This window comes from Patagioenas fasciata, chromosome 1 (genome assembly GCF_037038585.1).
Source record: "Patagioenas fasciata isolate bPatFas1 chromosome 1, bPatFas1.hap1, whole genome shotgun sequence".
NCBI lineage: Eukaryota > Metazoa > Chordata > Aves > Columbiformes > Columbidae > Patagioenas > Patagioenas fasciata.
Genome location: NC_092520.1, coordinates 20,833,408 through 21,121,765, shown reverse-complemented (window position 1 = coordinate 21,121,765; position 288,358 = coordinate 20,833,408). Strand labels below are relative to the sequence as shown.

Here is a 288,358-nt window from a genome sequence, read left to right as displayed (position 1 = left end):
AATAGCTTCTGACATGCTTGGCCATGAAGACAACCCTGGGCTCTCCCTAAAGTCATCCTGAAACACATTTGTGGAGAAAAGCAAGATATAAAATGCTCAGGTCTTCATACCCTTTGTTATCCCAGTGAGCTCATTCTGCACTGCAGATAACCTTCTTCAGCCTGAACCAATGTCAAGTATAGAACACCCTGCAGATTGACAGGTTTCTCATTCTTTTTTCAATTCCCCAGTCTCATGCAGCCAGAGAGTAAGACAGTGAGAAGAAGAAAGCAGCAGCAAATTTTCTTACCCTTAGTTCTGTAACCTTTATTTCTCATCTGGCCAGCCCCACCAGAATGCTATTTCTACACTGCGCTTCTCTTTCCTTTTCAAATTATAATACAATCAATTCACTTGTGTATGAAGCTAGTTTTAGATTTAGTTAAAAAAAATAAAAATCTATCTGTAAAATTTCTATGCTGTTGATTAAAAAAAAAAAAAAAAAACAGCTTTCTGAGAGACCATAATACATATTACTGAAGCTCACATATAAAATTCAATTGATTACCTAAAACCTTATGTAATTACATGCACTTTTCTTTGAAATTAAAATAAAATAATTCTGATCTTGGGAAAGGTTGAAGATCTCTCATCACTTATGTCAATGCAAAGCAAAATTCTTTTCCTTTAGGGGGGAAGATGGATTGACTTTGGCCAGTAGTTCATGATCTGCTAGATTTTACCCTCATGCTGCTCCAGCATCATCATACCTCCTCCTCCAAGATTCAGCTCTCAATACATTTTCAAGGCTGCACTCTGAAACTGAAAACTAGAAGCATCGTGGTCAGTCATCAACTCCAGCAGCTGCTGTGGCAGATAAAGTTGGGTTAAACTGGGAATGAGAATGGAAATAACTGAGAGAGCTTGAAGTAGTTCTACTTTAAAATGTATGTTCTTATCAAAGGAAGATAATAAATTAAAATATATTTTACATGGTGCCGAATTTAAACATTACAAAAATTAACAGTTCACAAAACCTAAATAAGGAAGGTTCATATTTGTCCTATTTTGTGTTTCTATGCCAGCCAAGCACAAAAACACAGGTTACTGAGAACCTGAAGAAAGATGAACACAAAAGTTCTTGCTATACCTGCACTTCAGTGGCTGTTTACATACAGACAAGTTCTGCCTGCAACAGGGTCTCAGTGAAGCCACTTAGGCTTGGAGAGAGAGGAAACACAACAGCTTTCTGACTATTTATCTCTCTAAATTCCAGGAAATTGTTGATACTTGACGCGATTTAACATGGAAAATATGTCAATAAATTATTTTGATTAATTAGATACCTCCTGCATTTTGAGGCCCAGCATTGCATAACCTGTCTGGGCTAGAAATACTTTGGTACATCAGGACAGATAACTTTCAGGACCATTTTTGACAAAGCAGAAATTAAAAATCTGCAGCACTGACTTTCTAGAACTTCTAGTGAACAGACCTGGAAAAATATCTGAGTTTGGTTGCATGGGTCCTTTCAGCAGCTGGATCCCCAGCCAGTGAGAGTGCTTTGTACTAATTTCAAACGCCTGCATCATGATTCGAACCTGCTCCTGTGCCAAGTGGTTTGCACTAAGTTAACACACAGAAGTATTTAGGCCCGTGCTGGAAATCTATTCACATTCCAGAGCACTTGAGTAGATGGGCACCGGGTTGTCATTCACATACTCCGTCTAGCAAAACAACGTTCCCAGCTTACTTACACAGAGCAAAAGTGTTCTAGGAATTTGCAAATGTGATGTTCTTAGAAACAGCAACCTGTAGCCACTTCTCCTGGAAGCATAAGTGTTACTGCTGGTCTGGCGACAGAAAGATACTCTAGAAGGAATATTTGCATTGGAAAGGTCCAAGCAGTACGGGGGGAATAGCTTCAGGAAAGTTACAGGGCTCCTCTTCCCCTGGGGATATCTCACAGTGTTGTAAGGACTGGATGCAGGAAAGCTTTCTTCTTCTCAGATGTCCATCTTTCTGTCCGTCTAGCTGGAGGCTGTAAGTGAAAAGAGGTAAGACTTGGTAATCCCATGCAGGAAATGCCATACCTATGCTAACAACAATCCAAAGGTAGAAAGATGCTGTCAAATTAAAAAATTAAAGAAGAAAAATTAAACTCAGTATGGAACTGGAAGGTATTAACTGTTTGTAGTACTGAGTCCTCTGTGTAACTCAGAATCCAAATATGCAGGTGTCACCTCCTTGCATCTCCTTTTTCACAACTGAAAGCCATCAAAGCAGGACACACCAGATACACATTCAGATGGTTCCAACCTTAATGTAACTGTTCAGCCTGTGAGGGGGAAATGCCACCTCCTGTTTCCTCCAGTTTTAGAATAATGTTGCTCAGCATCGATGAAAGTTATCAGACAGTAACTCACAGATTTGCACAGTAACTTGCTCTGGTATGCTGTAATAAGAATGACAAAACAATTCAACATTTTGTGACTCAGTCCTCTAGACCTCCTATTGGGTTGCAGGAGTTCCCAAAATCACCCTTTGAATTTCTCAATCTTGTTTTGTCTTGTTTGGAAGAAAAAGCTAAATAAAATGACAGTAGCAGGCATGGCCTTCCACAAGTCAGAATCCAGTTTTACTGATAATGCCTCACTTACATATTGTCAAAATGTTACATATCCAAAATATATTTTCCACACAGGACTCTCCCCTTGAACTGTCTAGTTGAGCTGAAGTTTTCTCACTGAAGATTTTGGTTACTATTGTTCTTCCACTGCTAGCAAATGAGGATTCCTTTGCCTCTGAGATGGAGTCTTTTCATTTTAGAGGGTTTAAAATGTTAAAAACTCCAGTAAGAAATAATCCTAGTTGTTGTACAATGTCCTAAGAAGTTTTTTGTCACATCTGTGGTACATGTTTTTGGATATAGTATGCAAAGATCAAAAAATATGCACCAGTTTGAAATAACATTGTGATCTTTGTGTATATTTATAATGAAATTATTTAGTAGAGTAACTTGTATAGCTTCCCTTTTTTTAGATACAAAAAAGAGAAACTCAGACTCTGCTGAAGCCAACAGCAAAACTCTGATTGGCACAAACAGCAACAGGCGCTCACCCGTAATCTATATCATAAAACCATAATTGGCCGTCTCCATTAGGACTAAAGTAAGAGGAATGTTGTAGGTCAGGACGAAGGTGTATTTGCAGCCTGCATAGTTTCTGCACACATTAATAGTCCTTCATGAGTATTATGTTCACATTTTTCAGAATGTATTTGTGGTATTTTGTTTGCTAAAGCCTGGTCGGGTGGTCACTGCTGTCTGAGACAGAAAATTATGACAGTCCCAGGCCTAATCAACAAAACTAAACGGCAGCTGAGCTCACTCAGGTTGCTCGATAAGCTGTACTGGTCAGGAGCAGTGCTGCCCATTGAGTATCTTTCTCTATCTGTCTTAGGACATAAGGAATTAGAGAGGAGAAAAATCTCTTTGAGAAGGATGAGAAATGCTGAAAGTGCACAGTATGTACAGGAGCATAACTTTGCTCCTGTTTGCTTAATTTGCCTCTTTTTCTGCCCCAGCAGGAGAGGAAGCTGAGTTTACAGAACAGCAACTATGGAACAGCAGGGAGCTTGCTCAGCCGAATCCTGACTCATGCTGCTGGTCTTTCTTGGGGTCAGGAGCTTTGGTTTTGCTTATTCACTGCAGTAGTGGTCAAAGGAAATCAAACCTGATGCATTAGACAGGACCCAGTGTCATGCCTGGTAGCTGCCATAATGCCTGACTTTCATGGCCAAATCAGTAGGTATTTTTTGGTGGCAAAAAGAAGGGCAAGCAAAGGGTGCCCCAAGCAGGAGCTGAGCTGAAGCCCACCTCCAAGCCTGTGGGACCCTTCCCAGTGCCCCCAAGTTGTCCCAGCTGCATCCCCACCACAGGAGCTGCTGGCTCTGCCTCTGTGCTTCCCCAGCCCCTCCGGCACTGCTGGTCCAGAGGACTGGGTGTTGAGGACCACTTTGCTGCTGGCCCCAAGCCCTCAGGCTTCCCCACACACAGATGAGCCCGGGCAGGCTCCGAGAGCAGCAGCATTGCCCACCCCTATGCCACGCACCCAGACTCCCAGCTACTGCCTTCCCCCCTTGCCGCAGCAGGGAGTGAGTGAGCTTCTGTAGCACTAAAGCAATAAATGTCACAGGAAGGGAAATTATATTTTGATCTATTTCTCTGTACTTTGCTTTTCAGCTACCTTTTCACACAGTTCAGACAGGTCAGTCCAGAAACCAGCAGTTCAAAAACTCCAGTAAAAACAAAATATGTGAAAAAAAATGGGAAAAATTCTCCTAAAATTCCCCTGGTCCAGTTTCCAAGGTGAGTACGGACCCTTTTTCAGCTGCTTCTCCTCAAATATGTGTCGTCATGAGCACAAATTCAAACCAAGCCTCCTAACTGCAGATTAATTAACATTCCAAATGAATGGGGTTTTTTTATTTTCAGATAAAGGATTTTGCTGCAGAAGGTCACTTTGCTCTGAAGGAGCTGAGAAGAGCATACTCTGCTGCACCACGCTCTGCAGCAAGTGCAGAGATTTAGTCCTATCAACCAAGCACTTCTATCAGATCTGCACTTTTTTATATGCTTAAATAACTGGACATGATGCTCTGATCCAATGCTTTAAAGCAGGGACAAAGAAGAGGATGAGGGTTTAATAATTGCATCTTGTGATATGAAAGGGACTTGGCTTATTGGAGATCCTTTATTATTAATGAAGGAGACAGGGCACGTCTGCAGTGCGTCAAAAATGTGAAATGCTGTGCCCAGTTTTGCATCACACGCTTACAGTTCAAGAGGGATAGCAAGAAACCAGAGAAGGTCTAAACTGGAGTGTTACCAAGACAGTTACAACAAATGATCTGCAAGGGCAGATGAGCATCCTATAGTTACGTGAAGGACAGAGACGATGAGACCTGAGCCAAGATGGGGGCAGAAAATAAATCAAGGAGAAGCCAATGGGCTTCCAAGACTGTGTAAACAAAACAGCTACCTAGTGAGCTGAGCTTCTGTTTCAACTCGCTAGTAGCTCTTCATTTTGCTGTTAAAATCTATTTTCCAATGACTTGGAGTGTTCAGGAGCAAATGAGGTCTTTTTTTATGGATCCCACAGAGTTCCACTGTTGAACGCTCAGCCCCAAAAAATATTAGGAAAAACTTTAAAGCCAAAATTTTGAAAGGACAATAACTCTTTCCAGTGCCTCTTTATTTCAGTATCACAGTTTGGAGTAAGTTTCTTTTGTTTAGCTTCAGAAATTGAATATTCTGCTATGTTTTCCTTAAGCATAAAATGTTTTTTCATGTTTTCATTAAGCATATAGTCAAACATGGGTTATTGGGTTGCAATTTTAAACAGCTGCCTTTCAAAATTACAACACGCATCCAGGTATTGGCTCAACAACTACTGTCCCCTTGCAATGATTTGGTTTGTGCAGGTTATTTCCAAAACTCCTGTATAACTTATTAGTTGCAAAGTGGATACTACCTGTGTGTTTTCACATTTTTGGGAGGTGCCCCCATCCAGGACTCCCCAGAACCAGGGACTAGTGCCAATTTCCCAATCCTTCCTCCTCGAACTAAATAGAGGAAGCACTTGCATGTGGCTCCCTGTGATTTTTCAGAACAGTTCACGGCCATCTTCTCCTCAAAATCTCATAGTCTGATATATCTAAGACATCTATCAAAATAAATGTTCCCTATGAGAGATCAGGGGCCTTTCAGCTCTGTTACTACACAAAGAGCTATAGCCTATTTACGTGGGGTCACAATCTGCTATTTTTCAAGTGTGTTCATGTGGGACAGTTTGGTGGCTGTGCTGTGGCTTTGCTTCCCAAGAATGGCCTCAGGTAAGCTGCTAAAATGTTGGAAGTTCGGCTGAGCTGTGCAGAAGACACTAAGCCAATCTCAGTCTTTGAGTCTGTTTTATCCTGCCATTACCTCAGTGGAGTGAGTTTGTACAACATTTCCACGAGTTCAAATGTCAGACTCTTGGCCCAGACTTTCTTTGAATATTGGGGAAAGTGAAGAAGAAGGTTCTTGTACATCTCAACAAGAGCCGTTCTGTTTGGATGAGCAACATCTTTGTCTGCATCATGAAGAGCACACAAGTTTTAGCCAGGGCAGGAACAGCAGCATGGTCAGAGCACGAACAGCAACATAAGGTTCCACAGAAGACTAATTGCCTACTCTTACAGGAGGTGAATGGAAGGGTGGCGAGTACTACAAGATCATGTAAGCTGTAGCTCCTGATGAGGAAACAATACCAGAAAATGCATGTTTTCAGCTAAGGTCTAAGGGCAGTTTCTTTGTTTGATTTGTTTGCTTTGGGGAAGAGGACCAGTTTAAGAAAGGTCAATTCCTTGTCTGGATCTTTCGTAAAACATAATAGGTGCCAAGCTCTGTGCTTCTGATATTTTCCAGCATCACAACAAACACCTCTGAGAAGAAACAGGAGAAAGCAGAAGCATTTTGCTTCCAGATCAATAGCCAGTTACCACCTCATAGAACCACAGAATCATAGAATGTCCTGAAGGGATCCACAAGGACCATTGAGTCCAACTCCTGTCCCTGCACATGACAACCCCACAGTTCACACCATGTGTCTGAGGGTGTTGTCCAGCCTATTGTTGAACACTGTCAGGGTTGGGGCCATGACACCTCCCTGGGGAGCCTGTTCCAGTGCTCCACCACCCTCTGGGGAAAGAACCTTTTCCTAATGTCCAACCTAAAACCACCCCTGGCACATCTTCCTGACATTCCCTTGGGTTCTGTCATTAGTCACTAAAGAGAAGAATTCAGCACCCACACCTCCTCCTCTCCTTGTGAGGAAGCTGTAGACATGATGAGGTCTCCTCTCAGTCTCTGCAAGCTGAACAAACCAAGTGACTTCAGCTGCTCCTCACATGTCTTCCTCTCCAAACCCTTCACCAACTTTGTAGCCCCCTTCTGGACACTCTCCAGTAGCTTTATATCCTTTTTATCCTGTGGGTCCCAATACTGCACACAGTGCTCCAGGTGAGGCTGCACCAGTGCAGAGCAGAGCGGGACAATCACCTCCCTGCCCGGCTGGCAACGCTGTGCTGGATGCACCCAGGACACGGGTGACCTCTTGGCTGCCAGGGTGCACTGTTGGCTCATGTTCAACTTGCCATTGATCAGAACCCCCAGATCCTTCTTCACAGTGTTGCTTTCCAGCCTCTCATCCCCCAGTCTGTGTGTACAGCCAGGGTTGCCGTTTCCCAGGTGCAAAATCCAGCACTCGTTCTTGTTGAACTTCATGTGGTTGGTGATTGCCCAGTTCTCCAATTTGTCCAGATCTATCTATAGGGCCTCTCTGACCTCGAGAGTGTCAACAGCACCCCACAATTTTTTGTTATCAGCAAACTTAGTAAACAATCCCTTAAGTCCTGAGTCTAAGCCATTTATAAAGACATTGAAGAGCACTGCCGTAAGATGGGTTCCTGCAGGACCCGCTAGTGACTGGTCACCAGCCTGACATAGGCCCATTAACTAGAACCCTTTGAGTCCAGCCCGTCAGCCAATTGCTCACCCACTGCATTGTGTGTTTAACCAGCTGTGTGCTGGACATCTTGTCACCTCAGGTGATAAGACACTGGTGTACTTGATGGTCAGTGTTTAGAGAAATAATAAAGTGACTGTTTCTTCCCTTCTGAGAGGCAGAAGCAAGTCAAAGTACCATATTATTTTCTTAACCTCACATCTCCTTCCTTCTTCCTAGAAGAATCACACTGCCATGGATTTCTGTTTGTCTTTAAAGGCCCTAATTTAGGCATTAGCTTTATGGACATGATTAAAGCCCTGTCTATCCTAATTATCTGCAGACATAAATTTTCAGTTTGAGAGTGGAAAGGAAAAGATGCAAACACAGTTCATGGAAAGTTTCTGTTTGGCTGGTTTTCACTAGGAAGGATAAAACACAAAGAAAAGAGGAAAAAACTCATTGATCCAGGGACATGCTTTATAGCTTGCTGTGGGAAATAAATTTTCCTATTTATCTTAATCAAATCTTAACTCTAAGAGAAACCTGCTTTTATAAACTGGATGTTAATTCTGAAATCCAGGGAGCTTTTGCTCAAGGCGAGCTCAGGGACATTGATGCCACCACTGAAATGATTTTGGTCCTGCCCACCAGTGCTATGGCTTGAGTGCATGGAGATGGTGAGAGCTGGTCCTTGGTTCCTCTGAAGTAAAGGGCCACTGCATCCCTCCTGTACCAGCCCTTACCCCCAGCACACCAGGAGGGTGAGTCAAGGGGGCACTGTACACCCTACCCGCTGCCTGTTGCTGTTGCCCACAGAGACGAGAAGCGGGTCGCAGGGACAGCAGTGGTGGAAGAAGCCTGAAGTTACCAAGATGTCTTGTTTCAGATACTTGATTTTTGCTTCAGGCCAGTCTAGAACTAACCATATGCTCTTTTCACCCTATGTGATGCTCACAATGTTGTTTTCATCCTATGTATTTATTTCTACAGCAGGCTATAACACAAATAATACATCCTAACTGGCTGTTGGAGATCAAGTAGTAAATGAGCATGACCCCAGCAAGAACACCTCTACAAAAACCTTTGGTTCATGCCTGTGATGAGCAGCATTATGGAAGAAAGGAAAACTTCAAGGCTGTCCTACCTTCTCTCACTATTAAGCTCAATTCCTCAGTTGCATCAGTTATACTGATTGTACATGTTTTAATTTCCTCCAAGCCAGGACTTAGCTACAAACTCATTTACATTAAGAAAAAATAAGAACCAGTTGCCCACATCTTCATTAACTGCCTGTGGCCACCTGGGAATTTTGCAAAGAAGGAGCACAGGTGTCTTCTGACACAAGGCAGTGACCTGCTCAGCAGCCACCTCTGTTGTCACCACCACAGCCCAGCAAGCACCTTGCAGACCACACTCTACAGCTCATGTCAACTGCAAGGCGGTTACAGACCTCAGTATATGGAGGAAGGGTTCCCCAACACCAGCAAGGTGGGACTGGTTGCAAACCAAACTCTCTTCTATGGTTTGAATACTTCTAGTGCCCCCTGAATTATGAAACTAACCCTTGAGGGATGGATCACTCACTAAAGGTGTGCAATGCATGATCTTCTAAAGCTGCTATGTACCAGTTACTTCAACTACAATTCATGATAGCTGGAAAGTGAAGAGGAGCAGGTGTGCTTGGGGAAAAAGGAGCAGCACACACAGGCAAACTGGGGAGAAGAAACAGAAAAAAATGTATTTCTATGTTCCGTATGTCTCTGTCCCTGTTTCCAGCCTGTGCTAGTTTTCACCTGGCAAACCCAGGACGTTCCTTGCACCCTTGCTTAGAGGAACCCTGCTTTCTTCACTTTTCTCTTTGCTGCCTCTCTCTGCTCTCCACGGGGACATGGCTTCCGCTGTTTCAAAGAGACTTTCCCTGCAGCATGGACAAGCACCCCAGTCTGTCTGAGAAAGCACTTTGCCCCGGTGAAAGTTCAATCCTGCAGCTGGGTGACAGGCGGCTGAGGGGAAGGATTAAGGGGTATCTGTAACAGGGGGTAGTAAGCACTTCTACTGTGCATTAGAGGCTTCTCTTACCCATGTAACAGCTGAATATGGTCTCCAAGCCTATATTTCTGCAAACAAATCACATTTTCCATCAAGAAAGCAATAGGCATCCAGCTGCCCATTGCTTCATAATCATTATCACAACTGAAACCATGACTACAAGTAATACGGCTTTGAATTGAAAATTTCAGCTCAAGAGTATCTCAGCTCATTTTTAATTGGTTATTTAAGTAACACAAGAGAGAAACTAGGGAAAAAAAAAACACACACACAAAACAAACAAACAAACAAACAAACAAACAAACAAAAATAAAACCAGTTTGCATGTAGTCTCAAGTCTGTTGTTCATCTAGATCTTCTATTTTTTTTGACATGTCACAGCCACCAAGTTTATATAGTGAAGACAGTTACTGACAACTAAGACAAGAATTTTGCCTGTTTTCCATGACACTGCTGCAGGACAGTGAGGATATTCCTGGGATGGAGTATCTTGCCTTAATCTAACCAAGCAGGCCTGTTTGTCTTAAAGAGAAGGAAGGCTATGAGATGCTTCTAGACATCCTTGGGAGAAGACATAGAGTGTACCTTTGTATCCACCAATATAAAAACAATCTGATGGAAAATACTAGTCTGCTCAGAACAGCCTTCTGGCATACACCAGCAGTGCAGTTTTCAGAGAGATAATAAGGCCATAAAAATGGAAACATTAATTAAGTGTGTGGAATAAGGGTCGAGGTGGGAAAGATAAGAGGTGCAAATTCTACTGTAGCCAAGTACAAATTCCTTCATGTGTTTCTGGAATGAGGAAGGTGCCCTTTTTCTGGCGAAACACCCTGTGTAGTACAAGAAACCAACAGACAGCACCTTCCTTTCTATACCAAGCAGCAGCCTGTCAGGAACAAAATTATGAAGACTGAAATAAGCAGGAGACATTTGACTTGGAAAAGAGCAGGCTGATCTCAGGAAACAGAAGTTGTCTATGGCTATGGCAGCATGTGAGAACACCCCCTTAGCAGAATATTCAAAGAGTTCACTGTATACTAACTTTATAGATATTTATAGATATTGAAGAAAGCTTTTGGTAGGTTGACTCCTGAAAAATAATTATATCACCTGAAAAATAATGGGACTTTGTACAGACCCAGAAAGACAGTTAAGAGTATGGAAATCTCTTAAGAGGGAACTTACTATAAGCAAGTTCACATTAGCTCCTTCAAACTCGCTTGAGATAAGGGGTAACAACATTTCTTTTCCTTCACTGTTTCTTTCAGGTTTTTTACTGGATAAAGACTGGGCCCAACCACAGAAATTACAAAATACAGGTTTCCTTGACAGTGTCTGCCTCAGCACCCAAATACCACAAAATTATATTAGGAAGATTAAGGTGATCGGAAGAAGTAACTGAAAAAATAGTTGGAAGAGAATAAAAAAGAAAAGAGTTAATACAGTAGTGCAAGTGATACAACAAGCTATTTGGGAGCAATTTACCTGCATTTTGAGGAGGTCAAAATAACTGTTTTCCTCTGAAAGACAGTGGGGTGGACTGTGAGGAAATATCCTGGCTGGAACTGGGGACGTGTACGTGATTTTCATTCTTCAGAGAACAGTTCAGATCTTACAGAAAATGTGATTGACAACCAAAGTTTGCATCCTCAGCACACATATCAAATCATTATGATCCAATGAGTTGCAAACATGAAGTAATACAAAATGGCTAATGAAGAGATATCAAGTTAATAAGGTGTTCTCTATGATGGGCTTTAGATATTAACTAATCTTAATGGATAATAAGCAAGGGCTTGAACAGAACAGTCCGTGGAAGGTGAAACAGAAATGGATGTGCCACATCTTACCAAACTGACATTATATATGGAACAACCTTCCCATTATCCTGTTAGGAACATGGGGGAGATAAAGAGCCAAACTATCCTGAAGAGGAAGATACAAGCACTGATTCCGTCTGGAGTCAAACCAAACAATGTCTCAAGGATGAAAATCCACAGAAGGTCATTACCAGCAAGTCTTCTGCTTCCCTGGAATGAAGATGAGAGGCACAGTCTCACCATGCAGGGTTTTTGTGAAGGTTTATGAAACTAACTGCAGTCCATGGATAAGAAAGACTGATTGTGGCAGGAAGAAGAGAAAATTAAAAATAAGGGTCCTAGCTGAGAAGAAGTAGTATACAAACTAACTGCCTTTCCTGCCAAAACATAAAGGATCAGAAAGAGAAAATTGGCTTAACTGAAGAAAGTAGAGGTACATAACTTGGCTGTAATTAAGTCAGCCTATGTGGGACACTTATAACAAGCATAGAAGTTTCTAAAAAGTAATAGAAAATATATTACATAAGAAATATAAAAGACAGAAGTATGCATTCAAGAGAACAGCTGTGAGAGAATATTTCAAGATGCTGTTTCAATGTTTGCATCTACTCTCTCAACAAGGGTAGGAATAATAATAATTTTAATTAAAGTTACACTTTGAGGGCAGAGGGAGGAAGCTGACAATAAAATTAATGAGTTACAACATCGCAGAAATGCACTTTTCACCTAGGCTTAATGCCTCCAACAGTAAGATGCACATAAATCCAGGCCCTCTGGACACGGAAAAAAGTCTACAGGGCATATTTTGCACATCACCATAATTTGATGATCTATGATTTCTCAAGAAAACAGAAATGTGAGAAACATGTTGACAGCTCAGTCTAATTCCAGAATTCTTTTGACTATGCCATAGTTGCTACTTGTGAACACTACACATAAAAAATAACTTCCCTCAACCTAAAGAAAAAGTGTTTGGTTTTTTTTTTTTTTTGCTATGAGGTGAAACCCCTCTGCCTCACTAACCAATATGGAGCTAAAGTTTACTTTATGCACTGCTTTCCATGACAGGATATTTGAGAGTGAGTGTTAAAGAGAACAGATGCAGGTTTAATAAGGTTTGGATGACTTCAGGATCATTTGAAAAGGTCTCTCCTACTGTTACGTGATAACAACAATCACATACAATGTATTAAGGCACCAATAATATTGTTGCCCTCTGTATGACAGCTACAATAAGACAAGGTCATACTGTGGACTATACCAGCTACTCTGAGCACAACAGCAGCATCTTTATAATGCATATGATCCTCTGTCCCAACCCAGGATCACATGGAGACTCTCCTGCCCTGGGGTTCAGATCAGAATAACCCTCAAAAATTACCCAAAGACAGCTGGACTTCAGAAATAATGAATGAAAAATAAAAGAGCCTTTTCCAGTATCATCAGGTAGAAGAAAATGCACACAAGCTATTAAAGATACATAACCATTGGGGAAAAAGGCAACAAGAGTGGGTTTTATAAACTCCTTTGCAGGCAGTACTTGCTTATTATTCTCCTTTTAAATTCCCTGAATATCAAGAAACATTTTCTGCTTTCAAACTGCACACAACTGAGCTGACAGGACAGCTTGAACAACAGCATTTTTTTGGTTTATAATTACTAATTGTCTCTTCCTTAATGGATACAATTTACAAAACCTAAGTTTAAAGTGCTAATTAGCCATGCCTTGCTCACTTCACAATGTCAAACTGTTCAGCAACAAAACCTAGACAGGCTGATCCAGCTCCTTGACCAGATGAGATGAGGTTACACCACTGGTACATATTTAGGGGCCAGATGGCAAAACCACCTGGTAGTGTTATGGTAAGGCCAAAGATAACATCAAGGCAGGACAGAACTGACCTGTGAGCAACTCACGGAAAACTCTAACAACTTAAGAACAGAGATAAAATTCTGGAAAACAGAAGTCTTCTGGTTTCTATTCTCAAGTCAGTAAATGCTATTCTGCATGGAAAAACATATTGAGGATGATGTTGTTGGTTACTTCTTCATACAGATTCCCTACCTACAAATACAGCAGCCTACACATAGACAGCTACATAAGCAGGCATAAAGTTTCCAAGAGTTCATCAAAATTTCCAATAATCTGGAACCTTGCGTTTCTGCAAAACAAACTGCAGTTGTAAGGAGCCTGGCCCTGTATCCGTGTTTGCTAATGTACCACACAGGGACCTCGCGGGAATTTACTAGCTAGGACAGGCGTTCACACAAACAGGTATTCAGCATGGCTCACAGCCCACCTATTTCTGCTCCTATAATAATGGGTGACAGAACTGGCCCTTATACTCACTTCTTTACTTGATGCTAGAATATGAAGAGCAGAATGTAAGCTAAGAAGATGATGCAAGGGATTCTGAGAGACACGCTGCATCTTCTCTTACCTCCTGCCATATTCTGTTTCCAAAGAAACTTAGAGACTGCCTTAGAAGCAGTCTCTTCAACTCCTTCCTATTTGTATGCTTATTATCATTTTCTGGGAGGACAATAGCAATGCTTGACTTTTCAAACCAGAGAGTCCCATCTCCAGCCTCCACACGGTACACCCAGTCATTTATGAAAAGCGTTTTTTTCCTTCCAGTTGGAAGGCAGTTTATGTTCTGCACTGGTTGGTGACAATTGAAGACATTTTTCCTCTGATTTTTCTCTTTCCATTCTCTGCACTGCCCAGCTCTGCCAGGTTTCATTCATCTCATTTAAGTTTGGGAGCGCTGCCTGACACGTTATTTGATGCAGCTCAAAACCAGCCTGTACAGTAACCTTGCTCTGGATCTCCGTCACCTTTTTGCACATGTTGCTTGCCCAGATGGATCTGCTTCAGGTGAAAAGCTAATGCAATTCTTGACAAAGAAGTAGCCCCCTGCTTTTTTCCAATTTAGCAAGAAGACATAGAAAATACTGATGGTTTTGGTCTTGCTGGAATTTTCTTACACCCTTGCTAGGAATAAGAAAAGATATCTTTTTTTGCAATCCCATTATTACACATGTACATGGTTCTAAGAAAGTGTTCTGAAGGGACATCAAGCAAATAATACCAATTTTCAAAATTCTGTAGCAATGTATTTATACAAATTACATAATTCTGTATGTATTTACACACCATTACAGAATATCAAGTAAATAACACCAATTGTTCTTTTGTTTTTCCCTCAGATTTTTCTTCAAGTGAATTTTAGCACTCGTGAGAGGCGCCAGATGGACAGCACTAGAAAATGAGGACTTCTGTTTGTCCACAGCATGGGAGGAGCAGCACAGGAGCCTCCTCGCTTTGCCATGTCAGCTCTCTCCAGCCCTGCTTTAGCAGGACCACGTAAGGAGCGGGAGGGTATCCATACCCCTTCCCACCTTGGCAAAGGAGCTCAGCAGCACCCAGGTGATGATGGTTTTGCCCATCCCCCGCCAGAAAACAAACAAAAAGAACTCATTTTACACAAGTGACTGAACAGAACCTGTTGTTCGCTACCCGAAACAGGGCAAATTTGACCCGGTGAACCTGCAGGGAGTGGCAAACTGCCAGCTTCTGGACCATCCAGTCTCGCAATAATGCCTATGTTAAATTACATGTTTCTATATTTACATAAAGTCAGTATTTACACACCATTATGGGTTATTTGAGTAAATCGGTTACAGTTTATTTATATGGACTGCCATAAACTCATAACATTTTTCTTGTGTTTAATCCTTTCTTTAGAAAAATACAAAAAAAAATAAATTAAATAAAACATGTTAACTAGTAGTAATGAGTTGCCTATAACTAAAAATCCAAGTCGATTTAACATTAAGACTCAAACCATGGCCTCATACTGTGGCCTCAACTCATAGTATTTTTAACCTTTATGATTAATTTCCTGGCATATGTCAGATTTACTGAAAAAGCAGAGTTGTAACCTCCCTTCCTTGAAGTAGGATTGATCTGTTTAACACCGAGCAATGAACTCTAATCCTCTCCATAAGCTTATTTCTTCTCCTGTGTTCCAGCACAGCTTTGCACTGCCTGGACAAATGATTCAGCACCTGGTTGTCCCATAGGAGCCAAACTACCTGCAGGTCTTAGCAGCTCCAAAGGGTTAAAAACAAACTCATGGGCTGCAGTCAAAGGCTGTAAATTCCCAGGCAATAACAGTCCCTAGGAAAGTATGACTAACTGCATCCTACAAATCAACTAACATAATTTACGTATCTTTATCATTCATAAAAAATTATAATTAAATGCACATTTTAAGATTACTGATATTGCTGGCTGAGACATGGGCCCTCCTACCTGTTTGAGTACAGAAAGGTCACGTTTGTTCAAGACACCAAGCCAGGGGTCATCGCAGAACAAAATTACAATTCAAATAATACATAACATCTGGACAAGAGTGCCTTAGAGAAAAAATTACTGAATTACAAATAGGCTAAAAACTTATGTATAGCTCCTCCAAAGTATGTTTCTGCTCAGCCTCCTTGCCTCTGTGGATAGCCAGGGGGTCAGGACCAGCCACACTCCCGACACACCCAATGGCAAAGGTTCGTTCAATTTAATGGCACCAGATTAAAATCCTAATGGATACAACAAATACAAAATTCATTTGTCATATGCACCTTACATGGCTTTTCTCTTTTTTTTTTTTTTTTTTTTCCTTCAGGGTGCTAGGGGAAAAATGCCTCTTCCTAAGTGTTAATTCCCAAACAGTAACTGCTAATCAACATGTTTCTGTGTTTAACATAAAATACTACAATCCCTTAAATATTACTTAATGTCAGCTTAGAGTTCATTAATATTTGAACACACTTTAGGGAAAAAAAAAAAAAAAAGTCTAATACTGTCCCCCTCATTGTCATTATTGATAGAGATTTATTAGTTTCATTTTGCAAGTTTTACTTTAGGAAGTGTGCTAATATCATGTACTATGACAGTTCACACTGAAAGCAATTTTCCATAAAAGATGTTACAATGGCCCCTATGGAACTTGTATAATTTTGTAGTAGATAGTCAAGTGCACAAATAAACATGTTTACAAGAGTGATCCTGTTAACCTGGTTCTTGCCCTCTAAAGCCATTATGTGCTATTTGTAGAATCTTAAAACTAGTACAATTGTTGATATTACTTATGTCGTTTCTGGCATTCTGCTTTAGGAAAAAAAGAAAATAAAAGAAAGCATATTTATCCTTCAGCTTTGGTATAATCTGCAATAGATTTTAACAAGTGTATATTCCAGCCCCTATATTTTCCACAGCTGTGAAGTTTACAATGATGTCAGAAGTCGCTTTATCAGAGAGGAAATATTACAGACACATAAAGTTGAAGACCCAGTTTTCTCTTTAATCCTCTGGGGGTAAGCTATGAAACAAGCAGTCAGAAGAGTGAGGACTCAGTGTCATGAGTGGTGTGCATATTTGTACAATAATATGGGCACAAAAGAGATTGTCTCCTTCAGTACATGAGGGTCACTAGAATTTATTATTATTATTACCTTTTTATTGTTTGTTGGTTTTTTTTATCCATGCACCTTTATATTTACTTGCATGAATTTACCACAGGTTCACAGTGGCCTTTGCCATCTTAATGCTTACAGAGCCTAAAGCTTCCAAAATGCCTATCTGGCCTGTACATATTTCATTAAAAATAAACTCTATATAATAAATAAATATATAAAATAAATAAAATGTTGCCTTTGGAATTTCTATAAATAAATTTAACTTTTTATTTTTATTTTTTTTTACTAAGAGGTCTTTGCTTTAAACTCAGTGGGGTGAGACCCAGAGAGCGATTAACTGAAAAGTCTCTTGTTTAAGTAAGACTGCACCCTCCATGCCTTTGTAAATGCAGCGTACACTTGAGCAGGCCACCAGCCAAAAATCCTGATGAATCAAAGTATGGCAGCTATGCTGATACATGACGAAGTACAACTGATCAAAAATTTAAAAGCGTGTCTATTTCCCAGCATGCATCAGGCCTTCCTCCTCTTCCTCCTCCTCCCCGTGGCTCCTCTCTCTCGCGCTCTCACTCCCATTCATTCTCTCCCTTTCTCTCTCTCTCGCACTCACTCTCTCACGCTCCCTCTCGTACTAAATCAAGCGAGTGGGCATAGGCTCTCCTCCAGGAGGACAAACCTTTAAGTGCAGGACAAAATCAGCATGTTCCATCCAAGCCTCCATCATACATTATGCATGCGACAAAGTTTGGCAACAGTGGAGCTGATGTGATGACACAGCTAATCAATAAGAACCCACCGCATGAAACCTTTATAGTGGTTACTTTTTAAGGGCTCAAGTGAAGGAATTGTCTTTGTCAACTTTGGCTTAAAATATCCTTATATAGTTCCGGTACTTTCTCAGGGTCCACTGGTCTAGGTAAAAAATGTGTAAATTTTTGATGCCGTTTAGTCCTAGTCCCTTCTCTTGGAGTCCCATCTTTATTTAATGCAACGTAGTATCGTCTTCCAGTGTCCACGTGTTTATATAGGTTTGATGAATATGTGTTATACCAGTTTTCTTCAAACTGCTCTCTGAATACACACTCCTGGGTTAATTTTTCCTACGGAAAGAAAAGAAAAAGCAGTAAGAAGATAGATCGCCACAAAAATAAGCTTTTTGTTCAAGAATTACTATTTTCATGGCTTGAAATCAGTACCTCCCTGCTCAATTTGCAAAATGAACCATTTCAATATTCCCAGTTTTAGCTAAGAAAAGCTGTACTGCTGAGTATTTCATTAAGCAGTCACAAGGCTGGTCAACTCTATGTGAAACCAAACTGATTCTCCAAAAGCTTCATTGCCCATATCAAAACAGCAACAACAAAACTGAAAATAGATATTTTAATCTCTCATCATTCCCAAGCAGCTCACAAGACGTTACTGGAATCGTATAATTAATTACTTCAATCATGAGTGCAGGCATTTAAACAGATAGACATAAACAAATAAAACTGGCTTGCAGGGTTGTAATACAATTTAGGGCCTTAAAATCTTTATGTCCTTTCATTGCATGGTAAACTCAATGCATTTTGTTAACTTAAAGAGACAGACTTTACTACCTTTAGTTTGGTTTATTATTTGTATCACAGAACTACAACCCAAGAGAGCTTCAACCAGGAGCATGAACTCCTCGTGTCAGGTTGAAGTTAGGCAAGGAAAACTCCTTCAGGCTTGCTTTACTAGGATTGTCCTTGTGTGTTGCCCTACTGACAGGACCTCCTGAAGACATCAACCATTAATCAGAACCCCCTGCCACAGAGTCCCACGACTTTCAGTTCACTCACCTATTCTGTCTTTGTGTACCCTTCTGCATACTTTTGGTCTACATAGATGAGGGTTTCCTTAAAAAGTAGCCACCTGATAATCAGATTCATTTTAGGAAGGACTCACACAAGTGTTTGAGCAAGAAGACTGGAAAAAAGGTGGTGAGATCTAGCATGGGAGACCCAATGGAAAGCTGGGAAAAAATAAGCCTGGAAATAGTCTTTTCAACTGGCACAAAAAAATAATAATGGTAATTTAATACATTTTTTTGATAACAAGAGTTCTCAGTTGAATAGCACTCCCATCAACCGAACTCAGCTTGCAGCTGAGGATCAACTTCTAATTCTTAGAAAGCTCCATACAATGTGCTCTGTGCATGTGTTTCACAGACATTAAATCTTGAAACAGTCCTTTTAGACAGATACACAGAAAAGAGAGGCAGAGACCAAGGCCCAGATGCAGCAAAGCATTTATGGCACCTAAGTCTGAACAAAACTAAGGAGCCTCAGCTCAAACTCCAGTGCCACCAAGAAGCGACCATCTATGGCTTAATACAGGAGCTTCCCAAGAATCAGAGCCATTGAAGCTTGCAGCTTGCCCTGGAGCTGCAGGTGCCTTTGGAGCCACCTCTGCTGCTCAGGACCTCAGCTCACAACCCTTTCCCAAAGCAACTTGTGTCAGCCCAGACGTTTCACTGCTGCTTTGCATAGCAAGCACACTGCTCCCAGGGCAGAGCTCTGCAGCCCACCAGGGCTTACAGGAATGACCCAGGAACCATCTCACATGGGGAGAGCAACCTCTGCGCAGGTGGGGAGAGCAGGCCGGCAGCCCTCTGCACCCCTGCAAATGGGGTACTGGGCCGCAAAGCCAAGGTCCTCCTCAGTGTCTAAGGGTTTGGGATTTGGAGGTTTATTCTGAATTCAACCTGTTACAACTCCAGTAGGGCAGAAAGGTAGCAACCAAGCAGCTCCTGACTTTTCCTTGGATGGGCACTGGGAACCTCATCAACCCTCAGGAAGGGTAAACCCCCAAGAGGACCAGGTTTTGGATGTTAAACACTTGACTATACACTATGTCAGCAGCCATGTCCCTGTGTGGACCCGAGTGTCTGCGGTTTGCGCAGTCACAGGAAGAGCCTGTGGCTGAGAAGAAGACAACAATCCCATCCCTTGCACCTTCTCCTGTGATTTGACCAGTAGACTTCCCTCCCTTCAGGTCCAGCTGAGCATCACATACAGAAGCATCAGCACATGCTCAGGCTGGCTGTAAGTAGCAATTTATTTTAGAGGCGCTTCTGACCATAATATTTTTAATGCGTGAAGTAGCTCAAACACAACAACACTCCATACTGGTTACAGGGAAAAGAAGCACAAATGTGTTTACACTAAATCTTTATCTCTGGGCAAGATCCTGCAACCTCCTTTTGATAATTGCCTCTATGTCCCTTGACAGCTAGAAGCTGCAGCAGCAGTGAGTATTACTGGATGGCAGCAGCAGCTGAAGGTTAGACACATTGCAGTAGTCCCCTGTACAGCCTCAGCATACAAATATTAAAAAACTATTCAGCTGCTATAAAGATTGTCTTAAAGTACAGCTTTTATTAGTGTTTTATTTTGCATGAGGTTTAAAATCACTTTGTTTGCTTTAAGGCAGAAGCAGATGCTAAGAGGTATTAAATGCTGGGCCTATAGGTCCATGGGGAGAGAGAAACTAATTCATATTGTTTTCCTGCTCTCAGAAGGCAATAGGGTCACATGACAAGCACTGCAGAAGCACTCCCTGCTAAAAATAGCAACATTTTAGGAAGATATTTCAGTCCTGTCTTGAATTCATTAATTATTCACTTCATCTGCATTTTTTTAGTATCATCATAAATTTCTATCTTTGCAAGAACAGTACTTCCCCATGCCCTGAAGGAGAAATTTTAAAATAGCCTCTTTTTATCTGACAGGTTTGATGGATCATGACGGTGCTGAGGCACACTTAACTAGCAGACCTTGAATAAGGGGTTTTGCATTGTACTGCACTCTAGATGAGTTCAGTGGATTTCAAGCTTACAAATTAATTCTTAATTTTACAAGCTTATCCTGGTTTTGCTTTTCACCCTCTTACAGCACAACTACATCTCTTTTGTCCATCATCAAAATTCTCAGAAATTCATGTATAGACAGTGGGGCAAATACTTCAACATGAACTTGACACAGTGTCGTGGTTTAACCCGAGTGAGCAACACAACCACGACAGCCACTCACTCACTTCCCTCCCCAACCCACAAAGAGGGGAGAGAATCAAAAGGGAAGGGAGAAACTTGGATTGAGATAAACACAGTTTAATAAAATAACAAAATACTAATACGCCACTAGTAAATATATATATAATAGAAATAGAATATAAAATAAAAGATGCTCAACACAATTCCTCACAAACTCTGTCCACACCGAGAAACCAGTCCCAGGAAACAGCACCTGGTCCTGAACAGCTGATCCCAAAGAGAGAAAAAAAGGAAAAAAGGCAGAAAGGCCCAGAGGCCTCTACAAAACAGCAAAAGGCCAAACTAAACATCCCAAACAGAACTCCCCACACCTCCAACAAAATGAGCAAAGAAGGCGAAGAAGCGAGAGAGAGACTGGAAGATCCCGACTCTTCTTAAATATGAGGTATAATGGGATTGGAATACTCTTATTGATCAGTCTTGATGTCTGTCAAGCTCTGCCCCATCCATGCCCCTCTTGCTCGATGCCTCACACCTGTGGGCAGAGCACTCAGGAAGTCCTTGGCTCTCTTAACTCTGTCCTGGGTATTATCTCTTGTTCTCAAACTAAGTCCAAATAATGACCGTGCTAGCTATGAAAAAGAAAGGTTTTCTAACTGCATGAAGAAAATTAACTCATTTTCAGTCAAACCAGCACGCAGAGCAATCAGGATGCAGGTTCAGATATGCAAGGACACTAACAATCACACTTTCAGAGAAGTGAAATAATTTCTTTATAAATTCATCAAACCATTTCCTTCTAGGCAACCTAGAAATTCTGGTTGTAGTCACAGGCCACTGGAGTAAATCAGTGTCAGTTCAGGCCCTGTAAATAATGCAGAGACCAAAATCTCAGCATACCTTTTTTCCCATGCCCCGGAAGATCCTTATGATAATGGTTTATCTAGTACAACAACAGACAGAAACCAATAATGACCAATAGTCATCTATGTAAAATCATAGAATCATTTAGGTTGGAAAAGACCTTTAAGACCATTGAGTCCAACCATTAACCTAACACTGCCAATCCACCACTAAACCATGTGCTACCACAATACTACTTAACACTAGCTTACACTCATGTTTTGTGCACACATGCCTTTATTCAAGCCAGAAATGAGCATAATACATGGGTGAGGCTGGTCCATCCTGCCAACAAGCACCTTCTTGCCTCACCAGTTCTAGGATGGGAAAGTCTTACTGAAAGCCAATTTTCCCAGTATGGGAAGGAGATGGTGTTTCCTGATCACAGGCAGCTTGCATTTCCCCTTCTGACTATGACTTTCACAAAGTCCCTGTACACACAGTTGAAAAGCCAGATTTAGCCCTAGAATACAGCAAGTTTTGCATACTTTTATTCTAGCAACTGACTTCTCTGTCATTTTCCAGTGCCAGTATTTCCTTTCACCACACTTAATGTCACTAGACATCTTTGTCGAAGGCTGACACAAATACCAAGCATACCCAACTGGAACAGCTGTGGAAAGTAACCTGCATTCCTGTGAAAGGGAGGCTACCTGGCTTGATCAAATCACTTAATTTAGGAGCCAAATAAGGAGGTCACCTCAAAATTATATAAATCAAATGTTTCACAACATAGCACATGTTTTCTCTGAGGACTGTTCATAGAGTACTCCACTACATTAGTGACTGATTCTTATTTTATTACATTTCCACACTTTACCTGGGTATTTTTTAACCTGTTACTTAACTCAGAACATTCAAATAATTGACTTGTGCAAAGATGCACATATCACAAGGGCAGAAACCCAAGGCAGATTTAATTCAGAAACCTGCTAATGCCTGGTCATTGTTAGCAAGGCCAGAATCCCTTTACCTTCCCACATCGCCCATCATCTAACCAGAGAGAAAAATAATTATGTTATCTTATTTCCAGGTAGATTGATTAAAAGTGAGATTGCAAATTAATAGTTATCACCATCAAAACAAGAGATTTCCCAGCTTGTTTAAAAATAGATATGCTTGTGAAGCAGCTAATTGGATATTTAGCAAACATATGTATACTGGTTTAATGTCTCTAAAGAATGGTAAAAAAATTACGCTGCTTAGTAGTTGAAAGCATAGTACAGGGTCCTGTATAAAACAAATCAATATTCTTTTTTTCTTTTAAATAACTTTACAGAGCTAAAACTCCGTTTTATTTTGTAACCTGACAAAGGAAACCTCTTCAGACCATCATTCCTAAAATCATAACAAACACATTTCATGTATAGCGAACTATTCTTTTTTTCTGCCATATATAGTTTTCCCTTTTGCAACTGCTACACTAACTCAGTAGAGACACTTTACAAGAAAACACCTAATCCAGAAGTCCAAACAACTATTAACAAAAAATATATCTGATATAGTCAGCACTTCCTACATACCTGCTCCATGTTATTGCCATGTTAACCCACACTGTCTTACTAAAATCATGTTTCAATATTTAGTCTCTTAAATAAATTCATGCAAATCCCTCATTATGGCTATATGACATTAATAAAAACTGCATAGGTAGTGAAGAGAAATGAACAAAAAACCCTTCTATTCTCTTCCAAAGTGGTTTTCTTTGCTGTTCTGCCTACAAATACACACATTTTACACACAGTTGGCCCTTCCCATGCTGTAATGCAAACAGCCTCTAGAACATGTTATGTTCAGCTAATAATTAACACTCATCAAGAGTTGTCATAAATAAAGGTGTAGTTCAGCATTTGCTGTGGTGTTGCCTGATCTCCCATGCTAAGCCTGTAAGTCTCTGACTGGGAGCACAACTTCCAGCCACAAAGTGCAGCCAAACACCGGTGGCCAAGCAGCAGCATGTTCCTTTCCAAGTCAGACAGCAGCACCAGGTGAGCCCTGCACTCAGTGTCTGACTTGCTGAGTGTCACCAAGTTTTCCTTGGACAGTTTCTCCAAGTAGTGTTTTTTTTCACAATGTTTTACTTGATCGTTTGACAAAACATGAAGGGAAAAAAAAAAAAAAGAAGATGATGATGAAGAAGAAGAAGAAAAAAGACGAAAAAGAAGAAAAGAAGAAAAGGAAGAAAAATAAGGAAAAGAAGGAAAAGAAGAAAAAGAAGAAAAAGAGGAAGAAAAGGAAGAAGAAAAAGAAGAAGAAGAAGAAGAAAAAGGAGGAAAAAAGGTCTGACAAAAGGACTAGCTGACTGGTTTTCTGTGTTTGTGTCAGTGCTTCTCCACCAGCACTTCTGAAAAGACAGCAGGAAACCCTGCTGGGCCAGAAGAGAGACCGAATGAATAGCCAAGGCACCCACGCTGCCCCTCACATGCATTTCACATTCCATGGTACCTTTTATAATATGAGCGAATTAAGCAAGGTGTTTGGCAAAACTGTAGTTGGGCAATTGCATTCTCCCTACCTGAGGTCACCTTGTACTTCCACAGAGATGGACTGTTCATCTTAGTTTATCCTCTTAAACTTCTAGTTAATTAATATGAAGTTTATATTACAAATAAATCTCTACTTACCAAAAAAATAAAAAAAATAAAAAGTGTTACTGTTCTGTACCCACCGCCATGGAACAGTTATGAGTGCTTAAAGATTAATATCTTTCATACAAAAAGCTTGTAAAGTTCCCAAGACCCAGTTGAACCTGGTCACCTTGGTGGCATTATCATCAAAAGCCGCAATAGCCACCCAGATATAGACACCGTGATGCTTCTGTGTCCTGATGAAGGCAACAGAAACGCAGAGCTTCCTGAACAAAGCAGGACAACTCCAACATCAACAATAAAATCCCAGGAGACTGTCAGTGCAGCAGGGATTCCATTGCTTCTCCCCTTTGCCCCATTGCCCCTCTTTTCCCGCTCCCTTGCTCTCCACGCTCTCCTCTGGACAGACCAGACTGGGACCCAGCACTGTGCTGGCCCAGGGTTGTTTACAGAGCTCTTCTGACATGAGCTGCAGGAGGATGAGATGCCAATTAGGCTTACATCCATTTTTGCCAGTGCCAAATCTGCAGCTCTCGGTTTTACTGATATCCAATCCTTTGAGATTTCAAGTTTGCAGCATCTGTCAAGCTTTAAGCATGCCCTCTCTGAACGTGAAATCATTATAGGAAGAGCAACCCCTCTGTGCCCAAGCTTGCATCTGCCAGCACAGGCTGCCTACCAGCAGCCATGTTTATGTCCATATAGGTTTGATTTAGATCTGCCAAGTGCATTAGATGAAAACTCATTTTCACCTAAACACCCAGGGTCTGCTCGTGCTGCTGCTGGAAGCCGTGACAAAGCTCCAGGGACAGACCTCAAGCTTCGAAAGCTGTCACAGCACCATTTCTTCGGAATCTGAAGAGCTTCCTTCTCCACACCACAACAAAGCAGGACCAGGACGAAGTCAGCTCTTAAAAAACAAAAAGGTGGGTGTGTTCCCCTCCCTTCTGCACCAGCAGGGCCAGGCCCACACTGTGCCATTAACTAGTCACGTTTCTGACCTGTATTTTATTTTTGGTTTCCCTGGCACAATCAAGAACTGCAGTCATCAATGTTATCTAAGCATCTAATTCATAACGCTTGGCTGAACCCTTCCAAGAATCAGAAAGCAAGGTGGTATGCAATCTGATACAGGGGCCAGAGCCAATTTTTAAAGAAGACAGGAGAAAAGTTCCCATCAGCTTAAATGGGACTTGGATCAGGCTTGCAACAATAAAAAGGCAACAAATATTTTAAGACACTGAAAGAACCATTTCAAGCACGCTCAGATTTACTGAAAGCTGTAACTTGACCTACCCCAGCTCTCCACTCCACAAATTCTCTTCTATCAAAAGACAACATGTATATCAAACAAGGGCTGTTATTTTACAGCTACACACACTCTTTAGCCTGAAATACTAGTTAAGCTTTTAACCAAATAGAGATTTTTCAATAAAACATGCCTTCCTTAAATACAACTAAGATGAAGCATAGCATCAAAGTGTTTTGTCACTATTTTTCACTTTGTTTGGTGGTTCTCTGAGCACAGAATGTTGGGTTAAATGAAACAAAGCCCTCCTTCAGCAGAAAGTGCTGCCTTTTGCGGGAGCAGCTAAACTTACACGCTCAAAGGCATTGTAAAGTGGGTGATAAAAAGTACTCAATCTACACACTCAGTGAGTATCCCACAAACTGGATTTATCCATCATTAGAGAAACACCTTATCCCTCAGCTACAAAGTGTCATCCTAAAAACAACAGAATGCTCAGGGCCCTTCAGAAAACACTTTGCCACAGGGACCAAATAATTATAATACAAGGTAGTGATAAAAATGGTCACTATAAAAGTACCTTATGTTTTATTCATTCAGCAAGATGATTTGGTCAAGGAACGATGAACAAAAGCCTGTCTGTATATTTTGTTATAGATTTTACTTAAACCTACCTGCTGGGTACTAGCTCAGAGGACAGGAACATTACTGATCCCATTGTCATTCTGGATGAGGGTCATCAAACCAACAAAGCAGCACAGGCTATTGCATGTTGGAAAGATCCAGTCCTCTTCACTGAAATGCCAAATATCTGCAGCAGTTTTGAAAATCAATAAGTTTGCCAGAGGGATTTTAAAATGTACAGTGCCTTGGTGGGCAGTACAGCAAAGGATTGGTACCCTAAGATCCTTACGTAGCAGGACTGGATTGCATATGCAGTTTAAGTTGTTTAAAAATGAGGCCTTTTAAGCTCCCACCTCTTTTTTTTTGACACAAAGGAAGGCCAGCATTTCAAAGAGCTGCTGCTGAAGAAAAGATGTCATGTTTGCCCTTTTAGACAGCAGTGCTCCTCCATTGGCAAACATTGCTCATAAGTGGGCTCTCCAGAGACAACTCTTTGGACACTTCTCCCATTCTTTTTTCCCAAAGGTAATCCCACCACAAAATCATGGATCTAGATACAAAATTTATAGTATTTCACTTTATGAGCAGGACAAAAAAGATTCCTCTAACATTTATCAGAAAATCCACGTATCTTTGGTGTTGCTATGCCCTGACTTAGGTTCTCAGCAATACAGCTGATCCAGCCTTTGGGAAAAGCTGGAGAAAGTCAGATGGCTCTGTTCCTCTACAAGCCCCCTACTCCTCACACACATGTGCATTGGTGGACCTGTCTTTCAATGGGTCAAACTTTAGCCATGCAGTTAATTTCAGCTTTGATGAAAGAAGTTGTCAATCTGTCTGAAAAAAAAAAAAAAGAGATATATAATAACGACTTCAACACAACTGGTGATTGAAGAGCTCCCAGACCAGGCAGTTGGTCTACCAGATACCAGCAGCACACGGACCTTACAAAGAATTCAGATTTTTAAAGTATAGGGAAATAAAAACCTGATGATTTTGTTTAAACTTTACATTATTTGTGTATTCTAAAATGACTCAAAGGATTTTTCTGAAGTCTTCCCCAATAAGTTCCCTGTTCTGAGTCCAGATTATACACTAGGTGCTGTCCTAACAAAGGCATCAGCAGGCCAAAATCTCCCTTGCTATGCAAAAGCAATAAACATTTACATGTTAAAAGACTGTCTTTAGATTGCAGACTTTCACAGGCAAGAGTCCTGTCAAGATTTAGGTTTTTAAAATGATGAATACAGTAGAGCTCTTATCTTGATCAGGGTCTGCTGACACAACCATAAAATTAATTGGTGGTTTTACAGAGGCAGGTCTAATCCTGATTCCATTGAAGTCAATGGCATTTCAACCGTAATAGAATCAAGTCAAAATTTCTCCTGAGTCACAGTTGCCTCCATAATTGCGTTAAATTTGAAGAGTAAAGTTTAGCAGATTAAAGATGCACAGCCTGGGCCAGACCTCAAAAGCATGCAGTATCCACACCAGAAGCCAAGTTTTTCCTCAGCAGCAGCTGTGGAACACTGATCTAAAATCTGATCTTCAAACCAAAAGTAACATCAGAGGTCTGCCTTTATAAGAGGAAGGAAAAAGAAACCAAAGGGCTTTACAAAAGGGCGGGAAATGGATTTGCACTGTAACAAGTGTTATTTCTCAAGCTTTTTGAATGTGACACAAATGAACTGCATTACTGCACATCACCAAATCAGCCTGAGCACATTCAAACTGCAAAGCAAACCTCAACCTAGACAAGAAGGCTCCGCAGTGCAGACTTTTTCTACTCCATCTTTGAAAATGATGAATGGTAAAGTGAGAAAGACTGCCATGTTCACATCCCACTGGCTCCTGAGTCAGAAACAGAGCACATCAGATCTTTGTCTGATGCCGTGAATAATCCCCAAGCATCTCTCAATATGACACTGCTGATGATGCTCTTTTAGTTTGTCACTTCAACATGGTATTCTCAGATCAACTAAAGACACTGAACCTTTTCACACCTCTGTATTGTTAACATGGCTGGTTCCAGAAATGTTCCGGGCTGCAGCGACTGGGGAGCTACACAACTGCAAAGAAGTTAATCTGAAGACATTGGAACTGAACATGCCCCATGCTTGCTCGCTGGGTAGGATTTGAGTTTGCAATGCAGTTCGGCCACTTTAACAACTACCTGCTGTCAACGGTGCAATACACAGCTCCTCTCCACCCCACACTGCAGGTGATTCCCCCTCTGAGCACTAGTGCTTGCCCAAACAGGCAACAAGCCAGTTCAGAGAGCTAAACTGGCAGAGAAGCAACCAAAATAAGCTGTGGTTTTATATCCCTAAATTAGCCTCGTGTCAAGTCAGATGAGTGCTGATGTTGGAGCAAAGAACAAAGCAGTAGCACGCAGCGGAGGCACGGTACCAGGACTGCCCTTTCTGGAAAGAGTTTTCTGCAAGATGCAAGATCACCTTTGTTGCCCCCTGAAGCAGCATCTCTAATCTCCTATTTCTGTAAGAATACAAAATTCAAGACATCTTCAGTTAGGGGAAAGCAGATCGTTAAATTAAGGTTTGAGTACCATCTTGCTTTACCAAAGCTTAGCTTTATATACACACACATCCCCATACATATATATCATTTATGTAGAAGACATTCTAACACTTTCCCGTCTCAGACATGTAGTCAGAATCCAAGTTGAACACAGAACTGCAGACCAAGGCAAGGAGATCACTGAGAGTTTTCTCTCATATAAAATTATCCTCAGACCTAGTAAGCACCTGGAATTAATTCCTCTGAGAAAAATCAAAGACCTGAGGAAAAGTGTAGTGTCTATCCCACAGGACACTATTAGCAGGTGTCCCTCTTTGATTACAGGTGTTATAATCTGTGAAATTCTGTTTTAGAAAACAGACTGAAGCCTTAGTTTAAGAAGAACCACAATAGCTGCACTTTCTTGTAGAGCTTTCACCCATATTACCTGTGTTAAGCATATGGATTCACCTATCAGTTCTTCCTACACCAGCACCCACATCTCAAAAGACCTTTACTTTCTACAGAGTCGTTCATACCTTGCTGAGTGGGCTACAGATTCTGCTTTCATTGCCAGCACTGGTGCCTGTGAGGAACCCCATTTGACAGTATCCAGCTTTCAGCAAGGCTGCCCATCCAAATTCAGAGAGCAGCAATCTGCAAAGGTGAAGCAAATGAGGCCGTAGACAAACCTTCCCAAGTAACTAAAGTTTCAGGGCTTTTCTCAGATCCACACATTCCACAAAGAAAATGTCCACACTTATGAAGCTGTTTCCTGCTGTTCAGGGCAGAGAGAAAGCATTTATGCTTCATCTCCCATCTTCCTGCAAAAATTCCTCAGGCCAGCTTAAAAACTCACTTCCTCATGACCTCATTATACAGCCTAAGCTTTCTTGTGACCCATTCAAACCAAGTCATTTTTGTCCTCTATTTCAATGACTTTTTTCTCCCTTTGGTGTCAAACCTCAATGTACTTACAGAGACCAAGAGTGCACCCTCTCAGTTTTCGTTCTGCAAGACAAGCCAAGATCTTTAAACTCTATCATTTGATAGTCTTTTCATCCCTCTGATCATTCCAGCAAGCCCTTTCTGCGCCTGTTTCAGTCTCAATTCATCTTATTTAACACAAGTGACCAACTGCACTTTGCATTTAGACTGGATCCTACCAATGCTATATGCAGTGGTACTGATAGAGCTCTCCCTGAGCCAAACAAGCAAATATTTGGGGCACTTTAGGTCACCAAGTCACTTTCTGTGAGGCTGTCTTCTTTGCTGAAAATACTTCCAAACAATGCAACAATTTTTATAACAAAATACTACTTTTTTATTACATGATGTTTAATGTCCCTAATAAAAACAGGGAATAAAACCAGCCCAAGGATCAATCCATAAAAACTCCACTAGCAGCTTCACTCCAATCTAATATTTTTCAACACCCTCCTTGCTGTCTTCTCTTCAGTTTTTTCACCATCATGCAAGTCCACATTTTACCCACTGTAGCAGTTGTTGTCTTCCACGGGTCATACCTAGCCCAGCCTTCCAGATTAGCACAACTGTATTTCTCTTTTCTAGAAAAGGAAAATCCTATCAAAAATAAAACACTAGGCTTGCCTGAAGCTATTTATCCAGCTTCAGTGAACTCATCTTGTGCATACTTCCAGGTCCTCCTCTACTCTTTCATTTAAAAGTGTGTTCCTACATCCTGAGCACAACCCAAGTCAGACTGACAGCCCTCCAGCTTCCCAGGTCCTGCCCCTGGCCAAACACAAACCAGGTGGCCAGAGATCCACAAACACTCCAGGCAGGCAAACACTTGTATTGTCTTGGAGAAAAGCACACCCTCGCTCGACCGCGCTTGCTCCCAGCTTTGCACCACATCTTGCTGTGACCTGGGAGGGAACCACTGCGGCTGAAAACAGCCCTTCTGCTTGGCCAGATTGTCTTCCAGTTCCCTGCTTCAATTCACTGGGCAGTAACAGAAATGCTTGTGCCAGCACAAGGGAGAGGATGGATGGTTGGAGGCAAGATAGCCACTTCTATTAGCAGTGGCATCAGCTGCCCCTGCTCCCTTTGTTCATCACATGACAGGGAATCCCCCAGCCCCATGTTACCACCCCAAGGACTCCATCAGATTTACTGGCTAGCCCAGTTAGCAGCCACATTCAGACTATATTGCATTTCCACTCCTTCCTGAACACTCCACGTTTGTAAAGACTCTCATTCCCTTTTCATTTATATAGGTTAAAAAGTTTTTGCCTTATATTTTAGCATATGTTTCAGGACCCTTGTCAGCTTTATTGCAGCAATTTCCATTTTATCCCTGTGCTTCTACAACTCTTACGACATGAGCTTTTCTGCAAATTGCCCTTCTCCCATTCCTCACAGACCCTCTACCAAGCACCCACAGCCTATTAGTCTCTAAATCCTCCCTGGCAGCTTCACCCTTGCTGCAATTCCATTTCCACAGGATTTCTGCATCTCTGACAAAGTTTCAAGTTTCTTTCATATTCAGAGCCATAAGCACCTTTTTGAACTGGTCCTCTTCAGATCTCAAAGTTTGCCCTCTCATACTAACTACAGACCTGCTTCTTGTAGCTCTTCTGCTTAAGGTGGATTTACTCAGGAAGACAAAAGTGGCCGTTATTGCTAAAAGACACCATCAGGTTTTTGGTCACAGGAATGCCAGGTTTTCCTGAGCAATGCTGCCCATGCAGAAAACCTGACCACTCCTCACAACCCAGTTGCCCAGGAGCTGCCCTCTGCCTCTGCACTATTTGTACCATTTACCAAAAAGGCACTTTATTATTTTACACACAAGAAGAAGGGCATTAAACCTGCTGCGGTAGCCATTGTCTTTCCTGGGATTTGACCACTCCCAGCCCAGAAGTCTGCGCCCTCACTCAGGGAAATTGCATTTAATTCTCCCTCCAAAAATTGTTGTGCACTGCACCTGTCCTGTTTCCAGGCACAGGCACCTGCATGTATGCTGACAGACAGATAATCTAGATTATTTAAAAAAAACAAAACAAAACAATCATTCTGAAGCACACGAAATTGCTGTAGATCAGAGGCTAGTGTTTAACACTAACAGGAAAGTGTGAATGATACTGCAGGGTAATTTATTTATCTGTCTTATTCTTAGATATCTGTCGTGACCATATATTTGGCTCAAATGCTGTTCCAAACATGCACCTTCAACCTGTTTTTTTCTTCATGTTGTTTTTCATCACGTTGTTTCCGTGCACCTTGACCTACCATTTGAAGGGCTGAACAGTTCCCTTATTTGCATGGGAACATAAAAGATATTTTTAGAATGCAGCAAAACAAAACCTTACCTACACTAAGCAATCTTCAGTAAACTACAAAAAATTCCTTTTTTTGTCAAAAAAAAACCCTGTTCACCTGTCTTTGTAGCTGCATAGTCCTTCCAGGACTGCAGGGACCCAAACAAAAGCACAAAACACCACAGGTGCAGCCCTGCCAGGACAATAAAGAGGCGTATCGTCACCTCCCTGAACACTTACTGCGAAAACATGTTTCTTCAAGGACGCTACTCTCTCTCTCTTTCTCTCTCCTCCTCCACCCTCTCCCCAGCAGTTTTAGGAGCAAAAGGCACATTTACTGTCCCCAAAACACTGGGACAAACAAGTTTTCAGTTAATTTTTTGAAGAACAGCTCTTTATTACACTATTATAAGCAATCCTGAATCTCAATTTGCTGCACATATTGTGTGAGTCTGAAACCCAGAGGTGAGAATTCTCTCCCCCTGGCTCCAGATGTGGGCCCTTCAGCTCTGTCCCAGATGCTCCATGGGCACACAAAGCCTCTCTCTTTCTATCCTTCCCTCTCCTCCCAGGCACTCCTAGCCCTCTACACCTTCCCCAACAACTCCACCATCTCCCTTCCTGCCTTGCTCTTCCCCCCCTGCACAGCTCCCCTTGTAGCTGCTCCAGATCTTCCAGCTCTCAGTTTTTCTCCTTAACATTCAGCCTCAGCTACCTTTTGCCACCTGCCAAGGACACAAGAGACACCAGTATTTCACAGAATCATAGGACCATAACATCACAGAATGGTTTGGTTTGGAAGTGACAGTTAAAGGCCATCTAGTCCAGCGCCCCTGCAATAGGCAGGGACATCTTCCACTAGACTAGGTAGCTCAAAGCCCCACCCAACCTGATCTTGAATGTTTCCAGGAATGAGGCATCTACAACCTCTCTGAGCAACCAATTCCAGCACCTCACCACCCTCATAATAAAAAATATCTTCTTTATATGTAGTCTGAGAAGAGGAGTGAGGCAGATCCATGTCCATGAGAGATCAACGGGGCAGGTATGCCAGCAGTGGGATGTAGCACAGCTCTCTACTGCAGCGGAGTCCAGGACAGTGAGGGCAGTCAAGGCAAGGGTGTCTCATGGTCCTGCTGCGCTGGAGTTAGCACAGAACCACCTCAGAGGACAGTCTGCAGTGCAAACAACGGGCATCCCATGATGTAGGTGTTCACCATTGACTGCTATGGGCATATCAACTGTTGATATTCCCAAAAGCAGTGGTGTAGGGCGGTGTGAGGGTAGAGACAGTCTCATGAAGGTCATGGGGCCGATCAGAAAGACCTCCCTCATTCCACGGCGAGGAGCACAGCTAGAACACATTTGCTAACACTCTTGCCAGAGGTGTTGGCAAGAGCTCTTTGGCACTTGGGAAGGAAAAAGGTCTTCATGTCTTGTCTTAACACCCTTCAGGTCCTATCTGTAGTTTGGATTTTTCCTCCTCTCCAGTGACAAGCACAGTAGCTGTTGTGAAACATGATGAGTCATAGCTGCAGGCTGCAAGGGGAAGACAAGGTAAAGGGAGAGCAGGAACAGAGCGAGGCAGGAGGGAAAGCTGCTGTCACCAACCAGCCTCCAAGTCATCGCTGTGTAGCTACCACTGACTTCTTTGCAGTACTACACACATGTATCTTCAGCTTTCCCTGGATAAATCCATGAGACAAAGAGGAACTTGAGAACAGCCACCCTACATTAGAGGTTGCTGCCTGAGAGCAGGATGAGAGTCGCTGTGCCCTTGTAAGCAGAAGATGCAGCAGCAACTGCCTCCTGTAGCGGTGGCGAGTTGGAAAGAGTTTGTCAGGCAGCTAATCTAAGAGGAAAGCAGCACTTTGAGAAGGCCAGGAGGAACATGTCTGGATCAAAATATGCTGAAACTGCCTTTACTGTTGCCTTTCATGAAAACTGGCAGCGATCACCCATCCTGGCTGCTCTGCTTTGCCATATGTCCCATCTCCAGTGGCACCACAAATATGCTGGGAAAAATCTTCCTGTGCCAAATGTTTCAAATACAAATATAGAAGGATAGAAGTCTTCTAGGTCATTTATTTGATTCACATCTAATATATTTTTCACGCAGTAATTAGAATATAAATATGATAGTGTCATAGACACAGGGCATCTATCATGGCAGTGTCAAGTGCTGCAGTACTGAATGCCCACAGAAAAAAACCTGCTTAGATCCACAACACTGATATAGAGCAGGACCAGATATTTATTAAGCTGCTGTTCAGTTTTGCATGGAAAACAGTTTTCCCACGTTAGAAACACATCCACAGTCTTGTAAGAGTACCTGCTTCATGACAAACCTGGTGCTACTCACAGCCCTTAGTGGCGAAATCAAGCCAGAGAAACCCACATCCCAACACAGGCAGCTCAAGGACAACTTGCTGGTGCTACAGAACCATTCAATTCAAGTGACCATTCCACTTAATTCAGGTGAAATACTTGAACCTCAGTCTACGACTTATCAGTCTCAAAACTAATTTCAGCTAAACTGATATTCTCTCTTGCCAGAAAGATAATTCTGTGCTGGATTGTGCCTTGCTTCTGGTTCACATTGCAACATTTGTTCCTATCAGAGTATTTCATTTTCAGCTAATTGCATTTTTTTGACCAAAAGCAAAACACTGTCACTAAAAAATGTCCAGCCAATTCTACACAAAAATCAGCTCTGAGGCCTGCTTATCTCAGTGTTTCTATGAGAGCTGACAGTTGCTGAAATATAGGCTCTAGGATTGCCAGTGTTGACAAGGCTTTAAAGCATCATCACACTGAGTAGCCATTAGAGGTTATATTTCATTGGAAGTAATGTAATTCAATTAACATCACTCTTTAGTATGTCCCATCTCTGGAGGCTGACAATAAGCCATATCATCCATCAGATTTTAACCTGAACTTTGCATTCTGGCCCTACAGATTGCCAGTTCTCCATTATGAATGGTTTCATATTTTTAGCATCATTTCTTCGGGAAAAGAGGTTATCCAACTATATTGTACAACTAGCTGCCTGCCTGTCTGTCTGTCTTTAGCTTTTCAACCAGTTTAAATCAGGAGGCAAAGGTCTTCAAGAAAATAATGTTCCTATCAGTTTTGCAACTAATCAGAGGCAGGGTAAAAAAGAGAAAACATTTGCATGTCCCACTTGGGAGTGGTGAGCTATGTAATCTCTGCAAACTGGCAATCTGGTGAGCAAGGACAGCTAATACTGTCTCTTTCTCCATGCAAGAAACATAAAAGGCTGGGGAATTTGTGCTACCGCAGGGACAGAAGGTCAGGGAGATACATTATTTGGACCATGAGACACAAACCCCTAGGAAAGCAGGCTCTTTTAGAACTGCTGTTCACAGGACAACTATTTTATTAACACAGTGAGCTTAGTAATTTACAAAGAATTTCTTGTGCATATTTCTTCAGCAAAGAATGTTTTGAGTAATTCACTCTGACAAACATATTGCAAACTTGAAACATAAATTGCACAGAAAAGTGATGTAACATGTGCTTTCCCAATCCGTGCATTCAAGCTCTATCAAATAACAACATTTTCTTTTTCTGAGTATCTGAAGTGTAGCATAACTGATTCACCATGTTTATCTGTTTAAATGATTACACTTACTGATTATCATCGACATTACCGATTCATATTACTGTTGTTGTTCTGCCTTTTTGCTGCCTAACTGAACCATAAAAGCACTCATTACTTTGCCAGTTCTTTATCCCATTCATCAGCTGCACAGGGTTGTGACTTAGGACAACTTACTCACTCCTTACAGGCAACTCGTTTACATCTGTCATTGCATCCATTCCCTTTCTCTGTTCTTCTCCATCCTTCCAAACTTTTCCTCTTCCATACTGGCATTTACACTAAATCCCTTCCTCTGGCCCTTCCCACTCACTGGTTCTTATCATCTCTGCATCTCCCATTCTCCCATGTCCACACATTCTCCATCCCAGCCTTGCCCCTCATTCTACCACCTCTTTTTCTGCTTCTCACATACATTGTCATGATCTGTACCTTCCAGCTTCCTCTGCTAGCCTGAACTTTGCTCAGAAGACAACCCCTTCCCTCTCTACCTTCCTTCTCTCACACAAAATGTTACTAGAAAGGGATCGTGAATCTGGACACCCCTATAAAAACACTTCCACTGGACCTTCCTGGTCTCGCTTCCTCACACTCGTCTGTGGATCACATATATGGAAGCTGGACTTCCCTCTTACTCCTCTTTTCCCCTGTCCACTCCATCTTCTCGTGTTTCTTCCCACTCCCACTTCTGTCTCACTCAGTTCCCTCCCCACCCTTTTCCCAGTTACCAATAATCCTCTCTGACACAGGTATTTTCAGCTACATTCAACACTTTCCATCACTTTAACTCCCTTTTGAGTGTCTCTCTTTGCAGCATTTACACCGTCAGTTGACCACTGTCACCTTCTCCTCTGTGCTTTTCATGAACCCCAGTGAATACACAGCTTCCCTTCACTTTAAACATTTATTTACCCTTCGAACCGGCCTTTCTCTTCCTCAAATACAACTGCTTCTCTAGTCCTTGTCAGCTTTGGAGGTTGATATTTTACTGCTAGAAGAGGTCGCCTTCTACTACTGGGGAGCTGCCTGCTCTATTTTAGGTTCCCCCTGACCATGATCTACCCAGGATATGAACCTCAGTGTACATCAGATGTCTCAGATGCTCCCAGATAAGGGTCACACCGTGTGCGCGCACACACACACACAGAGATACTCCTCTGCTGCAGGACAGCCCATATTGCTGAGATCAGTCACCCATCAGCTGCAGGGAGGCTGGTTTGGCAGCCCAGCTCCCACGTCTGAAATACCAAGTTTTACTCCTCTCTCACACCCGTTATTCACTCCTGCTGCCATCCCTCAGGAAGCACCAGCTGAACTTTCAGGACAAGACCACCAAGCCTCTTGCCCTCGATTCCTATACTTTGTATAACTTTTATCCACTCCTATGTCTCATTTTCTCATCCACATATGTCACCCTTTTCCTCCTCCTCTACTTTCTTTTGTCAATTCCTAGAAAGTTCTCTGCCCACACATAAACGACAGTCACTTTTTCTCAGTTTAGGTCTCTACTGAAAGGACACATTCACAAATCTTACAGTATATCCTTTAGTCTTCAATTACCAGCTCTGGCCATCAGTCTCCATTGTTTTTACCTAAATTGTCATCTGTCTGCACTGTTACTCATTCCTGATTTTGTCACCTTTTCCCTCTCCTGTATTCTTTATACCAGCCAGAGGGTCTTGTTTGAAATTAGACTGCAAGATATTTAGAGCAGAAACTGTGCTCGTATAGCACCTAGTGCAACAGAGGCTTGTAAGAGCTAGCAAGTATTTTCCCCACAGAATGTAAGGATGACGACTGCCCAAGGCTGGTGGGAACTTACCGAGCCGTACAGTTCCCCTTTCTCATTCATCCCAAGGTAGAGTCCACTGTCGACTCCTCGGATGCTGACCAAGCCCACTGCTATACTGATAAATTCCAGTATACCTATAAAATGCAGGAAAAAACAATCAATGTACATATTGTTTCCATTGAAAGGTTTGGTTTTTTTTTTTTCAGATCCCTGAGCACCACACAGCAGTTTTCAAAAGTGTTTTCCCATTTTCAGAGTTGTTTGGAGGAAGATGAGGAACAAATGAATGTATCTCAGAGTATGACACTTGAACGGTGAAGTCCTTTGAGTCCCTGCTAGAATGATGCATTACAGACAGCATTAACATACCAAATTAAAAGATTACTCTCAATCTTTCTCATCATTTTTAAACACAGATCTAAAGCTCAGTCATATTCCGATTCGCACAACATAGAATACATTCCAAGGAAATAAAAAGCTTTTAGGTTGCCAAAATTAGCACTGTTGAAGAACCTATGAAATTTGTCTTGCAAAACAAATTCTAAAAAATACATTTGAATCAGAATTGTGACATAAAAACTTTACACATGGAGCCAAAATATCTACTTCTAGGCATCAATTAATTGGGAATAGGGAGAAAGATTTACTCACAGTATGATCTTCCAGAGGCTTGAAAAATGAAAATCCTTAGTGTAGTGCAGAGTCCCACATATCTCTGTCTAGATAGTTACCATTCTTTCTGGTATGCTATTTATTACTCATCTCAAATTCAACAATTAATATATTCTAAACCTAAGTAACAGTGTATAAGTGATGAAGTCTTCCCATGCACATAACAACAAGCTCACACAGACATTTGTGCACTAGAGATGGAACGTTTTGCAGGGAAGCGCAGCTTCTGCCAAGCTCCTTGGTTCAGCATCAGTGTGCAGGGTACAGCAAGTGTCTTTATCAAATATTAGTTCATCTGCTTCTTAGGGTTTGGGTTTTTTTGGCAGCCTTCCCTGCAAATTGCTTTCTTCTCCAATGAGGATGCTACCAGTTAAATCGTGCATAAAACTACAAGTCTTGTGGAAAAAAAAAAAAGGAAATTGCTTCCTATTTGGGAGCACTTGTGTAAGACCGTAACGACTTCATAGGAGTGATCCAGCAACGTTCAAAAGCACACTGCTGTGTTATGCTACTTTCTGAGCCACAAAATAAAGCACAGAGTAGCATTTTCAATATATTTTATGAGTTTTCATGTCTAAGCACAGCACATAACTATTTTTAAAGCTTACTGGAAACTATATTTACTTGAAATAATAAAATAGCAGTATAGCATGTGTTGAGCCTCACATGGCCAATAAAAAAGCACTTCCATGGATTTTTTTTAACAATTAATTTGGCATCTCCCACAAAATAGTTGTGCACTAATCAATAACAGGCATGAATCACATAAATCTAACATAGCACAAGTTGAACCCAATAGGGAAAATTTATAGCCAAGCTAATGTAAAGATGAAATGTATTCCCTGTAAGGGACTATTGATCATTACCTTATATATTATTCAGTACTACAAACACCATAGTCTTACTGTTTTGATAAGCCTGTGTTAAGGCCTGGGCATCTTACATTATTCTCTACATATGCACAAATCAAAAATACTGGGAGGAAATATTTAGTAATCATGGAAATTTTTTTTTAGGTAATAAAAAGTGGTAGTGTGCTGTTTATCTGATATATATAGTATCTCAGATACAATTGATCCATTGAAACAATTTAAACATTCCCATTCTATCTGGGCATGCAATACTTCCAGATTTCTTTTTAAGGCTTTTTCTGTAAAGCTTTTACCAAGCTATCATATTACCAAGCAATTTTAACTGAAGTTAAATCTTATGTTAAGTGTGTACTATACCATACTATAGCTAAGTTAGTAAGTCTGGCATCTTTCTTGTCAGTATAAATGCAGACTCTAATTGCTGTCCTCATTTCAGATATTTGGGTGCGTGCTGCTTAGACTGTCAAAAGAACAAAGAAGCACTGTCACATCCTATTGTAAGTGTAGAAGATGAATTTAAGATACTTGGCAAAGAGCATCCACATATTTGAAATCAGAATATAGACTTATAATTTGAAATATTCAGAAGACTATTCACAGCAAGTTTTACATGCCACGCTGCTAAGTCCTTCAAGAGATTATGCGAGGCCAAGTATTTAGCCTTACACAAGTCTTGCCAGTTTAAGGATTGCATGATTTGGCCCAATACTCCTGTGAATATTTTCATTGTATACTTTCTATAATATACAGGTAGTACTTAAGACCTGAACCAGATATTAGAATAGATATTCATCTTCAAAATTAGGCTGGACCAAAGGAAAATCAGGACAGTTTCAAACTTTTAAAGCTCAGGCCCTGTTTATAGGTAAAAATTGGGAAAAGAAGAAAAAGAGAAAGAAAATAACTGTCTCAGGACCTGGGATACTGAATATCTTCTTGTCAGACACTGAGCATTTTCTTTCATGAAACCACTTCAAGGCAAAGACCCAGTCCTCCACAAAGAAGTTAGGAAGAAAGTTTGGGGGAAAGTGATTTCTTACATGTCCACATCAGCCCTTCACACACCTTCTTCCACACGAAACAACTTTGACCATGCTGAATGGCAACAAGACACCACAACACTGACCATGAAGGCCAGCCCTGCTCTCCTCACAGGCTCACAGGAGAAAGGAGGTGGGCAGTTCACACAATGTGAAATATTAAATTTGATCTAGATTAGCTCTGGTGAAGAACAGACCTACAGACGTATTTGCCTTGGCTTTCAGCAATGAACATCTCTGCAACTACAGACCTTTTTGTTGCTGGTGTTCCGCCCTTTGCACATTTTTGTCTTTGGCTACATATAGGCTCTGTTTATATTGCTGGATTGTGGCAATTTAGCTTCCGTTTAGCATCCTAACACACCATCAACGAATGCGGTAAACAAGCACCTCTGCCAGCCACGTCTTTGTACGACTGCCCTGGGCAGCAGTGAGAAGGGAGCGGCGGGGGACCCGCAGGCAGAGCGCAGGTCCCTGGGTCTGCCCTGCCCTGCCTTCAGCCAGTAATCATGCGCCCAGGGAAGAGCAGAGGGGAGGGCAAAGCGGAGCTTTTCGCGGCTAAGAAGCTGCCGGGAGGTCAGCCCGATGATGAGGCGAGGGCAGGGGCTTCCCCGGCGACCCCCTGCACCTCCCTCCCGCCAGCCGGCCGGGGCTGCGGCGCTCGGCTGAGCAGAGCGCTCCGCCGGGATGCGTCCCGCCTGTCGCAGCTGTCACCGCTCCGCCCGCTCCCCCACATGATGCCAATTAAGAGACGGCAGCGCCGCCAGCCACAGCCCCCCAGGAGGCAGCGGGGCCCTGCTTCAGTTTCAGGCTCCTACAGCGCCCTTGTGTCGCCGGCCTCCCCGCCTTCCACCCGCCGCTCCGCGTCCCCTCCCCTCTGCAGCGCTCAGCTGCGGGGGACGGCTGGGGTCCTTCCCTCCGCCTAAAACCTGAACTCTAATTTGCACTCCCGGGGCCAGAGCCCTCCGCATGCATCACCACCCCACCGGCCCCCGACCCGGTCTGCGGGCTCTCTGCAAAGGCAGCATGGAGAGGAAGGGGGAAAGCCCCGACCCGTGCATACAGCAGCAGAAGGGACGGGCGGCCGCCGCCCCCCATCTCCGGTCGGAGCCGCCCCGTGCGCCCTCCCCGGTGTTGAACCCTCCTGGCCAGCCCGAGAGCCGGCAGGGCGAGGCGGAGAGGCGGGAGGGCGGGCGGCTGCGCGGCTCCCGCAGATGATGAACGCAGCGGTTCCCTGTAGCAGCAGGTCCCGGGGAGCGGAGGTCACCTGCTGACAAGCTTTTTTTTTTTTTTTTCCTTTTCCTGCATGCTCCTATTTTTTTAATGCTGTGCATGCAGTACTTGTGCTGACGCACACAGGCACGCCCCTCCGCTGTTACAGAGTTCCTGAATTTACAATTACTCCACTGTCTAGCAAATGCCCTAGACCAAAGGAGACTGCATCAAAAAGATTTCTTTTGTCACCCAGGAGAGATAAGGCTTTGATCACCTGAGATCGCGTTACAGGGGGGACCGAGCAGGGCTCTCCCGGGGAGCTTTTCTTTTAAAGAAGGACATCTTGCTGCAGGAATTGCGAAATGCCTGGGCTCCCAGAACCGGGCGAGTATAGACACACAATATGGCTCGGTTTATTGTATGCAATAGGCACACATCCAACATAGCATCACAAAAGAATTACTCTTATCTGATGTCTCTCCAGAGGTGTGTGCGTGTGTGTGTGCGGGGAGGGGGATTCCCACAGGGCTGAGCCCAGAAAGGAGTTTACGCGCAGCCCCCGGGGTTTTCTTTGTCCTCCTTATTCCTGGAGGAAAACTTCCTTCTGACTCGTCCCCCCACATCTACACACACGCAGGTTTACCGCACACGCTCAGAGAAGACCAAGTTATGCTGCTCTCCCCCGGGCATCTCCCGCGTTGGGATGCAGACCTTCCCAGGATCATCAGAAGACTTTATAGTCACCAAAACCCCAATAGCATCTGCTGTTCAGTGACCTCCCGCAAACACAACACCAATGTCACGGCACCGATACAAAAGCACCAAAATCCCTTCCCCGCCCCCAGATGAGACGGGAGCCCCGACACGTCCCATGGCTTTGCTGTGCCAGGTCTGCCCGACCCCGGACCGAGCAGGGGCATCACCGGCGCACTCCATGGGAGAAGAGTTATCACAAGGGTGCATCCTGGGGAGGAGAGGGAGATCAAACCGAGAAGGGAAAAAATAAGTCTATTTAAAGCCAAGGCGCTGCAAGTGCTGGAAGAGCTGCCCCTCGGAATTGTCGGCTTCCTACAACTGCGGCTGGAAAGCCATTTTTAAAAATAGACGCCGCGAATAATGTGGTCACCGCCGCCTTGCGAAGGGAACAGCTGGCGGCCCTCCTCTGGGGGTGGCGGGGCCCTGCGGGGAGCCGGCCCCCCGCAGCCCCGGCTGCCGGTGCGGACAGCGGCGCGGCCGCCCTACACCTGCTGACGGCCCGCACCGCACCGCGCCTCCCCCGCCAGCCCCGCACCGCGGCCGCCTCTGTGTGTCCGCACCTGCAGCGGGCAGGGGGAAACCGGCGGTAGTTCGGCAGCTATGCACGGCGCCTGCCTGTGTCAAGGAAAATGCCTAGATGCACAATTCCCGCATTACCCGCACTGCGCGACTGCCTAAAACATTTTCCCCACTTTTTCTCGCCAGCAAGCGTGAATGTTACGCCCCCGGGACAGCCGCGATGCTGTCTCCCCCCCACCCCGCCTCCTCCCCGGGGAACCCGGGCGGGCGGCGTGGGAGCGAGGCAAAGCATGGAAGCAGCGTGAGGGTGTCAGGGAGCAGCGGCTGACGAGGGACGGAGAATAAACCTGCGACCTCAGCCTTTCCCTCCCCCCCTTCCCTTCTGCACTCTTTGGAGATCATCTCCTACAACACCGGCATTATCTAAACAGCTTCACAAGGCAATAAAATACAGTTTAGATATCGTTCAACATCTGGCATTAAAACACGTAGAGAGGAAAAAAAATCACCACAGGACTTTGTTTTTACGACCGAATTTCAGTGCTGTCAGGTTGGTTCACTCACAAGTTAACTCCTTCCAACAGCTGGGAGCGTGGCGAGCTAACCTGGCATATTTTCCTCACCCCTCCTTAAAAAAACAAAGAATCAGCTCGTCCAGGTTGTTTTAGTTACTTTCTTACGTTCAATCTGCCAGGCCTTTAACAGTCTCCCTGGCAGCAAAGAAGCTCCAGGCCCACTTGACTCGCGTGTGCATGCACAAGCTCTTCAGTGTGGCCGAAGCCATGAGCCCCCCAGCCCCCAGCCCTCGCTGCTGAGTCACAAACAGCGTCCCCTGGAAATGAAATTCAGGGGATGCTCTTTCCAATTCGCTGCCAGCTTCACACGCCACACAGCTCAGGAAAGGCAGGTTTCGGTGCGGGCTTCCCGGCGGTTCCGGGTGAGCACGGCGGTACCTGCGTTCCCTCGTGCCCGCCGTGCCGGGCACCGGCAGCGCCGCACGGGGCCGGGCCGGGCTCGGCGTGCGGCGAGACCCGTTGCGGATCGGCGGGCGCTGCCGGCGAATCCTCGCCGAGAGGAGAAATAGGCTGGGTTTGCAGTTCAGGCAGTTACTAGGCAGGTAATCGGCAGAGAAAACGAAAGAAAAGCCCCGGTTAATTTGCGTACAGGGCGACTGCCACTCCCTTCAGGAAACTCGGTGAATTTTAAATTGTAGTGGTTAATGATTAAAAACCCTTTAAACTCGTGAAATCATATCATTCAGCAGAAACGTCCTGAGCAAAAATTCCACCACCGCCACCACCACCTCCCAGTACGTGTCTGCTCTTAAGCAGAACTTGGGGTTACACCAACATCGCTACCGAACACCCGGCTACTTCAGCGAGGGCTCCTGCTCCGCTGCGGTGCTGCCGCTTGTGTACATCTGCAATCCCGGAGACGTTCATTTTTGTCCTCGGCGGACCAGCCATCAGCACAAACCCCCCTCCCCACGCGCCTCGCAACCCCCGCCGTCCCCCCGCCCGCAGTTCTGCCCCATTATTTTATCACATGACCACTAAAGGGTTAAGGATAATACCTACCAAATCTGCTGTGGTCTTGCCTGGTTCCCTGGATAGTACCATTGGGGAAGATTTCTAAATGAAATCCAGTCCTGCAGTATAGCTGCCTCCGCCTGAGGATCCCCTTTAAATGATCCAAGTCCGTGACCGCAGGCCCCCTGGGTAGCCCACCTGCCTCAGACTGACCCAGGTGGTCACTTAACAAAACCGGACTATCCACCGGCAAAACGGGCACATTCCCAAAGGGTACTGCATCCTGCACACCGAAATAGTTCCCAACTTCACCTAAGGGAGCCATCAGAAGATTCTGCTTTTAGAGAATAAGGATAAACAATAATGATGGTGCCAAACCCAGGAGATATAAGATATATTCCACTCCTCTCCCCTCCCTAGCGCAGTTACAGAGAAAATGTTCTTTCTTCAATCCATTAAATGCATAAATAAAAGGAATATTCTGTTTTGACTGGTACAGGTTCAAGGTCAAACCAGTTAGTCTAAGAAACCACCACTTTATACTCACACACTGACATATTTATAAACATATAGATGTGTATATCTATATAAATGCATATATCCCCAGCTCTTAGCAAGCAATACGGTCTTCAGCCCATCCAACTGTAATAAAGAAAAAAATCCGTAGTTTCTCCATTTGGTTTAAGATAAGAATGACCATAGCAACTTAAATACCTAGGCGTTATAGGGATTTTTTTAAGATGCACAGGCTACGTCAGGATTTATGGATTCTGACTCCAGAAAGGCATGCGCTGTTTTTACTCTATAACAGACTGCATACATCAGCATGAATCCTGCAAAGGGGGAGGGGGAAATCGCACGTTGTTGGCTGAGATAAATCCAAAAAAAAAAAAAAAAAAAAAAGGAAAAAAGAAAAAGGTAAAAAAAAAAAACTTTTGACGTCCAAATCTATTATCCAGAATTCTCGGGAGGCTCAGCAGATGTCCACTGGTTTAGGATTTTTGACGATCCACAAGCAAAGCAGCAACATACAAGTGCTTGTGTCTTTCTTGGCTGGCTCGAAACAGGTGTTGCTTCTGCAGGGCTCCTTGTGAAATGTTGTACTCCAGCACTGAGCTGCAGCTCTTGACTGTGGATCTCCATCCAGCACGCAGAGTGGCGCAGGAAGAGGCATTGGGCTGGGTTTAAGGTAGTCCTGATTGCTGCTGGAAGGATTCTCCGAGGTCCTAGCGCTCAGCCCTACCTGCTGCAATACAGAGTCGCTTCCAGCTCCAGGCACGGCGTGGAGCGGCTCTTACTGCTCTGCGGCAGCGCGGCGCATGCAGGCAAATAAATAAATAAGTGGGCGAAACTTTGGGGGAGGAAAAAAGCGGCGCGGCGCTAAATATACCGGGCCCGCCCGCTGCGGGAAGCGGGCTCCTCGGGAGATGCCCGCATTGCCCGAGTCCCCCGTGACATTGGCGGGGGGAGCGGGGCGGGCAGCGCGGAGCCCGGCCCGGCCCCGCCGCTCTGCCCCGCCGCAGGGGAGGCGGAGGCGCGGCCGCCCCGCAGTGCAGCCCCGGCCCCAGCCCGCGGCCGGCCGGACCGCGCCTCAGGTAACCGGGCTGCCGCTGTCCCAAGCAAGGTTGAAACTCAGCTCCGGAAGGCAAACCGGCGGGGTCGCGGGAACTTCGGGATTCGCGGCGGAGTGGGGGGAAGGAGGGGGTCGTTATCGCCCACGCCGCATTTTTTTCCTTCTGCACTCCGGCCCCCCGCACCGGCAGCCCGCAGCCCTCCCGCTCTCGTCCTTGCGCTGCTGGAAGCGGTCGGGCCGCGCCGAGTGCTGGGGTGGCAGTTTCGGGGATGTCGCCTCGGGAGCGGGTAGTGCCAGGGCGCCGCCGCCGCCTCCGCTGCCGCCCGGGGCGCTCCGGGGGCGACCTGCGGCTTCTCCCCCACCCCGGGCTCGGTCCAAGTTTTTAAGAGCGCGGTGGAGGGGAGAGAGAGGCGGGCAGGAGGTGGCATGGGTGGAGGCGGGGGTGCTGATGCTAAGTACACGTTCTCCTCCCCTCACCCGTAAAAAAAAGAAGTTATCTAAAACCGCCAGGAGAGACCCGGCGAGGAAGGAGAGGATTTCTGTTTCTCCTTATGATACCGCAGATTGATATTATTGTGGTTTTGCCGCGCTCCAGTGTAGTTGCATTAATTAGCAAAGGGACGGGAGGGTCTCCTGCCTTTGCAGAAGGGTTGATTGGGCAGAGCTCAAGGACCGGGCACGGTGCAGGGGCTTTGCATGAGGGAGCAGACGGCTCCGGCAGCCCCTTGAATTAAGTGCAAAACCTGAACACAGGCTCTTTCGGGGCGGAAGGGGCGGGGGGGGGGGGGGAGGGGGGGGAGAGAGAAAGGGAGAAAAGGGGAGAAAACAGAATATCTTGGGGGCTGCGGGGGGAGAGATTGCACGGTGTGAATGATGATGTGCATTGCTGAGGTGGCAGGGCCCAGGAAGGTCACTGGTAGAGGCTGGAAGCAGAGCTCTGAAGAAGGAGAATTTTGCAAGGGGGTTAATTAAATATAATTGACTCTCTGTATGTCCTTCTGCATGGTGGGCATGCAGTGGAGGGGGTGACTCTCCTTGCCTTCCCCACCACAAAAGCCAGCAGTACAGCTCTGACTGGCGCAGACTTTCTGCATCCTGCCCCCCCCCCCCAACCCTTGCCACAGTGAATTCACACTTGAGGGAAAGAGACTTCTAGTTTCCAGGTCTAGCAGGGAAACTGCAGCAGGGAAAGGCAGTGTCTTGAATTCCCATGGACCTGCAGGGAACTGACACACTCCATACCAGTGGCGCATGAGCCACCTCCCTTTCATTTGTCTCCAACAGTTTTTATTGCTGCTCAAAGCACGGGATGCAGAAGCTTCACAGCAGGGTCCCAATCACAGTAGTTGTATAAACCCACAAAAAGAAACAGTTGCTGTGTGTCAGTCCATGCATCTCAATGTGCAAGAGCAGACGAGCCCCCCAACACCAAAGCAGGAAAGTCAGTGCTCTCCAGTAAATAGTTCCACAGCATTTACCCCAAATACCGGGTTTAAGGACACTGCTCACAGACACACATTGGTTATATCAGCGTGAACAACTGCAGAATGACTTGGGAAAAACTGCAGAACTCACCATGTCAAAAATCATTATTCTTTATCAACTGGATCATAGCAGTACCCAGAGGCCCCATTCGGGGACCACAGTCTCATTGTGTCGGATACTGTAATAAGAGAGATGGTCTATGCCCAAAGAGCTTATGATCTTAACCCATGATGAAAGACAACAGGTGTATACTACAGACCCATGGGGGAAGGATAAGGGAAAAGCAGCCTTGAGAATAAAAAGCAACAGGCCTGGCCAATGACAAGTGTTTGGTATCAGAAGGAAGTTTTAAGGTGATCTGAAGGAGAACAATAAAGGAGCTTTATGGTTATCAATAGGAAAGTTTGTCGGTGCGTAATGGCTAACTTGGTAGAGAATATGAAATTGCTTGTTAGGAAATTGGACCACTGAAAGATGCAGGTTTGTGCCACTGGCAAAGCAAGGGAGTATTGCAGAGTGACTGAAGGGCCTGGTATCTGGTGTGCTCTCAGTCTAGGAACAACTGGGAAAGAGTCTCCCAGCTCCTTTCCAGTGCTTTGAAATTCACATTTCTAGTCTTAGTGAAGAATATTATATAGAATTCTAATTTTTTCCCTACCCCAGGCTTCAGTATTTTTCATCTTGTACTTCAAATCAGCATACCTTATGGAGAATATCTGAAGGTAAAGAAGGTAAAGAAGAAAGTATTGGTATAGTTTCCTTCTTTTTTTTTTTTTTTTTTTTTAAGGACTTAAATGAAAGCCCACAGATTATTTGCTATAGGAATTTTAGTGTTATAAAAGTGTTATCTAAGTTGAGGCTTTGATGTCTGAATTACTCATAAGTATCAAAGCCACACATGAATTATGCAGGACATCCCCAAAATTATACCCATCTGTGAGTAGGTGGTGTTCTAACCCCGCTTCACATAAAATCTATCTGTGATGTGTAACATCAAACTTACCCCTTACAAAAGTTTGGCTTTACTGATAGCTGGGGCCGTATTAAAACTTACACTTTTATCCCCAAGACACTGAGGCAGGAACATCCCTAGTTCTCCTCTACTCAAGATTCACACCCACTTCCCTTATACCCTCCTGGAATTAAAGACTGCATCTGCCACAGTGAGTCATCAAGAGCTTACTCATCAGCTCTATGCAGGATTTTAACTCCTGAGAGCAGAGCTGGTCAGAAGGATCCTGCACTTCTTAAGTAGTTCCTGGCACATGTTCTCCTCGCATGTACCACACCAATGTGACACCTCCGGCAAGTTTTAGACATCATGACTTTTTTTTTTTTTCACCTGTACTCTGCCAGCTAGTTCAGTCTTACATGAACTTTTCACATATCAGTTTTGAGTGCCATTTAAAAAAAAATAAATCAGCCTGCCATAAGTATTTTTATTTTTTCATTCTCCCAGATTGTGTATTTCCACCAAAAGCACAGGATCCTAGTCTGGACCTACAATGTATCTAACTCATTTATTTTCCAGCCTTGCAGACAGAGAACTGGGTGACTTATATTATTAAAAAGAGAGATGCTACAGCTTTCCCATGAAACACATGGCATTTGCCATTTTTACTAAAATGCCTTGAGTCAGCAAACTTTTAAAAACTGCTTTTTAATAAATCAAGAATAATACAGGAAGTAATGCTATTTTCAGTTTTCTTTACAAGTAAGAATTTTTAGGGTACTTTGAACCATTATATAAACCTGGATATGATAAGAGTATTAACTCATCTCACCTCACTTGAGGCTGCTACAATGGAGACATCTAAACTACTTGCTCTTTAATGAAGCAATAGCAGCAATTTTAGGGCACAAATCATCTGACCTATTCTAGGCGTCTACTTTAGGATGACATGACTCATGCTCTAAAGATGCTTAATTCTTCCTCATGTATGAAGGGAGCCTATATTAGATGTAGATTTCTACATGACAGATGTCTAGATAGGACTGGATAGGTCGCACCTGCTGCGCTATACATGTGATTCAGCATTCCCCCAGAATGGCTGGTGAGGGCACTAAACTATTAATATAGCTGCACAAATTAATCCTCCAGAGAAAACTCACACCATCTCAGAAATGAAAATTTACCAAAATCATTATTATGAAACATTAGATTGCCTAGAAATAAAATATTTGTGAAAACTTATTAACCCTGTAACTCAGGTTGATTTGATTAGCATAAGAAGTGTCTACAGATTTAGAAAAACTTATCTAGAGGAATATATTTGCTTTCTCCCTTTAAAAATGGTAGAAAAAATAGAAGCATTAATGACAAAAAAATATTACCTGTAAGAATTCCAGAAGACAACATGGAAGGGCCTGTTTCTCAGTTCACCGAATTTTCAAACCAGAGGAGTGTAAAACATGTAGTTTAGATGGAAAAATCCAAGAAAACAATAACATCAGTGTCATCATGCGATCACAGCCACACCAGGATATCTGACATGGAATTCTTACAGCATTATGGTATTTTGCTGCATACAGGAATTAGTGAATTAAATAAGCATTGGCAGAATATGATCTTTGTGACTGTCCTATGGAGGGAGTTATCAGGTTACATGTTTTAAGATATCTTAATTTAAGTATCAAAGTAATAATGCCATTATTGGTCAGACACAGTCAAGAGCATTGACACAGGTGTTGATACAGTCTCTTGGAATGCGTGTCCTTGTTGTTGATACTTGAAGATAGACAGGGTGATGTAAGTGTGAAAGCTGCCAAATATGTTTAAAATTTCTCTGATGCATGTATTTGTACATGGCTTGTATCTGCTGTTCTTAGTAATGAATTAATTTTCCATGATGTTGCAGCTCCCTCCAGCTCAAGAGCCAAAATGCCATTGATCAGAAGGAGAAAAGAGGAAGAAATCAGAGTTACCACGTGTGCAGAGGTGTCTGCATGGCAAGTGATTTGTGTGGCATGGCAAGTGGTTTGTGTGGCACGGTTCATGGAACTGCTCACTGCCAGAATGGCTCTGCCACTTTGCCCCACACACCTGTCCTGCCCAAGCACACACAGTGTGTATTCAAAGGTTTCTACCTTCTTCATGCACCCATACTCATGGTGCTCATTTGTGACTGCAGGCTCGGCAGGGTTTGCCAGAAGGCTGCAGGGTGTCTCTGAGGTTCTTCCTTTGCCTGACAGACTTCTTTTGTAAATAGTTCACTACCTGAAACATGGAGTGGCATTCATATAGCAACCAAGACACATACCCAGACCATCAGCTGGACATGACTTACCAGTGCTAGACTGGAGCTGCAACCAGCTCATCATCACCTCCCTTGGGGCAGGGAGGAGGTGTCTCCGTGCTTGTCCAGCTCAGCAGGAGCTGGGTGCGTGTCTCCACTCACCGCTCTGCCTGCGCTGCGGCAGGCGCAGCAACCCGACGTGCCTTTGCCCCGATGGAGAATGTGGTCCATGCCGGCTCCATGCCAGGCCCATGCCCTCTTTCTGGAATTGCTGAAGGCCTCACTAGCTTTCCCGCTGGAAGTGATTACCTCGCCATGCACAGCACCGTGGCCATCCAGAGCGCAGGTTGAAGGCGGCGGGACCGCCGGCTGCCGCCGCCTTCAGGAGGCACCTGCCGGGGGGGTTCTCGCCGGAGGAGCGGGCGGCGGGGCCGCCCTGGCTGCCCGCAGCGGCTCTTCAGGGGCGGCTCCCGCGGGGCCGGGAACCCCCGCTGGCAGGAACGGGGCAGGGTGAGGCGGGTGCTGTGGGGCAGGGGCAGCCGCCCCGCCGCGCTTGTGCGGGGTTCTCTTGCCCTCTAGCGGGCGAAGCCAGCGGGGCGGCCCCGCCGGGCCCCCTGCCGCCGCCCCGGGCCAGCGCTCCCCGTGCGACGCCAGAGGCCGGGACTCGCTCGGGAGCTCCGTCTCCCGTACCGGGAACAGCCCAGCCACCCGCTCCGGCGAGCGGGTGGACGGGGGAAGGAGGCCGGGGCCGAGCCCAGCGTTCCGGTCCCCTGGCTGATGGGCAGCTGTGCTGCTGGGGAGCACAGCAAGAGGAGCACAGCATGTCCAAGATGCCACTACCGGCACTCAGGCAGCAGCAGGGAGAGGGACTCAGTGCCACAGTCCCAAGTAGCATGAAGAGTTGACGAGCGAGACCGTGATGGGGCGGTCAGAGGCACCATTCGTCTTTGACAGGTCGTGGTCGCTGACCATGTCCCCACTGCTAGGACCAGGGCCAGCCAAGCAATCGATGATCTCCAGGGAGCAGAGGGCTACATGCCCCCAGTTGCTGGGCAGACATCGGGTGCCCTCGTTGGCTGGTGCTGAGAAAGGGAGCAGTCGCTGAGGTCATGGGTGCCCCAGGCATGGATGGCCCTGCCACACCAGGACCTGGAGGCAGCTCTGCAGTGAGCCCACGGCTGAGTGGGGATGGAAGGGGAGCTGGAGGCTGAGCCTGGGGAAGGGAGGACGTCGGTGCTCGTGTGGGGTGTTCTGGCGTGCCACAGGAAGACAATTTTTTTCAGTCTAGCCTGTGTTTACTAAAATTTCTCATTTTTTGCTAATTAATTAGAAAACATTCCGGTATCGCCATCTTCATTTTCTTCCTTCCCAGATCCAAAGCAGTAAAAACTTCGTCCTTCCCTACATTATTTTAAATGTACTATCTCCATCTAAAAAAAGATCTTACACCATCAGTAGGAATTCATGCTTTACAAATGTTTTAGAAAATTTGGATTTATTTTTAAACCTGTCAGTGACTGACTTTCTTCCTCTACTCTTCAGCTTGGCTTTTTAACTTTTCCCCATTTTGTAAATCAATTTTATACTTTTGCTCCCTCCCTGTTTAAAAATTATTTTCAGTATTACATATTGCATTTTTGTTCTGACTGCTGTTGTAACCGCTGAACCACAACAGGCTTAAAAGTTATCCTTCTTATGAAATACTGCTTTTTAGCCACCTAACAGAATTCAGAATCCGAGTTTGTTTTCTTCCTCTGTAAAGCTTTCCTCCTGTCACTCTGATTTATAATCTCTCATTCTTTGGGAAACCCTGATACCTCTGGGGTGACTGTCCCCTCTCACTGTGTTTCCTTGAAGTTGGGCAGTGATGAGAAAGTCCTCTGTTTGCTTGTAGTGAATGTAGTTGGGTCACTTGGAATGCAGTCACTTGGAAACCTCTACTCTCTGCTACAGTTATTATAATGTTTTGAAATATTTTGCATGCCTGTGTCTGTTTCATTCGCTTAAACGCTATCCAATTACTTTGTTGATAACTAACATATTTTGCATGGCTTTGCCTGGTGATTTCCTTAATCATTCTGCTGCCATTTCACCAATAACTCAACAGTCTATAACTGCATGCTGATGCAGTGGCATGAAAGGACAGAAAATAATATAACCATTTTCTTGAAGTAATTACCCTGTGTATGTACTAACGTTTTCCTTTTGACTGGCCAACACAAAAACATTTCAGACTAGAATCTCAGCTTGTTTCTCCTAAACTTTTTGCTTTTCCAGCAAAACTGGAGACCTTTCCCCCTTGTACAGGGATGAAAGGGGCTGCTCTGGAGAAGACAGTAGTTGTGGGGAGCTCTGGGAGCACGAGATTACTAAGCCATTCCCCGTGGAGGACTGCCATCTTCTGTTTAAGCTATTTCTGTTTGCCCAATCTGCACAAGTTTATAAAGGAACTGGGCAGAAGTACGAGAATAAATGCTGTACATTTTGGAGAGGGTGGAAGGTCATGGAAAAATGCACAGTCTTTTGGGTTTGAAAGGCAGTGTCTGATCTATGTGATTGTCCATTTAACATAAGAACATGGCTATAACAGACCTGGGTAGAGCTACACCACTACCTTCTCTAGGACAGCGGCAGTGGGAAACACCACTTAGGGAAAAAGTATTCCTGGCCACTTTGTGCAGTCTGTTCCCCTTGTTCTCCCTCAGCCACTACAATCACTGGATTAGGGACGCTAGAAGGTCCTTCCCTGCAAACCACCTTTAATATCTGCTTATAGACCTGCTGTCCCTGAATTTGCCTAACCCTGCTGTCATGGTTTAACCCCAGCCAGGAACTAAGCACCACGCAGCCGCTCACTCGCTCCCTCTTCCAGTGGGAGGGGGGAAGAGAATTGGAAGGGTTAAAGGGAGAAAACTCGTGGGTTGAGGTGAGAACAGTTTAATAATTGAAATAAAATAATAATCATAGTAATAATAATAATAATAATAAATTTTAATGAAAAGTAAAATACAGAGAGAGAAATAAAACCCAACGAAGACAAGTGATGTAAATGAAAACAATTATCATCACCAAATGACAGATACCCAGCTAGTTCCTGAGCAGCAGCTCCCCCTGCCAACCTTCCCCCCCAGTTGTATTGCTGAGCACAATGTCATATGGCGTGGAATATCCCTTTGGTCAGTTGGTGTCAGCTGTCCCAGCCGTGTCCCCTCCCAACCACCAGCCCACTCGCTAGTGAGTGGTATGAAGAGCTGGAAAGGCCTTGACACTGTGTTGACACTGCTCAGCAGTGGTGAAAACATCCCTGTTATAGACATTGTTTCCAGCACAAATCCAAAATGTAGCTCCACACTGGTTACTATGAAGAAAATTAATGCTACCCCAGCTAAAACCAGCACACCTGCTTTATCCCCACTTCCATAGTCTCTGATGACAACAAATTCTCAAAGATCATTACAGTAAAAAAGAACTACTATCAGTTTCAAACCCCTCTCCTATTAGTTTCATTGCATATTTCCTAACCCTTGTGCTGTAGCTGTTGAATAACAGGTGAATAATAGCTGCACATTCACCTTGTCCATTCCCTTCATGATTTTGTAAACCTTACTCTTTGCTCTCTGCCACCTTCTCTCTAAATGGAAGAATTGTAGTTTCTACAGCCTCTCACCCAGGAGGTGCAAGGGTCTTACTTTCCCTTAAGGAGACAATAAACATTATTGTAAACTTAAAATCAAGCTAAGGGAAGATGGAAAATGGGCTCATGTGACGTGTTATGTGCAACTCATGAGGCAGATAATCAAAATAATTTCAGCCAGAAGAATCCTGGGGACATGCTTTTACTTACTCACTGTCAGGTCAGTTCTCTAGGAACTGGTCACGGAACCTAAGTTTTGTGTACAGTATGTCAGATGTTTTGTGGAACCAATCAATGCTAAATTCCTTAACAATATCTGCAATGTGACCATCATCTGATACAGCAAGTAGTGGACCTTTCATATCATGGATCTTGGTAGTGTAACAGAGAAATATCCAAGTGTTGACCATTATATAGCTCTGGTGAATATAGTTTTAGCCATGGAGACTATCACAGGCTTATCTCAAGCCTTCATTGCTTGGCTAACTGTGCTGTGTGCAACTAAAAATGTTTGAGTTTGACTCCAGTAGAAAATTCAGTGGTGGTGAAGACATTAACATGGTGGAGTGCTGATCTGCAGACAATGCCAACATTTCACACCATTAAATGACATAGGTTAGACATTTTACGTTTGATGGTATTCACCATCTTAAGGCAGTCGGTGCTCCAGACTATAGTCCTAACACTGCCAACTGTTAGTGAACAACTACACAGACGAAGTGAAGGGGAGAGAAGGGACTGCACTGTACATAATCTTTTCACATACTGTTGTGAGCCACCCAAAGTATTTTGCAAATAATCCCATGTGCTGTTGAAGAATTGGAAATGGCTGTGACCTATCAACTACTCAGGTGTTTCAGTTAAGAAGTTTTTATTCTCCAGATCTTTGCCATGCACAGCTGCAACCTCTGATGTTACAGAGGGGGTTAAGCAACAATAACAGTGGTCTCTTCTAAGTTTAAAGTATGTGAAAAATAGGCTTTCAAGGAAAGGAAAAAGAAAACAACAGTGGTTCTGAGCTACTACACAGCCCTCAATGTGACCCTCCCTCTCTCTGGCTCTCAAGGCACTGCTTTTATGAGGGTCACAACACACTTCCAAGTACCAGGAAGTATCTTCATCCCTACCCGGGATACCTCCGTATGGAGGAGCTGAACAGAAAAGTCTCTACTCCTCTGCCTCCATCCCTCAGAATTCATACTGGGTTTCCACATCCTACCCTTCATCTCTCAGAAAAATGGGACAAGGAGATGAAAAGCTCTTTAGTGGCAAGAGTTTGCTTCTCTGCCTTCATAGCTGCTCCTGATAAAAGACAGCTTTCCCATTCTGTTGTTTAGAGATTTCATCAAAGCCTGCAAACCTGAAATCCACCATGGTGATTCCAGTTCCCTCCCAGCAGATATTACTCCAAGGGAGCTCAGAAATTCATCAGAGGGTCTGAGAAACACGTCAGCATGGAGAAACCAAAACTAAGATTTCACACCAGAAATGGATGCTGCCTGAACTGCTTTGCTTTTCCTAGGCATTGCAGTAACATCACTGACAGGCAAGTAAGGAAGAAAACATTCAGGAGGTTCCTGTGCTTTCTCCGCTTTAAACATTGCTCTAGGTTTGAGGAGGAGAATTGCAGTTACTGTCAGGGATACTCAAGGACTGGCTTTGTAGCACAACCAAGCACTGAGAACACACTTCTGCAGATACAGACAAATTGGCTCTGACTACCTTGTCCTTACTGCAGTAGCACTGCAGCCAACAGAACTATGCAGGCAAATGTTGAGACATCAGGCAGACTTCTAATATTAGGTATTCTGCTTTTTTTAATGGTGGACAGGCTCGTGAAAAAACACATGGCAAAACTGAAGGAAAATGATCTTGCCAAGCCTCGTGTTATGCTATTTGTATAAATCTTGATACGAACAAGCAGAAGGAATTTGCTTGAACTTTCTGGAATTCATACCTTGTATTCTTGTAATCGTCTGATCATTCCAGCTCTGTATCTGGGAACCTGGTTCTGCTGCCCTGCTGAGGGCTACTAAGGAGAGTTCTGATAGGGAGCTCATAAACTTTGCTCCCTTCTTTAGAGTACGTGTTTTCTGGTTGTGTCTTCCAGTGGGGTGATGACACTGCAAACCCCAATCCTCCAAAAAACTGGAGCAGATCCTCAGCTTGGTAAACTGTCACAACACCATCCCATTTCTGGAGCTCTGACAATTGATATGAACAGGCAATAAGCCCATTTGGGTCTTTTACACCCTCAGGTAAAGAACTCTTACCTCATTGCAAACCCTCTGAATTTGTGGGCCATTCTTGGCCACAGATTCCATATCAGAGAAGGATAGAAGAAACCAAAGCCTGGGTACACAAAACACAGGGAAATGAGTAAAAGACCTAAGAACCGCTTAAACATTCACGGAGTCACTCTGTGAATTTCTGGACAGACTGTTTGCACTCCAGATGCTCAAAACACTTGACTCTCAACTGTAAAAGTGTGAGGACTGAGACCTTAGCAAATGTCCTTGAATAATCCTCTCTGTAGATTTGACTGTCACTAAGTTTTTCCCTTGGCACAGATTTTGGTCCAGTAGTTCCCATATTTTATTTATAATTCGAGTCAGATACTGCTTTCATAATTTTTTGTCTAGTCATTTTAAACATCTTTGTACAGTATTCAGACAAGAACAAATCTTGTAGCTATTTTTATATTTGCAATTTCCCTTGGGTGTAAGCAAAGTCTATATAATGCAGAGACCATAAAATATTTCAAATTTATTGCATTCCAAATCTCTTAAAAATTTGAGGCATTAGTGTTGTCTATTAACTTAACAGTAAGAATGAAACTTATTTATTAGCATTTCTGAAAGGTAAAAATAAATCTGTAAGACACACAAATGCCACACTTGAAAAATAACAACATACTGGTAATATGCTTGAAGAGAGTCAGTCAGTTATATGGATATGTTTTACAAGTGGAGTCTCTCTTTAGGAGCAGGGAATCAAATAACTTCCATTACTGAAATGATTTTAAATTATGCGTTTGATAAGGCCAAAGCCAAATATTCAAAATACAGAGTCTATATTGAGACTGAAAGGCTAAGAATCTCAGAACTGCTCTTTGGTGTCTCTTCTTGGGTAATTACATTCAAAAACTCTGAAGATATCTATATGAATGCTCAGTAAGTGAACTTCAGAAAGTACATACAGAAACTTAGGTCCACTAAGATCTCTTCAATATCTTTAACTATTTACTTGCTTGTATCCTAAGCAAGGATAAGGATTTCAGTGCCTGATTTTGAGCACTCACTGTTCTAAATTCCTGGCCTCATCCTTCTGTAGAGACATTACACTTTCATTAACCTGTGGCGTTTTTTTCACATACGAAAATTTAAAATACGTGCTTTACATCACTTCATACCTCCTCAGCACTTCTGAAAATTATATCAGTGAAGTCTAAACCACTAAAGGTTTCCTATTTCAGAGGATATACAGCTATGATCTTTGCTTTAGAGTATTTGGGTAGTTATTGGGGTAGTCCTGCCAGGTTATGGAGAGCAGACGTGAGCTGCCAAGAGGCTGATAAGCATGGTACCTTTTTATTTATGGTACCTTTTTATTCACATGATTCTGCTTAAGCAAACCAAGAAGAAAAGCTGGTGCAGGCAACAAGACAGCAGCATACACTGTGAGACAAAGAACATGAGTTTCATACTAAATTCTGCCCGTAGCTGGCCTTCCAGCCTGACCTTACCAGCAATTCCTTTCAAGAGTAGTACTTAGATAAGCTACTTCTGAGTGGAATATTGCAAAATGACTTTTCACTTTTTAAAAAAATCTTTTGAACAGCACTTAACAGAGAGATCGCAGTCTCTATCTCCCTATCAAACACAGAGCAGTCTGCCTCTTCCCCCCTCACTTTAGATGGGCAGCACAGAGCTCAGAGCTATCACCTGCTCAGGGACTCTTCCTGTCTGGGGCTGAGTGTGGGTGCTTTTGACCCTCAGGACTTCAGCCACCCTTGGCAGGCTGCAAATTCAAACCCTTCTTCTGTCTGGCAAATATTAGGTAGCAACCTCAAACCTCCTGGGGGGAAGCTCCACACAAGTGGCTCCAGTTGCAAGTGCTTGATGGTATAGAACTGCATAAGCTTAAACAATTTCCAGTCTTACTCCAAGACAGAATATAAACTGCTCAACTCAAGGTCAGTTACAGCTAGATCATGACAAAACATGAATTCACACTGACCTGGAGAGGAGCTGTTCCGGACATCGCACTCCTTCTTGAATATATTCACAAATGCAAGCACCTCTGCTCGTCCTAATGCTCATATTTAGAACATATGTAACTGCTGATAATTAATGTCCATTAGGCTGCATTTACAAAAAAAAAGCCTGTTTCACCTTCACTGAGGTCCAGACTGGGTATCTATTGACACAAAAGATACGAATTTTAGCTTTTGCCATCTAATAAGAGATACATGTCCCAGTCCACAAAACAAACCATCAGTTTAGACTGACAGGCAAAGATTTCTCTCACATGGCAGAATGCTGTCTCATGCTCTTCTGAGGACATCTGTTCCCCGTCACTACAGCTGAGTTGCTTCTCATCAGTTCCAGCATTTTGATAGTACTAATTGCTGCTGCATGGCACTTACTGTTGAGTCTGCAGGAATTCATCCCACCTCTTTTTGCTGACAGCGTAAGCTGTAGGATTGCAATGTCATGTGAGCTGCTTTGACATCTTGTCTTCTGGGTTTTGTTTCTTCTCTCTGATTTCTTATAATTATTGAAAGGTTCTTACCTCTGCTTCTTTACCTTTCCAGGAAGGTGCAGTCAACTCAATTCAGTTATCTTTGATTTCATCTCCAGTTCTGCTCTCATGATGGACCTATCTCATCAGCTCCACATTCCACCACAGCCTTGCCTTTCATCTTAGTCATGCTTTGGTGTGGCTGTTTGACGACTGAAGCAAGAAATATTCATGTATGGAGTCCTCGAGCTCTTAATCACTGAGGGTTTAGAGCAGAAAATCTAGTATTTTGCCCTTAATAATAATACCCAGTGACCTTGCCCTGGGTATTACAACATTTTGTCTTGTTCCTACCCTTCTATTAAAAGTTCATTTAGTTCTTCTTGTGTAACAATCTGATCCTCTTCCATTTTTCTTATCAAATTTGTCATCCTCAAACTATGAACTCCCTCAAAGATCTGTGTGTAAAACAGAGAGTAAAAGAATATGGCATTCTAGAGTGAGATTCTGTATCTCTGTATGAGCTCTGGCCCCCTGTGCCATAACCTCTTTTTGAAAGCTGCCTTCAGTGCCAAGGGCTCTGCAGGTAGCATACACATCTTCTGAAATGCCAGAAGGAGTTAATATATCAGCCTCCTCCTCCCCTTCCTGATGTGCACATTTGCAGCTGTGGAGGGTTAGAGCTGCAGCAGAGCCAGGTGAACAGCTGACTTTGTCCTGCCCATGATGTGCCACATCCATACAAAGACAATCCCCTTTGTGCAAAGAGCTCAGTGGGAATGCTCGAACCTCAAGCTATTTCTTCAGTCAAGCTTTTCAAAACCAGGCATGACTTCCTAAGCATTTTGGATTTTCTTTTTTCTATTTGCGTGACTGTTATTCTCAGTGTTTGCTAGGTGGCAACATACCTTCCCAAAATAAATATTTTATGGTATCCTGGTTCTCTGGAACACTGTTTTTTTCTTCTCGTTTAAACCCTTTGCCAATTTTAGTACAGTCAACATTCTTTAACAGGCGATGAATCAAAGAGAACCACAACTAAAGTTTTTAAATCTATGAAAGCCCATAGAAGTCCTTGGGAAGAAAAAAAACTCTGCTCAAGCTTAAATTGTGTACACAAAAGCTGGCAGCACCTTTTGGAATAAGAAATGTCCACTGTACAAACACAACTAATGTGATCAGAAAATAACAGGCCACGTTAACATGTACATGTAAATATCATCTGTGCCACAGACTCTGTTAACGGGCTTGAGTGACTGACACTCAGAGGAGACTAACATCAGCAAGAGGAGAATACGGCTTTTTGTTGGGGTTTTTTGTTTCTTTTTGAGCAGGCCTTTTACTGAGCTCTTTCTGACATGGAAACCTCAATCCCGAATCCTTCCAAGCACAAACCTCACCCAGAATTCAGCAGAAATTCTGCGGATGCAGGACTCACAGGATCACATCCAGGATGCAGCGCACAGTGGGCAAGAGCTCATATGTGCACATAAACAACAGGGTCTGTGTCTCTGGCAGTAATTTAGAGATTTGTAAGCAGAACTGCAATGCTAGATTATAAAGGCATACTGTAAATCACAGAAATATCTAAAAAGAGGGCACTCTTTCTCCTCACCTGAAGCTTTGGGCTGAGGCTCTTGCCTTCATTTCAGCTTGCACAACATGCAGAAGATACAAAGACAAACAGAATTTATCTTCCTCTTTCTCTTATCATCCTAATGCTCTTGATTACAACATTATGAGACATTTTTCAGGCTGCTAATTCAATGCCCACTGGCAGTTCTGCTCTTTCCTCTTCAAGTACATTTTAATGGTATCTCATTTGAAATTCAAGTCTGGTAAATATAATAAATTTGATTGTAACTTAGATTCCCTAGTTATTAAATTAGCTTATTTTCAAAAAGAGTGCTGAATCTAAAGGAGAAAAAGCTGCAAATTATACCTGACAGCTTTAATGCTCTTATAAATATTTTCATAAAAGACATTGTGATTCATCACAGATAATATGTCTTGGAAAAAAAAAATCGGGTGAGCCGAGAAAATAATGCTAACAGCTTTGCAAAACCACTTACAATTTAAAATAATTTGGGTGGCGGAGAAAATGTGGCCAATTCTGAAGACTGCAAAGTGTTCCAAATTACATTAAATTTTCTCCTGCAGAATCTCTGTTTTTGTGTAAAACAACAGCAGTAATTTCTACTTTCGTAATTGCCAAGTTAATATTAAGTGTGGAGAAACCAGGCAAGACACCTTTTGTGAGTAAAAATCTTAGCATTTTTCTGATTTGTTAGAATGAAAGATGTGATTGACAGTAAACCCTTGTTTCTTATTCATAAGCTTAACACATAATATTACTAACCATATTACAATAGGGTTGTGTATTGTACAGTATCAATATTATAACTCCAAGATTCATAGGAGAAGGCAGACGACTTTAATGACACTTTACAGGGCTCAGAGAAACCAGTGGAACTGTGAAGTACAAATAATGGCATTCTTGTCCTTTGGCCCAGAACACAACCACCTGAATCAAGCTGCATCACTTCTGTTTCTGGATGTCCTGGAATTACTTACAGGACATTTAGGGGAACAACTTTTTATTTATGTCATTTAGGTAGAAAGCTTGAGATTAAAAATAAAATCAACTCTATCTAGCAACAACAACAAAAAATAATATTATAATCTTCAGACTCCAAAATTTAATATAAGAAATTAAACTAAGGGCTAGAGTCTATGATCCAGAATTTCTCCATTCCATGATCCAGAATTTCTCCATTCCATTTTCATAGGGGAAGACATCTTTAAAGATCTATTTTGTATCATTTGCACATCTATGTACAGATTTCATAGAATCACAGAAATTTAGGGCAGGAGGGATCTCAATGGATCACTATCTCAAACTACAGCATTGAGGCAGAATGAAATATGTAAAGAACAGTCTCAAGAGACAGTTACTTAATTCGCCCAGAAAAAAAAAATCCTATGAAGCGTGTTCTGCAGCCCTTCTTCATAACTTGTTCCATTGCTTCCCTATATTCATAATGAAAAGGATTTTTCTAACTTGGAAATTAAGCTACTTCTCCTTGTTTTTTCCCTAAACAGCCACTGGAGAACAACTTATCACTATTCTTCTTCGAAAATTCTTTTCCGTAAGGGGGATGTCAACACTTCCCTCCTCTATTTTCCACTGTCTACACTAAACTAAATTGTGGTTTTTACTCTTGTCTTATGATGTTGTACTTTGTTGAACTCTCTCCTATTTATTTTTATTTTCTAAAGTTAATGCCCCAAACTGGATACAGTAAACCAGTTCAGGCCTCTGGAAAGCATCTCACCCAGGCTTCCTTTCCTACGAAAGGTTGGACCAGGTGACCTTTCAAGGTCCCTTCCAACCTGAGCTGTCCTATCATTTGTAGGGGAGTATCCAATCTTGCCATCTCCCTGACAGTACATATCATACATGAGAACTGGCTTTAGGTGACATGAGCGCATTTATAGAGCTCATTTAGTTTTTAAGTTCCTTCAGATCTATGCAGTCTTCCTGTTCCATCTAAGGTTGTGGGGTTTATTTTGGTGTGTTTTGCATTTGTGTAATAGATTCCTTTTTCTTCAGTGTAGGACCCTATACTTATTGCACTTGTTGATTTTAAGCCATGTCTGCAATTTGCAAGGATCATTTCACTATTCTGATCCCTTTTTCCAGGGTATTTCAAACTTTTTTCAGCTTGACATAAATTTTGAAATTTATAAGCATATAGTCTAGTCACTCATCCTATCAGATTGAAGAGAACTGTCCTCAAATTCCTGAAGCCTACATGAAATGCCACCTCAAACTGACTGCAAGCCATCAATAATCACTTTTCCAGCACAGTATTTTCTGATTAGTTTGCCTCATCCACCCTTACCTTCTAGAGATTTAATCTAGGTTGTACTTCTTCAGGGACCAGAGTCAGAAGTCTTACTAAAATCTATGTAAGTCATTTTTCCTGCTTCATCTGTATCTACTAGGCAATATATCGAAGAAGAAAATTAATTTAGTTTGACATGATACGCTCTTGACAGGGCATGTCTGGAAGTTTTTATCACCTTATCATGTTCCAGGCCCTTAGAAACTGCTTATGTAATAATTTGTTCCAGAATTCAGGGGTGGAAGTTTGTTAGGCTACCTGGCTACCTTGGGTTCTCTTCTATATATATTTTTTTATTTTTCTAAAAGCAACAATGTTTCCATTTTTCAGTCATTTTCTAGTAGTTTCTGTCCTCCATGAGTTTTCAAAGATATCTGAAATCCCTGGAAATTCAGTGCTTACTTGGGCTAGTTCCTGAATTACTTTGGCAGGTAGACTCAGGAAATGTGAATGTATCTGTCTTACCCAAGTTAGCTTGTCTTTCTCAAAAATTATTTAGTTAAATATCCAGACAGCAGTAACCTTTCTTCTGAGTTTTGAAGACTATCCGACGTTCGAGAAGCGTTAGAAACTTTGGCTTGTCTGCATGATATCCATAATAAATTTATTACATGTGGGCATCCAATTAGCCAGATATGTGGTATGCTGGCTAATGAAAAAGTTTACAGCTCTAAAAAAAGTAAGTTATCAAAGGAAATGCTAATTAAAATGTTTAACATAATCCTTAAGAGGCAATTGCAACCTAGCTTGGTTTTCTGTCTTTTTGGTTTTGTTTATTTTTTTATGCTAATTTTGGGTCACAACGTGATTCAGATCATGATAACACATGGCACAGTTTTTGCAGAAAGGAGAGAATAACTTTATGGAATCTAAAATTACTTCTGCAGGACATTCACTATTTGTTCTAGCTAAGCTATATCTAAGGCTAGAGGAAAAACAAATATGATTAATCAGGTGGATTAAGTTTTAGGCTATCAAGTGTATGTAGAAGTACAAAAGATAGGTTCTGAAATCCACAATAATTTTGACAGTGACTTAAAGCAGATTAATATATTAGTGATTGTCTCAGAGTCTTAGGGAATATAAAAGATTCTTAACTTGTGTCATTGAGATACAAAGGAACTAAAATAATGTGCACTAAATAAGGCATCAACTTAATGGTAGAGGTTCCCACCATCCTTTACCCACTGCTTTCTTACATCTTCTTGTTGCTTGCTTTTATTAGACCACAGTCTGCCCTGTCTCTTCAGAATTTAAGTTACAATAAATGAGAATCAGTGGAGTTGTAGCTAGGAAGATTTTAAAATTACATGCAAGGTGGATGTAGGGCAGTACATGAGTAGTAGTGTGGGACAGACACAGTCATCTTTGGATTTAAAAATCAAATGTGGACGCCAAAAGTTCAGTAATGCACACCTTTTTTTTTTTGAATTTGCAATAAATACCTGGAAACCCTCCAAACAATGCAATATTTGCAGAAAATACGTTACAAATAGCTTTTGCCTTCAGGGATTATTTCCAGCTCTGTCACTGCCTTGCTTTAAGATATTAGACAAGTAATTTCAGTCTAATGCGCTCCGTAGTACCAAAAAGAGGCAATTAGCCTCTAGTGACCCTCCACAGATGCTGTAATATCCAGTTCTTGATGGGGTACCCTAACCCTTCAGAGCAGTGAAGTATCCTGTTGCTCTCCCTGCAGGGACTCTGGTACCACCTCAACCACCAGTGGTAGTTGAATTTCTGGTGATCAGCAAGTAAACCTAGTTGCTGAATACACACAATATGACTTATTGTAAAATAGAGACTACACAAAAAGAGATTAAGGAGTAGAGTAGACTAAAAGAAGGAGAAGAGAACAGACACTGCGTGCATGTCAAGTCATTTAGATCCTACTTAGTCCGCAACAACAACTGCTAACCCACCATTTATTCATCATAATAATGCAATACTTATGTCTCAAACTCGTCTTCCACTTCCTCCATCCAGTCTGGTAAGAGTAGTGGACTCTTTTGGGTGCTGGGATGTTATCAGGTGTAATGGACAGCTGTCATGGGTAGATTTAGGGTAAAATTTCACTGCGGACGGTGCCTGGTTTCCAGCAGGTTACCTATAGGCTCTATTGGTCCTCAGTCCTCCATTGCTGCCACAACTTCCCAGAGCTTCTCAGGGCTTATGGAGTGGGAGGCTTCAGACAGACCTCAGGTCCTCTGAGTCAAAATGGCAATCTCTCCTGCTGCTGTGGAGAACAATCAACAGCTCACTTTCATCAGTCACCCTCTCCCAACTCACAGAGCCACACTCAACTAAGCTTAGGGGCAGCCTAGCATGGTAAACCTAGCACTAAGCTACCCCAGATAAGTACGCAGGTAGCCTCTGTAACACTGGGCCATCTAACATTGTGGGGTCTCTCTGTAGCAGACAATAGCGGTGATGTCTGAACTGACAGAAGATATGGATATTTTTAATACAAGGCAAGACACAAAAGAGATGTACATTCCAGTGTTCCCAAATACAGATGTTCCCAAGCCTAGTAACAAGTGAGTGCTTAGGTAGGGAGGGTATCGCAACTTCTCACACACAACAGCGATGAGACATTCTTCCCTCAGCTGCACCTCGAAGTAACACATCTGTGCTTCCACATGGGTGGCACCCCATAATCAAACCACGTCCAACTATTTCCTTTGTTGTCAACCCCAACAGCATATCTGACCAACAAGTTTGATATCCAGATCTGCAAGAGTTCCTTTTCAAGAATCTCTGCAGTGACAGTAAGCAGCAGATAACAGCAGCTTACAGTGTAGATATTTATCACTGAACTAAAATCATCTCAGTTCCCCTTACAGCTAGGAAGAGTGAAATGGGTATTCCTTTGCTTGAGATTCATCCAAACCACTTTAAACATCTGGTTTATGATGAGATGAATCATGATGCAGAGATGCATACTTCTCCCCATTGACTACAACAAGAGCATAAGGCAATTAACTCAGGTGTGGACACCTTTCTGTAGACATTTATTTCTAGCCAGATGAATCCTGGTAATGTCTTATATACCCTTGCCATTCTGCACAACCCCGTTACACTTGGTTTAGTCTTACCAGCCCACTTTCCTCAGAAATTAAGTTACAGCTGATTTGCTGCAGATCCTGACTGATGCTGTATGGGCACATTTTTTGTGCTGCATAAAAGAGAGAGAGGGACTGAGCTCGAGGACCGGACACAGCACCATGCAGGTGTCCTGGCTGTGCGTTGGGCTGCTCCAACTAAATCTCTCCACTACAGACCACATACAGAGAGGCTGTACCTAAAATGTGTGAGCAGAAGACCCATAAAAGCTGTGAATGCCATGTGAACAGGAAACGCCCTAAGCCATGTCCATGTGAGCCAGTCTCTGTAATCAATGTTTTGCTCTTGGTATAGGTTATGCCTTCTCGGACACAAACAATTCAGATATTGCAAAGTACCAACTCTCCCAAGTTCCCTCAAGACCTTTCTCTTTTCTGAAGGGACCTGTAATTGACTGGAAACCCTCTCTGGGTGTGCTCAGCGAACAGCTCCTGCCCAAATGGTGCCAAGTGGGACCGTTCCCCAAAGAGCAGCTTTGTCCCCAACTACAGTTGGGGATTTTTATTAGTGCCATTATTCCTATGCTTTTTTTAAGTGGCTCCAACAGTCCCTTTTGATGTAGCTACAGCCTAAGGAACTCCTCATTAGCAAATATACCAAGACTGCCCACAACATTTACACAAATAGTATAGCTACTTTTCAACCCTGTAAGAGCCAAATGCAGACATCAGTAAAAACAGAAAGACTCTGCTGACCACAATGAACTTTGTATTAGGACTTTCAATTTTTTTTATGAAAGGATCACAGAACCTTTTACAGTGAAGGTATGTGTCTACCACACACTCGTGCTATTAGCTTAGATCAGACCCTATACTAATTTTAGTTACTAAACAACTAAATACACATATTTGGAAAATAACCATGCCTTACCCTGCTTATACAGAAATAGGTGCAATCAAAGATCATAAATGGTATTCTGAGTAAAAGAAGTAAACACTACTTAAAATAATGAGACACATTACAGAAAACAGTAATTCAAAGTTTTATAATTCCTTTCTTTTTCAAAGAAATAATTATATACACTTCATCATCTTCACCAGTATTAAAGATGTTGTAATTTAAGATTACTTTCATTAATAAATCACAGTAGTACTACAAAGTGTTATTAATAGCAGCTTTAGACTGTGGTATGGGAAAAGACACAAGAAAGAAGGTATATGATGCTGCTTCTACTTCAACGTTCGCAGAAAACATATATTTAAAAAATATTTTACAAGTTAAAATACTGATAATTCTATATTTGTTTCTTTAGTAATACTGTGAAGTAATGTCTTTGCCATCTTTATTGTATTTTTGAACTACATAACAATAATTATTTAAAATTATATCAGTCACATTGCTTTTAAAAATATAGAGTCTGAATCCCTAATAAATCCTTCTGCTTTTTCAAGTAAAACAGATAAAATTAACTTTGCTAATCTTGACTTGTTTTATTGTACCCTTATGTACAATTTCTATCCTTTTCTCTTTTTAAGTACAGAATCTATACAGTGGAAAGTCTTAGGCAACCTTAACTACAGTTATTGCTGCCAACTCTTCCTATAAAACTTAGGGTGAAATACTGGTATAATTAAAATTGATGGCAATGCTCATACTGATTTCAGAGAATTAAAGAGAAGAAATGCTTCCTGAAATACAGTAAGGTCTCCACAATAAAATTTTATATTTACATGGAAACCACTAGTAATAAGATTTCAGGAAATCCTACAAATAGCATAATATAGGCAAAATGCATATATATAAATGTGTATATATATATATGTATGTACATAAAGATATAGGTAAAAAGTAAAAACGACAGAATTTCACTTAGCTGTGGGTCTATCTTTTTAATCAGTGATAATAATACCACAGAGGAATGTTTGGAAGAAAAATGAAGTATATCTTATTCAGCTGGAACCATAAGGAAAACACTAACCACTAAAGCACATAATGTAATTCCATTACTTAAAATGTTTTCAGGGGACCATGGGACCTCTATTATTTTTGCAAAAGTGCCATGGGATCTTATCATGAAAAGATAAAACAGCAGTTGAACCACAGTTCTCATCTAATAGCAAGCAAGTCCCCAGTCTTCAAAGATTTATGTACACAATTAATTTTAAGCAGTAGGAGTAATCTTGCTTCAGACCATGGAACTTTTCAAAATGCTTAAAACTGGGCATAATACACGTAACTCTTCACAGAATTGAGACCTAACGCCTAACTTGGAGAGCCATAACAAATATACTTCTCAAATCTAAAAAAAAATGCATGTTCTTCCACAAGAGAGTATCAGCTTTGACCTGCATTTTTTTATTCACATAAAAGCAGTATTTCAACAGTCTGGTTACCATTTCTTTTATAAATCAAGCCTTTATCAAGAAAAAGTCACGGCCAACTTAGAAACAGTATCTTAAAATCTCTCCAATTACATTACTAGTACCTTCAATTCTCTTTTTTTTTTTAATAAGATTTTTGCTTTCAACTTTTTTCCTGATTTTTCACCTTGACTTACAAATTACAAAAAGTAATGATTCCGAAATTTGAGGGAATGCGTTACATATGCCAGCAAGGTGTTTTTCAGCTAACTACATTGGAACAGTATGGGCAGACGGTATGGTGGAAAGGTCAATATAAATTAACGCTATGAGAGGTATTTGGGGACACATATCTTAGATAAATTTTAATTCTTTTAAATAGCCTCTATCATGATAAGCTTTCAAGTAACTTTAGCAAGTCGAAAATATTTGAAGATAAGCTATATTTATGGCCTATGTCCTAAATGCAAAGATTGCTGTCAACTCAATTATGAGCTAAATGGTGTTATCTAGCCACAAAATGTTCACATTTATTTTCGGTCTTGCTGGTGGATGAATGTTGACTGTCTGGTCATTAGTTCTACGTCCTTCATCTCCAAAGCCTATAAAATAACTGGACGTTCTGTAAACTAACAGTAAATTGTCATCTTAAGGCTTCTTCATCAGAGGAGGGTATTTCACCTTCCTTGAAACTGATCTCTCGTCTCTCTGTTCTTTTTCTTCATGTGAAGGAGGGATGGGTAGAAATTATGGAAACACTCAAGGCCAGGCTGGACGGGGCTCTGAGCAACCTGATCTAGTTGAAGATGTCCCTGCTCATTGCAGAAGGGTCAGACTAGATGAGCTTTGAAGGTCCCTTCCAACCCAAACTATTCTATGATTCTACAAATAAGAGTCCATCTAGTATACAAAGCAGCTTTGGAAATCCCTGAAGTCAAATCCCAACCTTCACCACAACCAACCTTGGTACAGGACCTTTGAGACCCTGTATAGAGATAAAGGTACCAGCCAGCCAGCTTTAATAACTGTCTAGTTTTATCTGATCACCCTGTAGTTTTCAAAGTGTGTGAAGCTTATTTCATTTTATCGCCTCTAACAAAACTTGTCTTCCTTGTGCTTATATCCTTATCTCCTTGTGATCATAGGCAGACATATGGCTCTCACATCCGTTAAAGGAAAATACAAGTGACATTCTTAAGAGGACCAATGTAATTTTGAGGGGGCTAAAGGAGGCCTGGCTTTGAGAGACTTTCCATTCCAGTCTTCTGTCTGACTTTGGGCAGAATTTCATCTACAGTCCAGTTCTTCACTTGCAAAACCAAGCAGTGATATTTCCTGTCTTTCGATTAGCTTGCCTGTTCTGCTCCTCCAGGAAAGTATCCAAAATATTGTTAGTGTGGTGCCTAGCCCACTAAAATCTTACTTTTGGTTGGAACTTACTGTCAAATAAGCCAGATCACCCCCATGCTATTTCTCACAAAATGGGGTCATGTATATAAAACGTGACTGCCAGCCCCTCCCTCAATTCACAACTGTCTGCTTGTCGCCTTCCCCAATCCAGTTTATGAAGCATTTGAAGTCCCAAAAAACAGATGAGCATGCTGGGTGGCCCTCAGACTGGATGACTGAATCCATCTCTCAACTCTTACTCTATCTAAAATAGTAAGAAAGGGTTTAGATTGCATGTAACAGGAGTTAATTTAAGCTGTTACAGAAGTAAATGAATGCTGGCACTAAGCCTAATGCTCTTGAGGGGATTGGAGTTCTAGCAGGGAGTGAATCCCCCTTGGAACTCAGCCTAATGTTCTTAAAAGACATTGAGACATAGAAGTGGACCTTCAGGCACGTGGAGCTGTAGGTCTACTTGGTATTTTTGCTTTTGACTTTGTAAAAAAAATGGATGAAATGAAGTTTCTGCCAATTATTTCCAAAGAATCACAGAAATCACAAGGGTTTTATTTCATTGTAGTGTGTTTTTGTCTTTTAGTATGACTTCATATTATGTTCATTATGCCTAACAAGAAATGGCTGCATTTAAGTATTGTTATGTAACAATTCAGTGGAACACTGAATCTTATAGGAAAATTACATTCCTAAACATTTAAGAAAATATTTTATTAGGCTTTTGCTTTGCTTTTGCAAATTTTCAGCAATGCAAACACCTCTAGAACAAAGTCTGAAGTCAACATGTAGAAAGTACTTGTTAAAAAAGCAGGTATGTCAGCTTGCTAAATGTAACCATTTCTGCTTACAAGAGCCAAGGAAGAGCAAACTGTGCAGGACTGGAAAGAGAACCTTTGAATTAACATTTTAGTGCCATAGGGCATAGTGGTTGATGATATTTGTCACCATGTAGCTCAATTTTTCTGATTAAACTCCTGTTGTATTTATCAGACCACCAGTGTCACTTCTGTAGACTACAGCGATCTTTGCTTTCTGGCATAGACTACCCTACAGTGATACTGCATGAAGTGAAAGAGGACTAAATGTTAATAGCCAAGGTTTTTCTAGCCACTCAGGCATATGCTCTGGCACCCACAAATATACCAGCCTGGTTAGGGCAACACAGGTGTGAGCCACGTTACTGCAGCAGTAGCTTTGTATTCTCTGGCACTGCACACACGGGTAAATTTACTGCGGGGAGAGAAGGGGTGGCTAAGGACACTTAGCATCCCCATCAGCATTGCGTGCCTACAGTCATATGAGAATAGTTCTCCATCACCTTGCAGTTGTATCTGTTCCAGTCATGAATGTCATCTGAGGAAACACAAATGACCTACTTACTCATTCCTACTCAAAGAAAAACTGAAAATGCCTGGCAGGGTGCTGAACTAAACCTGCTCACCTGTGTTGTGGTCATGTGTTCAACATCAAGGGCTCTGGCATTCAGAAGTCAAATCTCTCAGGCATCCTTAATAATGTTTCTGGGATGCTGCCAGCATTCATGACATGCTTGTTATTGGCTGACACAGAAAGGGAAGTACTCAATGTATTTGTGCAAATATTCTGTGTCAAACTATAAGATTAGGATGGAAAATATTTTGTCTGTCTAGAGGGAAGTAGAAATAGGGGATAGGAACCTGCTGCAAGTTTTACGCCTCTACAGCAGAAGTAGGACTTTGCATTGTGTTTGTATACGACGATAGAGGGAAATTGCTGCTATGTTTTACAGTATCTGGGGATTAGAAAGGATTTTCCTGTATGAGTTACTAAGTCTCTGGGGATAGGAAAAAGATCTTGCAATGTACACTAGTCTGTGGAGATGGAAACCATTCACCCTGCATGTTGCACTCTTGAGTGATTTTGTAATGAGCAGTCATTTGTGTTCCCCAGAGAAGGTGTTTTTGAAGGGTTTGTATCCTGCTAAGGACTTAGGTGGCACATTCCTGAAGATGTCCCAAAGACTTCACAGAATGACACTCAGTGAGCAACACATGCTAATGGAAGATTGGATAAATTCTGAGATGCCCTTAGTTCGATGACTAAAACTACCACCTATGAAAGTGAATTTATGACTCCGAATTCAGGCCAGGGAAGGAGAATGAACTAAAATTACTTTAGTGGCACTGATGGATGATCATGGTTTGCCAGTGGACAGAGGACAAAAAGGCACTTCCATGTATCGCCACTTGTACCACAGCATTTGTAATGTTAAAAACACAGTACTGGTTCTTGTATCAGAAATAGGTGAAAGACAGAATTTGCTAAAATGGACTTTCTGAAGGCCTTTAAGCAAAGATCAAAATAATGGGAAACTGCACACAGCAGGTCTCTCCCCAGTTTTTACCCACATTCACACGGAGCCGCTAGGTGAGCTACTCCGAAAACATGGATACTGGCACTGCCAATGTAGGAATGACATTTAGTTTCCTCCCCACTTCATGTGACCATTTAATTGATTCCCACATGGCCCAATGTTTGAACGTGATCAACTAGCTAATGTTTGAGTGTGATCAACTAATTCAATTTAATCGAGGCCTAGAGAGCTTTGTTAAAATTATGGTAGTGGACAAAAAAGCACTTTGAAGCATTGACAGTGAATAGCTGTCTTTGACACAAGTGATTGTTGGTCAAGTCCATCTGTAATACTTTTCAATTATCATCTCTGCCATAACAGTTTCTGTAAACAGAATATTCTGTCATCTGTATTTCATGAGAAACTCTATTCTGCCCTTGAAAAGGATGTTCTAAACTTATTCCCGCTTTTGTTGTTCATAGTCAGGAGCATACACAGAGCAACATAACCATACACATCTCCAACACTTCAAAAACCCGAGCTGCTCCGCAAACCCCAACTGCTCAGCACACAGTGCCGGGTCAGCCCCGCAGCACCAGGGCACGCTCACCCATCCTGCCCCATTCTGTACACTGGGCTTCCCGCAGGGCTTCCAGTCCAGTTCACGCCCCGTTCCTCTTCGTGTATTCGCCACTGGCCTAAAGCTCTGGAAGAAGTCACATCAGTGAACAACGTGCGGCTGAGCTCTGAGACACAGAGCGGTCTGGGGCACCCGCGGGACCCAAGCACCGTTACAAGAGTGGCCACTTCTCACGCCCTACGGCACAGACAAGGCCTTCGGCGGTTCCCTCCCTGTGGCAAACACAACGCCTGACCCCTGCCAGCGCCTGCCCTCTCCACAGGAACCCGCGGGCCAGCCCGGCCCGGACAGGCCCTCCCGGGGCAGGGCCGGGGCAGCTACAGCCCCAGGGGCCCGGACCGGCCCCTCTGTAAGAGTTATTTTCAGCGAAACACTAGAAACGGGGGTCCTGCCGCGTTCCCTCATCCTGAGCGGACTGCCCGGCCCGGGGGAAAGGGGCCGGGAGCCGGGCGCGTTTCCTGCGGCGCCGGTCGCTGCTGTGAGACTCTGCGCACCTCTGCCTGCATTACCTCTCTGCCAGGACCCGTCCCCTCCTGTTTTCCGGGCGGCTTCCCTCCCGGTCGCGGAGCGGGGCCTTCGCGTTGCGCTCCCGCAGGGAACGCGACACCGCCCCGCGGCCTCGGGCTCGGCGCTGCGCATGCGCCCCGCGGCGCCCGGTGACCGGCGGCGGAGGGGCCGGTTCGATGTCGGCGGCGCCACGGGAGCTTCCGGGAAGATGGCGGCGTGGAGAGCGGCGCTGGCGGCGGGCGGCCGCGCTCCGCTGAGGGGGCGGCTCGCCGGGCTGCGGCCTCCTCGGACCCTGCGGCGCCCGCCCGGCTGGAGGGTCGCCGCTGCCGCCGCCCTGGTTGGGGGAGGTTCCTTGGCGGCATGTTACAGCGGGTGGCCGGGCGTGTTCCCCACGGTGCTGGCTCAGGTAAGGCAGCAGCATCCCCGCTCCGGCAGCCTCGCCTCTCGCCGGCGGGCAGGGCCGGGCGGGCTGCGGGGAAGGGCCGGGACCTGGCGTCAGAGGCGGGTGAGGCGCTGCGCGTCCCGGGGCCGGCCGTCGGCGGGCGCGGAGGAGCGGCCTGCGGGCGGGCCGGGGGCAGCGCTCGGCTTGCTCCGCGCCCTGAGCTCCGCGCTCAGGTCGTCCCACAAGTAATGGGCGGCCTCGGCCCCGTTGGCAGCAGCCGGGATGAGCGCTGTGCCCCGTAAACGGACCGTTCTCACCTCACGGACGGGAACTTGGCTGTTTTCCTGAGGCAGGAGGCGGGGTTGGCCTCAGCGCTGAGCGTTCCCTGTTCACTTGACAGCCGTGGTCGTGCAACCTGATGAACCTGCGTGGTCTTCACGAGTGCAGGGGCTGTTCTGAGCTCCTTGTTTTGCTGGTAACTTTCAAAGCTTATCTTCCTTCCACGCTGCCCAGTGTTCATATTGGGTACTGTTAGACAGTTTTGCACCTTTTTTCTCTTTAAAAAATAATATTGCACAAAACCAGTGCTTTTATATTGCATACTTTGTCTGAAATGCATCACATTTAACAGTTTGGAACATTTCCTCTTACTACATTCAAAAAGTGTACTATGCATGTTAAAATATTGTCTTGGAACATCAGTGCACACTCAGAAGGTTACGTTCAAGGATAGATAGTCGTTACTGGCAAAATAATCTTTACAAGTTCCAAAATACGGTTATGCTTCCCAACTTTATTATTTCCATGGTGGTAGTGAACTTTTCCCCATTCTTCCTGCAGAAAATAAGTTAATTAGAGTTAGTTAGGTATTTGAAGACTGGAAGACCTAAATGTCTTGTAGGCCAGAGGGCTTAGGTGAGATGGGAGGAGATTGTCAGTGTGTGCTTGCAGTACTGTTTGTTTATTTATTTATATCTAGGAAATTTTGGAAGTATTCAACAGTTTGTATTCTTTTATATTTTTGTCTTTTAACAGATATTGAACAAACTGAACTGCAGGCAGGTGAATAGCAACCTTTATCTTAAGTCAAGAACAAATAATGATTTTTATTTTTTTTTTAATATTTTAGTCTTAAATTGTGTAGAATTCTAAGCTGCATCTCCTTAGGAAGCTCCGGTTTTTTAAAATAAGCATGTTTCTAACTAGATAAACTGTTAAGCCTGATTCCTTGGACAGCGCATGTTGAGACTGGTTTTCTGCATACAGCTCCTAGTGAGGAAGGCATCCATTATTCCACTAGAAATCCTAAAGGAAGTTTATCTCCTTGTTGTAAAGAGTCAACAGAATACGATTTTACATTTAGTTATGTGATATTTTTCAGCAGCATTGCATTATTTTTAAAAAGTCCTGCCATTGGGACCAATTTCATGTACCTCTGAGACTCTTGTGTGAGTAGGCATCTATGTAGTTGTATATAAAGAGTGTTAAATACAGGAAGTAATCACTTTTAAAGGGTGTTGAGTGAAGTGATTTAGTTCTTATGCTGGTGTGTTCATGGCATACCTTCCATGTAACGTATGGACAGTCCTGCAAGTACACTTTTTCGTTCTCCGGGAGAACTCCAAAAGTCTACAGCTTATTTAATTGATTCATTTTTAGAGACAGTGTATTGCTGGACTCTGCAAATGTTAAGTAGTCTATTCAATTTGAACTTTTCAGTTTTCCAGTAAAAAGACTGTTGAAGATGCTACGCAGTTGCAGGCAAATGTTCCCCATGTGTCTTGTACTCCATGTTGCTGTGATTGATGTATTGAACTTTCAAAAACTACCTAAGAACTGGCCGTGCAGAGCATGACTCTAAGGCAAATAAACTGAAAGTGGAACTGGATTGTAAAACAGAGTGATGGAGCCAAAGTAGCAGGCTGTGAGACTTTTGAGCAGTTTAGATGCTACTTGTGGCTTCTTATTGACAAAAATAGGAAATATTCAAAAGCAAAGCAGACTGTTGAAATAAGTATATCACTTTTATTTTATGTTTTGGTGTGACTTTTTTCAGTTCAGAGCTTATGCAGTCCTGTTAAATTGAGATGCTTTTCACATTCTAACAGTGGATAACTTTACTTTCTATTATTCTTTTTCATTATAATTGATCTTCAGCAGCCTTGCTCGAGATTGTGCTGGCAAAAATTCTGAACTGTATATTCACATTGCAGTATGTTAGTGGAAATGTTTGCAGAATAAGTATGTGAAATATTACAGTATTTGACATTAAAGAACCTAGTTTTCATTATCATTGTGGTAACAAAGTAATATGTAGTGGAAATGTTAATACTTCTATCTCATCAATGAGGTCTAGCATTTGCTCTTGAGAATGCAGTGAGATTATGCTACAGTGCATCCCAGTTTTTCTTGGTAATATAGTCTTTACTGTTGAATCATAAGTATGAAGTGCTGCAAAATGGGAGGTAGTTATTTAAAACAGTTGACAAAGTGAAGCTGGCAAAGTGGCAATGTATCTCCCTGCTGTAGAGAGCCCACAGAATATTATTTATGTTATTATGTTTAGTTATGGGACATTTTTCATCAGCGTTACATTATGTTTAAAAAGTCCTGTCGTTAAGAAAAATTTCATGTATGTATGGGACTCTGGTGTAAGCATAATTGGAGCCACTGAATAAATTCTCATTCTTGTCCTAAGCAAGATGCAACAACCATTAATAGCTTTGTTGCAGAATCAAAGTCTTCATTGTAAATACTTTCCGTTTGTTTAGTTAAGTAGTTGAAATTGCTAAGTCTATATAGATTGTTTCTTTAGTCTTAGTAAAACTAGTCTCTATCAAGCTAGTCAGAAATTTTTCAGCTATGCCTTATTCTAGACAACTTCAGAGATGCAAATTACTGTTCAAGTTGGCAAGCAACTCATCAAAGCTAAATTTCTGTAAATTCAACATTTATTATTTTTTCTAAAAATATTCATTATTTTAAAATAAATGGTTGGTACCTTTGGCATCTAGTTTCTTACAATATTTATTTAATTTCAGTCCTCATGTGCTGCTGCAGTGGGCTTAAACCTGCTCATTGGTTGTTATCAATTTTCTCTTCTGCTCACAGTGAAAGAAACCAAGACTGTCTACAAGTCTTTGCAGAATCAAAGGTCCTTTAGGGTCAGTTAATCTCTTTTCCTTTTGTGATTTTTATGCATGATGTCTGTTTTATTTTTTAGTGGTTTATATTTGGTTACTCTTTTCTAATGTAATTGTTGTTTATTCTGGCAATAAATTTTCAGTTTGGGGCTCTTAAAATTTTTTTTATTCCCCCCAGTTTTAATCAACATTTTCACTGCCAGTTATCTATTCTGACAGCTCACATTAAGTGGGTAGTATAATAATAATAAAGCTTTATATATTTAATGTAAAATTACTTCAGATGTAGTCTTTCCTACTATCTCTTAGCTTCACTAAGTGATTTATGAAATTATTTTTGTTCTCTATCTTGATTTGCTGACCTACTGTTTTGAAACATACAACTAATATATATTGGAATAAGTTCTCTTTGTTGATTGTAAATCTCTACTGTACAAAGGTTCTTATAGCAAAATCAACATGTCTTTTAAATTTTTTTATAGATACCAGATTTTAATTCTATCTGCAGTTGTTATTTACCAGTGGAGCTATATTGACAGTATCCTAGATCAGATATAGCCTGTGAGGGGAAAAACTAGATCAATTTTTTTCAAATGAAATGAACTAGTCAGCTTCTGTAAAGTGGGGGGAAAGGGGAGAGGGTAAGGGCTTTTGTTCTGCCAGTCTAACTTAAAATGGGGATTTATGTTGAAGTTCACCGAAAGTTTATTCTGTTATCCTAACCAACAGTCAGGTCAAAATATACAGGCTGCACTATAGACTGCAGTGATACTATAAAATCTGCTTTTATTCTGTAGTAGTGTAGTTCAATTGACAGAATTATGCATAGTTTGTAACCTTGATCAGACTCGCAATATTGTCTACTGTGTCTTTATTATATCAGAGTTTGAAGTTTGCAATACTCATGTGCATTATATGGCCTAAAGCTATTAGAATTCTTTGCTTAAAGTGTGCTGTTTATCACAAGTCAGCTTTGCAGTCAGTTAGGTTACCTTTATCAGGGTCAAGAATCAAGTATGTAAGTGCCAAGGAGTGTGCAAATGAATTTGGAATGGCAGGCACCGGGAGGCTGTAGCATTTTGTAACAGGCGATGAGTCCTGCCTCACCACTCCTACTGCATTTGGAACTTACCGAGGGACCGTATCTATTTTGTACACGCACAAACTGCAAATGATAAGAAAACTCTGATTAACAGTGTCTTCTGCCCTTGCTGAGTTTTTTTTGACACATTGAGCCACTAGCTTAATAAAGAAGAATATTTTACAATTTGAATCACCCCTGAAAAGTTGCCCTCCCTGCAAAGTGTTATATTTGGTGCTGAGTCTGACTGTTTTCCAAATTAGACTTAACTGGACTTGTTATTAGCACACACATGAAGTTATGTGTGTCCAGAGCTCTATTTGGTGCTGATAAGTGTGATTTTGTTTCAATATTCTTTTCCTACTGTTGTGAGAGCGTTGTTTGGTACTTAAATATTTTAGACTGCTTACCTGAGGTAAAGAGGAAAATACAATTTACAGCATTTTTGTCTGCTATTGTTAATGAATACTTTCTGTTATATGATTATAATCGAATTGGTTCTTTTTATGTTACCTTTTCTACTACTGCTTGTGTTGCATCAGCAATGTGCTACATTTCTTCCAGACAAGAAGGGACTAGATTCCTGTCCTGGAGGTCTTAAATACGTAAATTGTATTTGATCATACTGAAAATATTAAGATAATGCTTATAACAATAGTTAACAAATCATTTGTGGCATTTTTTTCGTGCGTGTCTGTGTGTGTGTGTGTGTTAAATCTCCAAAGTTCTCATTTTATCTAAAATATGTTTATTGAAAGAGTCTTTTGGACCGTGTTAAATGTTTTATTTCACCTTGAACTGAATTGAATGTTTCACCGTTTTCCAGTTTAGCGCTTGTTAAGGGAAGCAAAGAAAAACCACACATGGTAGTGGTGACTTTGTGTGTTGCAATGATATGAAAACTCTAATTCCAAGCAACTGTGTGTAAATACTTCTAATGACCAAAACTGGAGCTTACACTAGTTTTCTGGGATTACATGTGTAACTACCATAAAAATTTATTTAAAAAATGTATACTTTTGGAACTATTGCCCAACACTGTTTAAAGAGCCCAGAACACTGTAGAGGACTCCCCAAACCCCAGTTTTGTTCAGGGAAGACCCTTCTGGTTCTGGCATTACAGAAAAGACAAAATAATCCACTGGAGGACCTCTTCACAAATCTCAGCCATACGGAGAATTCAGGAAGTGCCACAGTTCATAGGATCATCTAGGGAGAGTGCTTAAATTAAATATAACTGTGTGTATGGAGTTTGGTAGAAGTCTCTGGGCTCCCAGGCTTGGAAGCTGATAAAAATGGCTTTAAAAGTTCTGAAGTCCTGTCCATATTTCTTGGTGACCCTTTGAGACGTGCCATGTATCACCACAGAGATCAATGTTGAGTTAGAGTTGTTTTAGACAAGTCCTGCTGTATTGTGCATGGCTTTCACTCCGGTAAAATTTCCAACCCAAATCAGTAGAGGATTTGCAAAATAATGTCAACTATAATCATGGTACCTGTTTAGCACGTTTTTTTCTTGCTTGTTAACCTCTGACATAAACGTGTAAAATATATTCATGGTGTTGTCAGTGGCCTTTGTTATGTGCTTAAAAATAAATGTAATTAGTTGCATATGTGTCAAAAGCAGAATTTTGTTTAAATCATTTGAAGTGATTTCTTCCAAGCAGTGGAATGAAGAAGTGCATAGCTCTGTGATTTTGATGGTTTTTCATACATGCTTTGTAACCAGGACCACTTTGTGACTTAAGTTTTGCTTATGCTACTTTTAGCCCATACTTTCTCACTCAGGTGTTTTTCTGAATATTTTTTGTAATAGATAGTGTTATTTAGGAAGACAAGCTGGGCATAATGACTGCATGGCAAGGATTTTTGGTACTGGCAGATAAAAACTATGTACGTGGCATTTGAATTTGGTCACCAAATAGAAAAAAAAATAGTGTATTTCTCTGTAGGAACCGTTGTTTAATCTGTAGGTTATGTGTAAGTCCTTTAAATTGTGAGACATTGGCAAATCTTATTAGAATGGGAAATATTGTGGGGTTTTCTTTGTGATCTGTTTTAAAAGCCCGGTTCATATTAATGGAAGAACATTGCTATTAAGATAAGGTGTCCTGATAAATATAGAACCTGGGATAAAATTGCATAAGGATTTGTAGTGATGTATGGAATCGCCTGGAGGGATGAATGTGGTTCTAAAATAAAACCAGAAAGAATATGTGCAGTCTTATCTGAGAAATTTACAGGAAGACTCTTGTGCTTACTCCATCAGAAAAAACAAATATATGGGTTTGTTGGATCAAAAATCCTAGAATAGTTTTTGTGTACTAAATAATATTTTAATGTTTATCTCTGAGTCTTTATCCTATTAGAAATTAATGGAAAATGCAGATGTAGCAGCAAGTATAATAGATTACTATTATACATTAAATACTTCTTATTTTTGAGCAGGAAATGGGTAGTAAGCTTTTTATTACATGACTGAGATACTGATAGTCTATAGCTACGTAAGATACAGTTTAACACTATTGATGCTTCTGACTCTGGTGTATTGTGTTAATATATTCCTGCTACATTTTTTCTTTACCATGCGTCTGGAAGCAAACCGAAGTACCACAATATAATTGATTTTGTTCTGTGTATTTAAATGCCTTAATCACATTGTTGCCTCCTAATTAATCTAGACTGGATGAGTTTCAGTTAATGAAAATCCCAAAATATTATTAAAACAGTATGTGTTCAAAAAGTGCATTTTAAAACAACATTCCTCCAGTTTTAAACAGCAATAAATAGGAATCTCCCCTACAAGAATAACTCTTTGGGATTAGATCGCTGGCTCAGCCTACCCTAATCTTTTTTATTTTCCTTGAGTATACTTCAGTCTTTCTGAAACTGTTCCTATTGCACAGCCAACAAGGGTAACCTTAGCTACCTCTTGTTTAATTCTGTATTTCACTGTGTTATGGAAATACTGTATGTATCAGGTATCCACCAAGTAGTCTAAATCAATAACTGACATATTAAATATATCACAAACATCATTCTCAGCATTAGTGACATACAAGCATTGTCATGTTATGTGCCTAAAATAGAATGTGGTATAGAGAGTATGGAATCTGTAGGACCATGATGTTATAGTTAATTATAGACTTAAATATTACTTATGGATGTGCATTTGTTTTTCAACTTTAAATACACAGTATCCTTTTCAGCTTTTTGTATGTGAGATATTTATGTCCTGAAGTTTTTTTTTCTTTGAAAATATTTACATTTATTCACTGTGTGCACAGATCCTTTGTGCAGGTGTCTTCATTGATACTAAACCAACACGAAAAAATTAACTCTTTCATCTGATCTGTTACCTTTTACTTGAATTCAGTCTTGCTGTATGACTGAAGTGATTAAATAAAATCTAACTAACATTCTTTCTAGGCACTTTGATGCATGTGGACAGATAGAGTTAAGCTACATGGTTTGTTGTGGTTTTTAGCTAGTTTTAATTGCAATGTAATAAAAGGTTAGTGTTTGAGAGTCTTTGGCTTTTTATGTGAGTGGACAAACAAAACCAAATAAGAAAATAGCTTACCTGGAAAATAAAAAAACCCCTCTTTTGAATAGAAAAAAAATGCAAAAAATAATATTCTGATTTTTAACAAAGATCCCAGAGAAGAAACTAATATTTATTTACTGGAAATGCATCCTCCAGTAAATACTCTAGATGGTTTCAAAATAGACATTATAGTATTTCTTTTTTAATCTACTTCAGTAGATGGAAGCAGTGTCTTTTTTTTTTTCCATAAAAACTTTGAATGTAGTGCTAGTTGGCTTTTTTTTTCATAAGAAATGATCTGTTGTGCACAAGCAGTAGCATCTGTTCTCCCATTGCTGCTGTTCTGTGCTGTGTTTCAAATGTGTTTGCCGGATTGGTGTGAGAGCTCTGTCTTACACTTCCTTGCAGACCTTCGTGTAGAGGCTGTGGCTGGGTAAATATGGCTGTTCCTTACAGGGGGGTCAGCATCTTGGAAATGTAAGGTAGTCAGAAAAAGAAGAAATGAATCAGAATCTAGTTTAATTTGTGCTGTGGAGATACTTATTAATATATAGACTTCATTGGTGGTAGTTGTAACAATAACATTAGAGTTAATTGTTCTGTCTTCTGCATTGAGTACTTTTAGCTGACTAAATTTTGGTACATTGTAATGCTGTCTAATTGTCTTCTTACTATGGTTTTCATTGTAAGATTACTTAACGTAACTAGGCTTAATTTTGTTTGAATAGTATTCCAGAAAGACACTAGCTAAAGTAATCATCAAAGATAAATGGCAGATAAAACAGTGTGAAATGCTCATTCAGAACACGTCATAGACTGTATCTCCTCACTGCTGATCCTGAAGATCTTTATTACACTATGAACTGAAGGACAAGATAAAGGAGTCCTGTCAGCTTCAAACACCAAGAAGCATTTAAAGTAGTTTCTCAAGGTTTGTGTCCCTTTCAGGGTAGGAGAAATTTCAAGAGTGACTGTCTTGCACCGATGGAGTCTATAAAAAGAAGTTATGGCAGATGTAGCTAATAAATATTATCTTATCGGCACTGACACCTTCCCTACTCCTTTGCCAAATCAGCCAAGAAACTCCTTTGTCTGCTTCCGAAAACTGTAGAGGCTAACTCTAGCATAGAAGAAAAATTTACATGAAATGAAGTCAGTGTTTCCAGAAATAACTTTTTTTCTTAATCTTTCTTTTTTTTCTTTGATAATGGCTGTTAATGGAGATACTGTCGTATTATGTTAATAATCTATTAACAAATTATTATGCAATATTAAAATAAAATACACTGACCTGCATATAAAGCTATATACATATGTATTTATAATGCAAATTTTTACTTTATATGTAGTAAGGATATAATAGTATGCATATGTATAAAATATACTTAAAATACAGACTATGTGAATGCAGTGACAAAAAGTCAAAGTTACGGCATTTAGTGTGAACGTTTCTAATCTGAATTGTCAGCTATGACCAGAATTGAAAGGATGGATTCTGCCTGAGGTTCTGTCAAGGGCTCGTTCTGGTGGCCTCGTGAGCAGCAGGTGGCTGCGCGCTGCCTGGTCAGGCCAGGCTTTGAACTCAACTGCGCGTGTGCACTGATGTGAAATCTTGCCAGGGAGAAAAGTGGAAAGTTTTGTGCTCACCACAGTGAAACAAACTTGGTAATAGTATTATGTTCCCTCACAAAATTGCCAAAAATAACTTTATTTTTCAGGATAAAAGTCTTAACGATTAGGTATTGACCACATGATTCAACAGTCTGCTTCTCTTTTTCTAAAATGTTGAGAATTAGAAGACACCAGAGCTTAACACTATAACTGGCAGAAGAGTTGGCTTGGGGCTACAGTACAGCTTTGGTACCAGTTCCCTCTGGGTTTGTTTTTGGAGCAACCGTGAACTCATCTGGTAATTTGGTGGTTTTTAAGGAAACACAAAATCAAAATGATACTTGATGTGGAGGCCAAGGTACTGATTTTTACCTTTATTTTATAACCTTAAATTATTTAAATGCAAAGTGACAGTGGTCTTAGTAGCCTGAAATTGTCACAAAATGATTTTTTTTTTCCTTGCTCATTTACCTGAGGGGAAGGCATTACAGTATGCTTCTTACTGGGGAATGCAGTAAAGATGATTGATAAAACATCTGGTACCCTTTTGTATTGGAAAATATGCTTGATGGTCATAGGCATAAAGGAATACAGTAATATCATTGCTGTATTTGGGATTAAGTACGAAATGACAGGCTTCTGCTGAATATGTGAAACAACAGGAATAAACATCATAGTCTTGAAAAGATGGGGGGGGCAAACAACAAAAAACAAACAAAAGCAAACCAAAACCAAACTACACACACAAAAAAAACCCCACCCAACCAACCAAACCTCAAAACATGCATAAATTTAAAACTGGTTTCCCAGAGCAATTTAAATGCTTTTGTCTAATGTAATGCATTAATATAAAATTTATATATTTCAACAGGGAACAAATGAGGAGAATTGATACTTTATTTTGTTGTTCACGTTAGAGAGACTTGTGGTACTTAATGCATAACGGTTCTTCATTATATCCATCTCCACTTGACAGTAGCTTTTCTACTTTTTGCGGTGAGTTGTGTCTCCAGTAGAACATCCTGGTGAGTTGTTTGTTGTTGTTTTTAAAAGTTTTGGTGCTGACATGCATACATCAGAGAAAACATTTTTTTCAGTGCTTCAGACAAGTGCAAGATCTGGTTTGTCTTCTAGAAATTTTTGTGTCGCTGATGTAATTCAGAGGAACAGTTGTTTTGTTTTTAATGGTGCAGTTGCAGCAGCTACTTAGAAAAAGTGGACACGTTTTAGTAAGTTTGCAGTCAGAGAAATTTGGTCTTTCATATTCTGATTCTACAGAAATCCAGTGGTTAGGCCAGGGATGTTTATAAGCATGCGAGAAACAACTGAGTGTTGGAAATAGAACTACTTAAACAATGTAAAGATTCCATTTGTGCTCAGCTGGGTGAGCTCTACAATGTGCAGATGCTTTTCTTGTGCTGTGACTTATTTTGTCTGAAATTATTTTCTTTTAACACTTCACCAGATTGTATGACAGTGCATGCACCTATTTTTTCTTAAGCGACAAGTTTTTTTAAGCTCTGCATACTCTCTTCCCACATGGAAGTTTCTCAACAAAATCTTAAAATATGTTGGGATTAATTTATAATACCTAAACATGTTCTATTTTGTGGTGTACAATTAAAATGTGTATTTTAATTTACTATTCAAAGTAAGTAAATTTCTGTATTATATCACAGCTGGAGTTTGTTTTTGTAGTTTGGTGGTTAATGCATGGGTGTGTGTTACTGCTGCAGTGTTTCTTCTTCTGGGAAAAAATAATTGTTCATGTTTTCACATACAATTGTAGTTAAGAACCTCCGTAAAGAAATTTGTGCTTGTCTTTCTTGAGTTCTCTCAAGCAACTTTCTTGAAAAGACTACTAAAGATCTAAAAGTCATAAGTAACAGCATTTAGGCTGTGACCTATGGGGAAGGACTCAACATCGAAAACACCAAAAACTAGAGCAACTCTTCTGTTGCTTGATTTAAAAAAAAATCCGTTAAAACTTTAGATTTTCAGTTTAGCTGCTGAACCATCATGGACAATAAAGAGTGTAAAGTGTATAAAATTACTTTTCCTAGAACACAGTGTTTTCTCTTATTCTGAAAACGCCTGTTGTATGGAATGTTCCTACTCAATCTCCCAGAAAAAACATTGTAGGAAATTGCTGACATGCTTTTTTACTCAGCTGCTGTTAAATTTGGAAAACTGACAATGTCATATTGCCAAATGGTGTTGCATTGTTATTCTTTCATTTTAAGATTTATGTTCTTCTCTTCAGATTCAAAAGTGAAAAATATAAAGAAAAATTTAAAGAGTTAGGTGCACCTGAAATGTTGCATATGTTAATTGAGCAGACTTTGTTTAGCAATAAATACTGGATTCTTTATGTGAACACCTCTAGAACTTGCATCTGTTAATACACCATCTGTTTACTGAGTGTTTATCATGGATACTTCATCTTATAATTTGTGATTAAGAGGTTCCTTGACAATACATCTTCTTGAAATAACATCAATGCATTCAAGATGCATTGTCAGAAATAATGCTTTGTGGTCAGATTCCTCCGTGTAAAAACTCTTAAAGCTGTATATAATGTTCCCCTGTCAATAACTTCCTTTGTGCACTGAGCAGTTGTTCCCTGTGGCAGTGATGGGAGGTACCACTTCCAATATCACAGAGTGCTTGTGGTGACAGCAAACAGGGAATGGTTATCCCAAGAGTCACCATATGTCTAAATCCTTTGTGAGGAGGATTTGTGAGACTAGTTGTGGGAGTAATGGGGCATCTTTCTTGCTTCTTCATCCCCTAATTGCTTGTTAATAAGATCTTTGTGGAGGTCTGGGAGTCTTCCCTGCAGGACTCCTTCCTCACAGCAGACGCTGTGGGATGAAGTTGCACAGGGGGTCCTGGGTCTGCTCTCCTGTGTGTATCCTGTGAGTTGGGTCACTCACCCTCCGTGGCTTCCAGGCCCAGCAGACCTGGTGTGACAGACGGGACAACTCTGCTGTGCCAGGTGCAGCTGGAGCAGCGTTTGCTTCTGCTCCCTCCCTTGCTGAACCAGAGGGGCTGGGCTGGGCTTTGCATATGGGTTTAGAGGGTGACGGGTAGTGGGAAGTAGACACAGTGGCTCTGGGCCAGGCTGTGTAGGGATTAAATTCTGCATGTGGTGTTAATAGGATGGAATCAGACCCTTCCGTATGGTTCAGTAGACTGTGTATGATTGCGTATCACATCTATAAATTCATGTTATGTACATCTGCTTCTGGCTGTCAGAAATATCCAGTTGATCTGACTAGGCCACCACAAGTGGATTTAAAAGTTTCTCGCAGTTCTTTGAAGTGTGTTATGCTTCATGCACACAGTGTTCCTTGTCATCCTTGAGGTCATATCTGGGCTGTTGTTTTACTACTTCAGACCTGGAGATTGTCAAGTTCCCCATCACTGCATGCTCGAGGGACACTTCTAGCTCATTTAGTGTCCCTGTGAATGCATTAGGGTAAACAATGTTAATAGACTCAATATCCTTTATTAGACTGGCTGCTGTAAGCAGGAAGATTACACAAGCTTTTGATCACCACACCAAGCTGTAGAATGTGTCTTCTCTGTCAGTAATCATTGAATAGGCAGATAATAAGTTACTGATGATGGTCAGGTTATGTTGAGGTAGCCATGAGACAATAGTGGTATACATTTGATTGTGAATAGGGTGTTGGTCCTAGAGGCCATACTTTGCGAAGAGGAGACAGGGTCCATGAATAGTTTCCTAAGAATTTGGAGTTAACATGCTAGCAACACCCATGCCTGTATATCAGCTGAAGAATTTTTCATATTGAGATATTTTGCCGAATGTCACAAATTTCCTCTATAGGTAGTTCATAAAAGGTGTTCTTCTGCTTTTGCAGTAAAAATGTCCTTTATTCAGTTTTGGTTCTGCAGTCAATTTAATGTAACACTCTTATAGTAGGAAAAGCAAGGAAGCACAAAGTGGATCTGCTTTCCTCCGGAGTTTGGTCTACTGTATTTTTGGAACTGATGTATGTATAAGGCAGTGAGTAAAGTACCCTGTGTTATTGTTATCTTATGCAATAAGTATATACAATAGCATAGTTCGTTTTCCATTATTCATAAGTATCCATGAAATGTCTGACATTTAAATAAACTCATTGCTGTTCTATGTATTTATAAGCAATTACCTACCACATTACCAAGCTGTTAATTGTAAAACAATACTTTCACAAGAGATTAAGTTGAACTTCATGGTAAAGTCATGCAGTAATCATAAGTGTTCAGAAATCATAAATAAGGCATTAAAATTGAACTGACTGAAAAAGTAAGGTTTTTATTTAAGGTCATGTGGATTCTTCTTATTGGTTTTGAACCTCCAGGCTGGAAACTTTTGAATTGTGAGATACTTTCCCAGTATTGTGAGTAATAATTGACTTTAATGATATCAAATGCTTTGCTAGTATTCATAATGAAACTAATTGTCAGGATCAATGTATAAATACACTTTGTATACCCTGGACTTGAGAATCAAGAGTAGCAAAAGTCTTCATTAGTTCTTTGGTGGCAATTGTTAAATCTTGAAATGAGAAACTCCATTGAACTGCCAAGTTGCACTACTTATCACGGTGAAAAACAAGCCTTAAATAATAGGAAAAGAGCTGTAGAAGCTGATGACTGCTTTGTCTTTTGGAATTTCTAGCTGATTATCCATTTCGTATCCTAGCTCCTTTCCTTATACTGTAAGCTTGCTCTGTGTAGCTTATATTCTTGATCTGTTGAGGGCACGTGACCTTCAGGTTCCTCCAAATGTAGAAGGAAAAAGGATCAGTTCCCACACAGAGGAAACTTGAGAAAATTGTAAGTTTTAAAAATAAAGGGGGAGCAGGGGCGTAATTTTTGTTACATGGAAATAATTTATTTAGCAAATGAAAGCTCAGATTATCTTTGTGTCTGTTGTTTTTGTATGTTGAGATCGTTGTTAATGCCAGAATTCTCATGCACTGCAGCAAAACAGATATAAGAGTATGTTACCTGAGTTTTGAGTTGAGTTGAGGGTTTGGTTTTTGTTTTTTGAGTTGGGTTGAGTTTTGCTGTGAAAGTAAAAGCCCTCCACTTTTTTTTTTTTTTTTGATGGATGTGTGGGAGTGTAGTGTTGCAATTCATTTTTCTCCAATTCTCCTCCTTATCAGCATGGGAATAGCTGTGTTCATAATGTCACACTTGGTGTGAAATTTTGGCAGCCATGTGTTAAAAGTAATGAAGCTGCACTTGAACATAATGATAACTATGCTCAGAAATCCAGGGTGTCTGCATTTGTGTACAGAAAGCCTCAGACTTTCATGTAGTAGTAAGTTTGCTGGAGAACTGGCAGATGTTTTTTTCATATTATTTTTCCGCGGAAAACAAAGCAGGTTGTTGTAGTCTGTGATGTAGGAATATGTCTATTTTGAGAATATTAGAAAGATTTCTATTGCCTAAGATAAGAATAGAGAGGAGAGATAATCTTTCAGAATAAGGAAAAGTCTGAAGGTTGGGGTATGAAATATTTAGGCTCAAATCCATGAAGTTCTGTCTGCATCTTTCATATCACAGATAAATGTCTTATCAACCAATTTATTAGGTGTTCTAGGATGATTGATTTTTGAACAACAACAAAATTCTCTGTAATACTGAAAGTGCGATCTTCTCTTCCTGTCAGTCCAGATATTTAAGGACTTAAAATAGTCTCATATTAAGTAGACATAAGTCCAACTTAAAAAAAAAAAAAAAAGAGACTCCAGAAAGCTTTTTCTTTTTATAAGTAAAATATTTAGATTTTCATGTTATTGTCTCTCTGTAATAAAAATGAGTCTTCTAGGGCTAGAGTGAAAGAGAGGCACAGAATTTCATAGATGCACTGTCTCTCAACCAGATTTGGGTATAACTGGATACAGCAAATATAAATGAAGGAAAAAAGAAAGTCAGTTTTGGAAGGAAACATATCATCAGCTTTTCTATATCTTCACAGTTTACCAATAACTTCTTGAAGAAGGACTGAGTTTTTTCTGAGGCCTAGAGTCAGAATAATTGTTTTTTATGGAGCATTTAAATACAGTTGGTTCAGTGTAACTCATGTAGGCATCTGTGTGAACTGTTTAATTTAATTTGCCTGTTTTAAAACCATTATTAGAATTTGAAAGATAATGCAATAATTTACCAGGTGCTAAACTGGGTTTAAATTCCTCCTTCATGGTATAGCCTTAAATATGTATCTCAGTTGTGTTAAAGATACAAAAGTTTAAAATAAAGAGGAGGAAAGGCGTATCTGTGGTGTCAGGGAGGCATTTGGTAAGCTGATGTATAAAGGGAAGGGAATGGATCTGCTTGGATTCCAGCCAGCGGTGCTGCCGGGAGCGTTCTGCCGAGGCACATTCCGGGGCATTAAGTGCAATCCCTTCTCCAAGCGTGCTGAGCCCTCCGAGTAATCCATCCTCCCTGCGATCCGCTCTGCCGGATCTGGGCACAGAGCTCAGCCTGTTTCATTACTGGTGCAACTTCTTGGTAGCCACTTTTTCAATTCAGGGCAGTGTTTGACTTCTGAACACTTAGACATGGGTAGGTCCATTTGAATTTACTATGCAGGCACTATCAACTTGATGTTACTTTGAGTAGGATGTTGGAATCTTGTTTCTCTTTTAAATTTCTGGGTGCAGAATCATAGAATCATATAACAGTTTGCATTGAAAGGGACCTTCAAAACTCATCCAGTCCAACCCCCCTGCGATGAGCAGGGTCATCTTCAACTAGATCAGGTTGCTCAGAGCCCTGTCCAGCCTGGTATTGAATGTCTCCAGAGATGGGGCATCTACCAGCTTTCTGGGCAACCTGCACCAGTGTTTCATGACTCTCATCATAAAAAACTTCTTCCTCATGTCCTGCCTGAATCTCCCATCCTTTAGTTTAAAACCCCTTGTCCTGTTGTAACAGGCCCTGCTAAAAAGTCTGTCCCCATCTTTCATACAAGCCCCCCTTTTAAGTACTGAAATGCTGTAATAAGGTCTCCATGAAGCCTTCTCTTCTCCAGGCTGAACAACCCCAACTCTCAGCCTGTCCTCACAACAGAGCTGTTCGAGCCCTCTGATCATTTTTGTGGCTTCTCTGGCCCCTCTCCAACAGGTCCATCTCTTTCCTGTACTGAGGCTCCAGAGCTGGACACAGGACTCCAGGTGGGGTCTCACCAGAGCAGAGTAAAGGGGCAGAATCAGCTCCCTCAACCTGCTGGCCATGCTGCTTTTCATGCAGCCCATGATACGATGGGTCTTGTGGGCGGCAAGGGCACATTGCTGGCTCATGTTCAATCTTTCATCCACCAGTACCCCTGAGTCCTTCTCAGCAGGGCTGCTCTCAATCCCTTCATGCCCCAGCCTGTATTGACATGAGGGTTGCCCCAGCCCAGGTGCAGGACGTTGCGCTTGGCCTTGTTGAACCTCATGAGGTTCACATGGGCCCACTTCTTGAGCTTGTCAAGGTCCCTCTGGATGGCATCCTGTCCCTCAGACATGTCAATTGCAGCTTACTGGTTGTAAGCAAACCATCTTAAGAACATGCTTTTTTTTCTGTACATTTTTAATTTTTTAAGCATTATTGTTGATATCATGCAAAATTAAGTGGTTGTGGTATTTCCTTTTAACCTCTCTGTCATATTAGCAACTTACTCTGATGCTACAGCTGTTGGCTACCTTATAGCAACACTGGAGGAAGAAACTGTATGATCCATTTTTGTGAACACAAAGAGGTAGATCAGAAGGAAAAATGAATTCTTCATCAGTGGAAGACAGCTGTGTATTTCAACAAAAGGTAATCAAGCGCTATGGTAAAACTCCCTCCCTGAAGGTGTCCAAGATGGAGGTTTACATCCTCCAGCCTTTGAGAAGCACTGTTTCCATTTTCCCCTCCAGCCTAATTTTCCACATTTGCCCATTCTCTTGGCAATTTAAAAGCAAGATGAATGAGGCATACAAGTCCTTGTTTTGTCTTCTAGAGTAAAAACTTCAGACATTCAGGAATGTTTGCAGGGTTGGCCACCTGCTCCTTCCTATGCTCAGAGGGACGGGTTACCTTTTATCTCCTGATGACAAGCATGCCACTATGATGTGAAATGATTCCTTCCAAGATTGTCTTTGACTAGCAGGATTATTTGGCCACTTGTTGTACGGAATGACTAGAGTGAGCCTGAGTGTATAGACTGTAACCTTGTGTGTTTGATTGCCTGCAACCCGTTTATAAAACTAAATGTTTTGAAAGCATTTAAAAAAATATAAAGGTTTATGGTATTACAGCTTTTAATACCAACGTCTCATGCTAACGGCTATGATTACTTGTCATCCATCTTGAAAAGCTGTGTTATAACACGAAGTTTCAGATAAATGTTTAATGTCAAGCTGGGCTGAAATAAATCTAAATGATACTCATCTACTCAAGGTAACTGTGACCTGTGCTTTTTTGAGACGCTGTGCCTTGAAAGTAAGGAATGACCTGCGTTTCTATCACAAGTGTTTATGTTCACTTTTTAAGGGCCTAATGGCCAAAATCTATTTTCAAAGTATCTTGGTTTTCTGATGCATCAATAGCAATTAATCCTTATTCAAAGATGTGCTAAGCTTGTTAAATCCAGCTGTTTAATTTACCTTTCACTTCTCCTGCCTCCTTAGAAAATCTTCCTGCTTCAAGTGCTGCATAATATTGTTTATAGTTGTAGATGTAAAGAACTGGAAGCACTGGAGAGTGGAAAGCATGTAGGAAGAGATGGCATTTTCATTCTCTAGCACCGGGAATACAATGTCTGTCCTCCGTCATTCCCACAGCCTTGCTCAAAAAGAAGCCAAGGCCCAAAAAACTTGTGTTTAATTTGATGCTGTCATTTAGCATTCTCTGTGCTTTTGGAACAAAGCTATTTACATGTGAGACCTAAATAGCCCTTAACAGCTGCTGTCAGTTTATACCCTAGTGATGGTTATAGCTGCTCACTCCAACACTGGAGAGACTTCTTTTAAATATAGTATTTTGATGAACACTGTGTTTCTTGGTTAGAACCCCTGTCTAACCCTGTTCATGTTTCACACATTTAGAACTGACATTAAGCTCATCTCTGTTAAATATGGGAAGCCATAAGCACTGGAAAAGACAAAGAGTTTTTAAGAAATAGATGTAATTCAGCAATTGTATTGTGAAAGGATATAAAATGTGCTTTACACTAGACAGTCTGTTGTGCAAACAGGAGAGTCATGCTTCATTGTTGGAAAGTTCCTCTGGTTCCAATAGTAGACATTTTCATTATTATAGTTGAACTACTCTGTGGCAGTTATTTAACTCTACTTTTCTAGTAAATTTTACTGAGCTTTCCCAAGCATTTAGAGTACTGGGTATCTTGAAGAGAAATTAATATGAAGCTAAACCAAAGGCAGCGGTGTTTACATTGAGAGAAGAAAAACAGGTAACACTGAGAAATAGCTTTTCGTCTCTTTTTCAACTCTGTTATCTATTCATTTCATAATCCTATCAAAATAAAGATAAGGTAAATACCAGAATCTTATTTTGGTGCTCTTGTGTAGCGTAGAGTGGGAAAATGGCCCACTGGAACTTCTGACCTACTGTTCTCTCCTCCTAGGGAAGGATTTTTTAATTCTTTCTTCCAATTCATTCTCATGTTGCCTGCCTCTTGTCTTTAAAGAACATTGTTAGCTGCAGTCTTCCCACTTTGAAGTTCCAGGATCTCTTTGCGAATTTAGATTTAAAACAAGCCTTTGTTTGAGAAGAATGAAGAACAGTATCCTGTTCTGAAGCTAGAAAATAACTATGAACTAGAGAAAAAGGAATTGTTTTCTTTCTATAGAAAGTAGTATAACTTAATATCATTTGAAAGAACCAAAATATGTGCTTCGAGTTGTCCATGTAGTAACCAAAGCAATTAACCTTTTTAAAATTCTTACGACTAATTTGTACAGTTATTGCTGTACCTACCAAAATGTAGTACTGCATGATTTACAGATTGGAAAGTATACAGAACCACAACCTTCAAACTTCTTTTGTGATAGAAGGAAGAATGAGCACTTGTGTATCTTAGTAAATAGGTGCAAAATGTTAAGTATAAATAATGAAACTATGAGCAAAATATTAGTTGGAAAGGATTGTTATTTTTTGAGATTTACTTTGTGTTGACACTGAAAAGAATGACATACATTCTGGTTAGTTGCCTTCTGTAATGCATTAGGTTTTTTTTAGCTGCTGTATTAAAGAGAGCTTGGTCTTCGCTCAGTAGAAGTTTTAATGACTAGCTTGAAGCCATTTTCTTTTAAGGAATTAATATTTAGACATAACATTAACTATGGGGGTAATTAACTGGTTTAGAATAATTAATGAATAAAATTTCAGGGGGTGTGATTTGCATTGCCTAATATCAACTTTTAAAGCTTTCTATAAAGGTTCTTGCTAATTAAAATGTTAAATTGGTTTTATTTTATTAACAGGATATGGAAGAATGTTGCTGTAATTTCTTTGTGTGCTCCATTTGACTTGACACTTCATTGAAATCAAGCCTGGATTAAGAATTCACTCTTTTCTCTAAACAGATAAATTAGAGGTTCAAGAAAACTCATTTGGTATTGCTTATTTTTAAACCTCTGAAATTTCATTGTGTTTTGTGATTGGATGTGCTTGGTTTTATAAGAAATAAATATTGCATCTTTCAGAGTGTATTGGTGGAGAGAAAGGGAAGGAGAGAGAAACAGGCTTTAGAGTTCGGTTTTGTGCCATAACCAGTTCCTCACAAGGATGGGGGAAAAACCCTTAAAGTGGGACATCAAATGCTTGTATCATGGTTGGCACACTCCATTGATGTTAGAATCAACTAAGCTGATAACATTCATACCTGAGAAAAACTAGAAGCACAACAGGTATTTTAAGCATGCGTCTTGTACCTGACTTTCTGTAGTTTGGTATTCCTCCAAATCCATAATGTATTTAAAAAGTTCCTTTCTGGTCTTCCAAGTCATTATGAAAAACGGACCTTGGTAACTGATGTGGGAGTGGCATCCCAAAGCTTCTGATCTCTGGTGTTAAATCTTTTGAAGTGGGAAAAAATAATAGCTTAGAAAAACTTGACTGAAGATTTCTTCAAGAAAAATACATTTATAAGTGGTTGCTTAATTAACAAGTGACCTGTAGGGTTAGAGATGGCAGAAAGCAAAACTACAGTGAAAGGGTTGGGCTCAACTTTATTTAAATAATGCTTTCAGATGCTATTATACATTCAGATTATAATCAAAATTACTATTTTATCTAAAGCCTGGGTAGAGACCATAACAGTCGGTACTTCATCAGTAAATTGCTCAGCTGCTCAGCCCAGCTAATTGCTTTCCTTTCTGTACTTCTAATCAAAGAGGAAACAAAACTATGACCCAGCTCAGCAATGGCCAACATTGTGTAGCAGGGGCTGTTGCACTCTCTGGTGTTTCACCAGCAGCACAAGTTTTGTGCCACCTGTCTGAATGATGTGTTTGGGGTTTAAAGGCAATTAAAACTCCTTGAATACTGCTGGCATGGCTGGGCCTTGAGTGTTTATTTGGGGATACCTCTTGCCCATCCCTGACAATATATTCACCATTTGAAATTGCTCAACTTGTAGAATGCTTTTAATTTCTATGTATAGATGAAGTAAATTACTAGGGATTGTTTTGATTTGGTTTCATTTCGTTGGGTTGGTTCTGGTTTTTTTGTTGTGGGTTTTTTTTTTGTTGTTTTTTCGTTGTGACATGTTTTCCCAGTCTTTCAAATATTATAATGGTTCTAAATATTGGTGAGTTTTTACTGCGTCATTCGTGTTTTACTTCAGGGATAAACTAAATGTTCTTGCTTTTCTGAAGTTACTCTGTCCACATGTGTCTGTACTTGATGCCTGCATCTTAAAAAGGATAAGGCTTGATGATTACTAACATTTTATTAGTATTATTATGTGATGTGATGGCATGTAGCAGTTGTGAGAGAAGATACTGTTCTCTGACACATTAATCCTGTGTTATACCAGGCCATTCACAGACCCTTCACATAGTCTTCATTTCTTATCATCATCAATCTTCCATGTCATACTTTCTTCAAATATTTTGCCTGTGATGATTCGTTACTTGGAGTCCATATTTAAATATACAGAACATGGAATTTGTGAGTAATGTGGTGCCCAGGGAGGATTAATGCAGCACTCTTGACTCCTCTTGATCTGGGTTTTCACCTTAATCATTTGATAATTTTTTTCAGGACGGACAGTGAAAATTCCATTTTCTGGTTTTTCATGTAAAGTCACAAATAATTGCAGGCTTTCCAGACATCATCTAAAATTTCTTTTTTGAAAGTACAGTGCTTCTTATCAGGTTTGTGTGTATTAAAAAAAAACCCAAATCTGCATTGTTTTCACAATCATTTGTTCTGCTTCACTCTCCTAGCAACTGTTAATGGATTTAATTGAAATCTGTTGAGTGTTTTGTAATTTTTCTGCGTCTGTTCTTCATCCATGCAAAACCATTAGGAGACAGAAAAAAACGTGGTGCTTATGATTAAATATGGAACAATTAATATGTTATAAATGTTTGTATTGATTCATTAATACCGTGATTCTCTGGTGTTCCTTGATGAAATGCCTCTTATTGTGTTAGAAGACCAAAATTGTTTTCTGTGCAATGCTGCTTTTATGAAAAGATTGGTTTTCATTCTAGCGCTTGCCTGTTTCAGTATGTTTAAATAACTGTGTAGATTGTTTTCTTGAACCGTTAGCAGATTAAGTAATTTAGTTATGAGTAAGATTACAGTGTATTAAACTGATATGGCAGAAAGATGTCCAAAATTGGTGCTGCATGTCATTCCAAATGACAAGAAGCAGCACTGATGCTGTCGTGTTCGGTTGTATGTGCTTGGGAGTAAGACCTTTCTTAGGCAGAGCGTAGAATATGAAGCTGGGCTTGTACTTGTGGAACTGGTAGGAAGGAGTTAGTGTTTGTTTGGTGTGTGGGCTGGGTTTGTTTTATTGGGTTTTTTTTAGTGCTAAGGCTTTTACTCTAAATTTTACTCTTAGGAAGCAGTTCCAGTCATTAATATCTTTTCTCATTGACAAAAAAGACCTGCACTTGATGAGCAACTGTAAAAATTAGAGATTTCAGAGGACTTAGCCAAGTTACTTCCTACTAAAAGGCATATTTAACTTTGCTAGTAATATTTCTAGGTATTTATAATTTTTGCAGATGTAATAAAGTACATAGATAATTAAAAAAAAAAAAAGTTTCCTGTTGTGTATAGGCTTGTTATTGGTAATGGACCAATGGTAACTACCATTGATTAGTAAGTTCAACCAAAGCTGTGGAGCAGACCAAGAAGTTAATGGTATGGATAATAAAATAATAGCAGTCTTGAGGTCTGTAGTTCTTTGATGGATTAGATATATGATACTTTTGCTGGCGTTAAGTTCCAAAATCTGTTCCTTTACTATTTGTAATTTGATTTCAGTCATGCATTGGCTTGTTGACAGTTGTTTTCTAGAAGTCTGCCTTTGCAAGAGACTGGTACCCTGCTGTGTAGCAATAAAGATATTAACGTATCAACTGCAAGAACTATTTTTCAACTGTATTAATATGAAAGCATTAGAAAATAGGAAGGACTTGCACTTTGAGGAGGAGTGTGCAAATACACTTAATTTCTCATATTAATTTCTTGGCTGCCTGATTATGCTGTTTTCGTTAGAACCGTGCTTTATCTTACATATCTTTATTAAACATCAATACTCAGATTATCAATATTAAAAAAATGGTCCTGCCTAACAAGTCCCAAGCTGTGTTTAGAACCTGGTGTGTGTTAAACTCTCTTGTTAGTAACCTGAAGAGACATGTTCTGCAGTTTTGTCTGTCCATGGAGGTATTAGTGTATTTGACACAGTGCAACTCAGCAACCTTAGTGCTTTTGTAGAATGCAATTTATTTTATTTTTTTCCTAGCCCATGCATTCTCGCTTTTATTTTGTAAAGCATCTTTTCTGCGTCCTGAAGCAGCCTTTTGCGTTGCTCGCTTGCCCTGTCGATGGCACCCCTTGGTCTGGCGTTTGCTGATAATCAGTCACATTCCAAGGCATAACTTGTGGAGGGAAGGAAATACACTCAAACTTACCTCTCTGGGACTGTGCATGATTCTGTGCACTTTCTTCCAATTAATCTGCTTGGATTTTTTTTTGTTCTTTTCTTTTGTCAGTGGCTGTTGCTTGCACCATTTTGTTGAATGTCAGTACTATGAGGCTGCTGCTGATGTGCTGTGGTTTGTTTGTTGGTGGATAAAACCTGAAGCTCTTCAAAACCAGACGTGTCTTGGGATGGTTTGTTTCAACTAGGTGGGCTTTTGATCAGCAGTGGGGAAAGGCGTCCCAGCTCACCAGGAAGCAGTCGGGTGACATGGCTGCGTTGGCTTTGCTGTTTGCGATAGGTCTGGGCCGTTTGAGAAAAGTGGACCTTTGCGGATCCTGACTAGTTGGAAGCATACAGCTTTCATAATGTATTGCATCTCTGTTTTGTCTAAATTGAGGAGTAAACAAAAGAATTTAACCTTTTACCTGTATTAAATTTTTTAGTTAAAATCAGTCCTTGGGTACATTATTTAGCAATTTGTATTATTGGTGACCACTAATTAACTTTCTCTTTGTTCTTTCAGATCACTTAGCATCTCCTTTTCTTTGCTCTTTTTATGTTCTGACTAATTTTGTGCGTTACTTCCTTCCATCCTCTTTGGTTAATTTACATTGAGCTTATTTACATTTTATTTCAGTTGTTAGAAAGGGATTTTTTTGCTTGATATACAGTTAGCCCTAGCTTGTGGGGGGCATTAGAATATTCATGTCCTTCATGTTCTCTTGTCCTTATTGCGGTCTGGTGTGGACCTAATTTTTTGCCCAAATTACCTGAGTTGAAGAACCTGGCTGAATTTACATTTCTGTAAATGGTTATGACCTGTGAAATTTCAGACATTTACATCTCCAATCACGTTCTTTAACCATGAATGCCACCCACTACCTACAGATTCTTTTTCTGGTATCATTCTTGTGCCATACAATGTTTTGTTGCAGTTGTGGATACTTTTGTTTTGTTTTGATTTGATTTTTTTTGTGGGGGATTTTTGTGTTTTGTTTGGTTGGTTTGGTTTTCTATTGGTTTGTTTTGTTGTTTTGGGTTTTGTTTGACACGAACTATTGTGCTTAGAATTTTTATGGCAAAACGTGTATCAGTGTTGATGTATTTCTCTACTAGTTTTCTACCTATGTAGAATCTTACTCTTCACTTATTCCTATCACTCATATTACTTTGGATGTCTGATTAACTAATTTCCCCCTTGCATTTCTCTCAGGATCTGTCATAACATTTCTGAAGATCTGGTCTCATGTTTTGGCATATTTTGTTCCTCAATGACTTTGAATTTTTCCACTTGTCTTCTCTTTCTAGTATTGTTTGGTCAGATTTACTGCTTTTATTTATAGCTTCTGGACTTGTTATTGGAATCATTAATTCTGTGCTTGAGCAGTTCCTGCTCAACAATGACAATGGTTTAATCAAATTAGAGCAGATGTTAGTAGGTGCACTCCCATTGTTCAAAGTAAAAAAAAAAAGAAAATACAGTTTAATGTCTTACTTTAGTATTTTATGGTCCTTAAGTACATCTAGTCTGTCATTGTTACTGTGGTTGTTTTCCATACCCTTATCTTTTACAGAGGAGTCAGCAAAAGTAATGCTTCAAACATATTTCCTCGCACATTTGTTATATTTACTGTATGTGTCTTTGGAGAAAGTGATGTGTAAGTCTATAGTTTGGGATATAAGATTATAGCAGTTTTGTTGCATTTAAAATATGTAAGTTGCCTGGTCCTACAGTGAATACAGATAAACCATACAGGGAGATCTCCAAGTTAGTGGTTTCGGTGGGATTGTGTGTTTGCTGGTGCTTGGAAGATATGTTGTTGTTCTAAGCTTGAAATAGTCCCAGACACAAATTAGGAGTAAAAAATTGCTGGTTCCCTTGAAAAGACTTATGCAGTTTGCTTATCTGTATATGCCAAAGCATTATACATAGAGTTCATTAAAAATGCAAGTGCTGTTTTGCCACATGTCAGTTATGAAGAAAGAGGAGCAATATAACCTCTCTCTTTTGGCACTTTATTCTACAATGTTTATTTCTTGTCTGTTTCAAGGGGTAGCTAGAAGGAAAGTAGATAGTTTTAAATATATTATTTTTAAATTTTGCATCATATGGAAAAAAAATTATCTTCCATTTTAAAAGCTACACACAAAAATACTTAACACTATATACTTCATAAGCTTCTTCTTTATACTAATGCCATTATTTTCCAGTTAACAGAATGCTGCTTACAGCTGTTTTTCTAAAATTGATCTAGAACTTAAAATCAGGAAGATATAGTGTTTGTGCAGAATGAGGATAGTATATATGGAGATAAGACAGAAAAAAGAATTACACTGTGTATGTGGAGTGGAAGTGTTGTAGTTACCTTTTGCTGTGACAGATTAACACCACCAAATTTTGGCTGAAGAGATGAAGCAAGACTAGTGCAGGTTGTGAATGATGGGCAGAGGTAAATGTTCTGGTGACTGTGTCCTTCTTCTACATCTTAGAGAAGGTAAAATGCAACAAAATCAAGAATTCATTGGTGGTAATGATGAAGGTTTGGGGCTCTTTAGTTATCGGAAAGGAGTTGGAAGAAGAAGACTCTTTAGTCCCACATAAATGCCTGAGGCAAATTGCTTCTGCATTCTGAGTCAGAAGTCTCAATGTAAACTAAGAGGAAGGAATAAGTTGAAAGTTTGAGAGAAAGACACAGAAGTTTCTTTGCCTGGTCTTTGTACCGTGGAGAAGGAAGTGAAACAAATGGCAATTTGCCTGTAAAAGAAGAGAGGAAGGTACGACACGAATGACAGAAAGCAAGGAAGATATAGAAGCAAGAGGTAGGTAAGATGTACTCCATGGGCAGACTTTCTCTTCTGTACTAAGCTTGTTGGAAATGTGGCCACCTCTAATCATTTTTTTTTGCCATTCATCAATTGCGTTTCCCACAGCCAAACTGTGAGCATTCCCCATCCTGCTACAGGCAAAATTGACTACATTAGCACATATCATGGGTGATAAAATGGTAACTAACAGTGGAAAAGAGGGAAGGAAAATAGCCTTTTTTAGATGAAACATCTGTTTGCAGAGTGAATGTCTGTGATCTTAATGAAAGGGCCCCGTATCGCTTTCAAAAGAGAGATGGGCAGTATCCATAGCCCAAAGGACGGAGTCAAGAAAATAGAACTATAGTTACTGGGTCAGGTAAAGAAAGAGATGCTAATGGTACACAGTGTAATTATCTTTTATGCATGAGGCACTAACTGGGGAGAAGGAAAGGGAATGGCAGAAAAGTAAAAGAATTTGGAAAGATCGCTAGATCTTTAAGAACCCATAAGCTGCATAGGGTCTTTTGGGACCTCAAATCTAAAACCCTTCTGTAGCAGGTAAGTGTATCCTATATAATGCAAGTCACCTCAATTTTAACTCATCATGGCTTGTAGCTTTTTTCCTAGTCTTTTAATTGTAAGACTGATCCAGAATTTCATGTTTGAGACCATTTTATTTTTAAGCCAACTTTATTTCTTGTCAGTGTTTTGCGCTCACATTAACATTTTTAACACTATAATAATCCTTCTTAATAATTGATACCTTTTCCTCACTACTTCATCTCTTTATATGGAACAATTTTATCTCTTTTAGCTTTAATTTTGCTAGGTCAAGGAAGCCACACTTGTTTAATGTATTTCTCTCTCAGTATTTTTTTTTTTCTCCTGATCATAGTAATAGCTCAGCTCATCACTTATAACATTGGAAAATGTGCTTTATATCTTCAGGATTTGATTTGGATTTGAATGGAAATATGTCTTTGTGAAAGAAATAATAATGGAAATCACAATAGAATCATTTTCCCCAATTGTGAACTGGCAAACAAATGCTGATAATAATGGTAAAGCCTAAGTGTTCCTGGCTGTAACAGCTGCCACATTTTTTCACAGCATAGCTGTGAGCCTGCAAAGGAATATGCTAATTGTAGACTAGATCTTGTTCAGTGAGGACATTTTAGAAGCTTGACTAACAGTATATGGATGTAAAAATAAATTTGAATGGAAAATAATGATTAAAAATACATACGAGTTTGGGGTTGATTTAGTTTCAAATTAAAATGTGAACTTTGAGAAATTAAATAAAGCTGTGATTTAAGAGCATAGGAGCTCGGTTATAGAGGCACATAAAATAATTAGAATTTTAATACCAAATGAGAAACAAAAACTTCCAGGGAAGGTCTCCAAACATAAGGGAAAATATAGGTACCTCAAAAACCAGAAGACTGGGGCAGGAGCTTGACTGCATAAAAGGTCAGAGAGGATAGTGAGACATGCTAGAAGTCAAGTAAATTAAGCTTTAAGAAAAGTATTTAAAGGTCCTGGTGTCTAAAGACAATGAAGAGGCTGGTGTTAGATGTTTATAATGTTGAAAGGAAACACTTGCCTAAAACCAAAGTGAAATTTTTTGTCTCAGTTTTAGATTAGAAAAATACAGTAAGATGTGATAGTAAATGCAGAAGGTCTCTCTATGTTTTAGCACCTTCAAAGTGGAAGTAAGGTCAGATCTCTATACGCTCCTTTCAGAGCTGTCTGTATCGCAGCACCCCTCATACCTGACTGTACGCTCCTCGTTTGGGAACTTGGTGGGAAAAGTGCTGCAGATGGTTGTAATCCTGTTGGATTTACTTCACTAGTTCATGATTTCTAGAAGATACTTGAGTGAAAAATGTCATTAAGAATATAGATGCAGGTGAGACACATGGCAAAACACAAAGAACTCTACCATATTTAGATGACTTCAGACTAATGCAATATTTTTACAATGGTTTCATTTGGTGTATAGAAGCAAACAGACTGTTCCTCAGAGAAGTTCTGGCTTCCAAATTCCCTTCCTTGAGATTTTCTCCAGTTGGTGCATAGGTCAGAAATATGAGAAGGAAGGATAAAGCCATATTAACTCATCTGGGGGCAGTGCTGCCAACATTTGCTACTTGAGTTAACCAGGTCACCTCCTAAGTCATCTAATAGCAGTCTTATCTTTGAGAAATGGTGCAGGATGGATTAAATACTGGAGGACTGGAAAGGATAAATGTACCAGTTGTCAGAGCGGGGGAGAGAAGTCAAGGAGAGAGAGTGCAGTCATCTTAATATTGATGCCCCTCCCCACCCCTCGGAAAAAAAAAAAGTTTATCAAACTGTTTTTATTTCTGTGCAAGGTAATGAAGAGATGAATAATTGCCACCATGGGCTTATCAGGAATAAATAGTTTAATTTCTCTCCATGATAAAACAGTTGAACCTGTGAATAGAAACAGAACAGTAGCCATCATGTGTTTTGATTTTATTTAAAGGCTTTCATAAGTCTGTCTTTTGTGATATTTTCATAAGTAATGCAGAGAAATGGGATCAAGAAGAAACTAGTGTACAGTAAGTGCAAAACTGATTGGATTAGTATTGTTATTAATTGTTAATGGATTGCTCTCCAAGTGAAAAGGTATATTGAGCAGGGTTTCATTAGAGACCTGCCTGGAGTCTGGTGGTTTTTACCTGCTGAACTGAATGATAAAATGAAGAGTAACTGGAGTCATTGTGCAGCTGACACAAAACTGGGGAAGGACTGTGCTAGAGAACAAGATCACATTTTAGAATGATTTTGCAAAACTGGAAAAATAATCTGCAAACCAGTAGGTGAAATTCAGTGGAATTTAGAAGACATGACACTTATTCATTAATAAATCATAGCTGTCCTTCAGAAAATGATTTTAGTTTGTTTTTTATTTGATAGCACTGTACTGTATTGAAAGGTAACCCTTCCACTGGAATGTACAGATGAAAGTCCAGCCAGTAAAATGAGCAAAGTCAAATTAATTCTTAATTCAGCATTATCTGAATCTCTGCTGGAACACTGTGTTCCAATTGGGGAGTCACATTTCAGGGAAGACTTGGACCCCTTTGAGGCTGAACAAAGTCATCACTGGCAACCAGAGGAGTAAGCCATTTTAATTTGTTTAGTCTGCAGAAGACATAGCAAAGTGTGGTTTTCTAATACGTAAAAGATTGTTGCAGAAGTAGTAAAGGAATAATCTCTTGTGTCGGCGGTGACCATTATAATTAACAAAGGGTTCAAACTCAACCAAGAAAGACTCATGGGAGATATTAGAGAAACCTTTCTAAATGTCAGATTAATGAAGTGATAAAGCAGATTGCATGAGAAGGCTTTGGGTTTTTATCATCGCTAGGCTTTGAATAGCTGGTTAAAGACGTGTAGCTACAGTTTTCCCCACTTTTGAGAGCAAGGTGAAAATGCCTCTTTTTTTTTTTTTTTTTAAACATTTCCTTAACCTGTACTGAATGACTGGAACAGAAGTATTCAAGTTGAGGCAAGATAGCATCAGCAGTTACATTTACATGGCCCCCTGCTTGAATTCACCTTCTTTGAGACGGAAAGTGAGGAAACCCTACCTTCAGTGTGAGGGGAGGAAGGGAATTTAAAAAAATCTGCTCCGAACTGTAAAAATCTTACTACTTTCAGGAAGATTCTTATTCATATCAGTCCAACTGATAAACTTTGCTGTTGTTTCAAACCGATATGTCTGATTCAAGAGACATTTTCATTTGAAATATCCTTTCAGTGCTACAGTAGGAATTTGAATTCTGGTAATTGATTGTGGGAATGGCGGGACATGCGGTTCCAGGTAAAGGGCCTTGGGCAGGTTATACAGAAGTATGTTTTTTATGAGTGTAAGCAGTGATAGCCCAGGCCACTGAGAATGATATCTCGGATCAAAAAACCGCCCCCATATGTATGATGTGTGACTATTGGGCCTGAGCATGTGAATAAGTGGGTCGGAACGCCGCCCACAAGATATACATGGGAACGTGACTGGAAACGGTCACAAGGTGAGTGTGGTGTGTTTGGGATAACATTTTTTGAAAAAAAAAATCCTGTCTAACCTCTTGGTCCGTGCCCATATCTATAAACCTATAAATTGAGAACTGTTGATAAAAGTGAGCTGAGCTCCGCTCTGCTCTCGCTGCTAACAAGAACTCTGTGTCTGTGCGTCTGTCTGCATCTGTATGCGTTATTCCTCTTTGCCGCACTTGATATTTTCAGATTAGTTTTAGACAATATATTTGTATAATCATAGCTTTCAGGCAGAAGTCTGTCCCTCACCTTTCTCTGATTTGAATTTGAGGGGTCTCTTCAACATGACTGTCAAGATGATTTTAGCCTTCTAACACTAACTGTGCTTTCTCCATTTCTTCAAGGATGGTCATATGTGTGGTTTTTGCAGTAATCTGTATATATAGAAGAAGCCCTGTATAGCTTAATTAAAAATTCATTGTCATTTTATGTTTAACAAAAAAACTAAACAACGCTTTAGACTAAATTGTCCATTATACTTTTATGCAAGACAGTGTAATTACATGAAAAATAACCTTAACAGTAAGAATAAAATTTATCATAGGATAGTGCTAATGCATTTAGATGCAATGAGAGTGGGTTTAATTATAGTACATTTAAGATTGGTGTGCCAAAGGCAATAAACTTTACAACAACATATGAAAGTTTAATAAGCATGAAACATCATAAGAACAATGTAGACTAAACCTTCCTTGCATCCAAAAACTGAAATGCAAAGAAGGTTTTATTTACTGCCTCAGGTAAAAAAGTGTGTAGAAACAGATAAGTGATGACAAAGCTTTGATGTTAATAAACCCAAATGGAAGTAAAAAATCAAAGTGTGTGAATGGCTAGGTTATAAAAAGAAAGATGACAGAGTTATACCCTGTAATTAGGTGTAATTTGTGCTTTTGGCACAGCTATTTGTCCTGCATGAATGAGAGGTTGTCTTATGTTTCTCTGTCCCTGTATAATAGAATAGCAGTATAGGCACATCCCACTTCAAACCTCCCTAGGTTGTTTTTGGTTGGTTTTTTTTTTTTCCAAGAAGTATTTGGAAGCAGTGTGTGTATTGATTCTCTCTTATGTGAGTACTGTAGGCAGTTTGCCCTTCCTAGTGCTTGAAAATAATCATAAGCTGAGTGTGTATAAAACACTTCCAGCTAGAAACAAAGTAATAATTTTAGAAAAATGCAACTGAATCACAAAATTTGTTTCTACCTTGAGTATGAATCACAGACTTATGTCATACAAGTAAATTACATCAAAACTAGAAAATTAATAATCCAATTGAATTATTTAATGAGTTGTTCTGTTTAGCAGCTGCATAATTGTCTGTCTTATCCATATTTTAAACTGCTGTAGTACAAATTACTGTTAATTAAATAATTTCATTTACTTGATTCTTGACTTTGTTTTCTGGTATCTTTGCATCAGACATCAAATTTTCAGTGCTGAAACCTATTTTACAGCAATCTCTTTCTGCCATACACCATGAAAATTTAAAAGAAACATGTTCTTCTACTCTCTGTGTTGCAAAAAAACTGAAAATTCTATTGATTCAGGGAAAACTGCAGATTTTACTAATGGCTGTATATCTGTATAGGTGCTAGTTTTTTAACTTCCCTATTTAAGAATAATTACTGTGGTTTTAGACACGCTAAATTCTCCATGCCTTTAGGAAATTACCACAAGGTTTGGTACTAATGGGTGTTTTTAATCTCTCTGATGTGAGGTGACAGCTCTCATGTGATAGGATGTCCAATACCCTGGCAGAGCATTGTTTGTCTGGCTGTGTTACATGTTCAAGGTTGTAGATCCATGATCTGCAGTGCAAGAATTGACACCTCCAGCCCTGCAAAGCCACTTGCCAAAGCTTAAATTTCTCTTATACATGAAAATGCGTGAAACAAAATGAAAAATGAGTATGATTCCTTTTTTTATTGACCTAAATATGTTTTTGCTTGGTATTCATTGTCTCTTACTTTATTTGAAGTCTGAGTCTGAGACGTTCAGAAGTTCTCAAGCGATTCCTGGAAGTGCCGCAGCATGGCTGCATGTCGGTGTTGGCAGGTGGCATGAGGTGGCCCTTTGCTGGCTGTGGGTGACCTTCTGCCTTCTGGTACATCCTTGAAAATGTGTGTTCTTGCACTGCAGCGCACAGATCTACCCCTTTCTTTCCAGTTGACTTTCCAGTTCATGAAGCCTTTTGTGTGAATTCTACCTTGAAGGACGAACTCCCTGTGGGGGGAAATGGCTTTCTGATCATTTGGACATTTTCCTTCTGTTTGGGCTGGGAGGCTTCAGTTTCCCTTCTGGGGGTCTGGGATTCCTTCCTCCCACTCGGTGTCACTCCTGACGCTGCTATATGCCTCTCTTCCTCCTGGATCATGCCCTGCTCCACAACTGCTGTTGCTTTATTGGGGAAAAAGATTTGGCAAGTCTGTAGCATCTTCTGTTGTTAAATGAACAATCATGTTGTTATAAAACCAGTTATCTAAGTATGTCATTTCAGAGGTCACATTTTGGTGAGCTATAAAGGTTGGCTAAAATGTCTTGAAGCCTACATTTAAATAGAATTTTAAAAAGCAAGTCCTCAGACAGTATTATTTCAACTTCTGCCCATGCTGTCAGTACTTTAGAACATCTTCAGAAAATTTAAGTGCAAACTTACAGTATGCAAGTGAATAGGATGCTACCGAAGTAACTTTAGCTCTTCTGTCAAGACTGGGTGGGATTCAGTAGAATTCCAAAGCCCTGTGGGGTGTGACAAGAGCAGAACTTTCAATAGAAATTCAATAACAGTCCAGTTATTTAGCAGTTATAAAAGCAGATGCCTGTAGACAGGTTTTAAACTAGTTTTTCACATCACCACAGGATTTCTACAGCCTTAGAACTTTAAGAAAAAATGTGAAAATCCTGTATGATGTGTATGTTCAACAAATGCCAAAGTTGCACATTTTTCTACCTCACCTATAAAGCCACTCTGTCTCTTAAATGTGTTCTGATCATTATTGGGTTTATCTTTTCTGATAAATATGATATTGTTAGTGACGCATGGATAAATATTTCTTGTATAACCTCCAAGTCAGAAAATGCTGATCTCCAGGGGAGTTCTGTAAGTCTGCTTCATGCTGATCCATTACTTAAAGGCTTTTTGTTCTCCTCTTTTCCTCCCACTGCGATCCACTTTTTAATTTTATCTGTAGCTTTTAAGCTGCATTTTCTAACTGCAGTGGAATGAAAAGATGTGACCTGTAATTCTCTCGTAAGTCAAGTGGTAGAGCCATGCTCCAAATGGCTCAGTGCATTGTCTTTTCTCCTGCTAACATTGTAAGTTAAGCTTTCCCAGACAGACTTGCTTAAATCCGTTTCTTGGGCCCAAACAACTACTCACAATGGTTGCCATTCCTGAAGTCCTGGCGCTTGTTGAAAATCATCACAATTTTGGAACTGCTAGCACTGTTCACTCCTAACCAGATGACAACTCATGTTTTGTTAACAAAATCAATTTAAGTTTTCTTAAGCCTGTGGCGCATAGACATAAAAATGTTCCCTAGCTTAGGGTCAGTCTTTCCCTCTGTATTTCTGATCATTATTTGCTTTCCTCTTTTGCTTCTCCTTTCCCTCCCAGTTAATTATAAACTCCATTCATGACTTTCAGCTGTCCAGATCGGTCAGAACTGAGGTTCTTCTCTCTCTGGACTATCTCCACCAAACCAGGTTCAATTTCCACCTGAACCATCTCGCACACCAGCCAGCAGGGCTGGGGACGTGAGGACCTCAGAGCCTGAGCAGAGCTGTCTCTGGTCGTGCCTGCTGTCACCATTGTGTTGAGACGGTTTGGTTTGCAGAAGGGTGGGAGTGCACAGAGTGTGGTTTCCTAGCCAGGCGCCATTGCTCCCAAGCTCTTCAGGTCAAACCCGGCAAATCTGTAAGACTTTGGAGGAATGACTAATAATTTATTTGGGATTTCCAACTAGTCTTACTGTAGAGAATTTGATTTACCTGTCAATTGAAAATAATCTGAACATTCTTTTTCTAAGTTTTCTATCTGTTTGAGGCGAGTGAGTTTGTGAGATTTATCTCTGATACATAAAACAGAACTTTTTTTTTTTACTTGCTTTTCAGTGGAGCCATTTCAAATTGAAGCCTAATTAATTTTGAATTAAGAGTTGTTTTCCTTCAAAAATGAGGATGTTGGAGTGTGAATTCAGAAGCATACTTTAGTATGACTGTCACTGTTTGGCAAAAATGCTAGTTTATACATCCAGAGTATTGATATTTGACAGTTCTCATAGCAGATCAGTTACCTCCAAAAGGTGATGGTGGCTGTAAATAGACCTGCTTAGGTCATCGTATCAAATAGATGGGAACTGCAGTGTAAGGAGTTAAGTTTTTCTTTGCCAGGGAAACCTTAATTGTTTTATGCCCAAGAACAGAAGGTGTGTACTTGAGGAGACTAGCGGGAATTGCACAAGTGTTGTGATTGACTAGTTGTGGCTCAGTAGTAACATTTTTACCACTTCAGATAGCTGTGGGTTTGATGAGTAAAATTTCATGTCTAGTGATTAAATTAAAATTTTTGTTTGGATAATTTCATGTCTTTTTTTCACTTTATCTTCTTTTCTGTAGTGCTAGATGTGCATTTGCATTACAGATGAAGTAGTTGAAAAAGTGCAGTAAAAGTTTATTTGAGTGAGGATACATTTGATCCGCTTAAAGGTCTAGGTATGGAGTTTTACAATTGATGTAGTTTAGTTTTTCCTAAGTATACTGATTTTAAAAAAAAAAAATTCTGGGACAGATAAGCATTTTTTAAACTATCTAGAATATATAATTGAGAATTTTGGCTTCTGTGAAAGGTTCTTCCAAAGTGTGTTGCAGTTTTGTAATTTTTTTATAAAATTAGAGATTTGAAATGAAATTGTGCAAAACCAAGATATGATTTATTTCAGAACATTCTTATACTAAAGCGTTGAATACTGTGTAGGCAATCTGGCAAAATCAATGAACTTAAATATATATACACACACGCACATATGCCCATGTGTACGTATCTGTTGATGCTTCCACATTGAAACTTGCCCAGAAAAAAAAGGCGGGAAACTTCCCAAGGCATTTTTGCATTGTCCCACTAATACACCTGCCAGGGAGGGAGCACCTCCCTAATTGAGGATAGATCAGTGTGGTCATCTTACCTGTTCCACCTCTGCCTTCCCTGTTGAGAATGTTAACCAAAGGGCTAGGTTTTCTGTGTTTAAATTAAAATACTGTTTTAGAAACAAACTTATTTGAATGAAAATTATACCGTGTTTTTTTTCAATAGGCTATAACTTGGCTTTCTCATGCTTTGAGTGTCAGTGTTTTCTTTTTCCAGACTGTGACCTGAAGACAGTAACAATGTACTGACAATAATCCTTTCAGAGAACCTTTTATTTGTTTTGGTTTTGGGAAGATTTTTTTCATGGTTCCACAAAGGAAGCAGCCATCTTCATCTCTGTCATTTCACCTATTCATGTAGTTCTGTAATTTGTACTTTCCAGTGTCTTTGGATAGAAACCTGGGGCATACTCACAAGATTTTTGCATCTGAGGTTATAATATTTATGTCTTTTTAAAATCGGCTTTCAGAATTAGCCTTTCATTGAGTTGTTTGTATCTGTCAGTATTAAGCAGGCCGTAAGTATTCTATTCTGCTTTTTAAAACAATAACAAATTTGTCCTTTTAAATGGAAGTGAAAACAGCATTATGTAATTGCTGTTGGGTTTAGCTCAAATTTCTGGAGTGCACCACAAATAAAATCCTAGCTTTTCTGTGGCCATTGAAAGTGTTGAGGAAAATGTAACAACCTTGATGATTTTGACAAACAAATGAGGGTTACTTACAGCAAGCCAGCATTGTTGAATTAGAAGCTGTATTCCAGGCCTGCTTGTAAGTCTTCACAAATCCTATCACAATGGAAGCCATGGAGTAACAAAAATATTGTGAAACAAATGCCTCCTGGGTGGTTAATTATTGGCATTCTTTCCTTTTTACTCAAAGGGAAGCTCTGGATCTTCCCTGTAAAATGCTGTCTGACTCAAGAGCAAGAATGCTTTGGGGTGGGGAGCTGAAATCTCTTCTGTGGTTTATTTGTGAGGGATTTCTTATTTATGCTTTTATTTTATTGAAAAAAAAAATAGTTCTTAAAAGGAACTGCATTAAATCCTTACTGTCACAAAAGACTGTTAATGCCTTGGCTTTCTCTGTTAGAATATCATGTAAACAACTATTGCATTATTTGTGCTGGCTCATGGATGTTGTTCCAGTTTGAAATAAATGTTGAATTCAGAAGAACAGTTAATACACAATCTTAATTTTAACGTATTTTGTTTAGATGAACTAATGGAGTGAGAGGGCTTTTCAATTTATTATACTTTCTTTTTAAGTGAACGCCAAAGCTTTTCTGCTGATTTGAAGTAAGAACTTATGATCATATTACTTTTTGTCTGTGCTGTAGAGGTTGTAATTATTTCCTTTCTCTGAACATTCCTGTATCAGCTTGATTATTAAAAGCTTTAGATGCCGTAATGTTAACTAGAAAATGACAATGGTGTAATTGTATTCTCATCATCCTGGAAAAGTGGCAGTTTTCAGAGGAGGAAAGAGAAAAAGGCAAATATATACCTTCCTATGTCTGTCTGGAGGTGGTTCATGTTATAGAAGCTTTTTGATGAGTGTGAAAAATTAGAGCAGAGACAAATTTAGAAACATTATAGAGAATAAACTCTCTATAGGGAGTCTAAATTTGTGGGAAGAAAAATAAGTTTCTCCAAGTTATGCTTCTATATTAGACATGCAAATCACTAAACACTTTTCAGTTATTTTTAATTTAATAGGGCATTGCTTGTGTTCCATTAACTTCAGTCCTTTACAGAATCTGAGGAAAGATTGCTGTAAATGTGAACAATAACCATCTCTGGTGATACCTTGATGGCCTGAGTTTCTGTTTTTGGCTTTCTGCAGTTGTGTGGTGCTTCCTAGGAGATGAGAAATTCATTATTGTGCATCTGTTCTTCCTCCTTTGTGAAAGCTGTCAGTCCAATATTCTGATTAGGATTATGATGTGGGGGAAGAGAGGATTTATTGTTAGGGAAGAGAGAATCTATTTTTTTCTGACCATGCTGCCAACAGGTTTTGTTACAGCATTTTCCTGTCATGATTTTCCAACCCCCTTTGGAGAATGAAAGCAAAAAAAAGACGGAGTTGCAGCATCTCTGACATTAGGTACATGAAGTTTTTCTGTGTTTCACGTAGCTTTGGTACATATTCTCAGCTTTCAGGGAGCTTGTCATTGTGTTACTTTTCTTAGATCTAATGATGAAGAGTAGAATAGTTGTTTTTTTTTTTATTGCATGGTAACAAGTGTTTTTCTTATTCCATGAATGTGCAGTACTTGACCTATTTCTATTTTACAGTATTTGTTTTAAAATCCACAATTAATTTACCAGGTGTGTATCCATGTATGTGTGTACATATATAAAAATAAAAGCATTTTTTAAAAATTAATAAAAAAATAATTAAAAATTAATAAAAGCTTGTCCAAATGTGTATGTTATAGCTAAGGCTGCTGCTCAGTAATCTCAGAGTACTACTTCAAAATCAGTCAGGCTTGTAATTTTCTTGTGCATAAAGAACAGAGAATCTACTTCATTGTCAGTAATCAGTATAAATCCACTGACTTCATCTGAGTTTCTGATTTATGCCAGCTTTACCTGATTTACTAAAGAGAAAAATTGAGCAGAGACTAGGTAGCACAAATTGGGAGAACGCAGGTGGGACAAATTGAAACTGTCCTGTGGTCACTTTGAAGATCAAATATAAAAAAAAGCAGAAAGTTGAGTTGAGAAATTATGCTCCATGACCTAACCTCGGAATGCAGAGTATGGGGAAAATGCAAAAATGGGCTAGGAATTTCTCTGGGCTATGTCATTGAGAGAGACTGATATGTGTGCATACACAGAGTATCATTTTTATACTTAATTTTCAAATGCAAAACAACTCATCTAAGAAAGCAGGCTAAAAGACTTTTTTGAAAAAGAGATCTTCAAATTAGGCTTAATCCCTGTTTGCTTTAATTCTGATTAAAGTAAATGAGCATAAATCTGTCCATAAAGCTGAGCACAGGTTTAAGTGTTTTGTCAAATGGGAAGAGACTTAGACAAGTTTTGCGTGTTTTAAAATGTTCTGATCTGCCGTGAACTACTGAGTACTCTTACCTGTATTGCTGAGTCTAATAAAAACATGGTCTGTTAGGTTAGAGATGTAGTGTCAAAGATGTTTGGCTTTAGTATCTTATGTTGTCTCCAAAATTTCTAGGAGTAAGGTTGCTTTTGTAGTGTTAAAAAGCAGAAATGGAAACCTAGTGAAGTGTGTGATATTCCTATAAACTGGTGCCCTCAACACTTTTCAACTAAATTATCATCATGAAATATAAGAATTTACAGAGCCAAGTACAAAACAAGTGGCTGAGTGAAAATAGAATAATTTAATATCCATTTTCAGCCTCTTTGACCATCAAGGCTTTCTCTCTACAAGGAAATCTAAAGAGCCGTGGTTGCACATCAGCACAAGAATTGTTGGGGAAGCCGGATGTGGGCAAACTGTCCCACTGAATTGTTGGAGAAATGGGCTGAAGGGTTGGTGTAGAGTTGGGAGCACATTCGCAAGGAATGTTAAAACCTGCAACAGTTAAAGCTCAGGTGAATCATACTATTCCTTCAAATATTAAACTGGTAAAACAATATTGTGTGTTGAATGTTCCCCCTGCTTCTCTCCATTTGTATATATACATCCATAAAATGCAGTACACATATGTAGTATTGTGTATATATGTTGATATTATTTTTTAAAAATCACAAACTGGATATGTGGGGTTATTTTTATTTCCAATAATTAAAATTTACCCTTCTGAGTCCCATTTAATCTCCTCCTCTCCCCATTCCCAGATATTCTCATGCTTCAGTGTCACCAAATGTATCTAATGCAGGAAAGGGCAAGTACTGAAACCAATGCAGAAGTAACATATCTGTCAAAAGTATTAATAATTTGTGGGGTATATCAATTATTTATTTACATTTGACCTGTGGAAGTGAGGAATGGTTGTTATTCTGAAGAAGGATGTCTTTTTTTATTTTTAATGTCAGTATTTTCCAGACTCAACAGGAGCAAAAGCTCAGTTAGGAGCAAGCCATTTAGAATATTTCAGTAGAATTAAATGATTCAAGTGGATGCATGTTGTGAAATGTGATAGTTTCACTGCCTCCCAGTCCTGCTTGTAGCTGCTGTTGATCATTAAAATTTATAACAAATTTCACAGCTGCTGTTGATGAGTTAACTAAGTTAATAGCTTGTGTTAAGCTGTAATTGTACTTTCCCTGTCATTTTCACTTGCAACATTTTGAATTCTTTTAAACATTATTAAGCTTGTGACACCCTGTGGCAGTGGTGAGCCACTGCATATTATGTATTGCTGCGAAAGATGTATTTTGGGCACCCTTTTTGGGGTAGAGCCTTCACTTTTCAAAACTGGAATGACTGCAGTCCCCTGGAACGGACACTCCCCTCAGAGGCCAGGCTAGAAGTCATGCTTATTTTCAGCATCCTGCATTTTACAAATAAACTCATTTGCTGGACCAAGCAAACACATTGTTTCACCTCGTTTATTTTAAAACTGCTTTTTTATCATTGATGTTTCAGAAACAGCCTTCTGGCTTTGTACGCAGAGCCATTTCAAGAAACAGCAGGAGCCAGCAAGTATTTCTGAAAGGCACAGTCTTCACTGAGCTTTCTGCCTTTGTTATGTCATAAACCCTTGAAATTATTTTTTAAAGCAACTGTAGTTGTTGTGTCATTAACTAATCAAGGTAGGTAGCTAAGAGAGACAGTGTTGTATAGATCTTTAAATAATTATACTTACAGTACTCTTTGGGGATTCGTGAAGGAGATTGTTAGAAACATATTGTGTGCTGGCAAGTGCTAGAAGATGGGTCTGTGTGGACAACTCTTACTCCATCTTGAAATATTCACCATAATATTTGCACTTCTACACTATATAGAAGTGTTTCCCCACAAAACTATGTTTTGTTGAAGCAGTAAGTTAGTGAAAGCATTGTATCTTCATCTGCTGCTATTTACTAGTGATTTAATATTTTGCTTTATATCATACCCAACAGAAATGAGAATGGGATGCGCTTTTAGTGACTCCATGTTTAAACCTTGATGTTCTGACACAATGTAATAAATACATGACATTTTTTGCCAATAAATATTTAGCTTACACAGAGGACAGATAAATTGTGAAATTTTATGCATCTACATGCACACAGATAGATACATGTATACACATAGATGCCTGCTTTTAGAAGCTGGCGCAGTCGTTGTGCCCCAACAGTTGTATGGGGCAACATAAAAGTTAATGGGCTTCTGAAGCCACAGGTGCTTACAGTAGCTCCAGTGGTTTTGCTGATAAATTAGGTTAGTTAACTTTTTTCTTTACAACCCTGTTCTAGTTGTTCACATGTGCCACAACAAAAGTGCTTGCTCTGAAATGCTGTATGCCGGGAGTGAGCCTGAAGCTGAGTTTTCCTGCAACTGTCGAGGGAAGCTGAGAGGGAGGGTACAGGTGTGCTCGGGGAAGCCTCTGTGGTGCAGGAGACAGGAATGGAGCAGACCCACATCAGGAGATGGAAGGATAAAAGCAGCTGCTGTGGTGGTAACTGCGGGGTTGGTAAAGGGATTAATAAAGAGGAAACCAAACAGCAGGAGGGACTGGGCGGTCACTGGGACAGTCACTGACAAATCTGTCTTCTGGGAAGGCTGCTCTTGGTACATTCCTTTGCTATCTGTAACATGTAAGGTGTGGGGCTTTATTCCCCTCAGTCAATCAAGTTGAGATCCTGTTGAATCTGCCAATTACTCCTTCAGCTCAAACAGTGGAGGCACATGCTGTGGTGAGAATTAAGCGCAGTTATGGAGTAAAGACGGTGCTACATAACAGAACTGGTATAGGGGGTGTATTTTAGAATGTTGAAATACCTGAGAGAACCTTTAGAGTTATGTCACTACATTATATACATGAGAGGAAAGGCTAAGTTATGATTGAAATAGTAGTTGTAATTAAGGAGATTTTTTCAGTCTTTGATTTTGTGGCTTTAATGTTCCACAAAGTAGACTGTGTGAAAATAGTGCTGCATGCCACTTGAAAAAACAGCTGCAGTATGAAATGTAGCAAGTAGAAAGGTGAAGTAACCCACGTGCTCAAAATTAAAGGCAAAGCTTGAGTTAATTATGGGTTAAAAAAAAAAAAAACTGAAGAGTTGAGGAGAAGATGACACTAGACAAAAACATTCAGCACAATTCCCTCTCAGTTTCTTGGAGGGAAGTTGGGCAGCTCTGAATGTTAAAGGATAAAGTCCTCCCGATCTATGGGGAATGGGAAAGTAGTGAAGATAGTTGCCTGACATGAAAGACAGGTCTAGAGGATGATTCCTTCTTCAAGAACTTGAACAATGGGATTGATAACAACAGTGCAAAGAATGAAGTAGGGAGTAGAATTCATATAAAAAAGAAAAAGAGGAGCTGGTTTCAGGCATAAGATGGGGAGGCACCCAGGAATGGCTGTTGGAGGTTGGGACTGAGCTGTGGATTGCATTAGCCAAGGTTAGTGTCAGAAAGGTAATTTATGCACCACCAGCATACCATGATATTTGAAGACACAATAGACAAAGAGCAGTTGAAGCATTTAACAAGAGTGGAGGGACATGGTGATTCTGTAGTGACAGAGCAGAGGAAGCACCCACGTCCCCTGTCTGGGACAGACCTCTCCAGGTGGGCTGCGGCAGTGACCTGCTGACCACAGCTCACAGGGCAGGGGGAGCTGAACAGGGTATCCTGAACTCTCTGACTATTCCAAGGTCTCCAACTTGACCTTTGCTTACAGACAAGCCATTATATACATACAGCTTTTTGTCGCTTTGTGCGTTGCCCGCCTATCCTGCTGTCTTTGTCAAAAATGTTAATACATCAGTGATAGGAAAATAATTGTACAGTAAAAGCAACATTTAGGAACAAGGGCTGCTTCACATTAAGATTGCCTTTTAGTTGGTTGTGTATCTTGCTGCCTTTTGGGATGTGGTTTTTATCTCTAAAGAGTAATCAGTCTATTAAAACCTGTATTTCTCTTTCAAGAATACTTTGTTATGCTAATTACATTCTGTGTCTAGCATTGGCAACTTAATGCTTTTTATTGAAGTATCACACTACAAATCTGTATTTTCTATGTGTTAGTACACAGTTTTATACAAAATACTATTTCAGACTATGATCAGATCCTTGAATAAGAGAATCCAGGTGTTCAAATAAAATGAGAAGACAGACTCTGGTTGTGAAATACTGCAGGTTACAAATCCTTTGTTCTGCTGTGAGCTGTGTTGGGTCCCTACTCTTTGATTTGTTCCTTCCAGTTATAGATCTGTGACCAACTCCATTTGGTTGTTGATTTCCTTGTTCCTAAGCCAAAAGTTGTAGGTTAGGCCTGTAACATTAAAAGAAAACTTTTTGGGAGCCTCATTTGTTGCTTTTTCGTCCTGATTGTAGATTGATTTAATTGTCTTTGGGATTACTTTTGTCTCATGAGCAGTGGAACATATTCTGTGCTGACAAGCAGTTTTTCTGTTGACAAGTACAGTAAGATTAGAGGATTTTACCATTTTTCTTCCTAAATAGCATTTTGGCTGTAATAGTAGATACTTAGAGGTGCATTAGCTGATGGCATAGCTGCGTTTTGTCCACTTCTTCATGTGACATCTTGATCACACAAGACATTCCTCAGATCTGATGAAAACGAAGGATGAGTGAAGAGCAGTTGCTCTGAATGTGACATTAAAATGTCATTTAGACACCTGCAGGGCAGAGGGACATGTTGACAGGGAGAGTGTTATTGCTCAGCTTTGAATGGAGAAGCAAGCAGTGAGTTACACCTGGTTAACATAAGGAGCGCCCAGGACTGTAAAGAGTCGTAAGATCAGTGTTGATATCAACATTGTTCTGTTTAGTGTATAGTAAAATTATAAATTTTAGTTTGCAAGCTCACTTTCTGGAAATATTTGATAGGGCTCATTTGAGTGTCAAGACTGGAAGGACAGAGACAGAGTGGTTCTCGTTTGGATTTTTTTGTTTTGAGAAATAGTCCACTGGCAGCTGCCTGTTTCTGTTTTCATTTGTGTGGGTTTACTCTGCTGTGCGTTGGTTAGTGTTTCTATTTTGTGGTCTCTGTGAAATAATTTGTTGCATCTGGTATGTAGTTATATAGGAAATGTGAACTATGAATCTGTATAGGGAGGCGTTTATAGTGATGATTGTGGAGACAGTGGCAAGGATGGTGAATTCTTGCAAGATCTTGTTCTGTTCCGTGAACTCCTGGAGATTTACTACTGATGGTGAGTTAGGCAAGGCTGAAGAAGTCATAAGAATGGGGTTTGGAAAACATACTTTCTGTTATTGACCCTTCTCCAAGTTTGTATTGGTTGTTCTTTGACGCTTTTTGCCCTGTATGGTTTCCAGCATGGGGCAGGGACATGTCTCTATGAAGGACATGAGGCAGAAATCTTCCGTACTGCCCGAGGTTGCTATGGAAATTCTGTGTCCTGTTCGAAGACAAGATACTTTCCTGCTGGGAGTGTTTTTCTTGGGCAGAGCTTTTCCTTAGGCTAGTTACGGTGTAATGAGTGGCTCTGCTTGGAGCAGAAGTGATGAAGTTGCTGGTTTTGTGTAAGCAAATGTACGGGGCTGCGGGCTCTTTACATGTGGTAGCAAGGTGGTGTGTTTTGAGTGTCTGCTGAGGCGCCAAGGAAGCTGAGCTTAGAGCAGGACTGCAGCAGAGGGAGATTCAGTAGAGGGAGGAGGTTGCTGTCTTTGCAGTAGAAATCAATGAGGAAGTTTGTAGTTTTGATTCAAATAATGAAGAAAGTAATTTTGAGTGTTCTGGTTGTAGGTGCGGTTTTGCTAGTGCAGTTACCTAGAACGTCATTCTGGAGATGGTCTATCAAGAAACGGCACATTGCAGGTTTGTTCTGGGGTCTGTGGTTTGGAGAAAAACATAGTTGTTAATCTTTGGTTGGACTACTGATTTCTGTGGCTTAGGGTGAGTGATAAATGGCTTTTGCCAATGTGATAATGGAAGAGGACAACTGCTTGGTAGTAAGTCTTGGGTGCCAAGAAGGTGACTCCCACCCATGAGTTACACTCATGTAGTAGTGCTGTGGAAACCATTAAATAACTCTGTTTTTCTGAGCCCTGCTGGAGATAACGCTGTGTAGCAGTTCATTTTATGCAATTCTGAAATTACAGGGAAAAAATTATGAATAAACTGCAATGCATTTCCCATGGGTTGCATACTCTGTTCTTGTTTGAAATATATTTAGCATAATCCTTTTCTTGCTAACTCCAAAGATCTGCCTTTTGTTTCCTGCCTGTTCAGGGAAGGTTAAGTTGCAAGGCTTCTAGCATTGCTCTCCAATGAATCGGTGTTGAACAATATTACGGACACACCAATTCTGCCGTTGCATAGTTTCAGGCATGAAGTAACCTCTAATAAAGATTTAAATACTGATACCTATGAAGTTCAGAACAGGTGAACATTATTAACTGATATTTTACTGGTTTTCAGCTATCAAATTGGATTCATGCTTATGGCTTTAGATCAAGCACTGATTTTTTTTTTTAATTACTTTGTAAATAGCTGTTAGAGTTGAGCTTTTCTGAAGCCTTTTGTGAGTGCCTAAAGATTAATAATCACTGAAATTTTTAAAATAGCTAGCTGGCTTATTTCTAGAATGCTTTCTTTTGCAGATGGCTTTTGAAAGCACTCTGTATTTAAAACCCCAGCATGGATTTAGAATGGCTTTGAAATAGTTTTCAAGGTGGCAGAATAGAAAGAGTGTGACATGACTACTTAATCTCTAGCTGGGGCCAAGGGTTCTTTTTACATAATCCCATCATTCTTACGATATGTTAATGCAATGAATGGAGTAACTGACCAACGGTTGCAAAAAAAATGTACAATAAACCAATCTCCCATAATTTGAGGCTGTAGTACACAAGATGTTTTTGAAGAGCCTTGTTATCTGTGAATTAAAATGCACTTATCCTTTTTTTTTTATTATTATTATTTCGGTTTCTTCTTTACAGATGACAATTAATGCTAACATTGTCTTAAAGGTGAAGTATATATATCACCTTTATGTTCCTTCCACTAATTTTTATGACCTGGTAAATTCAGCATAAACCAAATCATCAACAGGTTGTAAAATCACAATGCGCATTTCTTTAAATATTGTGTTGCATCTGCTATTTCCTCATAAGCAAACAACTCATTTTCTAATGTAATTGTGGCTATTAGCTGAAATATAAAATTCTTCATTTTATAAATTTGTACATTGGCATTCCCTTTGATTGTATTTCATAAATGTTTCATTTTGTACAGAAGTCTACACTGCAATTGTCACCATACCTCAATCTTGACTAACTTTTCTTAAAGGTTGTTTTGCCCGGTAATTTCTGTGAATCTAAATCATGATCATTGGGTTGAAAACTGTCTAAAGAAAATAAATCCACCCAAACCTTAAAAATCAATTCCTCAAAGGTGATTGAGTTTGTACTTTTCCTTTAAAGATCAAACTTCCTGTAATAATTCCCATATAATCCCTAGGTAGTTAAACAGCACAGTTGTCATAACATGCTTGAAATGTATGCAAGGCATCGGCCCAGTAGTTTAATAACAAAAGGATCAAAGGACTTCACTGACACAATTTTATTTTAAAATAAAACATGATACAGACATAAATGTTAGTCTGAGTAAAAGGCTTTTATAGCATGTATTTTGGATATTTTATATTGTAGATTAAAAACAGTTCTCCTTGCCTCAGCCATAGAAAGAAATCTCACACACCTTCATCATCCTAAAACAAATGTTTCAGTTTGTTCACCAATTCGTGGGTCTGTGCTGGAGAAAGATGCTTCTGAGAGAAAGAGGAGATCTGTGACATTCAGCTTCTTTGTGCAAAAATCAAGTGTGTGTGTGTTTGAAAATGTGCTTTGATGTCTTAAAAAAAAATAATGGAGGGATCTTGTATGTTTTTAACTTGCCGTGTAACTCAGAATAATTAAGTAAACTTCCTTTGAAAGTAACTATGTTGCTGTAGGGTACTGAAAATAATGGAAGCTACAATATCCCATGAGTAATTTCAGTGAATTATAAGGACAGCGCAATGGCTTTTTCTTGTACTGAAATTTGTCTTTAGAGTGCCAGTTGTGTGGCCTTGCACACTTGGCTTCTGGTTTCTAGGTGACTTCTGCTAAGATGAACTAAATCACCAATCTACTTAAAGAAACTGACTTCAACCAGTGTTCTTTTTTGGCTCATTAAAAGGGAGATGCTATGTTTCCATCCACCTCTTATAAGCTGTAGTTCCAAAATGTCAAATTATGAAGTAGCTTCTGCTGTGGTGAGGTGTCCCATTTCTTAGAGATTTTAAATTTCTTGAAGTGTTCCACATCATTAAAGTAGACACTCTTTCCAGGTAATGCAGTGTCAACTTTAGACTTTAATACTTAAATTAAATGCTGCTTATCAAACATTCAGGAAACCAACTTTCAATATTGAAGATGAGAAGTGATTCATCAGTGCAGAAATTCACTTTACTGTTGATGACAAGCAGAATATTTTTTCTCTGTTTTACAAAAGAATACATTGCATATGCAGTATGATTCATTGCCAGGTTTTGTAGCTAGAGTACAGTGTACTATTCTTATAAATAGTGGTTGTTTGTGAAGAGTCTTAATAATTCCCAGGTTCAAAATGATTTAGAAGGAAGGGAGGAAAGGATAGAATTTCTTCAAGTTCTTTGAAATTATGAAATTTTGAAATTATACTATGGTTTTTGATATGTGCAAGGAAACACAGTGAGGTCTGTCAGGCACATGAGTCTGATTTTTATTTTTTAATTTTCCAAGCTGGGGCTTTATCTGCCTGTCAGTTTTCCTTCTGTAATGTGTTAGAAAAATAGCTGTTATTCTTCAGTCATACTTAACTTGGCTTCCTATATACTCCAGAGGCAGAGGTGCTTGTATGTGTCCATCAGAAATATTTTTTTAGTAATTCTTTCTCCCTTGCAGTAGAGTTTAAAATGTTTCAGTCTCATCTTGGGCAGGTACTGCGTCTGTAAGATGTGCTGCTCCTCTGGCTTCTCCTGAGCCCTTTTGGGGGCAGAGCCTCTCTCCCCTGCCCTGGGCGCTCAGGCTCGCGCTTCTGCCCATGCTCGTCACCTCCTTCCACGTCAGACCAACTCCTGCCTAACTCTGATCCAGGATTTGGAAAGCCTTAAGAATAACTGTGCAAGAGGAGGGACCTTTTCACTTCTGACAGTATCTCTTATTGATGGGATTAAAGCCTGGCTCAGTCAAGTCACTGGGAGGTTTTTCTCCTTTGTCTTATAAACAAAACATTCCGTCTTGGGATGTTACAGGAATATTTTTTATTCCTGTCACACAAATATAGGAGCAACTGCAAATGTTATGAGCCCTTAGGTTATAGATGGGAAACCCTACTGGACAACTAGTTGCTTGGGTAGGAATGGTTTTAATAAAACAGAAAAAATACTTTACAGCGTTTCTGATAAGCAGTATTTGCCGCTTTCTCTTGAGAACTGCTGGTAGACTGGGATCAATTTCCTCTCGCAGGCCAGAAGGATCAAAGCGGGACCTGCAAGGCTCGTACAATCTGCTGTCCTGACACAGCTGAAGCCGCCAGCACAGGACACTCGTGGGGATCTCCCGCTGATTGGCTGCACAGCCGGGTTTCCATGTTTCCTCTGTGGAGGTGGGCTGCTCCAAATCAAGCTCCTGTTTGCAAGGAATGCTTTCTTTACTGTGCCACTGTGTCTGAAGTCCAGTCTTACTTGAATTAAAAAAAAAAATAATCTTTCAGGCAGGGTGTTACACTGATTTGATAGGGTTTTTAAAAATCATTCAAGTTTTAATTAGCCAGACTATACAGTCATTTGGAGAGTAATTCACAGTTGGTGACTGGACCCCTAGAAGATGGTAAAACATGCTGGCTTTTTTGTAGTGTAACTGTTAGTAAGGAAAATAAATTAATCCAGAAAAAATGGATTTTCATTTTTCAATATCATATTTAACATCTAAGAGATATGAAAAGAGATTCTGTGTTCAAAATAACAGATACATATCATATGAATTTATTTTCCTTTCTCTGAGTAAAGGGGACTCTCTTTAGTATCCCAACACAGTATGTTCCTGTTTCTCTAGTGGGTAAAAACAAAAAAGTGCAGCAACTCTTGCATAGTTAACAGAAATTAGCTTCCCACTTGGGATTACTGGAAATTTCAGCTCATTCAGGGTAGATGGTGGTGAGCTCACCTTGACTAGATTCACCTTTGGCTTCTTCTCCAAGTGGAACAGAGCTCTGCTTCACAGAGAAGCCAAGAAAACTTGAATCATTCAAGCAACAGAAACAACATTTTTATATTCCAAAAATATTTTCCTAAATGATTTTGTGGAATATGAAAGACAAGTGAATTGTTTCAGTCTGATGTCATATTATCAGTCCAACTAGTTATATTTAGAATATCCTTGTAATACGCTTTTCTAATGCTAATTAAGCTATGCTGCTGTTCAAGATGCGCTGTTTTCTTCTCATCCCGCTACTTTTGCAGGGTTTTTGTTCCCCCCCACCCCGTATTTTCTTCTCTCTATAGCTACCTTTCTGCTAAAAAACTGAATAGCTGTTTCAGTTCGAACATGGTGGGTGCCCTTCTGTAAGATTGTGTTGGATATATTCTTGCTTTTATGTTAAAAAAAGAGAGAATCAAGTAATAATTTGAGATTCGATTCTTTGCGTTTCAGCTTGTGTACTTGACCAATCCAGGAAGTAACTAGTGAGTTTCTGTTAGTTTGAATCTTTGCAACTAAAAAAGGAAATTGAAACACTTAACTATGTGTGCTCTTTTTAAAAAACTGAGGAACATGTCTTAAATTCTGAGATTTCAAAATATTACACAAATGATGTGTTGTGTAGTAGGGAAGTTGAGGTAAAGTCTTGCCAAGTCTTGGGAAACGGGAGAGGTGCCCGAGGATTGGAGGAAAGCAAATGTCACTCCAGTCTTTAAAAAGGGCAAGAAGGAGGACCCGGGTAATTATAGACCGGTCAGCCTCACCTCTGTCCCTGGGAAAGTAATGGAACAGCTTATCCTTGGTGCCATCTCAAGGCACATCAGGGATAAGAGGGTCATTAGGGGCAGTCAGCATGGCTTTACCGAGGGTAAGTCATGCTTGACCAACCTCATAGCCTTTTATGAGAATGTAACAAGGTGGATGGATGATGGCAGAGCGGTGGATGTGGTCTACCTTGACTTCAGTAAAGCCTTTGACACAGTCCCTCACAGCATCCTCACAGCTAAATTGAGGAGGTGTGGTCTCGACAATAGAGTAGTGAGGTGGGTTGCAAACTGGCTTAAAGAGAGAAGCCAGAGAGTGGTGGTCAATGGTGCGGAGTCCAGTTGGAGGCCAGTATCTAGTGGAGTGCCTCAGGGGTCAGTACTGGGGCCAATATTATTCAATATATTCATTAATGATTTAGACGAGGGAATTGAGTGTACTATCAGCAAGTTTGCTGATGACACTAAGCTGGGAGGAGTGGCTGACACGCCAGAAGGCTGTGCCGCCATCCAGCGGGACCTGGACAGGCTGGAGAGTTGGGCGGGGGATAATCTGATGGAATTTAACAAGGGAAAGTGTAGAGTCCTGCATCTGGGCAGGAACAATCCCAAGTTCCAGTATAGGTTGGGGCATGACCTATTAGAGAGCAGTGTAGGGGAAAGGGACCTGGGGGTCCTGGTGGACAACAGGATGACCATGAGCCAGCACTGTGCCCTTGTGGCCAGGAAGGCTAATGGCATCCTTGGGTGTATTAGAAGGGGGGTGGTCAGTAGATCGAGAGAGGTCCTCCTTCCCCTCTACTCCGCCCTGGTGAGACCCCATCTGGAATATTGTGTTCAGTTCTGGGCCCCTCAGTTCAAGAAGGACAGGGAACTGCTGGAGAGGGTCCAGCGTAGGGCAACAAAGATGATTAAGGGAGTGGAGCATCTCCCTTATGAAGAAAGGCTGAGGGAGCTGGGGCTCTTTAGTTTGGAGAAGAGGAGACTGAGGGGTGACCTTATTAATGTTTATAAATATATAAAGGGTGAGTGCCATGAGGATGGAGTCAGGCTCTTCTCAGTGGCAAACAATGATAGGACAAGGGGCAATGGGATCAAGCTGGAACACAAGAGGTTCCACTTAAATTTGAGAAAGAACTTCTTCTCAGTGAGGGTAACAGAGCACTGGAACAGGCTACCCAGGGAGGTTGTGGAGTCTCCTTCCCTGGAGACATTCAAAGCCCGCCTGGACACCTTCCTGTGCGACCTCACCTAGGCGTTCCTGCTCCAGCAGGGGGATTGGACTAGATGATCTTTTGAGGTCCCTTCCAATCCCAAACATACTGTGATACTGTGATACTGTGTAAAGCTTTAGAAAACACCACAGAGAAACCCTGCTTGGAGAAGTCAGATGACAGGAGAGGTCCTTGTGTTTCCTAAGCAGGAAGGCTGATGATAGAGAAAAAAATCAGCATAGTGCAGGGTCTGAGCATTATGGAGGATTGTGCAGATAATGTGTAACATGAAACTGTTTCATTTGTATTCTCAGAGAAATCCAGAGGTAATCAAAGCTGCTAACACAAGGAGTTTTGTTAAATTTATTATAAAAAAAGAGTAAGAGCCCTTAAGACTGCTTTGAAGTTTTGCTTACACCGTATAGCATCGTGATAGCCATCAGGTGTAACGGGGGGAAAAGGGACTTTGATCTTCTTGTCTTTCCCGAGCCGACCACCGTTTGAGGCAGGATCTCAGCTCTTCTAGCTAACAGACACTCAGAGGAGGGATTAGCTTCAAATTTATTTCCAAATTGTGCTTTCGTATTTCAGACTTTGTGCATTGTAACTGCATTGCCAGTTTTGTATAATATTTGAAGACTTAAGTATTTGCTAAAATAAAATTTGTGGTTTTCTGCTTTGGTTGCACAACAATTTAATAAAGAAACTGTTCTTAGAGGAACATAAGATATGACTGATGATGTAGCAGATGTAGCTCTCCAGTATAGAAAAGCTGAAATAGCTGTCTGTCGTGTTGTAGATCTGCTCTCCAAGTACTGTTTGCAAAACTCAGCAAAGTTGATTTTCACATTCTCAGCACTCATTCTCAGAGTCATATCTATCACAAACAGTCTGCTCTTAACTTCCCTGTCACAAAGTTAAATTTCCTTTGTTGCACTGTATGAGGAAATGTTGGCTTTCCTTTTTGCTGCATTAAAATATTCAAGTAATGACCTGCCAGTGTCTTATATACTCCACTACACAAAGAGCTCCCAAAAATCATACCAATGGAAACTCAGTTGCGAGGAGTTTCTGGTTTTGTACTGCAGGAGTACAGGAGGAACTCGTTACTCAGTCCCACCAGCATCCTAGCCTTTAAATTCAGGACTGCAAACTCACACACCTGTACCTACCTGGATTTATGGATGGGTGGTAGGTGCCAGTGTGAAAAAAAGCTTCAGCTCCACACTTCAAATGGTCCGGCTACCACTTGTGCTGTACATCTGTCAGCTTGAGCCCTTCAGTACTATGTTGAGTTAGTTAATTCAGCGTTTAAACATTCTACCTTGATGCCAACAAATTCTGCATATACAGTTCACTATTTTCAGTTAAACATCTCACTCCCTAGAACTGCCACAAGTTGTATGTGGATGCAGAGAGGATTATCAGAGTACATATATTTTTGAAAATGTCCCCTGATATCACTTCCGGTAGCTGATATTTTTTTTCCTCCTTGGCATGTTTTTTTACCCTAGATGCTTCTTACATCGTATATTGTGAGGGTTATCTGAGATTTATTTTCAAGTGCTGATACTGTTAGAGTTTGTAAAGTATTGTTTACTCCTCCAGATAGCATTCTTCAAAATAAAATTTGAAAGCTATAGTGTCATGGCTTACTAATGTGTTTGAATAGTGAAATGTTTATTAGCAGTTTGTTGCAAAAGATGTCCTATAGAATCATAGAGTGGTTTGGGTTGGAAGGGACCTTCAAAGCTCATCCAGTCCAACCCCCCTGCAATGAGCAGGAACATCTTCAACCAGATCAGTTTGCTCAGAGCCCCGTCCAGCCTGGCCTTGAATGTCTCCAGGGATGGGGCGTCTACCACCTCTCTGGGCAACCTGTTCCAGTACTTTACCACCCTCATTGTAAAAAATATTTTCCTCAATCTCCCCTCCTTTAGTTTAAAACCATTACCCAAGTCCCATATATTAGTAACACCATCTCTATCTTTTCAACTGAAAAGTCAAAGCAGCTTTTCCACAGATAAGGCAGAAACTCTGTAACATTCATTTCTATCTCATATGACTGTGAAGAAAGTCTCCAACTATAAACATAAGCAATGCTGTACTTATCTTTCATTTTTCTAGATTTTCTGAAAGTATAGATCTGCAGGAATGGTTGGTCTCTTTTAGTCATTTAAATGAAGTGCTGAAAATGTAAGTGTGATAATGATGTGGTTGCTGATCAAAGCAACTAGAGTGAGTGGAAGTCCTGTAATGACTCAGATGATTTTTTTGTTGTAAAGTTCCTGGGAGCCCTAGGCTTAGTAATACAAGATAATTGTGCTTTGAACACAGGTATGCTCACCACATGTTGTTTGTTTTTACTTTTTCTGCAGATACACCTAGTAGTTCTTGAAAAAGATAAGCAAAGGTCTACACTGCATGATTTTAGAGGTCCTCATGGAATCCCAGAAGGTCCTGAGTTGGAAGGGACCCACAAACATCATCAAATCCAACTCCTGCCCCTGCACATGACAACCCCACAGTTCACACCATGTGTCTGAAGGTGTTGTCCAGTCTCTTCTTGAACACTGTCAGGCTTGGGGCTGTGACACCTCCCTGGGGAGCCTGTTTCCAGTGCTCCAGCACCCTCTGGGGGAAGAACCTTTTCCTAATGTCCAACCTAAACCTCCTCTGGCACATCTTCCTGACATTCCCTCAGGTTCTGTCATTGGTCGCCAGACAGAAGAGTTTGGTACCTGCCCCTTCTTCTCCCCTTGTGAGGAAGCTGTAGCCGTGATGAGGTCTCCTCTCAGTCTCCTCTTCTTCAGGCTGACTTTAGCTGCTCCTCATACGTCTTCCCCTCCAAACCCTTCATCAACTTCTTAGCCCTCTTCTGGACATTCTCCAGTAGCTTTATATCCTTTTTATCCTGTGGGTCCCAGCACTGCACATAGTGCTCCAGGTGAGGCCGCACCAGTGCAGAGCAGAGCGGGACAATCACCTCCCTGCCCGGCTGGCAATGCTGTGCTGGATGCACCCAGGACACGGGTGGCCTCTTGGCTGCCAGGACACACTCTTGGCTCATGTTCCACTTGCCATCCTTTCCAGTCTTGTATGTTCTAATTTTTCTGTTTCTCTCCACTTTTATTTTTTTCTTCTTTTTTCCTCATTTGCTAGAAAAGCTTCAGAGGGTGGAATGGAGATTTCTTTTTTCCTCCCTGATCTTACATAATTGTGTTTCTTCAGTTCTTTACGGGATTTTTGGTTTTCAAGACAGAAATGTCCTTGCGACGTATTATGCTAAACAAAGGAGGAGTTCCTCTGCAGTTTTTCACACATTATAAATCATTATTTGGCTACAGAAAGGAATTTAAACACAATGAGCATGTCAGTCTTAGCTTCGTCCCTTGGGACTTTGGAGGAAGGCATACTTTCTGCACTATGCACAGTCTGTCAGATTTTAAGATTTGAAAATGCATTGTCATTATCAAAGATGAGTTAAAAAGCAAACAAAATATGCTATTCACAATAATCACTATGGTGCATCCTAATGCATGTTCTCCAATTGAAAGCCCATATATGTAGTAAGTATGCTTTGATGAAGTTGGTTATCATTTTAGAGGCTTGGTAAAGGGCAATGTCCTGCTAAGTTAAGTGTTTCAAAGCCTGGTTTTTGCTTTCAACAGCATCTTATTTAAAGCAGTTGATTCCTTACCAATTAAGTTGTATCTATTTTGATAGCAACATAGGTGTAACAGCAGAATGTTGTCACTGCATTTGCAGTGCCATTGGGCTGCCCTTACTCAATATCTGGACTTGAAAAATCCCTTCAGTGAAACATGGAATCTGTACAGCTACTTTATTCATGATTACAGAATAATGATGTGAAACAGCAGGTGCAGCCCAATGTCTGCAGTTTGCCTGGTGTCTACTCCAGGTGGGACGGGATAAATCCCGTTGGGCAGTGGACAGGTACCGCCCCTCTCTCAGTGGGTCTCTCCTCCTTTCCTTGCCCAGCTCCCTGGGGTGATGGTGCTCAGCAGGGTTTTGTGGCTTTGTCTGCAAGAGCAGGCTATAATTGTATTGCTCTACTGACATCTTCGAGTTTGGAAGGACAGTCATCATCGGCATATTCTGCTGAGATGTGTTTTTACAGTGGTATAATGGGTCATGTTCAGACTTACAACTGTGCAGTCGAAACTGAAATGTTTAGTCGTCTACCACATTGCTTCAAGGTGCAGCTGATGACCATGACAGTTGTATTTACTCTGAGGTCCAAAGAATAGTGTAAGATCATGAAAATGAAGGCAACATTTAAGTCAGAGACATATGGTGTATTTATTATCAAGTATCTGAATTACAGAAGAGCGAATGACCTACTGTTATATTTTAAGCAAAATAATCGTAGTGGTATCAGCTGTCGTCTAGTCCTTTTCCTGAGTTATGGCAAGAAAGTGATAGTGTTTGGGATTTTTATTTTCCTCAACAAAGATGTCCTGCCTTTCTCAGGTAGTTGGAATTATTCATGTGAACCGTAGGCTACATGTGATTATTATTGCCAAATTTTGTGCTCTGTCTCACTTTTTACTACATCTGGTTAGGAAGGAGTTAAGTCAGACATAGATTTATCAGAGGATAAATCAAATTGTAGGTGTCCAAGTACTATGAGGACAGAGACACCAATTTTTCTCTGCAGAAACCAGGAGGAGTCTAAGATAACCGAGTGCACACTTTTCAGCTTGTATCTGGGAATTTGTCATGAGCATGGTGACAGTGATCTGTGAACAGCATTCTGGAGGCTTTGAGCTAATGACATTTGTCACCCCAGCTGCACCTTGCTTAACTGCTGTTTGACATCTAATGAGTAATTTAATCTAATCTCATACTAACTCATTTCTCCTTGTTTGCTGCGGTGCCCAGAAATTATCGGCTCTGCCTCCTTTCCTTATACTTGATTTTCTAAGAGATGAATTTATAGATACCTATATTTATCTAGTGAGTGTTCTGCCTCAGTATGGCTTTCAACTCCTTTTTGGAGTTGGGAGTTCTTGCACTTGTATTTAGCACCATAAGTAATTACAGAAGTGGCACTAATGTAACACTTGAGTGACCCTGCCAGAGGAAATGGTCTTTGCAGTTTGTAAACTGAGAGGCAGTGAAAAGGAGATGTTAACCAGTCAGCTTCCCTGTTCATTGATGTTCTGTGTTGCAAAGGGTGTTGAACTTCTTCTGTTTGGATATAACTTATACTTCGTGGTTTCTAATAAAACATAGGAATGTTGGCTCGTGTTTTCCCGTGCTTAAAAAAAAACTAACCAAAACCTATTGAAATTTAAAAAAATGTGGGAGAAAACTGCTTCATAAAATACCAGACGATGGATAAGAATTATAGTCAGACAGCTCAGATTCTGTAGCCTTAATGGATTTCTGGCAGAAGCCAGAAGTAATTATAGTAAAAACCTTGAAGTCATTTTTTCTCAGTCTTTTTAAGCACAGACTGCTATTTCAAATTTCTATAAATAAAAAGCAGGACACATTGAATTTGAAAATTGAAGATTACTATTCTGCAGCATTTCTGTAGTGTGGGTAGAACTAGCATGTTGCCAAATACTGCTGCTCCACTGCATGCAGTCTTCAAAGCTAATTCATATCCCACACCATCCTTGTCAGCCAATCAGTACAAGCTTCTATCAAGTTTTAGATTTAACTAGTATTTGTTCTCTTCGAATAGTTTTCTTATAATGCCACAGGAATGTCATTGCAGATATATAATTTCTGGTTCTTTAAAGCATGTCTTTACAGTCTCAAGTGTAAAACTACAACAGTGAAAGATAAATTAATGGTAGAGAATGGGGATCGGGTAGAAGAAATAATGGAAACCTGCACGGTCTGTTAAAGCTTTCTCTGAGCTGATAGCGGTGGTAGCTGTAACACTGGTAAAATGTTCCCTGACTTGATAGCCTGAAGAGTAGCGGGTGCTTCAACTTCGTTATTTCATGCTGAAATAAAAGGTTGATTATATAGTGATGCTGGAGGCTTTCAGCTGCTAGGTCAGTTCAGTAGACTTGCTTATTGAGGTAGAACATGATAGAGCATCATTTAAACTATGAGTTGTAACTCCACAAGCTTTGAAATGGAAATATTTGTTGCACAGATGCAGTGCAAAGTTCTGTATCAAGCTTCCAGAGCTGAAAAATTTATGAGGAAGTGGCAATTTAGGACTTCCCTTGAGGAGGAGTAAATGTACAGGAAGATCAGGCTGTAGGAGCAATTTATGTGACTTATCTGCCCTCCCCACATACGCACACTGAGTTGGTCAATGTACTGAGTTGCTGTTGGTGTGAGATGAACAGAGACTCCTTCAACATGATATCAGTAGTATAATTAGGAAGGAAAATTAAAGTATTTTAAATATTAATAAAAATTGTCTTAGAACACACAGTGTTATTATTTTTAATTCTAATAGTTTTCTAGCGGCTATAATCTGGAAACAGCTTTTGGGTGTATGCTTTAATAGATAGAGCTTGTGGATGTTTGGTAAGCCTGGTTCCTACCCCCATCCTCAGGGGTTCACAAGAAGCTGCCATGAATCTGTCACAGATCCCAGACAGAATATGGCTGGCTATTCAGACTGAATATTGAACTTCAGGTAAGTGGCAGGATTACATTTGGGAAAAGTGCTTTTTTTGTGGCAGATATTTTTCGTGGCAGCTGTATGAAGCTGCTCAGAAGTGTGGAGTGCTCGAGTAGTCCCAGCAGGGATGGATTATTGGAAAAATGCAAGTGAGGTGGGCAAAGCTGCCTGATAGATTGCAAAACCATATGATAAATTATACTGATCACATGCATATGGCCCCCATATAACTAGTGTATATTTGTGCACAGAGATTTATCCTCTGCACTACCTTTTTTGTAGTAAAATTCAGAGCAGTGAATTAGGAACGATACAATCAGATATAAAAGGATTTAGAGCTGTTTAGGTGACTGGGCCAACAGCTGGCAAATGTGGTTCACTGTGGAAAAATGTAAAATAATTAGTCTGGGAGCAAGAAACTAAAGGAAACACAGTGTGTGCTACAATGGAACAATCATTCAGTGCACTGACTAGGAAAAAGATTTGAAGGTTATTGTGGAAAAATCATTGAAACCATGAGGCTTGTGCACAGCTGCAAGAAAGTAAGTTACTAGGTTGTATCAGAGGGATAAAATACAAAATAAGAGACGATACAGTTGCAGGAGTGTTAGGCTCCGTCTGGAATACTGTACAGTGTTGGTCACTGCCACACAAGGAAGACATTGTCTGGGAAAGTGTGCAAAAGCAGTAACAAAGTATTTTACGTGTAAAGACTAGGGAAGATGCTCGAGTAAAACTGATACATATATTCTTTTCTCTGCGTGAAATTAAAAACTAGGACTAACTAATCAAAAAATGGGGAAATAGAAATGGACAACTTAGAACTGCATAGAAAGAGTGATAAGGATCTGGAATAAAGTATTTCTGAAAGTCTGTATACAAAATATACATAAATTCTATAGACTTCATAAAGAGAATGGAAGGGACTGACAATCAGTGATAAATCTATGATTGAGTTTCTAAGTTTGAAGGCAGGCACATTAAGCTGTTTTCCCTTCCCTCCCTTCTTAAAGGTTTGTGACTCAGATGATCATAGTTTTCAGACTTATTACAGCTTGTAACTGGGAGGGAGGCACACAGTTTGTGGCTGTGAATTATGTTTCTGTGTCTGCTAAGACTTTGTGAGTACATTGGGGAGCACCTGAATTCTTCATGCTGTGTATTAGGAATAACAGGTTCATTCTGGCGGTGCTTTTCTGTATTTCAGAGTCCTGAAACTGGAAGTTAATGCTGTTTAGTGCCTCTGTAATGCCATTTCAGGATAATGATGCACTTACACAGGATGCCATAGATTTGCAAGTGTTTTAAAGTGTTTGCTGTTTTGTCAGCCTTGGTTCTTCCATTTAAAAAAATGGGGGAGAAAAAGCCAAGCATATTAAAGAATATAGCACTCAGAGTTTATGGAAGTGGTAAAATTATAGTTAAGATGAGAAAATATGCTAAAGCAATTAAACTATTTTAAGCAATAAAACTTTTTTTTCAGGAATCAGCACTTGGCTGAGTGGGATGCTTAGCTCTTTTTTTTCCTTATTGCCTCGCTAGCTGTTGCAGGAGCAGTAAGACAGCATGTGAATACTAAAAGGGATAAGTGCATAGACTTCAGTTACGTGGAGAAAATTCCTCCACAGATTTGAGCGTAGCTAGGTGTGTCTTTGAATCTAAACCAAATGCAGTGGGTCACTGGACTGATGTTTGAGAAAGCAGTTTCTCAAACTTGGTGTAAATTGTTAACTCCTCCTGAAAACCTTTTCCGTTTTGATACCCTGCTTTGAAAATTGCAGAGTTATTTGGTGCCAGCTGCTTCTCAGTTGTCACACGGCTGCGGCGGTTAGGACAGTTCTGCCGTAGTCTTTGTTCAATGTGTGGGGGCCATTTCTCTCTCAGGACATCTGTGGAGGTACACAATGGAGCCCAGCACTCAGTATTTCATGTTGTGATTCTACTTTTCAGGTAGATACTCATGAGACTGGAACAGACTACCTCTGTGGCAGGCGCCTAAATTCTGTATACATTACAGATACATTACAAAGGGATTGGAGGCGCTCAGAAGGAGACCTCCAAAGCTTGGGAGCTTTGTAGACAGCAAAAAGAAACCCGTGTGAACGGCAGAAGTGCTTCAGCTGTTAACTCTGAATGATAATTTAGTGCAAATTGGAAGATGGATTCTCATTAAAGCAAGTTTCTGAGTGTTGGGTAGTCTCATACTTCTGTGGAAGGCAGCTGACCCTTTCTTCTCAGCTCCCGCTGGCTTCCAGACCACCACGGAGCCTGCTGTGCACGTAGTGCTGACACGTAGCAGTATGCGTGTGCATGTTAAAAGAGATCTTGTGGGGTCACAGAGCTGCTTCATCTTGCAGCTCCATCCAAGTCCTGCCGTGTGACAGCAAAAATCTGACCAGGTGCCGCTGTGATTGCTGGGCTGTGACTGTGCCTCTTGGCTCATCTCAGCTGGCACTGGCACAGAGACCCGTTTGCTTATGGCAAGGAAGATCTAGGTGGCTCCTGGCAGCACACAGAAACAGAACTTGAACGACTTCAAAAATTAGGTAGCAACCTTGTTCTCTGCAGTATAAAGGCCTCTCTTCAGCTTTTCCTAATAGATCATGGTTTCTAGACATACTTATTTCAGTTTTCTTTCCCTTTCAATTTCTGTCATCAAAGTCACTAATGAAACTATCGGTTAGAACATGGTTTACAGCATTTACGCGATGGCTCCTAGACTGTCAGCGTAGTCCTCAAAGATAACCCAAGTATATTGCATTTCTTTGTTTAGTGCTGTCACAGACTTCATATGTGCCATGAAGAAGGTTCTTTGTGACATTGTCATCTGTATCATAAGCAAGGTGTAACTTTTGCAGTTAAAAACTGATTTTTGACAGAGCGGTTTGTTCTCATTGTTCCTCTGCCTTGTCAGAAATCTGCTTTTAGTCATCTGACCAGCAACTGTCAGCAGATTTGGTTGTTGATGGGGAAAACTTGGTGCTGCATATTAAGATGGTCTCGACAACCAGTTTGTATTTACAGTAGCTTCATGTACACAAATGTGTGATTTTAGGATTGAGGAGATTGAGGATAAAGTTAATATAAACCAAACTTCTATTACATTTTTTCCTCTCTGTTTTAAACTAGCAGCTTTTGTAATACAGATTTCTAAATACAGGTAGAACAATTTTAAAACAGGTCATTAAAAACTTTGTGACTTGCCAGAAGCAAAGTCCAGCCAGTGGTACCTTTTTTTAATTATTCAGTATCTTCAACAGTATGTAATGATGGAACAGCAAGTCAAGCATGATCTGAGAAGGAACTGTCTGCAATATCTCCTGTAGGAGACTCCACAAAAAGAGCAAACTGACTTCATTTGAATAAAAGCTGGAAACTTGAACAGGGAGAATTCAAGCAACTGTGGGGGACAAAACAAAGAAATTTGTACACAAATGTCCTTTGCCTTCTGTGTCCTTGCAAACGGGTCCTGGCTTTCAGCAAGCTTGATGACCAAGAGGCAGCAAGCTCTGCCTCTTCCTGCGTGGTCCTAGGGAAGGTCAGTCCAAACAACCATACCCATACTGTTTAGCACTACTTGACTACACTTAAAAACATCTCTTGCCAACAAGAGCTTCCTACATGAAGACTTGAGCCCTTCTGGGAACATACAGGGTCACCAATTTCCAAGCAGTAGTGATTTCGAATTGGGTCCCTCCTTTTGAAACACCCTGTATTATTCTGTTCATGCCGTTGCAGGCACAATACTGGATTAGAACTGTTCCTTTAGACATAGTTCCCTGGTGACTCGGTCATGATACTCCAGAGTATTCAAAGCCTTGCAGAAATTTGCCATAAAGTGTACTGTATGGGAGATTCATGCAACTTTACTCATTTACGTTGATATACCTTTAGATGGCTAACTGAGAAGCCTGGTCTTCAAGTCACTCTGTAATCAGTGGCAAGAAGGAGTCTTCTGATGAGCATCTCTGCAGTTCAGATACCAAAAATGTATCAACACCCTTCTCAATTATTGTTTGAATTCCAAAACAAATGTAAGCCAAAGGAAAAAAGAAAAAAAGAAAACCTGGTTTTCAACCACATTTCTTTTGAAACTAGCATCACTTCAGGTAGTTTTCCAAGAGCTAGAGAAAAGTGGCATACAAAATCATTAGACTCAGGTCTGAAGAGCTTCAGATTTTACCTTAAAAACAGTTTGGCAGTCATAAAACTGCTCTGGCTGGATCAATGAGATCAATGAAGTGTGAGAAAATAGATCAGGTTTGAGTAAAACCATGTATAGTTTAATTTGAAATGTGCAGCTGCAGTTTTGCAGAAAACAAAATATATAGCAAGCACAATGCTTTTATTCAGCTTAAAGTTAAAGCATTTTTTCCAGCTATCAATTTACAACTTAAGATAATGGATTTTGGCAGTGTGCAGAGCTATTAAGTAACGTTTATTAAAATGGATAAGAAAGGACTTAAGAGGTGGCCTGTAAAAGAGAATTTTTAAAGGACTGGTTAGTGGAATAAAGAAATAGCATTTTCTCCTAGAAGTACAGTTTTTTGTCCCTGGATAGGTCATTAATGAAAAAGATTGTGGTGATATCATTTTATTATTTAGTACAATCTGTGAAGTGATATGGAAACTACTTATAGAGCTTTTTTCATCTCTGCTCTGAGGCTGAAAAACTTCTGTGTTAAACGTCTGTCCTGGAGAGAGAAATAATCGACTATATTTAAGTTTGCCTCAGTCACAAAACTAACGTTTAATTTGACATGAACTTGACATTCCCAGGGTCTATTATCCATTGTGCAGTCCTTCACAATAGGCAGTAGATGTGTGAAAATCCATGCCAAAAGTCATTAAAGTCACTAAAAGTTTGCATGGAGTCAAGGAGATGTTGGGTAAGTGCCAGAAAGTGATATAACCAAGGGTTGTTAAATACACAGAAACTACATCCAGCTCAGGATGTCCCCAAGCTCAAAATAGATTAATACTGAGAGGATATTTTTATTCCTTCTTAAGCATTTGCTTATGACCAGTGCTTGAATTGGTGCAGACACGCTGCTTTGGATTTTAAGTACAATGTCTGACTCATTCAGTTGCTCTAACCTTGCAGCCACAGACCATAAGGAAGAAGAAGGGATGTTGGATGAGGGGGACCTTTTTTCTGACCCAGTTCAGTCATTCCTTCCTTCTCCCAAGACCATCTCTGGCCAAATTCAGGAAAACATTTGGATGTTCTTTAAGTACATGCAAGATAGGGCTAGACATATGCACAAGTTCAGCTCTGAGCATGAGCTTAAGTCTTACAGTGTGTGTGTGCACATTTAGTTGTTTTTCTGAGTAGGAGTGCTTTCAATACCTTTATGTCTGCTTACAAGTCACAAAATCAAAATACCGTGACTGGCAAGTCAAGGCTATGGAGCGCTACAGAGCCCTGGACAAAGGCGTGCTAAGGCACTTTTTCTGCAGTTAGAAGTAACTACTTTAAATGAATATTTTAGAGTGGGATAAGTTTTAGTGTCGTATATATCCTAAAAAAAAAAAAATTCCCCATTAGGAAAATCTAAATATTACTGAGTTTACCAAATGATTTTTACTTGAGCAGACTTCTCTTTTCACTCTATATTTAATGAGCAATAAAACTATTAAGACATGATGACATCGACCTGCTGGAGGGACTCCAGGGGAGGCCACAAAGATGATCAGAGGGCCAGAACAGCTGTGAGGACAGGCTGAGACAGTTGGGTTGTTCGGCCTGGAGAAGAGAAGGCTCGGGGGAGACCTTATTGTGGCCTTTCAGTACTTAAAGAGAGCCTATGAGAAAGATGGGGACAGACTTTTTTGCAGGGCCTGTTACAACAGAACAAGGGGTAATCATTTTAAACTAGAAGAGGGAAAGTTCAGGTTAGACGTGAGGAGGAAATTTTTTACAATGAGGTTGGTAAAGTATTGGCCCAGGTTGCCCAGAGTGGTAGTAGATGTCCCATCCCTGGAGACATTCAAGGCCAGGCTGGTCTCAAGAGCCTGGTTTTGATAGTATTTGCCTCAAATTTCTCTGCAAACTGAGACTGTATTTATTGAAGGTCTTAATGGAGGAACATATGGCTTCCTATTTTTAATCTTAAAAGCTGGATCTGGTGTGCAAGGTGAGATTGAGCCACCAATTAGCTTTATCTCCCTTCTCTTTTTTCTTTCCAGTAACAAGATGGTAGGGAAAATGTGGTCAAGAGTGTCACAGGGAAATAAATGTACGTGAAGTGAGCTATATTGTAAAACCTTTAGCTAACCTGTTCTGTTGTTCCAAAATTCTTCTCTCGGTAATAAGCTGATCAACAGAGGCCAGAGCTGGGTTTGAAGAACTGTCTGGTGATGCTAATAACATACAGATTGCATTGTTACATTTGAATATTGTAAAAAAGAAATGGCATTACTATCTCAGATGCTCTAGGTAAATGCATAATATCCCTGTTTTTAAAATTAAGCCAATTCCATATTTTTATGGTTGGCTCAACTAACCTGGTCTTTGCTCTTAAGCTGTTCTCAGCTTTTTCTCTGTCTGTAATCCCCAAATTTTGCAGCAAATGGTGAATTAGCAGACAGAAGTTATTATCTCTGAAGGAACATGGAGAATTTCAGCAGTATCTTGAACTAGAAAATAAGTTTAGCGTGGTAAATGTTCTGTCTTCATTTGTTGTGTGAGTTATTTCCAGTGTAAGTTTTATAAGACTTTAGCAAATCAGTGGGAGATTCAATATGTTGTTTTACTTAATGCGTGTTGGAATAGGTGTCCAGCTACAGATCTAGAATGAATCTGTTTTTCGAGGGTGATGGTTGGTAATAGCTGGAAATAAAGTCATCAATTTGTGCTTTAAAATTGTGAAATTATGATGCTGGTTAGTATATCTTCTCAAACAGAGCAGGGCAAAACTAACTTGCATTATTTTTATATACTACTGTAAGCATTTACAAATAAACAGTCTGTCTTTGTAAAATGTAGGCATGCCTGAGGTCTTAAGATGTCTGAGAAACTACTTTCTATTGAAAGAGGTTGGACAAACATAGCATTGATTTGACTCTGAGTTTTACACAATTTTGTCCCTCTTGAATTCAGTGCTGTAGTAAAAAAAAAAAAAAATCACAAAGTCTGAGATAATCTTAAAAACCTTGAAAAGAAGAGAGAATTACATCAGACGGAGTTCTGGATCTCCCAAAGAAACATCATATTTGTGCTAATAGTCCGCTTCCGAGAATATGGCAGCTTTGTTAAATGAAGCAGCACTGATAAACACAGAGGTCTCAAAAAAGTAAATCAGCAGATGCCTGATGAGCTGCTTAAATGCTACTACAGCCTCTACAAAAGGCGTTCAGGGTGCAGCCAGGATGACTGAAAACAGCGTTATCTGTGCAGAGGAATGCAGCGCAGGGAACGGCTGAGCCACCGGGTGCGGGTTTGTGCCAGTTTCGGGTGCTGCAGAGAAGAAGATTGGAGTGCTGTGCTCTGACCTTGCCGTCTCGCTGGAGGTGCAGCAGTGATGGGCTTTGAAGGGAGGATTGCAAAAACATACTTGAACTTTCATTGTAGAAGGAAGGTTCAGAATTAGAGGATGGAATTTATAAACATTAGTAAAAAATGAAGCGTTGTTACAACTCTGCTGTAATCAGGAATACACCCTGTAATGGCTCCAATTAAAATAAATATTTGTCAGGGTGATCTTATTCATAGTGTTTCATACCAATTTAATTTCAACTTTCAGGATAACTGTTATTGAAGCTACTGAATGTAAAAGAGATCTTTTAAATTTCTGTGATATAAATCTAATATCCTGGACAATCATCTCCTTGATGCCCAGTTTAGAGGTAGTAAGACATTTTCTCTTTACAAATAAAATACATGCATAAATTTAATTAATTTCATGAATGCAAGCTTCTGCTACCTTCTGCTGGTGCCCTTAACTTTGTCTTATCTGATTCATTTTCTGGGTTTTTTCTGTTAGAGGTTGTCAAAAACTGATTTTAAAAGTCCTGATCAACACAAAAATCTGCTTGAACTTTTAAGATCATTCTTACCGATTTTGAGTATGATAGGGTTTGCAATCTTTAAAAACTTAAAGTATTACCCAGATCTTTGAGTAAATAATGCATGCCCAGGTCAAAGCAAATATGACAATTTTCAAAGTTAATGTCAATTTGAATAAGCAGAATTCTAGATTTCTGAATTATTGTTTTGAGTATTTTGAATGTATTGTGAATGTTTTAGTTTTAGAAGAGAATGTTGATTAAAATGTTTAATTGATAAATGGGAATACCAGGATTTAGATAAATCTCTCACTGTGGTTTCTGCTTTTGTGGGCAATGAGTGCCACAACGGAGCCATGCACTGTATGGCTTGCTTAGCTGTTGCTCTTCATCCAGCCTGTCTGTGCGTAATCGCTGTGTCAAGTGAAAATGGTTTAGAAGAAAAATTCTGCGTAGGTAGAAAGTTTAGAAAAATAAGCAAGACTAGGAAAAATATGTCTGGTCCTTGGAAAATACAGTGTGTTTTAACATTCAGGTTTTACACACAACATTGTCACAAAATCATTGACTCCTACAGAAAACAAATCATTTGTTTAGAAGTGAAGTCAGCAGCTTTATGGAGAAATAAATATAATTTTACAACTTAATTACAGTATAAACATTTCTTGTGGTTGCAATGACTTTGTTGTTACTGTTGTATTAATCTTACAGGACATATGGATGTTTGTTTCAGGTCCCTCCTGGGACCTGCTAAATCCTCTGAGCATAACTCTGACCTCTCTTCTAAAGAGCTTAACTTGATCGCCATTTTTCATTTATGTAACTAAACCTTTAATAAATAAATTTTAAAATTAAAAAAAAAAAAGAAAGAAAGTAAAGCTTTAAAGAGATTCTCTTCTCTTTCTTTTACATGTTACTCTCTGATTAATTTACCTCTGTGGAAGTTTCATCTAATGGTGTTAGTTCACTGTATTTAAAAGTGAAGAATTTCACACTTCCCAGATGCTGTTGAATGCTTTGGGAGAGTTGGTGGTGGGAACATTTTTCTATGGCAACCTGATCAGTTAACTCCCCACCACTTATGGCACCTTTTTAAGTACCAGGCTCTCTGAGAACTGAGAAAACATCTTGGTGTAACTTAGGTAACAATGGGCTTTAAAATCTGATAGTCTTGTTATAAAGACTGTACTGTGACAGATTCAGCTACATTTTTATTTTGTTTTCAATTTGGTTGCTTTTGCAGAAGAACCTGGAGCATATCTGGCCCTTTTTTTTTTTCTCCATTCTATCATTTCTTTTTGTCATTTGCATAAGTCTGGAAAATTTGGTTATAAGAGGGCTGGAGGAAAGCTTAGAAAACATTTATCTATTTCCCCCAGGAAATTTTCAGGCTTCTTTGGGAGCAGTAATGTGATTAGCTCTGTAATGTTCACATTATCAGAGAAGGGAATTCTGGCTCTTTCTGAACGCAGTTTTCCTGTCTTTCCCGCAATCTGACACATCGAGAATGTTTATATATTTGTTCTTAAGGCTATTTAAGCTCTTCTTTATTTTAAACAGTGATTTTTATATTATTTTTTTTTTAATTTCAGAATATTTATAGCAAGCGCTGTGTAGTTCAAACTGTAAAATCCCTTCTACCAGTAAATGTTTTTATTCAGCTTTGCTGTGTAAAGCCATCATATCAGTGTACAAGTGCCATGTACACTGGTATGATGTATAGTGACTTGTAATACTGTTCAGTAAGTGCGCGGATTACAACAAGAGCCTTAAAGCACCGCCTTGTAGATCTGGTGACCCAGGAGATCTCTCTTTCCATGAAGGGCTCCTGTCTGACTTGACCATCAGCCAACAGAACGTTCTTCCAAGATTCACCGCATTTTTGAATTGAGTTTTCTTCATGTTAAAGCTTTCAAAAAGGGAAACACTGAAGTTTGGATAAATTTGCAACAGCCGCAGGTTTCTTTTAAAGTATTTGCAAGCCGAATAAATAGAATCACTCATTTACAGAGACCGATACCAGCTCGCATGTATGATGCTTGCGTATTTAAGATTGTAATATTTTCTTCTCATTGTCTTATAGTATAATATAAGCATTTTTAAGCCTTTTGTAGGCATCCTCTTTGGTTTGGGATGTATTTACTCTTCTATACAGAAACATGGTTCTTAGTCCAGGAAGGTGAAGTCACAGAATGTTTCTGCTTGGGGTTGCTTGTTCTTGGCACAGTGGCTGTGTGAGTCCACGGGTTCTGCTGCTGCAGGGCTGGTTTTGTCAGTGTTGTGTCAGCCTGGTCAGAACCGCAACACAGGATCTGTTTCTTGTAATGCAGTCCCAGTATTGTGATGAAAATTCCCTGGCAGGGCAAGTCCAGAGTACCTAGGTTAAAAATTAACAGGATTTGCACTTCAACGTGCAATTATATTTGGCATGCAACATGTTTCAGTGAGCGTTTTGGAAATCTGGGGCTGTTCTACATCTACTTTTGTGGAAGGCACCATGCATTGAGCCACTGTTTAAAACATTTTGGATGCACAAACATGTTGGCAATAGTGCTTAAACAAGATTGGTGTTCTGAAACGTGTTTTGGAAACTTGCAAACGACAGTCTTCTCTGGTGATAAGGCGTCAGTTTATTTCACAGTGTTTCCCTTGAAGTACATACATTGTCTGTAAAATACCATGCTGGTGTAATGCCTCTTTGGGAATGCTTTTGGCACACTGCTGCAAACTTAGGACGTACAGGACTGTTGAAGTGTATGTAACCATTGACAGAGGCATTTTGAAGTTGTTTTTAAAAGCTTGTAAGATGAATTCTGGTACATTTCTGGTATTCTTTTTTTTTAGACTTTTGTCCTCCCATTATCACTGAACTCACTACTATCTTCATTCCCATTCCATTGCATTTACCACTTCTTCCTCTCTTTAATCTTTTTTTGAACCCGTACTGCTTACTTTACCCGTTGGAAAGACATCTCCCCTTTTTGTCATCTTGTCCCAGCCTTGGGTTTGGACATGCATTCTCTTAGCTCTTTGTGCTTAGGCCAGCCTGCTACATCTATTATTAAGCAGTTTATGTTTTCTTTTGAACTATTACTTACAAGCAGTGAGTCCAGAATTTGTCTTCTGGTTCAGAATAGAGCTGGTCTAGCATTCAACTACCTACTGTTTAGCCATTTACTTTTTTTTCCTGTCTATACAGTTATTACAGGACCAAGCACTAGGACAGTAAAAAGCTTTTAAAGCTGTAAAACAGGTAAATATAGAGCACTATGCAGTTGACAGGAGCTGGACTGCAAAAATTCCCCCAGTTTGAAGTTCCACTGCTCAAACTCAGATATATGGAGTCCTGCTTTGAAGGGTGTGTGGTTAAACTGAACTGCCATGTACTAAATGGTTTATCTCTTGATGTAGTTCAGAACAGATCAAGTAGGTCTTCTATCTGAGTTACCCAAACAAAGGGAGAAGCTGTTTGAAAAGGGCCTGTGGTTTCCTTCTACAGCACAAGCACACGTAAGAGGTAAACTCCTATTAACTTGGAAAGTCCTAAAGATTTGCAAGCCCAGGGTAAGCAAAAAGTTCACATGGCTTAGAGCCTCTCCCAGCTCCTCCTGAGAAGGTGTGCCAAGAGACACCCTGTACATCAATTGAATGAAGAAGGTATGTCTTTGAGGGAGGAAAATACAGCATTTTAGATGCAAGTAGTCAAGTTCCATTTGTCAATTACACGTTTGCACGTAGCATCTTTCGAAAATACCTGGGTCTTTTTCCTTTAAAGATGAATTTATTTGTGTGTTCACATTTGAACTGCACTTCAATATGATTGACTGAAAAAGATCCATGAGAAGTAGATACAACACATTTTTTACTTAAGTCCACTGAGTGTCCAACACAGCAGCCATGCGAGGAGCTTTCTGAGGACACGGGGTGAACACATTCCCTGGGCGTGATGCCTCTGGGGTGTCCGTGTGGTCGACGGCCACTCGGTGGGTATTCAGTCCTTGTGCAGCAGCGTGTCCCAGCGCAGCGTGTGTCAGCCGCGGCACGGGAACGTGCAAGGAGGGCGGTGTGAGAACTCGCAAGTTGAGGTGTAAATGTATGGTTTGTTAAAATGAACCGGTTCTCTGGCTTGTTAGAGCTTGGGCACCTTGTCTGCCTTCATTATATTCTGTTGGGGGAAATGTGTTAGTTTCTGTCTTCTTTTTAAGTGTATGTTTAAAAACAAGCTCTGCTAAGGATGAAATTTCTAGAATTGAATAGCAAAGGTTTAAAACCTTATTAACTGTATTTGGTTTAATTCTTTGTTTGGTATGGGCTCTAGTAACAGTGGAAGATCTGCTCTGTGTGCACCAGTTTAGTTTGAACCCAGTGAAAAAGAGAGTGGGAGAGAAAAATAAGAACCAAAAATGTCAGTGGGTTTAGATACAAATAAACTGTTCAGCTGCTGCTTCAAATGTAACCATCACTAATTAGTACTAGCACAGCAGAACTGTCCGAGCAGCTATTTGAAAGAAAGGAGGGAAATGGCACCTGTTAGTGCACAGAAAGGGTTTTATCTAATTTTGGAGCATTTATATTCAGCAGTTAAGAGTAGCCAGATGTAAGGCTGTGCATTCTCATTCTCTGGTTGTCCTTCTTTTAGCAGTCTGTTCTTGGTCTCAGAAGTAGCTCCTGAAAAGGTATTTTAATCTTTTGTCTGTTTAGAGATTTCAAGGCTGTTAGACCTTTTAGTAACGTGGTGGTTTATTTAATTTCACGTTGCTAAGTGGTCATTAGAACTTATTTCCAAACAGAAATCGGTGGGATTTTTTCCCTTCTTTCCTGGCTTACTTTATACCCATGCTTGCGGTTTGATCTGCAAGGTTGAAAAATATAATGTTGAAAAAAAGTAAAACAGATCAATTCACTTCATAAGAACGTTTTGCTTCTGATCTTACATCTTTAACTTGGCATTGATTTTGGTAACTGGTGCACTCAATCGAGACTGCATAATACATGGATCACATTGTTTATTGTGAAAGTACAAACTACTTTTGAATGTACTTATACAAGCTTTCTGAAATATTACAGTCTTGAGCTTTCTGTAAGTCACACAGTTCTACCAAATGGATTTCTTGTCAAAACCCTTTTTCATCTATAAATTATGGCATCACATGTAACTTCCGAACCTTGAGCTCCAAGCATTTTCCTCTTTGCATTCAGCGTGCACGCTGGGTATGTTAACATGTGCAGCGGGGTTGGAGGTTAAGTTACGTTTTCTGTTATTTTGATCATTTCAGATTGGATTGAGTTGAAATTGAGATACAATAATGACACGAGTTAACTGCAAAGTTTTCATCAGTCTTACAGAAATTTGATATAGAATTGCTAAATCCATCAGTAGATCTCGCATAAATTAATGGATCCAAAGCTGAGGGTCCCAGAGAGCCTGCTGGCACCAACTGGATTTTAGTTACATCCCACACATTGGTTTAGTTATCCTTATAGCAGGTAAAATGAGTGGTGCAAGTTAACTCTTCCAGAACAGGGAATTAAAAAAGAACATTGATCTTCTTTTCAGAGAAGGCCGGGGCGGGGGGGAAGTTTTATAACTTGATTTTTTTTTCTAAGGGAAAGGCAAAGTTGAAGGAAGTGTATAGATTATGAAGGAAAGGCAATGAAAGGATGCGAAGAAGCAAAATCTGTAAATTATATGGAAAGGAGTAGAGTGAAGAAAGAAAAATTATGTTGAGACAAATAAACTGGAAAAGCAGAAAAAAATTAAGATGGAAAACAGGTAAAAGGTGCAGGCATATCAAAACACCAAATTTTGTGTAAAGGGACAAAAAGTAAAATGAAAGAATGTGGAAGACATGATTTTCAATTTAAGAGAAAGATAAGTGTATATGCTTATTTTGAGTAATTTCTGACTCATAATCAGCTGTGAACATTTGAGTTTGCACTCAAGTACTTACGTTTTCAGTGGTTCAGGATTTACTTAGCAGTGTTACCAAAATCACACCACAGTGATCAGCAGTGTTATGAAAATCACAGGTAAGGGTTATCAAGGTTTTATTCCTGCAGCTTTTCATTTTTATTTAAAATATTTAAAAAAAAAAACAGTTCAAAGATACTGTAAATATAGAGGTTTCCTTGACTTAAGCTTGTTATTTTTCATAAAAAATCAAAGCCAAAAATTGAACACCATAAATTCTTTATTTGCATCCTAAATTAAGAGACTGATAAACAGATTAATTCCATCAATCTGAATATTAATTCTAATAAATAATGTTGTTGCCCTTTGGCATTTTTCAGCACAGGAAGCCAGTAAGGCAACCATGGTCTTTGGTAATGCTGACAGACGCCAGTGGCTGGTCAGCTGTTGATCCCTTCCCATGCCAACGGCAGAGGAAAACACTTGCATCCTTCTAGAGCCCTTTTTATGTCATTCCATTCTAATTTACCATCAGCTATCATAGCCTGACCATGGCTATTTGCAAATTGGCTTTGGAGACTTGATATAAAACAACAAAGGCGACTAAATTCCCTGTTAAAGCTGAAGCTTGGTTCTCAGTTCACTGGCTTGTGGGGAGGTGCTGGGGGCCTGTGGGAACACCCAGTGCTCCAAGCCCTGGCTGTACCCACACACAATAGAACAAGTTAAGGATGGAATTTCAGCCCAAGCCTTAACATTAATGCAGCATAGCTCTTTGTGGTTTGATTTCTTGTTATATGGCACTGGTAAAGACAAAAATAAGCCCAAGTCAATCTCAGAGTCATTTTAAATTACGCTTACAAGAATCTTGTGCAAGCAATAGTAATATAATAGATTCTTCTCACCCATTGCTTCTCAGTAAATTTGAATTTTTGCATCCTGCTTGGTTTGAGTTTGCACTGTTGGAAACTGCTGAGGTGTTGTATTACAGATGCCTTAATATCTCAAGTCCAGCCTGAAATACATAATTGTTTCCTACCGTATACCTGTATACTTGAAACTCATTTTGTGGAATGGAATTAAAGAGGAAAACTCTGCTTTTTGCTCTGTACATGCATTTTTATGAGCAAAATGAGCTTTGACAGTGTTTTCAGAAACGTCAGGAATGTCAAATCTTTTTTATCTGAAACTCTCCTGGGATGACTCAGGAAAAAGTACTTGGAAATTAGTCAGGACTTAATTGAAGTGGGAAGGATACTGAATTGAGAGCGTGCTCCCCTATGCATGCTTTAGATTGGTACTTCAAAAGAAGATCAATCTCAAGTGATTGAATCAGCCTTTTCTTCAAAACATAATTTTTATTCAGTCTTTGGTTAGGCATTTGGAATAGTGATTAGAATAGTTACTCGGTCATTTATCCCTTCTCAAAGCAAATGAGAGTTATGCTTCTAATCTTTTTTCGAAAATCCATAGCTCTCTACTTCTCCCCATGTATTTCCATCCTTCGCCAACTGTCTTCAGTGGGTCCGGCAGCCCTGCTTGCTGAATCCATGGAGAGATATGTATTGCTAAAGAAAATAACACTGAAGGAAGGGAACAAGACTGGTGAAGGGACTTGAACACAAGACCTATGGGGAGAGGCTGAGGGAGCTGGGGTAGTTTAGTCTGGAGAAGAGGAGGCTTAGAGGTGACCTCATCACTCTCTATAACTACCTGAAGGGAAGTTATAGCCAGGTGGGGATTGGTCTCTTCTCCCAGGCAGTTATCAATAGGACAAGGGGGCATGGGCTTCAACTCTGCCAGGGGAAATTTAGACTGGATATTAGAAAGAAATTCTTTACAGAGAGAGTGGTCAGGCATTGGAATGACCTACCCGGGGAGGTGGTGACTCACCGTCCCTGGAGGTTTTTAAACTGAGATTGGACATGGCACTTAGTGCCATGATCTAGTAAATGGACTGGAGTTGGACCAAGGCTTGGACTTGGTAATCTCTGAGGTCTTTTCCAACCCAGTCGATTCTGTGTGATTCTGTGTGAATACAGCTTTTACACGGGCATGTAAGCTGCTATTGTAGACTTCTTTGTATTTTACACTGAGCCATACGATATGGCCCATACCTGCTTCAGGATGCCTGTGTCCCCTTTTCCAAGGCAGTAGATCTGATTTTGCTCAGAATTAGGGACTGTCCTAAACCGTAGTTTCAGGAATAACTGGATCGCTGGCAATAGTAGTCCAGAAACAGCAAATAATTTGGTGGGAAGAATTGACATAGTTAACATGAAGAGCTTGGTGTTTGTGCTTCAGAACACCTTCTGAAATTATTATTTTGATTTGGAGAAGAATCATAGTGACGTGTTATGTTCATATTGTTTATTTAGGTTATGAGAGTGGTTTTGTGTGGTGAAATGGAAATCTGAGGCAGAATGAAGGCTGTAGTTGGCAGTGGGGCTAACAAAAGTGTGATGACCAAAATACAAGAAAGATGTCACTCAAACCTTAATTAAATGCTGGCAATGTGTTTAGGGAAGAAATTAAGAAGAATAAGATCATCACTACTGATCTTCAAAGGGCAAACATCCACCTATGTTCAATTTAATTCAAATTGCAGAAATAATCGTGTTGAATATTTTTGTCAAATTCTTAATTATATGGCTGATATGATTGAAAAGTCATCACTTTTTCGATGTCTTTCCAACTTGATTGTGAATTTCTAGTCTCTGATGCCAGACATAGCAGGTTCAAGTCCTTAATTGGTATTAAAGCAATTTGAACAGTATTGCTGGTGGTTTTGAAAAACATTGCGAGAAAGATGGCAATTAAAATGCCTTACTTCATCATGATGTGCTGTTTGATTGTGTGGCCACTGGTGCTCCCTGCTCTCTCTCTGGATGCTAAAAAACTCCATATTCTTTACACACTTTCTGGTCTGGCTGAAGCGTGTAACACCTCGGCCACCACCTCTTCTACTCTGAGCTTCCACCCTCCCATTACATTTGCCCAGATTTCCAGTTTCTCATTCGATAAAATTGTGCAGATATATTCGGTGACAACCAACGGTAAGACAACTAGCAATGGGTACAGACTGGAACACAGGAGGTTCCAATTATATATGAGAAGAAACTTCTTCTCAGTGAGGGTGACAGAGCACTGGAACAGGCTGCCCAGGGAGGTTGTGGAGTCTCCTTCTCTGGAGACATTCAAGACCCGCCTGGACACCTTCCTGTGTAACCTCATCTGGGTGTTCCTGCTCCAGCAAAGGGATTGGACTGGATGATTTTCCAAGGTCCTTTCCAATCGTTAACATTCTGTGATTCTGTGTGATTCTGTGACTTCCCCATAGGCACTGGAGGGCTGCTGCTAGGTCCCCCTGAAGCTTTCTCTTCTCCAGGTTGGAAAAGCTCCGTTTGCTCAGATACCGGATGTTCTGTAGTGAAAAAGGATCTTAAAAGAATTTTTCTGATTATTTCTTTCTTTGGGTTTTGTACAGAATGCACAGCCGCATGGGGAAATTTCATCCTTTCTTCTCCTAACTGTCAAAGGGAAGTAAAACTTATTCAGCATTTTTGAAATATTCTGATAGGCTCTTTATTTTGTCTGTACATGTTTCTATCCCAGACCTTCACTGAGGTCTGCCTTGTATTCCTCCATACATTAAAGTGAAAAATCATTAGGTATTATTGCAAACATTTTGCTTTCATGTTATGCTTCTGCACTCCTGATTGTTGCACAGTCTTTTTTTTTTTTTTTTTCTTCTTTTTACCTTATTGTGCTTGGAATATGCTGTATAGGCTGTCACAGCAACCATACTAAAACATGGAGGGAAAGCAGAAGTGAAGATACCTGTCATCAGAAAGATGGCAGGTCGGCGTTGTCGCTGGTACGAGTTGTTTTACGGCCATGGGAGTGCCATGAGTTTTCAGTCTGAGGGCCATAGGCTGTTGAGAAGCAGTAATCAGGTGCTCATGAGCTGCTGAGCTCCAGCGCGGCCCATGCTGTATCCAGAGGGCTCCGAGTACTTTTGGCAGATGCTGAGCTTCTCATGCAGTGACAGGATGTCAAGAATTTTGCAAAAGCTTTGAAAACCAAGTAGGAGGTGGCAGATGAGGCATTTAATCCCAGAAAGTGCTGGTGTTTGAAGCTGACTTCAGTAAGAAATGACCATGTTCCCAAGGCTGTTTTGCCAATCAGGGATGCTATTTCCTGAAAAGGGACTTGATGAATCTGTATTCATGCATTATTGTAATTCTGATGAGAATACATTCTCATCCAAGTACAAGGCACTCTTTAGAATTAGTATGTGAACTTGTACCTGTCTGCTTCAGTTAAAACTGTGGATGGTTGAAATCCGGGCCTTTGACATCAGCAGCAAGTTTAGCTTCAGACAGAATTCAGACAAATACTGCAAGACTTAAGAAACTTGAAAATCCAGTTGGTTCGAAGATATTGTAAGATTAGCTCTTTAGTTCTTGTCTAAACGTTTTCATTTGGTATTTGTGTAGAAAGATTGCTTTTCATTCTGTAATTTTAGTTACAGGACAACTGTGAAGCAATTTTCCGGTTTTTTAAAATTTGCTGCTAGCCAAAAATTGTTCATGGTGTCATGAGAAAGAGATGATTTTAATAAGAATACTGCATGTTAGTACCCAGCAACTATGAACTATTAATTTGATATCCACATTTATTGAATCTTGTTGACTAATTACAGAGCCGCTTGTCCCCCAGAGTTTTACAAAGAATAAAGCTGAAGTTCTCATTCTCTTAGATTTATTTTTGAACAGTGTTTTCTAGAATGTACAATTCTAAATCATAGAAGTGCAGCAGTGCAGCTTGTTTTGTAGGCCATGGTGAAGCTCCATGCTATGTAAAAAGCTTGATGCAGTGATATTTTGGGTGTTTTTTACTTATTGGTCTCCTTCCCCCCGCCTCCGCCTTCATTCAAAGCAGAGGTTTGAGGGGAGCAAACCCCCTCTAAAGGGAAACTAAAATTGACTATAACAAGGTGCTTTCATCGTTCAGTGAAGTATTTTAGCAAGTGCTTAATGCTAACACAAAGGTGCAAGGCATGGGATTAAATAACAAATTGCAGCCTTCTACTTAGAACTATGAGTATAATATATTATGATAATAATTATATCCAGGCTATAACGATAGGTTTGCCAGATGTACCTATTGTCTCAAGATCCCCTAGTCCTATGAAAATATGGTTCCCATATCCAATTACAGATCATGGTAGGTAGAGGAAAAGGAGACCTAATGACACAAAGTTGATGATTTGTGTGGATGCAGAGCACATTTCAACCTTTGCTGAGCCAGTCACTAAGCTAGCAAAATACTATTTGCTGTTTGGTCAGTTTAATTTTTGTTGAGTTGGCGAGCTGAATTTGGCTCAGCAAGAATTGACAAGTAGCAGAGCTGGCAAACAAGAAGGTGCAGGGCCATATGGCCAAGAGCAGGGGAGTGGGGAGCAAGGGCAGACTTGGGGGAGGGCATGCCATTAATTTGGCTCAGCTGTGTTGTCAAGGCATGCTCTCTGTGAAGCCAGAAAAGATTTTGAATGTCATATAAGCATGTCATTTGTTAAGGCCGTCCCATAAAAGCTCTAATTCCTGGTAGTCTGTTGTTGTGGCTACCCATAAAATATTGAGGTTAATCAAGATCAGGTATAGGATTCTTTGTAATTACAGAGTTGGTCTACAAATACAACCATCTTTCTGCATGGTTTTTATTTTTCTGTTTCAGAAGGAGGATGTCATTAACGTGGAAAGGGACGAAAGGCTGTCTCTTCGGAAGCATCGCTTCATGCATTTTGCATCATTGGAATACGAAGGAGAATATTACATGACACCAAGAGATTTCTTGTTCTCAGTAGTGTTTGATCAAGTTGAACGTAAGTTGTTTTCTCATCATTGTATTTGTGAAGGTAAAGAAACTTGCAGGTCCCCTTAAAGATTTGCAAATCACTGGGATAAGGTATTTTATCTGACATAAATCAGCAGAAGCCAATTTATAAATGTTGTGCATATGGATTCTCACAGACACCACCACTCTTTACACCAGTGAAGTGAGGCTGATGATTTAGAATGACTTGATGATGACTTTACATCTCTGCATAATTTGCATGTCTGATCAGTACGTAGTTCCTCAATTACTTATATGCCACAGAAAATAGTAGGATTGCAATATAATAGTGTTTATACCTTCCCTGGCCCCGTTATCTGCCTATCCACTTCACCAGTAAGTACTCTGTGACCTTTTTTCTTAAATGAGGCAGTGATGGGAGTGACTCGAATGAGTATAGCGAAGCATTGACCTCAGCTCTAGGTTCCTGGTTTCAAATCTCCTCTGGTTTATACAAAACGTAGTTAAAAACAAATCAAAATTGTGTGCTTGTTTTGAAAAAGTACTTCTAAAAGTATGTTTTCTGAGGAGAGGACAGATAAAAAGTGCATAGGTTGTTTTCCTCCTTTCCCCCTGGTTTTCTGGCCTCATTAACTCTGCCCCATTCATTCTTTGTATTATCTGCTGTGATTCCCATGTTCCAGTAATTTTTTTAAATTACATATGTTTTTTTCTCCAAAAATTTAGCTTTTACAGCTTTCCCAAGAGTTTTTTGGTTTAGAAAGATTAAGTTCTCCAGGTTTCAGAGAGGATTCAGTCAGAGGACAAACCTGCTGAGAGAAAGAGGGGGAACATGTTGTCTAGCAGAAGCCATTCATAGCCAGGGGTGCCCTGCCCAGCTGTCTGTCCATGTCCAAGTGACTTGGTGGTATTGAACAGGAAACACAGATGGGAATTCAAGATGCTGTGGAAAGGTTGAGAGACAGGGAGGAAGAAGGAGACCCGAACACATTTTGATTCAAGCCCACAGGAAACCAGGGGCAGAACAGAGCTTACTGAGCTTCAAGTGGTCAAAGAATAGGACACAAGAGTCTGTCATAATAGAAGTTCTGTCGTGTCTGCCAAAAATCTGTAGGTGTTAAGTATACATGGCTTCACTGCTGACACACAACTTCTAATATTATACAAAGCTGAATATAAATCCTTAGAAGAACTTGTCCTTAGGACTTGTTCTCCTTCATGGAAACTCTCAAAATAACCTTTATTTTTTAACATATGGCTAGCGGAAAGAGTTCTTGCTCCTTCAAAACTTAGATCACTAAGTTAAAAACCTAGAAGGGATTTTCTTTCAAGTTTTCCAGCCTGAAACACTGAAAGACAGTGAATACTGAAATTTTCAGTTTTGAAGGTGTGGGTTTCAGACAGTTGTCTGTGAAAAAAAGGTTAGAGAAATAAGTGTTTTTCAGTTTTAGCAGTTCATACATATTAATTGGTTATTCCAACTATAATAGTACACATGCAGATTTTTCATGAAGTGATATGCGGGTAAGATTTATTTGTAATGCAGCCAAGTTAATTTTGGTTACTTTGCTAATATGAGTAGGAAACAGTGTTAAGCAGAAAATAAAAAAGAATGACAAGAAAAAAACATGTGAAAAAAAATCTTTACACTAATGCATATTTAGCATTTCAAATTGAGGTCAGTCTTACAACAATAGTATCATAGACAATTCATAGAAAAATGTTTATACTTGAATCTAATGCTCCTAAACATGTTTTTAACCATCATTCGTGTGAATTCTTTGACCAGTAGCATAAACACAATGGTAAGCGATTCTCTTTAAGTAACATTGCTTTGTATTTTAGGTTTTCTTCTAAATTCAAGTAGACATAGCATTTGTTAGCAGAGAAATATGTTGATTTAAGTATTTTAAAGTCAATGTTCATTGTGTTTAGAAGGGTTTCATATGAGGAAAATAAACAAGCCTATCTCAAGTGGCTGTCCATGTATATTCAGCGTAGGTCAAGATGCTGAACTTCATAGGAAAGCAGCAATTATTTTTTTAAACTCTCTGCTTATATAATAAAATGAATTCCCTTTCACCCTGAACAGTGGTTTAGAAAGGAAAACAGGCATGCCACCACTAATCCCAGAGAGCCCTTCACTTACTGGCATACTTAGATGCAATTTTAACATGATAGTAGATACAAATGGTGAGTCTTTTAATGCTGAACTTAAATTTATTTAAACTTAAACTGATTTGGTTGTTCTCAAACTCTTTTTTATTAACCACTAATTATTAAACAAACAAACAAACAAAAAACACCTCTTGAAAAAATTTGAAGCACCCTGGCAGTAACCATTCATCTTCATGAATATTTGCTTGGAGTTTGCCAGTTGGTTGCTGTATATAATAAGATGGAAGGCTTTGGGCTGTTCTAAAGTTTTGTTTCTGCTGATTCGTGTACAGCAAACAGGCAGGAGCGTAACAGCCAGCCTCGGGAGCAATTTAGCTTTGTACACCAAGAAATATTGCTGAGGTTGATCACAACATTCTGTTGCTTTGTTCCCATTCAGAGATAAACACTCCCAAAGTGGAAAAAGGCAAGTGAAAATAGGGGAAGAGAAGCAGTTATGCGCTGGGATTAGGAGTCCTTGTCCAACAGCCTTCGGGTGTTTTGCTCACTGGTGATTGTCATTGGAGAGTTACTTTGAAATCTCCTGTTAGTTTTCAAGCATAATTCAATTTGGAAGAAAGTAAAGATGGTGTTGTGTAAACCAGATGAGTTGTTGGTGCTAGATCAAAAGTGCTGACATCAGAAAATAACAAAATATTTTAGCTATGTCCAGATTGTCAAGTGAATTCCTGTACACAGTTGGGTGGAATTTATTACTGAATCAAATCCTGGGTGTGCCCTTTGACAAGGTTGCAAAACAGGAAATAAATTATGATTTATTATAGAACACTTTACCAGATAAGAAAACAGATGAACTGTTGTGCAAATATACAACTGTCGTCCAACCCAAGTGATCTTGAACCCTGCTTGGTAGACCTTAGTTCACTAGTTCTGCTCATTTGTTTCCTGGTACATGGGTTTCTCTATTACTCATTTTCTTTAAGGTAGGCCAAAGATTGTGAAATCTTGCCATTCCTATTTATTAAATCACACCTGCAAAGTTATTTACTGTCAGAGTGATAATGAAGAAAAATATTTACAGTCCTGCCATCTGAGGAGAATGAGCTGATAACAAATACAGAGTTTCCTGACAGACTTAATTTTGTTTTGCATGTTGACAAAGAAAAGAACCCTCTAAAGGAAGAAAGGCACCGTCCAAAAAAATCTGCTTGCTTTTACATGCTTTGTTTCAGACTGGATTATCTTTGTAAATATTTGCCTGATTCTATTACCATTAGTTATTTTATAGCAGGAAACAGCTACCTCTTTATAAACAGTGGCAAACAGTACATGAGATACAGTAGTGTGGCACAGCATTTGAGCTGGTACAAAACACTTACAGGAGTGCTTTTTGCTAGTTAACGCAGTGTATACTAAATATACCATTGGGATTTTTGGATTCATGGTTATATGCCATGTAATCTTGTGTTAAAACAATTCTACCATAGGGATATGTGGCAAACCATTGCAAAACCAGCAAGTTCTCTGGGTGATCTGTGGACTGTTAATGTAAACCATGACATCTCTTACTCTTCTTATCATGATGTAAAAACTTTTCAATGTCTAGTTGATAGTCTAGTTGTATCTAATAAAACTAATATGAACTTGCTGCCTTGCATCAGAAATTCTAGCATTTTTAAGATAACAGGTATAAGAAGGATAAAGCTCAGCTGATGTACACTGAATTTTCATTGCAATGCAGGAGAATTTTTAAAAGACCCTTCCAGCTTCATGTAAACTTGTGTTTTAAACAGTTGTGCATACGTAGGCGCATAGTCCAAATTACACAGCCAATATTGTGTTAGAGGTTCTTCATGGAAATATCATCTCTGGTGTGCTGTTGTTGTAGAACACATTAAAAAAAAATCTGTTACATTTTGCAAAGGACTAGAGATGCAAGAATCTTTCAGAAAATGAAGATTTTGCAGTACATTAAATCTGGCCTGTGTTTATGTGCATTTTTCTGGAGATCATTCCATTCCAGAAATACCTTCCTCCTTCAAGTAGAAGACAAAACATTCAAGTTAGCTCGTCTGATAACAATCATTACCTGATAAATAAGGATCTTGATCCTTCTGTATATACTCGGTCCGTATTTAACATATCATAGCATCTTCACATCCTGAACCACTCCTTTATCTGCGGTAAAGCAGATTTTTCTGTTCCATAGCACCAGTGTGCCCAACACAGTATTTCCAAGGTAGAGTCCTATCTGTCAGTGAGTACCAGTGTGTTGTAAGTTTGCTGGGAGAAGTTGTTTGGGTTGGTTAAGCTTTCTGTGAAAACGTGGTTGGCACAAGGCTGCGATATGTTTGCCGGTTTGGTAAGAAGTGCGGCTCTAGTGGGAGTTCAGCTGCCTGTGCTTCAGTGTCTTCATTTTGGCCTGAATTTCATACACAATAACTAATCAGATTGATGTGAGTCATGCATGAGAGTCAGATCTAAAACCTGGGATTCAGAGTCAAAGAGTAAGATTTAAGCTTGTGTTAAGTTGAGAAGCTCCGTATAGGAAATGAGGTTTTAAATCTTATACGGGGAGCCATTGGCACAGCTGGAAACAGAACTAAATCCTCCTGAATTTCTTATGTGTTAACAAAGAGATTGTTTTCTTTCTGTCTCTCCATTTAGTACTTTTTAGCACTGATACGTTGTTTTTGCTCAAATCCTACAGACACAGTAGGGAACTCAGGAAGCTGGGATATTTAGGACAGAGATGACCCCTTGCCAAGTGCTAGACGGAAGGTAAAGCAAAGGTGAAGAAGCAACGTGATGGTTTAAGGTCATTAAATGAATCTCTTCCGAGTTTTAGAAAAATGAATCAAAATCAGATATTTTTAGTCAAAGCTGCTTAGTCATCATTGTTTACTCATTTCCTAAAGTGGGGTTATGAATGAAAGCAAGTTATATTCCTGCTGAGGGATCTGCATGCATGCATGAGCAAAGGTAAGCACACTGCTAAAAATTTCTGCTTCTGTAACCAGCCCATACTATGAATTTTTCATCCTTAATCACCCAAACAGCATTAGAAAATCCTACCACAACCCTAAGAAAGTCTTTAGAGTAACCTATTGTATACATGTGTCCAAAGATAACATTAATATTTATATCCTAGATAAAATATTAGGTTGTTTTGGATAAAATTATGTACCTCAGCCAGTTATTCGTAAATAGATAAGCTGAATAAGTTGGAGGTTTTTTTTATTTTCTCCTCAGCAATACTATGTTAACACTGATAATAATAGTTACTTACGCTGTCTGATGCAACACTGATGTTCATGGGATTGTTTTATTTAAAAATTAATTTGAAGGGAAATAGTTCTTTATCTAGAAGCATTAGAAATACTGCAGAAATGCTGATGATAATGTATACTTATGTCTGTATTTATGTTGTGAAACAAAAATAAAGACTAATGCATTGCTGTAGTGGTTGCATCTTAAGGCCCTGTGTAACAGAATTATAGATGGGGTTCTTGAGGTGAAATGGGGTCTTCTCCCAAACAGCCATCAAATGTGGTCTGTGAGCCAGGCTGCTTTCTTGGTGTATTAACTACTGGCCACTGCACCCATGTATTTTTTTGGTCTCATTTTTTGGAACAGCTTGTTAGGTTCAGAGTCAGAGAAACAGAGGCAACTGCAGCTGCGGTCAGAGCAGAGGTGCTGGGCAGAGTGGCCGCCAGTGCTGCAGCCCCTGTGGCTGCGAGGACACGTGCCCGCTCACGTGGGAGGATGGAGCAGTGGCGTTCGGAGGAAAGTGAACCGTGGAGCAAAATCACTTAAGAAGCAGGAGGTTTTAGCATATCATTGCACAGGGAGGAGGTGTCCTTTTTTTACCCCTGTTCCACTGAACCATGTTACAAGACAAGGCTGGAGGTACCTGGGACACATTCCTTGTAAGGTCAAATAGGAAGATATATTTTGGGTCTTTAAAATTATATTGATATTGTATTAATTACATTTGTGTTTTTGTGGTTATGTCTGCATGAAACAACAGTAAGGTTACAATAAGCCTGTGGCTTTGTTGTGATTAAATCTTATTTTTCCCTTTGTGGCATTGCTGACAAGCTGGAGAATGACCCAGAATCAGAGTTCTTATCTCAACTGACTGCAATGCTTACTCACTACATAAAAACTTTGGGAAGATGCTGTGTTTTGAAAATACATTACATTACTAACTTAACCTTCTGAGAAACAGTTGTTAAAGGAAGGTATATTGCAGCTTCTCAATGAATGAAAGCAATTTTTTAAAATTCAGCACAAAAATAGTACTAATAATAAAACTAGTCAGGCTTCAGCAGAGTTGCAAGCAAGACGGCAAGTGGTTTCAACACACATCTTGAAGGATTTAGTTATTTGAAGTGTGAAAGTTATTGGTTATTTAATGGCATCTGAATGGAAAACAGATTCCTTAAAACAAATGAAAATATATTGTGCGCATACAGAATACTTGTAGTACAAGTAATGGAAAGATCTCATTATTAATAACAGGCGTCTGCTTGTTGTATAAACATCGGCTGCCTTAGAATTTCAGAAGTCTTGCAACAGTTTCGGCTTTAGTCAAAAATTCCAGTTTTGTGAGATGCTACCATGATATTTAAAGTACTTAACAGAGAAGTCACTTTTGGGTTTTTTTATACATATGAGCAAATTTCAAGAACTTGTACGATCTTTCTAGGTCTCTGAATATTTTTCCTGTTTGTAAAGATTTTTTTTATTTTTGTAGAATACCACACTTTATTTCAACTACATTTATAACATACTTTCAGCATACCACAGAAAATATCTCTGGGATTTTTTTCTACCACAACTTCTGAATACTTTCTGGCTGATTACTTCAGTATTATTTTTTTAATAAATTCAGTGGAACTTAATCAGTTCTGAAACATCCTGCTTAACTGACAATTAAGTCTTAACAGATGTAGCGTGAAAATCAGACTCAATGAATTTTTATCACTCTTAAATGTATTTTAATTTCTTGCAACATATGTCCTTAACACAGACAGGTATTGGTTTGTACCTAAGAAGTACAATGTTTTTAAAATTCCTTGGGTTGCTTTCAGATGTTTAGAACTGATGGGGATCTTGCAGACCCTCAGTTTACCACAGCAAGTGCCAGGAGTGCAGGTCAGGCTCCTGCCAAAATCTAGTTTGCATTCTACCCTCACATTTTCAGCTGTTTATGACTATTTGGTGCTGATTGATCTGTGCTTTTTCTTAGGCAAGTGCTGAATTTTTATTATGTTAATCATATGGTTTATACTGTTTCGAGTAATCTTGATATAGACTGGGTTTTCTTCCCTACATGTTCTCATAAGAAATGGTACATTATGGGTTTTTTAAAAATGTCTAAGGTAGAACCATCGAAAATCACTTTCCTTCTAGGCAATAGCAGCAGGCAGGCTGTGCAGCCTGCTGTGGTGAATGAGGGGAGTTGAACTCACTGGCCGAACAGCTCAGGTCTCCAGGGACACCTCTGAGAAGTTCCACTGCTCCCTCTTAGGTAAACACTGATTTCCTAAGGGAGAAACTACCTGTGTTATGCTCTTTTTTTCTCCCAGCCATTTGGCGCCTGCAGTGGGTTATAACACAGGTTGCACCCAGTAGCTTTTCTCATCTGCTGTGAAACAAAACCAAATACTGAGCTCAAAGATTTTTTTTTCCGTGTGTAAAACGCACAGATTTCTCTCGTTAGAGCCACCTGCTTACATGGCGGTGCCCTCTCTTGGGATTCTCAGCTTTGTTACTGTAGAGGAGAATGCAACCACGAGCCAGCTCTTAAGAATCGAATCAATCTTCCAGCGTTGTCCAGTCCATCAGAGAGCTCTGGTCCTCGCACCACCATCCAGAACACTGGCAAGCCCCTGGTCATTCTGCTTGCTCCATTTTAATTAAATATCTTTCAGACCTGGAAAAGACTGGTGCACCTGAAAGCATAAGGATTTTTCAGCTGTAGCCAACGAAAGATAATGCATTTTCCAACAAATCCTGCCTTGGTTCCTACAAGATGAAAAGTAGTTCAGTGTTGCTACTGGGTCCAAATGCATCCTAACTGGCCATTCTTGTTTATTTCTAGTTAGCTTATCAGTATATAGAAAATGCCAGTGTCTTGAGACTTTGTACATCAAGAGCTATGATCCTACCTGGCTTAATAAAAATGTGAAAATGGGATCCTTATGTGGAATTTGAATATAAAATATGGTCAAGGCAGCTGCCATTTGACTTTCTTCAGACAGTTTCAGTTGTCTTTCAGAAGACCTGATGTTTGAAGTCTCAGGATGATACAGCTCATTTTCCCAAGGGCTAGCCTTCTTTTCAAACCTTCAGTTCATGTCCTTTGCACCAATACCTCTGACAATACTGGGACAGTGGGGTCTTGCTGCTGTGTTGGCAATTGGCAGATGCTCAATGAGTCACGTATCCCACCGGAGAAACTACCAATTCCAGAAAACAGATGACTTCTGTCTTTTTTCATTGCTCTCCAGATGTTTTTTGGTTTTGTTTTTCCTGGGGAAGAGTGAGATGTGTTTGTTTTTAATTGTGGACTGGATCCAAACAGTTGTGAGGCTGACAGAGCAGATTCTTCTGATAGAGGTTACTAAAATTAGTTATTTTGTCTCATGTGGATGGTCATCTGCTTTTCCATTAGTACTGTATTTATTTACTGTGTCTGACAGCTTCTGAACAGTCATCTGCACCCTGACATAGCAGTTTTTTCTTTTCCATGGATTTTTTGATGCTAGCACTTCTGCTTTACTATCACTTTATTTGGAGAAAATATAAAAACTAATGTTCAGAAATTTCATTTGCTTCTCTGGCTTTGAATTGGTGAAAGGGAGCAACTGTTTACCAGGAAAGAGCAACGTTTTTTGTGATGCGTGTGGTGGTAAAGGTAATCTCTGCTGTTGAAAAAGAGGGGCTTGAAACCAGTATGGTCAATTTAAAAGTACACCGGGCAACATAAATTACTTTACTCTTTCACTAAAAGAAAGCCGTCTATTGTTTTCATTTGTACCCAGCTTGAGAATTGTAAAAAGTCTCCTTAAAATTTGATTCACATTTCAATTCAATCTCAATTCTTTATGTCCAGTACTGCTGTAGGGAGGAAAAAGGATATCTGCGTAGTCGTGCCGTTGTAAGAACACTTACATTTATTACTACAGCTCACCTAAGTTAAGGTGTAATAGCTTGTACTTTTAAGGATTTGTGTCCTCTACTAGGGTGATAATGGCTTGGCACTTGTTTTTAGCATTTCATGGCTAAGTGTGTCAAAATTTGTCATATATATCACAAAAATTAGGTCCTATTTTAGCAGTTTAGAAACTCTTCTTTAGAAGCTTTTCTGCATTTTTCCTACTCAGTATCATTTGTAACCACTGCTTGCATTGGAAAATGATGACACAGCATCCCCTCTGTTGCTTGAAAACTCCAGTGATATCCAACCTAAAATTAATTGCTGTCTGTTCAAACCCACTTACTTTTGTGCCAACGTTTCCCACTGCCTAAAACAGTTTGGTTATTTTTTTCTTTTTGAGTCTTAACCCCATCATGCTTTGTAGATTATTTTATTACCACTCAGCACTGTTCTTGTTAGGTTAAGCAAACCCAAGTTTATTTTTATCTCCCCTGGCTGGGGCAGGCTGTCCATCCCACACCTTCATGTAGGTAGCTGTATTCCCTGCTTTTCTGAATTTGGTTTATTTTTGTAAAGCCAGCTTCGTTTCCTGGCTCAAAGCACAGTCTGCTAGCAATCACTGTGGCCTAAGGGATGGAATGAGGAGTAAAGTCGGGAACTTCTTAAATTAATACTGTTGCTGAAACAATCGAATTGTCAAACTGCAGCTTCTGTCAAGGAGAAGAGTGGTACAAAACAACACTCACTCGAGCAAAGCACTTAAACACATTTATCCTGTGCCCCACTCGCAGTCACTACCTGCAGAACAGCTCCTGACTCCAGAGGTGCTTTGGTCCTGGTTTGTAGCCCCCATGTGTCTGCCAGGCTGAGGAGAGCAAGTTATTTTCTGTGTTCTTAGGTGAAGAAATTTTTGGCGTCATCACGAAAGTGTGATTAAGACAGAAAAAGAGAGATCAAGCAAAGAACATCCTTCTAGAAGGTTATGTACAGTCAGGGGTTTGGTGCCCCCAGGTAATGTATACCTTGGCACAGGAACAGGAAAACTTACTCATTTTTTCAGTCCAAGATTGCTCTTGGAGCAGCAGTTCGTTTTGTCAGAGAAACTGAGTATGGCAGGAAGGACACAATGCAAGGGTAATCAGAGGCAGCGGACACCAGAGGCCAGCGTACCGATGGCTGCTACAAGTTAAATATTAGTAGGAATTTTGATATAAAGTGTACTTATGCATTTAGACTCGCCTCCTACATTATCTTTACTGAATAAAATATTTCTGTTCTATTTCTGTTTTGACAGACCTAATACGACATTTCCTCTGATGCTTAATAAGATCAGAATTCTTTAGAAAATCTGTACATAAATTTAAAACCAGGATAAAGCCAAATGTCTTCCTCAGATTGGATTCATCAGATGATTTGAGTTCAGGAGAGAAAGGTTTTTTTCTGAGGAAATAGGACAATTCTAGAAAATAACTTCATTTTTGAAAGAAACTATTGATCTTCTTTGTCTAGATTTTTTTTCTTTAGCATGTGAGGAGTTTGAAGTCACAGGGTCAAGAGACGGCTTATCTTTCCTTCTCTTATTCAGTCTCAGAAGTTCACCCCTTACTGCAGAGGAGGTGTTCTAGTTGGTGCACAAGGCTTTCTTTTCTAGTAGTAGGGAAGGCAGTAGTGTATTAGTAAACATACTATTAGCGGCATTAATTTTTTTCTAACTTTTTTGTAGTTGTAAATTAACTAAACCATTTGGCCACTACAATAAGGCATGATTAATATCATTTTTTAAGCTCTTCTATGATTTCTCGTTACTTCAGTTCTTTCCAGTCTTTTAGGGGATTTCTCAGACTTTTAATGACCCTGCTTCCCTTTCCATTACCACTTTATCTTCTGAATAAAGACAATGTTTCAAATTAGTTTTATGTAACTGTTTTCACTCTGGTGTTCTAATAAACTCACCAAAGCTAGACTTCTCCATTAATCTTTTTGTGTGGCAAAAATAGGGTAAACCTTTCTTAGCTCAAAATACAGGAGCATTCTGTTATCACTTAGCTACCCTTGGAGCCTCTGCTGTAGGAAAACTTCCCAAACATCTGTTAATTGCTGTGTGACAGATTTTAATGATGTATAAACAAGTCAGACTCAGCGGGGGCTGTTACTGGTTTGCTCAGAGCTTCTGTATGTGCTAATAACAGAATGAGCTAATCTTAGAAGTAGAAAGAAACTCCTGGCTAATTTAAAGGTAAAAGTGGGAATGACGTGGACCATCAGCTGAAGGAAAGCAAGTCAGCCACTGAAAGGAGGTCTGATTAAACATGAGAAGGAAGAAAGAAAAGCCAGAGATTGCAATAATGCTTGAAGCTGGAGAGTTATGGAAATAATGAAGTGGGGCTGTGCAGGATCAGTAAATGCCCAAAGCAGTAGGCAGAGTCTTCAGCAGGAAAATTCCCAAACAAGGTCATTAGAATGTCCTTATCTTATTATGGTGGCAGGTGGAAAAAGTAATGTCATCACTGGGGTCATCTGCATTAAAATGGCCTTCCAAAAATTTTCATTTAAGGTTGCACTTCAGAGCCTTACAAAGGGAAAAGGTTCCTTCTGGAAATTCTGACATGACAGGATCAGCTTAATTCAGCTCTAAATAGCAATTCCATTTATCACTAGTCATCCTTGTAATCTCCAGGAATCTAAAATATCTGAAGTTAAGTGCTACAGTACTACACCTATGCCAAAAGTCTCTTCCTCTAAAATATAGTACTTTAACTTTTTCTTTCCTTATGCTGATTCACTAATCACTAGTGGGAATTGGCTGCAATTTTTACAGTTCTGCTGAAAACAAAATGATGCTTTAGGTTCTACTAGAATAAAAATCTGGTAATTCAGTTCACCTTTTTAATAAAACTAATTACAAAATGGCTGTGTTTCTTTGGTGAGTGTTTATTCACCCTTTTCTTTCAATGGATGATATCACGAGAGTTTGGGAGGATGAGGAGCAGTTGGATATCATCACCAATCACAAAAAATACCCCACTATCTTGAGTAAAACCATAGAATATTAGCAAGTGGGTCCAAAACAGTCTTGTGTACTTTCTTTTGTTTAGATTTGTCATATGTTTTAGAACTTCCTCTTACCCACATTCAGCACAGGTGGTAATTAATTTAGTAAAGCATTTCCAAATTTCTAGTAAAAAGGATGATTTCATCCCTTTTTGTCCTCTTACACAAATGTATTTGTTGTTTCTTCAAGAAAAGTCTGATGCAAAGCAGAGGTGAATAGGAGCCAGCATAGCTGTAAGTAGCCCAGGCCACCCTGTGCAGTAACTGAACACCATCTAGTGGGTATTCACTTAATCCTTTCATTCCTAAGCAGCATTTATATTGGTTACAATTTACAGATGAACCGTTCTGTAAACTCAGTAGCAATGCTCTCAGACGTCACTGTAAATTGTGTGTTCATGAATGGGGTGTATGTTCTGCACAATAAGCATCATACGGTTCTGATTTCTTTTGGTGTTTACCATGCTCTGGACAGGAAGACAAAATGTCCCAGGCCTCGAGCTTAAACACAGAGCTCTCGTTAATGAAATTACCAACGAAAAAGTGCTTCTGTTCGATAAAATGCCTGAATTTGCTGTTAAATCCAGTACTTCATTCTCTCGTGTCTTGACAAATAAGGAAGAAATGCTGTCTCTTCCTTCATAGGTCATCAGTGAGAACTGAAGCCAGGATACAGTCTTCAGCTACGTAAGAATGTTGTTGCCTTTGGTATAAGCAAAGGGGGGAAATCCTAAAATTCCGTATGAAACCTACCAACCATGGCTTGTACTTGATGTTTGTGTAGGCTACAAAAGTTCTTAAACTGATATTTACCTATTGCAAAGTTGATTAGGTGACTATATTAAATTAGAGAGATGTCTTGTGCTCATAGCCCTTCTAGAAACAAACATCTGCAAGCATATTCCAAACCCAGCTGGACATGTCTTGGGCAACCTGCCCGGACTGACTCTGCTTCGAGCTTTTTCCAGTTGTCGCTGTGAGAAGATGAGGAAAGACATTGCAATGACCCCAGTGACCGCCAGAGCTCCCTTCCAACTTCAGCTCTTCTGTGAATGAGGCAATTTCCCTTAACCGCAGGAGAACCGCACTTCATTAAGCTCCTGAGACCAGCTTTCTCACCAGAAAGGTGATGTTTGTGCTATATTCCCTTGAAATTTTACCACTAGGAAGGAAATAAGAACAATAAGATTTTGGAAAGTATGTGTTTAGTCTGTGAAGGATGTAGGGTAGCCCTGAAGGAGTCAAATTCTAGACATTTGATGGAAGGTCAAGGCACTAGGAGAATGAAACAGGAGCAATGATTACCACCATCGTTAGAACAGTACAGTAATAGAAATCGAGCCACCTGCTGCTTCAGATTTCACAACAGCAATGCAGAAAAACGTCAGCCACCTCTCTCTCCTTTTCTCTTTTTTCTTTCCTTCCAGAGGTCTGGCTGGGGATTGCTGGGATATGATGGAAAAAGTTTCCCAAGCTGGTACTTCTAGCAAAATTCCATTGTACTTTTCCAATCAACTGTCACCTCTTGGAACATTTTTTGCAATATTTCTAAGAACTCTCACTGCATGTTGCTGTAGTGGAGATAAATTAATCTTTAAAAGAAAAATACCGTTTTAGCAAAAAAGAAAGCATTAATGATGGTGTAGATAATTTTGATATGTGATAGGGTGAAACAGGAAAAACATGAGCTGCTATATAAACTGGATCTAAATAGCTTTTCGTATTTACAGGACTCTTGAGAACCCACTCAATTTATGTGAAATGTCAGTGCTCCTGGTTACTTACCCACTGCAGTAATTTAAATTGGCTTGATGCATTCGTATGTCAGCTATTTATTGCTTGGACACAAGCACTAGAAATGCCCTGCATCTGAACAGAATTATGGTAGCAGCTCTGCATTTTTCATGCTGATACCATGAATAACTTCAATTTTTTCATGAAGTATTTGCAGTTTTAATTTTTAAATTAGATCAAGTTATTAGTTTTTTTTCTTTTCCACTAGGAATAAGCAATATCAATAGTACTCTGAAGTTTGTGCTTAGATGAGTAAGTTTAAGAAAGTGCAAACTATTGCATAAACAAAGCAGTTGAATTAATGTCAGTGTTGTCTTTTGAAGCCCAAACTACAGCTTAGTATTAATGTTGTTTTTTGAATGTGTGAGCTTACGTTTGTGTGCACAGAAACCGCTGAGATAATGCATGAGCAAAAGTCTGTTGGTAGCAATAGGACAAGGTAGGTGACCCACATGGTCATTTCTGGCCTCGTTATCTGTAATTCTTAGAGATTGGTGTGTTCGTTATATATCAAAGTGCAATACATAAGCTAGACAGTTACTTCATACAACTTGGCACTGTTTGCTATGATTTGCAGTTTCTGCTTAGGTGAAAAAATGCATCAAAGCAAGAAGATGGAGAAGACAACCCTCTCTGACATGAGCTCTTTTTCCTTATTCCAGGGTTAGCAAGGTAGCTTTATGCTAGTGATAAATTCCCACAGAAGTCTTCATCTGGCACCTCAGTTATATTTGCCAGCAAAAGAATTGAATTTTTAATAATTGACAATCTTCAGTGTTAGAATCTTCAATATTTCCATTGGAAGGGACTTTAAACAATCATCTAGTCCAACTACCTGACCACTTCAAGGCTCACCACAAGTTAAATCATGTTATTAAGGGCATTGTCCAAATGCCTCTTAAACACTGACAGGCTTGGGGCATTGACCACCTCTCTGGGAAGCCTGTTCCAGTGTTTGACCACCCTCTTGGTAAAGAAATGCCTCCTAATGTCCCGTCTAAACCTCCTCTGGTGCAGCTTAGAACCATTCCCACGTGTTCTGTCACTGGGTCCCAGGGGGAAGAGCTCAACACATCCTTCTCCTTCTTCTCTCAGGACACTGTAGAGAGCAATGAGGTGGCTCCTCAGCCTCCTGTTGTCCAGACTAGACAAGCCCAAAGTCCTCAGCTGCTCCTCACAGGACATTCCTTCCAGCCCTGTCGCCAGCTTTGTTATCCTTCTCTGGATGCATTGAAGGACCTTCACATCCTTCTTGAATTGTGGGGCCCAGAACTGTACCCAGTGTTCAAGGTGAGGTCGCACCAACACTGAATACAGCAGGACAATCACCTCTTTTGATGTCTGCTCATGCTGAGTTGGATGCACCCCAGGATGGGGTTTGCCCTCTTGGCTGCCAGGGCACACGCTGTTGACTCCTATTGAGCTGCTGTCGTACAGCACCCAAGTCCCTTCCTGCAAGGCTGCTCTCCAGCCACTGGTCTCCTAATTTATACAACGTTACTCCATCCCAGGTGCAGAATCCAGCATTTGGACTTGTTTAATTTCATCCCATTAATCATTGCCCAATGTTCCAGTCTGTCTAGATCCCTCTGTAGGGCCTCCTGTCCCTCAAGGGAGTCAACAGCACCTCCTAGTTTGGCATAATCAGCAAACTAGTGGTGCATTGAACTCCTGCATCCAGATCATTGATCAATATATTGGACAGAATTGAACCCTGAGGAACACCACTGGTGACCAGTCACCAGCCAGATGTAGCCCCATTCACTACAACTCTTTGAGCTGAGTTCTTCAGCCAGTTTGTTCACCCAGCAGACTGTGAACCTGCTTATCCCACAGCTGGGATAAGCTTGTCCAGAAGAATGCTGTGAGGGACAGTATCAAAAGCCTTGCTAAAATCCAGAAAAACAACATGTACCACCATTCTCTCATCTACTGGGCAGGTGACCTTATCATGGAAGGATATCAAGTTAGTTAAACAGGACTTTCCCTTTGGGGATCCATGTTGACTGTGCCTGATGATTACATTATTCTTTAAATGCCTTTCAGTAGTACCCAGAATAATCTTCTCCATGTTTTTTTTTTCTTTTAAGTATGTGAATAACAAGAGGAGGTCTAAAGAAAAAATTGGACCTATACTTGTTGAAGATGGTCATCTGACTAATAGAGATGAAGAAAAAGCAGGGGCATTCAATGAGATCTTTGCCTCAGTCTTTAATAATACAGGTAGACCTTGGACTGCTCGGTCCTCTAGGTTGGAGGACGCTGAGTATGGGAACAGTGATTTTCCATTTATGGACACTGAAATTGTAGGGAACCAGCTGTATCAGGTGAAGGCTCACAAGTCCGTGGGGCCTGAGGGGATTCACCCGAGAGTTCTGAAGGAGCTAGTGGATGTTGTGGCAGGACCCCTCTCAATCATCTCGCTATGCTTGGTCTTTAACTGTACTATTTTTTTTTACAAATAATGTAAGAGGCGTGTGAAAAGTATCAGCTCATCACGGTGGGGAAGATCTTCAGATATATGGAATAATACAAATTGTGAAGGAAGTGGTTGAATGAGATATGATAGTTGGTACAGTGGCAGTGGTGGTTTTATATTGAGCACATAAGCTTAAATCGAGTCTTGTACAGTAGACTAAGAATTTCTGGTGCTTTTGAGATGTTGACCTTTTCTTCTTTCATTTTGATTGTGAGACAATTGATTTGCATGCAGTTTCATTCTGAATCCAAATCAATCTCTGCTTACAATTAAGATGCAATTTGCTCTTTGTGCGTGCAGTTAGATTTTAACTGTGTCATTTCATTGTTGTTGTTCTTATCCTTCTTTAATTGTCCTTCTATTTTTTGTTATCTTCTCTAGCCTTACAGTAGATGACAAAGCCCTTAGATCAAGACTTCTAACACTGTCTAGTAGAAGAACAGAATTAAACCTGTAATGCTCTGGGGCTATCTTAATAGTTTATCTTCATCTGTTGTTAGTATCTTAACCTAATAGTTTATCTTCATCTGTTGTTAGTATCTTAACCGAGGATGTGCTCCAGCACTATAGTACTCCAAAAACTAGTCTTTGTTAGCCATAGAAGATGGCAACATAAAGCATAGCGATGCTACAGAAATATTCTCTTCTTTATTTCAGCGTAGGATCAAAGTTCATGAATTTAGAGTCTTCTCGAAGACTTAGTCTAGCTTATGCTGTTCTCTGTGCTAGATGAGACTGACTACCATCTGAACCCTAATACCAGGATTTTTTATGGAGTTGAGGCTCTGCGTGCTCTTTGTGGAAGGTCCATGGTTTTGTGCAGATTCAGGAGATGCCATCCGTCCCAACAGTCTGAACTGCATAATATTCTCTGTAGGTTGGCAGGAGTCATACTGCATCCATCTGGTCTCAGAAACATGTATTATGGATACAGCTCCTTCCAGGTGATCTTAATTGTCCTTTATAATGCTTTATTATGTAGCCACTCTGCCTCTTGAACTGTAGTATACTTTGCATCTGACTAGGTTCTTAGTAAGACAGAGAACACATGTCCTTAGCACCACTAACATCAAGCTGATATAATAGATAGGAGGTTGGAAAAAACAGATTAGAGATATAACAAATACAAAAGGCAGTCATGGTGTGAGTTATTTGGTTGTGTGCAGAAGGATTTGTCTCCTCAGTTTAGGTATATAAAAGCTGAATCTTGGGTCAGAGCAAGTGATTGTAGCATCTCTTTAAAGTTAATGGAAGGAAACAGGTATGTAAAACACCTTTATTAGACACTTAGCCTGGAGTAAGTTGCTCTTTTGCTGTGTCTGTTTCTCTCCTTTGACTATAAAGGGAGCCTGGGGTCGTTAGTCAGGATGAGGTTTGTAGAGAGAGATAATATCTTTTATTAGACCAGCTGTTCTAAGTTGGAAAAATTGGACAAGCTTTTGGGTGTATGAACTTTTCTTCAGATCTGAAATAGGAGCAGCAAATTTCAAAGTTAATTATAAACCCTTTTCTACATATATCCTTACTCCATCATAGTTACAGCAAAGCACCATAGAGATCACTAACTCAGATTTAGGCATCTAATTTTTAGACATCTAAATGAAGCCAGAGGAACCAAGCATGCGGTGCTTATTTGGGAGTTTGAGGACTTGTGCTTCACATGACACATTTTCCCTCTGGATGCTGCCTTTGGTCTTGAGCTCAGAACCAGCCCTGAGGGCTGGCAGCCTCTCCTGCTGGGGAGACGCTCATGTGCAATTCCGCTCACTGCTTGGCTTCTTGCTGCATATGTGTTATAATGCATATGAAGTCCTAACTCACATCTCATGCTTCTTTTGCAGCTGAGGGCTACCATTAACACGCAGCCTATGTGCAGGGAGCTGTTGTATTATGGGTCTGGTTAGCCCTTCCCAGACTCAATTGCTGTTAGGCTTTTCTGGTGTTTTGGAAGAAACAACTTTCTGTGTGGTATATATCATTGCAGTGCAAGTCTAGTGATAAGCTTGGAAGTTTGAACCTATTCTCAGCTTTTCCTATCTGCAGTTTGGATATGTTATTAGAAAAGGAGCAGATCTGGGAGCAAGTCACTTTCCTGGGATAACACCTGAGGAGAAGCTGTTCCCCTGCTCTCCCCGCCATCCCCACAGGCTGCTGCCACAGTCCCAGCGAGGACTGAGCTGCTCACATGCTCTGTAGAGAGCACCGCAAAATCTGCTTTTACTCTGATACCTGTAGTTATGTTGGAAGTCCTGGCACCGCTGGTGACTTGGTGCCATGGTCTCTTCAACAGGTTTTGAAAACTGGCTTATCTTAATTTTTCAGTCTGGTTCAGTTTCCTAAATCACTGTGTCATCCTTTGATGTTTTCTCCCAGCATCAGCATCCCACCGCTTTTACCACGGGCTGCCTTACGCAGAGAGAAACCTTCCCGCATTGACTGGCTCTGATGCAACTGCTCTTCTGAAGTGGAGATTTGCCAGCACTGGCCTCGGCCCAGGACTGTGTATTCCTCGTTTCCTCAGCGGAACAATTGCTCTAAATAAAGAACGACAGATGCAAAGTTTGTTTTATAAAGCATATCAGAAGCTTCTATTATTGCAAATTGCCTTTTCCACTGGGCATACTTGGATTTTAATTCAGGTGGTTCAATTCACTAATTTGTGTGATTGAAATGACTTTTATCAATTATCTTTTGATGGAGTAATGCATTACTTCAGTAAAAGCTTTCTGTCTGAAGTGGATCTTAATTTATTTAAATGGCACACTCATTTATTATTCAGTTATTGGTTTGCCAGGAGCTAGTATAGGAATCTGACCACTTGGTTTGTCATGCTTTAAAAAAAGCTTTAGTTTTTTTTTTTTTCTTGCTATCCTTGATCTATCTCCAATATCACTAATATTTTAAAAAGAGGCCTTAACAAACTAATTACTGCCTTAAATTTTTTACCCTTTACATTATTTGCTTATTAAGAGTAAACACTTTATAAGTGCAGAGAAGAGCTTGAAAGAGCTGAGAACGTAAATACGGTGGGTAAACAAAGGACACCTTGTTGGGATGAGGTACTTGTCCAGTATCATAAAAAATATCTGAGAGAGGAATGAAATACAAGCTATCTAATTTCCGTGATCTTCTGTTTCAGGCTAATTTAAGCTAAAATTTTAACGAGGTCTCTCTAACCCAGCTTGCCATGGTTCAGGGGCAGATTCTCAGAGTCCAGCCTGTGTGAGAGCTGGCAGCCAGCTGGAAGGAAGAAATCTTGTTCCCATGGCATGCGAGGCTGCAGAGTGAGGTCTGCTTCGAAGGCCACAGCGTGAGCTGCACACGTGGGTTTGGGTTTTAAAACCCCCTGATCCTGTCCACACATTGCAACTGTGCTGAAATCCCTTCCAGTTTAAAAGGTTTGTTTCACTCATCATTTTGCAGAGAGTTTGCTTGAATTGTAACATATTTAATGTTATTCTCTACTTTCCTAGTACCCCAGTATGACTTTGAACTTGTCAAGCTTCAGCAAAGATAGCAATGATTGCTATCTAAAATTAAAAAAACTGGGATGACAATTTTTTTTTTAACTTGTTTATCGCTGTGTCTATCTGAAATGGAGCTTAAAAGAGATCTTGGTCAAACTACCTCAGTGACTTTGCTGATAAATGGGACAGGAGTTTATTGTCTTCCTAGGAAAATACACCTATTTTATTCTGTTCCCATTTGAAGATAAGTCTGTGAAGAAAGATTGATTCAAAAATTAATTTTAATTTCCGTATTATAGAAATAGAGCAATCTTGCAAAGGTTGGATATTAGGAAAGGTTCTTCCCCCAGAGGGTGGTGGAGCACTGGAACAGGCTCCCCAGGGAGATGTCACAGCCCCACACCTGACAGTGTTCAAGAAGAGACTGAACAACACCCTCAGACACATGGTGTGAACTGTGGGGTTGGCATGTGTGGGGACAGGAGTTGGACTCGATGATCCTTGTGGGTCCCTTCTAACTCAGGACATTCTATGATTCTCTGCTCTTGCTTTGACATTTGATTATTGTTATAATGGTTGATCTTAGTGATTTTGTTCATTCTTTGGCTCTAAAGGTCTTTTGACAGATCTAAGCCTCTCCTCAGCTATCCAAGCGTAAATGGGTGTTAGTGAGTGCAGGTGGGTACTTGCTTAGTTCAGCCCTTTCCTAGTGTTAATTCTAACATTGATGTCGGTTTCATTCTGCATCTCAGTGTAAAAAACTGATAGATGATGGAAGCACTTCTATTGTAAGAAGTGTATGTGACAAAATATCCAGGTTTGCCAAGGGCAAATTAAGGCTGACGTAGCTGCTCTTGGCAGTGTTTTCTCAATTACAGTTGTCAGCTAACTTTCTTGGCTAACAGCGTAGAATTTGCTTCTAAGTAGACTTGGTATTCATTCAACTTTAAAAAGCTAAAAGGACTTTTTGTCTGCGAAAGGTGTGTCTGTACTTCATTGTTTCATGGATCTGCTGTAGATGGTAAAAATTAGATGACAGCATCTGTAAAATGTGTAGAGACCCTTGAAAATACTCATGCTTTCATCCAGAATTCCATCACAGTCTTGGCAGATCTGTTGGGGGGGAGTTTTTCTTTTCATTCATTCAAGTTCAGAACAATAAAAATTCCCAATTTCTTTTTCTGATACCAAAGTAAGACTGTTACTACTGGAAACAAGTTTTGTAACATGTTATTAATTTACCTATTAGTAAGAATCTATCAAAGTAGAAGAATAAAACTACAGATTGTACAGATCTTATTCGATGAAATAGTCCCTAGTAATTGTGACCATTGTCTGTATTCCTCAGAGACTTAGATCCTGATATATTTGTAGTCATGTGTCAGGAATGACAGCACCGAGATTTAATTGATAGAATGGAAGATGTCTTTTTATTTGTAGTGTCTGAACTGGCTAAGAAAACTGTTCATACCTTTGCGGGGCATTTTCTGTGAAGAGGCATTAACCTTCTTTTCCAATTATTGTAGACAAGGCCTTAAAAGACCTGGTTTTTCAGAAGGCTGCACATTTGATACGGTAGTGTGTGATATTAACAGAGCTTTCCTTGTTGGTGTTTAAAGGAATCTCATTGTTAGGAAGTGAATAAATGCAGAGAATAAGCACCAACCGCTAAATTAATATTCAAGGAATATTACGAGTTTCCAAGTGAGAACTGAGATTGGAGTCTTCACAGATGGTTTTATATGGTGACAATACCAATAAAATATAGCTGGATTTAATTCTTAGAAAATATTCAAGTAATTATTGGAGGAAACTGATTCTACAGTTTAAATTATTACATTGTTATAAGATTGTATTCTAATACTTTACACAAACAACAGTATGAAGAATAACACTGGGGTCCCAAATGTCAGTTTTTTCAAAAAAAATTCCTGGCCTACCAGCATACAAGCTTGCTAACATCTGTGTGCCATTTTCATTTGACTAGGTTATTAAATCTCGATTTTGAAATCCATTTGAGAAAAGCACCATTAAAAGGCATTTATTGCTCTGCTGCATTTACTACTTAGAAAAGTAGAAATGTCTTTCGTTTATCTCTCAATCTGGCCCTTTCCCTCCTGCCTTTTTTCCTCTTTTATTGTAGCAGCAGCCCCTTGTGCAGTCAGTCGTGGCAGGGACCAACTCTTACCCACTTCATGCGATATGTCTTCTTCTGCCTCTTGGCCAAGGCTGCCTCCCCTCCACCAATCCCTTCACCCATGCCAAGGTTCCTCACCCAAGGGTAGCACGAGCACCTCTGTATCATTGCTGTCGCTGTCTTTTCATCTCTGAAACAGGTCAATTGTCATGTCAGTATCTTGAACGTCCTCTGGAGAGTGGCTGTAGCTGAATGCAAGAGGGCAGATGTTGACGGCTGCCGCAGTCGTTTAGATGAGCTCTAGGTGGTTGCAGTTGTGACTGCTGGCTGGTGAAAAGAGAGTCCGTATGTCTGCAACAGACTTTCCTTCAATTTCTTCGTTTTTAACGTGATAGAGCAATTCTCATTGAGGATTTGTTCCCTAAAATGGGGTAGCTGAAGTATTTCAGAGTTCCTGTGCTGAATACAACACAAAGAAGAGAAACTTACTTAACCAAGTGTAGAGCCTCACAAACTTGGCCGACTAATGTCTCAGTTGTAGCTCCTAGTGCTTTTTCCTTACCTTGCATCAATTATTCATGCCTTTGCTGTTCCAGCTCGCAGAGTCCAGCTTGTCTCCCTTCATCATCCTCCTGGAAGCTGGCAAAAGGTTACTGCCCTACGTACAGCGCTGTGGAAGCAGTTGCCATCTCAGATATGATGCTCTTGAGGCCACCAGGAGGATGGAATCAGTGGAGCTGCACTTAGCTGAATAAGGGTGCATGGTTGGCTTCAATACAGACAACAACTATGGAGAGCATTTACAATGAAAATCATTGCGGGGTGGTTTTCCCTTTTTTCTACCAGATGCTGTTTTTCACGAAACTGCAGCCTGACTCATTCCCTCCTATAATGCTTCTTACTATGTGGGTCTCCCGAAGCTGAAAGAGCTGCTGTAGTTTAATTCCACATTTAAATGTGCTGCATGGAGGCGGCGACATTTTAAAGCTGAGATCTGAATCACTTAATTTGCTAAAAAGCCAATCATTAAAAAGCTCTGCAGCAGTGATCAGGGTTGCACTGTGGTGTTCCATTGCACCGCTCAGGACTCAGCTTTACTGGATGTAGTGATTTTTGCTTGTACTTCCAGGCTGTTATTAGTCTGACATCTTTTATTTCAAATGAGACAAAGTAGAGAACTTCATACGTCCTTTGAGCTAGAAGGTATCTATTTAGTTTTATATATGAGCATGCATGTGGGTGTAAATGTGTGTACATGCACTACACAAAAATGTATTCATCCCCAGTAACAGGTGGTGCTGGCAACACCTGTTGCTGGGGTCACTCAACACTCCAGTATTAAAACCCTAATTTTAGTTGCTTATAACTTTTGTCAGACTTAAACATTTGGGTTAAAATGTTATGTGCCAGGTGTCTGCCTTAGGCTGATTTGGGGGAGGGAGGTGGGGAGAGGAATTTATCAGCAAAACTGTTACTGCCCATTCAGGGAGCAGAGGCCAGGGCACTGGTTTGCCTGTGCTGAAAAATGCACTGTTGCAGGTGGAGATGTTCCAGCAGCTTCCCTCATCAAAACCAAAAGTTGCCAGAGGAGTAGCCCTGCAGCAGGGCATGTCTTCTCCCAGCATTATGGATATTTGCTGTTTTACTGAGAATGCACCTCTGTCTGGCTAAATTATGGGCCTGTGAAAATGCTTAGTAGAAGTTTGTTGACAGCTGCCCACCTCCATCGTGTCTGTTTCCGAACAGCAGCGCTGTGCTGGGGACCCTTCAGATGCAAGATGCCCGTGAAGCAGCAGAGTAAGCCCTGGAGTCTGAGTGGGGAGCGAAGCCGGCTGCTACACACAGGGGCACAGGCCTCAGAGCAAAGGCGAGCAGCTCAGCTTGTGCTTACAGAGCGTGAATAAATAGGAAGAAATGACTGGCTGAAATCCAGAGGAATTGGTGATGGAAGAAGGGAGCGATGGTCTGAGAGTGGTAAGAGTGAAGGACACAGGGTTTTAAGATCTGTATGAGGAGAAATGCTGAGGAGGCAGACTGGTGTGATAGGGCAGATAAACTGAGAAGGGATGGAGCTCAGCTCCTGCCAGTCCATGCCTGCGGGGTTTCTGTGGTCCCTGCCTAACCAGCTGAAATGTTCCACTGACAATAAATCACAGCTCCTCGAAAGGGTGATTTATACAGTACCGCTACCAGTGGCTCCCCTGTTAGAGTGTATAGACTCGAACCCACTCATAAGCACTTAGAAGTTTGTGTGGTTTCATCTGATGCTGTTTCAGTATTAGTAGGCAGAATTGTTCCATTTACTTCTGCTTAATAGAAACATCTACCTTTTAATTATTTTTTATCTTTTTTAGTAAGTCTTAACTTTTGCATACTCAGCCTGCACTTGAAGGGTTATTATTTGTGCATGCAAATCACTTTGTAAATTCTACAGTTGTTTCTTACTGTATAATCTTGCTGTGGAATCCATACTACATTTGTAGCCTGTGCAAAATCGCACTAGTAAGTCAGTCATGGATACCAGAGTGGTCTGTGATTTCATCTAGGTTGCAAGAACATTTGAACAGGTTGCTCATATTATTTTTAAATGTTGTGTTTTCTTGATCATTGTGGGAATTAGAAACGAACTGCCTGCTGCAAAATATTCTGTTTCATATTACTTAGCATTTTCCCATAAAAATCTGAAGAAATGCCACAGAACCTGATCAAAGTTTAAAGTCAGTTTGTTACTGAATTATGATTTTTTTTTTTATTATAGGTAAAGGCTCGGCCAAGAAACTGACGAAAAAGGTAAGCAAAATGTTCCTTTCCTTGTTAAAAGAACTTGCATTCTTTCTGTTACTCAACTGCATATACTTCTCCTTCAAAACTGTCTTTATGTTTTCTCATTTGTGTCTTTAAAGGAGGTAGATGCTGCACTGCTGTATGTTGCCAAAGCTAAACCAGGACCGACCTTTTTCAGAGAGCTTGGTGATAAAGGTAACAAGCACTTTTGATACTGAAAAATACATATTGCTTTTAATCTTATTATATGGTATGAATCAAGTGTCTTTTTAAAGAAGGTTTCATGGATTTGACTTTGTTCCTATCTAGCCAGTAGCTGCCTCCTTGGCAAATCTCTCAGTTATGCAAGAGAGAGTAAAGAGGCAGGGCTGGGGATGGGAAGCCTTCTGAGGCGCAGGAGGAGTCATGCGAGAAATCAGAAGCCCTACTCGGGGAAGAGAAAGGGGCCAAAGGATGACTTCAGCACAAAATGGATTTCTAAGAGTTGTTGTTAATAAGCTGCACAGAAACAGAGAATAAAAATAAAATTTGTATCTGTTATGTAAGGTGGTATCCCTGATTCTGAGAGCAGTTGAACTTATTTCTCCCTCTTTGGAATCTCGGTAGCCCCTGCACAGCACCAATGTGCTTTGATTTCTTTTCACCCAGCATTTCCACCTTATATCAAGCTGCATAAAGAGAAAACTCTGAGAGCTCGAATATTGTTTGTATAACAACAGGGAATTAAGGAACACCAAATAAACACCTCATTAGCATAAATTAATTGAAGGGAGAAAACAAACAAGAGGATCAAGGAAGCCAAATAGATGAGTAATTAACCATTTCACCAGTAACAAAGACTGAAATCCCCAAGCTAATGAGAAAGACCAACAGTGCCTATTCACAAGCTTCATGTATCGTAGAGTTCAGCTGGAGTCCCTCATCCCGTGGACGTTTCTGGAAGACAAAGCTGCCTTTGCAGTGCTGCCATTCCTTGGCCAGCCCGAGCCGTGGTCTGTGTGCGCAGAAAATCCCCGGGCACGGCCGCGGCTCCCACAGCAGCGCAGCTCTCGGCCTCCGCACGCAGCGTTTTCCTACCCTTCAGCCTCATGGTCCTGTCTGCGGTTCCTTTCTTCCATCCTTGCGCAGACGTGGAAGGGCCTTCAGCTGAGCACCTTGCTCGTTGGTCCACTCCTGCAGGCCCCAGCAGCCCCGAAACATCTCTGAACGAGTTGAGCAATTTTTTCCTGTCCTAGGGAAGGCTGGATTTTATATTGAGTAGTCATTCCCTGCATTTTCAAATTTCTAATCATCACGTGCTTTCCGAGAACTGGGTTTAAAAAGATTCCCAGCCTTTAATTCTTGGATATTCTTTCCCCATCCCCACTTTCTTAGAGCCTTTCTTTTTCTAGTGATTGACACAGCAAATCCCCAAATCACTCTGCCTGGGAAAACCAGGAATCCACTAACAGAAAGTGAAAACAGCAGATCAGCACAGCCTCCTTTGCTGCACCTCTGCCAGCCAACTGCTTGGCAGAAGGTGGCTGGGTCATATGCTCAGCCTGGCATCTTCTGCCTTCCCGGCAGGGCATTGATCTCCCCTTGCTTACGACTGTGAGCCTGTGTGCTCTGTCCTTCAAGGGTCGGGCAGGAGTTGGAGATGATAAGGAACATTCCATGCAGTCATCCTGATGTCTGCACAACATGCAGAGTTTTTGCAGTTTTTCATCGTGATGCTTCTTTAGTGACTTCAATGCTTTTGCTTTGAGATGCATTACTAATACATTTTAAAAATGTAAATACTTATGTATTAAATACTGCTTTTAGAGGTACCAGAATAATGAATCTACACCTGTTCTGCTGCTTAGCCGAGATTATTTTAACTACCTTCAAATTGTTCTTTAAATATCAAGAAGAGGGAAAACTGTCTTCAGTCCAGTTTGTTAAATGTAACGCTAGGGAATCCTGCCTTCTAGTGGGCAGTTTTAAAATTCATGTCATATTTTGTTGGAATGCTTGTGATTTATTCAGCAATAACAATATTGTACTGTCAGCATTTGCTGTGAAGTTTGACGTTAGAGACTTCCAGGGAGGGATAGGGAAGGCTCCTTTAGTGTTAGAAAATGACAGTATTTTGCCAGTGCCAACTGCAAATATTTAGCTGCAAAGTATGCTGAGTCATTCAGCAGTATGTGAAGCTTTCATCTTTAAAAATTTGCTTGGACATTAATATAATTTTGTATTTTTTTAATTTGGTAACTTTGTAATGATTACTGTAGAATAAAAAAGAAAATTACCAAAATATTTACTTTATGGATAAGGTAAATTGACCCTTCACTACACTTAGAAAAAGGACAATAAAATTAAAAATTTTTATGGGAACAAGTCCACAAGTTAAAATACATTATCTCAAATTATTTTAGTATAAGCAGTCTGCCAGAAAATCTCAGACAGGCTGTGGAATTGCTTTAAGGCACTGAGACAAATGTTAAAGTACAATGAAGAAATTTTTTTGCATATTTGAATTATATTTTTACCTATTTCTCTGTAGTGATTTTTCAATCAGCTGGCAATAAGATGATGAAAGCAAAGTCTATGTCTCACCCCTGCTATTTCTTGCAAGGCTCTTCTTTCCAGCCCTCTACAATTCAAGGAAATAGAGCCACCATGGTTCTCCCTGGAACCGGTCAGCAGGGTCTTGTCTTTAAATTGGTCTTTTCTTTACATCCTACCCGCTCCATATAAATTTTGCAGATTCTTTCTGCAGATTTTTATGAGGTACAGTGTTCCCTGTCTACCCAAATAGCTAAAACTCATTACCTCCTAGTCTTTCTGTATATTCGCCCTTTAAACGTTCTTTTGCTGTGACACTCAAAAAAACAAAATTAGGGAGCAGGAATCTTCATCACTGCCCATCACACTATTTGCTTTATTTCTTTTCCTTCCCTATTTCTTTCTATCCATTTTTGTATCTGGTCTTATACTTAGGCGTATAAGCTAAAAAACTGGGTAGGAGTTCTTTCTGTTTGGTTGGTTTTGAATTTGTAGAAATCCTGGACACTTTGCCTTGGACCATGATTCCAAGTTTTACAGCAATGCAAATAATAATTTACATACTTGCAATGGCAGTAACCCTTAAACTTGTAAGCAAAACTAAATATTTAAGAGAGAAGTATTTTTTATTTCCACAGTGTATGGTATGAGTGTAGTACTGTGCTGATTTACACGTGATGCATGCTGGGTAATAGAGTGAACAGCCCAATTTTGATGGAGAGGAAAACTGAGATATGGAGCCAGAGTGAGCTGGCAACAGGATCAGCATTAGGTCTGTCTTTAGCTAAGACTTGTTCTCAGATTTTCAGACTCTTGCATTCAGCAATTTCATGTTTCCAAACTCTGGTACTTGAAACTTAGTGTTAAGTCGCTATCTGAGGTCAAATACAAATGTCATTGACTTCACATAGTAATTTATCAGAAGTTAATTGTTTATCGCTGAAGCTTAAGTGGATTCCTTATCTATCAATTAACTAAATATAAATTATAAAAAATAGTTTATATTTGCACAGATAGGCATGTTTGAACTTCATTATTTTAAGCAGCTTCAGCATTATACAATGTTTAGCTCACAAGTGAAAAGTAGCTCAGCTATTTTGAAAAGTGATTTATAAAAAAGCCCTTTACGTTTTTTCTCCAAATATTATAGCAGGGCAGATGGTTCAGATTCTGTTGTTTAACCACCCTCGTTAGGCTCTCTCTATCTTTAGCTCATACCCTCTATTTTGACGCTATCACATCTTTGTGTTTGTTCAGGCTTTTCACTTAAGGTGGTATTTCAAAGGAAAACGCTGGAATTTTCCTTCAAAGCGGGGGGAAATACTTTCACCTTGTAGAAAGGACATGTTCCTCTTTAAAAAGAAAAAGAAGAAAAAGTAAAAGCAGGCTCCTCCTGGCAGGCTCCCAGCCGTACTATCAGCACCATCTCGCACTTGGCAGCTTTGCGCGTTGCCAGGTTCCCCTGAGGATGGGAGGGAGGCTGTTCCCGCCTCTGCGAGCCTGCCAAGGGATGCAGGACTTTGATCCTTCAGGGGAACCTCAGAGTAGTTCTCCTCCCGGGTACTAAATGTGACAAAGCGCATTTAATTTATTTGCCTTTTATATAAATATTGAATGTTTTCAGTGAGAATCCGAAGATTTAATGCAGGCCTTTTATTAATGCCACATAAACCTTACTTTCTTGATTAGATGTGAACATTGATGAGTCTCTGGATAGGGAATTTTACCTTCAGAGCACTGAAAACAGAAGTAAAAACTTTATTAAATAATAATGTGGCTTACTTTAATAACCTATTTAATATGATGTTACACTACTTTTTTATATTTATAAGATTTGATCTTTCAAGTCTTACCGTAAGTTTTTTTGGTAGGTAATTTTTTAACTCTTTCATTTCAGGGTTGATATCTTATGCAGAGTACCTATTTTTGCTGACAATCCTTACGAGTAAGTATTACGTATTTAAAATACTTATGCATAAATGCTCAGCTACTCACAGCTTTCCGGGAACTTTTTCTGATACTTTTTAACTTCTAAATGTCTACATTATAGTAAAACATAAAGAACTGTTTTATAGAGAGTGATAAGGCATTAATATAAATGGATGTAACTTTAATTAATTACAACTTACTTCCATAGTGTCATCATTAGTCCATCGCAGTACTTCAAAAATCATGATGATCCCTGCACCATGGGATCAGTAAAGTCTTTCAAGAGACTTTAAGAAAGGGGAAACATTGGTTACAGGACCACATAATAAGGGGAAGAAGAAGAGTAGAGGAAGATCAATAAATTGTCTTCAGGACTGGAGTTTTAGTCATTTTGGACAATAAGATGTTACCTTTATAGCTCTTGCAGTGGTGTAAAAGCTGTTATGGTGTCTGAAAGGTTGTTACCTAATATTCGTGTGTCTAGATATACAATGGGTGATATATATAAGCAGCAGATTTCTGCAGTGTCTTGTATTTTAACTTTTTAATCCTTTATATATTTTACTGTGTTCCTTTTGACTTTATTTCCAAGTATTTTCCGTATATTTCTGCCCTCTGCTTTGCCTCCTTCCTTTTTCTCTGTCAGATACTTTTAAAAAACCCTTTTTTTGTTTGGTATTTGCTTTTACCGGCAAACAGCAGGCATTTTTTGAATATGTGTGGGAGTGATCTTGGGTTTTCTGGGTTTCCTCAGCCATACTTACTCTGTGCCATGCTTGCCACCTCCCTGTGATGTTCTGATGAAGTGTAGGTGATGCTGCAAAAATACCAACATCAGTGCAATGAGCATCATGCAGTGAGACCCATAGACTAGTGGTGAAATAATCCACATGCATGTCTATGTAATAGTCCGCATGCAGTCTTGTCTGACTGACTTACACAGATCTAACATTTCAAGCAAGGGCCAAAACCAAGCACACTAGATGTCATGGTATCAGTCGATGGGGAAAGGAGAGAAAAAAACAGTTGTTCTTATCCCAATGGACCGTAGATGCTGGAGCCTCATGACCTGCATCAGGGCCCTAAACAACTTTACAAGTTTTCCTTGCTCTAGAAGTCCACTCTGTCATGGTGGAGTAAGAACAAGTAGTGATGGTCTCCAGAGTCCGGTCTTCACAGACTGATTGTGGGTACACACCTCCCACACCATTTCCATAAACCCTTTACAACTGATGTCATTTCTCAGCAGAACTGCATCCATTCTTACTAAGAGCTTCAACTAGTACACAATATGACATACTATATATAAATTAATATGCCCTATTTACCACACAAATATAGTTTCACCAGTAGTGATTTCACCAGTGCTGCACATAACTCAAACATGAGTTACACCATGTATTCAAGTGTTTTTTAAAGTCAGAAATAATGTAAGAGTCTAGCCTGGCTAGGAAGCTGATTTTAAAGTATTTGTCAAATAATAGAGATTTTTTAAAAAAGGCAAAAAGCACAATCACGCTATAACTTCGGAAGAATACCTTAATTAAAGTTGCAGAAATAGGTGCCAAAGATTCTATTTCTTTTAAAATCTGTGGCAGCTCATGCTGATTTATTGGCTGAAACAATTAGAAAATTGAAGCAGTATCAAGAGCAAGTTGTTACACTTCTCCAGACAATCAAATAACATTATGTTTTCACAGAATTTATATAAGAATGTGTTGAACTGCCAAAACAAAAGCACTTTTTGATGCAGGATAGAAATGCAGTGCTAATGTCTCTGCTTTGGTTAAACAGAGGGTTATCGTACCAATCAGTCTGAAAGCAAATGTCAACAAGCATTAGTGCCTCCATCTTTGCCTAACAAACATCCCATGTCAGCCCTCAGTTACACAACCTGTCTTTCTCACTAGCCAGAATTAATGTGAGATTTCTTGAAGCAGCCGTTAATATTTAAATGACTTCTCCTAAGTCACCAACAGAGCAACAGGGAAACAGGGAAAGAGTCACCAGATTCCAGAGTCCTGGTTCCAGGGCATTGCTGACCAGGCTGTGCTGCCTGTCATACAAAAGCACTATCTGTAACAACACTGAACTTGAAAATGTAATTTTGCGGCAGACAAAGGCTTTATTTTGCTCCCTGTGATCCCCTTTTCTCTTTTTTTGTGCCTTGTATAATTGTTATCTGTTTTCTTCCCATGCTGTACTGAATTTAACTTCCAGCCATTGGTTAATGGAGCTTCTGGTGAAGGAGCCCGGGAACTGAAATTGTCACCTTGACTCAAAGATTCGTTTCCGTTGGCCAGTCACACAGGTTGACAGCTTGGTCAACGTAGGAATGGTTGCAGAGGAAGCACCAAAGTCTAACCTGCACTCACAGCTAAGATGAAGGTCTTCTGTTCAGATTTTGAAATTTTGCCTGATTCTAATTAAATACAAATATATCTGAGGTAGTCTTTGAACTATGCTTGCTTTACGAACACATACCTTTCGGGTTACATCATATCAGATAAGTATGTCATCTCTGAACAGTATAAGCGGCTTTGGGTCCTATATTTTCAGTAACAGCTCTCTTATCTGAAAATTGCAACACAGATGGTATGAATTACTATTAAATGCATTGATTACTTTTATTCTCTAAATATGTTATAGGATAGGCTCTTCTTGCTTTTGTACTAGTAACACAAATTCAGTGTGTGGCATTTCCATGGAAAGGAAGGCAGTTCTGATTATTTTTGACCCATTTGCTGGGGCAGGGTTCTGTTGTGCAGATTGCATTGGTATTTATGAAATGTCCCTGCATCACAAGGTTGCTCCACAGAGAACATTAGTTGGCTGCTGAAAACGTAGTTATTTCTAAAATGTAAAAATAGTACTTTCTTTAACCCTTTTGTTATCACTTAAAAGGAACAGAATATTTCTTTAACTTGTTACCTTTGCAGAAAGATTCCCTAACAAAAAAAGCAAGATTTAAAACTTTTCAGAAGGGAGCTGGAAGAATATGCTTCCAAAAGAAAAATTCTGAAGGCATTAGAGTTTTTGGAGATACTGCATCATTGCCCTCATGAGTCCAACATTGTTCTTGGAAACATGAATATTTTCTAGAGACGATAAGTCCATGGCTTTCATATTAATGCCTGACTTGACTGGGTTGTGGAATTAATTCACTTGCTCCAGAAATCACTGGGATAAGTGCTTGCTACTGCAGTGAGCTGTAACTACATTTCAGCAGCATACCGCTCCTGTGTGGGCTTGCTAATGAGCGAGGCCACCTCCTGTAAGTAAAGTAAGATCAGGAAATTGTGGGAAGGAGCTCAAAACACACTGTGTTTTTATAGCGTCTGCAAGACTCAGAACTCATTACATTTTTGTATTGAAAAGAAACATCCACTGGGTGAAGGAAAGGCAGGATAGAATTGTATAAAATTCCTGAAAAAATCAGCTTGATGGGAGTCATACAAAACATGCTTTTTTCCAGAAAGGCCAGAAAGAGTGGTTTATTACTTCTCAGTAACATTTGAGTACATTGTTCAGGGAGGGAGAAGGGAAGAAAAACGGCTCGGGGCTCACACAGCGGGAGCAGGGGCCGAGAGAGCTGGTGCCATTACAAGACCAGCCCTTGCTGGGGAAGACACAAATACTGGCACACGGTAACACCTGCAAGGAATACCTGAGGGGTACACAAGCTCTTTCACACAGACCGGGAATAATTACTGGTTTCTCAAGGCACTTTCCAGTCTTCTCATCTGAAAAGGAGCTCTAGTGAACACGGCAGAGCTAGACCGCAAAAGTGGTGTCAGGTTATGGAGACATCTGTAGAGAAGAGAAGAGCTGGAGAGGGATTTTTTACAAGGGCATGTAGTGATTGGACAAGGAGAGGTAATGGGTTTAAACTGAAAGAAGGGAGAATCGTGTTAGATACAACGAAGAAATTCTTCCCCATGAGGGTGGTGAGGCACTGGAACAGGCTGCCCAGAGAAGCTGTGGATGCCCCATCCCTGGAAGTGTTCAAGGCCAGGCTGGATGGGGCTTAGAGCAACCTGGCCTAGTGGAAGGTGTCCCTGCCCATGGCATCTTTAAGGTCCCTTCCAACCCCAAACTTTCCATGATTCTATGATTGAACATCTGAGATCAGGATAGTAAGACATACAACATTTTCACAGTCATTAGGATCAGATGGACATTTGTGTCACTGCTGGCATTTCTTGCTTTGCCATTGCACTAATTATCCCTTGAAATGGTAGTAAAAAAATGTTTTAAAAGTTTTCTTATATTACAGGAGGTACAAATGGTTTACTGGAAATATCATGTACATGCATAAAGATAGAGAACTGAACTGTAATGAAATATTCAAGTACGTGTGTGTGTGTGTGTGTTTTTACAATAAAGTTCCTTCCCAATTTGTTGCAGAACCCCAGACTGGATTTCAGATTGCCTTTAAAATGTTGGATACAGATGGCAATGAACAAGTTGAAAAGAAAGAATTCTTTAAGGTATGTGTATTTATATGCATATTAATTTTAGAGCATTTAAATAGTTTCATGGGTTATATTTGCCAGGGGAAGATTCATTAAAATCTTCAAGCCTGTTTTCCAGTCCAATCTATGATCACATAATTACTAAAATACTTTCTGTGAAAGGAGCACATACCAAAGCAATGCTGTAGAAGTACTTATATTTTAATCCACTGCTATAAATGTTACCTTTGACTTGTATCTAAAATTCTGTTACTGGGAAGGTAGGAGTTTGTGTATATGCCTTAAGGAAAAGTATTTTCTAAATATTTTGAATATTTATTTTAAATTCACCATCCTCTCTTGCTTTTGTTTAATAATGTTTGCTGTTGCACAGGGATTTTACCAATTCACAGTTTGGACAGTAAGAGCAGTTTTTCCCATATTTTGTATGAAATATGGGGGAGAAAAGCAGATGCTTAAAAACCAAAGAAAATCTTGCTCTGATGTTTTAAAGAAGAATGCGCTTAATTATATAGGTTGTTCAACTTTTAAGAATTTAACAGGAGTCTGTTAAGTAAATACTTCTTGTCAAAAGCCAAATGTAAAATTAATAAACTTAATTTTTAATAGGTTCTCTCAGCTTAGTTCAGATTCTTCATTCATATTGGAGGTGACTAGAGAGATGATTTTATAAGAAGCTGAAATGGCTACTACAATGCAAAGTATTTTCTCTCACTAGGATAAAGTTAAAGATGATCCTTAATGCAACAACTCTAGAGAACCATGGAGTCTAAAACTTACAAAGATATACCTATTGATAGAGAAATTACTAAATGTGTAAGTGTAGTTTCATAGCCTTAAACTCTGAATTAATGATACAATAGCTGTTAGCTTGGTTTTTTGCATTAATAGCCATTTTTTCAGTGAATTTTCTCTTGGTGAGATGACGATTGATGAGTTGTACTCAAATATATTTTTAAATATTTTATAAATACTTTTAGACTTAGTAGTACTATTTGAAAATAATCTTTGGAATCAGACCATTTCCCAAGACTATGTTGCCAGAAGCCCCTAACTGAGCCGGCAGATACCCTGCACTCATTTGTTGCTGCACAAAATCTTTTAAGCCTGAAGAATTTGCTCAGTTAAAATGTTAAGTATTCTGCTGATTAAAAAGAAATCAAATTCTAACTAAAGCCTTTATTTTTAACCTACTAAGCCTGGTACAATCCTAGTGAATTGTTATCAGAGTAGCAGTGCTCTGATAACTGAAATATCTCTGTGACAGCTGTATTGTTCATCTACCAAACAGTAAGTTACAGGGGAAAGGGGGCTCATGAACACAAATTGAACGTACTCAGCCTGTTGTGCCCCTGCACCAAAATGCTATGTTAGCTGCACTTCCTTTGAACAGGGACTGTGTCAGTCAAGCAAATAAGGAGATTCTTGCAGAAATCCAGTACAACTGTTTTGGGGAGATGTGCAGAATGCCATATATTTAATATCCATCAGCCAGTTCAGGTAATTCTATTTGAATCAGGCAGTATAAACAACAGAAAGTCATAGAAAGGAGAGGTGAAAACGATATACGAATCATTACAAATAATTTTATTCCTATAGAGGCAATCGAATTCAATGGTTAGAGAGACTGTTACTTTGAATTTCCTTTATGGGCTGCATGAACCAGCACCGCCAGCAGTTGTGGTGGTTTGGTCCAAAACACTTCTGCAGTCCTAGAGCATCCAGCAGCACTAATCTCTCTCAAAAAACTAGAAGATGCAAAATTACTATAATGACTTTTTTTTTAAAGACTGGCGTAGCATTTCTGCCAGCTCATGTCTTCTTCAGTAGAGATTACTTCTTAGTATGTCTTTAATAAAGAGGCATTGGTGTGCATAATAGGTCTCATTATCTTTGAATTAGCCATTAGTCTCTTCCAGTGATGAACAGATATAAATATTAAATACAAATAAATTTTACATGGAGCAGTTGAGTATTAGAGTTCATTTCTTGAGAGCAGAATTCTTCTCCCTCTGTGAGTAGTTGCTGCGTTGTGCTGGAAAAAAGTCTGCAGCCTATTGGAAATAGTTTCAAGCACTGTAAGGATTTACACGCAGTCTAAGAAAACAATAAAATTAATCTTCCAGAACACTTGTGAAAAAAAAAAATATACCATGTGCCTGTGCTCTTTAGTAGTCTCTGTAGATTTTTTAAGAGTCATTTAAAAATAAAATCAAAAATAAAAAATCGTATTTTCTCTTGTTTGGAGAGTATTTGCAGTTGTATTTCTCGTGTATGAGCTAAAGATGTTTTTTTCAGGTAAGAAAAAATGTAATTTTTCAGTGGGAATATGGATGAGCACTTGTGTTTTTACCCAGAGTTCTATATTGCTTTTTTGCTATGAAGAAGTTCATAATGGTTTTACTGTACTAGTCAATTGTTTTGTAAGTGAACAAAAATTGAAAGAATTTGAGAAACTTGGAATGTTTAATTGGCTTGTTTTACAGTATTTATATTGATAAATGCTATCAAGGCATGCCATTCAAAAATAATAATAGAAGGTAACTACCCTGAGGAACTTAAAAACCAAGGCTATAAAACAAACAAACAAACGAACAAAACAGGTGAATTAGACAAAATTTGAAGGCCAAGGGAAAACCTTTGGTAACACAGTTAGTGGTTTTTTTCCTGCTCACTACTTACAAGCCCATATTGCATCTCTGGATAGCATAAGAAAAAGGGGAAAAAAAATAGAGCCCTAAGAAGAGATTTGAAAACCCTACAAAATAATGGCTGTGGAAATTTGATCATAGATTTCTTTCCCAGTTTTAATGGGCAAGGTGAGGAATCACTCAGAAATGTTTGAGAAGCAAACCAGCAGCTTCAAAAACCCTGAGCTGTACAAGCATCTTTCCTAAAGTCTCCAAATCCAGAGTGATTGGTGTAAGTCCGTATTTATAACTGAAATGTAATAAGTCCCTTGTTCTTTCATTTTTGCTGTCCTTTTGAGGATTCATGCAAATATCTGTGAAAGGTAGGTAGACCTTGTGCTACATTAAATCACTCATTCTTGTGGCAGTGTTGACCTCCTGATCTAAAATACAGCCAAAGAAGCCTTGCAGCTGAGATATACTTGAGGTGCTGCAAATTATTGCAATTTCTGTATTTCCTTAAAGCTCTACTCAGCACAGTGGAAATTATGTTTTCAGATATGAGTCATTTCAGTACTTCAAAAAATCTTGGCTAACATATTCAAGATTAATTTATTTTGTGGGCCGAAGGGGAAATTCAGACCACATTCTGCTTAATGCCAGTTCTGAAAATATGTTTCCTTATTTAATTAAATTATTCTTAGTTGTTAGTTGTATGGTACCTAATTTGAACAGGTGTGTTTTTCATGTCTAGGAGATCATGTCTGTAGCAGAACTATGTAAAACTGTCTAGGAGGATAGCACGAAAATCACAACATAGTTTTTATTTCCCAAATGACCCTTGATGATGTACCCCTGGATTTCAAAATCTTATGGAGGGAATGCTAAGCTTTTAGTGACAGAAAATCTCCTCTAAAAATAAGAGTAAGAGCTGGTTACAAGAGAGAGATTCATGTGTTCTGCTTGGCTGTATTAGCTATAGTAGATAAGACATTCCTGGGAAAAAGTGTGTCTGAATAGCAAAATACCCGTAAGTGTGCAAACATTTTGTCATGACTAGAGAACGTTGTAGAAATGTGATGACTTTATAATTAAGAAAAGGGGATAATAATGATATTTTCTTGAAAAGGAGACTCTTGTAAGACCCAATTTGTAATTTTCTTGTGTTTTTATTATGTTTTAACAAATACAGCTACAGAGAATCATTGGGAAGGAAGATGATTTGAAAGCAGCTGGAGATGAAACAGTGTTTCGGGTATGAAATAGAAATAAGTTTTTCTTTACAAAGCATTGTCATAGTTCCCATGAGCTTTGTTATTTTTTCAGAGTTTTTAGATAAGTATATAAGCATCAGTATTAGTGGTTTAATTAAATGAAAGTGCATGATTTGTCAACTGCTTTCTAGCTGGGGAAGAAAAATGTTTGTCACTTTGGAATCTCCTGATGAAATGTATGCAATTAATTTATTTCATTACAGTGTAGCCCCTCTGTTATTTAGTTTTTGTAAGCCTGTGTTTCAAATTAGCTCTCTTCTATTTATGAAAAACTCAGAAAAAAAACTCTGTATTGCCACATGAGAAAAAATGGCTTTCCAGACAAATTGATAACTTAAACTTACCTAAGTGCTGCTGTTGTAGTAATATCAGCTTATTGTGAGTTGGTTTGAAATGTAATTAATTGTTCTCACTGAGTTAATAAAAGCCAAGAGTTACTTTAGTTGGGTCCACTTCAGAGAGAAATGGCATAGATGCAGACCAGGAGAAACAATCTTAGAATATCATCGTCCAGCTGGGTAAGAAGTTTCACTGAACTGCAGACCATTAGCAAATGGCAAATACATCCTGTGAATGAAAGGGGCAGGTGAATTCCTGCTCCCTTCTGGCTGTTTTCCCCTGGATGCTGCCACTGCAACCTGCCTTCTTCCCCAAGCAGAGGCTTTGCCACCTCTTCTGTCTGTAGTCAGCACAGGGACAAGATATTCTGTGGCCTGAATGAGACTGAACAAGGCTGAAAAGTGAGAGGAGAAAGTCCTGAGTGTACTGAAAACACCTCAGAAGGAACAGATGAGCCGGGACGAAGGAGGGGAAGAGCACAGATAGATGAACTCCATCTGTTACTATAAGGTGCTGCTTGCATCAGCAGCCCTGTTTGTGTTGTGTGCTTAAATCGGATGGTGTAGCTAAAGGATATTTTTCTCACCGCAAAGTTGCTTTCAGTCATGAACTGAAAATGGGTAATTAGGCGTGGGGCAGCGATTGCTCATGTTGGAAGCATTCAATAAGGAATTTGTATAGGGCTCTGCTTGATAAACCTACCATACAGCAGCAGTTTCTAGGAAGAGTTGGTCCAGCTCATGTTCTTTGCTTTTACACCTGCCTGGGGAAAAAATGGAAGTGACAGTATTGCTAATGCCTTTACTGCTTAGAAGGCATAAACAAACAACATCTTCTGATGCATAAAGGTTTTGCTCCCTCAGTATGCATCCAGAGTTCTGTTAAAGATTGTTCGACTGACTAACAACACCTCCTTTTTTGAATCTTTTCATCATTCACCAGGTTAGAATAGCTGGGATTAATAGGGTTGTTTGCTCCTCAAAACCAATTTCAATTGGACTTAACTTCACTGACAGTGAAAGAAAAAGAATCTTTATTCTGCGTGAATGCACAGCTGTAGTATAAAGTTTCCAGAGGAACTTTGAAACAGTTAGGAGCTAATTAAATACTTGAGCCAGAATGTCTATTTTATCTTGCTCCAAATTTTGTCTTCAGAGTTATCTATTGAGAAAAATCTGAAGTTATTGTAACCAGAAAATATTATTTAATATCGTTTTTTAGCAGATTATAAATGGAGTTATAGTCTGTTCAAAAGAAGAATTAAATAGCTTGATATACTTCTAGTCTCTATATTTCTACTTGGCAAAGTCCAAATTATCACTTTTTCTTCTGATTGTTATTTTCTTTCTTGTCTCTGTCTGTCACAAAATAAGTTAATTCTGAGTAGTGAATTTGACTTTAGAATTTAGTCAGTGCATATGTTTTACCCCTTATTTTTAGTAATTATGGCAGTCATAGTATTACTTTCAAGCAAAACAAAGCATAAAAATACTGTTTTAAAATTGACTGTGTTATTTGAAAGCTGGGATGCTGCAACGGAAATTTGATGTTTGGGAGGCTGCTTTATTTCTACAACACTTTTACAATTCGCATGTGAGTTTGCGGTTTTTTCAAAGTAATCTTAGTCTCTGACACCAGGTGAAAAATGTCACTGACTTGAGAAAATAAGGTATAAATCGTAGTTTGCAACTTTATTTAACCAGCAGGTATATCCAGGTATGTTCCTTGTCCAGTGTGTAGACAGGGGTCCCAGTAATTTATTTACTGTATGAAGATACCCCTCAATACTCGTTGAGATACTGTGTTAGGAAAGGAAAAAGCAGATTGTTCGCTCTGGTCCCAGGGTGCTTGTATCTCTGCCTTTTTTAATAAGACTTTGACTTACCTGTCTAAAATGCAAAATTTAACCACATAGTAAAGGCCCTTCAGTGGGATTGCAGTGGACCTGGTTATCCAGATAAATATATCTCAACTGAGGGATTTTCTTTTTCCAATACCATAATTGAGGCTGGAAGAAAAGCAAAAAAATCTGCCCAGCTTTAATGGGCCCTGTCTTTTGGGAAGTTCCATGCTGACTTTTGCAGAGCAGGCAATCTGATTTACTCGTAGCACTGGCACGTATGCACACAGTGAAGGAGAGACACAGACTTACAAGACTGGCAACCTGGTTCTTTCTAACTAGCCTGGAGAAAAAAGTGCAGAAGTGAAGAGATGCAGTGACTGTCTCACCTCACGCATCTTCCCATAGCCCGAAGGAAAAGCTGCCCCTGGCTTCCTAGCAGAGCTTCGCGGGAGACGTCCAGATGAGGACCTGACCGTGCTTCATGGAAGAGTAGAGGCTGACTCCTTGCCTGGAAGGAGTGTAGGGTGTTATAGGAAAGTGCATGAGTTAGAAGAGTGTCACAGAGGCACCTCAAAAGTCAAGTTTAGGCAGACAAGTTCCAAAACAGACATTATTCTAGCCGGAAAAGTGTGGCCAATAAACCAACTAGAAACAGGGTTTATACAATTATTCAGCACTCTGACAACATAAATTACAGATTCGGATATCAGTTGAGGGGATTATTGGGGTACGACAGCATAAGAATAATGAGGATCCACAATGTGCATCCATACACTCAGAAGAAACAAAACCAGAGGCCTCTCACTTTAAGGGTACCCAGAATAAATAATCACTTGCTTGAGTTAGGCAAGGGCTCACACTTGCCTGGGTTAAGCAAGGACTCACTCAAGGATATATCCACTGGAGAAAAATAATCACTCACCACAGGAGGAGATGAGGTACTCTCAATCCCGAGAAGTCTCTTTAGACAGCATCCCAGTCTAAGGGGAGGGCTCCAGTTCACAGAGCTGCTGCTCCAAGAAGACCACTCCAACAAGGTCTTTGGCTGGAACCCGATTTTATAGCCTGGTCAGATCTGGCTGTGGGCATTACAACATGGTCCAGAAGCTTCTCAGCTTCTCTGGGCACCTCCTTTGTTGAGGACCCTGTCAACTGACTGAGGCTCCCACCCCTCCTGCCCCCCAGCTGGTGGAGATGAAGTCACCCTGCCCCAAGTATGGGGAGGACATGACTGTCAGCACCATCCTAGGTGTGTCTGTGGGCACAGGCACAGTGGGGCACAAAACGTGCTAAGGAGCCATCAACTGCCCTGCTCAGGGGGATGTGCAACTGCCACAAAGAGTTTGGTGTATCTTCAGAAAGGTGTTGCCCAGTGAACAGCACTAGTTGCTTTTGTATTAATGCCCTGAGTTCCTTAAAAGGATACTCTAATAGTGATATGTGCAAGAACATTCTGGTACTAAAAGCAATGCTAATGGTTGCAGATATCTACTGTACAGCCCAGTCATCCAGGTTGGGCCCTTCAAGTTAGATTAATGAGTTATCAAGCAGTTTCAATACCTATAATTTAATATGCTTTGTGTAATGGCTAAACTTAGAAATTAATTTTAGCTATTATTAGGAAAGGAATGATAATACAGAATGTTCTATATTTGTTCCTAAAATTGAATTCATGCTGGGAAATAATAGGTGCATTGTCTCATTTCCAAATGATTAAACATTGCTTTTGAATTTCATAGTGAACACATTTTCATACAAAGTATCTCATTTACATGTTTCGGTTTTGGTTTTTGATTTGAGGGCACTTTTTCTTTTAATTTAACTAGTACTTGGGGACACAGCTATTAATCTCTTTTACTAAAATCAAGTCTTACTATAAGCAGGATAATTCTTTTAATTTATTTTTTTCATCCTAAGAGAGACAGATTACATCAGACATTCACACATTTATCACCACTTCACCGGTCAGCACAGGGTTTTACACTTCGGCCCTCAGACAGTGCAGCATTGCAATGCCTTTCCTCAGCCACAGAGGCTGTGCAGGCCATCATAACCTGCCCATCTGTTCCCTATAATTTCTAATTGTCTTAAAGTTTTCTGTCCGCAGCTTCAAAGTCTGCAAAGCCCTGGGCCCCGAATAACTAAAGACTGCCTAAACCAAGCAGAGGAAGGTGGTGTTTGAGAGCTGCGCTCTTCTAGTGCAGCGATACACTAACAGGGGTGCAGCACATCGAATTTTGCTGGAATCTGGTCCAGGACTAAAATTAATACCCCTGTCTTCACCTATCTTCTCCAGCATAAATGTGTATGTTTTGTATCAGCAGATAAACATTGAATTCTGTTGTAGGTATTTTAAATCAAGGAGCATGGCAATGTTCCTGCAGGCTTTAGAGGAAACTCTCCAGGCAGGCAAACCCCGTAAAGAAGGAATCCATGTGGCATCAAAATATTAAGCTATTAAAAAGCTCTGGGTCATTGTGTACCTCACAGAGATGGAAATTATTGTATTTTTCCATGTGATCTGATGACATTATGTCAAAGGTTTAAGGCAAGGCGGCAATAAACTGTGGCAGACCTTCCGCCACCCCTTCCTTTAGATCGGAAAGATAAGGGGAAAGGAAGAGAGACTTCAAGTTGGAGAGTTTTAAGGGGTTTTACTAATGCTACTAATAAATATAGAATATATACGGAATATACAAAACCAATCTCAAGTGCTCGATGTGGAGCTGGCGTCACTCCAGCAGCAGAGCTGGGTGTGCAGAGCTGGCGACTCCAGCAGCTGCAGCTCAGGCCCCCGGAAGTCATGGGCGGAACTTCACCGCAAACCGGAACCTGGTGGCAGGGATGCAGGGCCTGGTGCCTGTAGATCACAGGCAGACAGACAGGGTCCTCTCTGGATGCCGGCCATGGTCGAAGAGAGAGTGACCCTCGTGATCAGTCTTTCTTGGCTACCATAGTAATAAATCTAAACATGAGCTTCTTCAGCATTCCCTTGGTCTCTTATCAGCACCGAGTACAGCATCCTAGGAAAAATATGCAGGCTAAAACTCAGAAAAGTACAGACACCTAGAAGAACTTAGCTGAGAGAAAAATCACTAAAAGAGAACCGGTCTTGTTTTAAACAAAAACAGGACACATTATAACCTCAAAAGGTTTCTGACATTGTTCTAGGTACTTGTCCTGCAAGCACGTTGAATTTGGCTTGGATAGCAGAAGTCTTTCCCACAAGGAATTAATCTGGAATCCCATTGTGGTCACAGTAGCATTGCATTCCATTACACAGATATGTGAGCTGAGGCTACCCCGTTAGTCCCTGCTACTTAACCTAGTCTGAAGCACTTTAAATTATATAGCTTGAGAAGCCAGAGAGCAGTGTGGGCTTCTGGCAGGCCAGGGAAGACACACGATTTGGCTTTGCGCTAACAGCTCTAGTCCTCGATTCAAAAGAGTAAGAATCTGGTCACAATCTCTGAAGGTTACCTAGTACCTTTGCTTGTAAAATTAAATGGAATAAACTGGAAATGGTGCACCTGAGGATGGTCAGTTGGTGTTTTGTGGTAACCAAAACTTGGAATGGTCACAGTCCATCTGAATCAGTTCTAGCACCGTGAGCAAGGAGGGTTATGCGTGCTGAGGGTGGGTGTGCTCTGCCCTTGGGCCAAGTCCACCTCAATCAGAAGAGTGTGCTGCACTGAACATCACACCTCCTGAGGGGGGTCCTCAGTATGGATTCTCTGCTTTTGGTGGAAATCAGTATCTTTAAAATACAGCATGGCAGGGAGGCAGGGCCTGAAGTCTTGTGTGGGACTGTCCCCAGCTGAGCACAGAAGCTGCTTTTCCCACCTGCCTGCAGACTCCTTTGAACCTGTTCCTATTACTGCCCTAAAGTATCTCCTATAGTGTCTGCCCCCAGATTAGCTTTAGCTCATGTGGCTGGAAACCGTTTTTGTTCTGTGCCTCCTCATGAAATGATGCAGAACTGTGAGTGACATGCTGAAAGCTGTGAACATCCATGAAGTTCCATCTTCCTCCTTGCTAGAGGCACTGACAGTACAGCATAGCAGTTCCATGGCATTAGTTATCATTAAACAACAATTAATCCCAGGCAATGGGAATGCTAGATGTTGTTGAATGCTGGATATAAGCTGTTTATTGCTTAGAAAATGCCCCATCGGATTTCTTCTTAGATATTGTCTGTTGTACCCTCTGTAGAAGAAAATTGAGCAGCTTTTAACCTGTGTCAGACCTGATGTATTCTTGAATCCTAGCTCTTAAAAAAGTGCCTTGCAGAGCATTAAAAACTGTAGTATGGATTTACATGATTAAAGCTGATTCATCATTAGATGCTGTATTATTCTCTCTGGCATCCACTTGAGGCTGTCTGGGCTTTGCCAAAAAAGACTGAGTTTGGAGATCTGGATCTTCTGGTCCCACTAGCTTGTCTGTTCACAGTTCTTTCGACTAGCTGCACCTGTCAGGATCCATGTCATAATGGATACATCTTTTAAACCTGCTTCCCAGAACTGAGTTGCAGAATATATCCCAACATCTTGCAGACTCTCAAAATGACAGAAAGCTGGATGCTCTTGAGCAGTATTCGAGGCTAGACTGCTTAGGTTGAAGTCTAGACTGCCTCCAAGGGTAGAATCCTGGCTCCATGAATTGACTGACTTGGCTGCTGAAAAACAAGGAGCGTTTCAGAGAAGTGGACTCAGAAATATTTGCAAAGATTTTGTCTTACCTGTAGAAAGATTTGGGACATCACTAGCAGACAGAAACTAAGATATTGTTCTCCTTTACCTTCTCTTCTGCCACTGTTCTTCATCTATTCACTCTCCTTTTATCTTAACCAAAAAAAAAAAAAAATCTGAAATATGTATTATTTTTACAATTTTTATTGAAACAAGACATTGCACAGCAAATACTATCTCCCAGGAAGGAAGGAAGAGAACAAGGAACATACTACAGATTTTAATCATGATGAATGCTTTCCAGTCATGCCTCAGGCAAATTCTGCAATGAAAGGTGGTAAAAATCTAGAGACAGTAAGTCTATTGACGTTTCAGATGAGTTTTGAAGATCAGTTAGGTACATTATTCTGAAAATCCTGTCTCACTATGTGATAAGTTTCTTCTCAGTGACACTTGTTGCTACTTGCTGCAGTATCAGGTCCTGAATGTCGGGAGCTCAGTGGGAAGCTGCAGGATTAGGTAGGTCTGAGCCCGTGACTCAGTGTTCGCAGCATCAGGCTTCTATGTTAACAGTCTGTGTAATGAGGAGTATATGTTGTGTTAGCTGATCTTGCTTAAAAAGGAATAATTGCGTAATTCAGCAGTTCATGGCACTTTTGGAAGGTGCACAAGGTATTAGTATTACTCTAGGAAAACAAGCTTATGTTTGTGATGCATACACACATATTCATTATTTCATATAGATTTGTGTGGCATCAGAGCTTGGTCTTTGGGCTTCTTTGTCTGACTCAATGGACTCCTGTCGGAGTTCCCCATTTGATATACACACCCCTGCCCCATCCCGTGCTTATATCAAGATGAGACTTAGAACGTCGCCTTCCTTTCTGTGAAGCACACGGCCCAAAAGAGTGCTGTGCTGCGCCCTCCTGGGGCTGAGGTCACCAGATACACACCAGAATACAAACTTCCACTCAATTTAGATGGTAGCTCTCTGACTCAAAGCTACCAGTCTGGTCCTTTTTAGAGCTCCAGGATTAGGTTACCTTTCATTCTCATTGCCAAGAGAGACATTCCAAATGTAAGTTATTCTTTCACCTAAGCTCAGGAGGGTGAGGTGTTGGAAATATTAATAGAACTCTCATTATCTTCTAACAAAGATTTGTCATGTCAGTGCTAATTTATACAGTTCAGCAGCAAAAGCTCCTAATGATTCTGTGGACAAAAAGGAATTATGTACTAACATATACTTTAATAGCATTAACTCTAGGAAAAGCAATTTTTTGAAATTTTACCCTTAAGCTTTAGTCTCTGTGGTCTCCTGTTGCATATTTGGTTTTAAAGAAATTTACTGTTTTGTAGTTTGAAAACACATTTAACTCTCACTAACATAGTATTTGGACATCTGCCAATTCCACTTCGGAATTTCGACTGAAGGGGTAGCCAACAAGTAGGTGCATATTTGTTATAAATCCAGGGATAGGCTTTGTCATCTGAGATAAGATGAGATAGGTATTGTTTGTATGTCTTCTTCTAGGTTATAACTAGAGAAACATGAATAGAATAAAAATAACCTTTTCTGTCACAGACTTAGTTTTTAAAAGGTTATTTTAAACCTTGTTTTTCAGTTTGTTTTCAACACAACACAGATTTTAATAGGGACTAATCAGACTGGAAGCATTTAAATTGCGTAATCATGAATTCAGTTTTAAAAATTACGTCAGCAAATGTATTTCTTACAAATCTTTAAACATGTAAGCAAAAAAAATATAAAAAGCAGATTAGAGTCTTGCTACAGTGAGAAATATGTGGATTCTTCTTGTAGCTTCTTAGAAACCTGCATTCTGATATAAATAGTTTGGGTTTGAATTTCAGATAAGCATACATGAATGTTTGACTTCTGACTTTCAAAAAAGCATATAAAAATGTTTATGCATCAGTCTTCACAGTAATCTGAAGTGTTTAAACTTCAGAAAGCTGGATCTTTTGGGTATTTAGATATTCTTTGCCTGCAGTTAAATGATAAAAGTTCAATAAGTACAGTTTGTATATGGCTTGAAAAGTTTTTTTCCTAGGTTCACTCATACATAACTCGAATCACTGGCATTTGGTAAATTGTAGCTTGCAGTAGAAATGAGGAATGTTACCTCTTCAACCATAAAACAACTGTGTCACATATGCAATAAGCATGAAACACACAGTGGACTAATGGGGCTTGTTATTGATGATGCTGAAAGCTAAATAACCATTAGTATTAAATCTTATGAATAGACTCTTGTCTTTCATCTTACCTCTTCAACCAGATAAAAGACACAGAGGCTATTTAGATGTCATAAGAATAGTTTGTTGAAATCCCTCTGGACTTAAAAAAAAATCTCTCTTCATGTTGCTTAGTGTTTCATTGCATTCAAAGAAATGCCAGTATGCTAGTGTTGAGAGAAGAATAGAACACAAATCCAGCATTATGTGTGGTTTTAGGCTTGGTAAAGATGCTGTTGAGTTGAAATAATGTGCATCCTTTTTCTGCAGAAATCTCTTCAGCATATTAAAAGATCTAGAAAGATCACTAATGTTGAAAATTTGCAAGAAGCCTTGTAAGACCATATAATAATAGAGCACTGCGAATGTTTGGGTTTTTTTTGTTTCATTTCTTAGACTATCATGAATGTTTTTAAATAGCTGCAACAAATCAGAAATACTTGCCTAAAAACTTTTTACAAAGATGTTAACTTTGTTTAAAGCCTCTATTTACATAAGCATAAAGGTTTTTTTAAAGATTTAACCAACAACATTCTCAGTTCTAATAATAAAGTACGCCAAAGGTGCTTGTAAATGGTACTACTCCTCTTTCGTACAGGAGATTTAGAAGCAGAACATAAAATACACTGTTAGCAGTTGATGTGCAGGAATTACTCACCTCTGAATCCTGTGTGATAGCTTTGGGAACAGTAATTAAATTGCAAGTGTCTCTTGTGAAACTCTAGTTCAAATACATATTTCCAGATTTGTGATGAACAGATATTAATAATCATAGAATGCATAATAATTAATCATACAGTTTTTTGTTTTATAGGGAGCAGAACTGGAAAGCTGCAGTGTTAATACCATGTTGCTGGTACATTTCTTTGGAAAAGAAGGAAAGGAAAAACTTCGCTATTCTGAGTTTTTCAGGTATTTTTTTCAGCTAGACAAGCCTAACAGCAACAGTCCTCTTCCTACCCTTTCTACTTTGCACCAACACTGGCATTAATCTGACCCCACACTGAGCTGATTCAGAAAGTCAAGCAGGTAACGAAGCAGGTGATTATTGATGATTTTGCATGATTAAATTTCTAGTTTAGCTCCTGAGGTCTGCTACCTGCAGGAGGAGTTAAGCACCATAACTCCAAAGCAGCCATGGGCCTGGAGGCTGTGAGGGTCAAGACAACCATTTGTGGCAGCTGTGTGATGGCATACCTTGAGACAACGTGATTCATGCGTGCTTTTGTTGGTCAAATCACCAAAAAGAGTGGTGGCTAATCTGTTAAAAAAGCTTTTCTGAGCTGAGATGCCCCCCTCGCCGTTACAACTCCCATGGTAGGCTAAAGGCAGCTTCTCTGCTTGCTTCAAATTCCAACTTCTGCTGAAACCTTACCTTTTCCTTTACCCTTTGAACTACTTTTGCAATGGGTCTATACAGATATTTCGTGGCACTTATGTCAGAACTGAGAATTGAGCCGCCTGGTAAACACCACATCAGAATGAAACTGCAGTGGAATACTAGGTAGCCATTACTCCTGGAAACGTAGCTCCATATTCCTGCCTGTTTCACTGTAAGCTTTGCAAAGTCAGAAGTTAGTGGAAAGTTCAAGGCTGGTGTAGGAAATCGTTCTATTTGTGTCAAACACGTGTCAGAAAGATGGTGTAATCCTTGTCTACATCGGAGTATGAAGTTCTGCTGTGGTTGCTTTTGACTTGAAAACCCACCTGATATCAGCTGTTAGTGTTTTAATTGGATGAGATTCTTTCTTCCAATGTTTATTTCCATCAGTAATGATGACCACCACCTACGCAGCATTGCGATGTAACTGGTTAAAACTCTTTGTTACTTGGGAGATCATTTTATCCTGTTAGCATGAACTCCAGACACATCTTGTTATGTGAACTTGGGCCTAGAATCCAAATGCACAGTCTTTCTTTGAGATAAATGGAAGTTAAGTGCCTAAATGCCTGTGTGAATCTTGACACATGTCTTGTAGCACAACATCAAGAGAAGATTATCTACATCAGTATTACCTTTTTTACAAAAATAATCAGTCATTTACTGACTGCAAAATAAATTGGGATAATATGTTTTATTTCAGTTTATGTTCAGAAACAGAGAATCTGTGTCAGCCCTCCTAAAAATGAATGTTGTTGCAATCAGTAGAGGTTTGGGAAAGCCAGAGTAGAAAAGGAAGAGCAGCAATTTTTCTAACACTAAAAAGTGTTCAGCTCCACTGGCTCTGGCACACACTAGTCTTCAAATAAACAACCTTTCTCTTTTGAAGACCTCAACTCAATAGGAATCTAAGTGAGTAAAATGAATTTAAGATGCCTCCAGCTCCCTTTTCTATAAATACCATAGATCCTCTCAGTGAAACAAAAGGCAGGGAGCACCAGTAAAAGGTTGTGTTTGCATATACAGTGTAAACTGAAAAGCCTCAGGTTTTAGATAAAATCCTACATTGACCCAACGAGCCATGACATTGATGAAACTATGTACCTAGTACTTTCAGAACACGTAGGTTAAAGACCTTTGCCTACCACACAGATAGAGGCCTGTAATCAAAATCAAACTCCCACATCTCGCTCTTAAAATTTGTGGGATAAGTGTAAGGTTTAATGCAAGTAATTTTTTAACAGTGGCAGTTATGTTTCGTGGGGCTGGAATGTGCCTCTTTATCACTGCGTAGACACTCCATCTCAGCTGCAACATGACAGTGAAGTTTGTTTAACACGCAGAAAGGTGAATAAAAGGATTGCTGTCTTTTTAACCTGTGTGAAGATATCACCTTTCACATTATTTTATTTGCTAGTAAATCAAGCACATCATTTCTGGGTTCCTATTGTTAAGCGAAAATGTGATTTCTATCTGATGGCCTCTCATAACATTTTACCTTATGTGGGAAGCTATTGTTGGATGTTTGATCAAAGTGCCATGCTGGTTTTACAAGAGATGACTGATGAGCTGTACAGACATAGATCATTGTCAAAAGCAGAAAATAATGATGGTAAATGCTTTTGTCATTTTCCAAGTTCTTGCCTAGAAAGCTTTTCCGTTGATCAGTATAGTACCTAGTAGAAAGTAGGGGTGATTAGGTTTGATTAGAACACACTAAAACTTGTCCCATTAGTTAAATACACAGATATTGCTGTGCTTTAGACTCCTTGAAACTGGAAAATAAAAGGGCAGGAATGCTTTCTTTGTGAAATTTCACTGTACTTACGTGGGAATTCAGAAAGCTGAGACAAGTGTTCTCACCTCATTACTTACATATGTTTTCCTCATGCTTCCTCCTTTTCAGTTTGGCTGACGTTAAAAAATCCTTTTGTAAGTGTGCAACCATCTGCACCTACATGTACACCAAGGACGTCTGACCCTTTTAGCCCACAGTCCAAACATTTAAAAAACGTCAGACAGCCACAGTCAATACATCAGGGCAATTAATTTGCCCTGTTCTCCTTTCTTTGCATTCAGATGGCGCAAAGGAAACCAAAGCTGTGTACATCTCTTGGGGCCGTGTGAAGCTGATGTAGGGCAGCTCTGGTGCCTCCCTCCCTCCCTGCTGCCCCCAGCACAGCAGCTCCAGGGAGGGGGGTGGTGTCCCTCGCTGGGCTCCGTCTGTCTCCAGCTGATGCATGGCTCTTGAGAAATCATCGGTTGGTGATACAAGGGCAATCTTCAGGCTGTTTTTTACTGGACGTAAAGAATGAGACCATGAAACAGAATATCGGATCACTTTTCAGCCTTTCTTGGGCTGCCGGGAGCATGGAAGTAAAGAAGTAGCCTTTTCATAGGTGTTTTGTGACACCAGTCAAGCTCTTTTCTCACTCTCCTCCAGAACACCGTCAAACTAGCAACCAAAGCTGCTCCTTCGCATTCTCTGCTGAGTAGCAGTGGTGGGACTCCCGCTTGGTTCTGCAGCTTCTCCTGGAACTGCCTAGAAGTAGTGGAAGCAACCCAGGACACACACCAGCCCATGTCTTTCCTGTAGGAACAAGGTGGTTTCAGAAATCTTAAGGTGGGACTGAAGGAACACATATTCAGCTCCAGACTGCTACCTTATTTCTTGCCAGTTGTATTCTCCTTAATGTAAGGATAATATGAGAATTATTAATAATAATACACAGCTTCAAAAGAGACAGCTTGTTTCCCTGGCAAAAGTTAGGAAATTTAAATTTCTCTGGAGTATGTATATATACATCACTTGCAAAGGTGTTGCCTCGTAGTCAAATGCAGCTGGAACCATTATTCTCCTCTATCAGTTTAGGAATATATAAAACAATATGCAACAAGCTTAAAATCATGTAACTAAGAAGGGCAGATTTCTTACAAGAAGCTGTAACCAGGTGAGACTTCTCAGAAGACCTGAACAAGTTTCTCTTTGAGATGACCAGCACTCAGATTTACACCTCAACAATGTTGTCTTCTAATACCGTGACCCATCTTAGAGAATGTCATATTTCAAACATGAAGCGAGAAGTTCTCCAGGATTCCAGGCTTTTTATTATTTTGCATGAGTTTCCCCTGGTTTTTGGGACATAAATATCTTTTGGTCTTTTCGTTTCAAAAAATCTTTCACTTGTGCTTTAATTTCCAGCTTTATCATATGTACTATTTTTTGTTCTGAGTAGAAAACTATTTTGTTTTCTAGGTATAGCAAATATTTCTTCTTGACAGCCACTGTTTTTTTTTCCCCGAAAAAAGTCCCTTACTGATCTTGTTTAAGTATGTGTAATCCCAAATAAAAGAGGAGACAGTAATTCACTCCCTAAACAGTTTACGACTGCTATGATTTTTTTTCTGTAATCTGTCCCCAAGCAAGCTTAAATCTCTCACAATCTCTTTGAAGGAAAAAGAAGGGGGGTGGGGGGAAGAGTTGACGGGAGTATATTAAAAAACTCTGATCATTGTATTTTTTTCCTGAGATGACTTACAAAAAAGTACTTCTCAATGTGGTTAAACAATGGGCATCGTTTAATCATGCAAGGAAAACTAACATTTCAAATCCAGTTTATGACATTATGTTACCTGATTTGTTGCTTCCAAACTTCTCATCAGTTATTAGAATTTTGCACCAGAAATATTCTTTAATCATGATTTGTTTTTAATTTTCTGGTTTAGCTTGAAGGTCACAAATTGTGTAACCATACACAAAAGATGCCTTTTCCCTGCCTGTCCTGTTTCTTCCCTTCAGTATTTTGAATTCCTTGGTACGTTTCATTTGAAACCTTTCATTTAAGGAACCAGGACAATCCAGGCTGAACCACCCTGGCAGTGCTGACATTTTCCTGGTGCTGTTCGGTGTTGGTGCCGACACATGGATGCAGAATCTCTTTCAGGTCACATTGTCAGCCTGTCGTGCTGTTGCTGTGATGACAGCCTGTACATTTTTAGTGGTTTTCATCTAGGGATTTGGAAGTGCTTTGCAGAAACAGAGTACGATTGCCTTCTTATTTTTTTCTCTACCTACACTAGTATCTTTGTGTGTGTGTATATAGAACCCTAATACATGTAGGGATTACATCTCGTGCAACCAGAATCAGACAGTGAGAAATTAGAGATGGGAACAAAATCTGGCTTCATTATTGTATATTCCTGTCCTAAATGAATCTAAATATTTCCCAAATACTAAAGGTGTTGGGAAGAATCTCTGTTTCTTCCTTTCCTAGATGTTTAGCAAAGGAAAAGCTTGATTAGTTTCTACATAATGTTTATAAATGAAAGCGAGTAGCTTTGTTTAATTTGGAAACATTGAGGACAGTAAATCAAAGAGGGTTTTGCCTGTAAGTCTGAAAATGGTAAGATTGATTAACTGTCTTACTGCTTGCTAAACTGAATTTACAAGCATAGATCTAAATGTTCTCTGAAAGTTTACGGTCAAGCCCCTATTAGTTTTTCTATATTCTGTTTTGAAAGTCAGATTGCAAAAAGGCAACCTTGCCACTGGTTTGCAACAGTCTGTTGTTGCAGAGAGGGTTATAAAGCCTTCAAAAGGACGTCAGTGTCCAAAGAGGAGGCAAAGCAGAGTACAAGTCCCAGGGTGGTATATCCACCACTCTCTTTGTTGTTAAGTTTATTTCCGATAAATCAGTGCGACAGGAACGGGTCAGTTCTGTATTAGAGTGTTAAAACTCTGCACAGAATGTCAGTTCGGGTCAAGAGGTATAGGGAGATAAACTTTCTGTAACCTTTCCTTTTGTGTTTCGTGCTACTACTCCGTGTGCCATAAGGAATACAACGCCAGCACTTGGTTGCAACATCTCAGGCCGGAGCGGGAATAGCTGCATTCCTGAGGTCTCCCCACTTTTATTACATTTTCACTTCCAATAAAGCTGAGTTGCCAGAAAGTCTTGAGACTCCCTCTTTCTATAGTACAGCACATTACAAAATGAGGGATAAATCCTGATAAGGTTTCTGGATACTGTTGTAACACGATAACAAATTTGGCCATTGGCCTTCAACGTGGGTGTTTTACAGAGTGTAGATAAAACAGACTATCTTTAAAAAGTACTGTCTGTTCCTAGCCTTTTCCCCATCTTATGAATTTGTGATTTACTTTTCCTTTTTAGTTATTTGGAAACCTAGGGCTTGCTTTTATTTTCAAGCTACTATAGCATTAGAGTGTTCACAACATAATTACTGAATTGTAAAGCACGTTTAAAATCAGAATCCTGTTCCTGTAGTTGAATTCTGACTCCCTTCTGGCTCCCACTGATTTTTGGAGAGCAGGAATTTCATTCCTATGCTTGTTTTTCATAATATCTGGATAAATTTTAAAGAAATTTCCAGCTGAAATTCATCACGCCATGATCCAGAAGATACAAAAGCAAGTATCCCTAGTGGTGTCTTGGCATTTAAGTATCAAGTTTTACTTCGTAACTCAAAAGTTATTTTTAATAACTTTTAATAACTTTCACTTAAAAAAAACCTCATTAGGATTTTTAACTCTCACATCTGGGAATAAGACTGACCTAGAATGCTGATGTGATGATTCATAGTATTTTAATTTTTCTAATATGGGAGACTATCACATAAAAAATTTAAATTACACATTTCAGATGCTGCTCCAAGTAGCATTTGGTACAGCAGCAAATCTTCCCGCTCTGGCTTGCCAGGAGCTAGCCTACAAGTTGAAATTAAATATCTCTTAATTTTTTCGTATCTAAATAAGTAAGTCCCGCTTCCCTCCCCAGTCTGTGTGGCGCAGTAAGATGCACGGCTCTTGTGCCACAGGAAGGGTGCAGGGTCATTGCTCCAAAGCAACGGGAGAGGGCGAGAGCCCAGGCCTGAGAATCAGAGAATAGTTTTGGTTGCAAGAGACCCTCGAGATCATCAAGTCCAACCATTGAGAAAAGGCAGTGGAAAACCCACGGTGGGCTGAGGAAATAGAACACTTCATTCTCTGTCCAGCTGGACAGGGTGCAGGAGCAAGGACACGTCAAAACTGCCACTTTCCTCTTTGGCTTCACTGCACCTCAGCTGGCTCGTGTGGGCCAGGTGGGCTACCCGCTCCTTCCCCAGCATGTAGAAATAGTGGTCTTTCAGCTGTCCTGGCCTTACTGGGTATGGCTCGAGGGCAGGACGCTGAGGGTTTTCTACTTAAGGAAATTAAATATTTAGAAAAGATGGAAGAATATGTAGTTTGTCATCACCCATGGCTGCTGACCGATACAGCAAATGACTGAAAGTTAGCTCCCCAAGATAAATAACTCATATTTTCAATAACAGACCTTAAATCTGTTGCAAAATCTGTCCACCTTTCATAGAATAAAAACCAAGAAAATAAAACACATGATATCTCATTTCCCTACATCCACACTTTAGGCATATTTCCGAAAGTGACCTCATTTTCAGCAGCTTCTCCTCCCCCAAGGCAGACGTTACATGGGTTGGAAATGGCAGTCGAAGATGCAGTTACTGTTCTGCGCAGTCTGTGCTGGGCTGACTCCACGCTGGGCCTACATGCCTGGTTCATGCCATCCTCTCCCTGAGCTGGACCTCCCTTCCCAGGGTCGGGGGAGGCTCCTGCGAGTGGTGCAGTGGGGCTGCTGGGCTGGCCAGAGGCAGCAGTGAGGACAGGAGCTGGGTCTGGAACCTGAAGAGTGGTTTGCAAGCTGTGCAAGGAACCTCTCGCTGGTCTGTAAGACAAGGGACCTCCACACTGGTGGCACAAACAAGTCCTTTGGTGTTTCATCCCCTTGTGAGGGGGAGAGTCAGGGGACTTGAAAGTGAGCCAGGTCTTAAGCTGGACTGTAGACGAATATGCTTCAGTGTTTGACTGTACTATGGAAGCCTTGTAACACCCTTTACTGGACCAGAAAAATGACCATATAAAATGTGAGACCATATCATACCCCTCCTCAGTATTACCCTGACAAAACTAGCCTGAAGCTTAAAATCACTTCCACTGTTAGGCTTTCATTTACCTGCATGTCCTGTACCGTGGAGCATGTGTTGGTCCTTTATTTGCATGTGCAGCTCTAATTATCAGAGGAAAAAAATACAAGAGACAGATTATGCTGCAACAGCAGTCTTCAGCTAACCCCTTATAGACTTCACACAGCTTCCAGCTACTAATTGTCCAGGCGATCTCATTAAAGAACTAAAGATAGCTCTGCGGACTAAAATGCCGTAATTTCAGGGGAAAGAATTCAAATCCATTGAGGCCGTGCAAACACTGATGAGCAAATGAGCCTCTACTGGTATTTGCTACATAGACCCTTAGCTGTCCTCTTCTCCAGCTAATTGCTTTGTCCCTCCTGTCAATAATTTTTGCAACTTAATAAAGCAGGGCTCTTTTGAAGTACTAAAGGGATTCTCACAAGCATCACTGTGTTTTTAGCCTTTATTTATATTTTAAAATTATCACTTGTTTTTTAATTTCCTCACTTCTGAAATGGAAATTACCAAATGGATACACAGTATTGTCTTTTACTTTCTCAAAATTCATAGCAGGCCAGACTAAATAATAATGGCCGCATAAACCAAACTGGGGAAACTCAGAGCTACAACCCTGCTTACAGTTCTATCTCCATACCTGCAGCTTGTTACTTGTTTCTCGTGCTACCTTTTTTTTTTTCTTCCTAAAAGAATGGGTATCTCCTAAAAACCTTGATATCCACCCCTTCCTTTTCCAGACAGCTCTCTTCGTACCTTCTCGAACACCTGCAGCTTCCTTTTCTGTGCTCTTCTGAAGTCTGTTTGTGTCGGTCGCTATCCTTTCTAATCCACCCTCTGGTGAGCACAGAACCGATTTGCCAAACCTCTCTTTGCTGCTATAATCTTTGAGGCTTTTAGTCTTCTTTTCATGCAGTTGTGATTTCAAGTTTCCTCTTTCACCTTTGCAATTATTAGGGCCTCATCCTTCTAGGTACTTTCCAACCTCGTAATTCCTCTCTTATTAATATGAAATTTCATAAATCGTGTGTCAGGCCTTTAGTTACCATGTCCTTTTTCATTCATTCGTTATAATACTGCCTTATCAGTTATTTTATCTCATTATCTGCACATTTTTAAACAGTAGTAAAAACTAGATGCCCAGTGTATCTTTAAATTTCCTTAGCAGCAGCAATCAGTGCAGGCTTAGAGAGCACCCTACTGGTGTCATTGTGGAAATGCAGCCACGGAAACAAATCGCACACACAGGTAAAATTAAGCCAGTGACATTTTAAACAATGACGTCCATAGTATCTGTGATGGAGAGTTAGTGTCTACTGCATTTAGTGCCTAACGTAGTAGTAGGTATACAGTGATGCAAGTATCAACTGTTGGATAATATCTGTTTCCACTTAGATTCATGGAAAATCTGCAAACAGAAGTCCAGGAAATGGAATTCATAAAGTTTTCAAAGGGTTTGAACGTCATGAGAAAAGAAGACTTTGCAGAATGGTTACTGTACTTCACTGATGAGGAAAACAATGAAATTTACTGGCAGAATGTGAGAGACAGAATTGAGACTGGCGAGGTTGGTACATAAAGTATGCTTTGTTTTCCTTCCTCGTTGGTATGTACAGGTTTTCATTTGAATATGAGTATCTAATAATGTAACTAGTGTTTTTGGCAACTGAGAAGTACCCATATTGACAATGAGTAAGCAATCACACCTAAACACTAGGTTCCACCAGATTTAATTAAATAGATTTACTGGGGTTTGAATGTATTATTGATTATGTGTCATCTGAATTCTGTGGTACTCTAGAATATCAGTTTGGAAGAATTCAAGACTTTCTGCAAGTTTACAAATAACCTGGAGGACTTTTCTATTGCCATGCAGATGTTTACTGTAGCCAATCGTCCTGTTAAACGGGGTAAGTGCTGCACCTTTTGTATGTATTTTTTTAAAAATAAATAATGCATTTTTGGTTTGGAATTAATGTAGATAAATGATCCCAAAGTAGCACTGTGGAGTCCAAAACCAATATGCAGCTCTTTATTCTGAATTAATTCTATTTCATGAAAAAATAATAATAGGAAGTTCCCAAAATGTTTTTATTTGTGAGTTCTGATGTGTTATCATATGCTGGACAGTTCATGGCAGACTAACCCATAGAGTCATGGAATAGTTTGGTTAGGGAGGGACGTTTAAAGATCATCTAGTGCAACCCCTCTGCCATGAGCAGGGACACCTTTCGCTGGATCAGATTGCTCAGAGCCACATCCAGCCTGACCTTGAACACTCCCAGGGATGGGGCATCCACAGCTTCCCTGGGCAGCCTGTTCCAGTGCCTCACTGCCCTCATTGTGAAATGTTTCTTCTTTATATCCAGTCTAAATCTGCTCTCAGTTTGAAACCATTAAACCTTGTTCTGTCACTACAGTCCTTGGTAAAAAGTCTCTCTCCATCTTTCTTATAAGCCCCCTTTAAGTACTGAAAGACCGCAATCAGGTCTCCCCGGAACCTTCTCTTATCCAGGCTGAACAAACCAACTCTCTCAGCCTGTCCTCATAGCAGAGCTGTTCCATCCTTCTGATCATTTTTGTGGCTTCTCTGGCCCCTTTCCAACAAGTCCCTGTCTTTCCTGTACTGAGGCTCCAGAGCTGGACACAGTACTCCAGGTGGGGTCTCACCAGAGCAGAGCAGAGGGGCAGAATCAGCTCCCTCAACCTGCTGGCCATGCTGCTTTGGATGCAGCCCAAGAGGCGATTGGCCTTCTGGGCTGCAAGGGCACATTGCTGGCTCATGTCCAGTCTTTCATCCACCAGAACCCCCAAGTGCTTCTCCAAAGGGCTGCTCTCAGTCCAATCTAAAGTCTAGATTAGGAAGGATTTATTGAAACAATACATGCTTTAGTAGCAGTTCAAGGTAACAAAGCTTTTCCTCCTAGTGAAACTAGTTTTTGAAAGAAATTAAACAATCAAAATCTCTTCTTTTGCAGGGTCTGTAGCATCTTGCTGTGTTTTATTTATTCCTCCATGCTGCTTTCTCCATGTGCTTATGTAGTGCTACGTAATCATGGCTATGAAAAACAAACTGTGGTAAAGTTGTTCTTAAAATAAAGATTTGGAGAAGCTGCTTCCTGCCCATATATTAGAGACAGGAGCAATGCAACAAAAGTTTCATGGATGTACAAATGCTTTTTGTTATAGTCCTGAGGTTGCTGAAGGACAGCTCTCATAAGTTATTTGAAAATAGTAATATTAAAAGTTCCTAAGGAAATTTGATGAGACATTAACATTCATTGAAATAAATATTTGATGGGCTCATGAAAAAGATGAGAGAGATGTGAGAAGATGGGAAGATAATTCAGTGTTGTTGAGAAATAAATGTTTGGATGGGGTTTCAACCAAAGAAGGCCAAAACTGGGAGGGTTTACAGCTTGTGACTTTCATCACTAGTTAGTCCAGCCTTCAGGAAGAGTTTCATATCCACAGCCTCTCCAGGAGGCTCTTCTAGTGCGTAACCACTCTCATTGTGATGACTTTTCTATGTCAAACCCTTGCAACTTATGGCAATTGTGTCTTATCTCCGTGCACCTTTGGGAAAAATATGGCTCTTTAATCCTTTTTAGGTAGTCGAAGGCTGTCCTTTTCTGTTCTGTTCTCCCCAGCTCCCTCAGCTTCTCTTCTTCCATCACATGCCCCAGTTCCCAGCTGGGTTCATGGCCCTCCTCTCTCTGGTTTGACGACATATTTCTACTGGTAGGGGGAGACAGATTTTATTTGCACAAGGTGCACAAAGAGTGGAGAGGAAGGAGGATAAATCAATGGTGAAAAAATAGCCATAAGTGGGATACAAGAGTTCAGCTCTGTTAAGTATCCCATTTTTAAGTGCCAAAGGATGATGAGGCCAGCAGTTGGTGTTGACTCTGGTAGTGTTTCCTTGTAAAAACTTACTCATAACCATCAGGCAGTTGTGCCTCTGTTCATGCACTGAACATTCTGTGATGGAAAGCAAAGCAGTCAGCTCCCAGGGGAACTCATGGATGTTACATGTGTACATGCCTAATCCTTTCCTGAGTCTCACTGAGTTCTTCGTCTTGCTGTTTGCATGTGTGGACGTGTGTGTATTAACACACATATGAATATTTATGTAAAAATAAGACAGTCCGTTAGTCCTTCCTTTTATTGTAGCCTTTTTTTGTTCTAAATTAGCAGCTCATCTCTTCTCTCTGATAAGGTGGTCCTTCTTTGTTTAAAGATTACTATGCTCCACTATTTTAGAAGATCTTTCTCCAGCGCCATCTCTGGATTTGTATTTAGCTTTGAGAACTGAAACAGTTAACATCTTTTTAAGGACAAAATTAAGACTTTAAGCATCCTGTATTTCATGTCCTTTTCAGATTGTGGTATATCTGTTTACAGAAGGATTTTCAACTTAATTATATTTAAACCAACTGTAAATGAATCAGCTGCATTTATACCAAAGTTGTTCAGAGGCAAAGATGAGACCTAAGTCAGGAGTGCTCTTCTAGGAAACTTCAGAACTGATCATATTTATAGCACTATTTATAAACAGCACTTGTTTACAAAAGCAGAACCATATTATTACTGTACTTATTACTTAGTTGGACAATTTGCTGTAATAATCTACAGAACTGCTCTACTTTAATAACCTCCAGTCCCTCCTTGCAATCGACATTTCCACAATGCCTTCAAAGATTCATCTGATTCATGTGTTGTGATTGTGCTTGCTATAGTAAACAATAATGATTGCACTCTTACTATCTGCTGTTTTATGGCAACCTCACACATTTCCTTGTCTTCCTTGAGTCAAAACTCCAAATTCTTTACACCAAAAGTGGGTATATTACCACAATGCACATGGTAGTGTAAAGAGAGAAGGCTGAAAAGCTGAAGAGGAAAATAAATCTCCAGAGAGGTACGACAGCTTTTTCTGCCGTAAATCCTTATAAACTCTTCCATCATACTTTAAGAGAAGGTACTTTTTTGAAAAACAGAACTAGCAGTATACAAAGCCATGTGCTGTAAACAGTGCATTGAATATTTGAAGGTTTGTGTTTCTACAGAGTTGCTGAGTAGATTGTTGCTTGAGGTGGAGCATATTGTAAAATACTGTTCTGTGAGAGGAGTTTTCTTGCAGAAGGAATTGGCTTGAAACTGATTAGAGATAAAATTGTAGTATTTTTATGAGACCGAAGTAAAGCAAATGCTTACCATCATATGCACAGGTGTCAGCCAGAAGTACGTAAGTATTCAGCATACAGCTATTTTTAGCAAAAATTGCCGCTTTTACTGTTGCTTTAGAATTAGTGCATTTCAAAAGTTTATCACACAATTAATAAAGATTGTGTCATGAAAGATGAAGCAAGCTCAAGTATGCATGAACTGAAGCCTCCCAAAAGTTTACTAGTTCACACATCCCAAATTCTCCAGCTAGGATACCCATGAGACATTGTAAACTGTACAGAATCCTGATATGTATGTGCTTTCCAATTTCTTTACAAGTTCAGACTCAACTATGATGTAATATTATGTCTTTACTAGCTGAGTTCAAGAGAGCAGTGAAGGTGGCAACAGGACAAGAGCTCTCAGATAATGTTTTGGATACCATCTTCAAGATTTTTGATCTAGATGGAGATGACTGCCTCAGCCATGGAGAGTTTCTTGGAGTCCTGAGAAACCGAATTCATCGAGGTTTGAGGGTAACAAGCTCACATTTTTTTTTAAAATACCAGAGATGACACAACTATGTTGTTAACACCTGTAGAAAACAAATAGAGATAATTCATAGAAAGAAGTTAGATGTTAAACTGAAGATCCCTTACTGCTTATGAATCTGGGAGGAGTGCTGCCAGCAAGAACTTGTTGTTATGCATGTGAACTATGGGAGCAGCAGCACTGCATTACGTATCATATTTACACAGCCTGTGAATAAGAGTTGTCTTTGTGTAAATACTAAAACATAGTTTAACTTTATTAACAGGTACCACAACAGCAAGGCATTCAAGGTTACTGGAAGTGCGTGAAAAGAGAAAGCATTAAAGGAGCCAAAGAAGTGTGGAAGCAAACTGGGAAAAGTCCTTTTTAAAGCAGTCCATTATTCTCTTGCTATAGGTGTTGTTATTTGAGGGGGGTTGTCTGTCCTGTTTACATAATAGCTGAATCAAAAATACTCTTTTTATTTTTTTTTTAACTGAAGTTAAACTTTAAATAACCCTGATTCTAATGCAATAGTTTTATATCATTCTCGTGCAATCAGTTTGGTTTACAGAACTATTATCACTTTTGACGTCCATCCAGAAGTACTCTTGTTCTAGGGAAGTGTTGTTTACTCCTCTGTGGAGTCTGACCCTGCGCTGTAGCATGCAGGATATGCAAGTTTTAATAGTGGTCACTGGCAGGAATGTCACAATATCATCCCCTTTTGGAAGGGTGCACATCATCTCAGTTAGCCACTAACACAGCAGTTCTCTTTCCCTGGCAAGGACAGAGGTCCAAAGGGAAAACCACTTGCACAATCCATGCAAATCAAGTTATCCTAGATCAAAAAGGAAAATTCGCATGGTTCGTGCCCTCATTACTCTGAACTGTTCGTGTGCTAGTTCCTGGTGGATGATTCCACCAGATCCTGTGTGGGTGTCTGGTTTGTCTACCTTCATTATGAAAATGTTAAACTGGAAATACGAGACTGTTGATACAGGCTTGAAAAGTTATCCATTGATCTATGAATGTAGTTGAGTCTCTCAGACCTCTTCAACAAATCATATAAATGAGAAACAAAAATCCTCATTGTATCATAAATAGCAGTAGCTACAATTTGAGTCATAACTATTTTGCTTTAATTGTATTGCAGAAGGTGTATGTGTAACAAATAGTTCTTTATCTTAGAGTTGTGTAAGGCTGTGATGTGGAATGCTGCAGTATCTCAGGAATTCAAGGTTATAATAAGCAAGTGTTGGGGGAATAGTGAGTCCAATGAAAAAGTAAATAAAATGGTTTTTACTCCAAAATACAAAGTTAGATATATGATCTTAAACCATAAACCAAGGAGCAAATCAAAATTAACATTTAGCAATTATAGATGAACATTTTTAGCTATAACATAATGTGCATCTGTGTATATAAAGGTGTGCATTACATGTTTTTTCTTTCTTGTGTCCTTGGGAGCCAACAGTCCCAGGTCCAGATCAGTCTTCCTGGTTGGCTGCTATATATAAGAGATAGACTTATCTATAAAGCTCTTCCTCTTATCTATAAAGTTCGTCCTCTTTCCCTCTGCCAGTTGTCTGACCTGTTTTGGCTGGGGTGAAATCTTAGCCTTTCAAGACAGGTTTGTGGTAACAGGCTCATAAGATGGACTGGGAAATGTCTCAGGAAAAACAACCAAGAAATCTCACCACTCTTTGAGGAAGTATCCGTCCCTTATAAGCATGACACTGCCTGTGTTATTCTCAAAGCAGTATATAAGCTCAGCAGGAGGTGGTGTTATTTCTTTGAGGTTTGGGTGAGGGAAGCCTTGAGAAGAGGGGAACCTTCCATGATAGATACCACAGCAGCCCTCAGGTGAGGGACAGGAGACACTGCATTAGGAAACCATAAAGATCCCACCTAAGGAGCACCAAGATGACAGAGAATGAGAGGCTGGCTTGTGCTGAGGAGGAGTCCTCCCACCCGAGCCTCAGCATGGTGGGCTCTCCTGGGGAAACAGAGTGAGAAGCCAGCAAAGCAGCTATTCCCTCCATGGCCTTCACTTGGAGCTTTAATTTAAACTGTGTTAAAGAGATCATGCTTGTATTGTTGTCATCTGTGGACATGCACCTAGAGCCACCCACCAGAACAAGAGCATGCCTATGTGGGTGTCCTGAGCCCTGACTAGAAGATCAGGTACCCGTGACCACCAAGGATCCCTTTACTTCCCCAGGAAACCATCAGAATGAAATAAAATGCAGTAAACACCTCAGCCTCCCCCCCACAACTGAACTCATGCGCTGCTCTGGGGCAGCAGGAGATGAGAGAGCTGGTGTCCCTTGGGTGTTCGCAAGTTGCTTGTGTCTTCTGGTGATGAGAGCTGTGAGTAAGAGCTGATGGCAGCGCGCGTGGGGCGGTGGGACTGGCATCAAAGTACCACAGCCAGCTCCACGTCACCAAATAGTAAAGGGCACAATCGAGCAAGACATGTCTGTATCACAAAAGTGTGTGTTTCCACCCAAAGTGTGCTGTGTTCCGGCTCTGGCTTTAATGCAAAACTGCCTTTTACTTAGTGTTGTTACTATTTGGGCAAATAATTTTTACTTTGCAATGGAGCTTATTCTTTAACATTTTATTCTGTGAAACGTTAACAGGTTTATGATGTTTTGTATTGCTTATGTGGTTTCTTTTATTTACCAATGACTTGGTTCCTACAAGCTGTTTGGTTTTCTTTTGAAAAAGTCAATTCATTTAGCTTTAGTGTATCTAGAAGTTTAATTCCTCATTGCTCATTGTATCTGGGCTTGTGCAATCAGCAGTATCTGCTTTTGGCAGCAAGTTACTAAAACTGAGATTTCAAGTTTTATTTTTTAGCAAAACCTTTGGTGTCGAGTTCAGAGGAAAAAGAAAACAGATATGCTTATTTTTAAGTGAACTTCGTATAGATTAGGAGTTAAAATGGAGTTGTGAAACATTTGCAGAAGAAGTTATCCTGAAAGTACAGCCAGGAAGGAACTCCTCTGAAGGCCTGGGAAGACTTGTCCCTCAGGCTTGAAGAATCAGACTGTTTAATTTTATAGTCTGTTTTCGTTTGTCTTAACCAAAAGGCTTTACAAAACAGTCTTAAAATAATTTCTCATGTTTTCATTTCTCATAATCTTAGGTTGAAAGAGCTGTTTCAGTGTTTAGATTGACCTTGTCTTTTAAGGAAACCATCCTAGTTTTAGCATTACATGTTTTAGTTCCTTTTAGTAGCTGTGTGGTATTTTCAGCCTGTCCATCAGCATTATTCAACACAATTTAGTTAAAGTTTACGCCAACCAAATAAAATAGATTTTTTAAATCTCCAACATTGTGTCTGAATGTTATGTGAAATAAAGATGAATACATTGCAGAAGTCTCAAAAATTGCTGTAACGTATTTCAAAAGGATACACAAGGATGAGTACAAGTCTTCTACAGCATGTAATTCATTTACAGAATTTTGGTTGTATCCCCATAACAACGCTTTTTACATTTCTTTCCATTTGCTTAGTTTAAGATAAATGTTAAAGTCCTTCATTTCAAAAAGAAGCAAAGGAAAAACTACAGTATGATGTACTAGAAATAAGAGAAACTCATTGGTTGCTTCTAGAAATTAATTTTGGTGTCTTAATTTATGCAAGCCTCTTTCTAAAAGCAAAACTCCCTCTAGGGTGAAACCAAAACCAAAATCTGCAACAATGAGGAGTACATATTTAGCATGTAAGAACTGAAAGAAGTTTTATCACAATGTTACACATGTTGATAAAAGTTGACACATGGCTGTGTCAAAAGCAAATCTCTGATGTTCTCCGTCAGTGGTGTGTTGTCTCCTTTCAGGGCTCAGAAGTTGCCACTGATGATGCCTGGAAACATTGCGGCGCCTGATCTGAACTCGGGTATCATCAGGGTGTGTTGGCTTGTCTGTGGAACCAGGTATTAAAAGGGGGGACCAATATGTTAATTCTTAATTTCAAGCTTTTGCTGGAGAGTACGTGAGGTTTTTGTACTTTAAATAATTATAAATGTTTTGTGTCTAGACTGCAAGGTGTTTCAGAGCTCGTGTGGAATTTTAGGTATAGAAATCAGACCATTTCTTGGCTCTGAGGAGTTCATAGGTTACAGTTGGGTTATCTAGAAAGCAGAGATAAGACAGTAAGATAAACAAGCCAGGCCATGGGTTATGTTTTCGTGGTGCTTCACATGTCCAGTGTGTATAACAACAAAGGATCACTGCCCAATACATGACTGGAGTGGGAACAAACCCAGGTATGTAGAGGAAGTATTTAAAAATTCAGGCATATTGGCCACACTTTGACTTAAGCATAGAACTGGATCAATAAATGTACATCAGAATTTAAAAAGAGTTTTCTTCTCCTTGAAGAGTACTCATGGGAGAGTGCAGGCATGAGTTTTAATCTTTCCTATAAAACAGTCAATGCTGGGTCAGGAAACTGCTTCAGTCCTGAACAGAAAATATGTGTCCAAATGATGTTGTGGCCATTGTTAGTGAGATCCAAGTTGGCCAAGCAACAGGTCCTGTGATGCAGCTGGTCCTGAGGGAAGCACAAAGATGAAAGTGGTAGATGTTGACACCCCCTATTGAGGAGTGAACATGCACAAAATTAATCAGCAAACAAGCGCATGTCTCTTCTCTTGCCTGCTATTTGAGGGTTTCCTGCTGGCTTTGTTGATTAAACAATTCCTTAGTTGGTTCAATAATATAAAAATCATGCAGCATATGCAGAGACAGATTTCCCATTAGGCTTGTATTGGCTTAGTTAATAATGTTTTCAGCTCATTAACTGGAGTGCCCCAATGCAGAGCTCTGCTCGCCGTCCTGGGTTTATGTTGGCCACATTTCAGACACAGATTTGAAAATCTGGGACAATGGGATATTCTGTAGTAGAGATGATAGATTATTTTTTTCTCATGATTTGGGACACCATCAAACTGCTCTGAAACATCCTCTGGAGGAGGACATGGTCTTTCTCCATGTTGAGCTTCACTAAACTCAGCTTTTGCTTTGTGGATGCCACCTTTCTCCATAGTCTTTAATGGTCCCTGAATACAAGTACTTGCATTTGGACATTTTTTGTTAAATTGAAGTGCTATTTTATGTGAAGGGTGAAAACTCTTAGAAAGGAGCCGTTTTAAAACTTCTACAAATTCGAGCATTACGGAAGTAGATTTTGAAATTGGAACCACACAGTGAGTAATTTCCTGCAGAAGAGGAAGAGCTACAGGACTGTTGTGCCTCTGGTCCGCTGCTTTAGGGAACATTTGTCAATTTTAATATTACCCTATGGTAATATTAAATCAGCCCCCAAAAGCCATCTGGTTTTAAGATTTGGCAATATAGTGTTCTAAATTTCTCTTCTTTTGTTCAGGATACAGGGTGGGGTTTTTTTTAAATTATGTGGCATCTTACTCTGTTTTAATCTACTCTGTAATTGATACGATTAGAATGAGTGAACTTTACTAAAAACATTGTGTGCCTCTGTTAAATAATGCACACAAGGTAATTCCTAGAGCAATGGTAGCTGAGTCATAGGACAGATAATTATATTCACAGTTGAAAAGATAGGATACCAAAATGTGATGCTCTGCCACTCATCTTTAGAAAAGGGGAGTTCGAAAGAAAACAAGACTAATTAAATGATGGGTCCTAAAGTTAAAAGAAACAAAGCTCTTTTAAATGCTATTACAATAAAAGATAATTTAGGAGACTTTAATATCACTGAACAAAAGGACACTAGGAAAGAAAGGGATGAATCGATATGGCTGAATCCAAATTTTCCAAGATGCTGGTTGAGCAAAAGTGTGTCCTCACAGTTTAGAAGTTTGACCTAACACAAACAAGGGCAAATAATCACTCACAGCTGCTGTATACAAGGCTACATGAGCTGTTCTAGAATGTGAAGAACAAATACTTATACAATCTTGGTTGGTTTTATGCATATAGCAGAAACAAGAAGCCTCAAAAAAATGGCTCAGTCTGATATTACCAGGAGCAAGCAATAAGGTTCCTAATGAGACAAATTATCATTTTGCATCACTCTGCATCTAAGAGGCTGTTGGTTGGGATGCTTCTTCCTCAGGTTTGTTGGTTCCCAGCATTTAAGATGAGTAACTCTTAAGAGGAAACAAATACAGAAGCAAAATGGGGATTAATTTATTGTAAATTATGAGGTCTAAATAGTACAGAGATAAATTCTGAAAAACTGTAGTGTTTGCAGTGTCTTGCTGTAAGAAACCTTTCCAAAAGCATAGCAAATGTTGGTAGCTGTATTTTTAATTTAAGAAAGTTGAAAGGGAAGATACAGTGATTTACAGTGCAGTGAATTTTGCCACCTGTTCCTGCCAACCTGCATGAACTATTTATTGCAAATAAATGAACAAACATCTGGAGGACTGTGCGATAGACCCCAACTGGTGCTGAGTCTGCAAGGGGAAATGTTTCACTTCTCTTGTGGAGTTCTTTTTGTGGCTAAAGCAGGTGGGCAGCCAGAAACAGAGGTGTAAAGTGTGTAAATGGAATGGGGACAACTTTTTTTTTAGCTATTTGACAGTTATGGGATCAGATGCAAGTGAGATGAGCAGCCATTCCTACAACACAACAGCCTCAGGTGCTGTTCAGCTTCCCAGAGTCTGCTCCAAGTATCATCACTTCTGCTTCCCACATCTGAAGCAGCTGAGTGTGCAGCAGCTGCAGCATGGCTGTCTGAAGCCAAAGAGGCACTCGGTGATTTCTAGTAGAGTTTCCTTCTGTTCTGCTTGGCTTCTGTTCAAGGGGCTGGTTTCTGCTCTAGCAGTCCTTGCAGAGACATCCCACATGGCTCTGAGAAGTGGAAGATGTTAGTTCCTGCCAGCTGTGCCAAGGGGTTCCTCATGCAGCGTAACTCAGGTGGGGGGACTGTCTGGGACAAGCAGTGCTTCTCTGCCACCTCACAACCTTGCTATTGTCCTTGTCTAATTCAGTTTCACTTCAATTCCTGTTAGTATGGAAGCATTGCACAGAAATGATACTGGACAATAGGTGGTCAAAAGTCATTCATCCTGTCCTAGGTCTGTGCAGCTATCACTGGCTTCCTCTCCTACCCAAGGCATCTGTCTGACCCAGAACAGAAATGCGGCCATGTCACAGCTCCCAGCTTTGCCGGCATCAGACCCCTTCCAAACCACACGCAGTGGCTGTTCCTGCAGCTCAGTACTGACACATGCCAAAAGCAGGTCCTGCTGACACGCACATGGCCCTGCCAATACCTCTGTGGGTGACGCCAGGGTCTGCATCAGCAAGTGTGGCTGGTACAGGGAGGGACATGTTGGATCACCTCGTGTCTTCCCTAGCATGGTGAATCCTTTGCTAGTTAAACCTGTTCTTATTCCTGGCTGTGTTTCTGGGTCTTCATGTTAGGATTTGTGTTTATCATGAAGGGTCATGGGATTTTGTTATGAAATTTGGTGGGAACCGGGATGAGAAAAGCATCCGTGCACAGTAACAGCCACACACGCAGTACAAGCTTGGTAAAAGGTGCTTGTAGCTTTACTTCCCTGGTCCAGCTCCCTTCCCTTTCAGTTGCAGGCTTTAGAGTACCATGTTTATTCACTGAATACACTACTAAGTAACTAACACAGCAATTAAATGGTTAAAAGCACACACAATTCTAAAACTAATTTTCATTCTTAAAACTTTCAGACGACACCCAATGGTGCTCCATTACAATCCTACCCCTCTTGCCTCCTCGCTGCTGTGTATCAGGGTGCAAGCCGACCCCCCCACACTCCACCCTCCCACACTTTGTTATTTAGGCAGAGCCGATAGGGGTGTCCAGCAGGGCTGACCAAGGGGGTTCCCCCAGTGTCCTAGTTGGTTTGTGTCTGCAGGTCAGCATGCTTACAGCATGGAGGCATTCACACTCCTGCCATCAGAAGATGTCCCTCTGTTGTTCTTACCTTTCCCCATTTTTTCTATTTCTGGACCCACATTTTCACTGCCCTTGTACTGTCCTTTCTCCACTCAGACTCTTCCCAAACAAACACTCTTCTTGTGTTACCCTCCCACACTGCCACCAGCAGTGGGGCTTCACACATACAACCCTCACCATTACCAGGTACCACTGGAGTTCCCACTCTGCCTCCTTCCCACCAATGTGTGGTGATCCCCACGGTGCTACACAGGGTTCAGGAGGTGGTACAGAACATATGTACTGTGAGGCTGTTTACTTCCAACAGTGGTTGTTTAGTCTTGAAGTCATACTATATGTACACATTCCCCTTGTAAATCAGGTTCCCACAGCCCCGTACCTACAACTTTCAGTGGGCTAATGAGAGTTTTTACATCCCACTGCTTGTGCCCCTACTTTAATAAGTCCCCAAGCCACCACCCCATCATTGATGATCCATTCCAGTCCCAATAAAAAAATTGGCACCACTCATCTGGTGACCCTCCGGACATAGGCTGTCTCTGCTGTAATACATTGCCCATGAGAAAGGAATTAACTCCTTACAAAAAGCATCTAATGACCCCTTCACTGTTTCAGTTGCCAGCAGTTATACTTGGTACAATAAATAGCCAGAGATACTGTTCAATTGAACACCTCAGAAGTATTTTCCATTAAATTGGCAGTCCCTTTAGCTGCATGCTGGTTTTGGCTATCCCAGGTAGTTATTGTTGTCACTGCATCAGACAACCATCCCAAGTTTATTACTGAATTACTTTGTATGGGATGCAAAATTCCATCCCCCAGCCTCTGTGGTGGGTTGACCTTGGCTGGACACCAGGTGCCCATTCAAAGCGTCTCTGTGAATCCCCTCCTCAGCTGGACAAGGGAAAGAAAATATAAGGACAGGGAGAGACCACTCACCAATTACTGTCACAGGCAAAATAGACTCAACTTGGGGAAAATTAATTTAATTTATTACCAATCAAAATCAGAGTAGGATGATGAGAAATAAAACCAAATCTTCAAACACCTTCCCCCACCCTTTCCTTTTTTCCAAGCTTAACTTTACTCCCAAATTCTCTACCTCCTTCTACCAAGCGACACAGGGGGATGGGGAATGGGGCTTGTGGTCAGTTCATTGTATGTTGTCTCTGCTGCTCCTTCCTCCTCACACTCTTCCTGTGCTCCTGCGCGGGGTCTCTCCCACATGAGACAGTCCTCCATGAGCTTCTCCATTGGTAGTCCTTCCCATGGGCTGCAGTTCTTCATGAACTTCTCCAGCATGGGTTCCCCACAGGGCCACAAGTCCTGCTAGAAAACCTGCTCCAGCCTGGGCTCCTCTCTCCAAAGGGCCACATCCTGCCAGGAGCCTATTCCAGCATGGGCTTTCCACGGGGTCACAGCCTCCTTTGGGCATCCACCCGCTCTGGTGTGGGGTCCTCCCTGGGCTGCAGGTGGAAATCTGTTCCACCATGGGACTTCCATGGGCTGCAGGGGACAGGTGGCCTCACCATGGTCTGCACCACGGGCTGCAGGGGAATCTCTGCTCTGGTGCCTGGAGCACCTCCTGCCTTCCTCCTTCACTGACCTGGTGTTTATCTCATGTTCTCACTCCATTCTCCCATGCTGTTCCATAGCAGGTTTTCCCACTTCTTAGATGTCACCCCAGAGGTGCTACCACTGTCATTGATGTGCTGGGCCTTGGCCAGCAGCAAGTCTGTCCTGGAGCAGGCTGGCTGGTCCTGTCAGACATCGGGGAAGCTTCTGGCAGCTTCTCACAGAAACCACCCCTGTATCCCTGCCCCCCTCCCAAGCCCACCCTCCATCCCCCCAGCAGCTACCAAAATCTTGCCATTCAAACCCAGTACAGCCCCCAGCTTCCTGAGTTTATCTGAGAGCATTTCAATATCAAATGAATTTAGGACTGTTACCTGTCAGATGTGCCCATACCTTCTCTCCTGTTTCCATGATGTTTGCCAGGCAGCCAGTGGGCCAGGCAAGTTTTGCTGGGCAAGCAGTACAGAAGACTCACACTCTGAATGTAGTCCAGAAAAATTCATTTCTGACATTCCATATTTCATTCCATATTTCTGACACTCCTAATAACATCCCATAATTTAAAGGATTAATACCAGATTTTGTTTGGAGATGCTCACTGGCCCAAACTAACCTGCAGCATATCCAGGCTGATATAACTGCATCCCTCTAATATCACTTTTGTTACAAAGGTACCATGTAGACTCCGTGCAACTTCTGCACCTGCCCATATTGTGCTCCAATACAAAAAGCTAATTTATTTGCTACATTTGTTTCCATTCATCCCACACCCCTTCAAAGGTAAAATCTGTTACTTCTGAGAGGACTATTAACAAATATTCATTATTAGAACACTAAACATTTAAATCTGTTCCTATTCTCTTGAGGTTAAGTGTTAAAACTCCCTTGAGATCTTGCAGGAAAACACATGCAAGCAGCTATTGCATGTTTTTTATGGCTTTAACAAACAGAATGAAGATGAGAGAAGCTGGAATACTTTAACAATATCCCTGACATGCAAACCAGCCCAAAATTTCCCAGCTCACATTCAATCCAGACTGCTGTGTCCTTTATAGTGCTTCTCTAGAGCAACTAGTCCCCACAACCAAGGTGACATCCACGCAACCATATTTGTAAACATTAATGCGGTCACCCCTCAGTCTCCTCCAGGCTAAAGAGACGCAGCTCCCTCAGCCTTTCTTCATAAGGGAGATGCTCCACGCAGCGCTTCCCCGCGGCTGGGACTCCCGGCACCGCGGTCCGGGTCCGGGTCCGGGTCCGGGTCCGGGTCCGGGTCCGGGTCCGGGTCCGGGTCCGGGTCCGGGTCCGGGTCCGGGTCCGGGTCCGGGTCCGGGCGGCTCCGTCGGCCCCGCCGCCGCCGCCAGGTGGCGCCGCAGCCCCGCGGGAGCCGCCGCCGGGGCCGCTCACTGCCCGCCAGCGAGGGGCCGCGCACCCGGCACCGGCACCCTCTGGGTTTGAAGGGACATCGGGGTTTTGCCACGCCTCGGGCCGCCCCAGGCCTGGGGACCCAGACGATAGGAACGCTGTAGTAAGGCTAAACAATTCAAACATTAAAAACGTGCACGGTCAAGAGGATCAGCCCCGCAAAGCAGCGGCGGTGGCGATGCCTTTCAGGAAGGTCGTGGTGCTGCCCCAGCTGAAGTTCCGAAAGCAGTACAGTAAGTTATTTAGAAACAAATATCGCTGCATCTAACAAGCTATTTGAGCCCTGTAAATGCCAGGACTCGGTGAGCAGGAGGTAACAGCCCGGCAGGGCCCCAGGTATGGCTGCCCGCACCCGGACCAACAAAGATGATGGAGTGGAGCGTCTCCCGTATGAGGAAAGGCTGAGGGAGCTGGGGCTCTTTAGCTTAGAGGAGACTGAGAGGTGACCTTATTAACGTTTATAAACATGTAAAGGGTGAGTGTCACGAGGATGGAGCCAGGTTCTTCTCGGTGACAACCAATGATAGGACAAGGGGCGACGGGTACAAGCTGGAACACAGGAGGTTCCACTTAAATACGAGAAGAAACTTCTTCTCAAGTGAGGGTGACAGAACACTGGAACAGGCTGCCCACGGGGGTTGAGTCTCCTTCTGTGGTGACATTCAAAACCCGTCTGGACACCTTCCTGTGTAACCTCATCTGCGTGTTCCTGCTCCGGCGAGGGGATTGGACTGGATGATCTTTTGAGGTCCCTTCCAACCCCTGACATTCTGTGATCCTGTGACCAGCGCCTTTGTGCCCGGGGTGGCCGGCACCGACCCGTCCTGCCTGGACCGCAGCAGAGCAGCGCTGAGGTTTCAGACCAGTTTTTATGACTGGGGAGGATCCCGCCCCAAAACGGCCTCACCGGTGCAGAATGAAACCTCCGCGACCGACCTCGCCCGTGAGAGCGTGACGTGCTCGCCTCCCTTCCGCGGAGGGCAGCATGAGGTGCGGGCGGAGGGCGGCGGGACGCTGAAGGCGCCCGCGGGAAGGAGGCGGTGGCGGACGCCGGAGCCGCCCCTCTCCCGCCCACTAGCGGCCCGCCCAGGGCCTGACCGCCCGCCCGCCCGGGCCCGGCTTCGCAGCGGCGGCCGTAGCTGCAGCCGCCGCCCGTTGCAGCGCCGGCGCCGATGCCTCCTGCGGCGGCCCGGCAGGGAAGATGGCGCCGTCCCACGTCCTCAAGTGTTGCCAGAAGGTGCTGGCCTGGGTGCCCGTGGCCTTCATCGCCCTGGTCGTGGCCTGGTCCTACTACGCCTACGTGGTGGAGCTGTGTGTGTGTGAGTGAATGGGGAGGGTCGCGGGTCCGGCAGCTGCCGGCGGGGCGGGGAGGACCCCTCACCACCCGCCTGCTCCGGGGGCCTCTTCTTCCGAGCGCCCCGGCGGGGTTTCCTGTGTCTCCGTCCGCCCCAGGTGCTCCTTCAGGAGGGCGAGGGGACACCCGCCTCCCCTCGGGCGCTTCCTCCGGAGCCGGGTTTACCTGTTTGTTCTCCGGGGGCCGCGGGCGAGGACGGCGGGAGCGGTCCTTCAAGTGCCGCATGGCGGCGGGTCCCGGCCCGGGTTCCTGTGAAGTGAGGGACGGGGACGGGGGAGGAGAAAGAGGCCCAGACGGGAGGTTCGGAGGCTTCGCTTGGGGACGGGCCCCTCGGGGAGCCGTTGAGGGACAGAGACCCCCGGGCTCCATGGGCTGCAGAGCCCTCGTGGGGTCTCTGCCCCTCATGTCGACCCGGGAGAAGTTTCCCTCTCTGTTTTTCTGTTGTTAATCTTCCTGATGTATCAACTCCTTGACCACCTTATGGGTGTATTTATTCCTTGCCCTCTCACCCCCGCTTCTAATTAAGAAGTCCAGTGTCATCGAAGCATAATGAAGCTGGAAACATCCCACTTAATCGAACAAGGGGAAGGATTTAGGGCTTATGGGGTTTTGTCAGACCACGTCAAGGCTTTCTGGACGAGGGCTTAGCATTATGTAAATGTGACTTGCAGTAGGTGTCGGTCAGGATGATATTTACCCTTATCTGTCTGCAGGAGGAGGTTGGCTTTCTACAGGGAGGGTGAACGGAGCAGTGCAGTGATGTGCAGTATTTGTCACTTGGTAAAACTTGCAATCAGCGTAGGAAAACTAAGGAACGCGTTACTGAGCATTTGGCATGTTTAAGTAAAGAAGCTGAGAAGAAAAAAAAGTACGAAGAATATTTAAGCTTCATATAGGTCTGCCTCGTGTTTGTAGGTTCTTGTATTTCTGTAAAATACGTGCTTTGATATGCCTAGCTAAAAATAAGAGGCTTGCAGATACTTTATATCTGGGCAGACTCGTCAATACATCCTGTCATTAGAAATAATCAGTTACTTTTTTTTTCTGGAGGACTTAGTTTTTGGATAACTTTTTGAATGCCCATGGTATTTCGCTGCCTTTTGTGTTAGCTTTTTGTATGTGGTCTGGAACATAAACCACAGACCAAAAGTTATTTGGACTTAAAATAGCGGAAATATAGTTGTAAAACAATGCTTTTTGAGCTGTTGTGTGAAATGTGGATATGAAAGAGCTGCAAATATGTCAGTGTATCCAAACTTGCCAGATTGCTATGGTTTAGTAGTCTGGCTTTGTGAGTAAATAATACTGGTTTTCTGAGAAAATTGTTATTAAAACTATAAACACTTAGAATCAAAATTTAGACAATCTTCAACACTGGAGGTCTGGGTCATGGGGGGTTGTTAACAGTAGTCCTGAGAGGGGCTGTGGGAGAGGTTATAGAACTCACGTTTTACAGGTGGGGTGTGAAGGTTTTCTGTACCCATTAGTGTCTCCCCGGAATGACAAAAGGCAGATTAGGGCTATGCATTTATTCTCTTAAGCAAAGAGAATTGCCCAGGGTCGCACAGGTGGTCTCTGAGCTGAGAACAGAACCTTGACCTACGAAGTCCCAGCTATGTGTCTTGATCACAGAGTGGGTCGGGACTGGGTGCTGGTGAATAATTTCTCCTTTGCAGGCACAGAGAATCTGCAAAGACCCTTCTGAGTTCATTAGGGTTTCGTTTGTGTAAAAATTATTGAGATGGTTGGCTCCTATTTATGCGAGAACTTTTACTTCTACAAATCTGGTTTCTAGATGTGTGACACTTTTTCTCACAAATCAGCTTTATTCTTAACATCAGCACATACAGACTATTAAGAAAAAGTGATGTTTAATAAGAAAATTACTTATTTTTATTGCTGTCACTGAATCTTACAGTTGTTACCTGTCTAAATCATACTCAGTGACCAAGGATTTTATTTCTCTCTGAGTTTTGTATGTTGTGGGTTTCGTTTGTGGTTTTTGTGGGTTTTTCTTGTGTTTTTTTTGTTTGTTTGTTTTTAGCCCGTTGAATTTTGGTTTTGCTCCTGATAAAAGGTCATTTCATCAAGGGGGACGAAAGAGGGTTTGTGATTTTTTGCTTGGTGGGTTTGGTATTTTGATGGTTTTTTTGGTCATTCATTTTTATTTGTGTGATTTTCTTTTACACTGCAGTTGAGTTCAAACTGGCAGAGAGAATTTATAGCAAAATACAGGTTTTTCTGTTTCTTTTTGCAGGTATGTTTACTTTCTCCCAGTGCTACTTATGTTTGATTTTTGGTTTGAAAACCACTGAGCTGTGTATTGTGAGGAGGAGCAAGGACATGTCTTTAGCACACTGCTGCTGAATGAGGTGACGCTGGTCTCTGCAGATGTTCTCGTACAGCAGGTGCAGAAGCGGGGCTCATGGCTTCTTGCACTTCTGCGGCTTTGGCAAAGGGCACAATATGTGTAACGGAAAGACAGATGGCAGAAGGGAAGCTTTAGAAAAAAGGAGACACAATAGAAAATTTCAAGTAAATACTGAGAGTAAAAGAAATCGAAACCACACAGACACCAGTGTTTTTTAAAAGGTTATTCTTAAAGATTTGATAACTGGTAAGACATGACGCTAACAAGGAGGAAGGAAGAGAGAAAGCTTTCATTCCCCCGTTTCTCCCTGGTTTTTTTCCTCCTTGCAGTCCCTGCTCATGTATTAAAGGTTAAATATGTGTATTCAGTTAGTAGGTCAAGCTTAATGTAGTATTGTAAAAGATTCCTAATAATCAAAGCAGACGGTGGTGAAGTTGGGCCTGCTTCTTTTATCGCATCCTCCTTTTTCTTTCAGTTTTACTTTTCTATGCTGCTTGCCCCACCCTCCTCTGCTGGGCTAGGTCCTCTGTATCTTGCTTTTGGTGCCTGATGGTCTTGGTCTTACTCAGTAATTTGCTGCTAGTATGTGTTTACTCGGTTAAGCCTCCCCTATAACCCTAAATTATATTACTTGCATACTGGCTGTGAACACTGAGAGAGACTGGTGTGGATAAGACGAAAGGCAATTTGTGAGCTGGTCTCTTGTTTTCCTCCCGTGGAAACTGCCAGCATCTTTGTATCTCTCTGAAGCGTTGCTGTTGTATGCTGGCGAACAATGGCTTGTTTAGACCACTCTTGCTGTGTAGTTGTGAACCATCAGGTAAATTAGCTATTAGACTAATAGGAAAGGTGAAAAGAGCCCTTCCTCCTCAAATGTGTTTAGTTGAGGAAATGTCAGCAGAGTGGTAAAAATCTGTAAACGTGTGTAACTGCAGGAACTGCAGAAGACTTGAGGCAAGATCTTATTCAGGTTTTTTGGAATGTTTTGAAGTAGAAAAACATGAATGAATATTTTCTTGTTAGATTATTTCTTCTTTTCACACATAACTTGCCCAGAGTTCTTTTTGCAAGAAAGCACACCTAGAAATACATAATGGATATTGTAAAATAGCTTTTCTTTAGTTTAAAACAATTCCATGTGTTCTTTCTTGTTATCAAAACATGTTTTGCTTTTTAACATTGCTTTTGTAAACAATGGCAGTATTATGCTGCCAGTGAATTGAACTGATTGTGTCTGCTTACCCCAGCCTTCAGAAGCTCAGGAAGAGCGGAGCTCTTCTCTTGCAGTCCATTTTCATTTATGGATGACTTGTATCTTATCACCAATCGTGAACATTTTTGTAGGTGATTTGCGGTAATACAGGCTGGCTAGACGATGGTCAGAACACACTGTTCTGACATGTAGTAGGAGTTGATGAGTGAAGCCAGCCTGTTTCCTACAGGCTAGAACACTAGCAGAGTGTGGTAGTGCAGTCTGCATGGAGAAAAAGACAAATAAGTTGATTTTGGTTGAGTTGTCTGCAGAACCTAATTAAGGTGTATTGTCTGGTTTTATTAAAAAAAAAATCTTGTTCAGGCTAAGGTTTTACTTCTGTAGAAAGAACTGTATGTTCTGAAAAGCGCAGTCCTGGCTCTTCTGGGCTGAGAGTTGTAGGAAGAATGGCTTGTTTTATAGATTTCCTAGTCTTGCAAATGCATGAGTGTTTTCATGCCTCAAACTCTGCAAAGTGTGGGAAAATGTGATTTTGAAAGCTATGGGGGTAACTAGTTTTGTGTTCTTTTCGTAGCATCTACTTGCAGAAAGGTTTGCTTTTTTAATACAGTGTAATGTCTAATGTGTCTAAAATACTGGCAAACAAAGCAGTTTGTAATTTAGAATTCATAACTTCATGTTAATGGTAGAAATTGAACTCCTTACTGTTCCAGGAGACTGCGGTAGTTCTTGTTAATAGGGAGAGAGCTCTGATTTCCCTGTAGCACAGTCCACATGAGAAGCACATGGTGATCTGTTGTAATGCTCCCATTTGAAGAGTCTGTTGCATAAACACAGAGAAAGTAATTCCATCTGCCTCGTCCAGAAGCAATCTCTACTGAAAATGCAAATTCAGTAGCTACCAAGCAATGGCAAGGTGATATTATCAGCAGTGTATCAGTAACTTCTGATTTCCAGCTACAGCTGAACTATCAGCACTGAAGTACAACATTTGCATGTTACGCATGCAAAAAGCATTCCCGTATGAAAAGAGGGTTACTTTTCAAGAAAGGGAACAGCAACTTAAACAGGTTAGATGGTTAGTAACAGTTAACTATGTTTATGTGCCTCTCATGAATTTCAAAATAAAGAAATTTAACTGCTTTGGATGTACTTAGGTGTCTCAGCTCAAGTGCATGTATTATTGCCTTAAATGAAAACCTTTTATTATAAATCAGCAGAATTCCTGTTGAGGTGCTCAAACTGTATACCAGTATATTGGAAAGCTAAACTCTTGGCTGGAGTAGAAAGATTATCTATCTTCTTATATGGTGCTTTGCACTGTACTGGTTATATTGGTTTATAAGGATGGGTAGGCATGTGCCCTTTATATGGCATGAAATCTGTTCTCTTGGCAGTCCTCTAATCAAAAAAATGTTCCAGGAGCAACAGAACTAGTCCGCCTGGTTTCTTGGGGAGTTTTGTGTCTGCTCTTCCTCTTCTGCCAGCAGGAGGACTCCGTCCCTCTTCTCCCTCCTGGTGCTCTGTCTGCAGTGCCCACCACAGCCCCCCTCCCCTCCTGTATCTGCTGAACTGTCCCTGACAGCTCTGCAGTAGTTGGCATCTTTCCTTGATCTCTAGATGCCATTTGGTCAAAAAGACGTGTGGTGCCGTGGCCAGCTGGGTGTTGCTCAGCTTGCCAGGGGGGCAGGCAGAAAACCAGCACTTGAGCTCAGAGCAGCTGTCTCCTAACAGGGAGTGTGGATTGTCTCTTCTACTGATCCAGCAGCTTTGGTGAAACTGGCTGGCATATACCTAGTGTGACACCTCCACTGAGTTTCAAAACTTGGCCAAAACTGGTCCATGCGCAAGATGGCTTTGGAGTAGGGGAGGGAAGGGGTTTAGGGAACGCTGGGAGCTGAGCACCAGTGTCTGAGCCAAAGCAGGAGCTCTGCTTGTGATGTTACTCTTTTGTTGTAGCTGTGATCACTCACTGCTGCAGTGCTTCTTCATTGCCTTTTTCATGTGGGCTATAAAGCTTTTGTTCTTGGTTTGAAAGGGCTTCGATAGTATGAGTATTTAAGATAATGAAAAATGGTTTCTTAAGAATTTTTCTACTCTCAAATTTTTTCTCTGCTAACAACAGTAGGAGTTTTCTGTATATCTTTAGAGTTAGATCAGTGAACTAAAGATGCACTTTCATTTTTAATCAGGGGTTTTACATTACTCCATGACTTACTAGTCTCCCGGTCTTCCCACAAGACACTATGAATAAAAGCACCAGAATTTCAAGTTTCTATTTTCAGTAGATATCACTTCGATGTCTCTGGCCCTCTGCGTACTTTGAACTTCAAGTTCTGCTGTCTGTGGAAAAATATTGAAAACTTGATCTTTAGCAGCTCATATTTTTGAGTTATTGTAGACGTGCTTTCCATAATAAAAAAATCTACAGTGTTACAAAGATGGGTATCTGAGCTGAAGTGAAACACTTGGATGGGACTGTACTTGCTTTTACTTTTGGAACTTGAGGCTGCCTGTGATGGAAAACAGGAGTAGGAGAAACCCTAGTTGTCTGTTGAAAATCATGCCTGTAAATGCTGAGGGTTCACGGTGTGCGTTTTTAATCCGTTCAATACGTCAGTGTTTATCCCACTCTTTCTGTTTAACAGTCTCCTGCAACTGGTAAGAGTTTATGCTGGTCTAGCATGTACTTTCCTTACAAAGATTATAAACAATAGGTGCCCGAGTTTCTGAAACAGCTTAAATGGAGTTTTCAACTCAAGTCATTTAACTCCTCCCCACTTCATACATATTTTTACTGTAACAGGACAAGAGTATCCGTATTTCTCTCATTGGTATGTATGAAATTAAATAGAAACGTTTGAGAAGTAACCACAGGCCACTTTTCTGTGTGAGCTGAATCTCCACCAAGGTGAAATACATTTGCTCTTTTAGCCACTTCTCCAGTATTCTCCAGTATTACCTCCTTCTGCTATCACTAAATTGTTTTCAGTGGGTTGTACCTAAGTCTCCCTGTCCTGGGTCAAGAAAAAAACGCATGACTTTTCCCCCCTCTTCTGCTTCCTCCACACCCCCAGTCCTCGCTGGTGTGTCTCCTATGTAACCTTTGACTGTCTTCTCTTAGCTGAGCTAAAAATCAGGTTCCTCCTCTGCAGCATTTCAAGCATCTGCTTTTCCTTTTTTTTTTTTTTTTTGGAAGACCAAATGGCTCATCCATTCCTTATTCATGTTCCCTTTTGACTATTAAAATTGTCTTAAGAGATTGTCAAAGAAAACGGGATCACAAGAGCAGCATGCTTTGCCTCTGCAGTTTCTGCAGCACTGTCTCTGATGCTATATATGGTGCAGCATTGTCTCAGATGTGAAGCACGAAACAATTTTAATTATATGATTTACAGAGAGATCGAGTGAGGGTTTTATGCAGGTTTTTTTTTTGTTTGTGGTATTTCAGTTGTGCATCCTAATGTGTGTACATCTCCAGAGTGGGGAATTTTTATGCATCTCTTGTGAAGCGCTAAGCAGTGAGAGAGCTCTTTCTTTTTTTTTTTCGTTTTCTCTCTTTTCTCCTTTTTCCTTTTTCCTTTTTCCTTTTTCCTTTTTCCTTTTTCCTTTTTCCTTTTTCCTTTTTCCTTTTTCCTTTTTCCTTTTTCCTTTTTCCTTTTTCCTTTTTCCTTTTTCCTTTTTCCTTTTTCCTTTTTCCTTTTTCCTTTTTCCTTTTTCCTTTTTTCTTTTTTTTCTTTTTTTTTCTTTTTTTTCTCTTTTTTTTTTCTTTTTTTTCTCTTTTTTTTTTTCTTTTTTTTCTCTTTTTTTTTTCTTTTTGCCTATTTGGGACCAAAAAAATTGAGAGATGAAAGTATAATTCATCTAGAATTAGGCAAGCTGCTGCTGCATAGACAATGAACCAAAATTTAGATTAAATCTGAATAACCTTGAGAGGAAGAGACATGATTTGTTTGAAGCAAGCTAAACAGGCAATTGTTTTAAGCTGGTTTGCAGTTGTCTGTGATAGACTTAAAATTTGGATTAAGTGCCTTGGCTAATACTTTGTCATAGTGTGAATGCAGAGAACCTGGTATTGTACCATTCTTGACAAGTAGTCACTGCTTTTAGGTTTGTCAAATTTGGATTAAAAAAAACCCAGAAGTGTATTTCCACAATGCTGGGCTTGATGGTACCTGAAGGCTTTAATGTCTATGGGCTTGTGACATGCAGATTTACATTGCAGAAGAACCCAAAACAGAGCAAAATTTGTTTTCTGTTCTGTTTTGCTACAAAAATCCTTTGTAAGTAACGTGCAGGTAATTTGGGTGGCTTGTGTTCGTTTTGTTGTTTGCTTGTTTTAATAGTATCTGGAAAAGGATGCAAGTTCTGCATAGGGTTTTCATGTGGATCTTTTGTGTGTGTGTATTTTTATCAGTTTAATGTGTTGCTCCTTAAATTTCATGTTTGTTTGTTTGTTTTTAATAATTATTTATAAAAGAGCTCGAGTTCAGCCTAGTAATTGCATACAGAGATATTACTTGTGTTGCAGGGCAGATACCCACTGAGATAAAGATAAAGCAGCATCTGGTGCAGAGGGTAGGCTTGAATTTTTAAATAATTTAGAATTTAGACAAAGGGAAGCTTGAAGACCAGTGAGCACTAGATTAAATCATTCTCTCCTTTTGTGTGGCTTTTTTCTACTGACATTCTTAAGCTTGTAAAGATCCTGTGTTTTTCCCTTCTTCCCTGTTTGTGAGCAGAACTGATGGTCTGGGAGAGCTGTTGAGCACACACAGAGCATCAGGAGCAGCGCTGATCTGCCTCAGCCACCTGGTTTTGTGACAGTCTCCTTTCCTACTGTGTGACAGTGCTCTCCTCTTGCTGCATGGCTTCTCTGGAGTCTTCAGAGAAGTGGCTGCACCTCCTGATCCCATCCTGGTTTACGTTTCTGTGTGGCTTCTCAGGAGGAAGCAGGTTTAAGAGTCTGGTTCACCTCACACTTAGTCATAGATGTTTAGAACTAACCACTTTCCTGATGTAACTTTCCATAACTCTGGTTTCTGACTTCTTTATTAAACTAGTGGCAATACTTTCCTGTTCTTCACAAACACTCTCCAGTACTTCACCTGCAAATGTTGATATTCTTGCAACTGTATTAGGATATGTGATATCTTGGGAAGATGGCAGCGCAAGTTAATTCTCTTAGTAGATGTCATACATACATCATACTCTACTCATTTCTTGCAAGGCAGTTTGCCTATCCTGCTGTGTTACATGCAGCGCTGTGCCGTGGGAGCCCTAATACGTCTCTGAGGTATAGCAAGCAGCACCATTTCTTCCCTTGGCACACGTTACATTAGGATTTATAGTGTTTCAGCTGACCTTTTTACAGAGTCCTGAGTTAAGGCTTTCCAAGAATACATGATGAACGGTTAGCAGGCAGGTGAACTCTTAGAATTTTATTTATTCGTTTACTGGGAGCAGTATTACTGAATGAGAGCTATATGGATGATAGGCTATGCTCTTTTGTATGCTTGCCTCTCTGTCTACTCTGGAGTACTTTCTAAGTTTTATTATAGCTCTTCTGGAGTATCCAAAAATCCCTTTGCAGTGACGCATGCAGTCTTTGTGCTGTCACTTTTTCATGTTCCTAAGTGATCCGGTAGTTAAAGGAGAACTGGTGCAACCAAAAAACCACATCCTTCTGATCTTGTTCTCTAGTCAGAACTTTCTGTCCTGTTGTTCCTGATGGTTTTTACCCCTGCAGCACCTTTTGTTGTGTTCATGGGGAATCACTGGTTATGTCTTCCTTTTTGCGAAGAAACTAGAGGAAGTAGCTTTAGCTACAGTCAAGGTTTGTCCTGAGATAGTTCAAGTAAGGTTCAATGAGTGACATTTTGTTTTGCAAGAACAAGCAGCTAAGCCTCCAGCAACAAAAGATGACAGCATTTGTTATCAAACAACTTCATGAGCCATATATGGACAGATTCTCTAAATCCCCATGAGAAGTCTTTGAACCTTTATTTATTCAATTTTAATAATAAAAATAACATTAAATGTTTATCAATATTTACAATCTAGTATGTTGATGACATTAATTCCTCACCATTAAACTTTCCCACAACTAATAGACATGTTTTTAAATGACATAGTTTTCAAAACTTCCTTAAATGCAAAAGGTTGGCTTACTAATATCTTAATGGGAGTTCATGTAAATCACTTTACTGGTTGTTAGTGTGTTGCTGGCAGGAAACTAGCTCTTCTCCTCATAGGTGGTTCCAAATGTAATCTCAGGTGGCAAATACCACTCAAGCCTGACAAAAGCTAAAAAAAAAAAAAAATTATAACTTCATTTGAGGAATCTAGTGACCTAATGCATTAAAGGAGATCAGCTTGTTGGGTGGTTTGATTTCTCCCATTACCCAATGAACTTGGCAGCAGCAAAATCCTTCTCTCAGAAAACAGAGTGCCTAATACTTTGTAATGAGATTTACAAGGAGATTTTTATCTACTGAGTTTTTCAAGGAGACTTTGTCTTAATATTTGAGGAGGGACTTGTAAATGGGCAACTGATTTTGGAAGAGTCTGAAGCCAATTGCAGAGAAGAGTGCCTGATTAATAAAATGGATCCCTACAAGGCAATGGTTCATGTCTGTGGATCACAGCAGCTGTGTCTGGAATTTTTGTCCCCCATGAACTGACACCTCTGCTCTCCTGCCATCATACCGCTCAGCTGTGTGGAATAGTTAAATAAAGACTGTTGCTCTGTTTTCATCTGTCTAGAGCAGAAGTAAATAGATTTACTTGTAGCATTCTGAGCCATTAAGACACTCAGCTTTGAGTGACCTTAATATTCAACCCAGGTACTGTCTGGCAGTTACAACCACAAACTAGTGAAGAGTGTTCTTCTTTTGAAATGAAATTCTAACTCCTTAATTACCGGAAAAATTCTCTTACAATAATGAATTATATATTGTGGATTTGGTAGGGTGTGTTTGTTTGTTTTACCTTAAGTATATCAATGGTTTCTAGTATTACCTGGAGAACACCTAATCTCATGTATAATACAACTCTGTTACAACATATGATACTACCACTCTGTCCACACCAGCTGATTATCCTGTTTGTATCTCCTATCTCTTGCAAGTGTCCTTGTAGTGTCTTAACTATAGAACCACTGGAGACACTCCTAACACAAAAAGCCCTTTCACAAATCCAGATACTTGAGCATAGTGTTACTATGAGCTTGATCTGGCCAGCCTGAGTGTAAATACCCCTCCTTCAAATGTAAATGTAATTAATTAGTGGTGTGGACATAAGCTAGCTCCACTCAGATGCTTCTGAGTTTCCATGTCTTTCTGCCAATTCTGTCTTTTCCCATTCTCTCCTGTGCCAGAGGGAGCTCAGCTCGCTGACTCGTGCAAGTAAGAGCTCTCTTTGTCTTTTAAGAAGAAACCAGGCTTTCTTTTGGCTGTGTTTGATAGCTTAAAGGCAACATTGGAAACAACTTATGTGCAGCACTTCCAAACTACCGGGAGATAAAGCTGTTATTGTTACGATAAAGTAGAAATTTTGGGAAAGATCTGAATGAAGAATGTCAAGTAATTCAAGTAAGCAGCTGAGGAGAGCGTGTAGAAGTAATGCTGGTGTTTGAAATCCATCAAAATGCAAATAGAATGTGCAGTGGCAATAGTGATTAAATAGCTGAAGAAAATCAAGTTACATTAGGTTTTTTGAGCAATTATAGTAAATTGAAAGTGAATAGTGCTTCTCAGGGACAGCAAACCTGGTATGTTGCTGCAGCCAAATGCTAACTTCGTATGCAGAAAAAACCTTCAGCTATTTGGGCTGATACATCTCTTAATAAATTGTGGTTCTTGGCATGATCACACGTTTGGGACTGTGAGGTTAAGACCTGGCAACACATCCTCCTGCATGCTAACCAAGTGTAACTCCTGGTTTTGAAATAATTTAAAATGTGCAGGCACCCTCAATGAGAAAATCATTAGGAGACCTTTGGTGTAACTTTCAGGAATATTTTGTAGAGGCAGAGATAAGGAGTTGTCTGTAAAATTTTGTGGGTTCCAGAAGTCATCTGTCTTTATAGCTGTATTTTTGAACTGTGGAAGTGGTAGCACAGAACTCATTATTCCCAGAATATACAGCAGAATCTTCTCAGTTGTCATAGCTTAATTCATCACTAAATGTAACTCAGTACCCAAGGAGTATCTTGCATTGATTATGCTAATTTTTGCTGTAGCCTTGTTTGTATTTATGCATGTATTCTCTGCATTGAGGCTGAAAAGACCTTGGCTAAATATAAAACTCCTTTGGTTTTGTGACAAGAAAATGTTTTTTGGGCTGCAAGCCTCTGGCTGCTCTTACCTACTCGTTATAGTGAAAGCATTGTGTTAATATAGTTTTAACCATACAAAAAGTCATAACAGTGTCTGGTAACAAATAATAAAATGGGTCTGCAGTGCAGTTTGAACTGCCTTATTTGAAATATGAATGTTTTTTACTCATCCATGATAATGCTGCTTTGAATTCTGTAGCAATGGGCATTATGATCATGAACACAGAATATTTGGTGGCTGTAAACAACAGAGCATCCCCCTTGCAGTGAGGTGTCTCTTTGCTGGATGCATTTTCTTCCTCCTTTCTCCTTCTACCCTGTATTTCTTCCCTCTCCCCTCCTTGCAGTGCTTTTAAAGGTATCATCTTGTGATCCCTTGAAGTTGCAGAGGAGCTCACTCCAGTGCTGTTGGTGAGCACAGTGTGCATGAGGAGTTTGGGCTTTAGCTCGTGTGCTGGTGGAAAGGGCTGCTCTGCTTTAAAGTGTTAGTGGCCCTGGCAGAGTCTCTTTTCCCTCTCACGACTCACGGTGTGTGACCCAGGACAGCAAGAGCCCGTTCACTGCCATCCACTTTTCATCACTGCGATTTCCCGCAGTTTGTGATCATTCAAATTTGCCTTCAGTGGTGGCTCAGATCTGAGACGAAGTGCCTGGGAAGGCAAGTTCTTGCTTTTGTCATGTCTGTCTGCCACAGGAGAGTGGGCAAGAGTTGCAGCAAGAATTGTCCACCACAAGTTGTGCCTCCGAGAAAAGTGTTGTGTTTGAGCTGGGTAGCGATGCAGCCGTGCTGCAGACCAGCCCCAGGCAGTGCTGCCACTGGGGTCTGTTCTCTAAAACATTACTTTCTGAATGACTTAGCAGCGCACTGAGGGGAAACCAGTGTCTTATTCCTGGAGAACTGGAGTAAATAGTCAATCTATATGAATATGAAGATAAAACAATTCTAGGTTCATGCAGCTCACACTGCTGCAGAGGATGTTCATTCCAGCTGGTGGCAAGTCATGTGCACAATTCCTGGGCCCCCATAGCCTTTCAGCAGGGACCTGGCAACATCTTGCTGCGTTGGCTTTTGGCTGCATGATGCTGTCAACTCAGTCATCTTGAGTCATTTATCTAAAAACAACTCCCTGCTGCTTAGGGAGGAAAGCACCTAGTGGGTGCCTGCCAGTCAGGAAATAAGAAATAGCTCATTGTGGAAAGATCACAGAATTATGGTTTTCAGAGAACAGTGGAGAGGTGCTAAGGTCTTAATGCCCTGGCACGGTCCTGTAACAGAAGTCAAATGAGTATTTGCTCAAGGAAATTCACTCATTGTCCTCTTGTGTCAGTAAGTAATGTTTCTACGGTCTTGTGAGTGATTAAGGTCTGCCTTTGCCAATGGGAATTATGTTACCATCATTCTAAGTTATGCTTTCAATTAAATGCCATTCTGTGAACTAACGGAAACTTTGGGATAATGTCAGCGGTGCTTCCATTTGCAGATAGGGTAATGCCCTTGGGGAGTTCCTGTTGAGTTTCAGTACTGGTAACTTCTGGAAATACGTGCTTGTGTGTGTATGCATGTATGTATGTATTTTAACCCTTCTCCTGAAAAACAGAGAAAAGTTAAGGCTGTACCTCTGGTGAAGGGATGCAACTGCACATTTTTCACTCTCTTCTTCCCACCCGTGAGGAATGTCAGCCAAAATGTGAATGTTACTCTTGAGATTTATGGAAAGGCTGTGATACCCAAAGTATGAGTCCTGCATGGAGCCATTGTGGGAGGGGGTAGGGAGAAATAAACATAGCACATCAGTAACAAGATCGGTTATTTTCCTTTTCTATGCTTCTATATTATTTGCAGTTTAATTTCTTGCTTTGCAAGGAGCATATCTAGCTTTGATTGGAACATGCCTTTTAGGGGAGTAGGGAGATGTGGTGTGGGGGGTTCTTCTTCCAAGGTTGAAGGTGAATGCATCTTCTTTTAGCCTGCCCCTTCAAGGACTTGGCAGATCATTCCACCTCTTTGCTTCAGAATAGAGAGATTTGGGTTTTTTTCATATTATGTAGTGATTTGGAACATGCTTGAACGCTTCATAGCAATCCTGAAAATAAACGTGAAACTGAAAGCAGACCAGCTCCCTAAACATACTTGATCTTCCAAGATGTTCTGGGAAGTTTCCTTGAGGCAGCTTTAAAAATTCTCTAGAGCTTTCTGAAATTTGCTCCTCTGTCAGTTTGTACTCCAAGAAGAATGCTTCCAACAAATGACATTTTCCCCCAGTCTCATTTGTTATACAACTAATGATGTCCCTATGTCTGCAGGATTGTTTCCTGTGATAATCTCTAGGCTTCCGCCTCTTTGATTCCTGTGACATAGGTGAGATGCAAGATAACAGACAACAATGTAAGGAAGAGTGTCTAGATGGAGGTATAACAAACAACTGGGGTCATGAAGAAAAAAGTGTCTTTCTTGCCGGGGGTGATGCTAAGTGTCTAAATCAGAACTAAGATAACTTCTTCCTCTGATAAAGCTAAACTTAGAATTTCTGCTTAGCTAAGTTAAAAAGTATGTTTTAATCCAACTTAATAAAAGGCTATATAGTGTATTCTGGAGGTAGTATTGTGTAGAAAGTAAAACCACACACTTAGTTTTGTGTATTTCATATTGCAGAGCACAAAGCGCTGGGAGGTTTAATGTGTGAGCTGCTCGGTGGTGCAGGACTGGCGAGCAGAGCGTGTTGGGCCTGTGCAGCCCTGGACAAGCGGCAGCAGCATGAAGTTCAGTGTAGGCCTGTTGACCTCTCTTCGCTGGCAGGCTTTGCTGCGCTCCTTCCTCAGTCCCGCCAATTTTGGAACCCCTGAGTTAGTCAAAGTAAAGCCCTGTGCTGCGGTCAGTCAGACAGAGCTTGTTCATTTTGTTTGCTTTGCTTGGTGTTGTAACTGCTGAGATGGTGAATCCTTTGAAATTATGACACCATTGCGGCAACTCATTGTGTGTGTGGGCACGTGAACATCTGCTTCTGAGCTCTTTGCAGTGAACTGCAGCTTGCACTGTCTAGTCATATTTTTTTGTCCTTCCCCAGCAATATCTTGCTGGAACTTCCTAAGTCTGATTGAGAAACCAGAAGTTAATTTTAAGAAGCCAATCCTAAGAATACTTTTTCTCTTATTTTGCCTCTTTGTAGCTGAGAAATAGACTGTGGAGATATATTTTAAAATCCTCAAAAGAACAGTACTTACATTTCTGAAATATGGACAGGCTTATGTTGACTGCAGTATTGAAGGTATTAACTTGTGCCAGTGCATTGTATCCAGTTTATAGTTTTGTTGGATCCTGAGGTTAACATATATAATCATATGCAGTGCTTATTTTGTTAAAAAAAATATCAGGAAGCAAAAAGGCAGTGCTAGTTTTTCCCTCATCCCCTCCCCAAACAATAAAATGTGTTTTAGAAATGTTTAAAGTAAAAATGCTATTAATTTAGTGGAAGCTGACAGCAATATGTAAGAGGAGAAAAGAACAGAGAGTTAAGCTTGGAACTTAAAACTACAGGCCAGGGAGAGTGGGACACAATGGTAATGTCTTGTTCGGTGTTGTTTGGTTTTTGTTTGGGTTTTTTTTCCCTGAACCAGAGTTGAAAAGCTATAATTGATTTCTTGATGGTATAAAGCTGCTTGTTACATTGCCAGCCTGGCAAATACTTAAAGGTCTGGTTTATGTCAAGAGTAAATATTAACTTATTTAAAAGAAGGCTTCTCTTAGTAGTATAAAGATCCTGTAAAAGTGTTGATTTGTCATTTGCTGAGTGAATTTGGACAAGTAGTAGGATTGTTACTTAATTTATCTGACAATGGAAATAACAATGAAAAGGATAGAAGCAGAACACTTAACTTGCATGGACTTTGGAGGCAGAAGAGAACTGGCCATATTTTATTTTTAATTAATCTCAGGATGGTAAGACAGGATGAAAATCACAGGTGTTTAAGTGCTGACTTTTACCTGCAGGAGTTTGCCAAACTAAAATTGTTCTGCACAGTGTAATAACTGCATTCTAACCTAAGAGACCTAGGTATGAAAGAGAATATTATCTTTTGGTGCTGTGAAGCTTTAATTAATTTTTATGAAGTTTATTTAGGGATCTTTTTGATGAAGTTTCAGAGGTGATATAATCTTTAGCTTTTTCTGCATGTAAAGACTGTTCATTATTTTGAGTATTCAAATATCAAATTTGGCTCACAATTTTGTTTTGTACGAAGAGCAGAAATGATGCTACAGATCATGGGACTCTTTAAGCAGGATTGCTTACAAAAATTTTCCTGTAGTTTTATAGATGAAGACATTCTCCCAACCCATTAGAGGATAATTAAGAACTCTTTTGTGTTTCTTGTCTAGGGAAATACATGTTTGTCCAGCTGTGTGCAAAGGTCTTTACTTAAGACACATGAGAAGCCAAAGACAATACTTCAGCTGAAGTACTTTAAGTATTTTTTTTAATTGAGCAAACAACCCTGCTCAGCAGACTTGTTGTAATTTTCACATTTTAAATTATTTTATCTTTTCCTTGTGTTGTTAAGGAGTTTTAACTAGAGAAATAACACATTAATAAAATTTCATGTTAAAACACTCATAGGATTTGCTTTAAAAACAATGCAACTCCTGTAGCATGCACTGAAACAGTACTGGGATTATATCATGACACAACTGGACCTGTTCCTACACTCACATGCAGACTTTGCAGGTAATTGTGTGCATCAGGTCTGCTTTCCTGTGTGAATTGTGTCTCTGTTTCAGACGGGAGCATGGGAGGAGGATGTGAAAGTATGCATAACTAATGTGAAATGAAGGTATTCTTTAGGGCTGACCTCCTTTAGTTTGAAGCCAACCTTGTTTATTCTAAATGGTAATTTCTTTCTTCTTTATGTGGAAGGAACTGGAACTTTTTCCATTTACTTACTAGAGGCTTCCATGGATGGAAAAAGGGTGCCAAGTGGATATTTTAAAGAAAGAGGAGGGGGAGAAGGAAAAAAAAATCTGCACAAAAACATGTCATCTATACATTGAGATACCACCTCATTGCATCTCTTGTTGACTATAAGAAGAGGCATGGTTGCATAATATAGTTGCAAACCCTTCTACTATAGATATCTGCAGTCAGGTGAGCCACATGCCACCTTTGTGACCAAAGTAACCCTTCAGAAGGGAGCCTTGCAGATTAAAATTCTGGTGTGCATCAGGAAAAAAATCCTTTGAGCTGGCAGAGAGACAGACTGTAGAAATGTCAGAGCTGAGTGAGAGGAGGCAGTGTGGAGTGAGGTGAACTGCAGTAGGAGGGTGTGTTCTCTTAACCTTTTGCTCATGCTGATGACCAGAAGGTTAAATTTGCTGTATGAGATGAAGAGTTGGGAAAATATCTTTTCCTTGTAGAATTTCAGGAGTTCAGCTTCTAAGGACGAGGAGTGACATGAACAGAGCGACCCAAGAAGTACAGAAGCTCCCTGTTCAGCATCTTACCTGAACTGATGAGTGACCTGCAATGTACAGTAGCTCCCTGTTCAGCATCTTATGTGAACTGATGAGTGACGTGCGAAGGTTTTGGAGAAGCCTGGAGGCAGGAGGATGTACTAGTCAGGCAGTATATGAGGTAGATTTGAACAACAGAATTTGCAGTTGGGCTAAAAGGAGATGAGGACATACGAGAGAAGGAAGTGGAGAGGTTTTAACTATGCCTGAAGAATTCAGATCAGGGAAAATAAGTCAAAAATAGTGTGTGACAGGAAGAGAGAAGTGGTGGGGGAAAAAAACCGAGAGGGAAGTAGGTTACATGTAACAGTTTCACAGGGTCTTCTGTAAGAACTTTATTTCATTTTCTGCTTTCCAGTGGTACACCTATTGGCCTAATTGTTTACATGCCTCAGAAAACTTTGCTAGTTGCATATCTGATAGAGAACATCCATAAACTATGATCTAATTAATGTCTGTGAAAAGGAGTGTGCTTGCTTGGAACCGGATCTCCTCAGCTCCTCCACTGACTCACCAAGCCTCAAGCGCTGGCAGGAGGAATATGAACTACTGCTGTATCCCAGAGCGGGTTAGGGAGGCTCTGCTAACACCTGAAGTGCATTTTGGAACAAGTCAGCTGTCTCATATATCTGACTTACAGCCAAACATTTGATTCACTATGGATTTACTTACCATATATCTCTTTTTTTTTTTCTCTTCCAGTTACTATTTCTTCAACTGCAGAAAAAGGTAATTTAATTTTTTTGTGTTTTTAAGATGTGAATAGTTTTATTGCACACAAGTCTTAAGGGACGTTAAATTTAAATGTACTCCTTTATGTGTAAGCTCTGTGTAATGAGTAGTTAGTGCTAAGAAACAAGGTAAATATTGCGAGGTTGAGTTTGTTTAGCTTCTAGTGCCGCAAGCTTGGGATAATGACAAGACCTGTAAGTAATGCAACTATGATTTAGGTTTGCAAATATTTTTAGATGGGTACCTTCTAAGAACAGAAAAAGGAGAAGAAAGAAGGAACTGCAGCAGACCCACAAATCCAATTTCTTTTTATTGAATGCACCCTGTGACCTGAAAGACTTTTGGAAGAGGAAGAATTGTTGGTTTGCTGCTTGCCATTTTCCAAAAAGCTTACCAGATTCTTCAGAACTCCCTTCTTTAGGACTGGTTAGAACTGTGCAAAATAGAACCATTTCAAAGGTTGCTGCACATTATAATTTTAATTTTCCAGGTCAAGTTGTCAAGGCCTTGTTTTGACAAACTTTACTTGTCTTCTTATTGGCTTTGACGAGTATATACCATAGTGAGTAGTACTTACAGAGACACAAACTGACAAAAAAAAAATCCGGTGTTCTTGTTCTTCCTCTTCTTTTAATTGTGAACAAAAAATAGCCAAAAGGATGATTCAGTTTCAGGAATTCAAAATACAGAGGTTTTTTTGTAAGACTATTTTTTTTTCCTGTAAAAATACAAATGTTTGCTGGGGTGTTTGTTTGGGAGTTATTTCAGCTTATTGGGGGCACATGAGCAGTAGATTAAGTATAGATTTGTAGTTTGACTGTGCACAAAGCACAGTCTTCAGAGCATGAGATCACGGGTAAGAGGCTCTTATCTCTTAAATATTTTTGCGAAAGGGCATAGAATTTAGAGCTAATAGCAGCTTTTCTCCTGTTGGGGAACGTTCAGAAGAACACTATGAAAGGAAGGAACCTTGACTTGATCTGTTGTCTGTCTTCTTCTTATGAAGAGGTGAAATTGTAGGAAAACCTCCAAAATAAGCTGTAAGCCTTTCAGGATGGGAGCTGTGTCTTAACCTTGTGTTTTTACACCACAATGCACAGCTGGGCTTCACCTAGACTCCACAAAATTCTGCGGATTGCTGCTCGCTGTGTTTTACTGTTGACCTGTATATGAATAAGTTATATTTTCTAGTTTCTTCCAGAAAGGCAAAATCTATGTCTTAGTTAAGGAAGCCTGCAGAGCAATGATCCCTGTCACATCTCTGGCTTTAATGCCAACATGGTGCCTGTCTGACTGAATCAGGTGCTCTTAAATCTACCAGAGGAGAAAATGCTTGATTAATTAATGAGACTGACAGCATCGTTGGAACCTGACTGTTAGGCTTTTAATAGCTGTCACCTGCACGCTTTTTGCACCTTCAATTCCAAATCATGTCACAGGCATTCTGCATACATGAGTTTCTTTACCATGGAGGTTGATCTTAAAATGAGATGTGAAGTCTTTTTTTTTAATTTCAAATGAAAGCTGTTGTAAGTTTTTATGAAGTTCTTATAAGCTAATTCACGATATCCAGGAAATAACATCGGAAGAGTCACAAAGCCAAAGTACCAGTAACATTGGTATATAAATCAGTAATGTGCATCTTACTAAATATATTTTGCTCCATATTTCAGTGTACAGTGTTGAAATCCTTTTGATCCAGTATTTAATTATAACTTGGTTAAATTAGTGGTGATTTCTTGACCCCATTAAGGCTAATTATTTCTTTGTAATTTCATATTCTTGTGTAGCTTTATATCCATTAGGAAATGGGAATAAAGTCAACTCTGAATCTCTCCTAACAATATAATATACTTCTATTATAGATTATTACCTCTCCGTAGTCTGACTCCGTTTTAGAAGTGTTAAGAATGATTCAGAAAAGTATGTTAAGGGCAAATCTTAGCATCCTCTTTAAATATGCTAAATCCTCCTAAGAGCATGTCTTCAGACACTGTCCTCCTGAGGGTATAAATTATGGTCTAATATGCATCAGTGCCTTTAAAGAGAAGTGACTTCACTGGGTCACGGTGTGGCATCAAGAATCCTGGATTCCCTTAGCTTAGCCAGGACTTCCTCATGACTTTGAGCCTGGCTAAACTGGCAGATATTAGGGTTTGAGATTTTTGGTGTATTTTCCATCTAGTTTGTAATTAAAAGAGCTGAATGAAAATAAAGCTGGTATATATTTGTACTGGAAACTGATGGAGGATGCTTCAGGGAGCAGTTTGCAGAGGAGATACTGCTGCCTAAAACAGTGGGTAGATGGACTGCTGAAGTAAAGCCATCAAAAATGTTCTGTTCCCTCCCTCTCATTTCCTGGGGAGCACTGACAGGAGAGATACCTGTAATTGCAGTAGGAATGGCAGCACAGGAGTGGGGAAAAAAGGCAAGGATTTATTCTGTGCAGGGCAGGTTACGGACTGCCGGCTGCAGGCTCTTCCTCTTCTAGACTGAGAGGTGCCTGTCACTGGAACAGCTGGAAAAGTCTTGCTCTTCCTTGAGTTGCCCCAGCTTGGCTGTGGAGGACAGGCCTTTGGCTTTTAATGAGGTGACAGATTGCAAGATCACAATTCTTGCATAAGTGCAAGAGCGCTTTAACAGCTGCGTCTTTCTAATAGATACTGGCAGCACCAGCACAGACCTGTACCCGTGCTGCAGCTAGCCTTGGTGCCTGTTGTTCTGTGTGGTGGTGGGACACTTACAGCCTGTGATAAGACTTGGAGGTTCTGCTCTTTGAAGTATTGTGTGTGCACTGAAAAGAATCCTTCAGAAGAATTTGAATTCTGGGGGTGATTTTTATGGATAGAATAGAACTGTTTACTGTGTTAGTTTTGCTGTGCCTTGCCCTTCCCTGAATCTCATTTTCTTTCAACTCCTCTCACTCTCTTCTTCCCCAAAGCTCTGATCTGCGCAGCTGATTCCGCTCCAATTTTGTGTCCATTATTCCAAACCATTTTCTCATCCTTTAATTGCTTAACCACATTATGTTTGGATGCGTATAGTATGTTTTTAATAAAAGATAATTTCTAATTATACAGTGCCTAGTAGAGTGATACACAAGTTCTCTCCTGTCAGGATGACAATTTTAGGATGACTTTAAAAAAACATTTTGCTGCTTTGCATTTTCAGTCAGCTCCACAGCTGAGAATTTACCCAATCTGTCTGTAAGGTTAGAGAAGTTGGATGCAAAGGTAAAAAGCATAATTCTCTGAAGACAGCTCAAATACAGTTTGTTTGGGTTTTTACTGTAACAAGCAGTGAAAATCCTGAAAGATGATTATTTAGGATCATGTCTTTTGCAACTGTGCATATGCATTTTCGGAGCTATTGGAAGCTCCCGAACCATCCATGCAGCATGTTGTACAGCTTCCTAAAGGACTCTCTTCATGTGCACGGGAAAGTAGGTCAAGTTTCCTTCTTCCTGCAACTGAAGATAATATAAGTGAAGATAATGTAAATATTTAGTGTGACTTCTTTTCTGGGGCTTGTTGTTCTGGCACAACTGATCTGTTTCCTCTCCACAAGTGGTAAAATAAACTGTTAGAGGAAAGAAGATTGGAGGAAGCTTCCTGGGTCATAACGTCTGGGTCTCTGGCCTTTAAGGCAACCGTATCACACAGATCCATTCACAAATTGATTGAGCTCCTGCTAAAGCCACCTACATTTTGTTGCCGCGGTGTCTATAATAGCACAGCTGTTCCAGATTATATTCCTGTGATGATTTGAAAGAAGACGACCAGACAACTGTTAACTTGCAGACAGCTCTCATCTGGGAGTGCAGCCCTCTCCAAACCCCTGGTTTGGAGGTTTTACTGTCACTGATGACCAGTGCGTTCTGCAATGGCACAATACTATGCTGTTTCTATTAGAAATAGAAATTAAATGGAATTCTGTAGGTCAGTTATCAAATATGATACTACAATCTAGAATGGAATTGTAGCATCTTCATTATACACAATGTCACTTACATGTCACGTGTGAATCTGTGTTCAGTTCTGTTGGGGTTTTTGTTGGTTAGATGATTTTCTTTTTTTCCTTCAAAGCCTTTTTGGAATGGTACAAAAAAGAAACCACATTATTTTTTTTTGAGGAATAGCAACCATCACTTTTGGCAATTTGATTATTTTTTTTTTTTCTTTCCTAGAGAATACTTCTAGTCTGCCAAGTCTAGCCAGGGAAGGGGGTTTTATATAACTTAATTTTATGAGGTCATTCATAGTGCAGTAGTTTAGCCCTCATCAAAGATGAAGGATTTTATTTCTTGTTCTTTTCAGGTATATTCACCCAACTCTTATTTGTATTTTATTGCAGTTGTCTACCTTGTGGTTTTTCATCTGTCATTTGTCATGTTTGTATGGTCCTATTGGAAGACAATTTTCACATCTCCTGCATCCCCCTCTAAGGAGGTAAATATAAAATTAGAAAAATGTCAATGCCTTTTTCATAAATAGCTGAAATGTTTGCAGTGATGAAACTTGTTTGCAGTGCTGCATGATTCACCTTCCCCTTCTCATTATCTAAAATAGAACAGCGTGACAGTGTATCGTGAATGAAAATTATCAAATTGCTGTTAAAATAGTGTATACTTTGTGTAATGACATTTCCTTATGTGAAGTGTGCTTCTAATTCATCAAAAGTTTGACAGCCATGTACACTGGTTTGCTATGAACTAGCTTGCTTGAAACCTGGAATTTTTAAAAGCTATAAATACAGTGACAACCTTTTTATATTTCCATTTGGGGCAGTTTTGGCCTTTGAGTAAGAAAAAGTAGTAGTTCAATGTATACTCATAACCTGGAGGACTGAACCACTTAATACTAAGTCAAGGGTTAAGGTTTAGTGACAATTGAGAAATAAATATATAAAGGAGCTTTACATAATGACAAAAGAGTGCATGATGACTCTAAGAAGTTTTGTTTTGAAAAATGTTAATTGCAATAAGCCTGAGATGGTTTACCTTGTTTCCTATTTTCTTTCGTGCGAGTGTATGTAAGGATTAAATTCTGGCACCAAATTTAAAATTATTCCCTTCCTCGATTTTATAAAGCTTTTAAATTGGCTAAACTGCTTGAGGTTTTGGTCGCTCTATGGGAGTTTATTTTTGGCAAGACTGACTTCCAGTGCTAATGTCAACCTTAAATGTTTTTGGAAAGAGTTAAAACCATGCTTCTAAGGAAAAGCAAACACTGCTCTGCAGTGCTTAATCATGGCTTAGAGATCTGTATCTTAGAAAGCTACAGAATATAAAGTAGAAAAAGGCTAAAGACTATTCTGCTGTTTTGTTAAGCAAAAAGATTAGTCTTGAATAGTTAAACCTAAACATTGAAAGGGATCTGTCTTCAGGGTGGTTCGTTTTGACTTTATCTGGGATAGTTCCATAGGAAAATGATAAAGCAGGTTAGTTTATTGAAATGTGACTGGAACCCTGTTATTCCAGGTTTTGTAAAACTATATGAACTAGAGCTTTTCATAATGCTAATGCCTAGTCACTTTTACCGTCTGCTTGGGTTTTCAATAATAGAAAACTTCTGACAGTACTTATCCTGTAGTTACAGTAATGTCGTAGCAAGCTTTTAATATTCAGTGAGTAAAAGGGATGGTTTGGGCATATGGCATGTCTTTAATATTTCCTGTATCAAGTTAGGGGGTAGAACAGATTTAATACAGTTTTCTTGTGCAGCTAGCTTTAAAAACAAAAAAAAAGAGAACGAAAGATTAAAAAAAAAAACCACAAAAAAACAGACCAAAAAAAAAAAAAGAAACAAAAAACCAACACAAAACCAAAAAACACGTGAAAGCCCAGTGAACATAAAACCTACCACCACTTTTTCTCTCTCTGGGCAAGTCCGTTCTGTTTATGTGCCAGTGAGTATGTTATGCTGGTTTTACTTAAAAACAAAACCTGACTTCAGAATCTCCCCATTGTATGAAGAGTGTAAATGTATATATTTTTAGTCATTTAAATTAGCCATTCTTGCAAAACAAATAGCATCCTGTGATCTTACTATTGAACTAAAAAAGGATTCTGCAGCTGCTGTTGTCTTAGTGTAATCCCTTTACATTTGTCACAAGAAAGAACAATCGACATTATACAAGATCCAGAAGGAGGAAGGAAACAAAGGGACTCTTTCTGTTTTCAATAAGAACTGCCAGAACCTCGTTGGAAATTCTGTTGGCTGTGTGGTAACAGCCAACTTTTGATGGCTTTGAACATATCCTGCCATTGTCCAAAGAGACTGTGGTCTCACGGCCCTATTGAGTTCTGAAATTGGAACAGAAGTATAGCTCTTCGGAAAAACAAAATCCTATCCAGGATTTTTGGAGTAATATGATGTTACTTGGACAAATTTAAAAAGTTTTAAATCTTGGGGTTTAGTTCCCTTTCTGTGCGTTAATGATTTGCCATAGAAATGGCATCTAGAAGTAGTATTTCATGTTTAATGCGACCTCTGCTTGATTGCAGGTCATGGAGACAGGCATCTTGTCACCTAGGAGACTCACAAGAGCAATAGGAAGGAAGGCACATTGCACTGCTGTTTGCTGGCACGATGTTTCATATCTGTCTTAAACTTTTGATGTGAGCATCTCCAGTTTTCATATTTGAGTAAATATCTAGTTTAGAGACGGATATTAAAAATGAAGTCAAATTCTTGGTGATGACTGAAATATTAAACTTCAGTTTCACTCTTCACAGAGATTGATCCTAGTTGCTGATTATTTACTAGAGGATTGTGATGGGTAGGCTCAATAACTGGGATGATTCTATATGTAATAGGAGACAACTAGATTCTGTGAGATATTAGGCAGCTAATTTGCATTCTGTCTTAGGAAATAACGCAGAGAAATTGCAGCAATATCTTACTGCTTCCTCCTTTCTGTAAGTGGAGTCTTCGTTGTTGCTTGCCAACTGACTGTAATCCAACAGAGGGGAAAATACAGGATGAGAGGAAAATCCATGTGAGCTAATCATATACATGTTCTTGGTAGGAAAATATGGTCATATTAAACCACACTAAGCCGGTTTTTGTTCCAGTTGCACACACAGCATTTTCCACTCACTACTATGAATACTTTGTCTATGTGTGCTCATAAAAAGGGCTCTTGTAGTCTATACGGGAAGCTCCGAGTCTAAAAGTATTTCGGAACAGAAGAAAACCAAAGGAAATAGCGAGTTCGGCCCCAACTCTGCAGGGGCTTGTCAGCACACTGGGTTTTGTGGGGCTTAATGGCAGAGCTCATAATTTCAGTGAATATCAAACTAAGCGTTTCCTGAGTAAGTAAAAAGGTCTCCAGGTTCTTCTGGTAAACCTTTAACAGGAATGCTCCTCATGCTTTACTTGGAATTGTAACTCTCCCTGAACTGATCAGGCTTTGCTGAAGTTGCTTTCAATACAGCTCATCGATTTTGAGACTAGTGCTGACTATTCCCAAGTAAAAATTCCAGTTAAACTCTTTCAATTTCTGTGCTGAAGCCCTGAAAAACCCCCCTTTTCACTTCTCCCCCTCCCTGGCTTGGACCCCTCTCTAAGCCAGAGAGGAAGTGGGACAAGAGAACCTCAGCGCCCTGTAGCGCAAAGGAGAGGTTGCACCTTCCTCTTGTTCCCAGATGACTTAAATTTATGCTTATCAGGAACTAAAGGAAAGGTTGCACCTTCTTAAAACTCCCCTGAGGCACTGGCTTCCTTTGTGTTGAAGGGAAAATGCCATAGATAATGGAACAGAGATAAGGATTATTTTCTTTAAAATATGCCCAGGACCATCATGGAGTTTTAAGGATCTCCTGTAATTCCTGTAACATTCTTTTTTCTTTATGTGGAATTTTTTGAGTTGGTTTGGACAACCCCAGTCCAAAGACACAGGATTAAGATACGTAGGGTCTTTTCCTTGGACCTTGACTTAGGACAACAAATAGCTAATCTCTTCCCTTAACTTAATTTTCCCCCTCTCTCCTAGTTCTGCTTGTCAAAAGCTGACAAGGAACAGTATGAAAAAGAAGAGAGACCAGAATCCCAGCAGGAGATTTTGAGAAGAGCTGCTAAAGACTTGCCTATCTATACGACAACAGCATCGAGAGGTGAGAGATGAATATAATTCTGTGCTCCTAAAGCTGCCAGTTTAGTTCAGTGGAATTCATTCGATGTCACTGAATGAACAATCTACTAAGCACATATTGCAAAGGCCACGACCTTGTTGTGTTACTTGTTTGGGCTGGTTTTTTTCCCCAAAGAGAAACTGGAGTCCTTTGTCTGTGAATCTGCACATGTAGCCAGTATTTGGATTTAAAAAACAAAAGTCCTCTTCTAGCAAGCAGATGGATGACAACATTTATCTCCAATTGTGGCTACAAAAAATAAACATAGCAAAGAAATATAGCTAATACAGCTCGAAACAGAGAAAACAAAACTTTTAACTTAATTTTATAATCGTTTATATCCCCTTTAAACTTATTTTCCTGAGCTGTTTGAGTTTAGCAAGAGGAGAAACATTGTACTTAAGACTGGAATTTAAGAACGAATAAATGTTTCATTCCCATCTATAATTCAGTACAAAGCTAGTTATGGGCTATTTCTGTATTTGCCTTTAATACATATAGGCATTTTTATTCCAACTTATATATGAATGATCTGTGAAACTGCTGTCTTATACATATGTATATTCTTAAAAACCCTAAGCTTTTAAATGTATATAAAACTGTTCCTCTTTCTTGAAACGAGGAATGCTGGAGAGTTTTCCAAAACCGTGAACTTCTCACAGTAACTGTTACCAAGGTTTACTGTGACTTTCCAAACAAAATCTAAGGACACCTGGCTTTTTTGCATACAAACCTCTCTTTTAGGGAATCCCACTCTTAAATTCCTGGAGAGGTGTGGGAGGCTCTTGCCAGCTCTCAGCAGTTCTGCGTAGCTGTATGTGTTGGCTTTCCTCCTTTCAAACTGCCTGCACTGGTGTCTTATTCCCATTGAGAAGAGCCTGAAGGCTTGTTTAAAAATATCTGGGAAAGATGAGGAAGAGCTAATTTACCGAGCAGTCTGCTAGATCACTGTTTGCTGAAGAAGACGGAGAAAGTCGACACAGAAAGTTGGCTTGCTGAAAGAATGTAGTTTCACAATGGGATGCCTGAGTACCCTGTCCAGAGGTGAAGGAAAGGAAGTGGTAGGGGATCAGTGCCTGGGGATGAAGGATGGGAAGAGTAAATGGAAATGAACGCAATACAGTAGTAATAGATGAAAGTGTTTTAAATACTTTCATATGTTACATTTCTTAAAAAATAAAAAGTACATATCATGTGAGAGTAGGCACATGAAGATCTGTGAGAACGGGGGTGGCTGGGAGGGTGGGAAGCTCTTTAGGATGCAGTTCATGTTAAGGTAGAAAGCCATTGTAAAATCAAATGAATTCTAATGACTTGACCCTTGCCACTTGAATGCAGCAATCAGATACTGTGATCGATGCCAGCTGATCAAACCTGACCGCTGCCACCACTGCTCTGCATGTGACATGTAAGTTACTGTATCTGAAATGATGGATTTTTGTCTCTCCTGTGATCATCACTTTAGTGTGCTCATGTCTTCAGTGTGTCAGTTCTTGCGTAACGGCACATTTTATTTGTTAATCTCTCAGACCCTTAGTACCTGAATTTTGTGAAAGAGCAAAGTTCCTCATGTTGGTGCAATATTTTTATTGCAGCCCCATTGTCCAAAGTGGCAGAACTTTAGGAAACCTGCTTGCAGCTTTGTAAAACAGTGCTTTTATTGGAAAAAAAAAAAAAAAATCAGTGATTCAGGCAGTTCTGAGATACCTGCAAATGCTTGTTTTAAAACTCTTTCATTGTGTCTTGCTTCTGCAGCCTTGAAACAGATATATGTTACTAAAAAAATCTTAAACATTGGCAGTGGAATTACACGTCTTAACCATTTTAAAGGTATCACTGCTATTCCCCAGCCTCATTCTGGATCATCAGAAAAGTCTGTAAGGTCACTGAAGACTGAGGCTGTGCATGGGACTTAAGTAGTCTGAGCTTGAGGAAATCTAGTTAACTGAAGAACCCAATACACATCTTTTGGTTAAAATCAAACTTATTACCAAATAAAGTGAATGTCTGTGTATCTGACATGTCTAGTATCTGTCCTGATACTAAAACTGGATGAAAATGGCATGTGGACTCTTCAACCACCTGTTGTGCTGCTCTTTTCCTCAATTAGCTTTAGAAAACAAAGAAGCAAGCAGCAAACAAAAAAAAAAAGTAGCAAAAGTAGCCCTGAGGTAGACTTAGTTGAAGTGAATGCCAGGCTAACATAGCTTATCCACACAACTTGGAAGGATCCTTTGGATTTGTTTTCTCTCAATGTGCACAGTGATACTAGTGTGGCTTAATGAACTATTACATGGTGTTGCTCAGCATGTTAATTTAAGAGGCTCTCTTCATAACTGTTCTGAATCTCACTTAGTTCTTTTGAGTGAAAGGATGGTTGCTATAATACTGAGAATTAGCATGACTGAGAAAGAGTTAGAAAAGATACAGTGGGGCAAAATATTTGAAAAATAAAAAACTGTGGAAGCTAAAGTATGTGTCTTAGAAAGAAAACTTGGTGGGGTTGTTTTGCTTTAGCTTACTGGGAATTATCTCTTTCAGATGCGTATTAAAAATGGACCACCACTGTCCATGGTAAGTTTATTTAAAAAAATATGAATTAGATCCTACATGATGAATTAGATGCTGCTTCAGAAATGCACCCTTGAAGTAAAACTTGATTTTCACAGAATTTTGTGAGTCTTTAATATGTGAAAATAAATTGTGTTTCTAATGAGTGTTGCAATATAGAGTTGTAGGCACAAATCATACTATTTCTTGTTACATAGCGAAGCCCTGGCATTAACGAGACCCATGAGAAATGGCATTTATTGTGATTAGTTTGGTATTGTTACCAGGAGAGGAGACTCCCACTACATTGTGACAGTTGGTTCTCGATTCTAGATAATACGTAAGACTCACTCGGCCAGTTACTCTTCTGTAGTTTGTATTCACTGGTAGTTGGTAAAAATATTATCTGCTGTCACTATAAAAATACTGTTATCAGTATCACTTGAAGGTGATTTTGTAACCAAAGCAACATCCACTGAAATTGATGGAGAGGCTCCTATTATCTTCCACGATGACTGCACTTACTTCATAGTGTGTGAGACACTTCCTATGCAGCCTGTACATATCGTACGCTTTGCCAGCTCATGTCCTGTCTGGTAGAACTTTGTGGAGGCCCTGATCATTTGGCGTGAGGAAAGAGGCTTCATTCAAAATGGTAGCTTAAAATGCTTCTGAAGTGCTAGTGCCAGACTGTTTTGGACATACCACTGACATCATACACATGTTATGCTCTGCAAAAACTGAATATATTGGTTTTTATTTTCTTTTTTGTATAGCATAGTAACATCTTTCTTTTTCCCCTCCTTCTAGGGTGAATAATTGTGTGGGATTTTCTAACTACAAATTCTTCCTCCTGTTTTTAATGTATTCCTTACTGTACTGTCTGTTTGTTGCTGCTACAGTCTTGCAGTACTTCATAAAGTTTTGGACAGTAAGTTCTAAGGCTTTTTTCTTGTTGTTCGTTTGTTTAATCCTGCATGTGGTAATGGAGGCTGCATCAGCATGTTGTCACTCACCGTTTACTCTGTTCCATAGTTCATTACCATTAACAGCATCAATTGAAGTGACTGAAGCACGAGAACCTTTCGAATATTAACAAATTAAATGTATTACCCTGCCCAGGATGAGTAATTGGGGGAATAAGTTCCAATGAGGATACTGTGCAATTTCTCTATTCCATCAAAATCGGGTGGCACAGCTCAGGTTTTTTTGAGACTATTGAATATGGATAATGTAGATAGAGAAAGAACTGGCTCTCTCAAGCAATTACATATACATATATATATATATATATACACTTGTGTGCTTATATATCTAGACATATATCTAGATACAAACACACACGTATATATAAAAATACTGACAAATGTTAAATACACATAACAGTTTTGCATCTTCCTAGACTTGTCTATGGATAGTCTGCTACCAGATAAGGCAGATTAATTTCTTGGGAACTGACCAAGCTCTGTTTTGGAGTCCTTACATAGGCATGTCTGAACTTCATACTAGTGGCTTTTATCGAACTGATATGGGTAGAATGCTAAAATATGTACAATGTTAATGATGTACGCTTTCCTTGCAACTGTTACCAGTTGTCAGATAGATTTAATAACATTTATGTGAAGGGCAACTATCCTTCTACATCAGTGTGACATTCCTCCTATGGGTTTTGTTCGAGTCACAATCTGAGCTGAACTGAGTGTCTTCTGGAGTCAGTCCCCGTTATCTCCAAAACCTTGTACTGTGCCTTCCTGTCTTGAGGCAGAAGAGCAGCGTCAGGATTCCCTTAATCAGTTTCCATTAACTAGCATGGGAAAAATCACTGAGTGGAAGGCGCTCCATCATGTAAGTGAATAACAGCACATATTTCTTAGATGTTAGATGCTGTCAGATTAACTGGGAAAAACAGTCGTTATCTGTAACTGTAGAAATAATCTTTATTGGAGCAAAAAGATGTTGCCATATCAGGATAGGAGAAGCTTGATCACTAATTCAGAATAGCTGTACTTTGAGACAGTTGGCATTAGACAGGTAAGGTAAATGGTGCAAATAGTATGTTCGTTTGTGTTCATCTAAGCCTATGGGTCTGATCTGCCGAAGTACTGTGTTTCTCTTAGTCTGTCACTTCTGTATAGCAGCCTGTGACTGGAGAACAAGGAACTATGTGGGAATTGAGCTACCGGTACTGTGTGAGATGAAAGCCATAAATGTATTTATCAGTCATAGCTGTGGCTTGACAGATAATTTAAACGAAATGGTCTGATTCTGTTGTTCAGTCTTGCTTGACGGTAAATAGTTACATTTTTAATTTGTGAATGTGCTGCTCCCAGACATCTGCTTGTCTGCTTTCCAGTGTATTTTCTAATGAAGCTGTAGATGTGCTCTTACATATTTACCAGTCAGTGCTTGAGCAAAAAAATGAATTTGCTTTGTCACCTCACTTTGTAAGTGTTAGTGCAGCAAAAGTCCACAGGACATCTGACTGCAATGACTGTTTAATACCAGCATTTGCTTCAAGGCTCTTCCAAAGCCTATCGGACACAATATTGAAGTGGATGCTTGAGTAGAGGAAGTAAACTTCAGAGGGAATTTTTTAGTATTATTTAGTTGTTTAAAATGGTTCCTGCAAGAATGGGCTACTCTGAAATGTGACAATAGACAGCATAGTTGTGTGCTTGCATTTGTTGCTTTAATTTCAAGTTACTTCCAAGTGAAGTGGTGGTGCCGTGATCATATCATTAGAGTAGGTCATCATTAGACTCACTCTACTCATGTTAAATCACACATTCCACAAAGCTAATACTCCTCTGATTTTACAGTAGCCTGATTAAAGTAGACTTCCAGGTGGCAGCACTATAATCATAGAATACCAGGTCAGAAGGGACCTCAAGGATCATCTGGCCCAAGCTTTCTTGTCAAAAACATGGTCTAGACAAGGTGGCCCAGCACCCTGTTCAGCTGAATCTTAAAAGTGTCCAGTGTTGGGGAATCCTCCACGGGTTCCCTGAGGAGATTATTCCAATAGCTGATAGTTCTCATCATGAAAAGTTTCCTCCTGTGCCCAGTCAGAATCTCCCAAGGAGTTACTTGTACCCATTACTCCGTGTCTTTCCCATGTGACTCCTTGTAAAAAGGGAGTAGGCTTGCAAAATTTAGTATTATGTAGGCTCGTAATGTTTAGTATGTCTGTAGTATGTAAGCTTTTAGGTAAGTGCTGTTGGCTGCAGAATAGAGTACTGGAAGCTTCTGTGTACATCTGTATCCAGAGCAGAGTGCTGCTGACAGGCGCTGTCTGTAGGCTGCTGCAGTACATTGCTAACACTCAGCTTGGTCTGCTACAGCATCAGACAGATTACTGTTCTGACATTTTCTGCTGAAGCTCTCAAGATGGTTTTTTCCCCTCAAAGCTTGACTATCAGAAATGTTACAGTATACCTTCAAAAGGTAGTGTTTCTTTTTTTGCTTCCTCATAGCTGTTTTTCAGGGAGGTGTGCAACAAACTGCTGTATATATCCAGTGTTTGGGTGGACAATGAACTGCCTCTTGGGGAGTGTAGCCATGATCACTTCAGAACTTGTAGTAATGAGGTGGTGAAGTTCACTGTGTGAACTGCACGAATTTTAGCAATCCATTGTTGTGCATTGTTGGTAGTACTTGCAAGGAGACGTGACACACATATGCAGACACTTGCAAGCATTGTGAGACAGGCACACCTACCTAACTCCTCTGTTGAAAAAAGTCTTTGTGTTTCCCAATTGCACATGCAAAACTTTTACGTACCATCTTTCATGCTCTGTGCAGAAGTGCTGAAGAAAGGTCTTGATACTGTTCATACAGTGGTGCCACACCAGCTCTAAATGTTTACCACAGGCTTACACACTGATGCAGATGTTAAAATCTGTTTTGTAGATCAAGGGAGTGTGAATTACTCTCTTTTTTATGTTCATAACTACTTTTCATATACTCATGAAATTTTTAGTTCTACCCAGGAAATTGCTAAAGTTGAGCAGATAAAACCTCAGTTTAACCAAATGTATTTGACACAAACACCAACGCTGGCTGAACGCCCAGTTCTTGATGCCTTGTTTACACAGTGCATGGTAGTACTCCCTCCCCCTTGAAACCTGTATATTTTCCAGCTGTTTTCAGTGTCTTTCATTGTCCTCCAAATTATTTTGGCAATCCTAAGTATAGCTTATATAAGGATGTGATATGTGTTCTGGGCAGATGGCACACGTTTCTGCAAAACTTTGGTTGTATTAACGAAAACAGCAATTCCAGCTCCTTGGGTAGAACTCATTATATAAGGATATATAACAGATCTTCTGAGGCTTTTTCCTAGATTTAAGCTAGACCTAGGTAATAAAAAGTTAGTAACAAGTCAAGCTCTGACAACACATTTTAGTTGTGGGTTTTGTTTGGGTTTTTTTGTGACCTGATAAGTGGTCAAATGCCTTTATGCTTGGGAAGAAGTTTGTAGAAGACTCTTCAGTATAGTGGCTGGCTTTAGTCTATTACGTGTGCTAAGTAGCCTGAATTTTATTGTGCAAGTTGCTTCCCTCTGCAAGCTCTGCAGCTCTCTCACCTGCAAGCCTCTGCTTCTGTGCTGCTACTGAGCATAATGATTTTAAATAACTAATGTCTGAAGTTTCATTCTCTTTTCACATGCTGTGGCGTGTGGACTGCTGCTAAAACACAACTGTGAATGGGCTTGTTACGTGCGCTGAAAGCCTGCGTGCTTCTCTGCAGGAAGGAATGGGCCTTTTTTGAAAGATACTTCAGTTCTGCAACTGTCATTCAAGAACTTAGAACCAGTGGCTGAAATTAGGTAGTCAGAAGAGGTAGATGCTTCCTGGGGATAATGCAGACTATTTGTGCATAATTCAAAAAATCCTTATCCAGGTTATAGAGCTACTGTTTTAGGAAGATGCAACTGAAATAAACTTCTATTTTCTGGCCCAGAGCAAACACAAAGGCTAAGCTTCTACTGCTCTTTCGAGATTCAAAATCAACTGGCCTGAGAATTCTTTATAGAAAACTATTTTGTTAAATATGCAATTCCGAAAGAGGTGTAGAAATAGAAGTTACAAAAATTAATTAGGAAAACGGGGAGCACTGCAGTGTGCTCTGAGGTAAAGGCATCATAGCTTTAACATGAAGCTTAGGAATAAGTAGCGATTGGAGTGTGTATTTTGCTTTGATTTCAAGGGATCACAAAACACAACACATCCCTACAGCAGGGAAGAGAGGGACTGTTGCACAAATTGTCTCAGCAAAACTGCATCAAAATAAAAGGTAGTAAATACAAAAACTCAGATGGCAGCTCAGGGAGCTGGACTCTGTTGTCATTTGGTTACTCCAGCATGTTTGAAAATGCTCTATCTGCCTGACTCCAGGGTAGAAACTTGGGCTCTCCTTAGGCTTTTTGCACAGATTAATGTGACTTAAAAGCCATACATCTTGCCTACAACAGATGTGCTAGTGTGTTAGCTAAGACTGCTAATGGCACTCTTTGGGTATAGAGTTGGGAATTTAAAAGTTAATTTGCACTAAGCTTTCATGTTTCCTGCCTTATTTTCTTAAGTATTGGTTCCATTTCAGGTGTTATGCTAAAGATACATCCCACAAACAAATCTCCATATTGAAGGATATTGGGAAGAAGAGCAACTGTGCTGACATGTTATGGGTTCTCTTTTTAAACAAAATTGTGTAAAGAATGGCAATTTTTTTTAAATAGTTTTGACTGAAACGATGTCTAATGGTAATAGATACATTTTGAAGTCATAAAGATTTTGTAATTTATAAACCATTGCTTTCTGCCTCAGGAGTACTCTAAGCTTTTCAAGCCTTTACGAATGGTTTAGTCATATTCAAATCTTACTTGTGATGCAGACAACTAGCAAGGAATGCACCTGGTGTAGTCATGCTGTTCAAGCTGAAGAACCACTTGAAAGTGATCCAGCCACAATCTGAACAGCAACACTTCTATGCTTCGGTAGAAAATTCCATGCCTTGGCAGTCAGTAGGGTGCTCTTGTGCACCCTCCCCTCTGTTCTCTTGGAGAACGGGGGCTCAGGCTGCTGGTGGGGATTGGAACTCGGTGTGTCCGAGGGCACGTGTGCACACCGACCGTTTCTTAACAGAGCCTGTGCTGTTTTCAAACACTTCATCTTAACATACTACTAGTGTTTAATAAATTGTCTCTGTTTGCGCAAAGCTTTGCCGCAGGAAAGCTGCAGAGAATTGTCCAAAGGTAATATCCAATATTGCTGTAATTGCTTAAGTACTGTTCCTTCTATAATTTTTCTAATCCAGTCATTCATGGTAGTTATTTGCACCATCACAGAAGAAAGGAGACTTGTAATATGTTGCCTATAAATATAGACAGTATACAGGGATGTAGATATACGTATGTGCACTTGATCTTAAATGAAATGTGGTTTTAAAAAAAAAAAAAATCAGCCTTAGATAAGTGGGTATAGTGGATGACCTGATGGAAAAAGTAATGGCAACAATGCTAACTGAACAGCTAAATAAAAATAGCCTCTCTGCTTTCATAGTGCTGTTAAAGGTCAACTTAAAAATACTGTGATTTTGAGGATATAGAACTAGAATAGTATTGTTACAAATCCTGTTGGCTTCCTGAAAGTGCAAGCCTAAAAATAGTTGGGGTTGGGGGTGGAATCAACTATCTGATATGGGTGGGAGGTTGTTTTTTCTTTATGGTGGTTGTACTGAAATTGTTGTGTTCCATGTAGATCTTCTGGTGAATCACTTCTGCCTGGTCAGGCATGGCAAATTTGGTTTGCTAGGTACATAGTGGTTGTTGCCTAAACCTTAGAGATCATAAAAACCTGAAGATCTGTCCCAGGTCTTGTGTAAGAGTCATTTGGTCTTGGAAGCACAGTGTGACAGCCATTTCCCTTTCACATTCCTTAGACAGGTACAGAAGTTGTTCAGTATTACTACTTACCAGGAAAAGGTTTGGAAGTTTTTGTTGTATTTTCTTCCCTTCAAAGAAGGTGATTTTGGACATGTTTTCCCTGTGTCTGTTTGGGTGTGGCTGCACATTTAACATTTTTTAGTATTGGAAATTTTTTTATTTGCCCCCTACTGTGCACTTTAAAAACTAACCCTTGGTTATACACAGAGCTATCAAACAGATGAACACAGGCGCTCATGCTGCTGAACTCAGATGTTAAGGGTGCCCATCAGCTGCCACACCAGTTTAACATGTCAGAGAAGGAAAGTCAGGCTTGCGCTTTTTTCACTTTGTGAAAAGCGAGATGGAAGACCTATAGCACAATGTGTGTGCCAGAAAATGTTTAGCAATAATACTGCATTAGTTACTAGAAAGTGTTAACGTATTAATCTCTTTCTCTCTTTCTCCTCAGAATGAATTGCCAGATACCCATGCAAAATTCCATGTGCTGTTCCTTTTCTTTGTGGCAGCCATGTTCTTCATCAGCATACTGTCACTCTTCAGCTACCACTGCTGGCTGGTTGGCAAAAACAGATCAACCATAGGTCAGTTAATTGCAACGTGGAAATGTACAGAAAACCAACAGGTCAATGAGAATGTGAGGCTTACAGGATATGCCATCACATATCAATGGAATTTTTAAACATTGTGCAATATGGAGCATATTTGATGAAAGTAATTAAAGGTGAAGCATACTGGAAAATGAAGCATGTGTAGGGGTTCTGTGCTGGAGCCAAGCATGTGGATTCATGATGAATGTTACTTCTTTTGTTTGCATTTTTGTGGCACTGTGCATTTTTGTTGTGTTTTTATATAGTGTTAAGTGTGTAACATAATTGCTACTTGCCAGTAACCCTGTTATAATACTTTGAGTAGCTGGGTGGCCCCAACCAAAGTGAAGTCTCTACTGTATATGAACATACTACATTTTGAACCAGATCCAAATGAGAATTCTTAAATTCTGTGAAATAAAATGGACCTCACTATTAGGACACGGCTTGTAAAAGCAGTGCAGTAAAAATTGAAACACTGATGTACGTTTCCTAAATAAGAAGAGATTCCCATAATTTCTATGCCTAAACATTTTGAATGGCATTGACCAGCGTAAGCAAGTTATGTGCGTAAGTTAAAATATGTGAAGTTCTTGCTAAAGCATTTTTGAAAATGTTTTATTTGCAAGGTCGGGAGGACAGGAGACAGTTGGGTGTTTCCACAGCTGAATAAGTAAAGATCTTATACCTTTCAGTGAATGTTAAATTTCTGTCCTCAAAATTAAGTGAGTTGATTGAAAGTGAAATAATTTTCAGGTTGCTAGAATTTTTGATGGAAGAAAAGGAATTTCTTTGATTGCTTGACAGGAGGATTGTTTGAGTCCTTTTTCTTTTGAAGGATCTACAGCTAACAAATATTCACAGTCTCTCTTTTAGCTTTGAAGAAAATTTCAGCATGTTCTTTGCCCAAAAGTCAGTGGTCATAACTGGCAACACAGTCAGTACTTTATTCACTTTCTGGATCGTGACTGTAAAAAGATAAGTTGTTGGTATGGGGAGAGCAATGAGTCCTTTTGGTTCCCGGCTAAGGGTGTAACCTGACCAACTAAAAAAATTCTGGTCATTTGCTATAGTTTGTGGTGTGTCCGTTGTTTCCAATGTAATAGATTTTAACTTCCTCTGAGACCATGGGATGCTCTTGATTCAACTTCAGACCTTGACAGAAGTGAAAGAGACTGACCTGTATGGGTTTAGGTGCAGCAGAGCCTGTGGTGAGTGGCTTGTAGAAGAGGAAGTGTTCTGCTCAAAGGCTTCACAGGCCAAAGAGAGACTCACCATCAGTGAATAAGGGCTGTGGTATCTTTGGCGTGCTCATGGTACTTAGCTCTGTCTCAGGCCTTATGTTAGATGTAAAGAGAGAAAGATGACTGTTCTGATTACATGAACTTTCTTACCTTTCATTTCTATTTTAGTCATTAACCTTGTGATATTTTTTAACGCTCTCTGATTATTCGATGTGACTCCCCCCCCCCCCATAATATACATCAAGATCATCTCTGCTTGCTCAACATTTTTCACAGGGGAGAAGTTTGAGTCTGTTTATTCGTCTTCCCTGACTCCTTATCACTCTAGAGATATCACGTTTTTCTTTTACAGAAACATTCCGTGCACCCACATTTCGAAATGGCCCTGATAAAAATGGATTTTCTCTTGGATGCAGCAAAAATCTGAGGGAGGTTTTCGGAGACGAAAAGAAGTATTGGCTACTCCCTATCTTTACCAGGTATTCAGTCTGAATGGAAATGAAGAATAAATTGGTTCCATCACTTCCACCTTGCTTCCCCTTCTCTTAAAAAAAAAAAAAAAAAAAAGATTAAGAAAAGGCACAACTGAAAAGCCAACTTGTAAATCCTGCAGGGTTAATATTGGTATAGAGAAAATGTGCAGGAGAAAACTGAGCAAACTCTGTGCAGGGTTTTCATTCAAAGACAGGGGCCTCATTGACAAGAGCCTTCTAAATATGGACGTTTGGAAAGCTTTGAGAAGTGTATTTCAAAAATTGTACACCTTTGGGTGGTAGTATTAGTGTCTGATTATAGAGCAGAGAAATCAGCAGCTCAGAGGTGACCCCAATGCTTGAACTTCAGCTGCATTAAAACAACATCAGTTTAAAAACACCCCCTCTTACCCTTGAAAAAACTGGACAGCTTTTCTGTTGTTCCGAATGTAATGTAGCTACTCCTACATTTATATAGTCCCAAAATTACATTTGGCCTTTTGAAGGCAACCACGAGGCTGATGTGGCCCTGGGTGAAAATTAGTTTGACACCCCTGCTGTAGGTGACAATTTCAGTATTGAAAGCCACCTGAGAAAGTGCATGTAAATATGCAGTAGTGCAAAGGAAATTCTGATACAATGCAAAATACTGGGTTTAAAACTTCTGCTGAGCCAGTATTAGGGAGTTGCAGACAAGTATCAGGGCAGCTTGATGAAGCAAGACTGACCTGCTGCCCAGTCCCATCACTCCAGAAAGTCAGCAGAACAAAGTAGGTGCTGTGTTTCAACACTGGTTTTGGAGGTTTGTGTATCTGTTCAACATGGTGAATCTGTTTGTGAAGCTGAGGTCTGGTAGCAAACAGCAGAGATAATAACAAGATCTTAAGTTGCCTCAGCTGTTTGCTCAACTACCATGACTTTACATGTGATTTAAAAAAGAAGCTAGACTTCACATTGGTCAGTCTGTTTTGCTACCACATTGTATCCTGATTGGACTTGCTTTAGAAGGAGGCTTAGCTAACCTTAGAACGATGGGCAGAGGGGAAAGCATGGTGACTAGAATATAATTTATGCTACAGCTTCTGGGGTTGTAAATACCAGATAGTCCAACTATGTGTGCATGGTGCATTGGGGGAAGACTAGGGCTACCATCTGCAGAAACACTGATGTTTCTGAAACACATACACTAGTGCTGTGCTCAGCAATCCCTACTTCAGTGATAAGGCAGGAATCACTTGAGCTCCAAGATCTAATTAACTGATCAACCAGCTTAGTGGTAGAACTGCCTTGTACAGTTCAACACTGCACTCAAGTGATTGATTTGAGCCTGTGGCATTTATCTTTTGCATGGGTACTTGTTCAGTGCAGTTAAAAGTACAAACACTGATTTGATTCTTTGTTTCTGGTTTAGTTTGGGTGACGGATGTAATTTTCCAACTCGTTTGGTGATCGTGGATCCAGAGCAACTTACTGTCTCAAGCCAAAATGAACCTGCCAAAAGGTAATTATAGCATTTAAGATACTGATTTTATACTGTTCTGTACTTCATCTGGAAAAAACATGGTTTGAAAATTATTTTTTGTATGTCTTATGTTCAGAGTGAGTTAGTAAGTCGTCAGAGAAGGATAGGATGGATCAGACTACAAAATGGTGCTGCTTGATGCAGAAATGCTGTTTCTTGATTTTGACCTATAACAGAATATGGTTCTAAGGAAACTGTAGTACAGAAAGTATGAGAGGTTACTGGCTCTTGACAACAACCTAAAAAGTCCTAGGGAAGACTGAATAATGGTCATGGAAAAAAAAAAGTTTTAAGATATTTTTTGGAATGAGAGAAAGGCAAGGTGTTTATATTATTTGTATTTCACCTCCTCCAGCATGCTTAAACAAGGGATACTGAGACACAGTTTGCAAGAGAGGTAGATCACTGTGCCTATTCCTGGTTTTTAGCACTGGAGGGTTTTTAGCTAATTACTTTTTATCCCTCTGAAGGTGCATGTTTTGCAGCTTCCATGTATTTTGAGGAAACTTGCTTTAGATTCAAAAACACGGGAGTACGTGAAACTTCTGGAGGTGTTTACGTTTGTCATTCTAGAAGCCTTCTGTACGGTTTGGTGAGTTTGTAGCTGAAGAGTGTTGTCAACAGCAGTCACCTGAGTTATCAGGCATCAGGAGGGTTCAAAGGCAAGTCTGAGAAGAAGTTGCTTCCAGTGCTATGTAACATGTAGAATTTACACAACAAGAAGGTATCCTTTTCCGTTAGGAAGATGTTCAGCAGAAGGCCCTACCATTTACTGATGGGATAAGGTGGCATTAGGTTGTTCTTCCAGACAGTACTGGTTAGGTTTTTGTTTCAACTGTGTGGCAGTAGTGTTGTTATTAGTATACCATTTCTTGTCTATCAGTGTGTGCCATTTTTCCATTAGAACTGTGAGTGGCCTATGTCAGGTAGGGGTTTAGACTGATGACTGGAACATACCTATAGGAGAATTAGGGTTGTAGGCAGGGGGCCATTTTTAGTTGGCAGTGTAGGGCTATTTTTTATTTACTTTGCTCTTAAGTAACTTCACTACTCTAGAAATGTCTGAAATAAGCAGCTACTGCTATTACAGAATTCCTGTTGACTTTGCTTACTTTTCAGCTCTGGAGCCAATCAGTCCTTTTCTCCTCGACCACTCAGTGAATCACAAAATCGATTGCTAGCCAGTGACAGTCAGTGGGTGGAAAGTGGCCCAGAAGAGGAAAATGTTAAATCAGGTAGCCTGCACCATTACATTTCTGATTATTCTATTTTTATTCTTTTATGTGGTGGGTTTTTCCTTTTTTTTTTTTTAAGGCCTAGAAAGTCTTTAGGAATTAGTTGTACTCAAGTAGAACACCATTTGTTCTGTAGAATCAAGTCAGCATGTTTGCGAGTTAATGCTAACTTGTGTCTCATGCTCTGCTCCAAACTGAGTTATTAAACTAAGGTAGTAGATAATTCTTGCTTCCACACTTCCTGCTCTGAGATTTTTGGATCTTTTTACGTTTGATTAGGGAGAGGAAAATATTTTTCTAAAATAGGCATAACATGATAAATGGTTTGAAGTCTTTGCTATTTGTTGTGCAAATCTGCAAAAACACATAATTGAAATTCTCGCCTTTTAGGTGCAAAAAAGCATATTATAGTTTCATTGGAAAGCTGATCTCAGCTTATTACTAACCAACCATCTCAGTGAGAAACAGGTAAGACCAACATAATTGATTGCCATTTCTGTATTTGTAAACTAAAATAGACATCTTGAAGTCAAAAGTCACTAGTCACGGAATGCAGAGGAGTCCTCTGATGTTGGATGAGAAATAGAAAAGTCTAAATAAAACTCTGAATGGCTGTCCAGAGGACAAGAATGGGAGTAATGCTGTAGTGCAGGAAACATGGGTTGGCTAGATCTGAGTCAGACTAATCCTGTAATTTAGGTTGAAGTGGGTAGCGCTGGATTTGTTACCTGACCAGGGAAAATAATCTAATCTGCTAAACAGGCAATTTCAAGATGAAGTGCTGTCTTGAGGAAGTGCTGCTCTTAATGAACAGCTCCTTAACTGTTGTCTTAATCGTTTATTAGTGGGCTGTGCTCTGCTTTCATATTTTAAGAAGCTGTTTGCACAAGGAAGGAAGATCAATATGTAACTATAGGTACCTGCGTATGGACTGCTTTGTCACCCTTAAATTGATGGTGATGTTCTGTTACGTAAGAGCTCAGCACACACTTTGCATTCAGGAAATACAGTGAGTGCTGCTGCATATGTGAAAACTTCCCTTAGTGTATTACATTTCCAGGGAGTAAATTAGATACCTTCATACTGTGCTGCATTTATAAGCTCCTGTTAAGCATCTCTCTTTAGGAGAGAAACAAATCTTATTTGGACAACTAGCAACTGTAGATGCTGAGGGCTGAGTCATTCACCCCCCCAACTTTATTTTTCCTACCCAAAAAAAAAAGTGGGAGAGAGAGCTTGCAAGGAATTCCCATTTTCTTTGGAAAGAAAACAAAATATCTGAGTTTAGTGGGCTCGGTAACTTTAGGATCACTTAATTCTTTAATTTTTTTAAATAAGCCTTACCTAGAATCATTGTTTTGGTGAAGTTTGGGGGTTTTTTTATTTGTTTGTTTTCAAGAAACAAAATTTGTCTAAAAGATCTTTGTGGGGAATGATGCAATGCTGGAACTGATATTGGTCAGACTACTCTGTAAACTCATACAAAACCAAAATTAGGCTAGTTAGCAGTACTTCTGAAAAACCTACTCAACCATGAGAACCAATCAACCAACCAACCAATAATGATTTTTCCCTTTGCAACTTTTCTTAACACTTTATATAAATGTGCAAGTGGATGTCCCAAGCAAGGGCTCCTTTGAGCCTCTATCTATATAAAAATAATCTAAACAGGAGACTAAAGCTTTTCTATTCACAGAAAGGAAGAGATATTGTGAGAGCAGTTCATCCCAGCAGCCTTTGACAGGGTCATTCCGCTGACCTTGAGAGGGAGCATAAGTGACTGGCTTAGGCAAGACAATTAACTGGCAATAGTTTGGGATCAGTTTCCTTTCTGTTCTCCCTCTCTAGTTAAAGTCAGGCCAAATTTATCAAAGGAAGATTGTGTACTTTGTGTCGCAATTGCCCAGACTGCTGTAGTTTTAAAAGTTGTGTAAATAAGTAGTGCATAGTTGCACACAATGCAAAAACATTTTGGAATGCATTATCTCAAGTAATGGTTAAGTCAGTAGCACAACGTTTTGGCCATTTTGAGTTCAGCTGGATTTGATCACAGTTTATGTAGGCCAAGGTGATGAGTTCTAGTCCCCCTGCAATTGTAAGCCACTGTGCAATAGCTGTGATCCAACATCTGTTCCATGCACTGTTGCGTACGCTTTGACAAACTGATAGTTTTATTTTTCAATTTTATGCCTATAAGATGTAGCAGAAGCAGTCAAAGTTATGGCTGACAAGTAAAATCTACAGATTATTGTGAAGAGCATGATTTGTAAAAGAAGGTGACCCCCTAGCCAGCAGTTCCCCAGCCTTACCTGGGCAAATATAATTTGTGTCCCCATATCTATCAGTTAAATGAGCAACTTACGCCAATCAGGGATCCAAGAGACTTTAGCCACAGGTCAGTGTTGATGGATTTGCATTCTTAGTGGAGATAATCTTCTAAAACATAAGAGGTTTAAAATAAAACAAAGACCTCACACCTCCCAGAAGGCTAATTATGAGTTGAAGTTTCCTTAACTGCTGTCCTGAATCAGGAGCCTGTAAATAACGTTACCTAGCTGCATTCTTGTAGCGCACTATGATCTGTTTTTTCAAATCTTATGGTATAATTTTGCTAATTAACTTTTTTGTTTCACTAGGTTTCTGCAACACATTTTGTGCTTGAATATTACTTAATTTTGTTTGAAAGAAGTTGAGCAGTTAAAAAAAGGAATATGAACATTTTAGCAAGAGACAAGAAATTCAAGTTTCTGCACAGTACAATGGATTCTTGTACGCACTATTGCAGAGCAGGGAAGTTAAGACAGATGCCTTAAGATTCTTAACGTGCATTTATGCAACACTGAATTATCTACTGCTACCAAAGGGCCAAATCCTGAAGTGCCCTGCTTGGATGCACAAGGTCCAGAGTGGGAACTATGCATTTCTGTTAATGCTGCAGTGGTGGGGTAGATCGCAGAGACTCCTGCCTCCCCATGGGCAAACTTCATACCTTAGGCACTGCAGAAGTCACTTCAGAGCAGGTCTTCAGGGGAAAGAAAGAAAAAAGGAAAAGAGAAAAATAAAAGGGCGGGAGGAGGGGAAGTCAACATAGAGCATGGCAAGTGAGTCTGAAGTGCGACGCTACATGGTTCAAACACCAGGTGATGGGGAAGAGGACTGGATGATGTCTCTTCCCCTCTTATTAACCATTCTACACTATGGTCACAGCCTTCAAAGTCTCTTGGAACTGAGGATTCCTTCTACTAGCTGTGCTTTGGAACAAGGCAATGCCAACAACATAAAAGCCTTTTATTTAGGTGTTGCTCTTTTTGCTATAGGATTGAGCCCCCTGATCATTTTAACTTGATTTATTTAACTGTATCAAGAACAGAGTTCAAGGAAGCAAACTCATTTTTTAGTTGAAAAAACATGATTACCTTCCAACAATTGTCTCTCAGCATACAAAGAAAAGCCAATCCAAAAATGAATTAACAACTGTTACATTTTCTGTTAATGTCTGCAGTGTTTTGTATGAGGCAGTAACAAAATGGTAAAGTACCCCTGAGAAAAACCTTGGTGCAGTTGTGTGTTGTTAAGAAATGGAGCTGGAAGAGTACTGCTTTTTCTATGGGACTCTGGATGGTTTATAAATGCTGTTTTATACTTCTGTTTTACCTTTTTAATAAAGGCATAAGTTTTAATTTGGTCTAAGTTACCATTTAAACAAATATCCAGTACTTATGAGAAAATTGGTGTTGGATCATACATCTGTGTTAACACACTGAAAATTTGTATGCTTTAGTCTGCCACTTTCAAGTCTACTTTAAGTGATACTGAAATTGCTAAAGATTGAGTACTTTGTGCAGTGATGTATGTGTTCACAAAAGACAAAATGTGTTTCCTGTGTGAGGAATGAAGTCCCTCCGAAGCTCAAGACGTACAGCAAACATTTTTTTCCCCCTTCACTCCTCTACAGAGAAGTTGCTATCTCCTCTTTAGGTGGTATGGGAATTTTGCACCTGGAAAAAGTGACAAGTACTATTTTCCTGTCTGTAACTTTTCCGATGTTCAGCTGCTGCTGATTACAAACAGGCATGAGCCCTTTTGGTACAGACTGAAGGCAGTAACCAAGGTGATGATCTGAACAAAAGGAACCTGTTTGATTTGTCTCCCAGACTGATTGCTACTTAAGTCAAATATGTTTATGAGGAAGATACAAAGGTATCAAGTATACTGTAAGGTTTAAAACAAGTATTTTTTGTCTTGGAAAGAATAAATTTTTCTTGGGTATTAATATTCTAGAACAAGAACATTCTTTGAGAACCTATGAACGTGATTTGTTCACTGTTGGGTGTTCTTGAGACAGAAGTAATGGTCCAAACTTGCATGTTTTATAAAAGTTAGAGTGTTTCTTCAAGCTTTGTAGAAGAAATTTTGCATTTGCTAATTTAAAAACTTAGAAAAACATTTGCTGCACATTGAAAGGTTTAGCTTTTTCTTTTTCAATGTCAAGTGCGAAGTGCTCATTTGAATATAAGCTCTCAGTAGTACAGCACCAGCAAAATTTCTTGGGGAAGACAACAGACAGAAGACTGCAGGTGTAAATGACTTGTTCTCAGTAACAACATTTGCAGCCCCCAAACACTGGTGGAACTGTAATGGAGGGCCTGGGTATCATCTGGATTTTACTGCATCAGTGTATTGCAGTTGAGGTAACACATGCAGGTCATCATCTAGCAGAACTATAAGCAAAATCTGTGTCTCTAATATGGGAAATACCACTGATTCAGCAATACAGTCTCTGCTCGTCCCTCCCCCCCAGTGCTCAATATACCCCCATATGTATGTATATATACTGTAGGCTAACATCAGTATAACTTGTTTGATTTCTTAAGTCAGGATAGTTAATCTACAGGAAAAACTGCAAGTAAACAGACTGTGCTAACTCCATGTGTGGTCTCTAGCAAGTGCTGGTCCTCTGAAACCAGTTCTTTGTCTATCTGATGGATATTTTTATGGCTTTTCATGAAGTGCTGATGTTTCTGACATCTTTATGCAGATCACGGGTACATTTTGTCCCAGATTTTTGTCATGTTTCATATGAGAAAAGGAGACTAGTGTGCTTTGGCCACTCTTGAGGCCAGAGTTACTGTTGGTGTAAAAGCAGGCATTACTGAAAAGTCACTTTGCCAAATATCAAATGTAGTAAAATGATTCAAATATGAGTCTTCCAAATTCACCATCCTTGACCCCGCTCCTTGGTTTTGTTTTTTCCTTTTTTCCCCCGGAGAACTGGTTCCTAAGAGAAAGCCCAGACTGATAGAAAGGAATGAAGTTCTCAAAGGAAATTGTACTGATGAACTCTAAGGGTCGAACAGTGAGTGGGATGGGGGGCAGGTTTTCATGTCTACGGCAGCAGGATGTCTTCTGTCTCTCAGAGTTCTGTCCTGACAGCTTCCTCAGCCATAAGCAAGGGCACCCTGTATCAAAGAGTAGGACAGGCAAAATGAGGAGAGGGCCAGGAATGAAAAAGCTGGTGAGGAGAAACAGCTGTGTGGGTGTTGCAGGCAGCAATGGGTATCCCTGTCAGCAGAGGCGGTGGCCTTAGGGCTGCCTCAGGAAATGGGTCCTGTTGGCCCACACACTGAAGAGCTGAGAACTCCCAGTGAACACAGCAAGAAGAGCAGCCCTGCCTGGTTCAGGAGGCCAGAAGGGAGACTGATCCTGAGAAAAGAACTTCTAGGGGGCTGAGTCTTGTACATGCTGGTTTTGTGCTTTAACCTATCAGCAACTTTTGAAAATACCTAGATTGACACTAAAAATGAGCCCTTAAGCTTCTAGATCCATCAAAATAATTACTGCTGCAAGCCATAAATAGTATTGTAGATACTGTAGAATAGTTAACATTGGCTGCAATTAGAAACTATGCTTTAGTATTTCTTACTGCTTTTTTCTTTTTAAAAAATCTGCATACACACAAGAATCATGTACACAAAATGACATTAAACTCCCGGTGTGAGGACAGAAGCCTGATGCAGGACAAGATTGCGGTGTGATTTCTCCTCAAGATTTCTGAAGCATCTTGATATGATTAACCTGTCCCTGTGAAGATGAGGCAGAGAAATAGAAAATACTTCAAACTACACAGCTAATACTGCTTTTATCTAACAACTATTTATTCTCAGACTCTACAACACACAGATCATTGCTACTCCTACCAAAGGCATGTTATGGGAAGAGGTGTAGGTTTCTGTCGTAACTGTCGTATTGTAAGCCTTTAAAACTTTCACTTCACATATTCAGAGGATTATTTTAGAGGAAGTTCAGGCACTTTTATTTTTAGGAATTTGAGTAGAAATTATGGTAAGTTTTTTTTGTTAAAGCTGTCCCTTGAGTGTGGAATTCACAGGTACCAGGCTACTTTTGGTATGCTAGTCAGAAACTGGTCCTGTTCTCCAGAGTGCTAAACACCTGCAGTTTTCAGGTACTGTTTGCTCCCTTGTTGGATCTTATGTGGCTCTTCTGTATTGTAAGTAGCCTCTGGGGTTTGGAGGTTTGTTCTGGTTGTAGCTCACCAGAGCCCCAAGAGGAGGAAAAAAGCACCGTTTGCAGCAGCATCAGTGTCTGGCAGATGGATCAAGAGATGCATTGACTCTGATATAAATTAACCAGATCTACCTAGATCTGGAGCACTGACTAACTATATAAATTAATTAAAAAAAAAAAAAAATAGTTGAGCTTCACAGTGTATGTTCTCTGAGGACAGCATCTAAAATTGTACATAAGTGTGGGATTCAGGTATACATTTACAGAGGCTCCAAATAGCAGCTACTTTAACTCAGTGCAGATCAAGACCTCATCTCTCACAGTACCTAAAGCAGTGAGGTGTGCAACAGCAGTGCAACATCAGAGGCTCTTCTATCCTAAATAGCACCAAAGAGAGCAGCTGCATGTAAAGTGATTTGTTATAATACATTTATTACACTCATTTCTATCAATTTATTTTGTATATATAGACAGCTTTTATATGCATTTTTCTTAATTACAAAACTGTCATGAAATGTAATGAAGCTGCAAATTATAGTTAATTTTAATGCTGATTAAAACTGGTGTTTGGCTGTTTGTTTTCTACAGCAATTACTTGAATCTTGTTCCCATTAGGTAGTGAAGTCTGACTGATAATGTTTACAGGATTGCTTGCTTTGTTTTTCAGGGGGTTTCCCATCCCCTGTTCAGCAGTTAGGCAGGTATGTTGGGGATGAAGTGCTGGGATCACCATTAGCACCGAAGCACTAATGGTGACAGGCAGATTCCCTTCCCTGTACACAGCTTAACTGACAACTTACATGCTCAGCATGTTCCTCTCTTATTTGTCCCATCCCTTAACCTGTTGCTATCAGCTCGATTGTGAGAAACTTATATGTTTCTGAATGGCAATTTACAATCATAAAAATATCACCAAAAGAGGCGGCAATCCTGCTGTTAAAGATCTGCCTCCTCTCCCCTTTTTAACTTCGATGAATTAAACATCCCTGGGTTATCTCTGCGATTATTTTTGTATTTTCCAGGAGGGTCACCAACATTTGCACTAACCACAATGTCCCGGCTGTTCTGCTTCCACATAGTTATTTTTAATTGTGCTGCCTAAACTTGTAATGAGCTGTATTTAAGTCTGAGGTAAAGTGTAAAAGATATATGTACTGATGACACATTTATTGTATTTTTTTGTATGTTACAGATAGGACCAGTCCTATGCACAGAGAAAACATGTTGCCGTTTATAGTTTAATACTTGAAGTAACTTTTTTAAATGGGCTTTTATAAATGAATTAAATACAAAATCACATTGCTTTGCCTGGAAGTTCTTTAATGTTTTAATTGTATTGTGCAATTTCCCCATATGTGTACTTTTCCATAAATGTTATCTTAAGCCATTTATAACCATTGAAAGTGCGTTCAAGAATTTGTACATCAGTGTTCAGACCTGTTCATACTTCTCTGAAGTATAGTTCATGTTGAAATAAAAAAGTTGTATCATTTTAGGCCTCTTTTCCAAAGTGAAAAATATGAACACTTGAATTCATCAGTGAATGCAATGTCAGCTCAATAAAAGTATGTGAAACAATCTGAAAACTGCTAAGCTGTAGCATGTGTGTATTACATCAGTGAGAAAAACTGCCAACCTGGGCAACATTTTCTAACTGTTCCACAGTTTTTACACTCCAGCTGCAACAAACCTAACATTAGGACCACTCTTGAGACATCTTCCAGGTCACTTGAGAGAGCAAATAAAAAAACTCTGACTTGTGTCTCACTATATTCCTTCAGGACACTAAACATGACTTAGAAATCAGACTGCCACTCCCACAGCAATCAGCTGTGTTCCTTTTAGGTCAGAAATAATCTCTGTAAGAGGGCAGCAACACCTAAGTTGACACTGATGTGACAATAACACTGCCATTTAAATTCAACAGTCCTTTCCATGAAGTTTTAAAAAATGGAGCATTCTACAATATACCATGAGTACCAGCCTCATACACCTAACTTTGTAATTCTAGTTTCTTGGTCCTTGCATGCCTGATGAAGTAAAGCACTATGTCAGTAGCATCAGTTCTGTCTCAAGTATTAACGTCTACACAAGTGTCCCTTGAGGAGCCATCTAGTCAGCACCAGCAGGTAGCCCCTTCCAGCAGAGCAGGGGTGTTCCAGCTTTCAAAAGGAAATTAATGAAGTTATAAATCTAGTTCAAATCATCACCACTGCACTTGGTAACTCACACTGCTTTATGCAAAACCCCTGAAGAACAGAAGGCGGGCAGATGGTGGAGGGCCACAAAAAGAGTTGTCTGTTCCTAAGGAGACAATAACAAGAAAACATATACTGTTCTGTAGGACTACCTTTAATGTAAGATTTTGTATACTGTAGCAAAATCTCATTTGTCATCCACCCTTCTTATACTCAATTACAAAAGTACCATACTAGGTACAACAGCAGATGCCGTGGTAGTGCATAATACATGCCAAATATAAACACACTGCGTTATTCAAGATGTCCACCTTTTTGTCACATTTAAGTGGTTTAAATGATCGCTGATATATCTATGCTCAGGGAACTTGGATCTTGTCAGGTTTTTGAAAGCTTCCCATCTTGCACGTCTCCCTTCTGCATTATGTCTGAACTCCTGTTCCCGCGTCAGGTAAGGTCGACTCAGCCAATATTCATTCTCTGCTTCGATTTCCAACCTTCGGATCATTGCCTGCTTCATTGCAAGGGTAATCACCCTTGGTCGCCTGTACTTTCCAATCCATTGTTTTCCAGGAATTCTCTTTCGGAGTAATACTGTTGTTAAAAACATTATGCCTTAAAATATAAATGAAAATATGAAATACTCGTTACCTTAGGGACAAAATTAAAAATGTAACAAAAAAAAAATGAAAAATCTACACACTTCACTGCCTTTTAGTGGCTGTTCTAAAGTCTGAAGTTCAGAACCTGATACAACGAACCATTACATGCAGTAGACAGTACAAAGACATATTGGAAACAGAAATCTTTATTTAGCTAAACAGTTAACTCATCCTTATGCTGAGATTAAGGCATGTCCTCTATAAATTATTCATGAAAAATCCAGTCCCAAATACTATTAAAGGATTCACTTTATTCATTCCAAATAGCTAACTGCATTGTCAAAACAGGGAGTATTTCCAGGTCCACCTACTAGATCCTGATCTGGCCTTTCCTCAGTATTAAGTTTTGAACTACAGCCTCTCCATAAACTTACTAGTGTAGAATTATCCAGTCTTGTTTTTGAGCTGTGGGAAATCATGTTTGTAAAGAAAAACAACATCCTACGTTAGAGCAACTAGCATTAAATAGAAAGCACAGATACAACGTCCAACATAATACACAGGTGTGACAGAGGCAAGAAAGGCCAAGCTACATTCAGATTTGACACACACGCTCTCCATTAACATGTTTATTAGTCCTAAAAATGCCTCACTCCTAGGTCTCTCATTACACAGCATCTCCATCAACTAGTAAGTCAACCAAGCACTCGAGCCCAACATAAACCAGCACTACTGCTAAGGAAAACCACCCCGCCAGAGCCCGTCCCCGCGGTGCAGGCGCTCCCACGTTCCGCTTCGTTCCACCCCAGGAGCTCGGCCGTGCGGCTCCCGCGGCCGCGGCTGCCCCAGGCCCGGTTCCCACAGGCGGGGCCGGGCTGTCCGCCCTCAGGCCGGCGCTCGCTGCAGCCCCGGCCGGCAGCGAGGCCGACGTGCCCACCGGGGCTCTCCGGTGCCGCAGGACTCACCGAGACTGCCCGGAGCCCGGCAGGTCCAGGCGGGTCTCGGCCCGCGCGGCGCAGCGCTGCTGCTCGGGGAGAGGATCCCCTGCCTGTTCCTCTCAGGGTTATCTCCAGCTCGAGGGACACCGAAGCCAACCGGCCAAGACACCCCGCGCTAGGGGCTAAGCAGCGCCCCGAGCCCTGTCACCACCGTGCCCTTCCCCCCTCACTCACCGGCTCCGGTAGCGGCTCTGGCCGTACGGCGGGAAGCAAGATGGCGGCGGACGGGGGCGCTGAGCGGCCCGGTCTCGCGAGAGCTCGCGCGGGGCGGGCGGGGCCTGGCGGGGCCAATGGGCCGCGCGCTGCCCGCGGTTCGAAGCTGCGGGCGGCAGTTACCGGCCCGGCTCCCCGCTGCCCTCCCCGGGGTCGCTCCCGGCGCTGGGGCAGTCGTTAGCGGCCGTTCGCGTAGCCCGGGGCTAGTCGTGGGGAGTGAGGCTTGGGCAGTCCTCACCGGGCGGTGCTGTTGCTGTTGCTGTTCCCCTGGGCTCCCCTTCCCCGAGGACCATGTCGAGGGACTTCTTCGCGAAGCTGCGCGCGCTGGCCCTCACGCTGGAGAAGGAGGCGCGGCAGCTGGAACGGGCCCTGAATGGGGAGGACGCGGGTAAGCGCTGGCCTCGCCTCCCCTCGCCTCCTGCCCGGGGCTCCTGCTGGCGAGTCCGACCCGCCCCGGCAGCGAGGCCGCGAGTCCGGAGGGTGGTCTGGAGAGGTGGTCCCGCTGACTCGTGGCGATGGGGCTGGGGCTAATGGCTCTGCTGGGATAGCTCCTCGGGAGTCCTTGGTTTGGGTTCCTGCCTGCCCTTGTGCCCCTTTGCTCCTCTGGGCTTCCGGAGATGGGCCCTCGGTGGGTTGGTGGCTCCGGGGATGGGCCTGGGAGTAGCTCGGCAGGGTGTTACTTGGGCTTCCCCTCTTATCAGTGTCTCTCCGAGCTCCTCTGTGTGTGTGTAGGTGAGTTGTTATCACAGGGAATCACATTCTTGCTTTTACTCTTTCCTTGGATTGAGACAGGAAAACACATTGGTGTTCTCTCTCTGCATAGATAACTCAAGCTTCTAATGCGATTTATTGTTGTGCTATGTCTTGGCAAGTAGCAGGTGTTCTCTTTTACATGATTTGCATTAACCTTCATTTCCACTGAAAGAAGTAACGACCACCAAGTTGGGTGGGAGTGTTGATCTGCTGGAGGGTAGGAAGGCTCTACAGAGGGATCTGGACCTGCTGGATCGTTGGGCTGAGGCCAATTGTATGAGGTTCAATAAGGCCAAGAGCCGGGTCCTGCACTTGGGTCACAACAACCCCAGGCAGCGCTACGGGCTTGGGGAAGAGTGGCTGGAAAGTGCCTGGTGGAAAAGGGGGGCGGGGGGGGGCGGTGTTGATCGACAGCTGGATGAACATGAGCCAGCAATGTGCCCAGGTGGCCAAGAAGGCCAAAAGCATCCTGGCTTGTATTAGGAATAGTGTGGCCAGCGGGACCAGAGCAGTGATCGTCCCCCTGTACTCAGCACTGGTGAGGCTGCACCTCAAATCCTGTGTTCAGTTTTGGGTCCCTCAGCACAGGAAAGACATTGAGGTGCTGGACAGAGTTCAGAGAAGGACAGCAAAGCTGGTGAGGGGTCTGGAGCACAAGTCTGATGAGGAGTGGCTGAGAGAGCTGGGGCTGTTCAGCCTGGAGAAAAGGAGGCAGAGGGGAGACCTTATCGCTGTCTACAACTACCCGAAAGGAGGGTGTAGCATGGAGGGTGTTGGTCTCCACTTCCAAGTAACAAGTGAGAGGACAAGAGGAAATGGCCTCAAATTGTGCAGGGGGAGGTTTAGATTTGATATTAGGGAAAAAAATTATTCACAGAAAGAGTTGTCAGGTGTTGTAACAGGCTGCCCAGGGAAGTGGTGGAGTTTGGACAAGGTTCTTAGGGACATGGTTTAGTGCTGAAGTTAGGGTAGGTAATGATTGGATTAAATGATTCCGACGGTGTCTTCCAACTGAAATGATTATATGATTCTGTGACTGCTGCATGTCTAAGTGAGCAATACTATCATCTGCCCATGTGCAAACAAGGTGGAATAATGCAGCTTTTTGTTGATGTTTTCCAGTGGTTCCTATATAACTTTTTTTTTCTATTTTTATTATTATTTCAAGTTCAAGCTCTTTAAGGATAAAAATTTAGCATACATAATAATCCTTGACAGCCCAGGCATCTACCTATTGTACCAACGTCAGCTATACATTAATTTCTACAGTATTAGCTGCAACAGTAAAATGGAAGTCTGGGCAGTTTCTCTGTGTAGTTTAATATACTGTGCAAGTTGCAGTCTCCTCCTGTGCAAAGTACCTGATATTAACTAAATTCTCTTATATTTTCTTTATCTTCACTCTCTAACACATCACTCCAACATGTCTAATATAGGAGCTTACATTCTGATATGGAAGGTACTTACATGCTAAAATGCTAAACCCCCTTTTTTCTTTCCAAACCCTTTAATGTGAACATGCATATCGAAGACTATGAAGATGAATCTCCAATAAGAGTTTTACATGACCTCCATTGTGAAATCAGGACTCTGAAGGTAATGTCTTAACGCTCTTCCTTCTTGAAAAAATGGGGGGAGGGTTGTTCCATAAACTCATGGTTCTTTTTTCATCATTAAGCAACAATAAAACTTCTTTAGTCAGCAATTCTGACCATTATTTTGTTCATCCAAGTTCTTACAATGGCTGTGGATGTCAGGCTAATGCTCAGCAACTTTTGTGTGACTTAAACTAGATTTAGCAGCGTTTATTAGTTTGCAATCACTGTTATTGCTCGGATCAGCAGGGGACAAAGGTAACAGGGAAGTTGTAGCTTTGCCAATGTATAGGTATAGGGGAGAAGGGTTCAGGAGCAGCAGCTCCCTAGAGAAGAGGTGTGCTCGTTTGTGTGCAGTGACTAGCACTTAGAATATAGAAAATCTTGACAGAAGTTTCAGAACCTTTAGCCATTCAGTTAAACTTGTGAAAAGTCTTATTTCTTTAATAGAAGTAGGAAAAATGGGCTATAGAAATGAGCAAGTGTAGAAATAACTGAGAGGTAAGCTAGGGTATATACCTGAGATTCACCATCTGCTCTGCACTAACTCTTTGTACATGGGAAGTAAGAGTACAAGCTAGTTGCTGTTATCTCATATTTTTATGGAGTAAAATAATATTTTTTTGTTTGAGAGGTTACCAGTAAGTAGTTAAATTAAGATGACAATTCACTGTATAACTTTTGCAAGTTTTTGGTACACTCGTGCCCTATATATTCCTGATATTTTCTAACCTAGTTTTCAGGTATAGATAAGACCTAAATTTGCTGCTTATCCTCATCTGAATTGAAGGTCAATACTTATTCCCAAAACACTTCATGTGTAAACAACTATCATGTGGTGATCTGAAAACCAGTATTTCTGTTTCCCAATCCCCACTGCCCCCAAAGGAAGAAGTTAATGCCAGTCTCAGTAAGAGTTGCTCTGAAAAGCAAGAAATTCAGGAATTTATGAAGGCAAGTGAAATATTGATGCAAAGAAATGCAGCAGATCTTGGAAAAATAAGAGAGCTATTTCAGAAATATGGATACAAACCACACATCAAAGACTCTACAGGTAATGTTTCTTGGCAATACAGTATGTAAAGACAAGTGTAGTTTTCTAAAATGTTTCTCCTTAGCTCTGTGTATATTTCTGTTAATTAAGAGATCAAGTGCATCTATGTTATTTGCTTTATAATAATATCCAGAGAGTAAAATATTCTGTCGTGATTGGTGCCGTAAGAATAAACTGAAATACAAAAACTTAGTTAGATCTCCCGGCGTGCTTTTAAGTTTGCGTGTGGGGTTTTTCTCCAGTAATAGTTCTATTCAGAAAACACGTCAGCAAACATGTTTTCATAACCCAGAGAATTATGCTGCTTCATTTTTTCATGCACGGGAAGCTATTGCAGATGTATCTAAATCAGTTTGTATTCATATGTGATGATTCCATTAATTTAAGTCGCTGTAGAGAAAATGTTAAAATAATGTGCTCCACAGCACAAATGGGACAAGAGAAGCACATATGGGGATTAGGTGACATGTGACAAGCAGTAGTAGTTTGTTCATTGAAGGGGAGGAGATCCTTAATCCAGGGCGCACACACCTGTGTGAAAAATCCTGATATGCCAAATGAGTTTAAAAACCTACAACTGTCAGTACTACACTTACCTCTTTAGGTTTTGAGGGCTCAATGAATCTTCAGGAAGCCTTTGGCAGGGGACACCTTAACCTTCCTCTGAGCATCATCCAGTCATTACACAAAACAAAATTGTGGTCGTGGACCATGATGACCTCTGGCTTCAGCTACTACAACTCTTTTAAAAGATATGGCAGAAACCTCGAATTTTATAGTACCTTCCTTCCTCTACCCTTATAGAAAAATCCAAGCAGAGCTACAAGGTTAATTTATTTTTAAGATATGTTTTTTAAGCTAAGCGTGTCTGAATATGTAATATCAATGCACATAAAAAGTTAATGCCTCTGCCATATTATTTTAAATAGGTTTTTTTCTACTTCGTACATCAAACAGAAATTCATAAATATTTTGGGGTGTTTTAGTTTATCTAACTAGAGAAATGTACGAATTACTTGTTTATTTCAGCAATGGACTTTTCTTGTTACCTAAAATCTAACCTCTTTCATGAGTTTTCAGTTGCTGCTTCGCAGTGTTTCTTCAATACTGTTTTTCTGAAGAACGAGTATTCTAGTACTGTGTGCAGCCTTTGTTCTTTCCCCAAAAACTTTTTCAGTCATATACAAGTTTTGGTTTTGCAATCATTTCTGTTGTATGTTTTAAATGGATTTCCACTGTTGCACTGAAATTAAAACAAATATATTTAAGATCAGTACTTCCTGCCTGCTCCCTGCGGAGAGATGAATACTATTAAAAATACACTTGTGTAAAAATATTTCTGTTTCATTTTTCCTAGAAATAATATCTACCAAGAGAGCAAAATTCAATAAATGTGTGACCTTTATTGGAAATATAGCTTAGCCTGACATGAGCCCTTGATATCCATTGTAGCTTCAGGTTCAGTGCTTTAAAATGAAAGGAGGAATCTGGTTTTTTTTTACACTAGTAAATTAAAAAAAAAAAAAAAGGGAGGGAAGTCCCAATTTATTTTATAAAATTTTAAAACAGAAACTTTTGACATAATTTTTTTTGTTATTTTTCTCAAACAGAAGAGGAGCAAGAAATTAACAGCGATTCAACCGTGTCTGTCCAGAATAAATCTGATGAAGAAAAAGCAGATGATGTACCTCCCCTTCCTGCTTCTACTGAGAAGCTACTGGTACCCAAAGACCCACTGCGTAACCCCCAGCTTTCTGATTTTGGTCTTTCACAATATGCTTTCTCCAGGCCTTGGAGTGCAGGGAAAGGACAACACATAACAAATGCCCATCAAGAAAATTCAAAGAACAAGACTCCACTAAAACCACAGACCCCCCGTACTTTGGCCAAAACGCCAAAATGTACACTAAAGATGGACGATTATGAGTGTGTAACACCAAAACTTGAACAGTTCGGCATTAGTGAACATACCATGTGTATGAATGAAGATTATACAATATCACTTCTTCGTAAACCTGCTCAGTCAAGCAAGAAGTAAGTAAATTACTTTAGTTCAGATTTTTTATCTACTGATTTTTCCGTAGTTTCTTCTTGCTGTACTAACTTCTTGCTGCTATTGCTCTTTTCTTCAAGCAGGTGATGTGTTATTACATACCATCTGGTTAGTCCTGTGTCTTTACATGTGCCCTTTGCAGTGCCAAATGCTGCCATGAAACCTCTCTGATACACTCCTTCCCTTGACTGTACTACAATAAGAATCTTCCATACACTATCTATTTACAAAGGGAAAATGCACAGTATATTTGTGATCTTTTACTTTCCTTAACCGTGGATTTGAGGACACGTTGTCTGCAGTAGATATTGCATAGCAAATTTAAAGGTTTCAAAAGCTTTGGGAATGCAGACCCAGAAAAAAACTTCTAAAGCATTCAGTAAAATGCCTCATTGTAGAAACTGTATTATCTCTTACATTATTCAGCCCCACCGTACAAGCAGCTCTTTTTGTTCTTGTCTTCTGTTGAAAGAACATCACCAGATTTTTCACTGTTCTAATTAAAATTAAAGAAAATAATTTGCAGCAGTGAGGTGTAGAACACCTTAGCAGTACAAGTATTTTCCTATATTTCTAAGGTAGTGTAAAGGTAGTTAGATAATGTTTTTATAGTCAGTATTATTAACACATTCAATTTTTAAAGCTGACAGTATTTAAAAGAAACTCACTGTTCTGCTGTTAAATATTTGGTATTTAGAGAAATTATTCAAAAATAAAACAAGAACTGAATTCAAAACAAGCTGTGGAAATAATAATTTAACTTTTTTTTAAATCCCTGATGTTTGCAGTATAAGCACAGGTGTGCAGTTCTTCAGAACCACACTAACTTAAGTGACTATTCCCCAAAGATCCATTTTACTACACTGGTTAAGTTTTGAGTGTTTATAATTTTAAGATTACTAGGGGGAAAAATGAAAGCAGAAAGAAAAATTTTATTTTAAAATAGTTTGTGTATCTCCCGTTTTGAATAATTATGTTAATACTGTAATGTCTATGAAACTTTATAGTATCGGAATTGTAATAACAGGAAAACTGTTACTGAATCCTGAAAAAGATTAATTCAAAAATCGTTCCCTTTCAAATAATATTTTGAAAATAATTTCAGCTTATCACATATTTTAAGTTCTTTTGATATCTGTAACTTTTGTGGTTTTCATATTTAATGAGAACTGTTTTAATTGTGATCTTCAGCTTTAATTATGGCTGTAATTTGTAAATGCATACATCTACTAACATAGACTCTATTTCTGTGCTTCTAGTGAAACAATTAGCCCACTAGCAATATTTATATATAATACAAAATAAGAAAAAAAAAGCACATTAGCAGTCTTCCATGCACATAATTATAATATAAAAATTTATTGAGAATTAGCATTATTGCTGTTTAACACATCATCATTATTAATGACCAAAACAGATTAATACACCCTAGCTGTGTTAGAACTGCCTTAGTTCTTCAACTAACTTGTGTTAGTGAAAGCTGTGTATGGATTCAGAATTAGTAGCAGATGCGAGAGGTCCTGATGTTAAGTCATTAGAGCTAAATGGCATTAAACTGTCTTTTAGCTTGTTTTGTTTATTTTGCAACATTAAATTAGAGGTAGCCTGTGGTTTGATCAGAGGGGCTGAAACAACTAAACAGGTTGTTTACCTCCAAAAAGCACCTGTCTTGCCTCTTATTGAGAAGGATCAGCATGTTAAATGAGCAGAATGCCAAGCCAGCATATTTATTTAAAAATAAAAAAAAATTTACTGAATAATGTGTGGAATCCCTTCCCAAAGGATCAGATAAGTAAAAAACCTATTACAAATGAGGTGGCCTTATACCTGTAGTTTCCAGGTATGATACAAAGACAAGTAATAATTCTGATTTTCTTGTAGACAGCCCTGCCCTTTCATATCCATTGCTTGTGCCAGCCAGGCCTTGTACCTAGCTGAGATCTGTCTAGCAGCTGTGCGTTGTGTGAAAACGACTTTAAAATTTCATCTCAAAAATTTCATCTCAAATCCTCCAACTTCGTTTTTCAGGTTTTGAAGCAGGTGAAAAGAACAATCTGCTTCAGGGCTCCTACTACAAAATTAAAACCGAAAGTAATTAGGAAAGAAAATAAAGGGGTGAGGAAGTATCTGAAGAAGAGTGTTTGTTATATTTGTTCTTCTCCATTGTAAAAACTAAAAATTACATGGGTTTGAGTATCCATAATACTTCCATGGCAAAACTGACTTGAAAAATTACTACTTTATTTTTTTTTTTAAGCTTAGGCTTTTTGTAGAGAAGCCCTATAGCTGGTTCTCGTAGTTAACTTTTTAAACAATTAAAATAAATGTCTTAAAGACACACTTCTGTGTAGACTTTAGGTAAGCTTCCACTTTTTGTTTAGTATTGTCTCTTAACTGCCTGCACCCTTCTTCCACTAGTTTATCTTGGATATGAAAAAAGAAGTTTAAAAAATTCCATTTCTAGTTTTGTAGAATTGATATTAAATGGCTTCTCACTCTGAAGGCAGCTAGTGATTAACATAAGTAATCTTACTCAAACTTAAAAACTGAATTAAAAATCTTACAGTATTCACAATAACATTAGTAGGTTAAGAGCCAATATTAGAGAAGTTCCTTTTTCCCTATGTCTCCCATAGCAGAAATCTAACAGCCAAAAATATTTCCTCTTTTTGTTTACAATTTTGTAGGCAACAGGCAATTCAAAATAGAATAGACTGTACCCCCAACACAGAATTGATCATCTGGAACAAAGAACATTGATCCTACCCTGGACATCTTTTGTTTGTTTCTTTCATTTTGCGTGTTTTGTTCGTGGTGGTTTGGGTTTTTTTTTGTATTCCTCGGATTGAAATCTTACTGTATTTGATAAGGGTGAACCGAAGATTTGCATGCTACAAATTGCTGCAGCAGAATCATAGATGAAAAATTGTATTTGAGGAAATGAATTTTTGCTTTTCATGTTGATGAACAAGTACTAGGAAAGTGATCAGGTGGACAGTATTCCTTTAACTGTGATTTTTTTGTATTACCTGAGGGCTAATTGAGGGGTTTGGGTTTCAGGTTGCTGAAAAAAGACGATCATGAAGTGCCAGGACTGACATCCAGGGAAATCATTGTTACTCCTGGGCTGAAAACAAAAGTAACAGCTACAAACAGTAAGTTAAAAATATGTGAAATAAATATACAGATGTGTTTTTTACATAATGCATGTGTAAATGCATTGTATACTTTTAAACTGTGTTTTTTGTTAAATATAGTTAATTCAGGCCCTGTTATTGTATGAGAACTGATGTCTAGAAATGAAATGTTGGTTGCTTCTAGCGAAAAGTTTCTCACTTCATTATAAATTTTTGCTCATTCTCCTACCCATATCCATCTAGAATTATGCAGAGAGATCCATAGTTTTGTAACTGCAACTTCATGTGAAATAAAAATACTGTTTTGCCAATTTAACCTTTTTTTTTTTCTGAGAATACCTATTAGATGTGTTTAAAGACAGGAAAGAAATTGTTTAAAATAAGATAATGACACAGTAACTTAGGTGTTTCAAGAGTACTGCTAAAACTTCTTTGAGAGGAGATGTAATGTGTTCCTTTGAAAATGGTGAAGATCTTGAGACAAACATAATGATAATTGAATATATGAGAAGCTAAAGCAATGTTGACTCAAGTTGGGCTTTTTCAGTTATATTTAGTAGTGGGGCAAGATTTATTACTTTTTTACATTTGCTGCTTTTACGGAATTCTGTAATTTGGATGGTTCTTCATACTAAAAATATCAGCTAAACTGATACAGTTGTTTTAGAATATGCAAATCTATGAAAAGTGAATGTACTTAGAAAAACAAACTGGGGCACTGGAACTGATAATGTTTATGTATGTGTGTGTATGTATATATTTTTATGATTTCCCCCCTTAATTTCATCAGCTGACTGGATGGCTTCTCCTATGGTACTTGTGTTCTGTACTCCTGATGTGAAAATCCATTCCAGAACAAATAGCACAGTATTATCAAGGTCACCGGACACAAATGAACTGCCCCTTCCCAATCACGCAGAAACACCACGGGTCCCAGATTTTGAAGCAAGATGGCTAAAACCAGAAGCTAAGGTAGTAAATAGCAATTACACACATTTTCACACACTTTCAACCATAAGCAGTTTTTCAAATGTCAGTTTGGGATTGTTTTGCAATCCTATTAATACTTATGTCATTGTAGAAGATCTTTCTAATGGTAATTTTTGTAAGAACATTTATTAAATAATTTACTAAAGATAAGTAAATCAACTGAAGACATTTAATGTCTCTTTCACAGCAGGTAAAGCAGGAGGAAAAGATTGAGTCGGTGACAAAGAAGACAGTCAGAGAAGACAGCATTCCTTTTGCTATGAGCTCTGATGAGTACCTTACACGTCTTGGAGACCCTTCTCCTCCCAAATTAAAACACTATGACCAGTTACTCGACACTCCTCCACTTCCAGAAACAAGGATACCAGATGATGTTCTACAGGTTAGCTAATATACCTTTTTTATCCCCCAAAATATTTTTAATATAAAAATAGTAAAGTTAAAAGGGATTAGTTCTATTAAATTTTGTTCTTCAAGAAGTAAAACTTCTCTGCTACTTATTAAAGCTGTGTAAACTGTAATCTTGTTTTGAGTTCTTACGTAATTATTTTTATTCCTTTTTATGTTTCCTGCAGCTTCTCTCCAAGTATAATAATAAAGTAGATTCTTCTAAATCCAAGGAAATGGAGACCAAGGCAGGAAATACTGCAAGATATGAAAGTGATTTAAGTGATTACTGCAACAAAGAGAACAGGTATGATTAAACTTTACAAATTTGGTTAAGTAATTTAATTTGGAGGAGCTATGAAGATTGTTTAATTCATTTAGAAATTCATGCAGCTGCTTGCTCTTCAGCTACTAAAACAGCTCTTGTGCTTTGACTAAATAAATGTCCTTTGGCATGGTATCTGACTGCCTTTATTGTAAAGAACAAATTTTATAACTGATTGTGTGTTTGCATCCTCTCATCTTTAAAAAAATAGCTTAAGTAGAGTTTTACTGTTTTATCTGTAGGTATATTTTGCTTTGTGGCAATCAAAACGCCAGTGAATGCTTTCTTCTGAGTAAATTTAGGCAATAAAACTAAGGAATTGAAGAAAACTGTATGTGACATGGCTGATTTCATGGTTGTTTTGGAAAAGACAAAGTTCTTTGAAATACAAAGCCACCTTATGAACAACACGAGATGAAATTAGTCTACAATAAGTAATCTTCGAACAATGGAATAAAGGCTTTGAAAAGAACTCAATCAATTTGAATAGAAAGACATTCTTATGATAACTTGATCAACTGTAGATATTCCTGATTCAATGCAGTGTATAGTACACTTGATTATCTGTTAAACTTGCGGTCAGTACAGATTATTTAGGTAAGAGATAAAAGGAACGTGTATGGAGTCAAATATTATCACAGCAACCCAGAATGAGACTGATAAAAGTAGGTGTCTTAATATATTTGGAACTGGAATCCATTTGAGTAATCAGAGCAAAGCTCCTGCCTTAGCTGACCCTTCTTTTTTTTTTTCCTTGTCAAGACAATTTAAAAAAAAAAAATTTCAATGTTTTTGGCTTCTGCTAATTCATTATGTGATTGAGATAATAAGTTCATGAACTCTTCTGGATATATTTGCAGGGGATATCCTGGATTTCTCAAGCCCAAAATCTGAAATCAAGCCAAAGACGATGTTGAGACTGTTTCACATGCATGATCTTATCACTGAATCGTAACAAGCTCAAAAGCAAAAGAAAATACTAGTGGGAGGAAAAAGCCGAACAAAGGAGAAGCTTTTTTGATAGAGAAGGTTTGATGTGGATAAATTTGTTTGAACTAACAACTTGTGCTTAATTACTGATTGAAATTGTTGGCAAAATATATTGAGGGGTTTTAAACATATACATGCTTCAAAGAGGAGTCAGGTCATGTATGAGGTAGTACTTCAGTTGGTTCACCTCATTCTCATGTTTGTTGCATACTCCTGCATTTGCAGTGGGCTGCAGAAAAGTGTAGTTAGGTTGCCATAAAGAGAGAGTCCAGTATATTGTCCTGGGAAGTGGGTATCTGTGGCAGTTCTGGTGATGCTGTGCATCTTTTCGGGGCTGAGTTTGAATGTAGTACTTCAATAGTAGTCGCTGTCTTCAGCAGAAACAAGTCTTTTTAACATGAAGAGTAATTCTTGCTTTACTGTTTAAACCACTTCTATGCTATTAGTTGCTTCTGCAATACTAAGATATATCAGACATATTCCTGCATTTGGCTCTCTGTTACCCGTCTGATGGACAAGTATGTATTATGCTGCTGCTTCTTGCTTATTACAGTTTTCTTACGTCAACATCGTATTAGGTGCTACACATCTGTTTTCCTTTTGATGGTCTAACCTCTGTAGCCCTAGACAGTGACTTTAGCTTGAATATTGATAATTTGAAAATATGTTGTACAGTTGGTACTGGTGTGTGTGTTTTATATATCTTCAGCTGCTGGAAAGATTCACTGGCAGGCATGTAGATGATTGCTTATTCACCTGCACTGCTGCCATGTGCATTCTGTGAGTAGTGGTGTCACTTTTGAACATGCACATCTATCCCTGTAACAGCTGACCAAGCTTAAGTTCTCTGAGCTGTTGAGCACTTTTTTGGTATCTTGTAGTCGTAGTAACAAGGATTATTTTTCCACCAGAGCTTTTACTTTTGTCCACAAGAAATGCCAGCTATGAATCCTTGTTGGGAGCCAGTTTGCCTTTTCCAGTGTCAGCTCCTCCTCTGAGTGACTCCAGGTCTGCTCTTAGCAGCTGTACATGAACTTCCTGTTGATGGCTAAAGTTCTGTCATTTATCTGAGGGCAGGTGTGCAACACATGAGCAGGGAGGGACTGTCCCAGGAGATGGGGAGAAGCGTATGCTTTTTTGAACTCTCTGAACGCAGCTCCACGCTTTTTTTAAGTCCGCAGCATATGCAAACATTAGAGATGACCAGAACTACTTCTCCAGCTGCTTAGACAGACTTGTGCTGGCTAAAACAAGCAAATAAAAGAGCCTTTTCCTGCTGTTCCAGTCATTCTCCGGGATGACTGTACATCAAATTAACTGGAGAAGCTGGTTTTGTACTAGTTGTGGTCTGAGCATGCTGTCATTTTTCTGTGCTAGCTTCTGTTTAAATATAAGTATTATATGTTTACGTGTCAGTATTTGAGCTTGATCAACACTTCTGAATATTAAATAAATCTCCTGTGTCAGATGCTTGTTGGCTGCTAGGAAAACTAATCATCTGCTCCTATAAAAATGCTCACTTGTTCTACCCAACTCCTTCAGAGAGTAAAGGCCAAAGTTGCTCCCTGCGTCTTCACAGTCTAAAGCTATTTAATGCACTGGATGATACTCATGGAATTTCATGGTCTTACAAAGGTACAAAATATTTCACTGCAGAGCAAGTATCTTTCAGCCAGACAGATG

The 288,358-nt window shown here is 40.3% G+C and overlaps 5 protein-coding genes and 2 long non-coding RNA genes across 11 annotated transcripts; 5 read left to right on the top strand and 2 right to left on the bottom strand.

Annotated features, from left to right (window-relative positions):
- Window positions 1–16,052: 16,052 nt before the first annotated feature.
- On the bottom strand, window positions 16,053–46,705 carry FGF9 (fibroblast growth factor 9). The gene is made up of 4 exons (XM_065830906.2): window positions 45,109–46,705; window positions 44,125–44,388; window positions 37,504–37,607; window positions 16,053–17,979 (listed from the first exon to the last, which is right to left on the bottom strand). Exons 1-4 carry the CDS (start codon window positions 45,248–45,250, stop codon window positions 17,734–17,736), a joined length of 756 nt encoding a protein of 251 aa, XP_065686978.1. The 5' UTR covers window positions 45,251–46,705; the 3' UTR covers window positions 16,053–17,733.
- Window positions 45,570–59,681, top strand: LOC139827169 (uncharacterized). Its single transcript, XR_011737451.1, has 3 exons — window positions 45,570–45,671; window positions 49,993–50,072; window positions 58,821–59,681. It is a non-coding gene; the product is annotated as an uncharacterized lncRNA (long non-coding RNA).
- A 13,395-nt stretch (window positions 59,682–73,076) lies between these two features.
- On the top strand, window positions 73,077–215,055 carry MICU2 (mitochondrial calcium uptake 2). Of its 2 annotated transcripts, XM_071804176.1 has the most exons (13): window positions 73,193–73,367; window positions 76,455–76,507; window positions 150,545–150,692; window positions 175,637–175,668; window positions 175,782–175,857; window positions 180,092–180,139; window positions 184,531–184,613; window positions 188,421–188,483; window positions 198,446–198,543; window positions 207,410–207,581; window positions 207,816–207,924; window positions 211,562–211,719; window positions 212,001–215,055. In XM_071804176.1, the coding sequence occupies exons 1-13, from the start codon at window positions 73,322–73,324 to the stop codon at window positions 212,103–212,105; spliced, it is 1,191 nt and encodes a 396-aa protein (XP_071660277.1). In that variant the 5' UTR covers window positions 73,193–73,321; the 3' UTR covers window positions 212,106–215,055. The 2 variants fall into 2 exon arrangements, with proteins under 2 accessions (XP_065686965.1, XP_071660277.1); XM_065830893.2 differs by lacking the exon at window positions 76,455–76,507 and having other exon boundaries at window positions 73,077–73,367.
- LOC139827170 (uncharacterized) lies at window positions 158,042–170,831 on the top strand. Its single transcript, XR_011737452.1, has 2 exons — window positions 158,042–164,127; window positions 169,648–170,831. It is a non-coding gene; the product is annotated as an uncharacterized lncRNA (long non-coding RNA).
- An 8,691-nt stretch (window positions 215,056–223,746) lies between the features above and the next one.
- Window positions 223,747–272,966, top strand: ZDHHC20 (zinc finger DHHC-type palmitoyltransferase 20). 2 transcript variants are annotated; one of them, XM_071804159.1, is made up of 14 exons: window positions 223,747–223,972; window positions 242,135–242,161; window positions 246,518–246,612; window positions 250,160–250,280; window positions 251,637–251,706; window positions 252,840–252,872; window positions 253,659–253,779; window positions 259,066–259,101; window positions 260,243–260,375; window positions 261,978–262,104; window positions 263,510–263,599; window positions 264,740–264,855; window positions 265,246–265,323; window positions 267,492–272,966. In XM_071804159.1, exons 1-13 carry the CDS (start codon window positions 223,855–223,857, stop codon window positions 265,281–265,283), a joined length of 1,125 nt encoding a protein of 374 aa, XP_071660260.1. In that variant the 5' UTR covers window positions 223,747–223,854; the 3' UTR covers window positions 265,284–265,323; window positions 267,492–272,966. The 2 variants fall into 2 exon arrangements, with proteins under 2 accessions (XP_071660260.1, XP_065687014.1); XM_065830942.2 differs by lacking the exon at window positions 259,066–259,101 and having other exon boundaries at window positions 223,748–223,972.
- Window positions 272,967–273,711: 745 nt separating this feature from the next.
- Window positions 273,712–275,482, bottom strand: MRPL57 (mitochondrial ribosomal protein L57). Of its 2 annotated transcripts, none has more exons than XM_065830954.2 (2): window positions 275,353–275,482; window positions 273,712–274,193 (listed from the first exon to the last, which is right to left on the bottom strand). In XM_065830954.2, exon 2 carries the CDS (start codon window positions 274,186–274,188, stop codon window positions 273,877–273,879), a length of 312 nt encoding a protein of 103 aa, XP_065687026.1. In that variant the 5' UTR covers window positions 274,189–274,193; window positions 275,353–275,482; the 3' UTR covers window positions 273,712–273,876. The 2 variants fall into 2 exon arrangements, with proteins under 2 accessions (XP_065687026.1, XP_065687035.1); XM_065830963.2 differs by lacking the exon at window positions 275,353–275,482 and adding an exon at window positions 275,146–275,346.
- SKA3 (spindle and kinetochore associated complex subunit 3) lies at window positions 275,465–288,145 on the top strand. Of its 2 annotated transcripts, none has more exons than XM_065830929.2 (9): window positions 275,465–275,779; window positions 277,676–277,740; window positions 278,628–278,793; window positions 280,404–280,827; window positions 283,907–284,001; window positions 284,774–284,955; window positions 285,164–285,355; window positions 285,549–285,667; window positions 286,546–288,145. In XM_065830929.2, the coding sequence occupies exons 1-9, from the start codon at window positions 275,683–275,685 to the stop codon at window positions 286,577–286,579; spliced, it is 1,374 nt and encodes a 457-aa protein (XP_065687001.1). In that variant the 5' UTR covers window positions 275,465–275,682; the 3' UTR covers window positions 286,580–288,145. The 2 variants fall into 2 exon arrangements, with proteins under 2 accessions (XP_065687001.1, XP_065686991.1); XM_065830919.2 differs by having other exon boundaries at window positions 275,466–275,779; window positions 285,161–285,355.
- Window positions 288,146–288,358: the final 213 nt, after the last annotated feature.

Coding starts and splice junctions, on each gene's coding strand:
- FGF9 (XM_065830906.2), bottom strand. CDS start 45,250: ATGCCTCTTCCTGCGCCACTCTGCGTGCTGGATGGAGATCCACAGTCA. Junction 44,389..45,108: donor CAAGAAAGACACAAGCACTT/GTATGTTGCTGC, acceptor TGGCTCCCTTAG/GTGAAGTTGGGAACTATTTC. Junction 17,980..37,503: donor AAGGGGAACTGTACGGCTCG/GTAAGTTCCCAC, acceptor TTCTTTCCGTAG/GAAAAATTAACCCAGGAGTG.
- MICU2 (XM_065830893.2), top strand. CDS start 73,092: ATGCGCCCCGCGGCGCCCGGTGACCGGCGGCGGAGGGGCCGGTTCGAT. Junction 150,693..175,636: donor AGTGTTTGATCAAGTTGAAC/GTAAGTTGTTTT, acceptor TTTTTATTATAG/GTAAAGGCTCGGCCAAGAAA. Junction 211,720..212,000: donor GAATTCATCGAGGTTTGAGG/GTAACAAGCTCA, acceptor CTTTATTAACAG/GTACCACAACAGCAAGGCAT.
- ZDHHC20 (XM_071804159.1), top strand. CDS start 223,855: ATGGCGCCGTCCCACGTCCTCAAGTGTTGCCAGAAGGTGCTGGCCTGG. Junction 246,613..250,159: donor CTGCATCCCCCTCTAAGGAG/GTAAATATAAAA, acceptor CCTCTCTCCTAG/TTCTGCTTGTCAAAAGCTGA. Junction 263,600..264,739: donor CAAAATGAACCTGCCAAAAG/GTAATTATAGCA, acceptor CTTACTTTTCAG/CTCTGGAGCCAATCAGTCCT.
- MRPL57 (XM_065830954.2), bottom strand. CDS start 274,188: ATGTTTTTAACAACAGTATTACTCCGAAAGAGAATTCCTGGAAAACAA.
- SKA3 (XM_065830919.2), top strand. CDS start 275,683: ATGTCGAGGGACTTCTTCGCGAAGCTGCGCGCGCTGGCCCTCACGCTG. Junction 280,828..283,906: donor CCTGCTCAGTCAAGCAAGAA/GTAAGTAAATTA, acceptor TTTGGGTTTCAG/GTTGCTGAAAAAAGACGATC. Junction 284,002..284,773: donor AAAAGTAACAGCTACAAACA/GTAAGTTAAAAA, acceptor TAATTTCATCAG/CTGACTGGATGGCTTCTCCT.